Genomic DNA, 288,358 nt, shown 5'->3' on the forward strand with positions numbered 1-288,358 from the left:
GCCAGCTGGGGTTCATAGGAGTTAAAGGCAGACATCAGGCATATAGTGTTGCTGGTCCCATGCTGCAGAAATCTCTTCCAACAGAGATTCAGCAGACACCCTAGTGTTTGACTTTTAGGCATCCCTTGAAGAACTCTTTATGATGACAGGCCTTTGTTGCTTGTTTTTATTAGCCCATCAGTGTGTTGTTTTTAATGGCGTTCCATGTTTTAATTTTGTACACCGCCTTGACATTTTATGATATGGTGGTGTGGAGTAGAAATACTTTTATAAATAAATAAAATTATGTCCAATGTCATCTAGAGGGCCAGTTCCCCATTCCCTGATCTATGCAAAGTGATGCATCCAAAATAAGATGCAGGATGGGACGTGAATGCTACTGATTTTGTGTATGGGTGAAATACTATCAGTGCCCAACAATAGATCATATTAAGATTCTGGAATGATGGTCAGATCTCCAGAGCATCATCACTTTCTTCATCTGCTAAGCCTGAACTTCATTATAGCAGGCTTCACTTGATATTATTCTGTTGTCTTTTTAATCAGGGCTTGTTTATTTGAGCAAAAGCACAAATGCAGTTGGGACCTAAATCAAAAGTTATTTCTGAACATACTGACAGGGCAGGTGACGGGAACCATTACACGTCTCAATATGTTTGCACAGAAAAAGAAAATGCTGCTATGCATCCCCCCCCCCCAAGAGAAGAAAGAGAAAGTGCCATAGTTCAAAGCAGGACTGAAGACCTCCATTTAAAAGGAGGGTCATGAAGGTCTAATTTATAGCCTGGGTACCTAAGGACAATTACAGCAATGTGGTTGTGGTGCACTGCGGAAAGAACAAATAGTCTCTTTTGTGTGATGCTGAAATAAAACCGTAGATAGGAGTCATTCTTTGATGCCTTGCTACTCCATACCCATGGGATTGGGTTCTGAGCTAGAGCTGGAGCTCCTTTTTGCCCTCTCTATTTTGGGACACACACACAAATTAGCTAAAAAGCAGTGTAGAGGCTATAAAGGATGATACAAATGTCTGGCTAAACACACTGATAGACAGGAAATAGGTCAGAATGCATTAGACATTTTTTGAAACTAATTTAAAACTGCTCAGAACAAGGCAAGCGGGGGATAAGAACTGTCTTGCTGAAAGCTTAGAGGAAAAGAGTGCAAGTCTAGAGAACAATATAATGTGGGTCAGAGATAACACTGCACAGGGAAGTGAAGTGCTAAAAAGAGAAATTTAGCAAAAAGTCAGACAACTTTAAAAACATGATAAGTTCTTACAGGAAATATAAGTGCCTCCCAAAATCTAAACACAGCTGTTGGGGACTTGACTAAACAGTCAAAAATACCTGTGACAAATCTTCTTAAAGGCAGGGGGTTGCAAGGTGCTTAAAAGATTCAGAATCCTATAAACAACAGCAACAACAAAAATATCTATTTTCTTAAATTAATCATTAATATCTCGCTCTTCCTAAGAAGACTGTATGGTAAAACAATAACAATAATGTAAACAAGCGAAAGAAAACAAGCGAAAATAACTGAGAGCTCAAAAACTATGTTTAAAAAGAAAATATTTAACTTCCCTCCAGAAAGAGGAATAAAGACCCTCTTGCATGTTGTCACTTGATGAACAGATGAAGCGTGGAAGATCTCGGTTCTCAGGCAGGAATATATGGAGGAAGGTAGCCCTTCAGCAGTCTAGTCCCAAGCTGTTTCAGCCTTTATAGATAAAAATCAGCACTCTGAATTGTGTTCAGAGGGGGTATGAAAGAAGACATAACATCAACCATATATCCAACTCACATTAAAATGCCTGACTGCAGCATTATGAGCCAATATAAGTTTCTAAACAGTCTTCAAGGGCAATCCCACAATTCATGTTACAATAAGAGTTTGGATTTGATATCCCGCTTTTCACTCCCTTTAAGGAGTCTCAAAGCGGCTAACATCCTCCTTTCCCCTTCCTCCCCCACAACAAACACTCTGTGAGGTGAGTGAGGCTGAGAGACTTGAAAGAAGTGTGACTGGCCCAAGGTCACCCAACAGCTGCATGTGGAGGAGCGGAGACGCGAACCCGGTTCCCCAGATTACGAGACTACCGCTCTTAACCACTACACCACACTGGCTCTCAATAATCGAGGAGAGATGACTAAGACATAGTTCACCAGATATGTCGGAAGGTTCCAGAAAGGAATGCAACTGGCTCACTGGTCTTGATTGTCTAAAGCACTTCTGGCTACAGTCAAGACCTTGAAATTTGACTCTAAGGTCAGTTCCAAGAGCATCCCTAAACTACCAGCTGAAAACTCCGCAACACCATGCTCAGTGTGCAGTTTCTGTAAATAAAGTAGGCTCACATCTGAGCATTTGAGTGGATATATATCTGATTGTATATTTAGGATGATAATCTCGTAAGGCCAGCCTATTTTTGGATTTCCTACATCAAGCAGCAGATTAGATGACAAGGGCCCTCCAACTCCATGATTCTATGAATGAATGCTTCCTCCAGTCTGAATTTGCCAGAGAAAGATATATCAGCTGCTCCCAAAGTGGCTAAAATAAATATTAATGAGAAGATTTATGATTAAGTCAAAGTGCTTAAGAGACTCTTCCTTGAAATGAAAACACCACGACGTTCCAACTGATATGAAGTGCATAAAAATATTACAAAATTAATCAGTTCAAGCTATCAATTAAACGTGGTGCTTGAGTCCTTGCCCATTTGTACTATTTGTGGGAGAAGATGATGGGACGGATTAAGTGCTGCTTTGAATGTAGCAAAATTCCTACAAGGGTCTACAAATTCCAATGCCAGGTTGTCACTGGTGACTTCATCCTTCAGCCTGGCAATAACATGCCGCAAGTGACTGGCAGATACAGTCTCATACCTAACCTTGCACTAGGATTTGGGGGCAGCAGCAGTGAGGAGTCTCCCTCCAAAGATCAGTGTGATGCCAGACCCTCCTCCCCAAATCTCACACGTCTCCCTGCATTTCATACAGGAAAGGGGGCAGAGATAACTCCAAAAAATATGGATCACTGATTCCATTGCAGAAAGCCCTATAATATAGGAAAGATAAAGAACTCCATATGTGATTGTCTATTGAGCATATCCCACTGTTTTATTCCGCTGGAGCAACGTAACTTCACAGCTAACTCTGCCTAAACTTACTTTTTCATATGAATTGTAATGGAAGTAGGTACAGTGCACATAGGAAGAAGACTTGTGAATTAAGGAATAGAGTTGGACTTTGTGAAAAGGTGTATCTTGCAGAGATAGCTAACTTGTTGAGATGCCCAGGTGTAGTGGCCTGAATAATCAGCCAAGATGTCTCCTGACACAAACTACTTTAGCCCTGATGTTAGCAGGAACATCTGTTCTCTTGTGGGTAGAGGATGATGGGAAGTAGATTCCCAACCGAAGCTGCTCACAACCCCAGCTGCTTATACTATTTCTTCCTGCCTCCATTCCTATGAGCCTTCCTCCATGCCCTTCATGCCAGATTACCATTTCTACCCATGTCACTCTTGGGAACTACGTATCTCAAAACCTTGTGAATCATTTTGAATACAGAAGCATTGCTTCCCTCAATCTAGGCCTCATTTGGATAGGAATCAAGTTTCAGCTATATAGACAAAGGATCGGTCTTTGGCATGCTGGAGAGGGTGAAAGGCAATTGGTACAACTTTCCGTAAATGGTGGACATGTGAATTAGTGTAGTCATTTTGGGAAAGGGTATTTACAGAAATAAGCAAAATTATGAACCAGGACATACAACGTAAGCCATGAATAGGTTTGTTAACCATTTTTAAAGAAACCCAACTTAAATTGGTACACAAGGAACTTATCACTTTTATTCTGGCAGTAGCACAATTATTTATAGCAAAAAACTGGTAAGGACTTGATCATATGCATGTCACATAATGGAAACAGAATGTATGGACAAGTGCTTTATCTGAGAAACTAACTAAGAGAGTGCGTGCTCTGAAAGATGCATCTGATGCTGATGATTTTATAATGAACACCCTGATGACTGGCACTCACTAACTACAAATAGAGGTTTATGGAAAATTTTGATGCATTCATATTCTGTTCTGGGGGAGGGCAGAGGGAGGGAACCAACTGATTTGATAATGTTCATGCTTCTATTTGCTCTTGAAAATTAATTTTAAAAATTACATTATTTTAAAAATCAAGTTTATACAGTGAGATTTTAGAAGGTCAAGCCTGAAGCCTTATGGATGCAAGGCGAATCCCACTAAGACTTCAGGTCACTGCAAACTCCCACCTTCCTGAAGGCAAATAGGATGAAGAGATGGGAGGCATTTTTACTCATTGATCTTGGAAACTGAAATTTCAAGCAAGAGATTATGCTACCATTGCCAAGAAAGCCACAAAATAGTTAGGCACACACAGAGCTCTGCTAACCTCTGCAGATTCAGGACACTGGAGGCAACAGCCCTTTTCTATCCCAAAGCAGCACTACAAGTAATATAAATCACAATATATGTGTGGTACAAATATTGGCAGCAGGTGCCAATCACAATACACCACCACCAATATCCTTTAATATGATCATGCTTATATCTGTTCACATCTGGTTTTAAAATACATGTCATCTGTTATGCCTATCGGCTTGGTTGCTCGAGAGCGAACAGGCAAGACCCCCAATGGTCTTTTCAAAGGCTTTATTATTGGTGCAAAAACATTTACAGTGCAGAAAGCCTCAATTCCATGTCTTGCTCAGTCACTAGCAGAATCTGAGAGTGGGCGGTCCTTAAACTTTCCCCAGCAGAGTAGTCTCTTGACCCCCATCCGACACCTCCCTTCTCTGCACGAAAACCTACTGCGCAGGGAGGGGGTGGGTAAAGGGGGAGCTGCTTCCCCCCGCTTTGCTCATGTACGTGTCTTGGCTCTTTCTTGCATCCTCCTCCCTCCGCCCCTGAGGAAGTGCTGCTTCCCACGATCTTTGGAGACTCCCTGTAATCCAGCTGCCTTTCCACCTCTCACCTCTGAGCTGATGGCTGTTCCCTGACATCATCTTAAAATTCCTGGTCTAGGTAAATAATAACTTGTTGAAGCTCTTTTAATTGAGAATATTCACTTAGTTTGTTTTCCCCCCAATTAATTACACTAGTGCTTTAATGGGTTATATTAAATGTGTTAAAATTCGAAACATAACTTGATTACTTATAAGCTCAATATGAGCACTTAATTGTTTTACTTAATTGATTAATGATAATAACTTCTCGAGGAAGTTGGTATCTGAAGCTGGTTTAGGTTAAGTGGTAGATTCCTTAAACTACAAAAAAAATAATGGTCACAAATATTCACATTCAATGCTGTATTTATAATTGGGGTGGTGGTAAGAGAATTAAAGCCCTTTGTCTAGTATATTTTATTGTGGAAATTATTTCAATGCTAATGAAATAACTTTGGAGCATGTATCCAGAGACAATTCTCCAACCAACTATCAATTCAAATCTAAAGGGAAATGTGTAAAAATCTAGGTTTACTCTGAGTGTTTACTTGAATAATATGTTTGCCTGTGAAATTGTTTGCCAATGCTAAGCCTATTAGCCAGAGTTTATCTACCTCAAAAGGCTCTGCTTTACAAGAAAATGAACACAATACAAGGTTAAGGGAGACAAATCGCAACCAGAATTAAATATGGTTTGTTGGGATTCAGCAGGACTGATTGGCGGATTTCTTAAGAATCAATGCTAATCAGTTTCTTCCAACAGTTCAACAAAACTACAGTAATAGGAACATAAATTTTGGAAGCAGCAGTAAAACTCTCTTTCTCCATTAGGGCAAGATAAAGGTATTTGCACAGGACTACTCTATGTGTATATGACAATGCTATTACAACCAAGCCTCATGTAAACATGAACCCTCTCCTGGTGTTTATTTGTCCACACAGTTAACAAGTATGGATGAGCACACTTGCTCCACTCCACCCTGTTCATTGCAGTCCTCAGTACCTTCTACAAGTTGGATGAGGAACATCTGCAATGGGGAGCTTGCTCTACTCTTGTAGGCTCCTCAGTCCTGATGCTTCAGGGTTCTAAAACTCAGGAGCAGATAGTGTGGTGTGGCATTGCCATTCACCTGACCTCTGGTCAGTTGCATTTCTGCTGCTTACTAGGACATAGAGGGGAAGAGGCAAGGTGGTAGGGGAGCCAATCCAGTACTCCTGCCAGTGAGTTTGCACTGTGCCAACCTCACTACCATCTCACCCCAGTCTTGGTAAACAGCAGCAACACAACCTACAATAGGTCAGGTGTGTGACAGCACCCTACTGCACTACCCACTACTGCTGAAACTGGCACAAGCAGAGGAGATTCCCCATTGCAGTTGTCCTACAAGTTGCAGAAGCTGTGAGTGTGCCAATCCCTAAACAGCCTTGGCCCAGTATACCTGAAAGAGAGTCTCCACTCTCATTGTTCAGCCCGGACACTGAAGTCCAGCTCTGAGGGCCTTCTGGCGGTTCCCTCACTGTGAAAAGTGAGGTTACAGGAAACCAGGCAGAGGGTCTTCTCGGCAGTGGCATCCGCCCTGTGGAACGCCCTCCTGTCAGATGTCAAGGAAATAAATATCTGACTTTTAGAAGACATCTGAAGGCAGCCCTGTTTATGTAAGTTTTTAATGTTTGATATTTTATCGTGTTTTTAATATTCTGCTGGGAGCCGCCCAGCGTGGCTGGGGAAACCCAGCCAGATGGGTGGGGTATAAATAATAAATAATAATAATAATAATAATAATAATAATAATAATAATAATAATAATAATAATAATTACTCCTTCCTTCTCTATGTGATGCTAACTGCATGGTGAAAGGAATGCCTGAAGAGAACTAATGTGAGCTCAGTCTGAACACAGTCATTACAAGAACATCTTTATTCTATGATCTAGAGCAGGTGGGGGAGCTTCAGGCCTGAGAGCCAAATGTGCTCCCCACAGGCCCCTCTACTTCCAGGTCACACACTCCACTGCCTTTCTTTGCATCCATTCAAGAGTGATTTTGTCTGGCTGGAATATGCCCTAGAGTGCTCCCAATGCATTTTGTGTGATTGGATGCAGGACAGAGGTGTGTGTGTGTGTGTGTGTGTGTGTGTGTGTGTGTGTAGAAACCAGCCTACTTTGCAGAGGTAAACATTTACATCAATTGATCTGCTCACTTTAGGCCTGCTCCCCACTTGCATGTGCCCTGCCCCAGTCCTGGAAAAGTCTAGAAATGCATGCTGAAAAATATCACCACCCCAGCTAGAAGGTAAAAAGAAATCACTGCTAGATTGTTAACATATTTTGGAAAACAGATTTCAAGATAATTGTCAATGGACCAAATAATTCACTGACAGTCAATTTCACTTTAAAAACAGCATCGAGGGGAAGTGGGAGTGGGAAATGGATGGTGATGGAATTATAGACAGCAGTCAAATTGAAGAGTTTACCATCAAGGCTACATGCCATGATACGCAGAGTAAATATCCTATTCCTTCTCCTAGCTAGGGCTCAAACCTGACATCAACAGACATACAGACAGAACCCACTTAAAGGCAAAATACTGTTGATGTGCCAGCTAAAGAAAGCAGAATCTCAAGCCTACTAGACTAATAAACGCTGCCTTCATGTTCTACTCTGCAAATCAGTGTATTCAGCAAGAGAAAATGTTTGCTATGGAAAATATCACTTTCCCCGTCTCTCCTTTCAGTGGGATTAAACCCCTGTAGACTCCAGTAACATAAGCTTTGAAGAAACCCTTGCAAGTTCAAGGGGATGAGCCACACATTAGATTTGACTGCATTGCTTTTTAAAATATTTATATGCAGGCGGTGTTCTAATGATGAAGAGATATGGCGGATTGGAAGCAATAGGAAAATAGAACTTCCTAATAGCCATCCATCATATGAATGACAACAGGAACCCCTTGCTCATTATACATGTCCCACACTCCTGAACCAGAGGAATGTTTGGTGTTCGTGAACCAACAAGACACCTTGACCTGATTAGGTCTCCTTCCTCTCAAGGAGCTAGGCGCACACACTTTCCTTCCCCAAAACAACCTTATAATTGAGAGACCCAATACGACAACAAATAATTAGGCAAACCAGCAGAAGTGGTGTGAGCTGGAATGAAGGCTGGGAAAAGCAATAACTAATAGGATGGCTCACCAGAGACAAACAACATGAAACATCCACCTACATATAGCCACCTCTTGCCTTAGAAATAATTGTATTATGTCACCCTCTCCACGTCTACCAAGCTATGCAGATCACTTTGTGGAAACATTTTGAATTTAATAACCTGCATCACAGCATCACTCATTATGTCCACTAAAAAAAAAAATACAAATCTCCTACAGAAGGAGAGGGGAAATAATGTAACTAGGGAAACCTGCAAAGTTTACAGCAGTGAAGAGCTCTTCAGGATAGAGTTACAAGGCCAATTGTATAATGGAGGAAAGTAAGCTTATTATTAGGTGTTCTGAGATAAATTGTTGGCATGAAAAAGAACAAAAATGTAAGCTAAAATATAGTCTCACATTACTTCTCACACTAGTCCTCGCTACAGTCAAAAACATCTTTACTGATACAGACTGCCTCCATAGACCTGTTAATTTACTTCCTTATGAAGATGATATGATCCTCAGATTTCCTATCCTACATGCTCACCTGACCCCAGTAGCTGACACCCATGGAAACACCTCCAGCCTGCCAACACTTGTGTGCTTACTGTCAGATTGCTGGTGAAGAAGCTGCTGGTGACCTATTCCTGGACCACAACTGGTCCTGATGTGGTACTGGCTTCCCCTCAGTGACCAGTGGAACCTGAGAAGGATCTTATCTGGCCCCACTGGAATGATGCCTCAGGGCCATGCTGTGTACCATGGGGCACACCAACACAACCTTGGCTACCTTCTCAGATGTCATAGTCATATAGTGCTGTAGTGGAAACAGAAGCACCACTTCTTCAATATCCTGAATTATGCCCCACAACCATGTATGTCACCTGCTGTGCCTGTCTTAGCACAGGGCAAGTGGGATGGGGTTGGCAGCATGTGGTTCCCCCCCCAGCCCACTGTGTAATGAATATTAGATGCACTCTATACTCCTGCCCTTAGGTGCCACCTCTTGTAGCTATATAAATGTGTGTGCATTTGGTTGTTGCTCCCTGCTGATGCTTCAGTACCCCTCCACCACCTGTTTGCTTTCTAGCTGGAGGGTGCCTTCCTTTGGTGGTACATAACTTGGGGGTACTTCTGCATCCATTGCTGTCACTTGAGGCTCAGGTGGTGGCCAAGCTGTACCCTTATCTGGATGGGGGATAGCCTAACGTCAATCATCTATGCTCTGGTAACCTTTAGGTTAGATTACTGCAACATGTTATACATATGAGCCACCCCAGACCCTGAAATCATCATCTGAGGCCCTTCTTTGTGTGCTTCCTCTGTTAGAAGTCCAGGGGGTGACAACACAGCAATGGGCCTTTTCTGTGGTGACTCCCTGTTTGTGGAATGCTCTCCCCAGGGAGGCTCGCCTGGCACCTTCATCTTTAGGCACCAGGAAAAAACATTCCTCTTCTCCTGGGTCTTTGGGCGAATCGAATAATCTATGACATTTTAAACTGGTGGGTGCTGGTTGTTTGTTACTGGGTTATCTATTTTTGTCTTTTTGTGTTGTAAACCACTTGGTTATCCTCAGATGAAGGGTAGTATAGAAAACAAACAAAACTATTTTACACCTTTTCTGTTTTAATGAAATGAAGGGTGTTTTCCTCTCCCGAGTACCTAAAGGGCAGAGCAGCTGTTCCATAGGTGCAGAGGCATCCTCCTCCTCACAGCATCATTTGATTACAGGATTGGTCTGCCCAAAGCTGGCATCAAGCCTGGCGATTTGTTACTTCCCAATTTGCCAGGTCAAATTCAAGTTAACATTAAAAGAATTGAGCAATCTGGTCCGGCACAGCTGTGGCATTCCTGTCCTACAGCAAATCTTCCCCACTGCCAAGCACCAGGTTTTGAGCAACTTCTTACAAATGACAGGAGACAAGTCAAAGCCCAGTTTGAGGGCATGGCAGGCATGTCACAAACTCAATTGCAACAAGGGATGTAATTACCCTTTATCCTTCTAAGGCAGAAGCATCTTGCTTCTTCTTTTTATTGACATTCCAAAGCATATTTGAAAAACAAGAAATCTACTTTTTAACTAGATTTCCAGAAGATATATATCACTTTTTTTTCCCCTTCAGAGAGAGGAAGAGGATTGTATTTCCCAAAGTCAGGTTTATTGATTAGTCTTCTAAGTACATTATAAAACTAAAAGACATGTTCACTAACGGCTGTATATATGCTGACTCTGCAGACCACTCGAGATCGTATGGGATATATTTTCACCTTCTAAAGGCCCATGTTCAAGGTCACTAAGGCTATTTCTGGTGAGCTTTAATATCATACTTCTGCACGTGCTAAATCCTAGATATTACGCTATTGACTTACAAAAGAATGACTTTTTTTCAGCTTGACTACTTTCCATTCACGGAAATTTATCGTCTTTGCTTCAGTGCTTTTATTGGAGGCACTCCGCAAAGTGGGAAAGCTCCAAATGAATTTTGCAGGCACCCGTTTATGCAGCAACAAAGTGCAACTTTTCTGGAATGCATTTCTTCAAACTTTTTCTGACCCAGGATAGGAACTGTATTCGTAGAATGGGATGTGGGTGTGTGATATCCTTTCTGCACAACGAGCTCTCTGGCACCAAGGTGCCCTCCACACATTGCAGAGAGCAGATAACCCAAGCAGAGCTTACACATAAAGAAGTGTTGTCACACCATTAATCCAGCTGCCTCTGTACTGTCTGTCTAGTTTTCCTTGCAAAGGCTCTTTGGGGTCTCAAGCAGAGCACTATTTCCTGAGATCCTTTGACTGGGGATGCAAGACACCAAAAGATTAGGACTTAAGGAAAGCCCCGTTCCCTTTTAAAGGCAGCCAAAGAACAGATTTTTTTTCACCAAATGTACAAAATGTCCAGACAGGAAGCAGTGATATATAAATGTATCACTTGATAGAAAGTGGTAGAAATAGCAGCAGCTTATGGATGGAATCACCTTCTCAACAAAATACAGTTGTGCTTTTAGTGCTTACTGAAGACCTCTCTGTTCATCTAGTCATTCTCATGCATTTTAATGTGATGGTTTTATTGGAATTTTCTTGCACTGTTGTGAACCATCATGGTATTGTTGATGAGAGCAAGATGAAAGGGTTGTAATTCAGTGAAGCTTTTGCAAGGCAGACTCTAGGGACCTTCAGACGGGGCCCAGGAGAGGAGGGTGTTGGGGGTGCATCATATCCCTGTCCGGGGTCAAAGCGGTGTGTGGGAGCCAAAGGAGGGGAGCCAGAAGGTCCTGGGAACTCAGAAACTGCTTACATATATTGTGTGAAGACTAGCATCTACATTCTGTGTAAACCAACATGAAACACTATGACACTTTTTCTCTCGCCCAATTCCTCTTCTGCCAACTGCCTACTTCTCCCAGAGAATCCAGATAGGTGGCACTGAAGTCCCGTGAAAGATGGTGTGAGAAGATGGGCTTGCTTTTCCTCTCCTGCAGTCCCTCAGACCATGTGGCAGGCCAGACTATATTTTGAAGGGAAAAAATGAATGAATTCCTATGCCCCACAAATAACCCAGAGATGCATTTTAAATAAAAGCACACATTCTACTCATGTAAAAACACCAGGCAGGCCCCACAAATAACCCAGAGATGCATTTTAAATAAAAATACACATTCTACTCATGTAAAAACACACTAATTCCCGGACCGTCCACGGGCCGGATTGAGAAGGCGATTAGGCCGCATCCAGCCCCCACGCCTCAGTTTGCCTACCCATGGCTAGCAGCAACTCGCCTTTGAGCTGAGGAGGGCGAAGCAGCACATTGCCACCATTTCCATCATGGACTGGTGAAGAGCTGACTACGTCTGTTGAAATTATATTTTCCAAACAACTCTCCTAAGAATCAAGAGGTAGTTAATATTTGCATTGATGCAAATTATATTTGTAAAGCTATAATAAAAGCAAAACAACAACAACCCACTAAACAAATAAAAAAAGCCCAACCACCTCTAAGATATTTCATTGTGCTTTGCTTTATTAATACTATGAATAGAAAACTGGATAATTATTCTCTGTGCATTTTAATTTTGCGTTTTCTGAGAAAAGGTGTTGTGAATTTGGAATTAATGGTTAATCTGAGAACCAGCGTTGCTTAGATATAACAAATAAAGAAGCATTTTACAACTGAGTACAACTCAAGTTTTTTCGGCCAACTTGCAACAAGCTGCGAAGTCTGCAGGGGAGCACTTGCCGCATTGTTGTTGTTTTGATCAAGCAAGCACAGCTTTGTGATTCTTACATTTATAATATCGTTTACAAATAAAATTGAAACTGACAGAAAGTATGGTGAAGTCTGGAGAACATTTTAAAAGTTGAACGGAGGCAATAGTGGACCTACATTTTTGAGACCCTGAAGCTTGAACTGTTTTGGAGGCCCCTTTTGCAACCAACCATGAGGTCTAGGTGACCACTGTTATCTTCTTCAATGGGATTGTTTTCAACAACCTTTAAAACATCTGTGCTACTAACTCTCAAACTTTAGGATAATATATACAGCAACAAAAAATAATCAAATTGAGTCATTCGCTGAGAGTCCATCTATGAGTCTCAGCTCTATACTCAGTAAAAGCTGAGATCTCAGCAAGTGGTTCCAGAACTCACCATGAACACCACCCTTGTGCTCTTATAATGGCAACAGTGCTCACCTGAGAGATGCCAGAACTGAGTTCCGGCTGAAAGCAAAGCCTTGGTCCCAAAAGCAGTAAGTACATGACTTGTCAGAGGTTCCAGTCAGGAGAGAAAGAGATTGGTTTGGGACAGTTTTGGAATCATGGAGAAGCCTGCTAGAAGAGGGCTTGAAGAATGGAGCTGATGGTTCTCAAGAATGAGAAGCCATGCTGTGAGGTGATGGTGGTGAAGCTCAGGTATAATAACAATAATAATTTATTATTTCTACCCCAGCCACTCTGGGTGGCTTTCAACAAAACATTAAAAATAGAATAAAACTTCAAACGTTAAAAATTTCCCTAAACAGGGTTGCCTTCAGATGTCTTCTAAAAGTTGGATAGTTATTTATTTCCTTGACATCTGATGGCAGAGCATTCCACAGCGTGGGCGCCAATACCAAGAAGGCCCTTTGCCTGATTCACAGGTAGCACAACCCAGCATCAAACAGCGGTCTACCCACAGGGAGAATTTCAGTAGGCAGTCCTTGTAACATCTGAACCATCACTGAAGTAAGAAGCAGCAGAAAGAGCTGGAAGAAGAGGGAAAATGCTATATAGTATCTAATCCTGGTTTGGCAGGGATGAAGGTTAGGGAAATCTTGCCTGAAGGAAAACCTATTGAGAGTTTATTTAGCCGAGGAAAACTCTTAAGAACTGTAACAAGCAAATTTAATCTTGTTTAACTAAGAACCATACAATTAAGCAATCTTATCCTGCCATCTGAAAGGCAACACTTTATTCCCTTATGTAAACAATTCTCTTAAATACGCCATATCAGTTTTGTTCATCTTAGAACAGCTTGTCTCTTGTGGTGGTGTCAATCTCGTGTCAATGCCATCCGAACCAAGCTCTTAGGCTTTATATTGGGTTTATTTTGGTAACAAGGGTCAAACCTTCTCTACTTAATGAAGCATTCCCTAGCGGAGAAGTCTGGGAAATTTGGCAGGGAGTTCTAAGCCTCAAATGCCATTAAAAAGGGAGGTAGCCGCTTAGTTTCATTACAGACACCCTAAAATTGTGCCTAGAACCGAGGTTGCTGCACGTGTCAGGATTTAAGTTTCTCCTGTCTGGCTTTTTAAAAAACTTCCAGGCTCCCAGGTGTAGCAACAGCAACAACAAAACAAGCAAGCCTGATTAAGAACTTTTGTTTTTAAATTTATTATTATCATTATTTGTATTTATATAGAAAAATAAAACCTTACTAACAAATATCATTTTTGTCCAAACTAAAACATTAATCTAAAGGCAAAAAGAAAACAGGAGAAAAGAAAAAAGAAAGAGGAAGAGATAGAGAAAAAAAAATAGAAAGAGAGAAGGAAAAAGTTAAGAAGCTAAAGAACTTCTGATTATTCATCTGACCAAATAAACCTTATTCATTTCATCCACTCCAGTATAACACCTAATAAAGCCACTTTCTATTAATAATTATCTTTAATCCTCAAATTGAAATGTCATTATTTCCTTTTCTTTTTCATGCAAAATGTCTATGGGAGGTTTCCAACCTTTAGTAAATGTTGACAATGCACAAAGATGGAAAGACTCATCATTACCAACAATTGCTAAAATTAATGGAATTAGCTGAGATGGTGAAATTGACATGTTTAATCTGATTAAGAACTTTTGCATGTACTAGAAAAAGTAGCAAAGCAGAAATCCTAGCTGACCGAGTAATTTGGAAGCTTTGTTCAGAATTCAAAATAAGGTGGTGGTGGGAAACAACACAAACCAGAATTCCAAGAAGAAACGGCACTTTAAAGTATTTTATACATAATAACTGCAGGGAACATTATGAATATTAATGCAGCTTAAATACTACATATGTATTTTCTTTTTTTGGCATTAATCTTTGCCTGCTATCAGTCGATTACCCACACCATCGGTTACGCACGAAATTACATTTTTAAATCTAAGCCTGTGTAAACACAACTATCTTTCCAAAAGAATATGCAAACACAAAAACTTTCTAAACATGCAGCATTCAGCAGATTAATGTTCCAGAGCATTAATTCCAGTGGAAAGCTAAATCCCAAACCAGCTAATCGTGCTAATCGTACTGCACTCTATCTGGTGTCAAACGACAAGCGTCTGGATTTTAGCTACGCTGGCATTTGCTCATGAAAATTGGTGAAGGGGGAAAGAACAAAAGAACGACAAAGTTCCCTCTGGGCTAAACAGAAGAAGTAACAGCAGAAACAATAGCAGCTTGTTGTTATGGGAGTTTAAGAGTCAGGGCTCTGTAGTTAATTGGCTTGCTCTCACTAGTAGTTCGTGTCGCTCCAAGAATGGAAATTAAGATCAAAGAGAAAATGGAAACTTTTAAAAACAAATTAACAGGGTCAGACACTGGGACACAACCAAGACTTTCGGGTGCCTGAGGCAAAGGACAAGATGGTGACCGTACATTCAAAGCATGACAGTACCACTTTAAGCAGACATGGAATTCTGGGAGCTGTGGTTTGTTAGGGAAGCTGTAAGTTGTTAGGGGACTCCTATTCCCCTTCACAGGGTTCTAGGGGAAGAAGGTTTGATCAGCAAACCGCTAAAACTTGTGATCCATTGCAACTTCTGAAGGAAGATCTTTTCCCTCCCTGAATAAGCAACCCTGTAGCCCAGAGTTGCCTAAACTTGGGCCTCCAGCAATTTTTGGACTACAATTCCCATCATCCCTGGCCACTAGTCCTGCTAGATGGGGATGGTGGGAGCTGTAGTCCAAAAATGACTGGAGACCCAAGTTTGGGAAACCCTGCTGTAGCCTATGTGGCTAGTCAAGCACAAAGACCAGCTCCTCCCTCTGCAGATTCAAGTCAGGTCCAAGGATGCAGCAGTTGCACAGCATCCACACCTATCCCACATTCTCCAACTCCTTCAGGGATGTGGGCTCTCAGGAAACCACTATGGACTAAGAAGTGTCCCGAAACACAAAATTCTTTCCCATCTGGCAATTGGAAAACGATACTCAAAGATTGGCCCAAAGTGTCCCCCCGGTTGTTCAAAATTCAGCCGAGCCGCTGAGCCACAAATCCCTCAAGCGCAAATGTCTTTGTGTACAGATAGTCGTTGACTGCTTGGGAAATGGCTTTAACCTGCGCTTGAAAAGGAACCTTTCACGTTGAAACCCCACGTGGTGATTAATGTAGCTATTTCCATTCCTTGCAGAGCACAGTATGTTCAAAAGGATAATTAGCACAGCAAGGAGTTCTACACCTCAATACGGCCTCTGCAATGCAGACATTTTAGCTATATTACAGTGCAGCTACCCCTCCCCCCAAAAAAAATCTAATGAGAGGCAGATACTCATAAACTATCAAAGTATTCTTTTTGACAAAATAGCTGCAGAGAGTGCAGACAACGCTCGGCCATTATATAAATATCGGTGTGATGACAGAGTCGCTTGTTTTCCGAAAGATTTTCAGAATAGAAAACGGGCTTCTCCTGATCCTTGTGTCAGAACCTTCAGAATTAAGTGCAGCTCATATAGTCATTCAAGTGACAAGGAAGCAATGTGGTCATGTTTCTTAGCCGTGGGGATATTTCAAATCATACTAACTGCACAATACAAAGCGCAGGATGGTCGTGATGTTTGCATCACAATATGGCACAGGGCTGATTCACATATGCATGGGCATTGCACAGCACAATGGCACTGGATGAGGTACAGCTGGAAACTGACATCATTGAAATGTCTGTGTGAAAGCAGGTTTCTGCACCCACAGTTATGTATTTGGATACACATCTGCAGTGCCATGCTTGTCCCAGCTTAATTGAACCGGCTGCATGTGTAACTAACTTCTGAATGAGGAGAGTTGGCTCAGGTGCTAGGCCTGAAAGTGGTGATGGGTTGGAAGGGTTCTCAATAAGATTTATGATCATCAGGGATTGGGATAGCCATGGGAGCAGTCTTGAGTTGTGTTTTAGACCAGGGTTTCCCAAACTTGGGTCTGTAGCTGTTTTTGGACTACAATTCCCATCACCCCTTGCTAGCAGGACCAGTAGTCAGGTGTGATGGGAAGTGTAGTCCGAAAACAGCTATAGACCCAAGTTTGGGAACCTGTTTAAGTACCTGAAACTGATGCTCTTCTTGCTGATGCTTTTCTTGCTGATGCTTCCTCTTTCACTTTTATGTACCTTTCAAGGGGGAGAAAAAGGTGACCAGTCCCACCCACCCATGATAATGAAGGCGATGAGCAGGAGGTTGGAACAGAGCTTTTGTAGGCTCAGGGAAAATTTGCAGAGGCACCATCACACTGTGGTAACAACCCCAATCTCGACATACCAATGATCCCATAAAGCAACTTCCTATTTTCCTAAACCAACACAATTTTAAGAGCCACGGAAACTAGACCCATGACATTGCATTTTTTTAAATTCCAAATTATTGAAAACAGGTGCTCACAACATTGCTCACTTTTTGGTCCTGGCTACTTTTAACTGAACCCCTTACACAACACCAAAGAAGCAATATTCACTTATGAGGCCGCCTCCTATGCTGCACAAACCCATAAACTGCTCGCGTGATGCCAGAAGCTGAATATTCTGTCATATCTTTACCACATAGCAGTGAAGTCAGAACAATTCTTTAGACCTACCTCGGTGCTTCCAGAACTTTCCTTCAGAAACTTCAAGCTGACTGGAGTGATTGGTTGCTTCATAAAAGACATTTGCTTCCTGTGCAGCAGAAAAATGCTTACTCATTTTTGGAGAAAGTAAGTGGAAACTGCCTCAAGAGGGAGTGTTCATCAGTTTCTTGCTAGTAAAGCTGACATGATTGCCTCTTTACCTGCTGATATTACTTTGCACCTGAAAAGATGAAAATGTAAATGACACATTTTGCAAAAGCACATTTTCAGAAGAACCTGGCGCTCTTTGAAGATCATCTACTTGGGATATGCCTGCATTTTCCTTAATCTGTTCAAGGGGGCCAGAAATTGGTAAGGCAATATCCACTATTGGTCAGGCAATTTGACAATGAGATGACACATTCTGTGGTTTCTTAAATGAGTCTAAAATCCAAATACATTTTTTCCTCATGCAGACAGCGCTTCCAGCTTCTGACATGAAGATTTACAGATGGGGGGAAAACTCAGCCATGGCTGATGATGAAGCAGGTGCTCAAACAAAGTTAAAAGGCTTTCTGCACGCTTATTTTTCCCCCTATTATAAATGATTTCCCAGAATTGTTAAACATTTAAAAACAATTATTTTAAATAAATGATCCCCCAAATTGTGCCTTGCTCATGTTGCCATAATGAAAATATTTTAGTAAAGCACTTCAGACAAAAATATAATCATAAAGTAATTGTAGCAAGGCATTGTTAATTCTGTGTACTGCATAGATTAGGGCCCATTTGTTGTTGGATTTAAATTTTCATCAGATCCAGCCCAGGGATGATGGAATTGCCCATTCAGATATTGCTGAACTACAACAGTTTCCTCTATTGCAAGGTAATTCATACATTCTTCTCTGTGGGTTGTGATTGTTTGTGTGTGTGTTTAAAAAGTTAAATACAATATAATAGGAATAAATGATCACCCTGCACAGGGCTTTCTTTTGCAATTTGAGAAGCCCTTCCTTAATATCAGTTGTCATGTACCACCTACACACTATGCATAGGCAATTTGATTATGATTCATTATGGCTAAATTGTGTTAAGTGTTTGATAGTTAGCCAGACCATAGCTATCACCCTGTCATAAACCTTAACCAGATTAAATTCCCATCCCAGCTGTTCATTTCCTACAGGTATGTGTCAGAAAAATCTCTGAAAATTTACAATGCAATTCTATGCACGTGCACTCAGAAGTAAGTCCCTCTGTGCTTTACTCCCAAGCAAGGGTGTATAGGGTTGTAGCACTCTGGATCTTCAGGTTGCAAACACATTTCTGCCTGTTTTCAACTGGAGCAAGGAATTTAGACAGACTATTAGTGGGGCAGGAGAGCTGAAAATAATGCCAATATATTTCACATCTGGCAACCAATGCACTCCTTTGGTTTCAGATAGTACATGGGTAAAAAGGTAAAGGGATCCCTGACCATTAGGTCCAGTTGTGGCCGACTCTGGGGTTGCGGCACACATCTCGCTTTACTGGCCGAGGGAGCCGGCGTACAGCTTCCAGGTCATGTGGCCAGCATGACTAAGCCGCTTCTGGTGAACCAGAGCAGCGCACGAAAATGCCGTTTACCTTCCCGCCGGAGCGGTACCTATTAATCTACTTGCACTTTGACGTGCTTTTGAACTGCTAGGTTGGCAGGAGCTGGGACTGAGCAACAGGAGCTCACCCCGTCACGGGGATTCGAACCGTTGACCTTCTGATTGGCAAGTCCTAGGCTCTGTGGTTTAACCCACACCACCACCCATGTCCCTGGCGTACATGGGTAGAAGAGACTAAAAGCACAGGGCACAAATTATCATAGCCCTCTAGGCGGCGTAGTTTGGTCAAAACTGAATACACACTTCTAGAGTTAATGCTAAATACAATACTTTTAGTAAATGAGCCACCATAGCCGTGAAAATTTGTGTCCCAGGCTTCTTAGACTTGTCTACCCATGTACTATCTGAAACCCAAGAGGTGCACTGCTTGTCAGATGTGAGCAGTTTTCAGCTCTCCAAGCCCACTATATAATTTACTCTAATTCCTCTTCGGTGATCCTTTGTAAGATGCATGTGGCTTTCCTTCACAACAAATGAAACAAAATACTCTGTGCTTCACAGAAGGATTGTACAATAGTGACCACAAGCTTTTGGGGGCAGCACAAAAAGAGAGAGAGGAAACACATCATATCCAGTCATCTTACATCTTGGCTTATGCTTTTCAGAGTCTCACACCAACCTGGCCCCAAACAATCCATGATCCAAAATCATGACCACAAAGCAGTGATTGCATACTTTTAACTAGGAAGTAGATTTCCACTTTGATAAGATGTCCAGGTTCCCCAGCAAGAGGATGTAATTATACAACACTTAAAACGCTCATTCATTATAGTGGCACAACCAGAATCAATTTATCAACTTCCTGGGAACATGGCAGAGTTGCCTAAGCGCCCATTCACCATAGTTACAAAACTGAATCAGGTGGAAATGTGGGCCTCTATAATCCAAAAACAGTTCATTTTATTAAATGTATTAAAACTGTATCCCATTCCTCCTCAAGGAACAACTGTTATCCATTCTATAACCCTGTGAGGTGAAAAGCTTTGTTTTGTAAGGAAGCTAGAAGGGTGCTTGTGAAACATGCACCCCTCATAAACGCCATCTCCAATTCCTCGAAAGATTCCATCAACCGTGTCTCTGAAGAATTTTACACATCACTTGGGAAGACAGGCAAACTAATGCCAGTGTGCTGGAAGAAGCAAAGATCACCAGTGTCAAAGCAATGATTCTTCAACATCAACTTCGTTGGACTGGTCATGTTGTGAAGATGCCTGATTATCGTCTTCCAAAGCAACTACTCTACTCTGAACTTAAAAATGGAAAGCGTAATGCTGGTGGTCAACAAAAGAGGTTTAAAGACTCTCTCCAGGCAAATCTAAAAAAATGTAGTATAAACACCAACAACTGGGAAACACTGGCTTGTGAATGCTCTAATTGGAGAACAGCCTTTACCAAAGGTATTGTGCACATTGAAGACACTCAAAACTCAGGACAGAAGGGAGAAATGTGCTAAGAGGAAGGCACGTTTGGCAAACCCTCACCGTGATCAACTCCTGCCTGGAAACCTATGCCCCCACTGTGGAATGACGTGTGGATCCAGAATTGGCCTCCACAGTTACTTACAGACTCACTGTTAAGGCTGTGTTCATGGAAGACAATCTTACTTGGCTACAAGTAATTGCCAAAGAAGAAGTAGAAGTTCTCTGTTATAGTCAGAAAATGTTTGCTTTCAAGATCAGGTTTAGGAGTGATTCTAGCTGGCACACTTTCAGTAGTTCCTCGTGCATCTTTCATTGAACACCTGAAGAGGTCTATAGTCTCCTCTAAAAATCCAATTTATCAACATTGTGAATGGAATCATTAAAATAAGGAGGCTTTTCCCAGCTCAACTGACTATCTTGTCTCATGTATTAGCCCTTCAGCCCCCTTACATCAACAATCAATGCTAGAAGGTGGTGAGTGGTTAAGCACTTTTTGACCCTGGGAAACTGAAAATAACCCTAATCACAGAAGTGCCACATTTGGCACATGCTCCCTATGTAAAATGAAGCCTATGACCTTTAGTGGATTGTATCAGAAGGAGTGGTAGGGAGAATCACAAGAGGAGAGGAAGTGCGACTGCACAGGAGACAAGCAGAGATGGTGAATTGGTGGCTCTCCAGATGTTGACTCCAACTTCCATAAGTCCCAGGCAGCATGGCCAATAGGGTGGAGGGTGGAAGACCACAGAATCTCCAGCCCTGCTGCAAAGAGTTAGAATTTGGGTCTGAAAGGTTCCCAAATTAGGCTGCAGTCCTAAACATATCAAGGAGAAGGCATGGAGCAGAAATTCGATTCAGATCACATTTAAAGGCATGGCCTACATAATCTGTATTTCCCAAAACAATGTGCAAATAAAATACAGCCACCCTTCAAAATTCACACTTCTCCAAATTTTGCAATGCAACTCTGCAGCCTAGGAGTGTGTACAAAAGTGCATATACCAAGGTAAAGTGTGCACAAAAATGTATTTATGTGTGGAAATAACTTACAGAAATGCAATTAATTAGGAGAGATTTCTTCGGGGGGAACACTGTATATTAGACAAAATTACATGTAAAATGTGTATTAGGAGATATTTGCACTAAAATTTTCATGAGGACATTAAAAAGAATTGCAAACTGATAGAGGAAAAATAAGAAACAGAGAAACAGAAATAGACACATTTGCCCACTCCTAGTAGGAAAAAAGGCCCCATTGAGCACAGTTGGATTTCTATGTAAACATGGATGGGGTAGGGCTGTTAACAATTGCAGTCATGCAACTGTTTGCCGATGCTTTTCTAACCAGTTAGTTTTACACATAAAATCCTCCTCCAGTTACATAATTTTTTAGCATTGTAGGTGCATTAGTACATAATTTATTGTGAACCCACAACCAATGACTGCTTGAATTATACACAATGGTCACTGGGCATTTGGAGCAGCAAACTTGCCGTCCATGAACAGAAATACATTTGATGGGACCCGGCATTTTTCCAAGGGAAGTATAATGGATCATAACAGTTTTCTGAAAGCTTTATTATTCTGTACTATGACTGGCTATGCAGTCAGTTCCATTTATTTAAAAGTACACTGGAACCAAATCTGCAGGCATTTAAAGAAGTTAAAGCAGATTACATAAAATGAGAGGAACAAAAGTACTTAGAAGTCAGCCTAAAATTATTGTCTTTAGAAGTTTTCAAACTGAGACTCAGCATTTCTTTCAGTAAGTCAAAACTATCATTTCTCCCCAGTTATCTGGCATCTTCACTTTCAACCAATTTCTTCCTATTGATCAGAATTAAATCTAGAACAAGGGTTGCTATTTCATTTCATTTTCTTTTCTTTTATTACAGTTGGTGTATTTTGTTCCTTCCTATTCCCCTTTTCTTTTCTTTTCTTTTCTTTTCTTTTCTTTCTTTCCTTCCTGCTTTCTTTCATTATCAATCTACTTTACCTGGCAGCAGGTTTCAAACAGGAGTCTTTCTCAATCCCACTTGGAGATCCTAAGGAGTGGATTTAAGACCTTTGGCATGCAAAATTGATCAACTGAGAGAGTGTTTTTTCTAAAGCTCTCAAAGCCCTGGCATTGTTAACCATGCTGCACAATAACTGCAACTCCTAGATAAGATGGTTTGCACCTGTGATGGCTGATTGGGGAAAGCCAAAGGGAAAACCAGGAGGCAGGATCAAGTCAGAAATCAGGACCAAATAGAAGGTAGAATAATCAAGGACACAGGAACATTGCAGAGCTCAGGAAGACAGTGTGGCTCATGCAAGGCTCAGCTGGAAAAGGAATCTCTTTACATTTCTTCCTTCCCAGAAGAACCTGTTGGTTAACCTGTGTTAGCCTAGTGGCTGAAGAAGGGGGCACCTCCAGTTCAGAAATTCAATACATGGGCCAGCCACACATAGATCCAGCAACTCCTGAGAAATGTTGTGTCGGAAAACAGCCTGAAACATCAGCAAGAATGTGTTGCACTGATAGCACTACCCAGTGCTAGCAGTCACTGCATAACTAGTGTTGCAGCTGCCACTACCAAGGAGAGAATTACTATGGTAACTGCTACATCACAGCATGAGCCTATCACAGTGGCATGATTCAACGAAGCTGGATAATTTGAAGCTGGATTTCTTTCAACCTTATTTAATTTATTTACTTATGAAAATATTTATTTACTTATCTATTTACTTTATATACTTATATATTTATTTCATTAAAAACATATAAGTGGTTTGCAAAAATACATAAAACCATACAGTAACCATATTGGTTGCCATCTGTCTCGGAAGACAATAGGGGAGTGCGCCATCGGGCATTGTTGAAGAGTTACAGCACCTGCTGTGGCTATAGAAGAGAGACATGCTTTATTGCAGCTGGGGCACATGAAGGCATCTGGTTGTGCTGATACAGGTGTACCATGGCATTTCTTCTTTCTGTGCCCCTCCCAGCAGTTATTACTCCTCTGGTCACTGATGTGGATGCAGAACCTGATTGTCTCCAGGCACTGTGGTCATCTGCAAGGGATTCACACATGGCAGGGCTGATGTTGCCAGCCTTTATGTCACATTTGCAGCCACCTTTGTAATGCAAAATTTCGTTGCCAGTGGGTCTGGTGCCTGAAGCCAGCTCCCCATAGGACACGTCCTTGGAGATCCTGCCATCTTCCATTCTGTGGGCATGACCAAGCCAGCGAATATGTCGCTGAGACAGGAGTATGAATATGCTGGGAATGTGGGCTTTGCGCTGTGGTGCCCAAAATCTTCCTGACGCAGCACATATGGAAAGTGTTGAAGCGTCGCTCCTGGTGGTGTAAGTTGCCCAAGACTCACTTCCATAAATGCTCAACACTCAAGCCTGGCAGACCTTCATTGGTCATCAGCAACACATTCTTCCATACCGTTTTGGAGATGCGAGCCATTGCTGTAGCTACCTTGTCAATACGCTTGTCCAGTTAGCCACTGACGGAGAGGTTGATAGTTCTGGTGGAGCCCAGGTAGACAAAATCGTCTCCCACCTCAAGCATGTTTTCACCAATGCTGATGCATGGAATGCTGGTGACATCCTGACAGAAATGTTGGTCTTCATCAGGCTGGTGGTAAGGCCAACCTTCATGCAGGCTTGAGCAAAACAACTGATGAGACTCTATAGAACTTCCTCAGTGTGCTGTCAAGGCTGCATCGTCTACAAACCACAGAGAAAAACATTGCCTGCAGCATAGGTCTGGCTGAATAGAAAAGTTTTCAGCAAGCATTTCAAAGCTGAAACCTTAATGCATTCATAACAAAAGCACAGGGTCCACTTTATATACTAACTCAATTAATCTTTGTTCAGATATAGTTTTAGAGGTTTCCAATTATAGGCTCATTTCTCATCTTTATTGCACATTAACACCCAATTGTATCTGTCTCCTTTGCCTTTTGCCTCGCTTTCTCTTTAAACACCTGAGTAAATTTCCAAACTCTTACTGCGTAATGTGTAATCAGTTTATTCACACCAACATTTGTCAGTCACATAGGGTATTCAAAAGAAAGACTGAGGTCTTGAGGTATACCATTGACTGGAGCATTAGGAATCACACACTCAACTCTTCATCCTAGTTATCCTCTAGGGCAGGGGTCAGCAACCTTTTTCAGCTGTGGGCCGGTCCACCGTCCCTCAGACCATGTGGTGGGCCAGACTATATTGGGGGGGGGGGATGAACGAATTCCTGTGCCCCACAAATAACCCAGAGATTTAAATAAAAGGACACATTCTACTCATGTAAAAACACGCTGATTCCCATACCATCCGCGGACCAGATTGAGAAGGCGATTGGGCCGCATCTGGCCCACAGGCCTTAGGTTGCCTACCCCTGCTCTAGGAGCTGCACTGTCAGCAATGCCCATGCAGTCCCAGATCTACCGTATTTTATCCTAACCTATTTTTTAAAATAAGGGACACAGGGGGTGCTGTGGGTTAAACCACAGAGCCTAGGTCTTGCTAATCAGAAGGTTGGCGGTTTGAATCCCCGCGACGGGGTGAGCTCCCGTTGCTCGGTCCCTGCTCCTGCCCACCTAGCAGTTCGAAAGCACGTCAAAGTGCAAGTAGATAAAGAGGTACCGCTCCGGCGGGAAGGTAAACGGTGTTTCCGTGCGCTGCTCTGGTTCACCAGAAGCGGCTTAGTCATGCTGGCCACATGACCTGGAAGCTATACGCCGGCTCCCTAGGCCAATAAAGCGAGATGAGCGCCGCAACCCCAGAGTTGGTCACGACTGGACCTAATGGTCAGGGGTCCCTTTACCTTTACTATTTTTAAAAAAGCAGCACAAGCAAGATATAAACTATGAATTGTATCACTTCATGTCCTTCTGCTCACAGAAGTCCAGCAAAGTCTTCCACTAAGAGAAGCATGAAACAGCCAATATAGCTGATCCCCCCTTTCATCTGAAGATTCCCTAGGTGGGTGGACAAACTTGGATACTGTGGCTTGCAACCCAGTTTCAAAAATGTGATTTCAGACCCAAAGCCACGAGAACGTTGGTTTCTTTGTTTTGACATATTTGATATGTATCAGTGTCCCAGAAAATATTGGGTTGGATCCGGAGCCACGCTTTGGAACCTCTGAAATAAATGAGACTTAAATGAGTTGAACTGATTCAACAGAACCTAAGTGTGACCATCCTACTCCGGATCTAACCAGTTATCTACAGCTCAAAGTTCATATCTTAAGTGCATATGGGAAGGTAGGCTGGGCATTGCATGCCATTTTAAGGCCCATAGGGATGTGTTTACTTTCAGGGCACTAGAGACAAGATGCAGCCACTCATCCACCAGCTCAGTTCAACTTATTGAAAGCCTAAGGAAGGAGTCTTGAAGAATGACAGCCCCAGCAGCTCACCCTAACAGCATTAGGAACAAGGCATCCCTAACTGGCCAAAACAGGACAGCAATTTATCAGGCCACTTATCAGGAAACAGGAACTGCCTCTTGTAAATAGGAATAGTCAGAGTGCATGTTGTCATAAATTACAACTGCTTTGGTTTAGTTATGCTGATTAATAGCCGAGATAAAAGCTGAGCCCTACCGTGGTACAGCAGTAAACCTGTCAATTAAGATAAATGCTTTTTTATGTCCCTGTAGAATGTTTTGTTCATACCAGGTAACAGCAGTTGTGAAATGTGATAAAAGAATGATTACAAATAAAGAGAGGATGTGGTGGTGTACTGTTTTAAGAAACTCTTCCAAAACTTGACACACACACACACACACACACACACACCCCAAGATGTTGTTGAGACACCAATTCCCATCAGCTAACATGGCCAATGAGGGTTTTACAACTCTTGACAATATTATTGGGAGGGCACCAGGCTGGGGACAGCTGTTGTGTGGTGTAGCCACAGTGTGGTGTAGTGGTTAAGAGGGGTAGTCTCGTAATCTGGGGAACTGGGTTCGCGTCTCCGCTCCTCCACATACAGCTGCTGGGTGACCTTGGGCCAGTCACACTTCTTTGAAGTCTCTCAGCCTCACTCACCTCACAGAGTGTTTGTTGTGGGGGAGGAAGGGAAAGGAGAATGTTAGCCGCTTTGAGACTCCTTAAAGGGAGTGAAAGGCGGGATATCAAATCCAAACTCTTCTTCTTCTCTTCTGTTTTAAAACATTTTCAATGGATCCTCAAATGAGGACATCATCATTTTTATTGGGTTTTTAAATAACAAATTTAACAAAAGAAAAGAAAAATGGAGAGTAAAAATGAATTTTAAAAACCATCATCTCCCATTATGAATAACTATCAATGCATTCATCTTAATTTAAACGTATAAACTGATATTAGTCACCTAAATGTGCAAACAGGTATCCACCCAAAATTGGTAGTAATAAGAAATGTGTTTGAATGTCGGCAGTGAGATCCTCAGAGCATTGTGCAATAGGTGATGGGTTTTATATCTATATATCTATCCAAAGTATAGGTCTCTTAGCAACCATAAGGGCTCACAAAATCTACTTTTGTTCTCCTGCTGTTAACCCCCATACTACAAGAATGTAATTTAAAAGTACATGACAAACTGCAAACATCAAGGATTTCACCAATACAAAAATTGATACAGGTAACATCAGACCAAGAAAAATGTATCACGGATATGCCCAAATCACATGACTTAAAATCATAGAGTTGTAGAGTTGGAAAGGTCATCAAGTTCAAACCTCTGCATTTGATGAATATCCAGAATTATACCTCAGGAAAGACTGGAGCCACTGTACAACAATAATCCCAGTATCACCTGCCACAAGGCAATCCAGAGGGATACCATACACATTTCCCCATGCCATCAGTTTTCATTTACTTTTGATAAGAATTTGGAAATAGTCCACATTCCAGTGAAATTAATGGCCAACCACCACAATATTAATGCTTCTGGATTACAACTTTTGTGAAGGTGCCATTAAATAGAACAATATATTGGTGGGTTACTGTTGCAGCCATAAATATATGTACCTATGTGGGGAAATTAATCTCTGTGCAGATAGGGTGAAATTGGAAATTATTGTTTAAAGAATGAACAACATCTGGGCAATACAGATTGATTCACTGCACTCAAGCAAATATTTAACAGTGAATGTTTTTGTATCCCTGCCAGGGCTATGCAGCTCCTCTGCCAATTCATAAACAGATTAATAGATAGGGAAATATTAAATTTCGGGAAATGTAGATATGCCAGGCAACACTTTAGCCTTCATTTCATGTTTAATTTCTTAATCTCAAATAGTTTAGAATCAAAATTCTGCTGTTGACAGCACAATCCTATACATGTCTCCTCAACCTAAGTCCCACTGCATTCAACAGGGTTAGCTTCTGGGTAGATGGGTATAGGACTGCAGCCTGAAATCCCCAAATACCTGCAATACTAAGGGCAATTATAGGAAGGGAAAAGTCACATTTATGCTCTCCAATATGCCTATGCAAATTGACCAGTAAGTACCTCCATCATAGCATACAGATAAGGTAAAAGAAAAATCAAAGGGAGCTTAACTAATCAGTTTCCTGCTATCTGGAACTAACAGCTGGAGAAATATAATGCCCTAAGCTCTTAATATCGCTGAGATGATGTGATCTTATCCGATGGGTCTGTCAAACTGATTTCTGGTATATTGAACTTTGTAAGAAGCACACCAAAAACTGATAGAATGGTTTTGATGTAAGCTCACAGGATTCTATATCTTCAGAGGTAAAGAAAGGTTTAACTTTCACAATTCTTTGCTGGAACAGAGAAAGTTCACACGGTCAGACTCCAAAGCGCAGCTCTGACTCTCTGAATGAGTTTTTATTTTACGAAAATAAACCAGGGCCCCATTTCTATTGTAACTTTTTTTGCTGACGTCGATCTACCAACATGTGTTCCAAATGTTATTACCTAAACAGAAGAGTGCCTGGGAAGCCCAAGAGGTGTATCACACAGATGGTGGAATAAACTCAGATCACCTCCACCAAATATATGAAATTCAAAACATGCTTCATTTTTTAGCTACTTTTCACTACCAGTACTAGCAAAGAGAAATGTTGGGACTAGTCCTTGGTTGGTACTAAACCTTGCTGCTGATTGTTAGAAGACTTGTGTATGTATATAACCCTTCCCCACCCAGCACACCACAATGGGGATGAGAAGACCCCATCCCAGTTCAGGGAGTTGGGAGGGGGAATGGCATAGATTAGGTCCACCAGCTCTAGGTTCCTCGTCACTATGTTGTATCTTGTAGCATTTAGTCTATGGTGAATTAGCTTTACCCAGGGCTGTTGTCTTCTGTCCCCAACTGATACTGAAAAGTAAATGGCACATTGGTTACGATTTTGGCAAATCTGTGAACGGCTTCTAGTCGTTGCTCGTCAAGTAGGCACAGAATAAGGTCGTTGCTAGTCAAGTAGGCACAGAATAAGGATAAATGCAGCAGTTGCCTCATAGAGAAAGACTGAGCCAGTATGGAATAGCAGAAACGATATTAAACTAGGATTGAGGAAACCACAGTTCAAATCCCCACTTGGCCCAGAAGCTCACGGGGTAACCTTCAGCCTGTCGCCATCTCTCAATCTAACCAACCTTGAAGGGTTGTTCTGAGGACAAAATTGAAAAAATCATGGGTGCTGCTTGGGGTCCCTTCGAAGAAAGGAGATAAGAATAGTTACACAGGTACAGTCTGTGCATAAGAAAAAAATCAGGATCAGAAAGGTATTTAAGCAGCAGTGTCCGAAAGAAATTTTAGGCTGTGTGTGAGCACTTGATGTTTTTTCGAGAAAATTCTCCATCTAGAACCTTGTCAATGGAACATGCTCAGGAGCATTCCCCCAGCCTAGAAATTATAAAGGTAAAGGTAAAGGTACCCCTGCCTGTACGGGCCAGTCTTGCCAGACTCTAGGGTTGTGCGCTCATCTCACTCTAGAGGCCGGGAGCCAGCGCTGTCCGCAGACACTTCCGGGTCACGTGGCCAGCGTGACAAGCTGCATCTGGCGAGCCAGCGCAGCACACGGAACGCCGTTTACCTTCCCGCTAGTAAGCGGTCCCTACTTATCTACTTGCACCTGGGGGTGCTTTCGAACTACTAGGTTGGCAGGCGCTGGGACCGAGCGACAGGAGCGCACCCTGCTGCGGGGATTCGAACTGCCGACCTTTCGATCGGCAAGTCCTAGGCGCTGAGGCTTTAACCCACAGCGCCACCCGCGTCCCCCTAGAAATTATATCCCTAGTTTAATTTCCTGCCAATGTGCCTGTTCCTTTGCAATCTTTTTATATTTGTTAAGGGCATCCAATAATCACAAAAACCTGGTTTGTGTACACAGCAAACTTAACAGCACACTCCCAATCTGCAGTGAATCAAGATATAATCCTAACTATTTATTGAAATACTCATTGCATGCCCTGCCAAAGGCTTCATCGTTGTTGCTGCTGTTACTACGATTCATTTGGTGAAACTGCATTGTCCAGATCTAGTTCTTACAAATAGGTACAATTCTTGTCATTTGCACAGGTTTTGATAGAAGGAGCCTGCAGACAAATGTGGCCAGACTCCTGTCAATTATTTTGTAATTTACTGGCCCGTAGCTAGACTTAATTTGGCTCCATTTATATACCTGATCTTTTCACAAGTGACAAGGTGTCTCTTCCTATCAATCTAATGAACCTACATGCCGTGCTTATTTATATAGCTTACTAACTAGAACTCCAATGAGACAGATAGGAAAAACTCAAAAATCCGCAAGGAAAAAAATAATAGAAAATATTGTTGCATGGCCGATATATATACCTCTTTAAATACATTAGGGTTCATGCTGAATCCTAATTTTGATGAATGGCACCTTCCATAAAGTTGGGAAAGTCTGACAGCTACAAAAGAGGAAACACAGAAATACATGGGTGTCTGCTATACTGTCTCTTGATGCATAACAAAAATATATATGATGGCTTTACAATGTTTAACATTAGGAAGCCTCTGATTTAAAAGGGCCACTGCTGGCATTGAAAGAACAGAAGGCACTTTCGCTTGCACATGGATAGCGGTCCTTAATTTCTGCCCATTCCTCCCTGATTGCATCACATGTGTGCTTTGCAAAGGGTCCTCTGGTCCTCAGTTGTAGTAATACAGGGCTGTAGCATGGGGGGAAAGAGGAATGAAATCCCCATTATACTCACAGGCCTTGACTCATGCCTCTCTAGATCCAAGGACGTGTGTGTACATGCATGTGTACATATGTGTATAACCTAGTTTCCAACTGCAAATTCCTAAAGAAGCCTTGTAAAAACCATTGCACCACAGCTTCAGCTTCCCGTGTGGGGAAGTGGTGTAGCCACTTGTGGTGTGGCCAGTGTGGTGTAGTGGTTAAGAGCGGTAGACTCGTAATCTGGTGAACCAGGTTCGTGTCCCCGCTCCTCCACATGCAGCTGCTGGGTGACCTTGGGCCAGTCACACTTCTCTGAAGTCTCTCAGCCTCACTCATCTCACAGAGTGTTTGTCGTGGGGAAGAAAGGGGAAAGGAGATTGTGAGCCGCTTTGAGACTCCTTAAAGGGAGTGAAAGGCGGGATATCAAATCCAAACTCTTCTTCTTCTTTTTCCCGTCAAAGGATACTGCCACTCCAGGGAACTTCACACACATTCTCCACCCAAAGAGAGAGGCAGCATTGTCATTTTTGACAGGACTGTCAGTTCGGGATGGATGGGAAAATGAAGACCTTCCTCAAACTAGAGACACACAGCACACCATTCTGCATACTGTACCTCTGAGTGTTGGATGACAGGAAATTTCCTCCACACTCCTGATACAGAGATTCATGAAGCTGCCTTGTACCAAGTCAGATTTTTTGTTCATCTAGGGCAGTAGTATCTACTCTGACTGGCAGCCGCTCTTCCAGAGCCTCTGTTAGTCAAAGGCCTTTCCCATCGTCTGTTACCTGATGCTTCAAACTGAGGATGCCTGGGACTGAACAAACCTGGACTCTTTAATATGCAATGCATGCTATCAGTACCATAATCCCTAAGTAGAAGCCTGGTTCCTCGTACAGATCATTCTTACTGGATCAGGGTGACATCTGTAGAGCTCCTAAGACAGGCAATGAATCCTGTTTTGCTGTTTGAGGTGAAATGGGATGAGCTACTCTGCCCTGCCGCCTCTCCCACCACCACCACCACACCTGCTGCTGTTGCCACCACCATTGCCGACACTGCCCGCTCTGCTGCCACTGTGCACCCTGTCAATTTTAGGCAAGAGCACATTGATTTCAGGCAAGCTCTATCACATAATGGGTGTGATCTTGCCCAAAATTGGTACCGCTGGCAGCAGCATTTGTCCAGCACTGGCAAAGGCAGTGGGACAGGTGGGGCACTTACAGGAGTGCCACCTGGGGGGCTCGTGCCACCTGAAGCAGTGGCCTCACTCTGCCCAATGACTGGGCCAGCTCTGTCCTAAGGCTACGGTTCTAAGCTCACCCACCTTGGAGCAAGTCTCATGGCAGTTACTTTGATCATAGTCAATCAGGATCATAATAAAATAAATTGGTATTTCCACAGTGTTTCCGGTACAATCCCTTGCATGCCTCCTCAGAAGTAAGTCCCTCCGAGGTCACTCATGCCTAGAATTGCACTGTAAAAATTCTACTGAAATGCTGTTTTATTTTGTTGTGATACTGATTGGAAATGATTTATGGGATTACCATCTCAAGCCCAGAGCAATTACACAGACCAGTGGAGGGATTGCATTATCCTCATCTAGGGCCATGTAGAATACTGAACACAATTGTATGGACTAATTTAACAGTTTGCATGTCAACGTATTTGCTCATATATTTGTTTGCAAACCTTCAGAATCTTAGCGCCGTCTCTCTTCCACACAGGTCAAATGGTGGGCTGTCATTTCAATTATTTGAAAACATGCTCCTAGGCAAGGGTGCAAAATAATATTCTGTGTAACTAAGTGACTCTGTCACCAAGGGAAAATAATACAGTAAGCCAGAGCTTTACATCATACTAAAGTAGAAAAATCAGTGAAACCAACAAGTAGGGGCCCCTTCAAAAATCGTTTTATTATGCATTCATGATTATTTATATTAATGGTGGTATCGAGGCAGTTAGATATTATCTCACTTTCAATACTAAAAGTGCCTACAAAGCTTTTGAGGACATACTGCTTCAATTCCAGTAAGGGCATGTCCTGTAACTCCCCTTGAAATCCTGTAACTTTTATACCACAAATGTTCCACATGGAGGGTCCGCTCTTTGTGTATAAGACTGCCCCTCCAGACAGCAATAATCTTGTTAAATACTGGAGAAGCATCACAGAGCTACTAATAAAGCAGAATTATATATGGACAGCCTAGTGTAAATCCACTGCAAATGCACTATTTGCAAAATATACCCAACAAAACAAAACACCATTCTGGAAGGACCTGAAAATGATTGCAGGAAATACTAGTCCAAAGGGACTCCTTTAAAGAGGAATTCATTATTAGCATTAACAGTTTGCAGTTGAATCAATAGTTTATGTAATGTCACATGACATAAGAGTGCCTGAAGGTCAAACTCTGAGGGCACAATTTTCTTCCAAGAAGCTGCAGAGGTATGAAACACTTTTCTTTTTCTCCCTTTCCAATTAGGCCCCTTCCCCACAATGGCTTTTTCTCCACGGGGATTTAATTGTATATTTTCCCTCATTTAAATTTCAATAGAGGGAAGCTGCTTGGCGGGCAGTAAATGGTTAAACAAGTCTCCTTTTCCCCTTCTTTTGCTGCTACTCTAATCTCAAGTTTTCTCTCTGGAATTTGTTTTTCTGTTTCCCAAGGGGGGGATCAGGATAATATTACAAACTTATGCATGAAACATTCACTTTGGCCGTGAGCAGCAGCATCACTTTTGTTCTTACCAGTCTGGGCGATTTCATTGTAAATTGGGGAGATTTTCGTGGATTAATTTTCTTGTTTTCAATAGATCAGTTATAATATATCTGATAATCACTTGACTAAATAACAGAGACCAATCATTAACAATTTATTATTCTTGTAAGGGATCATGTGGCCCTTTGCACACCCTCCAATGTTGAAACATGAAAATAGGGACTGTTTCTTGAATGTACTTATGCACTCAGGGTCCATAAAAGAAAGTTATAGCAGACAATGAAGGTGCTGGCTTTAATGCTGCATTAAACCATTTGAACCATTTCAAGTTAAATGAGTCCTGGAATATTCGTTGAAGTAAACCTGAGGGAAGCCAGTGGAACTAAAAGAGTATATTAATATTACTGTTGAGTCATGAGAAAGCCACCTAAAAGCTAATAGCGTGTCACAGTGTGGGGAGGTGGACATCATCAATACAGGCCTAAACAATTTGGGACCCACCAAGCTAAAAGCAGACCACCATAAGGACAGCTAAGATACAGCAGAGGCCTCATACATAAGCTATAAAGCAACCACCATTCAGTTCTGGACCATCTGAATTGATCCTCAATAGCTACTAATTACACATGTAGTGAATGGCAACGGCAACAACAACTTTTGTTGCAAGGTAAAGACAAACAAAAAAAGATGAGACCTACAACCAATTCTTGGAAACAATCCTACACTCATAAAAGTAACTGGAGGGAAACTTATGGTTGTGTATAGGCAACTCCCTTACTGTTGACAATTACAGTGGTACCTCGGGTTACAGATGCTTCAGGTTACAGACTCCGCTAACCCAGAAATAGTACCTCGGGTTAAGAACTTTACTTCAGGATGAGAACAGAATTTGTGTGGCGGCAGCGGGAAGCCCCATTAGCTAAAGTGGTACCTCAGGTTAAGAACTGTTTCAGGTTAAGAACGGACCTCCAGAACGAATTAAGTTCTCAACCCGAGGTACCACTGTATAGTGTAATCCAAATGCAATCTACTCAGAATCAAATCATACATAAATCAATTGACATTAACCCCAGATAAATGGTGTTAGGAATGCACACCTTAATTTAATTTGGAGCACCTTTCCACAAAGCCAAATGCTACGAAGCCCCTTTAAAAAAGCAACAACTATTTGTGATCCCAATTGTGCAAGCCATCACATCCAGGGTACTTCCACGTAAATTAATGTTGTATTGAGAATTAAGTGTGTATCAAATGAGCCTGATTTATTAACTATTGCTATTATTATTATTATTATTATTATTATTATTATTATTATTTAAATTGCTTATATACAGTTTAATTATCAAAGTTTCTAAGCTGTGAACATAAAAAGTAAAAAGCATAACATGGATTAGATCAATTAAAATTAATCATAAACACACAAAACTTCCTTAAAATGCTTGTTGAAATAGAAAGGTATTTGTTAAGCACCTGGAGTTCAACCGAATGCAGGTCTGTCTAATCTTAGTCTGGAACTCCCAATGCAAGGCGTATATGAGCTGTGCATCTGACTTCAAGGTAAATAGATCTGAACAGGCATAGATCTGAAAGTCAAAAACATTTAGAAACCTCTTAGTGAATATTTTAATTCTATGGACACAGGAATTTAATTCAGGGAGACAAATGGAACATCATAAGATAGAAGAAAAGGAACTCAAATTAAATTTTGATTGCGTCAACCAAAATTCTAAGCAAAATTTCGATTGCTTAGAACAGAGACTGTCGGCTTTATGCACATTACAGAAACACAGTTTGTTGTTGTCCTCCATTTATGCCTGCTGCACGTATCACCATTTGTATATTGTGAGTATCTGTTTAAATGGAAATGCATTTTTTATCTGCCTACTCTCCCCCTCCCCCTTTGCTTGCTTCTACCTAGGCCTGCACCTGATGAACTGAGTTTTACCTCCAAAAGCTCATGCAGAAAAACAACTTGTAAACTATGGATCCAGTGCTACTTGTCATCAGCTCCACAATGCTGTCAAGATTGGGCTTGGGTTGTCAGGCCCCAACACAGGAGGAGGAGGAAATAGGGGACGCTGGTTGGTGGGAACCAGGGTTGGAACAGAGGACTCTCCCCACTGTTCCTTTACTTCATCTGTTTCGGAAGGGGGAGCAGGGATGCCAGCTCCTTCCCCAACTTCCCAACTAAGTTGTCTGTGTGGGTTTGGTGAGAGGCAGGACACTACTTTATACTTCTACTGATCTTCATAAAAGACTAATGTCACAAACACTAAAAATTGGAATTTCCAATACTTTCAAAAAACAGAAGGTTATGCAACACTAACTAAACCCATATACAGTGGTACCTCGGGTTACATACGCTTCGGGTTACCTACTCTTCAGGTTACAGTCTCCACTAATCCAGAAATATTACCTCGGGTTAAGAACTTTGCTTCAGGATGAGAACAGAAATCGTGCGGCGGTGACGTGGCAGCAGCAGGAGGCCCCATTAGCTAAAGTAGTGCTTCAGGTTAAGAACAGTTTCAGGTTAAGAACGGACCTCCAGAATGAATTAAGTACTTAACCCAAGGTACCACTGTTCATGTAAATTTGGAAAAAGTTAAATGAGTAGCAAGTTCCACATTGCAAAATTGGAATCCAGATGACTGTCTATGGACACATGTGGTGTGTTTGTCCAGATATGTATATAAGCTGCTGTCAGGTTGGTTAGTGCCTGGGTGAATTCTTCGCAAGCCATAAGTAAAATAAAACTTATTCCTATTCAGGAAGGATATCCCTAACCACCCAGGATAACATTACATGGGATGGGGGAGGAAGGCACATATGTGAGGATAAAGATCAATGCTGATCATGACTCTTGCTATGCAGAAGAAAAATATTATTAAAACACATTTAAAGACCCTTTAGAACATCAGCAATATGTAGCCACTCCTGATTTGCTGTGTTCTACTGTCCTCCAATGGATGCTCTTGATAATACATTGCTGATCTATAAAACCAGCAAGTTAGAATTTCAGCTTCATGCTTTAACAATGCTATAATGCGAGATGGAGCGTAACACTAAACTGAACCGACACCTTAAATTATTCTTCTTGGACTCTGAGAGTTCTCTTAATTTGAACAAGTGCCAACTAAACATTCATTTCCACAAATATATGATTAGATTCATATTTTTAGTCAAATGGGTAAAAAGAAAGCTGTCTGCTAAAGCAGATAGGTGTTTAGACTTGATAATCCTGGAGGAAAACACAGAGAAAGCCCTACTCATTCTCTATGCCTACTGAAATTTTCGAAGCTATCCTTTGCACAGTAGCACAATTTAGCCTGGGTCACACTGTAAATTTGGCATTGAACTGGCAGAAAATACTGATGCTCAATTATTCACCAATATTGTAAAACAGTGACCTATAAGATCAGATCACTAGTCACACCACTTTCTCAGACTGAGTGGTCACGTTTAGATCTCTCAGCAAACAATGACAATATGCTTCAGGAAGCATTGGGCTTGTGCATTCCCCACTCCTTTGTGTATGTGCCTCAGACTCACACACGTCTTCATTTCTTCCTTTCCTTCATAGTTTGGAGCAGCTTTCTATTTCAGATATTCAGTTTAAAAGCTAGAATGTCAAATCATAGTTCAATCGTCTGCTTTCTTAACTAGCTATGGTTTTTGCAAAGCAGAGTTTCCCAAATTTGGACAAAATGGGAAACAGTGGTTTGTTCCAAACTACAAGGGAAGCTTTAAATTACCTCCTCATTAGTGAATGAGGAAGAGAGGGTGAGAACTTGAGCCCAGTGCTCATCCTCATGACCATAAACCATGTTTTGTCATTACATCTGAATCAGGCCACTGGTGAACCCAGTTTCTCAAAGCTCAAACTTTTATAAATTTACATATGCTAAAAAATGTTGCAAAAGACACTAGTTGACTTGGCAACTATATCAATTGAACATGCCCAGGCACCAGCGCTTGACCTGAAGGAATTGGTGACAAAATTTGCAAAGGAAAATGCACAGAAAGTGTGGTTTTGGTGTGCCTGAAATTGAATTTTTTAAGACTTCAGTTCACAAGATTATTCAAAATGATTTGTGTGCTAAAACATTTTCTTTTGTATTTGAACAACATAATCAAAGACTGTTGTATTGCTAATTCTTCCAATGTAAAATAAATGTATCAGTTTCAAGTTTTGTGCTTTTCAAAAAAATTTACAACCTGTTTTTAAAAACCATAGTTAGCATTTTTTTTAAAGGGGGGTGCAAGTAGATAGCCATACCTAGGGAGCAAAACAGCTTGGCACAAGCACTGTGTGGAGGTAAGAGAAAAGGAAAGCCTAGTGGTGTCTCCAAAACACATATATACACAATTTAGAATATGAATTTGGTATTCATGCGTGTATTCCAAACCAGATGCTATTTGCCTGATAGTTATTCTCTGGTTTAGATAATAACCTGAGCCAGAGAAATATTGATTCCAGTCTCTCCTGCCACCATTTACCTGGGAACTGCAGCAGTGGCAAAAAAGAAGACTGTATTTCTTATGCTCTTAGCTCCACATTCTTGGGCCTAGAAAGCTGCTACAGCATTGATACAGCTACCAAGGACCCTGGGAAATTAAATTTCTCCAGAACACACAGTGTCTTTAGTATAGCTATATTTGATCAGAAAGATAAAGGACTGGAAGCAAGTTGGAGTAGAATAATGTTGTTGTTGTTTTTTTTAATTTATATCCTAATTAATTGCAAAATAGTTTTTAGGTGGCCTGCAAAGCATGAAAACAATTACACAAACACTGAACTAAACATATTCATATTTAAAATATACAATAACACAATAGCATTAAAACAGCACAACAGTTCTCAGATTTTCTACTTTGGGAGCTAAAGGAACTTTCCCTGAACAATCTCCAGTTTCATAATTACTATGCAAATTCCCAACCAAATGAAGGGAGTTTGCCCATCACTGAAAAAGGTCTAAGTGTAACACAGTTTGACAGAACTAGAGGGGAGAAGGCCAAATGGATTTCCCTTGCAACTCTCAAAACCAGCAGAGGCTTAGGACTGTAGATGCTCATGCACCATGAGCAGCAAAAAGCATACTGAATTAAATATATACCTTCTTAAAAAATGAAACTGCCCGAAACCTCACAATTACAAAACCACCAAGCATCTTGTAAAGATTTAATTTGCACTGATGCCATGTTGTTATTACATCACAATAAACTTGATTTGTACAAATGTTGTCCATTGTGGAAAACACACACTCCATGTATATCTTCTAAAAGACCTGATACGACATACTGTGCAGCCTTATAAAGGTTTGATAGAGTCTGAGTCTACGTATTTCAAGCAGTTGCTTCCCACACCCATCTTCAATGAATAGTCACTTGTGACTGTCAGGAACACAAGGAAGCAAACTCTGATGTCTGCAAGAGTTGTTGCCAATATCTTATTATTGGCTGAGATCACAGCTTCAAATGATAAAACAGAATCATTGTTACATCGTAGAGGAGGCCTTGAGGGGATGGGTACTGTTGCCCTTCCTTTGATGTGTGGAAGGCTGGGCAGCACTGATTTCTTTCCAGCATTCTCAAAAACCTAGCTTAGATGGCTTTAAAGGGAGAAAGACAGCCAAATGTTGGCTTCAGCATGTCTGGGGACAAAAACAATTATGTTGTCTGTACAGAACACCAACATATGGCAAAGTATTTGTGCTTCATATATGCACTTTGGACCTTACAAGCTGTTCAAGAACTGATATTGCAGTATTTATGAAGCTAAGTAAAGGTAAAGGTACCCCTGCCCGTACGGGCCAGTCGTGTCCGACTCTAGGGTTGCGCGCTCATCTCACTCAAGAGGCCGGGAGCCGGCGCCATCCGAAGACACTTCCGGGTCACGTGGCCAGCGTGACGAAGCAGCAGCTGGCGAGCCAGCACCAGCGCCGCACACGGAAACGCTGTTTACCTTCCCGCTATAAAGTGGTACCTATTTATCTACTTGCACTTAGGGGTGCTTTTGAACTGCTAGGTGGGCAGGAGCTGGGACCGAACGACGGGAGCTCACTCCACCGCGGGGATTCGAACCGCCGACCTTACGATCAGCAGGTCCTAGGCACTGAGGTTTTACCCACAGCGCCACCTGCGTCCCATGAAGCTAAGTAGATGTAGTCCAATCAATTTCTTAGATGGGGTACCACTGAAAGCCCCATGTAAGTATTTCTATAATACACATTTAAAGGTTTATACTTTTACTATATTGGTTATCTGTAAGTCGTGACGGGAATATACTACCTCCAGGATTAGAGATAGCACTCCTCTAAATATCAAAATAATTGGTGGGAAACCACTGGGAGAAGCTTTTGCCCACGTTCTGCTTTTTGAGCTTTGAATAGACATTAGTTAGCATATTACAAGAAGCCAGATCACAAAAGGCTAGACAGGCTTTGGTCTGATCTAGGTAGGCTCATCTTATGTTCTGAGTGGAATTTCCCCAAGTATTTGTACCACTGGGTTAAACAGAAAGCTCTGGGTAATCTGTTTAAACTGGTAATTTACATATTAAAATAGCCTACCCTATTTAGCCCCATCAATGTCGATAAATAAAAGGCTTAAAAACACACCCGCAGCATCATTTGTTGTCTGCCTTTGCTCACAAATGTCTCTTTCAATTATTTTACATGGAACTCCCTTTCTCAATTAGCTTTCACTTTCCTCTTTTCACATTCAATCTTTCAAGTAACCTCCCAAGCTCTGCGCGCAAGTCAAGTGGGAATGGCATAAATTGGAGTATCTAAATTTAGCTCCGTAACTAAGAGTTACTATAGCAGATGATTAAATTCTCTCTTTAAAAATTCTAGACTTATTGGCTTCCTTGGGAAAATATCTGTATAAGTAGGTTCATGGGGCATCAGTGGTGCTCATCACTCTGAATGCCATGTATGTTTTAGACAGTCGGCTGCACAGTAATATTAAGCTGCTGTTTCCACCTAAAAAGAAGCTTTCAAATGAGTTTTGTAGGTTATATAGTGGAAAACCTTGGAAGGAGTTTCAATAGAGCTTGGCATGCCAGTAAGGACAAGTCCCATTCAACTCACATCCCACAAACAAGACAATGTTTATTGGAAATGTTACCATATTGGTCCAGCTATAAGCCTCCCATAAAGCCTGTCTGTAGCCCTAACATGTAACAGGCACCTGTGGAGAAGGACACATGATGCTTTTCCTAAAACTGTCCAAAGTTCCACGCACTTCCCATGGTCTCATCTTAAATTAAGGCTGCTCTACCTGTAAGAGAGGGACACGGGTGGCACTGTGGGTTAAACCACAGAGCCTAGGACTTGCTGATCAGAAGCTCAGTGGTTCAAATCCCCATGACGGGGTGAGCTCCCGTTGCTTGGTCCTTGCTCCTGCCAACCTAGCAGTTCCGAAAGCACATCAAAGTGCAAGTAGATAAATAGGTACCGCTCCGGCAGGAACGTAAATGGTGTTTCCGTGCACTGCTCTGGTTTGCCAGAAGCGGCTTAGTCATGCTGGCCACATGAGCTGGAAGCTGTATGCCGGCTCCCTCAGCCAATAAAGCGAGATGAGCGCCGCAACCCCAGAGTTGGCCGCGACTGGACCTAATGGTCAGGGGTACCTTTACCTTTACCTTACCTGTAAGAGAGCAAATATAGGCCGCACTCTGGTTTCTTGAGGGTTTTTGTGTTTTACGTAATAATTTGTTGGAAGCCACCCACAGTGGCTGGGGCAACACAGTCAGTAGGGCGGCATATAAATAATATAAGCATTATTATTATTATGTTACATTCCCATTAAAACTTGCCCCAAAGGGCAAAAATGTGTGAAGAGGGAAACTGCCCTCTTGCCAAAAGACCCACAGGGAGGTTTCATTCTGAGTTCCTTATACTCAAGAAACAAAACATGCTAATGCACCTAATAGAATTTTTCCAGCTGGCCTGCAATAGATATACTGGTGCTGGGTTATCATGCATTGGCCTGGAATGGATATGCTGGCTCAGTGCCTAATTAAAGAAAGGAAAATTTCCCTGGAAATGGAGTGAATTGTGACAGGGGAACTCTGATTTATATTTTATTCAGGCAGTGGCACAAAGGCACAAAATCAAAACAGTGCGTTCTTTGGCTCTCCCCCCCCCCACAAAAAAGTCAAAGAGAGATCTAAGCAGGGTTACTTAATTAAGCTGAAGGGTAGCCCAACGCCTCCCTTGATCTGCTGCCTCCAGTGAATGCAAGAAAATAATTGTGGCATTTCCTTTAGTGAGCTCCAGAGAAGGAAAGCAACTATTAACAGCCTTTCAAAGACGTTATCGTTTTAAGGGATTTTCTCTGGTGTTAAAACTAAACTTCAGGTCTACTGCCCAATTAATGAAATGTTATATCCAAGTATTGTGCATGTTTACCCAGAAGTAAATCTGACCTTCTTCAATGGGGGCATACCCCAAATAAGTATGCCTAGGATATGAGCCTTCATTAGTTGTATTCATGTTAAGGTTGGTTGTTTTGAATAATGCTATAATTCTGAACAAAAGAAAGCATATCTCTTTTTTTAAAAAAGGAAAAAGGCTGTCCTTTTAGAGCTAGGACTCAGCTACGTTAGTAAAGAAAATGTGCTTTATTTGAGTTATAGCACTGTGACACCAGATGGCGCTGTGGAGTCCTGTCTTTCTCCAATGGGATTTCCCTTTCAACTGAATTGTCCTAGTGTGGGGGAAAATTGGCCCTCCAGACCACATAGAATCATAGAGTTGAAGGGATTACAAGGGTCATCTAGTCCAACTTCCAACAACGCAGGAATCCTTTGCCCAACATGGGGCTCAAACCCACAACCCTGAAATTACAAGTCTCATGCTCTACCAACTGAGCTATTCGGTCAAGATGTTGCTGAAGTACAACTCCCCAGCAAGCATAGTCAAAAGCCAGGGATGATGGGAGTTGTAGTTCAGCAACATCTGGAGGGCCAATGTGAGCAGCATATTTCTCTACACACCTGCACAAATGTGCAGAATCATGAAGAAACATGACACATTCAAAACAATAGCCAGAAGATGTGTTTTTAATATGGGTGCAGCTTTGAAACCCTGTCCATACCTGCTACTGAAGAATCCTAAAGCAGTCATCTCAAGTTTGGGGGTTGGGAAACCGCCCTAAAGAAGGAAACCCAAGGAAGCATACCTGGGACTAAACCTCATTGAACTCAATGGAATTTAATCCAACGTAGAGCGGCAGTATTAAGGAGCCAGGTGTGAGCCAGGTCTCTAACTGCTACCTATTGCGAAATATTAAAAGATGATCTATATTAACTGTGGCTGTTCAGCTGAGATGGACATATTCTGAAATGTTGGTGCTGTAAGCAGAGTTATATATATATATACCACAGAACAGAGCATTGATATGGTTGAACAATAGTTCTGAGTGGCAACACCTTTGAGTAATTTGGCTGTGATTTAACATAGATGCAAATTCCTTGAGTTTCTGACTGCATAATAGAGCAATCAGGAGAGAGAGAAACGGCAGAAGTGTTGCCCTGTTGCCGTCTGTCCATCTGTTACGCTTGGCAAGATAGTGGATGCTCACTTATGGTCTGTGTTAAGTCTGCTTCCTCCAACATCGAAAGCCAATGCAGGAGAGACCAGAAACTTCTGTCCTCCTGAATTATTCCTCTTTCTTGAAGTTCTCACCAATAAGCTTACCGGTAAGCTGTAAACTAAAAGACTTCTAGAAGATTCACTAGAAAATGGCACAGTCCTGTGATACTACTTTATTCTCAAGTAAAGCTATGAGGCCAGGTTATCTCCCTGGAATATATATGTTGCCTGAATAGTCTGGCTCCTTGTAAGTATGATGTCGATATCAACAATTGTCCTATTGTGGCATATATTAGTTTTCCTTTTTTACTCATTTACTTCATAAAAAATACCATACTGTACCCTCTAACATTTCTCTGATGAAAATAGGGAAATGCATGTCATTCTGGATCTCCCAGTCCTTGTCTAAGGATTGGGGCTTGTTAAGCCATTCCTTGAAACAGTACTTTTTTTCTTTTAAAAAACGTTTAGGGGTACTCTCATTTTCCTATTCATATTGAAATACTGCGCCTCAATGAGGCCAAACTTAGATTCACAAAATGTCTAGGGGCATGTGTACACCTGCATCCCCCCCCCCGAAAAAAGCACGCCCTTGAACCATTCTAGTATTGGTGGAAACCCATTTGAAACACAGTACAAACTTTCATCCTCTTGGAATTACCTCAGGGCGAAGCTCTGATTTGGTTCTGGGGGAGCAGGGCAAATACTAATTTACCAGCATCCTGCCAATTAGCCAGTGGCGTAGCGTGGGTTGTCAGCACCCGGGGCAAGGCAAGTAATTTGCGCCCCCTAACCCGTGAATTTTAGCAGGGGCAGAGAGCTGCGAGTGCGAGCGCGCGCCCCCCCAGATGTTGCACCCGGTGCGGCCGGGCCCCCCCCGCACCCCCCACGCTACGCCACTGCAATTAGCACGAAGACCAACATGGCAGAACTTCCCCACAAAAGCTTAGCTGGTACAATCCACCTGACTTTTGCTATTCCTCTGTTTTGGTTGCCAGCTTCTTGATTTAGGATTGTATTCTTCAAGTTCTTTTCATAACAATTATGTGATTCCACATTTACTACCTGCCATGTACCTGGGAATGCCAACACAGAATATAGTATATTCCCTACTATAAAAATTGTATAATACTCCTGAGTTTACCGTAACAAAATTAAACTTTCTGTGTACACTAAGCACACTCAATTTTTTAAGAAAACATACACACACATTGTACTGAGATTAGTTCAAAGTACTCACATATTATGTAAACAGATCTTCCCACTGGAAAAATGTATGTCCAGATTCATCTGTAAGAATAATTCAGTCTGATACTTTAGCTCCTCCTTGTGGCAAGCCCTTGGTTATTATAAAGTAAATATATCACATAAAATGTTTAGGAGTTGACTAACTTCAGAGTTCTTATTAAAGAACAATTAAAATCAATGTTATAATACAGCAATGGTGGTTTTTTTAATGGTTTAACAAAGGGAGCCTTAATACAATGTGTACTGTTAACCACACAAAAGAATATTGGAAGTGTGGTGGTAGAACTAATTCATATTTTTTATTTAAAAACTTCTTTATAGGCAAACAGAATCAGCAGTCCCAAAACAGTAAACTGACCTGAGACATATTTGCATAAAAATGAACTCAACACAGACTCATTGTCTGATTTTAGAATGGCCAACTCTTGAAATAAAAAAAATGAACTAGGGTGGGACACAGTTTTTTTGTCGGGGGGAGCAGGTCCTGGGGCTGAGTGAAGCACAAAATTTGTCCAGCCATCTAAAGTGCATAACTTTTTTCGGTGAGGGGAGATGCAGGCCAAGTTGAGTTTATCCTCCCTAGTCAGTTAGCTCCCCATCCTTTTTAATTAAACAAAATAAAACAAATTTCAATATTTATACTGATTCCCCATTGTCTCAAGTACGAACTCACCAACTGGTAGAAGGAAAATTTGTGCTGTATGCATTTAATAGAATCCAGTCTGTATAGGGGCTTCAGCATGTTATTCTCCCCTTGAGCTTAGAACTGCTGTTCAAAATATTAGACAGGCACTAGGCATAGATAAGAGACTTTCCAGAGATAAATTCAAAATGAAAACTCCCAGGCTGGCAGTGACAGCTGATTCAAATGTAGTTGAGAACCAATAAAGCAATAATGTATGACACAGAGACACATATGTCATAATAAACCTCAGATACATAGAATAAAAAGAATACGTTAAAAATGGGAGTTGTACAGATAGAAATAAAGATAACGTTCAACTCAAGTTGAGAAGCAATTTCTTAGTATTCAGCTCAGCAGGCGGAGAGCAACAATTTTCAAACATATATTTCATTTCCAAAGTGCCATAATCTGAATCAATGCTCTATAAATAAAGAAGAATAGTTAACATCAACACTTTGTTACCAGTTATTCCAGCCAAAGCAAACGGTATAGCAGGGGTCCTCAAACTACGGCCCACGGGTCAGATCCGTCCCTCCCGCAAGGCTCAAGGCTCGAAAGCGGCCGAGCTGGAAGAGCCCTGAGGTAAAACCGTGCACATGTAACAAAGCCCTGGTAACACAGTTGCTACCGCCGCCACCAGCTGCTTAATAATGGCGCGCTCCCCCTTTAAGCCGCCGGAGGGCGGGACGGCGGCGAAGGAACCCCTTCCATGCCACCCCTTACCCTCCTCCCTTCCCCTCAGGCCAGCTCTGTACTCGCCGGAGCAGCACCTCGCCGGCCAGTTGCCTCCTTAACGCACACGCAGGTCCCATGTGGCGGCCTTGGAAACCTTAAAAGTTAGGGAAGCACCAAAAACACAGGCAACATATGCAAATAGAATTAGCAAGAAGAGAAGTCTGAATTGCAACAGTTTATCGTACAAGGGAATCTCCATGTAAATAGTGGTGGGTTAATCTTTAAAATAAAGCTCTCCACCCAGACTTCCCCAAGTTTGAAAATAAACTTCAATGCAGAGAAAGTCATATGCATGAGGAACAACATCAAAAATAACCCAGAAGAAATGAAATATAAAGGTGATGTATAGGTTACTTATATTATTACTGATAGTGCCTGTTGTGTGTCTGTTCTGGCTATTATTTTGAAACAAGGTTTTTTTAATAATAATTTTAAAAATACATGAAAAAGAGCATGTTTCTGGCACCTTTTTAGTCCAGCCCCCAACAGTGTCTGAGGGACAGTGAACTGGCCCCCTGTTTAAAAAGTCTGAGGACCCCTGCTGTATAGGGACCGATGGCTGACCATTTAATCCCCCACAAAGCCTCTGATGAAGCTTCACTCCAGGGCACTGTGGGAAACCAAAATGACCACTAGCTGTCACCTACAGGTAAACTTTTAACTAAGATCCAAAGTAAGGGCTAGCACAGGTGGGACCTAGCAGACACCTCAAGTTGCTGGATGCTGATGCCAGTTGCTTTCAAGTTATGCTTTTCTTCTCCTGACCATGTTTATCATTTGTCACCCTTCCCCCATCCAAATGTGACCAACAGCCAAAACGCGGCGTTCCTTCCTTAACTGGCACTTTTTACTTCCAATAGTTAGCAACTATGACAGCACCAACCTTTTTTTAATAAAAGTCATTCTTCTTTCTCTGCTTATAGCACCTTTCAAGTAAGTATGTTCTGGGGTCAAAAGGTAAATTAAATTTTCAGTATCACACTCACACGTATTCTTCTCTTTATCCATAATATCCTTTTGTTATCCAGAATACCATTGCTTTATTAGAATGTTTTTGCTTTCCTTCAGAAACCTTCAACACTTATTTTATAATTGATTTAAATAATTAAGGAAGGTGTTTTCAGAAAAAAATAACTAATGTCAAAGGAAAAGTGTCACATGTACCTCCACCTTCTACCAGGTCAAGTGAGCTGGGGAAGATGGCTCTTACCCCTTGTTTTCTCCCATATCTTCCCCTAGACATTGAAAAAATGTATGAAATGCATGGGTCCCCCCCAAAAAAATAATGCTTTGATAGAAATATAATTTCTTAATTAAAATGCAATAGTTAATGGATACCTCAGAAGTCAGACTGATAACACTTCCTCCACTCTTTCTGTATGAACATTAGAGGACACTTTATAGCCTTGGGGGTGAGGATAATCAACCCCACAATGTAGTAATATTTACGCTTCATTATTCTTCCTAAGAGATACTACTCTTAAGTTTCATTTTAAGTCAAATTTCAGTGAACATGGAACATGGAAGACTGTCAAGATTTAGGGGGGAAATTAATTTATATAAAGAGAAAGGGAGGTGAACGGCCTTCCTTAATCTCCACTAATTGTATTTCCCAAAATTCAGATGCTAATGAGTTAGTGGATATCGAAAGAGAAATAACAGCTGCAGCTTATCCCGCTGTGTTCTTCAGTAATGACAATGTTATACCACATTAGCAATTGTGACATTAATAAAAAGAAGCCCATAGGATTAACAGGCGACAGCTGACTTTAGTCAAATGTAGGTCATGCTTTGTTTGCTCAGAGCTGGGTAATAAATTTCCAGGTAAGTGCTCTCATGTGTCACACATATACACCAGGAGCATAATTTCACCCACACTCACTGATCCACATTCTTGTATTTTTGTAAGCCGTTTTTGAATTACTGTTAAGCATTTAATTCCACCACAGCATCTCACAAGCTTTTAAAAAGGTATTAACTCACATGACACTGATGCATAGGTTTATTCTCTTTCTCCCACCCCAATACCAGTTAATAGCATCTAGATCTTGGCTTCCCTTTCACCTGAGGATAGCAGCAGCTCTGAAGTGTGAGCATTTAATAATAAGAGATATTTAGCATGTCTCCAAACCCAGAACACTTTCCAGCTTTGGATAAAAAGAGGAAAACACTGGTTTGGACTGAAGCCAAGCAGCAGCAAGATCGCTTCTGCCACAAAAGGCAGGCTTTGTGTCGGGAGAAAATGTAAAAGGAAAAAAAGGCATAGCCTTTAACTATTCTTCAAAACATCAAGCTCGCTTAGCATGGAAAGTCTTCAATGTTAGGATTCAAGCGTATCACCTAACATGAAATATGTTCATTGCAATTTCAATTCTTAAAACATGTTGGCACACATATAGAATTCTTTGAGTGTTACAGAAAGCAGAGCCTGGTGTGTGTGGACACACAGAAGCACAAGTAAAAGCTTGGAGAACTGAAGATGATCCATAAAGTATAGGACATAAAGTATGCAGTGAGGAGGTGAAAATACGTAGCAAAGTTGTGAGAAAGGAGGGATTTGCTTTTTGTTAATAATTCTCAAAGTGTTCTCAAGAAGGCATAATTTATTCACAGATCCTGCCCTACACACAGAGCTAGGAGAGCATTAAGAACGGATTGATATGCACAACTTGGTTTAGCTTAAAAATTAAAAAGCTGGTGTCAACGCCCTGATTTCTGATGCGGTCAAGACATGACTAGTAGTACCAAAGAAGTGAAGAACTTGGGCACATTAAAGGCTTTCTGTGAAATTTGACTCTTTTTATTGCCTGGATTCAGTTGTGAGAAGTAACATTTAAAAAGATGGCCTTTAAGAATGTTTTCTGCCAGTTAAGTACAACTAACTAATTATCAGGAACTGCTTGTACCTGTACCAGAAGTTGCATCAGCATTAATGCTCACCAGGAAAGAAATAATCTAAAGGTAGAACAATAAGTTGCAAGGAAACACAGGTGCCAACTCTGGTCCTGATATTTATTGATTTGTATAAAAATGTATACCTCACATTTCCAATACAAATGTATTATATGAGGCAGCTTTCAGCAGTTAAACCCCTGGTCTAAAAATATAACAGCTATCAGCAAAATAAAAACCACAGTTTCACTAGTTGAGAACCACGCATTGCAGCACAGTTTTCCAACTCTATAATTCTATGATTCTATTACAGTATTCTATGATCATCATCACAATCATGGGTGTTGGGGGAGGGGGACCCTTCCCTTCCCCCAGAATGCTAAACTTATTTATTTATTTTAGTGTATACAGACACCCACACATCCAGCTAGTCAACAAGAGGCTTAGAGGGAACTCAAATAGATTTAAAGGGATCTTATTGAGAGTGGATGCCAGATTTAGGAATCTGGATTTTCCTGGGCCAGCAAGCAGTTTAGATTAATGCTATTTGCTTCGATCAATGATGCTGCTTTGCCAAATATTACAAGATTTAGAAACCCTAGAAATACAATGGTGTTATAAATAAAGGAGTTCTGATGTTTTTCTGTGAGGGGCTAAAAGAAGTTGTGGATCATTTTGACCAACACTCTTGAAGACTCCCTTTCTTGTTTAAAGAATGATCCACGGAGGGTTGCCATGGTGTCAAGGTTACTGCGGGTGTGCGAGGCCCTGCAAGGCTAAGCGTGGGCCGGAGTTCCCTGGGCCGGGGGCTGCTGCACATGACGGGAGCAGCCCACTCCATGGGGGCTGGAGGTATCCCCAGTGATGAAGAACAGGCAACAGGAATGGAGAGGAAAACCATGAAAGCTTTAGAGAAGGGGCTGGATCCTTACACATGCTACCACCCAAACAGTATGCTGGGGCAAAGGAAGAACCCAACATAGTCCCTTCAATTACAGACAAGAGGCTTGTGGGCTGCATCTGTGAAGAGGACAACAGCACTGTGATCTGGTTCTGGATGCACAAGGGAAATCCCCAGTGCTGCCCCTCCTGTGGAGCCCATTACAAGTTGGTTGGCTACCAGTTGCCCTGATTTGGCTTTAAAGCTTTGCTGAGCTCTCCATTTATGATTTCTGGAAAATGATCCACTTTGTATTAGTATGTTTTTCTTTATGTTATGAACCCACAAACCACTGCCCCCCTCTCCCCAGGCAGATTCCATTCCCCTTCCCCCGGTGCACACTCACCAACGTCCTGTCAGTCCCTGAAACAAAGTGACAAACCTTGGAGCCATCTGAGAAGATACCATCTTCACGATACCATTGATGGTTCCAGTCAAAGCGCAGAGTCCATAGGTCAACTGTACACCTGATGAGCATCTAATGCACTGCAGTTTATCCCGGTCAGCTGATGGAAATTTGCTGTACTTTTTTTTTTAAACTGTTTTATTAAATTTGCTTAGTAACATAACATTATTATATATATTCTATAAACAAAGAATACAAAACACAATTCATTCATACTACAATGCATACCTACACAGCATTAATATATATGGAAATTTGCTGTACTGATTCACATATTTACATTTTAAAACAGAAGTCCATCAATAAAAGTTTTTCTTGACCTTCAGTGATGATCATGTTACTTTACTATAGTGATGTTGACTGGCTTAAACAAAAGCAGCACATCCTTAACTAAAATAAGCAGCAAATTGTGGATCAAGTCTTACTTAAGGATTAGGTACTGTATATACATAATTTCTCCTTTCAACAAGAAAACTAATTACTCCTATGCTAAAGGAAGAGTTATTGATCTGGATTGTAGAAGTTGGTATAATAAAGAAAAGACCCTTTGTAGCAGCTGACTAAGAAAACTACACAAATTAATGTTGTGTTCCCCCTAAAACAAACAATTACCCAGTGGGATATGACATCAGCTGGCTGTAAACACTTCAACAGCATTTTGAAAATATGCTAATAATTTATCATAACATGATACAGTGATTACAGTAAGCGACCTGAAACAGCTATCATAGTGTGTGTCATTACAGATGCTACTGTCTATTTTTAGTTCAAGTGTCCAACCTTGAGAAAATCCATCCAAACAGTGTACTATACCAAGGCACAATTCCTGCCTAATGACTTTGCATCTTTGTTAAGAGGAAAAGAGTAGCGAAAATGTTATCTGAACAATCCAGAGAGGATGTTCAAACAACTTCAACATTATTTCAAGCATCAGTAGTGCATTTGACAAACGAGTGTCAACAGGTTTTGCCAACAATAATATTCATAACATACATACTACATTTTTACAGTTAGAATGAAATATATATATAAAGCACAGGTCCTGACAACAAAGCACACTGCTGACACAAATAAAATAGTACGTGATGCAGTAGAAATAGTGGTATTTCATGGGTTAGAAATTCTACCTACAGATCTCCCTATTTTAGATCTACACCAGAGATGGGAATCCCTTGCAGATGACTGCAGTGCCTGGAGATAGAAAGTCAGGTTGAGCATCTATAGCAGTGACCAGAGGAAGAATAACCGCTGGGAGGAGCACTGAGAGAAGAAATGCCATGGTACATCTACAGCAGCACAGTTGGCTGCCTTTGTTGGCTTCAGCTGCCACAAAACATGTCTCTCCCCTATTGGTCTCTATTGCCACAGCCGGTGCTGCAACCTTCCAACAGTTTGACTCCATCCCCAAAGGCGCACTCCTCCATTGTTTCCTGAGACAGATGGATGCCAACTCAGGAGTGGGAAACCTATGGCCCTCCAGATCTGCTGGACCACATCTCCCATCATTCCTGACCACTGGCCCTGATGAGACTTGGAGGTCTGCAAGATATGGAGGGTTGCAGCTTCCCAACCAGTGATCTCTACAGTATTGTTGGAAGGGAAAACTCTGAAAGGGAAAAGGAGGACATTGTTGATTTAGGAAACCACAGATTGCCTCGTTACATTGTGGGGAATTATGGGCTAATTCAGTATGAGCTAATGGTGTCTGCTATCTCAATCAATTTCAGCAATACCCCTTCTTTAGGGTTCTCCTCACTGGAGCAAATGGGAGCTTCCCCTCCCTCCCACCATGCTAATACCAGCTGCAGGGCCTTCAATCAAGATTGGGATCACAGCAGGGGTCAAAGATGTGGACTCTCCCACACTCCATGACATTGTCATCATCCAACTTAGTACCTCCTTCACACCGTCATCATTTGTGAATGAAAATCTTGCACTCAAGGGTAAACAGACGAAGAATGCAATGAGCAGTTTGACCCTGAATGTAACAGAACTGCAATAGGAAATCACATTCTTTAATGGGTGTCATTCATATAAAATATGCCTTTCCCATGTCATTTCTGAACACAACATTGCTTCCTCTTGTCCCATGGTGTGAACCTAATGAGGAGATTGAACATTTTATTAGCTGGAAGTGGCTCATCACCTAGATAGCAGCCATTAGTGAGAAACGAAGGGAGAGGGATTTTGAATTCTTTTGTCCAACAGGCAAAATTCCTGATTGCATATAATATTTACAGCTGAACAATGATCCAATTCCCTTAAGTTGCTAGACAGCAGTTATTGGCATAAGGAATTAAAAAGCTGTCAAGCAGACAATAATTCATTGCCTAAAGATGAGTACGAAGCCTTTAGATTATGCCGTCTTGACAACCGTCATGAGATGCTAGCAAGAGGGCATCAAACTGTACTTCTTTAATTAACCCAAGTGGCAATAAACTGCTGCTCATCATTCAGGCACTGAAATAATATACTGCACAGGAATTGTGCTGTAGCAAAACAAAATGTTCCAAGGTTGCCAATGTTTGGATCCTCAAAAAGCAGTAAGCCTGCGTTAAAAATTAAGTTCTGTGCTTCAAACAAAAGCAGGCTGGAAAGAAACTGCAGTAGTATTCGTAATGTCTTATTAAAAAACCGGTTTACTATACAACTAATTTTTCTGGTTGCTGGCTCTTTGTTATGCATGAATATTGTGTGGTCCATTGTTATGTTTATGTGCATTGTAGTAAACAATTTTTTCACCTTTCTCCAGCCCAGGCTGTAGTTGCCCGTTTTACTTCAGGGATTATTATGACTGGAGATGAGAAATATTTAACAAGGAGGGCTGGGTAATAAAGTGCTAAGAAGGATATGTCCCAGTAATAATAATAATAATAATTTATTATTTGTACCCTGCCCATCTGGCTGGGTTTCCCCAGCCACTCTGGGCGGCTTCCATAAAAACCAAAAAACACTAAAATATCATACATTAAAAACTTCCCTGAACAGGGCTGCCTTAAGATGTCTTTTGAATGTCAGGTAGTTGTTTATCGTTTTGACATCTGATGGGAGGGCGTTCCACAGGGCGGGCGCCACTACCGAAAAGGCCCTCTGCCTGGTTCCCTGTAGCTTTGCTTCTCGCAATGAGGGAACCGCCAGAAGGCCCTCGGCGCTGGACCTCAGCATCCGGGCAGAACGATGGGGGTGGAGACGCTCCTTCAGGTATACAGTGGTGCTTTCAAGCAAATTTTGCTTTCCAGGCTCAGGTTAAATGAAATGCTTCCATATATCTATTTACAGTGGTACCTCGGGTTACATACACTTCAGGTTTCAGACGCTTCAAGTTACAGACTCCACTAACCCAGAAATAGTACCTCAGGTTAAGAACTTTGCTTCAGGATGAGAACAGAAATCGTGTGGCAGTGGCGCGGTGGCAGCAGGAGGCCCCATTAGCTAAAGGGGTGCTTCAGGTTAAGAACAGTTTCAGGTTAAGAACAGACCTCTGGAACGAATTAAGTACTTAACCCGAGGTACCACTGTAGTTCAAATAACGCTAATCTACCCTTCTCAATACATGGTGTTAGGAGGTGGGGGCAGTAGGCACAATCTAGCTCCCCCTCTGATCTGATATGTAGTTTGAAAGTCTGCTTTAAAAAATGCCCCTTTGTGGTGAAATGTGGACCTTTGGGGTATAACTGCCTTGATCTTTTATTCTTTACTAAAAACCAGTTTTATCTCCCTTGTTATGTTTTATGTATTTCTATGTATTTGCCTATACCATCAGTTTTTTAAAAAATATAATCCTTGATCTTAGAGATATCCTTTGAGACAGCGAAACCATGATCAACCAGTTTATTGTAGAACAGTGCCAAAAACTCATGTAGCTGAATTTGTAGATGCCACAATTAATCTTTAGGAAAAATGGGTTTTATTTCTATAAATACAAGCTGGTTTTCATTTTCTCCCTATGCTCTTTTGGCTTACTTAAAATTCCAGGAACAACCTATTTAATTAATTTGATCTTGGAACTTTACAGATTTCTGGAATAGTATGTCTCTTGTTGATAAACTATTTTGAGTGGAGGGGGAGAATTTTAAGTTTTCTATGAACTGATCAGAATTCCATTCAGTATATTCATGTGAGCAGCTCAAAGATGAAAACTGAGTAGCATTATTGCCACTCGCTTTTCATTATCGCATCTTATCTAGAGTGTGTTCCTAAATAGATCCGGTAAATTACAGATGGTTACATATAAGTAGGTACTATATGTATACTTTCCTTTAGCTATGACACATGTTTGCCATCTACATGCAATTAATTCTTAGGCTCTCTTATACAAATATTATGAATGCCTACTGTCATGCTTCAGAGTAGCTGGTTGATATTAGGCAATACTTTTACTGATATTAACCCTTTTATTTATTTTAGGGTGTTGAGCCCTGTAAACAAGAACAATTTGAAGAATATGTCTGTTTCTATCTAGAAATCCAACACACAGGAAAGATGGGCGTAACTTGCCACTTTACTTTGTTATGTTTACTTGTTTAAGAGTTTTGTATACAGCCCTTGACATCAGTATATCCCAGGGTGGTTCACAATAAGAAGTAACAATAAGAACAATTCCGTCGTGAAATTGCTATCTAAAAACACAGCCAAAATGCAGCATTCTGTACTAGCTGCAAATTCCGAACCAACATCAAGTGCATTACATGAGTCCAGTCCAGAGGTTACCAAGGCCTGCAACACTATGACTATGCTATTGCTGTTATGGGAGTTGGTTTTGTGTGTGTATATTAATGACTGGTAGGGATTTTGTATGTTTTTAAATGGTATAATGTACCTATGTTATGTTTTTAAATGTGTCTAGAACCTTTATGATGCAACAGTAAACCACATTCTAGTGACTTCAGCCCATACTTTAGATTCTGCTGGTGACACGTTTTTTACGGACACTTACATTTTCAACATAGTTCTCAGATTGCTACTTTCCAGATTTCATATTGATGTTAAATCAAATGCTGATAATGTGCCCTGCAGATGACATTTTGAGTCAACATTAACTTAAAACATTGAAAGTCAAAATACCATATGTTTTCAACACTTCCTTTCAGGGGAAATGTCATAGGTAATCAGCTTTTCATTCATTATAGCATTAAGACCAGGCCAAGAAGTCATGTTGCAGATTTCCAGGTGCAGTGATTAATTAAATCAGTCCTGACCTCTCTGTGTTGCTGTACAAACTTGTCAAGTGACTTACAGCCACCAAGAATCTAGACTGCCACAGGTTACAACTGTTCCCCACCCAACACACTTGTGCAATTTCCACATACAGCCTTAATTTAGAATCTTCCAAGTACAACATGGTTCTCTGCACCCGGGATTGACTCTTCACTATAGAACAAAGTTTATGCATCCAGCTGTGACACTCTACCAGCTTAGCTTATTACTGTACATTTACTGGAGAAAGAGAGAGATGCATGAATGAGTCACCAGTCTAAGGCCTGCAATTTGGAATTCAGAGTTGGGTTTAAAAAGTGGTATTCTATTCTTTTGGACAGTTTTCAGAGACATCATGTGTGACATTGCAAAAACACTGATGGGATTTACTAGGAAGACAAGGATGTTACATAAGGTAAAGGTAAAGGTACCCCTGCCCGTACGGGACAGTCTTGACAGACTCTAGGGTTGTGCGCCCATCTCACTCAAGAGGCCGGGGGCCAGCGCTGTCCGGAGACACTTCCGGGTCACGTGGCCAGCGTGACATCGCTGCTCTGGCGAGCCAGAGCCACACACGGAAACGCAGTTTTCCTTCCCGCTATTAAGTGGTCCCTATTTATCTACTTGCACCCGGGAGTGCTTTCGAACTGCTAGGTTGGCAGGCGCTGGGACTGAACAACGGGAGCGCACCCCGCCGCGGGGATTCGAACCGCCGACCTTTCAATCGGCAAGCCCTAGGCGCTGAGGCTTTTACCCACAGCGCCACCCGCGTCCCCTAGGATGTTACATAAATTACCCTAAAGTTCACATTAGCTAATAGCATTTCATCAGTAATATCAGGTTTAAGTCCATATGATGAACTCCAATATTTCTACACAGCTCAACAGCACAACTAGAGTGTCTGATATTTTATTCCTTACATTTAACCTTGAATATACAGCTATCCACTGTATGGTTTTGGAATATGCATCTTCAGGTTAAACCTTTCTATACAATGGCTTGGTTGGTCTAACACGGCAAGGAAAGTTCAGAGTCAGAAGTAAAGCCTACAATGGTGATCTGGTTGACCAAAATGAAATCATCTTCCCTTTTATGGTTTTTGCATTTTCTTGGACTCACAAAACAGACTACTGAGATGGGACTTACTTTGTCATTGGGACAAACAAGGAGGTCAGCTATCACTGTTCTCAGATTCCCATCAGTAAGTAAGGATTCACCCTCAAGTCTTTATTTCTCGGCATTCATCTGATCTCTCTTAAAGTATCTCTTCTGCAAGGAGCTTTGCATATGCTGAAGCATATGTATGTATGTTACATACGCATGTTATATATCATGTAACTAGCCAGTCTGACTCCATTGTTTTTATTTGTAAGCTTGTGTGCATATACATATGCTTGTGTGTTGAGAGAGTTGCCTTCCTATTTCCACCTAATAATTTTTTAATATATCTTGACATTTGGCTTCAGTGGTTTTAAAAGGCAATTATCTGGGATCCCACACTAAAACCTACCCTTGTGTGCAAAGACAGCACAGCTAAGCTACTTTTTAAAATTCTAATCATAGCTCACAAGGTTCTGTAAGGTTTGGGGCTTTGAAAACATAAATCCAAAGCTTCCCTCTTTCTAAGTCTGGGCTGGTGGAAAAGGTCTAGGAGAGTAAGGTTCATAAACTCACTCACCCAGCTAAGCAGACTGGGGAACAGCATCCCACCTAGTAACAATTGCAATGCAGGGGGGGGGGAGAAGGACTCTCATACAAAAAAGGAGTTGACCAGTAAGTGAAAGTCTCCTCTACAGATCAGTCCATGTAGGAAAAGAAGTCTCCCATCACACATTTGTTCTTGTAAAGACAGCCAGCTCACTTTCTTTCTGGCCCAGACATGCAAGCAAACAGCATCAATAAGAGAACATATCCAATGTAAGTGTTATGTGCTACCCCAGCGGCCCCAAACACACTGGAATCTATTTTGATAAGGCCTGTTTTTGTTATGGTAGAATGCAACCTGACAAGTATTGCAGTATTTGATTATTATTTTTTAAGAAAACCTTGTTTATCATCCCACTCTTACCACTGTAGCAATAGGTCTAGTGCTTAGAAGTCAACAGGATGACACGATTTAATGTTGGAGCACTGGGAAGTCGAGTAATGGAATAGGATGCAAAATATCTGATATATTTTGAGCATTGAGCACCAGATAGTTACAGTGACAAATTGCAAAGGGGAGCAAAGCACAGTGGTACCTCGGTTTTCTAATATCTCCGTTGACAAACATTTCAGTTTTTGAATGCCATAAACCCAGAAATAAATGCTTCGGTTTTCACACACACTTAGGAAGTCGAACATGCCACGCAGCTTCTGCTGAGGGCAAGATCCTGAGGCCTAGCTGTCGGCTATTGAGTTTTCGGTTTTGAAACGTTTCAGAACTCAAATGGTCTTCTGGAACGGATTACATTCGAAAACCAAGGTACCACTGTATTTGATGAACTTCCACAAGTTGTCCCTGATGTTTAAGGCACTGCACATATGTGTATTTAGGTTCAAGGATGGCATTATGATGTATTCTGAAGTCAAGTAAAAGTTGCTAGTTAGAACCTTGCTCCCATAAAACATGACCGCCTGCTGGTGATGGCTTTGTGGACCTCTCTCAGTCCTGCTTGAATCTTAATCAAACATTTCAGAAGTTGCTCATGGCCTCCTGCCAACACAGTGAGGAACTGAGGATGGGGAAAGTTCCAAATGTCTGGAGATTCACTTCAGGGAGGCAGGCAGATATGAAACTTTCCCAGACCCTTGCGCAGACACCACCCTGGCTGAAGCTTACGAAACCAATGAAATATGTTTGAAGCAGTACAAGTAAACCTAAGAACTTCACTGCTGTGGTACTTTAGGGTTTATAAAGCTCCTGTCAATTTTCTAGTCATGGTACAAGAACTATGAAATGCAGGCCCTGTCTGCCAGATTATAAACAAATAGACACAATGACCCAGTCTAAGGGAAATGATGGCTAAGTAAAAATCTTGGTGGCTTCACTCTTAAGGTCCTGCTGCAACTCTGCTATACAGAGCTAAACCATGGTCTGTCTTAGTGTTGTGTCCAAAGCTGAGCTCTTTGTCTGGGGGGAAACAAACCACTCAATAATAAATATTGGCTACAGCTCATGGTACAGGAGTGAGACAAACTATGAGCCCAGATTTGGATGTAAGGCTAAGCTGAATTGTGGCTTGGCTTTGGGTGGCATTATAGCAGCAGAAAGCGAAAAGGAGGAGTAACACAATCATGAGTTTTGCATGCAAACCAGAGCAGTATAAAAACAATGGTGTAGCAGCAAATAAACCAACTACACTTGCAGGAGTTCAAGAGAAATAATTTCTCTTGAACTTCCAGTGAAGTATGTATAGGATTTCATTCCCAAATACCAATTTTAAAATAAAGTTTACATAACGACTATGATTATTATACAACTCTAAAATCAGAGGTTTTGTGTATAGCAGACTTTACAGTCAGATTACTCTGCCTTTATTAGTTGGTTCCTTATATTCAGCAAATCCTTCCCAATAATTTGAGAGGTTTTAATTAATTCAACATACTCCTTCTCTTTTTCTGGATTTATCAGTTATTTTACAGGGTTGTGGGGGGTGTAGATAGGTATAGATATAGGGTAAACCATATTACTATATGAGAACTGAATGAAACTGTGATTCTAAAGCACAAAGGATAGGAAAACAAGTAATCTAAAGGTGTTTGCATTAAAGCTTCTTATTGCTTTAATCATGTATTTTATGAAAGGAATAAATACTCACTAAGGACTTTTTACAAGCCAGAACTGAGAGTCTGGAGAATTAAAACATCAGAGATAGAATTAGATTGCAGTAAAATTGCAACATAAAAACAGGAAGCACAGATAAAATCAAGCAAGCTATTACTTTACCCTAGAATTGCAACATAAAACCGGTAGTCAGATGTATTCACACCACTGAAGGGAATCAGAGCTCAGTTTAAAAGTAACAGGGCACAACTTAGGAAGAGATATTCCAAATGTTTCTAATATTGATTTAGCAATAGTGGACATACTATAAAAGAGATCCAACTTTCCAATAGTCGAAGTCCAGGGAAGAAGAGTTGGTGTATGCACGCCATATTTCAAACTTAGCAATTCCCAGAACCAAAGTTTGAAACTATATCTTGATTATCGACAGTGGATATCAAGAATACTCAGCCCCAACATCCCGACTTGACACCAAAAAGCACAATGTTATTATTACTCTTACTAGTAGTTGCATGTGTTAGCCGCTTTGGACAAAAGAAAAGTCTCAAAGTGACATAACTTAAAATGCAAACAGATAAAAATCAATTTAGAAGCCAAGGCAAAGTGTAGACCAAAATTCCTTAAAGTGCACACCCAAAATGCCACGACAATAAGAGCAGCAATCAAAAATTGTGCTTACCGGTGTTGGGAGTGCAGCCAGAGAGATCTTCTGATGCTCTGCTGAATCAGGTGCCAACCCACCAATCACAGCTGAGGCCAGTGGTTTTTCTTCACAACATGTTCGGAGAAAATCTCCCTGTCCTTCTAAGAAATCCAACTGTCAGGAGAAAAGAAAGCCAAAACACTTTAGAGCATGGATAGACAAACTAAGGCCTGGGGGCTGGATCTGGCCCAATCACCTTCTAAATCCGGCCTGCAGACGGTCCGGGAATCAGCATGTTTTTACATGAGTAGAATATGCTCTTTTATTTAAAATGCATCTCTTGGTTATTTGTGGGGCATAGGAATTCGTTCATTATTTTTTTCAAAATATAGTCCAGCCCCCCACAAGGTCTGAGGGACAGTGGTGGGTAGGCAAACTAAGGCCTGGGGGCCGGATCTGGCCCAATCGCCTTCTAAATCTGGCCCACAGATGGTCCAGGAATCAGCGAGTTTTTACATGAGTAGAATGTATCCTTTTATTTAAAATGAATCTCTGGGTTATTTGTGGGGCATAGGAATTCGTTCATTCCCCCCCCCAAAAAAAAATATAGTCCAGTTCCCCACAAGGTCTGAGGGACAGTGGAAAGGCCCCCTGCTGAAAAAGTTTGCTGGCCCCTGCTTTAGAGCACATGATCAAATCATAACTTTTAATTCAAAATGTACAAAGTCCTCTTCTTTATTCCAGACTCATATAAAGTTAGAATTGTGGCATTCCAACCCTCCACTGGTTGCTGAAAACTTCCTGCTCTGGTGTATTAATTCCCAACTCCCTATCCCCCATCTTCTTCCTCATAACACTAACCAATCCTCCATTCTCTGCATTTTAAACAAAGCTCTCTTATCCAATTGTTAAAGTCTTCTTATACGCCTGTAACCACAAGCAGCTCCAGCCCACACCAGATGAGCACACCTACAAAACTGTGACATCCTATACAGGTTGCAGAAATCAGCCTGAGGTCTTGCATGTCTAACTTTGCTTTGCGCAAGGCCTCACAAAACATCTCTTTCTCTTTCTTTTGGCTTTTAGTGATTGATGGGTTCCACCCAGTTGTCTTAATCATGACATAATCCTTGTAAATATATAAGTACATCAATCAACGGAGCAGTGGTAAATTTTGAAGTGCAGGAGTTTACTAAGACAGCCTCCATAGCTATGCACCTAAAGAAAGTCCAAAAATGCAGGCAGTTGTGTTGGCGATAATGCAACACACCCACCCCATTGACTGAAATCCATTTCAGAGTTTTCTGGAAGTAGACTCCATTGAACTCAGTAGTGCTTGCTTCTGACTACATAGGGTTAACGCAGCGAGCTTTAACAAAATACCTCCAGCTAGCTGAAATTCATCCTTTAGCTTTTCATGAGAAATGCAAGCGATCTTGCAAAGAAGATCTTGCTACCATTTAAACTGTCCCTGAGAAGTACAAGCCGCATAAGAGAAAAGGAATATAGTATCTATCCTCTGCTTGATTGTGTTCCTCATCCTATGACTCACTCCTCTATGCTAATCTGTCACAAAGTAACCTGAATGCCTCATTATCACCTCATTCCCTTGCCAGAGCAAGAAGATCTGTCAAGTACCCTCAAGCAGATTACAGCATCAGCTCCTGCTTTGAAAAAGTCCCAGATGGGCACTCTCCTGTGTCTCCCCTCACTACACATTACCAACATCCATGCAGATCATAGCCACTTAACCTACACATAGCCATAACATCAAACGAGGATCTGATTTTGCTTTCTTTTGTTTGCTTATCACATTAAAATCAACATTAAAATTTCCCATAGTACAGTTATGTTTCAGTACAGCACACGCCTAAGCATATTTATTCAGAGGTAAATCCATAGTATTCAGAAGAAACTGGACGTGACATTAATTGCATGATTATTATTAACATGCATGGCTTTTGTTATGTAAATAACAACCACAGGGAAGCCTGAGCAGTCCTGGGACAATGGGGGATGGTGAGAAGGAGTTTAACTCTTTCTCCCCCTAGCACAATCTTGAAAGATGTTATTTGCATTTCAAGGAAAATCTCCACTACTGGGACTATGGTGAGGAAAGAACCCACCCCACCCCAGTCCTGCGGGTGCTATTTACATACAAAAGCCACACATGTTAATTGCATTCACACAATTAACATCATGTCAAGTTGGGCTGTCAATGGGGCTTGTTCACAAGTAAGAGTGCATCAAACTGCAGCTCAAGCAGAAATCTGGTAGGACTCTGGGCACTAAGCATGCCACTCCCCAAAAGCTGTTGGGAAAACCAGAAACCGCATTCTCCCTCTTTACAAAGGGTAGCAGAAGAAGGGGTCAAAAGGAATGGCCTGCTATCCATGAAATTCTTAAAAAGCCACTCTGCTGCAGCCACTCTCGTGAGTCATGGACCACAGAAAAAGAATCTTTTTCAGCAGTAGAATCACATCATTTTGCTTTTTCCAGCTTGAACTGAATACATTGTTTTAAAAGAAAAATCACAAATGAAGGAAGGATGTCAAATTGGATAAAATGATCCAGATCTGGATATACTTTTCCAATGAAACATTTCAATCTATTCACCTAGCACAAAGATATCTTCTATATTTTCAGCACTGATGGATATCTATGTTATTAAGGGATACCATTTCAGGTTTCAAAGGGGTGTGAAGAAATTGCAGAGTGAAGGCAACACTCAAAGTGTGTTCTTGGATATACTATACAATAAGATGAAAAATAAAAATTATTAAAAATTCAGCACATGTACTGTTTTGTTTTGTTTTACTCTTCATTGGTTGACAATAGCTGTTGCTAAATAGTTGGTCTTAAGGGACTGAAAAATGTGTCCTGAAATGTAGATTCCATCCTCCATTCTATGTTGTCTTTCACTTTTTAAGCATAAGCCAGGAGCAGAACGCACAGTGCAAATAATTACTCAAAAGAGGCTTGCTTATTATGTGGCTGGCTTCCACCGATCCACCACCATCCACAACTCAACTACATTATTGTAAAACCTACACCTTTAAGAACTTTCCAGAATGTTCCAAAACAGGCTTGCCTACATGAAAATCCTTACACATCGTCCCCCATTTCAGGTGTTGACAAATGCTTCAGTCCCCACGTAAAACCTCAAACGGTTTTTCCCAAATAATAAATTTATATATAGCGTGTGAACATCTGAGAACATTCATAGAGTAGCCCTGTTTGCAAGAGTCGAAATGTGTATTTGCAGGGAGTCTAGAGAAATAGGCTATGAGCTGCTTTTGCATTCCTCCGGTTGTGATTGGTCCAAGCATCCATTGTACTTGAGATTCATGTGTGCCAGCTGTCAGTGAGCTTGCCAGGAGATATTATAGCAGCCAGAAGCAAAGCCCAATTTGGCACTGCACAGCTCATATGTTTTTTTTTTCCCCAGCCAACACTGGAGACATAAGGAGAAACTATAAGTAACTATGAAGGTGTAATATTACAGTTTTCCAAAGCTGTAAGGTTCAACATCCCAGGACAAACAAACAAACAAACAGTTGCTGAAGGATTGCATACTGGAATAGACATACATTCACAGCAGTGCATAACACATGTGGAACCCAATTCAATTTGGTTATTCCTTGGCCTTTTTAAAACGCAGCACTGAACACTACAGTTTTATGCATGCTCACCTTCGAGATGAGTGTCAATTACTGTATATACATAGTCCTTAAAGGATTTATCATACTGCATACTTCCTCCTATTTGACACTGCTACACATCTTGTTTTATTTTGTGTATATCTCTTTACTCATTTGAATTCTGCCACTTTGGTTAAGGTACTTTTTATGAGTAATTCATGCTTCATAGCATTGCATTTACATTATTTTTTACCTTCTGTGACAAGGTTTTTATACACAGAAACCAAGCTCTGGCAAGAATGGCCTGTCAAGAATACTAACAGCTTGATAGCTAAATCTTTCTCTCGGGAAAATGATTCATTCAGACAATATAGTCAGGCCCCTTTGGAGAAATATGGAGCAAATGGCAAGCCAGTTTGGTCTACAACCAAGAAAGATTCTGAGCTGATGGCAGTTGTCACCCAGAAGAGACCGTGATACTACTTATAAAATAAACACACCCTCACAAAGGCACCAAATGTAACCTTTTCCACTATTGTTCCAACTACCAGCATAGGTTCATGTCTTTGATTGCTTGCAGGCAAATATTTGACAAAGAATTACGATATATGTATCTTTATAAGTGTGTACATTATATTTATTTATTCTAGTACTTTTAGGTAGCCGTTTAGGACAAAGCATTCCTAAGGTGGCTTCTGTAAAACATTAGAACACAACAACAACATATATGTGATACACCTATTTTGCGATCTCTTTACATCTTTCAAAAAACTACACACCTTTAAAACAACTGTATCATCCAAGAAGAGTAACAGCAACAATAGCAACACACCATTAAAATCAGTTTAAGCACATAAAACATTTTTAGCATATCTTTAAGAGAAAGCAACGAAAACCTGTTGAAATACCTGTATTGTTTCTGAGCCATCTTCAAAAGTGGCCTCATAAAACCTGAATGTCCAGCAGCTAGCCTGGATGTCAGTTGTTCATGAGTAACCAAGACTAGATCTGCTCTCGGCTAGACAGGTCATAGCTGGCATACCAACCAAAGCTAGGGGGAATGACCAAGCTGTGACTTGGCCCTTCAGGGGAAGTGCAACCCTGTCCAAGACCAGTTGCAAACCTCCATCCAGATTAGTCAGGTTTCCCACTGCATCTCTATCTTGTCTCAATTAAGCCTCAGCTTGTTCGCCCTCATCCATCCCCAAACCGTCTCCAGAAAGCAGTTCAAGAGTTCAACAGACTCCCAGGAATGAGTGGGTGAAAACAAGAGGTAGAGATATGAGTCACCCACATATTGATGACACTGCAGCCCAAAGACAGGATTATATATATTGTATATATATACAACACAGATGTTTAAACTGGTTCTATAACTGCAGATAAATTGTAAGAGACAAAACTCTTAGCAAAACCCACAGTAGCTACAGTCTCCCTGGTCCAAAATGTTCTAATTCAAAATGAGAATATCTCTACACTGCAAGAGAAATTCATATCCAACTTTCCTGGCCTCCAGTTGAACCCCGTGAATCAGATGATGGAACAAAACATGCCACAGCATATGGGAGCGGGGAGTGTTTCTTTGAACTCTTCCTTTGCATTTTTTACCAACCTAAACCAAAGTCTTCAGGACCTACCGTAATTATTCCAAAGGGATATTTACTTGTTGTTCAGCAGCAAAAGCTTCAGCAGAAAAGAGGCTACTGTTTCTCTACCCTCTTCCCACCAGAAAAAAGAAAAGAAAAGTGAGAGTCTCACAGAGGTGAAAAAACTCACTGAACGCGGACAGCTGTAACAAAAATTTACTTGGCTCTGAGATATTTTCAATCAAGGTTCTTTATTGAGGGACTCTGAAGAGACTCGCAACAAAGGACCGATGCTCATACATCAAGAGGTATTCTGTTGAGAAAGCGGTATATAGATTTTGCTTAAATAAATAAATAAATAAGCAATGCCCTTTTTCAAATGAGCAACATTATGTAGAATTCTTAATATGGCCATAATAAAGATTAGACTAGATTGTTGTCCTCTTTGGTTTATATTAAAATTGCACTGAGAGGCGTGCTAATTTAATAGTCTGCATAGATAACTTTTTTAAAAAATGTGCTAAGGGTATGTGCTGCAGAATAAGGGCCAGAGCTTATGTGGTATGTAATAAACATCATCACAGTATAATTGATTTAAGCAACCCAGGGACTTTGAGAAGAAAAATAAGATTATCTTTTAAATTATAAATAGTCCACTAATTACCTCTGTCTTTAGATTATCTTTATACAAATCTCATAAAGAGACTGTGATATTTCCCTCGTCTGCAAGAAATCAAAGTGGCCCATGCAACAATTTGCAAGGAAATTATATACTTAAGGTAGAACCAGCCGTCCTACCCAAAGGGATCTGTTAATAATTATGCAAATTCTCTCACCTCAGTATGCACATATTTGCGTAAAATATGTCTTGCTGCTATGCATATGATAACGTTTAATGCAGAACAGTTTAAGCAATATAATAAAATGGTAAAGCTTAATGATTCCGAACGTATAACTCAATGACCAAATATAATGGCTTGTATCAATGCAATAGTAAATTCCTATACCCTCTAAAGAGCTGTCAGCTTAATTTGTTTATTTCACACAGTTGATAACTTGCTTGCAATCCTGGCTAACTAGATTTCAAATGGATAGCTGCCTACAGCAATTATTTTAATAAAAGCTGAACATCTTGAGGCAGGGGAAACAATTAAGAGGGTGCTTGCTGGCCTCCCTGTATTTCAATCACTCTAAATTCCTCACTTTGTCCCACAAAAACATGCTCTTCTTCAGTAATTTTGCCCTGCTTGTGATGGCGGACAACAACTAAACCGGAGAATGAAACTGTTGTTTTAATGAAGGCATTCAGGAATGTCTTCTCTTTCCCCAGTTCCACAGCATTTAGGCATGTGCCAGACCATTAGCGCACTTAGCTCAGTGTCATCTACCCTGATTGGCAATGCCTCTCAAGGATTTCACACAGGAGTCTTCCCCAACTCTGCCAGAGATGTCAGAGGTTGAATCTGGGACCCTGCACTTACAATGGATGTGCTCTGTCACCAAGCCCATCCCTTCCTCTTCTGTATGTTGTTGCAAGGAACATAGCAGTCAGAATGGCAGAGAAGTGCAAAAGAAGAATGAGTGAAAATGCAAGGGGTATACAGTAAAATGTATGCAGGATTAGCAGAGTGCCACCTGGAATAGAACCAGGAATTCTCACTGCTCTTTGCAGTTGCCCCATGTGGAGAGCCACTAGATCTGTGGTTAGTGCAGTATTCTCAGGATCCAAACTGCGCTGACCTTTGGACTTTCCTAGACAAGGTTTCCTGGGCTGAGCAACGCCAAGCAATACATTCCAGCTTGATCCAGCCAAAGCGAAGAATGTGCGAATCAATGAATACGGTATGGACCATTCTTCAACTCTCACCCATTGAAATCAGTTAAAAGGGCTTAACTTGGTCTGAATTGTAAATTTTGTATTCTCCCGCACATACAGTGTTATCTTGGGGAACATGACCAAGTTATCTCAGTGACAAGGAGGACTGCATAAAGGTAAGCGGGTGTTTGCTTGGGGTGTCATACGAACAAGCGCAACTTGCAGTTAGACCCACGCATAGGTGATGCCTACAAAAGAGTGAGGCTTTTTCCTCAATAACTGGTGCCTGGGAGTGGGGAATGGCAGTGGGGTGTTAAGAGGACAGGCCTAGATACACTACGTGGCCAGCCCTTCATCCCGTAAGCTAGGATGAAATAAGTGTTGCAGTAAGATTCAACTGCCAGTCTACTTGGCTTCTGCACATGTGCACCATCTGGTCCATTGTCTCCGGCAGCCAAGCTTGTGTTGGGCCAGCTCTGACAGCCCCACTGCAAAGCTGCTGAAAGCGGGTTGACCAGGGTGGTGGTCAATGTGGACTGAACTACAAGGGTTGCTTGTGGTGAAACACAACTTCCAAGCCCAGCTCAGCTAGCAATACATTCAGTCCACATTTTCAGCTCACCAACTTGAATTGTGAACAAGCCCTCAACCGCCATTTTAGCTTAGACAGCAGGAAACATCGCTCCCCAGGAGTCATCAGTTCAGCTTCAAACTCCAAAGCAAAAATGTGGCTAGTAAGCACTCGCTGTGGTTTCATGCAGCATTGTATTGAAGAGCCTTAAATCTGTCTCGTACGCAGCTTTTGGACTTTAGAGCAGATCTAAAGCAGCTAGATTCAGGAAGACCTGGCAACATATCAGCATGCAAAACCGTGTACATTTTAGGGTTAAAAAACTGAACTAATTTCTGTAGGATCTCTTTTTGGTAAATTATTCAGCACCATTTAAAACTGCTCAACTGCCAGATTGTACAATCCCCAATGTAACTTTTTGTTAGAAAACAAATGTTTAAAGACAAGCTTGGCTGCAGAAAGTGCTAATGAACTTGCATCTGGTTGGGAGAGGCGTAGCAGCAGGAGCAGAGGGCAGAGGAGATAACGAAACCCTTAACAAGGGAGGCATCAAGTCATAAAAACAGCAACACTTATAAATGACTTCTTTGTTAGCCACAGTGCTGCAGCCCCATCATCTGCGTAGCTGGAGCAAAATGTTGCTGAGAAGGTTGTAATCAGGCTGTTACAGACTGTTTTCACAGCTCTTCATAGGACTAAAACAGCAACTGGAGAATCAGGTTCTGGCATCAGATCTTAGCCTAAAAATTTACAAACACCCGATGCAACTGTGATGTGAAATAACAAGTACCTGCATGTGTGAGGATGAAGAAACAATTTATGGATAACATCCCTGCCACTGTCCTAAGTTCTGAGACTTCCACACTGTTCTACCCTATGTATTCTCATTAGCCATCCCATTCCCTAGACAGCGGTATGGGGTGGGGGAGAGAAGCTTGAAGCTTATGCTGCCCCCTCACCCCACAAACAGATTTCCTCATTATTTCCAGAGGGACAGCTATCTTTGTCTCTTGCAGCAAAAGTGGAAGAGTCTTGTGGCATCTTAAAGAGGAGCAAATTGGTTACCTCATACATTTTTCTGGATCGCTTTATCAGATGCATGGTGCTGTCCTCAGTTGCAGGTAATTGTACCTGTGGTGTGTGTGCATATCTATATGTAGGGGGGGAGGTTGTAAGCAGAGAAGTCAGAAGGAGATGAAAGCCAGAAAAATAAGGACAGTGATAATTACCATACCTTAGTAACAGTAGCTATTTACAAAAAGAACAACCACAAAAAACATTTTACAATAGAGACATCCTGGAATTGTAAGCCAATTGACACATGTAGTGTGATCAAAATCCATTGTGGAGATTCAATCTGCAGCTGATGGTGCTGAACCTCTTGATGTATTGTAATTCAGCAGCTTCCCTGCTGCTGTCTCCCTTTGAAGATCTTTTGTTCAAAGAGGGCCATCTTAAGATTAGTTACAGAGTGTGTGCTGGCAGGCTGAAATGTTTCCCCACTGGCTTTCCATTTCTGAAGACACATTTGTTGCCTCCTCCTTCTGGATATCTGCATTTTACAAAAACAGGCCAAAGGGCATTGTTGGCAAATAATTGCTTACATGTCATCCTTAGATGCTGTGGAGGACGTTATCAGGTCCTGTAATAGTGCTGTCAGGGCAGCTTTCTGGGCAGAGCTGGCATCCGGGTCCATAACTCTCTTGAGTGTCATGTTGTCGATGGTAAATAGCAGGTTTAGGTTAAGAGGCTGTTTGTTGGTAAGTTTTACCCTCTTTGGATTTTTAATTGGATTTTTAAAATGGTTTGTGCTGTGTATTTTCCACCTTGGATAAAGGGCAGGTAAGAAAAATTATGAATGAATGAATGCAGGTCTGGCATCCAAGGCCTGTTAAAAGGAAATGTCATTGTCCAGGACAGACTGTAAATCATTGATGGTACAGCTGAGTGGTCTTAACCGTTGACTGTAAATTACAAGTGGTGGTCATTTTCTCTTCTAGGTCTGTTCTGCAGAAGATTGTTCCTGGGTACCAATCTGACCTTGCTGGCCTGTTTTTTTCACTTTGTTTGGTGGGCACTGTAGATTTCATCACAGGTAATCTATAACACAGTTGTCACAATCTAATGATAAGGAGTTCACATGAAGCATGTATACAGACAGTTAGAACCATAAAATGTGTACAGTCTTCTGTTTACTGTGTACCATACTGTTAAAATTCTTTATGGAAAAAATACTAATATTTTATGATTTTTATGATTTGTTTGTTGCTGAATTAAATTTTATTCTGAAAAGTCATGCAAGGTGAAACTTTTTTTCTAGTGCATATATTGTAATCCCTTACACACAGCTTGCTCTTTAATTAAACAATTAAAAACAATTTTGAACGCAGAAACAAAACTGAATCCAATATAGGCACAGACTGGGATAAAGATCTCCACTTAAAAGGCTTGTTGGAAAACAATGGACTTCAATTGGTGAAGAAAAGACAATAGAGATGGTGCCTGTCTGATATGTAACTAGGTAAAAAGGTAAAGGGACCCCCTGACTGTTAGGTCCAGTCGCGGACGACTCTGGGGTTACGGCGCTCATCTCGCTTTACTGGCTGAGGGAGCCGGTGTTTGTCCGCAGACAGCTTCCGGGTCATGTGGCCAGCATGACCAAGCCGCTTCTGGTGAACCAGAGCAGCGCATAGAAACACCGTTGACCTTCCCACCGGGAAACACACTTTTTGGCATGCTTTCGAACTGTTTGGTTGGTAGGAGCAGGGACTGAACAACAGGAGCTCACCCCGTCACAGGGAATCAAACTGCCGACCTTCTAATCGGCAAGCCCAAGAGGCTCAGTGGTTTAGACCACAGCGCCACCCGCGTCCCTAGACTAACTAGAGGGAGCTCCAAAGGGAAGGTGCCACTACACTAAAGGCTCAATTCCAGTATCTTGCAGAACAGACCTCTTGATGAAATGATATGTGCAGTAGGCCCTCTCCTATGGAGAACAGTGATGGTATCCTTTGATAATCCATGGCACATCCTATATCCTCAAACTACAGATTGATGCCATCTTTGCTAGCTAAAATTATGCCATGTTTAAGATACTCTCTAACATCTCACTCTAACCTCTTTCCAAGCTCTTACTCTTGTAAAAATGTTATAAAAAGAAATATTTATTATTTTGAACAAACTAATACTGAGTTATGTTTAAATCTGAGGGAAGGAAACATTGCCATCTAAATATAATATGTTATGCAAAATGATGGCAAAGCCACAAATATTCAAAACTTGGACCTTGAATCTTTTTGCTTCCTTAAAAAGAAAATGCTTCAGAGCTGAAGGGGATAAATTGGCACAGGTTTTTGAGCAAGACTGCAGGGAATATTAATAACAAAACATGTAATTAATAGGACTACTATAAATTAAGTTATCCCCCATCAAATGTCTTAGCAAAAACACATGCATAAAAACAATACACCTCGGCCACATTTTAAAATGGCTGAGCTCTAATGTACGCAGCCAGCTACATCTGTTATTTTTGTGCCATGTTCCAATCCGTACTGGTGATAAAAGACTGTACAAGACGTAGTAAATTACTGTCTTTTTGATAGGAAACACAGATCCGAAATACCAGTCTGCCAAGGAACAAAAGCTCTATAGAATCTAAGGAACTATTTTGTAAGCACTTCAACCATATGCAGATAAAGTACCTGAACAAAAATGATAGGAGCACATCAAACTCTAGGACGGACGGCTTGTGGAATTTAAGTTGTTCGAGATCACTTAGGTAAGGGGCAGATCACTTATGTAAGGTATTCCAAAAGCAGGGGTGGGAAACCTGTGGTCCTCCAAATGTTGCTGAACTTCCACCACCCCCAGACAGCATGTTCAGTAGAAATTATGGGAGTTATAATTCAACCACATCTGGAAGACCCCAGGTTCCACCCTAGCCCTGCTTTTTTCAAAGGAGCTGCCTTCATTCCCGAGCATTGCAATCCCATGATCAATGTTGCTTGTTTCAAACGCTACAATATTAAAGTGCCCTTCATTTCTGAACTGCTTAGTTAGCAGAACTCAGGTATTCACAGGAGTGACTGAATGGTAGAACAGTCCCTCAGAATATATATATATTTAAGGGTGTGTGTACAAAATGCAATTATAGACAACTGCAAACTTGTTTAATTTTTACATATGACAACTCACAGCCTGTGGTCTAATAACTTGGCAAGTTTATCCCACAGAGACGGACTGTTTGCTCCCTGCCCACACTTCACAGTTGGATTACTGGCTGCCTCTGAATCTTCCCACCACCTCCACTCTCCAAAGACAAAAACAAGAGCTGCTAAGAGGAAACAGATCCACTAAGTCTCCATTGACCATTTAGTCAGATTTCCCTTCCATTGCCTGAGTTTGAACTCAGCCTTGTCTCAGCCTGGCTGAGATTTTAGATCCTGCTCCCTTACATTAAGAGCTTCTCAACAGGAACCCTACTAGATCAGGCTGAGGGTCCTTCTAATTAAGCATCCGATTTCTAACAGAAACCAGCCTGATACCTGTAGGAAGCATTCAAGCGGGTATGAAAGCAACATCCCTCCCTGTTTTATTTCCTGGTGCTTAATGATAGACTACGTCTGAATATGAAGGTTCCGTTTAGCAATCAGAATTAATAGTCGCCAATAGACAAATGGCCCCATTTGGTGCAGAGCTGTCATTTCGAGATGTATATACTGGTTACTTAGAATTTGTTTTCTATGAATACTTGAGTGGTTGTCTGTTTCCTCTGTTTACCACTTCTGTACTTTTGAGAAAAACTGGCAAAGCCACTTTTGGAAAGTGCTACATAAGTGTTCAGTTTCATGACTCCTGCAGATGTAAAGAAGAAACCTAGGCCTTAATCCCTTCACATTGCTGTGAGAAAATGTTTAAAATAGGAGGTTAAAAAGAATCACTTTATAGGAAGCGTTTATGCATGCTGTTCGAGAAAATGCACTTGTTGTCTCCTGATTCTTTTTAAGGTAAAGATTATTCTTTTTTAAAAAATGTCAGTACAGTGGTACCTTGGTTCTCAAACAGCTTAGTTATCGAACAAATCAGCTCGTGTTCCTGTTTGCGAAAGTTTTTCAGAAGCTGAACATCCGACGCGGCTTCGGCTTAAGTGCAGGAAGCTCCTGCAGCCAAACGGAAACCACACCTTGGTTTTCAAACGCACCTTGGATTCCCAGAATGGATTAAGTTCAAGAACCAAGATACCACTGTACACTGCTTGCATTGTGTAATTAGTAAAACCTACTTGAAACTTGTTTTAAACAGATCTACTTAAAGTCTTCATTGTAATTTGATGTTTTTAATGATATTTTTAGGGATATCTTTGTGAATTTTGTTCTTATATGTTGTATTCCACATGTATTCCACATTTTAAATGAAAGTGTGGATTATTCATTCATAAATTAAAAAAAAACACCAACTGTTTTGTTTTAAAAATAAAAATAAAAACCTTTCTAGCATATGATAAGCAAAACTGCCAATATTTATTGACTTTCTTAACTATAATAATTCCAGGTCATGCTTATTTTCTGGCCTGACTCCTTCTCACTCTTCACTACAGACCATTTAAAGCACATTCAATGCAAATGTAAAGTAAATAGCTTCCCCCAAAGAATACTGGGAACTGGAATTTGCTAAGAGACTTTAGCTCTATGAGGGGTAAACTACTATTCCTAGGATTCTTTTGGGAAAGCCATGTGCTTTAAATGTGCAATGGATGTGTTGTAAATCTATGGTGTCAATCTACACAAAGTCCCTTTGCTGAGACAGAACTGAATCTTGTAATAACTCATTTTATCTCTTCATTCAGGTGCATGGGTGTAGCCGGGGGCAGGTTTTATGTTGTGGGGGGCAGAACTGAGCTATCTGTGATGCGCTTGGTCAGTTATTTAAGTATTTTTTATTAATTTACTTGATTTTGGGGGGACAGTTGCCCCCCTGCCCCCCCCTTGGCTACACCCAGGTTTGTGTGGCTGTGTGTATTTGTGGCTGAAGATAGAAAACAGCACATCCGTCACCCTGAATGTTCATATTGATTTCTAACTGCAGTTTTATCACTTCTTTTATTCGTTACTTTGAATTCTATGGAATTGCAATTGTTACAACGGTCAGAACAATCATTACGTGGTCTACCCAGACCCTCAGCAATTTTCAAATTGTCCATGGGGGAAAACATCTGGGAGCAATTGAACTAGGTGGTTAACTTTACGACAGTTACTTTAAATACAAATGTTTACAATATTTGGTTACTGTCATTTTAAATGGTACATCAAATACAAAAGAGGGCTGCTGCAACTAAGAGGATAGTTATGTGACTTTCAGTTCCTTTCCCTTATAATAGAGGAGGGGGGCTTTTTTTGGCTCCATGGGCCAGATCCTTATTAAGATCAGTTTCCTTTCCTTCTTGCTTTTCCATCTAAAAATGTTTCTGTGCCTGAAAAACTGACTTAATAAAAATAATCTATACAAAAGAGTACCAAAAAAATCATTTTTCATGTGATCAGGGCAGAAGGGCAGAAATCTGTTGCGTGGTTTTTCTTTGATTACTGACGGAATTATGTAACACAATGGACATGAATGGGTATGTATGTATAAATAATAGCTTGTAGACCACCTCCCAGTCGCAGCTGCCTGGAACACTCCCTTGACTATTTCCCAACATTCCATACTAACAATTATTATTATTTATGTTGAAATACTGCATGACGTATTTTGCCTCCCACCCCAATCCTCACATTTTTCCTAACATGAAGAACCAAAGGAAGAATGGGGCAAAGGCAATAGATGAAAATCCAGCAAGTTACCCACAATGGAATCCAACCAAAAGCAAGAGAAAGAGGATTAAGTTGTTCTGACTAAGTTCAGTATCTTTTATTTCATTGGCATTTAATCATGACTAACTTTTACTGGATTGTGCCCAGGGAAGAGTAAAATCAGTTAAAAGGAGATGACAGACTAAGAGCCAAGAAGATCAATCATAGGACAGAAATCCCAGGTGATCCCATAAAGGACATCTTTCTCCTTAATATTAGTTTCCTAGTTTCCGTAGATATTTTTTTATGACTGGAAACAGTAAAGTTCATAGCTTTTCAATGCAGTAAGCAAATGTGAACTCTGTTCCAGATGCCAGAAGTAATTTATTATAAAATAAATAAGCAAACGTGTCCATGAAGTGACAGACACATCAAATTTATAACACACCATCATCTGCTCTCTGAAAATGGAAAACTAATTTATGCCTTTTTGTCACTTGCTACATTCTTCTTTACTTTCTTAACTTCTGGTGAAGTAAGGTCTTGCCAACATCTGTAGAGGAAGCAGATTTAAACCATTCTCTCCCTGCTTCTGAAAACCAATGCCAGAGACAGCTTAAATACTTTCATACGGTACACGTCCACTGTGTGTGTCTTGGGCCCATGCAAGTAAATAAAGCAAAGTGTAAAATCATGATTCATGTCTATTTCTTTCTTAAATCTGTATCTTTGCTTTGTTGCAAAGCAGCCAGATTTGTTCTCTGGGAGTTTGATGGTTGTTCCTTCTGAATGTGCAAAATGACAAAGATAAGTGTAAGGAGCTGTGATATGCTGAACATTTTGCAATGCTTGATTGTTACTACAAATATTCCTGTTTCAGAGGATGCTAAAATATTCACACTCCAAAAACCGACCTTCCACTCCTACAAATGTTTGCATCTATTTGTCTCCTGGTGTACAGATGCAGTGGTGCAATTTTGCCCTACTTAGAATAATAGAACTGTAAGGACCACGAGGGCCACCTAGTCCAACCCCCTGCAATACGGGAATATTTTTGCCCAACAATGGGCTCAAACCCATGAGCCTAAATTAAGAGTCTCATGCTACCCCGGTGGCTTTGAAACAGTTTCTTCACTATAGGATCCCAGCCAGTGAGGGATCATATAGTAAACATCTTGATGTTATTGTACCCTGTGGGTAGTCAAATTTGCCTATATGAACAGTTTAAGCATTTGTTTCATTTTAATGGATTTTTATTGCATATTGTATGTTATCCTTGCAAATTGCTTCGGGACTTCTTTTGTGCAGAGCAATACATAAACTGACTAAATCTAATCCAATCTAATCTATATGTCACTTTCACTGAGAGTAAACAAAGTGTCCCATTGCCCTCACTCTAAATGTGGGAGAAGATGGAACATTTCCTCATTTCCAAGGCTGATGCTTCCTCCCTTGTCACATTGCACTAGTGTTTTCATTGATCCTCAGCGCTATGCCCCAGTCCACCTCTAGCTGTGTGTAGAGGAAATATAATATAGAGAAAACTGCAGAATCAGATGCACAGCTGAATGAATATACAGTCATACCTCGGGTTGAATGTGCTTCAGGTTGAGTGCATTACTTCTGGGTTTCGCCGCTCGCTCATGTGCAGATGCTCAAAATGACATCATGCGCATGCGTGGAAGGGGCAAAATGCGACTTGCGCATGTGCAGACGCGCCGTTGCGTCTTACATTCCATTCAGGATGTAAATGGGGCTCCGGAACGGATCCCGTTCGCATCCCGAGGTACCCCTGTACCTAGATAAGAATGTGTGATTGGGCTAAAGTGAAGGAGCAGTTTCCCATTTGCCTTAGCAGCAGGGCCCCTTTTTCCCAAACATCAGACTCCTTGCAAACAAACAAACAAACAAACAAACAAAGCTGCCCAGGAGGACTCCCCTGCTGTGAGTACCTGCAGGTCCTGTCCCTGCCACTCACCACCTGGCCCAGGGCAGGGCCTGACAGGCCTCATAAGGATGGCTGCCACTGCTGCTGTTGCCGCCCAGGAGAACTCAGAACAGCGCAGAGGTCTTTTTTTAAAAAAAAAAAAATCTTTTTTACCTTTTTTAATTCTTTTTGGTGTGGGGGGTGGGATGGATGTTTAGTTGGGTTTGGGAATTTGTTTATTTCACATCATATGTAACCAATATATGAAAAAGACTTTACAACCCAAGAAAAGTAACAATGCACGTACTTTTGTAAACAAAGAAAGTCAGTATGGTGTAGTGGTTAAGAGCGATAGACTCCTAATCTGGGGAACCGGGTTTGCGTCTCTGCTCCTCCACATGCAGCTGCTGGGTGACCTTGGGCCAGTCACACTTCTTTGAAGTCTCTCAGCCTCACTCACCTCACAGAGTGTTTGTTGTGGGGGAGGAAGGGAAAGGAGAACGTTAGCCGCTTTGAGACTCCTTAAAGGGAGTGAAAGGCGGGATATCAAATCCAAACTCTTCTTCTTCTTCTTCAATAATAATTGTTTTTTTTTTTTTAAAGAACATAGTCATCATGGTCAGTAGTGCCAAGTCCTAAAAATGTTTACTGTTTACCTTTTTTAATGAAAGCATGTCAGTATCAGCTGCAGTAGGAATAGGAAAAGTTCAAAAAGGTTAAAATAGTTTGAGAATGGCCTAGAATTGATCTTTTTAAAATTGAGAAGTTAAATTGTCACTTTTCTTTTTTGTTGTATTCATTTCAAAGAGCTTTTTTGTTCAGCCATACAGCTGAAGTACTCTACAAAGCTAAGGTGTGCTCCACAAATAAGGCCTTTAAGGAAATATGAAACTGCGGTAAAACCACAGCATCCAGTAACATAGCGTTTTGAGTATATTTTTGTGGCAGAATAACAGCACAGAACTATCAGATCAGCTAATAAATTAGTTTGTACTGGACAGCTCTTCACATACATGCCTACATGCCAAATCCAAGATTCGGAAAGTCTAGCTCAAAGGACCTCATTGTGGCTTCAGTTAGAGATTCTTAATATGCAAAATCTGTACCCTTATCGTGCTTTGAGACCTTCTACCTACAATGGCAAGGTCATCACTGAATCGCTTGCTATTGATGAACTAAAACTGGAAAACAGAGTTTATGGATATTTCATATCCTGCAAAATCCTTCCTTGGCAGTGTCCCACTTCTTTGCAGAAGGGTGCAGAACTGTATTTGTTTGTATGTTGTTTGTTGCAATAATAATAATAATTTATTATTTATACCCCGCCCATCTGGCTGGGTTTCCCCAGCCACTCTGGGCGGCTTCTAACAGAATATTAAAATACAATAGTCTATTAAACATTAAAAGCTTCCCTAAACAGGGCTGCCTTCAGATGTCTTCTAAAAGTCTGGTAGTTGTTTTTCTCTTTGACATCTGATGGGAGGGCGTTCCACAGGGCAAGTGCCACTACCAAGAAGGCCCTCTGCCTGTTTCCCTGTAACTTGGCTTCTCTCAGCAAGGGAACCACCGGAAGGTTCTCAGCACTGGACCTCAGTGTCCGGGCAGAACAATGGGGGTGGAGATGCCCCTTCAGGTATACTGGACCAAGGCCGTTTAGGGCTTTAAAGTTCTGCACCAACACTTTGAATTGTGCTTGGAAACATACTGGGAGCCAATGTAGGTCTTTCAAGACCAGTGTTATGTGGTCTCGGTAGCTGCTCCCAATCACCAGCCTAGCTGCCGCATTCTGGATTAGTTGTAGTTCAAAGGTAGCCCCACAAAGAGTGCATTGCAGTAGTCCAAGTGAGAGATAACTAGAGAATGCACCACTCTGCGGAGACAGTCTGCGGGCAGAATAATGCTGGGGAAGAAGAAAAAGGAGAGGAAGTGGTAAACTTATATTCTTATACTTAGTGCTTATGTGGGGGGTTTTATGTCAGCATCATTTGGGTAGGTTCTTTTTCTGTTTGTTCATTATGTTTCCTCGATGGTGAAAGTGGTTGGGTGGGGACCCCAGGGCATGGTTGGTTGTGTTTAGTTGGCTGCAGTGAGATTTGTTTGCGTGGGGTGGGGAGTTGTTGGGTCAAGTTCACTCCTGACAGGTTCACTCCAGTGTCTGGGAATTGCAGGTGGGCAGAATGCTGTTGCACTCAGGTTCTATTTGTAGGCTCCCTATCTGGTTGGCCACTGTGATAATAGGCTGCTGGACTAAATGGGTCATTGGCTTGATCCAGTAGGGCTCATCTTTCCTTACGAGAAGCACTAGGCAAGGTGACTACAGCCACCACCATCTTTATTCCCTTCAATGCTTCTGGGCCTTGTTCCTAAAGTACATAACATCAGGGTTCAGTAGAATTACTGGTAGTGGGGGACACTACAACTGCCTCATCTTGCACTTTTTTTTGCACCAGACTGAGTACTGGGCAGCCAGAACTGCCCACCCACCCCATTTCCTGATAAGCTCTCTTTCGTGAGGATTACAATAATATTACTGAGGGCCGCCCCCTCAAAATTGATACCAGCACTGAGTAAATATATGTCAGTTCCTTTAGTACTCAGATTCAAGAATAACAAGGCCAACAGAAACACTAACAATAGCTAATACCAACATGCACCTTAAATGCTCTCTGAATATTTTAAAGCTCAAGTAGGTAGATGCATCTGTTTCAGAAATTCCCACCTATACAGAAGTGAAAAGGTGTGAAAAACTAAAACGATGATATAACACTTATCTCTCACTTGTTATTGAAATTAAAATGGACCACATCTAAAACAAAGCGCAGCCCTACAAGCTTTATGCTCGGATAATGTAATTCAGCCATAGTCTTATAAGTAAAAGTAAATAAAATTAAATGACGTTTTCCCTCAGTTTGTTTGGGAAGCGTGTTGTCAAATTATGCACAGCACATATAAAACGTTTTACAGTGGCAATTAGAACATATATCAAAGCTTAACTGAAGAAAATGGGGGATCTCTATATTTACTTCAGTTAGATTAGATCCAAGGTGAAGATCGTTCTATTAGCTTCCCCTCTGTATGAAGAGAGGGGAGGAAATGTGTATCCAGTTTTTCTGTTTGTCTTACTCTCTGTACACTGACCAATCCACAATATTACAATTCCTGGCCAATTTCTGGCTCATTACTGGCCTCAGTAAGCAGAAGCAGCTGTGATACTTATAGTTTTGTGATCCTTCACCTCATGGGAAACGTAACATAGCAAGCCATTTAGCTGATCTCCACTGCATTTGGACAAGCAAAACAATACAATCAAAGTGGGAAGATTCATAGAGTTGAAACACTTTCAAAAGTGAGTTGTATTTGTTTTCTCAAAAGGAAAAATAAACTTGGGCTCAGTGGTTACAGGCTGGAGGAGTAGTTGGTGTCAGTCAAATATGTATTATCTAACCAGTTAGATAATTACAAGTAGAAGCTAGTGACTCCGAAAGAATTAGGATTGCATAAATCTTGATAATCTTCTAAAGCTAATCCCATCACAGCTTCACTCACTTCTCCCTGACCTATCCAGAGCTCCTTCTGCCTGCCTGCACCACTTACACAAATCTTTCCTATCAACCGTGATAAACAGAACCTCCATGTGCAAATGCAGTATACCCCTGAAAACCAGTATACTGCATCTGTAAGCACTCTAGTATTTGGCGGGAAATCTGCTCAAAGCCAGAAACTGAGTTCAAGACAGAAATGTGGTGTGAAAGCCAATTCCATCAAACCACTCCTTCAGTCTCACATCTCCTGCTGCAAAATCCATTTTACTGATGCTAGGGTGGCGCTGTGGTGTAAACTGAGTCTTGGGCTTGCCGATCAGAAGGTCGGCGGTTCAAATCCCAGTGACGGGGTAAGCTCCCATTCTTCAGTCCCAGCTCCTGCCAACCTAGCAGTTTGAAAGCACATCAAAGTGCAAGTAGATAAATAGGTATCGCTCCGGTGGGAAGGTAAACGGCGTTTCCGTGCGCTGCTCTGGTTTCGCCAGAAGTGGCTTAGCCACATGACCTGGAAAAACTGTCTGTGGACATACGTCGGCTCCCACGGCCAGTAAAGCAAGATGAGCGCCACAACCCCAGAGTCGTTCGCGACTGGACTTAACTGTCAGGGGTCCTTTACCTATCTTTCAGGGAGGCTAAGGGGCCATTTACAAATCCGTTTGCCTATAAAGTGTGTGTGTGTGTGTGTGTGTGTGTGTGTGTGTATCTATCTATCTATCTATACACATAAATATATAAAGATGAGTATTTGGGGGAGGGGAGAGCAAGCTGAAAATAAATGTGAACAGGTGCCTCTCCCATTTGCTCTAAGAAACAAGGAGCAGACTAATTCTACGGATCCACTACCACTTGTTGATTTGTATGGGAAACAATTAAGATTAGTTTTGGTATCTTCACTTGTAATTACATTGTTTGTGCTTTAATTTACTTACTATTTTTATCCTATCCCAAGCACAAGAATTAGGAGATATTAGAATATAAAAAGTTCATTTTCTCCAAAGTTCACAATGCACTTTGGGTTTCATTCAAGAGGGTTTTTCCATTTTTTTCATCCTGACCAGTACATTTTGATGTCTTCTTCTCTGATATACCATAGGCCAGGTGTGAGGCACCTTTGGCCCTTCCGATGTCGCTGAACTACAACTCCCATCAGACACAGTAAGCATGGCCAATAGCCAGGGAGCTATTGTCTGGAAAACCAAAGGCTCCCCACACCTGGCATATACAATTAATAACACAAATTCCTGCCATCTACTCATTACTATTCCCCATGGTTTAAGATACACCACATTCTACCAACCAGCTTAAATCTGCCCCCACATGCATATCACTTAACATCCCACGCAGGGGTCCCCAAATAAGCATTGTGTGGTAACTTGTAACTTAACAGCAAGTATGGAAGAAGGATGTGGTAAAGGAAATAAATCAACTTTCTCAGACTTGATGACAAGAAACATCTAGGCCTTTAGAAGTTTGTCTTTTTATATGCTTCTTCACAGATTAGATCTGTATTTTTTCTCAGGTTTCTTTTGTTCCAAAACCATTGTCCTCAGCCCTCAACCATGCATAATCTGCCTGACTTCCTCTGAAACACAGCATCATATAGGATGATACGCAACTGGAATCAACCATTCTTTACAACAAGATAGACAAATATAAGTACTGTATTTTAATCAAGAGCTTTGATCATATACTTCAAGTTACAAAAATATAAGCAAAAATAGCTAAAGACAATCCGTTCCTCTGAGGATTTTTGTATTTCCGTCTTCCTTCTGCTCAGAGAGGGGAGAACTTTTAGTTCCTGTACTTGATTAAGGGATAGCTAATAGTCTGAAGACAAAATTATCCAGTTATACTTAAAAGGTAAGGGTCCCAAGTATGGAGAAGGTTCTACTTTTTGCCCCACTATTTTACTGATTTCTTGACACTAAATACTGATTTATTTTATACGCCAGAATTTTGGTGAAGCCATCAAAACATGTTATTCATTCCACCCACTTCATCCTTAATATATTTTATCTTTATTCTTTAGGATGCTGCTTACTTTGTATAATACTTGAAAACGGTGAAGCTTACTGATTTCACATTGTTATTCAAGGGTAACTCTCCCTCCCCATTGTGGTTCCACTTAAATAATACTTGATTGTGAAACTGCTTTCTGCCAAAGGAGAGGAGGAGCAGTGGAAGATGCTTGAAAAGAAAACTGAGAAAGATTACTATGATGTTGAACAGCGCTTGTCACGTTTGCATTTTTGGATAATTAATGTTTTTGACTAATTTTATGAACAAGTATAATCTCATATTTCAGTGCTTCTGAACAAATTACGAAGTCAAACACAACATTTCTGTACACCTTTACATTATTTAAATCCCCTACGCTTTGCTTAAAGATTCTTCTTCCCAGTGGAAATTAGATACTAATTACTTTTGGTGAGGAATCTTTCTTTTTCTTTTTTTTAATAGAAGGTACTTCTTCTGTTTATTTATATTTATAGCCATGTACTAAAAAATGTTCTCCAATGCTATGCTGTTAGCAGTGACACTTATTGAGTAAAGTGATGTTTTTAAAAAAATCAAAAATATACTTCAAACATATCACAGTAAAAATACACTTGTCTCCCAACAAGGATCACTACCAAACCCATCCCCATTCCCACTATTATGTACAGTACTGTAATTCTGAAGGTTGTGCCTCAGTATGCTGTGCTGACTAAAACAGAGTATTATTTTGGTTAGAAACAGACTAGGAAAACATCACTTTACTGTTGTATTAATAACAGTTCAAAATCAAGCTTACCAGCTGCAGGACATGATACGGCAGCCTCTAAAGCACTTTAGTGTGTGTTGGGGGGGGGGGCAGTCAAGGAACACATCTCTCCCATGCTAGTTAAATCTTCTGGAATGCCTGAGAAAAAAGAGCTGAATCAGGAAGAATGACCATTCTAGTTCCAGACAAGATTAAAATTTGCATGTATTTAAAATAATTATGACACCCATAGAATTCAACACAATAACAAACAATATAATCTTAATATTTTGCAAACTTCCATGCACAACAGCCTAGGCTATAAAAAAACACACAACCCAAACAGATGGCAAACTGAAGTTGAGACACAAGAGGTTTGCCCAGTGCCATCCAGCAAGTCTCAAATGCCCACACCTAACAGTCTGTCCTCTTGTCCATGTTGCCTTTGTCTTGCATCTGGGGCTTTCAGCCACCTGCTTAATTTTGGTTGGGGCTTCTGAAAACTGACTCTGCCTAGTTTATTCTGTCATTCAGCTGTTTATTTATTCAGTCAAAAGTTCTGTAGTCTAATTCAGACATTATATTTTGTCATCAGGAAGTAACTAACAGTCATCTTTTCCATCACTGATTTTCCATGCAGCTGCACATGTGTGGAACAAATTTGTTCTTACCTCTTGCAAATATGAAGATAGAGCTGGCCAGCACAGAAAGAGTTCATCTCAAGGTAGGTGGACAGACTTTCCATTCTGCCCAATTATTCTTCACTGCTTTCCTTTCGACTGCTTTCCCAATATTGGAGTCAGGGGTCAGCACTGTGGCACAGCTACCTTCAGGCCTGATCTTCAAGAAGGCCCACTTGGGATGTTGGGGGCTTTGCTGGCTGAGTAGGGGTTCTGCTCTCTGCCAGGCACAACACCATCACTTATCCTACTCTGACTCAAAAGCATACCCTCCAACATTTTTCCAATGAAAATAGGGATTGTCCTATTCCATGATGGTGATTTTATTATTGATACCCTGACCATGTGACTGAGTTGCCCCAGCCACTCTGGGCGGCTTCCAACATATATAAAAACATAATAAAATATTAAACATTAAAAAAACTTCTGTATACAAGATTTCCTTAAGATGTCTTTTAAAAATTTAATTGTTACTTATCTCCTTGGATCGGGGGAGGGGGTTTCATAACTCCATACCCTCCAACATTTCTCCAATGAAAATAGGGACGTCCTAAGGAAAAGCGGGACTTTCTGGGATCAAATCAGAAACCGGGACAGCTTCTGTAAATCTAGGACTATACCTAGAAAATAAAGACACTTGAAGCATCTGCAATATGCAGGGTGGTACAAAGGCACCGGAGGGACGCAGGTGGCGCTGTGGGTTAAACCACAGAGCCTAGGACTTGCCAATCAGAAGGTCGGCGGTTCGAATCCCCACGACGGGGTGAGCTCCCATTGCTCAGTCCCTGCTCCTGCCAACCTAGCAGTTCAAAAGCACGTCAAAGTGCAAGTAGATAAATAGGTACTGCTCCGGCGGGAAGGTAAATGACATTTCCATGCACTGCTCTGGTCCGCCAGAAGCGGCTTAGTCATGCTGGCCACATGACCCGGAACCTGTACGCCGGCTCCCTCAGCCAATAAAGCGAGATGAGCGCCGCAACCCCAGAGTCTGTCACGACTGGACCTAATGGTCAGGGGTCCTTTTACCTTTACTACAAAGGCACCACTCAGAGAGAGGGGCCTCTGCTCATTTCCTTACTCTCTTTCTCTAGGGTGGCACAATCCCTATTTTTGATTATTTATTTAACAACATTTCTATACCGCTTGATTGTGGAAGGGAAACCTCAAAACAGTTTACACTACAGTACCAGAAAATGAAAGTGATAGGCAAGTGAGCACAATCTGTGCTTGTGCAAGGTGTAGCCACCTCATCTTCTCGTGTTCTCACTTGCGTACTCTCTGGGTGGAGATATGGGGCCCAACCCTCCCTATTGTGCCACCCACAAAGAAAGAGAGGATGAGAGAGCAGAACAGGTAGATAGATGATCCTGCAGCAGCAAAAGCTTCTGCTTGCTCACGCTGCTTGCACCAGAGAGTCTGGACAAGCTGATAGAGCCTCTCTGTGTGTGTATTTACCTAGGCAAGAAATCAGAAGCAACAACTGCCCATTGCTTGCCACCATTACTTGCCCAACCAGCCTTGGCATGCTACTAAGTATGGGTGAAGACAATTATTCAGGGGCATCAACTGTTCCCACAAAGATCAGCCTCTTCCTCCTCCTCTGTCTTGTCTGTGTCCTCATTAAAGGCACCACTGCAAGAGAAACTGAACCAAATCTCCACACCACTTCTTGCCCACTTGCCCTTGATCTCTGGGCTGCATACTGGGGAGGAAGGGGCAAAAAAATGGCTGCAAGGAGCAAACGCTGCTCTTCCTCTGCCTAATGATCCTCTGGTCTCTGGGCAGAGTTACTGAGCGAGCAGAAATTGCCACCGCTGCCTATACTTGGTTGTCTCTTTCCTGGCAACACAGCACGGAGGACCAGAACTATTTCACCCAAAGAGTGCTAAAGCGCCCCAAGGGCTCCCGATACATTTTGACACCTGAGGCAGACCTGAAAACGGCTTCCCCCTCAGCCACCAGGGAAGATCTACACCCGTGGTTCCCAACGTGGTGCACATGCGCCACAAGGGGGCAATTCGATTTTTAAGGGGGGGGGCAATTCGAGAATGACTTATTAACAGCTATTCTTTATTTATTTTTTGCATTTCTTATGGTTCTACTTATCTTGAGGTGAGATCAACTTGTATTTTAAATGTGTTAGGTACCTTAATTGTATAGTAATTAAAATGACCAAAGTCTTACAGAAAAAGCTTCCGTTAAAATTATTTTATATTTGTGCATTTCAGTTCCCTATTACATGTTTGGAAGCTTTATTTGCTATTTTTCATATTCTTCTTATTATTAACAATTTCTTGGTGATTTCTTCCTCAGTACTTCAACTGTCCTTTTGTTCTTTTATGTTTCTCTTTCATGGATGTCCTGTTCTTTGGAAGCTTGTTTAGACCAAGTTAATGGCCTTTTAGGCTTCCTCCATGTGAATAGGAGTTCACTTTTTGAATAATAAGAATTATATGTCATGGGGGGGGGGGCATCAGGATTTCAGAGATGCTTAGGTGAGGCATGACCAAAAAAGATTGGGAGCCACTGATTTACATGAAGAACAATGGGGACAAGGGAGCCATTAGGATCTCCTGAGGCAGTCACCTCACCCCGGTCGGTGGGCCTTGCTCCTTGCGCAACCAGCTGCCCCTGCCCTCTGAGGCATCTAGGTGGCCGCCATGACAGAACAGGGGGTCTGGCCTAGGTGGGAGCCAGCAGGTCCTTCCTGTGCTAGTCAGAGATGGCAGCTCTCTCAGATCAGACCCCCTTCCACACCTCAGGGACATACAGACAGTACAGTGGTACCTCGGGTTACATACGCTTCAGGTTAGAATCCACTAACACAGAAATATTACCTCGGGTTAAGAACTTTGCTTCAGGATGAGAACAGGAATCGTGCTCCAGTGGCTAAAGTGGTGCTTCAGGTTAAGAACAGTTTCAGGTTAAGAACGGACCTCTGGAACAAATTAAGTACGCAACCAGAGGCACCACTGTAGACTCTTCCAAGTGTCCCTATTTCCCAGGGACAGTCCTGGAATTCTGGAATGTCTCGCTTTTCCTCAGGACGTCTTTAATTTTCCTCAGAGAAATGCTGGAATTGTTGGATGTCCCTATTTTCACCGGAGGAGAAATGTTGGGAGTTATGAGCCCACAGAGCCAAGGAGATAGGTAACAATAAAACCTTTATAAGTCACCCGAAGGCAGAAACTTTTTAAAAAATGTTTCATATTTTATTTATAAATATGTATGTGTGTACTGTATCTTTGTTGTTGTTGTTGTTTAGTCGTGTCTGACTCTTCGTGACCCCATGGACCAGAGCACGCCAGACTGTATCTGTACTGTATCTACATCACCTCCAACTTTTACGTGTCTGTGTGTGTGTGTGTGTTGGAGGTGTAGACCGCTAAATAGTCGCTTTTCTCCAAGATATTCTTGGTTGGTCTCTGTTCTTCTCCGAGCGATAGAAAACCTTAGTGGTTCCTTGGTAAACCTTAGTGGTTCCTTGGTAAATACGGGCTCCTTGGTGAACCTCATACAGGGAAAGGAACAAATTTTATTTCTAGAACAGGCCACCCAGAGTGGCTGAGGCAACTCGTTCAGATGGAGGGGGTTGTTGTTGCTAAGTATTTTCATCGGTGTGAGAGAGAGAGCGGCTGAGAGAAACGTGCAAGAGCCCGACGTCTCCTGGAAGAGGAGTGTTGGCACTGGAGGTCTAGCGACCAAGCGCCCCTCTCCCCCTCCGCCCTTAAACTGGCGCCCTCGCGCGCCAGGCTTCCCAACCGCCCTCAGCCCGCCGCTGGGGAGTCGTCGTCGGCCTCCTGGCCACGCCCCTTCCCCGCCGCTCACCGCGGCTCTGCCCACTCAGCACCTCGCTCCCTTTTCCTTTCTCCTGCGCTTACCCAGCCTCCTCCTCCTCCTCCCCTCAGCCTCCCTTTCCCTTTAAAACTCGTGCTTCCCCTGCCCCCGCCCTGCGGCCGCGCGCGCAGGCGCGTTCTCTCTCTCTCTCCCGCCCCCACCTCTCCACTCGCTCCCGGCTCCTCAGCGACTTCGCCTCAGCTCCGTCATTCTGCGAAGCCAGCAACCCAAAGCGCGCCTCCTCCTGTTCTTCCCCCTCCTCGCTTCGAACTCCGGGCTTAATTGGCCCAGTCGGGAGCGCGCGCGCGGGCGCGCGGCGGCTGGTTTACTTTTCTTCAGGCGGCGGCGGTGGAGGAAGCAGCAGCAGCAGCAGCAGCAGCAGCTGGAGAAGTCACCGCCGAGGGAGGGTGGAAGGAGGAGGAGGAGGAGGAGGAAGAAGAGTGTCGGGCGCGCATGTCTCGCTGACCGGCGCTGAAGAGGAACTCCCCCACCCCCTTCACCTCCCGACCCCCCCCCCAACCCAGCCCAACCCTGCTGGGCGCCCCCTCCTCGCGACGAGGATTTGACACGCCGAAGCTGGAGAGCGAGAGACCCGCGCCTGCCCTTCCTCCCACAGGTAAAAGCGCTTCTCTTCCTCCACACGCTCCCCAGCCCCCCCCCTTCCCCACTCCTCAAAGTGCCCCCCTCCTCAAACACAGCTGCCGCCGCCCCCCCTTCACTACGAAGCCCTGCTCTGGCCTGCCCCCCCCCCCGCGCGCTGCCCACCATGATGCTTTATTGCCCAGGAGGCAGGACACCCCCCCTTAAACCAGCCACCCCCCCCCCACTGGTTTCATTGGGTGGTTGGTGGTTCCATCCAGGATGCTCCCCAGGTTCCAGTTAACACCCCCCCCCCCCTGTTTCGATGCTGGCAAAATAAGTACTTGCGCTAAGGAGTCTTCCCCACCTCACCTCCCTTGTTCCATTTTTTTTGCCCAGTTCTAGGGCAAATATTTCTCCTGTTCACTCCCCCCCCCCTTGTGCTTAATTCTTCACCATCCATTCCTCTGCTTGCCAGGCACCCCCCACTCTCCTTCAGTAGAATTGGAGAGTTGGAAGGGACCCCAAGGGTCTTCTAGTCCAACCCCCTGCAATGCAGGAATCTCTGCTAAAGCAACCATGACAGATGACCATCCGGCCTCTCCTTAAAAAACCTCATGACCATCCTGTTAATGCCCTCTCGCCACCTTTCTTAGTTGGGAAGGGGGAAAGGTGGGTCTTGAACCCCCGATCCTTCTGGGCTCGGTGAGGTGTTAATTCTGACCCACAATAGTGGCTTTGTGTGCTTCAGTGCTGTATGTTGAGGCACCTGGACCAAATGGCTTCTGTTCCTTGGAGATACACTTATATGGCAGACACTCCTTTCCTTTTCTCATGCAGCACATCTCCTGTTTTAGGACCTCCCACCTCACCACAACAAAAATACTGCTGTTGCCTGTTCAACTTCCTGTGGAAGACACCCCCTCTAAACTAGTTTTTGCTACAGCATCCCTGACCCACCCAAGCAATAGTTTCCATGTTCTGCTTTTATCATAGCTGTGCCGTGTCTAGTTCTAAAACAGGGCATGTCCCCTAATATATGACCCTTTCCACAGCCTTTTAGTCACTGGCCTTGATACTCTGCAATAGGCAAACCCTCTGCACAGTGTCCTTCCGAAAGTTCTTAATCCTCTCAATAAGTCCTTTGTCCTCCTAGCTGCTCATAGTTTCTCAAAATATAGGCCGTCAGAAATGCTGTTTGGGTGCTTTATTGTGCTCATCGCTAACCTGACCTCATCAACTAAAGTTTTGTCCTCTGAAAGATCCACTTTATAAAAGAAATGGTACCACTCTCAAGTTTAGCTACACACCTCTTCCCAATATAACAAATTTTCTCTACAATAATTCCATCATTCTGAGCCAAAGCTCTCGTTAGGATAACTATGGCAAGGACTACCTCAGATGTGACCAACTTTCTATATGATTATCACTTATAGGAAATTATATGACTCTGTGTGTGTTTGTATGTTCGCACGTGTGTGTGTCATCTAAGGTGATGGATAGACTGTTTTATCGCATGGAACTCTCATGTCATGCTAATGAAGGAAACATTGCATTTTTGTAATGGCTAATAGCCACGTGTGTGGATTCTTACACCCAAGTGGTTCTGTATTGGAAATTCATCATGTAGAACTCAGTGTTTGTTCCCACTTCCTGAGAAAATCCTCCATATAATATACCAGAGCCATCAAGTGTCCTGTCATAACTCAGTCATTACTGTCCTTTCTCTGTCTTCTGTGCTCTTGGTGTGCTGCTTTTCATCATTACCAGTAATACCCCAGTAACTTCTTCATTGCACCATACTACTGACTCAGCCAGATATATTTCTCTTCCTAAAAACAAAAGGCCATCCCCTTGAGATTTTTGCATTGTTCCCATCATTCTCCCTATTCTTGTTGCTTAGCCTTCTATTTTCATTGTTAAAATAAAGGGGACCACCAGACCTATTTTTGAATCCAGTTTCTCCCAGGTTGCTCTGCTATTGCTGGTGTCGCTGTCCCATTAGCATTTACCTTCTTTGTCCTAATTGCCCCTATTCCATATGCACAAAGTAAATTATCTTTTTCCTCCCAGTTAGCGAGAGAAATGCTTTATTGAGAAGTAAAGCACCAATTGCTCTCCTTCAATATTACTGTCTTAAGTTCTCCAAAAGAGGAGGTGGTCAAGCAACTTCCCCCTTTCCTGCCCCTGTAGAGAGAACAAGTCTGTAGGCTTTTGTATGATTAGCAGCATCTTCTTTGTAGCAAAGAAATATCTCATACCTCCCACCCACTCCTTTTTCTGGAATGTCTCCAATATGTATCCCAGGCCTGCCTCAAGCCTCTCTTTTTGGTTGGAAAAAAAACACACCGTCTCCTTCCTTCCATCGTCCACTGTCTGTGTTCCCCCTATTTCATTTTGCTACATTTTATGTCATCCTGCCTTTCACCACCCTGGTTTTCTCTTGTTTCTGCCTTTCCAAGAAAGTGCCTGAGAAGGAGAGGATGTCACATTTTAAAAGTGTCCATTTCAACCTCTTGCCATTTCCACTACTGCATAATTATGTCTATGGCATGTGGCTCCCCACCCCCTCTGGGGAAATAGAAAAATAAGTGACTTGTATGTATCTGTTCTGTGTGTCTGTGTCTGTATCAGTCCAGAGCAGCTGCTTCAGTCTCTTTCTCCCCCTTCGCCCCCCGCCATACATTACAAACCTTGGCCTAGTTGGTTATAAACCATATTCCCCTGTTCTCCTACTCCCCTCCCCAATGTTTTGATCATTTCACCCTGATTGGCTTCTAATGAAGATGAAGTGAGGTAATGCTTGCTGCTGCTTTTCACGAACCCAGCAGAAATGTTCAATTCATCTTCGCTTATATGAAATTAAAGGCTGCTGTAGAAGACATCATCAGTGTCTTTCCTTGCCATTTGAATCCCAGTTTCTAAGGTTCTGTTTATTCTTCCTTGTGTTGAGCGGGGGATAAGGTAGAAAGGGAGAGGACTTGAAGCCCCAGTTCTGTGCATTTTTATGTAAGTTCGTAGACAGCCCAGATACTTTCATACTCATGTTTCTCCTTCATTATCTTGTAGTCTTGGAAAGACTTTAACCTCTCTGACCCTTGTGCATCCCTATGTGTTTCTCTTACCAGACGCTTAAAAACGTTTCTCTGGATGTGGAGTAATTTAATAGAAAAGGGACTTAGGCAGTGTGTCTCTCCCCCCCCCCCCATTTTTTATGTTTATTGCACTATGACACAACCTTGAGGCTACTTGATTGTGTGTGGTATTAATAACGGCAATAAAATACTTTCCTACAGTGTCACTCTCCCCTGTTGATTTTCAGATCGTTTGTTGTTTTGTTTATTTTCTTTTCTTTTGACCACATGCAAAAGGTTAAACTTCCCAGGCTAAATATGTTTTTATCCCAGTTATATTTAGCTCTAAGCTCCTTCAAATAAAATATAACTTGACGTGTAGTTTAAATGTTTGCAGTATATAGCATGGAAGTGTGTGTGTGTGTGTGTGTGTGTGCGAGAGAGAGAGAGACATCTCATGACAGATTAAAACATTTATTTTCTGTTGTAAAAACTGGCATTACTTGTTAAAGTAATGATATGTTATGGACTGCTGCTGTTATGCATTTATCTGATGAATGGTAACCTGAACTTCTGAAATACAATATAGTTCTTTTTCAACAGCAGTAATATTTATAGTACAATTGTTAGGGCAAACGTGTGCTTGGAATTCACTAAAAGGGTTACTGATGTTTTTCTGGTAAGTCACTCCGAAGTATGTGCATGTTGTGCCATCATTCCTTTCAAAACGTGTTGTGTAAAAGATCAATAGTTTTAAGGGGAAAGAATAGCTAAAATAGGAAGGCAACTCTGTAACCTTTCCTCAGATTTTTTTTTTAAAATTATTTTCTAGGGCTATCACTTGATTGAGACAGTCTTAGCAGACTGATATAAATTTGTATATGAGAAAATAGTTGTAAAGGAAGAAAAGCTATAATTTGAAGCACACAGAATAAGCTGTTGCTTTCTCACACAGAGAGAATAACTCTTTTAAAGTGTTTCTTGTCATTTGATTTGTCACTGATAGCTTGTGTTAAAAATTATATTTAAAATCTGCCTCATTCATCTGGTGTGCCTTTGCAGTGGATCAAAATGTTTTTAATTTAATAGATTGACTAAGTGTAGCCCAAATATTTCCTTTATTTTTTAAAAAATAAAATAAAACAAGGATGCAACTGATTCCTGTAACCCAAATCCTGTAACATTTTTGACATAAAAATGCTAGTCTTATGCTACTTTTTAATCAATGGTTGTAAAAAATAAATAAATGTTGGTTGATCTGGTCATTGTTGCTTAATGTCTTAAATCCTAAGCCAATTTTGCTTGCAAGTAAGGGCTTGTACAGATGAAGCAGCTCAGTAGAAATTACTCACTTACTGACTTCCAAGTACTATTGGTGCCGACATCGTGGCAAAATCAAAAAGACATCATAATCCAACAAGGAGCGGGGATTGCAGTGTATGTGTTTTTAGAGAAATACTGTAATCTAAATTGCTCCCCCTGCCTCCCTGGGCAGTATTTTGTATTTGTGGCAAATATTGCAGGATGTTTACAAATTGCCTATTGTTGTTTCCCACCATGAGTAAGAGGGGCAGTGAAAGAAGTGTACTGTCTTGCTGTGGGAGAGGAGACGATGCTAGATTTTTCTTGCTTGACCCATATCCATCATGGCTGGCAATAGCTTGCTGTGAAGAAACAGTGGCCTGGTTCCAAAAGTTAATTTCCTCATCTTATATAGGGTATTTTTATCCTGTCTTTCAATCTCACAGAAGATTCCCAAGGTGGCTTTCCAATTAAAACATAAGTCTTAAAGAAAATAAAATGGCAGAATCTGCCTAAAATCGGATTAAAATTAATAGTGATAAAACTATAGAGTAGTAAAATTCTGTAATACTTGTAAGAGGAAACATTACAATTCACTTAGTTAGGCACCGTTTCCATACACATTGCAAGAAGCTCTTGTAGATTACTGATTTTTTTAAAAAACAAACAAACTGTGTCCTTCTGATTTTATATGAAGGTTGCAAATTTCACTGTTTTAACCAAAGTGGAAGAGCAGTTGGTGGTACTGTTGATTCAGACTCTTCTTGGTGAAAAGGATTTTCTGTATCTGCTTCCACCTGGTTTCTAACCAGGTTTTGGGAATAAGACCCACTTTACCGTTCTTGTAAACTCTTTTGCTTTGAGGAAAAGTTAAGAGGCATGTTCCTGTTTACTCTTAAGAACTTTCTGATAAAGCAATCATACCCTTCTGGTTTAGCCTCAGGTGCTGGGAGCTGGAGTCAATACATTGCAGTTGCTCTGTTATTTCCCAAGTACATTTCAGAGGCTGGCACTGGGAGATTACTATTTTACTGTATGCAGAGTTATTCAGATCCTTGTTGCTACAGAGTTCCACATTCGCGTGTACCTTATGATGTAATTAACGGTCCTCTCTACCAGTTTTTGGAGGGACCAGAAAGGGGCTTAAATCCAACAAAGTCCGTCAGATTGGGTAGTCTGCACATGAATTACATGATTCCCCAACCAATACAGCTTGTTACATCTATGTACCTCATGATCTCATTATTAGTCCAAGGAAAGAGTTTTGGGGTTGCCTTACTAAACGCTCTTGCAGTTGCGCGTAAGACAGGCAATTTTGGAAATGCCACAATTTTGTAAGACGTCAAGATGGCCAAAACTTTTGTATCATGACATGCATTTTTTGACACTTGCTCTTGGACTATTGGGTTTAAAGATAAAATAAAAACCAAATGTGCCCACCCCACCTCCCATTCAAATCAGAACCACAGGTGAGACTTAAGCTTTTCCTCCCCTACAGTGTTATTGGATATATCAGCCCTGTGTGGCAAATTGCAATAGTCAAACTCCCCCAGGTCTACATGGGTGTCCAGAGCTAAGTCTTGTCCTTGTTGGATGAATTTTAGTTGTTCAGGCATGAGAATGTTATGTACAATATTATTAGACACGTACAGCCTGCCACCTGCATGCTTGACCTTTACTTCTCTTGGCTCAGTGATGGAATGACTGTCTGGAACCAGGAGCTGGGAAATGCTCCTTATGAGACTGAGTTGCCCTTAAGGAGGCAGTTGTGAGGCAGAAAAAAAATATTCCTGGACCTGGAAGGTTGTAATCGGTGTTAGAAACTGAGATGTGAAAGCTAGGAGCTAAATGGCACCTTAAACATAGGTTATGGGCACAACAACGGAATGTCTAGGCACCTTTTTTATAACAAGAATACAAAGCAGAAAATGAGTGAACTCCGTTTCTTCCACTCTGCAGTTTTAATCTGAAATCTTAGGCGCAGTGCTGTGCCCAGAGCTCAGAAACTGCTTGTGCTAATGAAATCCCGTTGCAAAATGTGCCTAGAACAATGGGAGTTTCGAACGCTGGTTGTAATAACTACCAGCTTGCTAAATTTCTTTTCCAAGGAAACAGTTTAAGAGCCAGGGAGATGGTGCAATTCCATTATCACTTGGAAGAGACTTAACTATTTGGATCCATTTTGTTGAGTTTTAGACCCAATTTTGGCTTTGAAAGCACTTTGGCCATCCTGATACATTATCTGTGCTGGGGAAGAGACAGGATGAATGCAGCTCTTTTACTCATCTGCATCTCTTAGCAGCTTTTAATACCATCATGGTATCTTTCCAATAGGCTGTCTTGGGTTGTATCATATTTTATCTTTATGATGCTTTATTTTGAAGTTTTTGTAAGTTGCCCTGTTAAATTTTACTGATGGGTAGAATAGAAGTTCTGTTAATACATAAAAAATAAATCCAGTCAAAATAAAAATAAAGCTCAGTCAAAAACTGATCTATCCACTGTTCTACCCTGCCTTCCTATAAAATTAGAATTGGTATTGCTCAGTCTTAAAGTAGTCCAACTTGTACCCTGCTGTGCAGTTTGAGATTCTTGGCTTTTATATATTGCTATATTAATGTCCCTTGTAGATTACAGATCTAACCAAAGTTAAAACATACTGTATTTACTATGTTACAGTAATAATGTTAAGAATATGTTTAAATGCTATGATCTGAAATAGCTTAACTTTAGTTGGATTGTGCCCAGGAAGTTTTTAGAAATACTGTACCAGATTGTTGTAACTAATGCAGGTTGATCCTAAGCATGTTTATTCAGAAGTACCATTGTGTCCAGTAGGAGAAAGTGTACATAAGATTGTAATCTCGATCTTATTTAAAGGTACTGTAGGGCTTCCATCCAAATTTAAGTGAATCCAAATCTCTACATTTTTAGGCCTTTCTTTTAGGTGCCAGCTTCTTGCTGTTTGCAGCTGTGAGTTTAAGGCAGACATGTGAGAGATATTAAAACACTAGGTTTTACATATAGAGTACTGTACTAGGTTGAAGATTATTGATCAAGTGAGGCTGCCTTCTAATTTCAGGTGCATGTTACATGAACACACTCAGAATCATGCTTTTTATTACTTAGGATATTCTGAGGGCTATCTCCTAAAAATTAAATAAAAACAAAACAAAAACAAATTGAAAAGAGTCTTCACCATAGAAGAAGTTGAGGAAAGAGTCTGGAGATTAGGCATAGGTATTGGCTTGTGTTGGGTATTAAGTTAGGTCAAATCTTTTTTCTCTTATTTGAGGAAAGAGAATCCCTGTACATGTTATCCCAAAGAATGGAAAATAGTCTATATGATTAAGGAAATAGATTAGGGTTGCTACATTTCAGAAAGTGATGGACGAAAAAGTTGCCAACCTAAAATAGATAAGGTGATTATTATGAGTTACTTGCTAAAACAATAACTCTGTAGTGTTACTTCAGGCTTCTAATTTATGCATTTAGCATTAGCTCTCCTTCACTACCCTTCTTTTCACAATAGTTGCTTATCCTATCTGAATATTTTGTTTTTTTATCTAATACAAGTGAAGACATATAAGTATAAAAGTGGAATGCATATAAACGAAGAATTTTCACATTGTGACGTGACAAAAATCCCAGGATTATTATTGAAGTGTTTTGGTCACTTTTAAAAGCAGCATCACAAAGCAGTATATGAACAAGAGCAAGGCAAGACGATCCTTTACAAACCCTGGCCCCAAAATGTAAAGATCAAGACCAACACTTCAAATTATGACCAGAAGTTTAATGTGGCTGGTGCACTTGGTTTAAAATTGGTGTTAGGTTCTCAAATTTCCTTTCTTTCCACCATGTCCTTGCATCCCAGCATTTGGATCATCTTAAGAGGCAACCCCATGTGCTTTGTAGGTATGCTTGGAGATAACTAGTATGTGGATAACTTAGGCCAATGTGTGACTCCCGCTTATAGGGTTGCAGCCAGCATACAAGCTGCACTTGCTGCCTGTGTCTCACCAGACAATTACAAGTTTACAACAGCTTTGCTAACCTGGTACCGTCCATAGGTTTTGAATGATAATTCCATTGCCTGCCCATGATGGATGGGAGTTGTCCAACACACCTGGAGATTGCCAGGTTGGGAAAAGCCGGTCTTGGAGTACCCCAAACTTCCCAACCCACAGATTCTTTGTCTTCCCAAGATGAATTTAAGCTTCGTCTACCCAGATACATTTCCTAAAAATTCTGTTGCCTCCCTTGGATTCTTAGGTTGAAAAAAGTGATGCGGCTGTATGTCATCTGCATGATAGTGACGTCACAGTCCAAAGCTCTGGATGCTTTCCCTTTCCCAATGGCTTCATAATTTGTTTGGATGAGTAATAACCAAAGCTATAATTTTATTTATATTGCTTGTTTGTTTTCCATTTAGAATCTAAGATGTCCACTGAAGGGCAAAGAGTTGACGATAGTCCAAGCACTAGTGGAGGCAGCTCTGATGGAGATCAGCGGGAAGGTGTTCAACAAGATCAAGAAAGAGAACAGGTTCAGCCCAAGAAAAAGGAGGGCAAAATATCTAGCAAAACAGCTGCTAAACTTTCAACTAGTGCTAAAAGGTACTTGCTCTCTGTGGACTTTTTCTCTACCTTTCCTGTTAATTAACATCATTAGTAGGCATCTATTCACCTGCTGACTATTTTATTACTCCACAGGGTTGTATGTTTGTGTTAACCTTAGTATGATCACTGGTTGGTTGACTCACTGGTTCTTAATCCAAATGGCTATAATAATAGTTTATGTAAATGCACTGACATTCCTATATTGCTATTAAAATTGAGGCAGTTTTGTACATAGATACACACACTTGCGTTTATGTGATTGACTAGTTTTCAGATTTGTTGGCATAAGTCAAGGTTAATTAGCTAAAAACATTTTGGACATTTCAGCAATTCAGTGTGATAGATTGCTATATAATACTTACTGCTGTAAAATATGATGTTTTCCTTTGCCTGCTTGGTTAGGTAAAATGTCAGTATGACTGAAATGCATTTTCATTTCATAGTGTTAAACGGCAGACTTCCTTAGTACTTTTGGCTTTCTCGTTCCCAAGAGAGAAGGTAGATTTGGAGAACAGCTACTTAAGAGATCTTAGGCTGTTGCATCAGTCACTTCATGAGAACGATTGGTGTGCTTAGAATATGCACAGATGGAGCCTGCATTAATAGTTTCCCCGCAAGCACATGGCAGCATAAGCCTGAACAGAAGAATTCAACTTCTATTTCTGGGGAACTCAAACCAGTCATGGATTTAAAAAACCAAAAACCTATCTAAAGTATAGTCCTACAGACATGAAAAACTCAGGGCAACTGATTGCTTTGGCATCTTACAGTGTGACTGGTTAAATATATAATTTATTGTTAAGTGTACCAGCTGCATGGTGACATTGCTGCTTGCTTTTCTATTGCTCCATATTATTGAGTCGTTCTTCATTCTGGCAACACCAGTTTTGTCTAAAACATTGTTAGCGTTTCCTCTGCTCGGTGTAGCTACTCCATCATGCACATGAAACACTGCATGGGTAGCTACTACTTGATTCACTTCGTTGTGTGCAAAATATTCCTCAAAACTCTGTGTAGGGCAACCACTGAATAGAATATATGCAAATATATTCTTAAATTTCGGGCAACAACGTATGCTTTTAATGCTTGATCCATAACTAGCCAGAAATGATCACAGGGAGAGCAAATGACTTGTTTCTTAAAAGAAAACAATGTTTAAAACAATGGGCCAAATGACATTCATAGTGTATTCCTATTGTTGATAGTGTTTCTTACTGTATTCTCATGGTAATGCTTGTTTATACCGTTGTAAACTGACTGGTATGGATTAGGCCTATAATTTGTTTATTAAATCATGTTTATTTTGCTCTTTTTGAGGACTGAGGAGTCCTTCTCCAGGGCATCTTTTAAAACACAAACATATAATCCAGAAAGAAAGAAAAGCAACAGTGTAAACAGCAGGTAGCATAAAGCATTGGACAGTTCACAACTCCATAGTGCAGTTTTTGCAAGTCTGGTTGAGGCGTCCAATGGGCCAATGGGATTATTTCAGTTTATGTGCCCTGCTGATGTGAGCAAGACACTTGCAATGATGTGACCAGCTTCTTACTCAATTGATCTCTGTTCATCTTGGCTGGTGAAAGACAGTCAGCCAGGTGGGATGTCTGACCGGCTGGGTCCAGGGTGTTGTGAACACATCTCAACTTAATGGAGTGGTGCTTGCTGCTCTTAAACAAATACTGGTAACCTCAAAACTTGATTATTGCAGCACATTCTGTATGGGGCTGCCCTTTGTGCCTGGTCCAGAAGCTCCAACTGTTGCAAAATGCTGCAGCTAGATCATTGATTTACAAAGTTCTTGACCATATGAGTCTAGGGTATCTTAAGGATCACTTGATCCCTTATAAAAAGGTGAAAGGCCCCTGGACAGTTAAGTCCAGTCAAAGGCAACTATGGGGTGCGGCACTCATCTCGCTTCAGGCCGAGGGAGTTTGCATTTGTCCACAGACAGCTTTCTGGGTCCTGTGGCCAGCATGACTAAATCGCTTCTGGCGCAATGGAACACATGATGGAAACCAGAGCGCATGGAAACGCCATTTGCCTTCCCGCCACAGTGGTACCTCTTTATCTACTTGCACTGGCGTGCTTTCAAACTGCTAGGTTGGCAGGAGCTGGGACAGAGCAACGGGAGCTCACTCCGTCACAGGGATTCGAACCTCCAAGCTTCCAATTGGCAAGCTGATCCCTTATTTCCGAGCCCAAACACAGAGATCCTGGGTGGAGTCTCTTTGTTGGTCTCCTGTGGCTCAGGTGCATGGCCAGCAACTACTAGAAGACATGTATTCAGTGTAATGCACCCCAAACTGCAGCACTTTCTCAGCTGATATAAGGCAGGCACTCTCCTTGCTGAACCTCAGACCCATGATTAAAACTTTCTGTCCCAGCAGGCATTTTAAGTAGCATTCAGGTTTGTGGTACATTTTTATTGTCTCATTTTCTGAGACAATAAAATGTCTTAAATGTCTTAAATTGATAAATAGTACTGTGCATAATGTAGGAGCTAGCTCAGTTGGTAGAGCAAGGTCGTGGGTTTGAGCCCCACTTTGAGCAAAAGATTCCTGCATTGGAGGGGTTGGACTAAATGACCATTGTGGTCCCTTCCAACTCTACAGTTCTGTGGTTCTATTTTAACTGTATAATGCTACATACACTTGTGAGTAAGTCCTATTGAACTCTGTAGGCTTTTTGAGTAAGCAAGCATATATTGGATCTTAAGTCTTTTTAACCAGGTTAAGTTGGCATAGCCTACTGAAAAGATGAAATGTTTTCTTTAAAAGTTTTGTTTTGCATAACAAAACACATTCATTTAGTGGCAGTTACTGCTAACAGCATAAGAATGACAGTTTACAAAAGGCTTGGAAGTTGCATGGACTTATTGCTTATGGTTTCACAGACAGATTTTTCCCTGCCTCTTCGATTTCTCATCAAAAAGGTTTTGCAGGTTTTTAAAGCCCCACAAACACACTGTTTGGCAAGAGAAACATAATACAACAGAAGAGGGGGAAATCAGTGTGTGCACCTACAAGAAACTGTGCTTTTGTCATACAATACAGTGGTGCCTCGCAAGACGAAATTAATTCGTTCCGCGAGTTTTGTCGTCTTGCGTTTTTTTTCGTCTTGTGAAGCATGGTGTCGGAAAAGTTTTGGAAAACTTCAAAAATCACCAAAGTCTTTAAAAACCTCAAAAAAGGCTACCACACCGCGTTCTATGAGTTGCTCCTCGAAGTCAAGTCGCAACTGTATTAACGGTGTTAAGAAAAAGGAAACAAACTTGCAAGACGTTTCCGTCTTGCGAAGCAAGCCCATAGGGAAAATCGTTTTGCGAAGCAGCTCAAAAAACAAAAAACCCTTTCGTCTAGCGAGTTTTTTGTCTTGCGAGGCATTTGTCTTGCGAGGTACCACTGTATCTGAACAATTATATTTCGCCTAAATTTATAATGTAATGTTTTTCTTTTTAAATAACTGTATATGTGGAGATACACTTTTGTCTGTAATGGTCTCAGTAATGCTAATATCTTTATGAAAATGTTGGCATACCTATGTTAACTACAGCAAATTTTTCATTCTAAATATAGTTTTAATAATAATCTTGTAGATTGAGGAGTTAACTGAGCCAGAAGAGAAGATGAAACAGCTGGTAGTTATGTTAAGCTTTGTTCAAGATGCACTAGTTTATGCCCCAAACAGATAGCACTTGAAAGCAAAAGCAATTTCTAAAGTAATTACTATTACCTGTACCTCAGACACAGACTATTTTCAAATGAAAAAAGAAGGCATTCTTTAAAAATCCATGCACTCATGTTAAGTTAAAGTACAGATTTTTAAGAATAATTGTGCTTTTAAGATTAAGGGTAGCAGAATTTTAAATGATGGTTATCAATTACTTTTGACTTGAATATAATTGTACCAACAGTCCACTAATGTTGGCTTATCCACGTAGCCCATAAGCCCATATGGTTGATCTTGTATTCCTATTTTGTGCCCTAGCTACTGGAGGTTTGTTATATGTACATTTTCAGATTATGACTGTTTATAACTCTACCAACCAAAGAGCATAGACATTGTATTCCATTATATGTAGAGATGATATTATGCCAAGTACCTATTAGCCTTAGCTTCTGAAAAGTTACCGGCACTTAAAATCCCAATCCGCTGTTTTTGAAAAGGCCTTACTTCCAAATAAGTGTGCAAAGGATTGCACCCAGAGCCTTCAAATTGATGATCTTGCTTAATATCCTTGTGGTATGTTGAGAAACGGCTAAATATAAATGCCTTGTTTCTAAAGAGATACCAGTCTGCAGGGCTTTGATCTTTTTCTTTTTTTGTAAAAAGGCAGAGTATATATGCTAAGCATGAATGAAGAATTGTGCCCTGCATACCGAAAGTGTTGTATTTGTAGCCAGATTCAATAATGATTCTATTTAGTTGCAAACCAGTATGTTTTGTTGTAGCACCCAGCTAATATTCATGCTTGTTCATAATTTATACAAAAAGAAAAAAAGAAAAAAAGATGATGTGCAACCATAACTGTATTATATAATTCTTAATATAAAACTATGAGGCTCCAACGAAGTCCTACTTGGAGTAGACTCTTTAAAATAAATGGCCATGACTAATTTAAATCTATTGATTTCAATGGCTCTACTCTCAAGTATGAATTGGTTGTGTGCAACCCTTGATTGATAAATACTAGTAGAAACTCTATCCAGTATGAAGGGAGGTGAATGGAAAGATGGTTAGAGAGAAGAGAAGGCCTTTCAAAGAGTCCTGGGGGTTTGCAGCCCAGCCCAGCCTCTGCAGGATCTCTGCTGATAGGGGCTGGGACACCCAGTGTCAAAAGTTTCACCACCATTGGTGTTTCTGCAAGGGCACTGCATGGGATTTAATGACAGCTACCTTCGGATGCTGTTTGAGTAGAGGTATCTTTTAAGCTACTTCTATGAAATGCGACTGGGTTTATTTTCCTGGTGCTAACGAATTCTCCCTGTTGCTATTCATTCACAGCATCAGGGGGTGAGTTGTTTGTGTAAATTCAACATTGAATAATCACCACAGTTGGGATCAGCAGGACATAGCTGACTTCCCATAGTAAGCGTGGGGTTGTCGGGGGTGGCAGTCTCTCTAATTTTATGTTATGCCATGTTCCCCGTCAATAGCAGCTATTTTTTATTGGTGCCCCCAACATTCTCTCAGAATTTGAAATGTGCTCAATGATCCCAAAAGGTTTGGTGACCCCCAGTGTAAAGGCTATCCATTTCCCAGAAGTTGGTGACCCCAGTTGGAGTGTGCAGTGGATTCAGCCCCTTCTCAACCATGTCCTAAGTTACAAACTATTTACTTACTTTTATACAAGTTTACTGTATGACCATTTCATAGAAACTTGGATTTGCCATGGAATATACATTAAACAGGAAATTTGCAGCCACATCTACACTTCACATTTTAAGGGTACCTATAAAACATCTTAGGAATATGCCTAAAAATAATATGTTTGAACACATGTATTTAGCTATGTTCTTGTTCCCATCTACATATCCTATCCTGGTGTCTGTTATCCTGGTGTCTGTTTCTTGGTCACACTACAGCAGAGCTTTCCAAACTGTGTTGTGACATGTTAGTTTCTCAGCTGCAGTGTGTCATGTGAGCGCTCTCCACGCTCCTCCCAGGACTAGAAAGGGGTTAATTTTACCTCCAGTTTGCTAGCAAAACTGAATTACTGTGTCGTAAAATGATGCATGTCTAAAAAGTGTGTTACCAACATGAAAAGCTTGGAAAGCTCTGCACTAGCATGTGCTAGAACCTTCATGATTGAATGCAGAAGTGTATTTATAAAAGTAATTTGCAATGATCAAGGGTTATAAATATCTACATACCCTCTGTTCTAATGTATTTTTTCCTCCATTAATGGTTTAGTTTTAGTTCAGCATTGTCCTGTACGATTACAGATTAAAGAGAAGAAGAAAAAAACCTGAAAGCAAGCTAGATGCCATTGTTAAATACCCTGTGGAACAGTTTAACTAGAACGAGATCGGATTTTTAAAGTCCTTTTTTCCTTCCCCTTGTGAGATCGAGTATTAGCCAGAGAGGAAGATCTGTTTTTGTTTAAAATACAGTTTTGTTTTTCTTGGTATCTGCAGCTGTGCTTGTTTGGATGACATCTGAAAGGCAGAATTCTTGAGTTTCATTACATTTCAAATTCTGTTGAATATACTGAGGTCTAGTTGTAAATGGAAATATAAGAGTCTAGTAAATAACTTCAGCGGCATACACTTAAATTTTATAGACATATTTGCACATCACACTGAACCATCGTTCATGCTTAGCTTTGATTCAACCTGAACAAGCAGCATGCTAATGCATGTTGCTCAAAAGTTTCTGTTTGCTGTTCTGCTCCAGGAGCAATATCCTACAAGCCTTGCCTTGCCTTGTCATCTGAAGTGAAGCTTATGGTTTGTTGCCCTCCCAGCAACCCAAGCCAAGAACAAACCTTTGGATGGCTTGATATGCTAAGGCTTGTCGTTTATAGTTGCCAGTGAGGGGAGACTTCTAAGCTTTAGCACACTGCTCATTCATGTTAAACCATAGCTAAACATTATCTATGGTTTAATGTGACTTGTGAATCAGGGCATGCTATACAGTGGAACCTTGGGTTGTGAACGTCATCCGTGATGGGGGCACGTCCGCAACCCGCAGCATTCACATCCTGAAGCGCTGCATATGCGCAGGCACGATTTGGCGCTTCTGCACATGCATGAGCAGCGAAACCCAGAAGTAACCCATTCCAGTACTTCTGGGTTTCCCGCGGTCCGCAACCTGAAAACACGTAACCTGAAGCGGCCGTAACATGACGTATGACTGTATACCAAATAGGTTTTCCTGTTCTGCTGGGTTAATTATGGGCAACTTTTCACGCATACTTTGTTATTGCCAAGTCAAAATGCAAGACTTGTGGGTCTTTTTTTTAATAGAATATAATTTTATTAATTTGTAGTAAAATAACATGGATCAGTTCCAACAAAACTTGTACAGTTGAGTGCTTATATTAATCACATACAAAAAGAAAAGTTGAACTGGGACAATGTCAAATAACTGAATCCTTGAATGCATTCTTCACATTAACACATATCCATGTGTGGAATTCATGGTTGCTTATCTATTATTTAGTTTAAATGTATACAGCTAGAACAGTCTCTTGAAGAATTCCATTTCTCAGCCATATACGAAAGTGCCAGCAAAAAGCCTGCCATTTATAAAAAACAGCAATATTTCTCCAAAGTCATGTTTTAAAGGGTACTTTATTTTTATTTAATAGATTTATATCCTGCCCCCAAATATAATTGTTAAGGATGGGTTCTGTAAACTTCCATTAAAATAACATTATAAAATACATAAAACCACTATAAAAATAAACTGCAGATGATGCAGCATAAAACCAATGCAAATTCAGATCCAAGAGTTTTTGAAACATTTTTTAAAATGTACTGAGTACTTCTTCTCTTCTAAAATCTTGAAATAAGAGTAGCTAAAGGATCCTGATAATATATATTGCTTATGCTTTCCTGCATGAAACCAGAAAATGCACATACAGCAGTTGTTCTTTCTTTTGGGACCATGGGTAAAATGTACAGACTGGCACCTTCTAAATTGAGAATACATTCTCTCACGCATACACTTACTGCCCAGAGCATATTTGTTCAGGAACTGCGTACACACTGTGCCATGAAACTGATCACTTTGAATAACCAAATATACTTGGCCAGATAACCTGTCTTATGATAAATACCATGTACAGGAATATTAATATAGATGATCAAATATTTTCAGTTTCCCAGCGTCAATTGGACAAGCAGTAGAAAACACAAAGAACCCATTTTACAGCAGCTGCAGTCTGCAGGAAAGTTTCTCCTGAAAGTCCAAAAGCTCTCAGAAACCCACTCCACAGTAACTCACAGCAGAACTTTTAGTGTGGCTGCCCCATTTTGTGAAAGAGATCCAACAGACTTTCCCAGCTGATTAAATGGGTCTCTTGTCATGAGCATTTATTTTGTATTGGCTGTTTCTTTTTTGTATTTAACAGTTTAATTTTTTTGCTCCTTTTTGTTTTTGTTGTACATCGCCTTGGGACAATTGTGTAGAAGGAGATACAGTGAATAATGTTCTTCACCAAGTTTAATTTCTGCAACCAGTGGGACTTGAGCTAGAATCCTATGTGTGGTTTCTTGGAATAAAGCCATATTGAAGTTGATTTTCATAACAGTTAAAATTAAGCATTTAAATGTGCTATTTTAGCAGGAAGTGTTGCCAGGGTACATGTAAAATTCCTGATCGCTGAACCATTTTTCAGGCTTTTAGTGGCAAAAGTGGAAGCTGGGGAAGGGTACACAAGATTCTACTCCTTGATTTGTTAACCATGCCTATCAGATATAAGTGTTGTATTCCTCCACCACCACCACCCAGGTCACAGTGAATATACAGTCGTACCTCCTTTTGGGTCCGGGATCCGTTCTGGAGCCCCGGACGCTCAACGAAAGAGACGCTCGACAAAGCGCCACTCTGCACATGTGCAATGTAGTTCTTCTGTGCATGCAAGAGCAACAAACCTGGAAGTAACCAGTTCTGGTACTTCCGGGTTTGCCGTGGATGTTGGATGAAATGGACCCTAAACGGGGCAGACGCAAAAGGAGGTACGACTGTATGTGCTCAATGAGTTGCATCCGTACTCAATTAGTTGCATTTAATTCCTGCTGAAATAAATAGGACTTAAGTAATTACTCACTACTTCACATTGTAGGTTTCCAGAAGAGAGCCAGTTAAACCAGCAAAACATCTTCTGGCACCTTAAAGACTAACAAATGTATTATGGCATAAAGTTTTGTGGAGTACAGTTCACCTTGTCAGATGCATGAAGTATTATCTCTGTGTGTGTTTCTTTTACACATACATGGTGGTGGTGGTTTTAAATAGTGAGGTCAGAAAGAAATGAAATGAAATTAATAGATCTGCCAGCATTGATAATTATTAACAGTGGCTATTCACAAAAAAATGGATGAAGTGGGCTGTAGTCTATAAAAGTTTATGCTATAATGAATATGCTAGCTGATTCCAGTGAAGTGCAAGTGCAACTACTTTAGTCTTGATCCAACCAGTTTTGTGTAAATGGATCTTTTACTTTGATTGTGTTGCAGTATCTAAATTATCATAGTTTTAGAAAATCAGATTCTTTACGTTATGGCAGATGGGCAGACTGTAAACTTTTAGCTCTGTAAACATGTTGATTCATTACCACTTGCATAGCATTTCTCAGCTAGGAACCCATTTTTCTTTCTAAGTGGCTTAGTCATACACATTGAACATCTAAAAATGCTGAGTGATGATGTAAGATTAGCTCAAGTAATCTAAAGGTGTAGTCCATTTGCCTTTTTGGAATTAAAGCATGTACTGTCAGAGTAACACAATTCTTTTTATCTTTATCTTGGGAAATCAGGTTTTTGTGCTTGTACGCTGCCTTTATAGGATTTTTCGTGCTTTGCAAGGTACATGTGTGCTCAGAATTCATCTCCTTGGATAAAGCATATGTTCGAGCAAAGGGAAATTGTTATATAGATTTTTTGTGGGGGGGGAATTGAAATGCAAGAAACGAGGCAAGTAGCACATAAATCTGGAAAGCATGTTGAGGCAGTACTTGCATTTATTTCTGCTTGTGTTTGTATACACACACACTGGTTGTGCCCATGTCCATTTTGCATGCCAACTCTGCCTACCCACCATGCTCCCTCATAGCTCCTACTAAAAGATAAAGGTAAAGGGACCCCTAACAGTTAAGTCCAGTCGCAAACGACTCTCGCTTTACTGGCCGAGGGAGCTGGTGTTTGTCCGCTTCCGCAGACAGTTTTTCCGGGTCATGTGGTCAGCCAGAGCAGCGCACAGAAATGCTGTTTACCTTCCCACCAGAGTGATACCTATTTATCTACTTGTACTGTGTGCTTTCGAACTGCTAGGTTGGCAGGAGCTGGGACAGAGCAATGGGAACTCACCCTGTTGCGGGACCTCGAACTGCTGACCTTCCAAGCAACAAGTCCAAGCGGCACAGTGGTTAAACCACAGCGCCACCCATGTCCCTAGCTCCTACTAAACTCACCCCAATTCCTTATGCTTGCCACTCAGTAGCGGGAAGTTATTTCTTCCTTTTGCTACCCACTCCGCCTATCTGGGCAGCCAGCTCATCTGCCTGCTGCTCATTCACTCCTGCCTGCCTACCTGCCTGTCTGAGCTGCCTGTTTCCAGAGAGTGGGAGCACAAGGGGCAGAAAGACTTTCTCCCCTCCATCTCCCTGCTTTGGCTGAAGCAAGAAAGTCTGCAGTTTTGAAGTGCAGCCTTTATTCTCTCCTTGATGGCATCAATGTGGCTGCTGTTCCCTTTTAGTCCTCTCCTCCCCAACCCACAGGATAGTTGATGGTATGTGGGTCGTGGAGCAATGGGGGAGATGAAAAATCTACTGAACTGCTGGCATTGGCTTCTTGGTAAGCTATCATGCCTTATGTCTGGACTGATTTTTAAACCTTGGAAATTTTTAAACGGAAACTTTGATTCTGTTGGGTTGTTTTCCAAAATGAAAACTGCAAAAAAAATTGGGGGGTGTATGCGAAGTGTGTGTCCCCCAGACAATTAGGATCAATGTGTAACTTGTGGCATACTTCCTGTACCATAAGAACTTAGTTTTTACACACTGGAGTTAATTTTTAAAAAGTTAATAAACTGGAGGAAAAAATAACTCTCTCCTTTTAATTTCTGTCTCTTTTCTCTTAAGAATTCAGAAAGAACTTGCAGAAATTACATTAGACCCTCCTCCAAACTGTAGGTAAGTTTTGAAATGGATTTTAATTATTTGGAATATATTTGAAAATTTCACCAGAGGTAAATTTTGTCTTGTTTCACTTTGGTCTGCTTGGTTAGGTTTCTGGCATAAAGGTTTGCAATTACTAAATTTTAGGAGACTTTCATGAATTACTTCAGAAGCTATGATCATAATGCAATGCTAGTAAATATTAAAACAGGCCAGGTTCAGTTAAGTTTTATTTTTAAGACTTGGTTTTGCAGTTTTGTGTTAATTGTTTATGTATTTTGTTGGTGAATGGTTGTTTTTAGCAAAAGAGAAAACTGCCAGATTCTAGGTTTGCTCTTCCTTTTTCTTGGGCATCATGCTCTTGTGGAAGCATGATGTAATAGATTGTCAAATAGTTTGGTTTTTTGTAGAAGCAGGTTTTGGCTATTTGCATTTTCCCCTTTGAATAAATAATTTGAGCATGTAAATCCTGATCTGATATATTTCAGCAAGACTGTTGCCATGCTACTGTGATTATCTCTCTCAAGTTACATATTTGCCAACTTGACATAAGTTCAGTCTTGGAATTTGGCCAAGATTGTACTTCATTGTTTACAGAGGTGCTTGATTATTGTACTTCTAGCTATGGAAGTAAATAATGTATTCAGCTATATAGTCGGTTGGGTCACTGTTGCTTTTTAGCTATTGCTTGTGAGATATTATAATGAGATTAATGGCTATTTGATTTCAGGAAGTCTCTAACACAGATTGCTTCTTATTTCAGATTTGAAATATGTTAGACACAAGAGCTGTCTTTTCTGATATCTTGACAAAATTATGTTTGTTAAATCTTGAAATATTTCTGGAAGACTAAGCACAGTCTTCTAAAGATGATCAAAAAGTATTTCAGGCTGTTCTGGGGATTCTTTGCAGGCTGAAAGATCTTAATGTCCATCAAAGACTTTGCATATGCATATCAAAAATGTTTGGCCAGTCTTTACTCCGGCTTGCTGAGAGATCCCTGTTAGTGGATTGATAGTATTACTAAACTCCCTGTGTGCTGCAGAGGAAGTTGTAACTTAAGAATTATTTGATTTTGAAAAGTTTGCTGTTGCTTTGTGAATTTGTCTCTGTTATAGGAAAGCGGTTGTACCATTTTTTTATGCTTGGCATTGCTGTTGTGGCAAAACAGTACGCTTTAGAGCACATCTGTGCTAGGAAAATCAAAATATTTGTGTGAAGATGGTGTATTTTTCAACACAATATTATAGTTAAACTTGTGCATTTGTTGCTTGCTTCTGTCTAACTTCTAAAGATATAGGTGCTGGACTCTGGTATTCTCATAGAACATGCACATTGCAAAATATGTGTCGCAATGTCTGCCTGTCTTCCTTGTTATCAACTCTGATTGAAAAGTACTGTGGATTTGTATGACAGTGTGAGCCCCACTAATCAGTCTCTCTTGTAATCCCCTGGCCTGCTTTTTGTGTTGTTTCACTCTTTTATGTGTTAGCCTGCTTTTTCTTTTCTTTTTTCTTTTAACAAACTTTTGGTTTTTAACAGCAAGAAATTTGTACAGAACAATGAGGTTGTTTTAAACAGGTAGTGCAGTGAAGCTCTTTCATGTCTTGGAGTCCAACACTGCAAGCTTCTGGTTGGAAGTGATGCTTGAAATTATTTTCATAGGAAGGATTTTCCTATGTGAGGTGAATTGTGAATGTTCTGTATATAATCAGGACAGGGTAGAAAACTTGTATGTTTCAGTACTTCTTATGTGTCAGGTGAATTTGAAGGCCCTAGGTTTGATCTTCAAAGAGTTTTTGTTTTTTGGTAACAGAAGGAGCTTACTTTTAAAAGCAGGGTTGAGATACTCTTGCGTTCATAGGATACCAGATGCTGTTACTTAAAGGGGGAAAAACAAAGATCATAAGGGCCTAAGGAAAAACAGAAGTGTGGAACGCTACACATTGAACAAAGCACTTCAGTGATGTTCTGATCTGGTATATCTTAGGATCTCCTGAACTCTTACAGGGGCAGGTGAAAAGAAAGATTGTGGAATAAGTTATCAACTATTGACCCTACTTCAAGATGAGGTGGGTGCTAAAAGTGCATGGTGAAGAAATTGGGAGACGGAAATTGTTTTGTAAGAAGCCTCAGTTGGATAGAGGGAATGGTTTGTGCTGTTACTGTTCTCAGTATTTCCTGTGAACAACAGCTGAATGTGAGAACTGCAGATTACACACCCTTTAATACATATGCCTGTGCTAAGGAGAATGCACATTCTTGAAAATGAAGGGAAAGAAAAAACTTGGACCTGGGTCACCAGCATGCCCTAGTATTAAAACGTGGCTTGCTACCGCAACCTCTATGTATTGGTCCCTTCTGATCTCTCTTGGATCTCTGCCACAGCTGCAGAAGGAGGAAATAATACTCATCCCCACACGCAGAAGGACTGGTCAGAAACACAGTAGCAGAAACAGAGTGAGCATAGTAGTAATTTGAAGGGTAGTGGTATAATTATTTTCATTTGTATAGATAAACCTGTCTCCAGTATCTAATAAAACTGGACGTCTGTCTAATAAAACTTCACTATCAGTGAAGGCAGAAAAGATCTGCTTCTCCACTACAGCACTTATCATTTCTGTAGTCGTGCTGTATTTTTAAAAAAAACAGCTGTGGGCCTTTGAACACGCAGTCCATCTAGGCCAGTGTTTCCCAACCTTTTTTGGGCAAAGGCACACTTGTTTCATGAAAAAAATCTCGAGGCACACCACCATTACAGCCCCGTGACGTCAGCGCGCAGCGTCACGCCGGGAGGGACATGAATTGCTAGCAAATTACATAATCACCTCCTTGAGGGCTGGCTCATCTTCTCCGAAGGCAGAACCCCATTAATTAACAGCACAGACTCACACCATAGCCAAGATGAGGGGGGGAAACCTCAGTCATGCACAGTCATGCACATGTGGGGGCTAAATGAGGACGAAGACCGGGCAGAGAGCAGGGTTCAAATCACCCCACCTGGCCAGGACAATCCCTGGGTGTTCCCTTGGGCCACTCACCTGACCCACCTCGCAGGGCTGTTGTTGCGAGGATAACACGGGGAGAACCACGCGCGCCCCCGGGAGCTCCTTGGAGGAGAAAGCGGGCGATGAATGCAATGCACGAAATATATGAGAGGCGACCAGGTTTTGCAGGTGAGGGGGCCCCGCCAGCCTCCGCTTCCAACACCCGGCGCAACGACGCCGAAGTTTCCCCCCGGGCTCGGCTCGGGGAGCAGCGCTGCTCCCCCCCGGCTCCCCTTCGCCCTCCCGGCTCTCTCTGCCGCCCACTGGGGACCCCCCTCACCTGCCAAGTCTGGAGCGCCGGTGGAAGTTGCATGCATGCATGCAGGGCGCCGCGTTGCCATTGCATTGCACTGCACTCCATGCAATGCCTGCACGCATGCATTGCCTTGCACGCCCGCCAAGGGGTCTCCCCGCGGTCCGATGCGTCCCCTCCGGCGCGGATGCAGCATTGCAAAAATAACCCCCCCCCGACGCAGCCCTACCTGGGGGGCAGCCTCTGCTGCTCCGCCTCCGCGGGGATCCCCGGCCTCCATCCTGCCGCCCGATCTCCGCGGGGGTGCAGGCAGGCTGCGCGGGGTCTGCGCGGAAGAGCCCCTGCCCGCCCGGCCGCCGCCGCCGCGCTCATTCCATGGCCGGGAGAAGAGCGCTTCAAACAAAATGCCCGGCCCGCCAGGCCACGCTGGGAAATGTAGTTCGCGCACCCCGCGCGGGCGCGGAGCCCAAGGGCGAGGGGACTACGGATCCCGGCAGCCCCCGCGCCGGGGACGGAGGGGGAGAGGCCGGGTGCAGGGATGGAGGGACGGGTGGGCGAGCGAGTGAGTGAGTGAGTGGCAGCCGCCAAGCCTTGGCCGAGAGCCAGGAAGGGCCTCCCCGGAGGAGGAGGAGGAGGAGGAGGGAGGCGCAGAGCGGGAGGGAGGGAGGGAGGGAACCCCAGGGGCCATCTAGTGACGGCGCCCCAATCGAAAATTTGACTTTTAAAAAAAAATAATCTTTCAATTTTTTAATTTTTCCCGCGGCACACCAGGCAACATCTCGCGGCACACTAGTGTGCCGCGGAACAGTGGTTGGGAAACACTGATCTAGGCTATTCCTTTTCTACATATTGTACAACAGGGTTGCCACCCCAGTGCCTGCAGATGCAATGGCATCCATAAAAGCTTCCAGGCCTGCTCTTGAGCAGATGCCCCAGGTTCTGAGTTTTTGGTATAAAAACAAAGCAATTGTCCAGCCATCATAGAAAGTTATTAGGCAAAATGTAGCAGTACCTCTTAAGTGATTTCTGTGAAATGAGAGTGATGTGGCTACCTTGCATATTTTTTTCTGATAAGTGCAGCCAATCCTTTCCAAAAGTGGGGATTGCAGCCATCGCAACCAGCTGGTCGCTGCCAACTGGTCTGTAAAGGAATAATTGAGAATGTGATTGGTTCCAATCATTAACAGACTTTTTGTAGCATATGAATAGCCAGGTTTACTGCATATATGCCATGGTTATGATCTTGTCCATGAGTATAATGCTCCATATTTTATGATGGCAGTCTCACAAAGACAGCGTGTGGTATGCAAAGCTACATAAGTGGATGACAGCTTGCGCAACAGGGCTCCCCTGCCCTGCCTCCTGCATCGCTTAAGCTACTTCTAAAAATGGCTTGGATTGATGCATCGGTTTTAAGCCAATGTTGGCATATTTTCCTTTCCAAATGAATTCACAAAACAGTTACAGTGGTGCCTCGCAAGACGAAATTAATCCGTTCCGCGAGTCTCTTCGTCTTGCGGTTTTTTCGTCTTGCGAAACACGGCTATTAGCGGCTTAGCGGCTATTAACGGCTTAGCGGCTTTAAGAAAAAGGAAACAAACTCGCAAGAACTCGCAAGACGTTTCGTCTTGCGAAGCAAGCCCATAGGGAAATTCGTCTTGCGGAACGACTAAAAAAACGGAAAACCCTTTCGTCTAGCGAGTTTTTCGTCTTGCGAGGCATTCGTCTTGCGGGGCACCACTGTATTGTATCTAAGTCCTGCAATTCTAAACCATTATAAATTTTAATTATCCCCTTATTTAAACATTTTAACAGTATTTCATCAGAATGTCAATATTATAAAGTCTAATACCGAAATGTCTAACTCCAGTATTCCACTTAGCATATTTTTCCGTGTATAACATGACTCCATGTATAAGACAACCCCTGTTTTGGGGCTACTCTAATTTGTTTGATTTACCCGACAGTAAAACAAATTGCCAGATTAATTTAATATTGCCATCAAATACACCAGTGAAAGGTATGGGTTGCACATCTGCATGTAAATCTAGTTTTTATTAATAAAAAGCCACATTCAGCCTTCCCTGTGAACCGCTGTTGCCATTGTCTCAATATAGTTATTAAACATAAGACGTGAAAGTGGACTACACTGGCTCAGTTTGCACATAATGCTAAGCCAAATCATGGCTAAGTGTCACCATGTGGGGTGGCGCTGTGGTCTAAACCACTGAGCCTCTTGGGCTTGCTGATCAGAAGGTCAGCGGTTCGAATCCGCACAACGGGGTGAGCGCCCATTGCTCTGTCCCAGCTCCTGCCAACCTAGCAGTTTGAAAGCATGCCAGTGCAAGTAGATAAATAGGTGCTGCTGTGGCAGGAAGGTAAACGGTGTTTCCATGTGCTCTGGTTTCTGTCACAGTGCTCCATTGCGCCAGAAGCGGTTTAATCATGCTGGCCACATGACCCGGAAAGCTGTCTGTGGACAAACACCGGCTCCCTTGGCCTGAAAGCAAGATGAGCACCGCAACCCCATAGTCGCCTTTGACTGGACTTAACCGTCCAGGGGTCCTTTACCTTTACCTTACTTAGAATAAAAACCACAGTCACTTCTTTCCTGGTTACCCTGCTGTTGCACTACCCAGCTGTTATGGCTGACCAGGCTCATAGGTGGTCTACCCAGACAAACTAAAAGCATTGAGCCAGGAACAAACTTGGGTACAGATGCAAGCTGGGCTTCATATGTAAAGCTAGTGAGTCCACCTTTTGAAAAATCAGACTTTAGAGCCATGTTACCAAAAATGGCCGCTAGAAATTCAATTTTGGCAACTGTAACCTTCGTTTAAGGAACCATTTGGCGCCCAGCTTTGAGTTTCTAACACTGCTTGTAATGCAACCTTTGATTTGTTAGCTGTTTTTGTGTCCTGAGAGTTAAAGAGAATGTACTTAGTGTGCCTGTGGTAAGTGATGGAAAGAGCTAATCTAGAGTATAAATATCATAAAATTGTCTTGGTTTAAACTTCTTACAACCACGACATGCAAAAATAATGCCCATGAATAAAAATGGAAGTTAAAGGCTTCAGTAAAAATTTGGAGAAGACTCTGGACAACAGACAGTACTGCATTAATTCTCCATGCCTTACCATGAAATCTTTATGTTCCGACTTTTCCAAAGAAATCTGGAGGGAGGTGGAACCCAGGTTTTTAAAAGCCCTTTTCAAGTTTGCCAAAACAAACAAACTGCAAAATAGTTGCTCTCCTCTTTAGGGGAGGGAGAGCCAGGGGGGTGTACAATACTTTAAGAAGTGTGTTTCTTTGTATGTTTATAATTGGCAGTAGAGAGCTTGCTCTAGAAGAGAGGCCTTCATTGTCTTAGATTCGAAATGACATTTCTGAACTCAGGTGTGGTGCTTCTTGCTAGAGAGCATGGGATTTGCAGTTCCCAGATGCAGTTTATAGAAGAATGTCCCTACAAGGAAGTGATGCTTCGGAGTACGTTCAAAAACAAAATTTCCAACACGTAGAGGCTAGCAAGGCCTGTTCTATTTCCAGCAATTGCTCTTTTTTAAAAGAAATCAAAATAAAAAATAGCATGCGTAAGTAAGGCCATAACATGACATCGGGGTGTGGATGTGGGTGTGTAATTCCTCAAGGTTTGCAAAATGCGTTGGTATAAATGATGTATTATTAAAATGTTACCTGGTTTCTGCTGAGATTTCACAACCTGTGACTCTAGTTTCTCATATTAAAATTGGTTTAGATGATCAGACAAAAATTTTTTTGATGCATGTTGTGGGCAGGAGGACTATACCTATATTGGATCATGACCAATACACTTAAGATGATATGACTTCTAGTTCATGGAAGAAGAATTTTAATCAACTGTATAATTTCCCTACTCTTAGCTTCACAAATAGACTACTTGTGTTGGCAGTAATTGGGGAACTAGCTGATGGTCTGTTGCCAAAACTGACTAGATTCACAGATTCTGTTTCTGTATCCATTCTCATTTTGCTTACTTTGTCGCAGTGAAAGAGTGTAACTATATTACTCCGATTTCTTGAGCTGTTATTTCTGTCTTCCCAGGAACGCAATACGATTTTTAGCTGTATTTTAACTTTGAATATTTCATCAAGGCTGAGCGATGATGATAGCTCGAGTGGATTGTTTTCATTTCCACTTAGTTGTAAAGCTGCTTTGATATGATGCAGCATCGGAAGTCTTTTGTATTTTTTTCATTATTAAAAACAAGACGTAAACAATCCCCTGAGCAAACATGAACTCTGCTAATCTAAATACAATGAATAAACAATAGGAACTTCTCAGCAGGGTTTGCCAAATAAAATAATGGAACTATAGATAAAAATGTTTAGAAAAAGCTGTATAAAACAATATAATTGAAGTATAGTCAGCTGAATTAACAAATTTCTGATAGAGCTAGCTTGGAGTTTCTTAAAGAAATCTGAAGAAGCCTACAATAGCCAGCTGCATAATCATATGCAGGCTCTGAATATGACAGATCTGAACTACTTTGTGCATTTCTTGGAACATGCAGTGGGCTGTTGTTAATTCATGTGCCCCTTCCATGCCTCCACCGCACAATTGGAGGGAAGATTACACTGAGGTACTGCCATTGAAATTGAGTGCCTGTTCTGGTGTGTTAGTGGTTGGTTGCTTCCATTCCTCATCAAAAGGGATGCATGGCAATGCCCTTCATGTTAATAACGTAAGGGAATTCTCCTTTGTTCAGTTTCTGCATTCACAGCAGCCCTGTTGGTTTAAACAAGTTGGCCCTGAGTGACCTTCATTGTAATGCTTTTAATAAGTGAAATCTTTTCTTCTAAGTGATGAAATAAAAAGGAGTTCTGTATATACAAATAAGTGAGTTTCAGCCTATGCTTGTCTACAAGGATTTAAGAAGTGGCACGTAGGAAGAAAAATATACATACTTGCTTTCCTAGTTTCCTGTGGTGCTGCTAAGCATTTAGATAACTTTTTACTACAGCATTAAAAAACTCTGAAATGTTTGATATTAAAACCTTCAACCTTCGCATACTGTAACCTGGATTATGCATTATGCTATTAATAATGTTGTCTAATTATGAATAGTTGTTTGCAAGGGACTGATTTTGGAAAATAATTTGCTTTTATACAGTGCTAACTAACAAAGTTGCAAACTTGAAAATAGTGCTGTGCCAGAAATGTGAATCAAAGGTTGTTGTTTTTCTTGGGTATCATTCTATGTGCATTACAGTGTATTTGTTTTAATTATACATTTGTGGCTTTGCAGGCTTATTCAAGCATCTAATTGGCTACAGCTTTGAATTATATCAAAACACATGCCAAATGTTTCTTAATTACAATTAAGTTATCTACATGAAATTATCTTTGTTTTCAGTTTCTTCAATTGTCGGTTTACTTTTTACCTTGTTTATATGCTCTTTTCCCAAACAGCTTTTATGAGTTCCTGAGTTTATTTTTGTTTCAAAGATACAGAATTGGATTAAGCTGTCTTTAAAAATGCTTCCATGTTGCTTGGCAAGAAGCCAGTTACTATATTGTATATCAGTTTAACTAAAACCATACATCATACACAGCAGGTTATTTTTATACTATTAACTAAGGTCAATCCAGAAACCTAAATTTCCTCTGATTTAACCATAATAAATAATGAACAAAAAGTGTGTGATTGTTTGTGCATGCTGGAGGATGAGCTATCCATAACTTCCCAATTTAACCTGTGCTCTGCACACAAGCACCATTTAGGTGACCTCTTATAATTTTGGGATTGCTTCTAGAGATCCAGATGACTGATAAATATGTGGTCTTTGCTTTTATCTCCTGGTATTTATTACTTGAAGTATTCAGCTTTGCTTTTGGAATAAAAACAGAGTTTTGGTTTTGTCCTCACAGCAGGGATTAGTTGGCATAGGTAACAGTGCTACTCAAAACTTGAATGTTACTTTTTTATGAAGTGAGCTATGGATTCTTCTACTTTGTGTGCTTCTGTCTGGCACTTATTCTTGAGCAGAAGTAGCTACTTAGTCTTCTTCTGTGTAAATAAAGCCTAAAAGAGAGAGGAAGATGGATGCTTTACGCTTCATAAGGGGGAAAATGCAAGGAGGCCATTGTTTTTGCTTAGTAGAGGATTCATTGCCAGCAGTGATTGAAAATGTATCTCCAACTGTGTGACCTAGATAATGGATACACATGTGTTGTGGAGCCTCATGCAGTTGGCAACAGTCTCATAATAAAAGGGCCACAATTTTGTCCATTTCTATAGTCAAGTCAGATTAAAATGGAGTGCAGTGGGTCTAGCACAGGGGTCAGCAACCTAAGGCCCATGGGCCAGAAGCAGCCCGTGTAGGTCATCTGACTGGCCCACGAGCCACCCCCAAACTGAGTTGCTGCTCGTGCACTGCGCTAAATGAGCGCAGCGTAGGGACACGCTTCCGTGGCGCCGAAAATCGCATCTGCGCAGACGCCGAAAATCACGGGCACACGCGCTTACACACATGCATGATCCGGCCCATGGAGGGATCTCCGTGGGACCAATCCTGCCCAGGCAAGATAAACCTTACTGACCCCTGGACTCTAGCACTTCTTCCTGAAACTTAGATGAGATAGAATCTTCTCCCTTCTCCTCCCTATTCCATCCAACATCAAACTGTGACAGGTTAACCAGGAACTGGGCTATATTTTAGTTTCACAGATGATACCCCAAAGTAGGTGAAAAGATGCTTCTTCTCAGTCAGTTGATATGGCCTGTAAAAGAGAAACAATTTATAATCTAGGGTAACCTTATATTTTCAAGTGAGAGTGCTTGGGACACACTGTTCATGCGGCTCCAATAGAGGCAAGTCCACATATGCATAGGCTTTGCAGAATCTTGTAAGAACAGAAATTCTGTGTCTTGTGAAATTCCAGCTTACTGTGTTCTCACAGTAACAGGCTATCCCTAGAACTGAGAGAGCCCCATCTGGCTGCCGAGGTAGAATCAGAGAGAGACCGTCATAGCGCACAAGACAAAGACCTCATAATAATTCATTATTACAACGAGTCTGTAGTGTACTTTTGCCATAACTACCTGTGTGTGGCTTCCGGACTGTGTGTTGTGAAAAGGTTCCAGCATAGAGATTATAATCTAGCCACTCCTGCATGTAAATACAAGGCAGTCTTTCCAAGTAGTCCTCTCACAAGTACCACATCATAAGCTGAGTTGTAAATTCCCCTGAATTTAAAGTAGCTTTGATGTAGCCAAGGAAGCTGCTGCTGATGGAGGGGCCAACAGAAGACACCCCCACTGTGTATGTGAATTTCATTGCCTTTGTGAATGATACTTGCTGTAAACAAGAAGTCTTAAGGATTTCTTCTTGTGACATGCAAGAAGCAGTTCCAGAAAACACAGCCTGTACCCTCCTTGAATTGCACCAGTTTGTCGTAAAATGCTAGCACCATATATAGGGTTCAGCCCAGATTCTGCTTGTAACGTGTCTTGAAACACTCACATGCGCTGCATAATTTGATGGGTTTATTGTTTAGGATACATACAGAATGCTCGCTCTTGAAAAGTAATCTCTAATTTAAAGTGTGTGTGTTTTACCTTAAATAGTTGCATTCTTGCTGTTTCAGTTCATTAGGTTGACTATAGATGATGTAAAAAAGCATCCTGATTCTAGTGTGGTTCATAGGATCTCAATTAGTCTTGCTGGTCTTACGTAGCTAGTCTGACATTGGCAGTTCCTGGTGTGTGCTAAAAACAGAGTTTTCTTTAATTAGCTGATTAATTGAATAGCATACAGCGTGACCTCAACAGCATTTGGTGAGAGAGGGGGTCTGTAGGGGTCTTGCTGCAACAGGAGTCCCATGAGTATGTTTGTTTGATTCATTGCTATGCGGCATCGTTTCCATCTAAGAGGAGAGAGGACATTAGCTGTGACATCGGAAAGGGCATTTTAGTTGGCTGATTGGAGTCTCAGCCTGTTGAAACATTACCCAGTAGCAGAGGGTGATGGTTATTTTTCTAAGCTGCCTCATGGCCCAGCTTTTCTTAACCCAAGACACTGATGGAAGTCCCTTCAGAATCAAAATCAAATAATGTAGACAGGTTTGGGGGGGGGACCCCAGCATAATTAGTTCCCTGTCTTGATTGGTGTTTTTCAGAAAATAAAATAGCATCTGTCTCTTTATTTTTAGAAGGGGTTTGCTTTCCTGCCATATCTCATTCACAGAAATGTCTTGTTAATTGCAGCAGGCACTGAGAAACACATTGATATTACACACACACACACACACGTGTAAACATTTTCACAGCTGCTTTTGTTATTGCAAGCCTAAAGATACATATTTTATAAAAGAAATTAAAAGATTTATCTTTCTCTAACTTCATTCCTTCCCTGTTTACAAAGGATGAAGGCATCTGCGCAGTGTGACCATCAAACATACTTCTAAAGTGTGTGTGTATATATGAGCATGTGTACATTTCTCAGAAGAGATGCAAAAAAAAAAGTTACACACTTGTTACTAATGAGGATTGAGTGGGCAGACAACAGTTTCAGTTCTCATTGAAGATTGGCTTTTGTATCTATCTGCACGGTGCTCTCTTCTCACCAATAGAACACTGCTATTAAAATTACATAACATGTACAATTACCACTTCTGTTACTTTGAGTCTCAGAGCAACTTCTCATAGCTGATTATTTTCTTGTATCAATACATCATTTCTGTATCATGTGAGTTTCCACATGAACACATTTTACCAGTACACATCTGTCTAACAGATGTATTTGGCTTGTTACAAAACAGATAAATGTGAAGTTGTGTACATTCACCTTCACACAGGATAGTAGTATTTGTAGGACATCCATCATGCATGAAGCAGTCAGTATTTTATTTGCTAAACCAAATGTTGTGGGTTAAAAAAAAACCCAGGAAGATAAAATCCAACTAAAATTCAGCACAAAAATCCAAGATGTATGATTCAACTACATGAAAGCATGGCATCATTCAGTACAGAATAGCTTTATACCAAGTGATACTTTGCAGGATATAGCAATTGATCTAACTTATATGTACTTAAATTTCTCGCTTATCACTATATACAAAACTACTTTATAAGTAACATTTATCAATTTTAATTTGTTTTAGTATTTTAACTTTTGTATGTTTAAAAGTATGTTTATGATTTTTTCTTGCTTTTATTGTTTTGTAAATTGCTTTGAATGCTTTTGTAAACTGCTTTCAATTTTATTTTTTTTACAGTCAAGCAGTATATTAATTTTATGAAATAAATAAATAAATGCCAGCAAATAATTCTGGTGAAGATATGCTAACCTAGACAAAATCTTAAATAAGGAGTTGATCCTGAAAGATTACGTATTTATAATTGCATTTTTATCCTGCCCTTCTTTGCAGAAGAGCCCTGGATGCAAACCAGCACAAAATAGTACATAATGCTCTTCCCTAAACTTTGCTCATGTAAGAGGTTGATTTCCAGAAAAACAACAGTATAAAGCAGGGGTGGGGAAACCTCTAGCCCACAGGTCAAACTTGGCCCACAAGGGGTTCAAATTTGGCCTGTGAGTTAATTTCCCTCAGACGCTTGCCACCTGGTGTCCTCTGTGATGTTAGGTATAGCAGGTATAGGTGTGGCTTCCAGGGCACAATTAGGAAAAGTGTCTCCCAATTGTGTGAGCTCCTTTAACGTGCCCAATGGTTAGGCTGCACCCAATGGTTAGATCCTTCACCTGATGTCAGGTGATTAACAGGTGGGTGGGGGGTACTTACCTGTCAAATTTGGTTCACAAGGATATATCCTAATAAGGATCTGGCCTGCAGAGCCAAAAAGGTTCCCTACTCCTAGTTTATAGAGCGTATATTCTATTCTAGATTGGGGGTTTTAAGGGTTTCAGAGTTCACAAAATTGAGGTTTCTAGAGATACTCGTTCTGTGAAGATATCATATCGGGATATATTTTTTGAATAGCTGTTACACAGTCTTTTGCAATTTGACCTAATACATGATTAAAGCTTTGTTTCCTAGCACTAATTAAGGGAAGTCTTACTTCAGCCACTAATATGGTATACTATTAGGTAGCTGATGAAATCACCTCTAATAGGTTTCTGAGCATTCAGTAAGGAATTAAATACTCTTCCAACTAAGGACTGATAAGTGGTGTGCTAGGAGGATTCAAGAAATCTTCCCATATAAGAAAAAACAGTCGATGGCAGGGCATCACTCTTGCTAAATGCTCAAATAGGTTTCCCAACAGTATTGGGAATGTATAGACCTCACATAAGGAGATAAAAAAATATTCTTTCAAACCTCTGGCCAAGAAACACAGAAGTTTGTACTTCCCAGCCGTTAATGCTTTTGTATGTACTTGTAAGTTCACTGGTTTTTGAGGTGGTATAATAAAGCTTTGGCATCACTATCCCCCAACAAACATGGAAAAAGGCCAAATTGTAATTGCTAGTGCAAGTTCCATAATCAACCATGTACAGTTTGTTTCTCGGAATTGGACCAGTGTTTCAAAGAGAGCATGCAGAGATGATTAGCAAATAACACAGCACTACTGTGATATGAAGCTACTCTGCTATAGAAATGTTATAGTGGAGTTATTCATCTGAGTACTTAAATGCATGCTTACATTTTTCTTATCATAATGAGCACCAGTAATGTTTAATTTTAGTAGCCATTTGAACTGAAATGCTGTAAAGGAAGCAATTATTTTGTGTGTGTGTGTGTGTGCGTGTGTGTGTGTGCATGCATGGTATGTTATACAGGTATAATGAAAGCCATCTGGTATTTGCTTTCAGATTGCTTAGAGCTTTATGCAAATGTGAAATACTGTGAAGAACTGAAATTCTTCTTTGGAGATTTGCCTTAACAGTTTGTCAAGTACGTGTTTTAGTTATGATCCACAGTGCTACACTGCACCAGTTACAGTCTACTGACTTTGGAATACTCTTTATAAAAACAACAACCAAAAAACAACAACAACCTGTTTGTTGACAAGGCAAATAGTAGTCTGAGAGCACCTGATCCAGGAGTGCTGTTGAAGCTAAATGATCATGTCAGCTTCTTTTGAGCTGTTCATGGGAACTACAGGTAAACCAGAGCTGAACAGTTGCACAATGTGATACACAAAGAGTGCCAAATACAGTATACAGAGTCAGAACTTAAATAATTCCAGATGTCTCATTTCTCTCTCCAAAAAGACTGGTTGGAGCAGGTATTTAAAGCTGGTGTTCCTAGTTCCTGAAGCTCAATGTGAAAAAGTGAACTATCTTTTTCTTTTTCTTTTTTGGTAAACGCCATACCTTGAAATATGATTAGTATTTGTCAATCACTTAGAAACAAGAATATCTGTTCAGCCAGGGATGCATTAGAAATTTTTTCTTTATGAATTCTGAACAAATTCCGGTACAGACTGATATAATACAAACCTTCTGGACTAAAGTTATGTATGGTGTGTCCTCAGAGTGCACAGAAACATACTTACGGATTTTGTGCTTCTCTAAATTTTCCAGAGCAGTTCTCAGAATATATATATATATATATATATATATATATATATATATATATGTTGCTTTTTTAGATAAAATGAGAGAAATTCATTCTATGTGAGGCAGTTTGTTCAAAAATATGTATTTAAATGCAGTGGAACTGGAGTGGAACAGATTTAGGAATGAACACGTTCAAAAATAACCTAGATTGGAAATAGGCTGATATTGTCATCCCTGTGTTCAACAGACTTTGGGACTAAACCCATTTTAAAAGCCTACAAAATGGATTCAAACATAGTAATCTTACATGAATGCACTGTAGTTGACTTCAGTTACCCTTATCTACTTTTTCCCCTTTGAAAACTTAACCTATAGCTACGCTTGTTCAATTAGATGGCTGGTGTGCAGAATGGAAAACTTCTAAGTTCACCAGAACATACTTGACTGATTATATAGCAAAATTCAGAAGCTGTTTCCAAAATCTTGTGACCTATTTTGCCAAACAAGAAAACAGAAGTTGCCATGGGATAAATGTGAGCAAATGCAGTTACAGTAAGCCCATAATTTACGCAGGGGTTACATTCCAGGGATTGCGCATCGTGCATAACCAAAACCCATTGGATTCAATGGTGGAGGAATTGCCAAAGTCATTTTCCCCAGAAACCCCTCCCCATTCCATCTCATACAGCCATGTGGGTAAATTGAATGTGCACAAGTTAAATGTGTGTAGGTTATATGTGTACTCAAGTTTCATTACAGTTAAGAATTATGATTAAGGGTTGATTCAGATACTTACAGAAAGGATAGGCATTGAAGATTTACTTGACTGTGGAAGAGAGGTTACAGTACTACCAAAATCAAGTTCACAAATGAATAGAATCTTACCTACAGAATATCATTGGATATTTTTTAAATGCCATGTGACCATCACCTACGTCCAACCTTATGGTTATTGATTAGGCATTTTTTTGCTGCTTGCTATATTTTGTAACAAATAGGCTTTATGTGGCTATGCAATTTAAGTCGTTGCCTACTCTTTAGTTTTCACTTGTTAATGAAAGCAGGGTGGATCGATTAATAGTTCTTTGTGGTAGCATTCCCCATCTTCCTCAGTTTGGTTTTTGGATTGTTACAACAGAAGCCAGAAAGTGTAATCTGCGATGAAATGTCAACTTGGGATGTTATTTCAAATATTCAAGTAATAATTTTAATTACAGACATTTAGAAGGTTTGCAAAATTAATTAATGTGTAGTTAAAGAAATATTTGACGAAACCAAGCTGCTCTTAGTACAAGTGCTGCTTCTGCAAGTGATTTACTAGGCCAACAGTGTGAAAAGCCTTGTGCTTTTCCTTCTGAAAGGGAAAGACTTGCAAAAGCCCTGGAGGTTAGCTTTCAGTTTCAGTTAGCTTCCATGCATGAAGCTAATAACAACTTTAATATAGTTACGGTGGTATTTTATTTTATTTTATAAAAAAGCAGTATTCCCCTTTTTGTGTGGAGCAGATCTGTCTGAATCAGGGTAGTGAGCCTGTGTTGGGCTGAAACAGACCCACCAAGCTATTTCAAATGGTCCACCAGCTCCATTCTTCCTCCCCATTGAAGTGTGGACTTGGAGGTGAGGTTCCTCTCCTCCCAGTGCAGTGTTTCTACAGGGAGAAAACACAGTCTCTGCTCTAGAGCAGAAACTCTTAAACCTCTCCAGGAAGCCCAGCACTGCAATGTGCCAGTGTGTGAGAGAGAAATCAGCATGTGTTTATGCATGTCTGCCAGTGTGTGTAGGTGCTAAAGACAATGGGTGCAGTGTGGCCACTTCAACTTCAGTGACACCCACTTTTGCTTTGGCCATGTCCTCCTTTGGCAGGCAACCCGCAGAGGTTAGCCAACAGCAAATGCAATTTAGGAGCCAAAAAGCTTAGGCTGGCAGTTTTCAGTTACTTTGTTACATATTCTGTTATAGGAGGAAGTTGATTATATCTCTATATATTTCATGGGTACAGAGTTTGATGATGGTGTAAGTGCTTGTATACATTACAGTTAAGTTTTTTAAGGCTGATTGATTTCACTGGAAGAGCTAAGCACATGCCTAAATAGTTTGTTTGTTTTCCGAGATTTATATTTCATAAATGTCACCTGAATGCCAAATGTCTATTGATTAGGCATTTAATCTTACAAGATTTTAAAGGCAATGTTGTTATGCTTGAAATGCTGGATTTATCCATTTGTTAGGACATTTCTATACTGCTTTTCGCTGCCATGAATAATTATCAAAGAAGTTTTCTATTGAAACAGCCATACAATAAAGCAGAATAAATTCAAATCAAAAGCAGACAAAATAATCACAAGATAGACACCAGGAACTAACATAAATGGTTAGAGTGCTTGGGTAAATAGGGAATATCTATGGGTGATATCTGTTGTCATTTTAACATAAGCTAGAGGTCTTCGGTGGTTCAACTGTTTAGCAGTATTGTTTAGCTACTTTATTGCTGAGCTACTTGCTAGTAACAAACGCAAAGAAAAAGAAAAATCCTGTAACAATTCATTTTGTAATATTTTTCACATAGAATCCCTGTTTCCAGCTATATACTTTATAAGTGGTCAAATGTTATAAAGGTGCCCATTACTAATCTTAAAATGGCTGCCTCTGGGACTTTTTATAAGGCAGTATAATTGATGTTGGCATGTAATAAATCTGTAGTTCTTTGAGTCTGATTATGTAGCAAGACTGATAGATTAGACTGCCCTGAGAATTGACTTGGGAGAACGGATAGCTTACTGCAATAGTTTTTGTCAGCTTTTATCTTGTGTGTTAAAATAAATTAATTATTTTACCATAAAATAGTTTTAAGGCCACCAGTGAATGCGTGTGTGTGTGTGTGTGTGTGTGTGTGTGTAAAAATGTAAAAATGCACAAAAGGCGGGTTTGTTTTGGATGACATTCATGCTGTTCCATTAACAGAAAAGTTCTTGATCCACTATTAGTGGCCACTAATATAAAAGAAGAATTTTTCTATGGAATCACTCTTCTTACTGTAACCCCCCAGAAACTCAAAAAAATACTTCCAGAAGGTTGGGGATTGTCCAGAACAGCATGTAAGGAGGTACTGGGTTGTGGGAAATGGGAAATCAGCAAGAATTTATCCCATTCTTAAGGGATGCCACATTGGGGGAAATCCAATCTAAATATAAAAGCAACAGTGTTAGGATAAAACATGTATTTATTCCAGCTGAATAATTTTTGTATATGATGATACAAAATACAATTTGAAGTGCTTCTTTTTAAAATTGTATGTTTCTTATAGCTAATGTTCATGATTGTTTAAACTAAAAGACTGTATTCTCTTTGATTTATAGAAACACTGCTGACATAACAACAGGTTAAAAGAGGAATATTTCTTTCATCTCTGTTTTTCTTTATTTGCAATATGTATATAAGAAATATATATGTGTGTGTTTGTTTGTGTGTGTGTATGTGATCTTTTTATGGTATATATGTAACCATTTAGACACATGTAATTATAATTCAGAGGGACGCGGGTGGCGCTTTGGGTTAAACCACAGAGCCTAGGGCTTGCCGATCAGAAGGTCGGCAGTTCGAATCCCCACAACGGGGTGAGCTCCCATTGCCTGGTCCCTGCTCCTGACAACCTTGCAGTTCAAAAGCACATCAAAGTGCAAGTAGATAAATAGGTGTTTCGTGCCCTGCTCTGGTTCGCCAGAAGCGGCTTAGTCATGCTGGCCACATGACCCGGAAATTGTACGCCGGTGCCCTCGGCCAGTAAAACAAGATGAGCGCCACAACCCCAGAGTCGTCCACGACTGGACTTAATGGTCAAGGGTCCCTTTAACTTTACTAATTATAATTCATGCACATGTAATTATAATGAGAAAACAATTCTTTGCCACCTTTTTCAGAGATATCTCCACCCTATCCCCCAGCCATTGGCTGAACTGCTTAGATATCATGAATCCGCATATTCTTGTGAGTCAAGTCGTCAATAATAGAATATTTACAGACAAAAAGAGTGGTGTTAGCTTCTGTGTGAAGTGAAAAGTCAATTGCTCACAGAAGGCTTGAAAAACAAATAAATGGAATTCAAAAGAAGTGTGGCTGAGGGCTGTAATCATGGTGAGGGACAATGGAACCCAGAATGTGGAGAAGATACAGGAGAGACAGACTGCCTCAATGTTAAATGAAGAGGTTGTGGGTTGAGAAACAGAAATCAGTACAATTACGTCAAAAAAACCCAACAAATTCCAAATCAGTGAATCTTATTAATAACTCAAATTAACTGTATCACTCCTTGGAGAAACAAATATCCTTTAATAGCAAGACATGAAATTAATTAACATCAAATATAATGTTGTTGATCTCATATTTGGTATGCAGCTTAAGGTGCTGAGGGGCTATGCATCGTTGATAGCAAAGGACTTAAAAGACAAGAGAGCGAACTGTGGAGCAGAGAAAACAAATGGGGCAGGGAAGGGGGGCTGGATCGCCTCTTCATTTGAACTAAAATGCAGAGTGGTAAAGGTTTGGAAAAATGTCCTTGCATTGTAGCTTTCCAGGAAAAGGAGCACTGTGCAGTGTAAATGCTGTCTCAGAAAAGGCAATGTCAGGGATATCGACCATATTAAGCTTCCCCAAATTCCCTTTCTTAAGCATTTTGTTGTAGAACATCCCTTTTAATGTGCTTTCCCTGATGGCCTCCAAAGTAAGCTGACGGAGGCGCTTGAGAGGTCACCTTAATTCAGAACTTTTAACTTTTCCCTACATATGCTTTTTATTCAAACACCCCCCCCCCCCGCTGTAAATCTCCATGCACCATTAAGGGTCTGGTTGCAAGCCACTAGGATAGATTCAGCCATGCCGTTGTATCCTTACAGTTCCTTATCACTGTATAAAACTAAGAACATACAAATGCTTAATAAGCGATTTTTAAAAAAATTAAATTGATATTTATTGATATCCTTCCCTCGGAATTCCATAACTTGGCACGCTATTACTTAGAAAAGAAGTGTATATATCTTTTAAATGAAAGTTTGGGCTTTACCCAACTAAAATAGAATTTGATTGTATATGCCGTCATGAAAACAGCTTCAGTATGATTTATTTCTGGCTTGCTTGTTTCTTTAAGAAAGGCCACTTTGATTATTTCATATGATTATTGTGATATTATGCCACATGAGTGATGCTGCTTGTTTTAAAACTTTATACGCTATCCTGTTTTTAAAGCAAGCGTTGTTTGATCTGTGTTTATAATTCATGGCAATGATGTACATAAACAAGCAATGCGAAACTACTACAGCCATTTATAAAACATGGCTTGCCTTGCTGCCACACTTTATATCTGGGGTTGCCTTTGAAAATGCCTGGGAACTTCATCAGGTCCAGAATAAAGAAGGAGATTTTCTTCATCGGAGAATAGATGATAATGATACCCCCCCATCAAAATGCTGGCATTAACTTTTAAAGTCCTAAATGACTTGGGGCCAGACTTGTCCCAGATATCCAGACCCCCATCTTCTGAAGCCCTTCTCTAGCTGTGGCTGGCTATGTAATGGATGCTTACCAGAAAGAGGGGCAATTTTAATTATATACTCTATATAATATATATATATAATTATATACTTTAATTATAACTTTAATTATCATTATCATACCACAGTTTGGAATGCCCTTCCCAGAGAGGCTTGCCTGGCACATGCAGTATATTTTTGGCACCAGATGCTCAGGGACGCGGGTGGCGCTGTGGGTAAAACCTCAGCGCCTAGGACTTGCCGATCGCATGGTCGGCGGTTCGAATCCCCGTGGCGGGGTGCACTCCCGTTGCTCGGTCCCAGCGCCTGCCAACCTAGCAGTTTGAAAGCACCCCCCGGTGCAAGTAGATAAATAGGGACCGCTTACTAGCGGGAAGGTAAATGGCATTCCCGTGTGCGGCTCTGGCTCACCAGAGTAGGTTCGTCACACTGGCCACGTGACCCGGAAGTGTCTGCGGACAGCGCTGGCTCCCAGCCTCTAGAGTGAGATGAGCGCACAACCCTAGAGTCTGTCAAGACTGGCCCGTACGGGCAGGGGTACCTTTACCTTTACTCATTTTACGCCCTTAGTTTTTCAATCTTAAATATCTTTAAGGTGATGTACTACATTGCTAATCTTAAATTTTATGTTTTGTTGTTATTTTAGTTTTTTTTATTTTAAATGTTTTTATTCAGATAACTTTTTGTTATTGGGTGGTATATGAAATTTGTCAATTTAAAAAATATATATAACTAACAATCCTATGCATGTCAACTCATAAGTAGTGTCTTCAGTTGGGCTTGCTCCCAGCCAAGTAGTTATAGAAATGCAGCCCAAATAATGTTAGGCGTGGTAGCTTCAGTGTCCTTAGGGGTGTCTAGGCTTGTTTATCTGTTTTAAGCAGATCTTGTGTTTTGCAAGAAAACAGGCATTGGGGTTAGTGTACTGCTGATATCATGTACTGTATCTTCACTTAATATTACTACTGTTAGGCACAATAGTGGTAACTCAATTTATATCCCACCCTTCCTCCCAAATGAGCCTAGGGTGGCAAAGACACAAATGATAAAAGATCTAAAAAGGATTTCCATTAGAGTTGAATACTGGGAAAGATCTCTACTTGTTCAAAGCGGAAAGCTTTCAGTAGGTGCCAGAAAGGCAACAGAGAGAGCGCCTAATATTTAACGGGAATGAATTCCAACACTAAATGCCCAATTCTTTGTACAGAATGAACCTCCTGATAAGATGGTGTCTACAGGAGGCCCTCACTTGCAGAGGTTTTAGTAAATGACATTATCACATTGATTAACTCTGCATGGTACCATAATCATGTTACACTGTGGCTGACAGCTGACAGAATACTAACTTAGTAGTAATCAAACTTTCAATGAACTACACTGTATGTGAAAATGAAGTCTATAACATAATACTCCTTATTGTCTAGCTCTTTGGGAAGGGGTGAGGTGTATTGGGAAGACTATATACTCCAGTCACTCCTGCTGTCTTTTAAAGGTGTCCTGAAAGTTTTATGGAATGTTTTGATTATTAGTTGTATTAATAAATTAGTTTTGAAGTTGTAGTTCTACTATGAGGCCGCAAGGTGAAAGGTGGATTATAAATTATTATAATAAATCATTTTTTATTTATACATATGATGAAACTCAACCAAATTTTTGTTGAAACTGCAACAGTCTCAAATCTATACCACTTGGTGCTCCAATGGAGTTTTTTATTGATAGTTATCAATTCTTATAATTATTAAATTAAAATATATCAATTAAATCAATTAAAATATATCAACTATTATTATAATTGAAGAGAAAGTCTCAGTAGTTTTGAAAACTTTTAACTTTCTTTTAGCACATATTAATGTTTTTTAAAGTTGCATATGTTAACTTTAGGGAAATCGTTTTTAAAAACTGCTGTATTAGATTCATAACTAAGTATGTTTCTGTGTACACACATAAATATCCTCCAGTTTCTGAGCAGCAAAATGCTGTAATAGAAGTACTTTGAAGTGCATGTGAAATCAGCTATTCAATAACTGGGGTTCCTAAATGTTGGACTACAACTTCCATAATAACAGACAGTTTGGCCATGTTGACTGAGATCAAGGGAGGCCATAGAACCCACATATAGGGCCACAAGTTTAGAGAAGAATGTGGCAAACCACAGCACTATGTGAACCATGGTTTTATAACTAGAATTGCACACCATGGTTACAAATGAGCCTGGTTAGTATTATTTACTATATCTAACATAGAGGAGGCAAAATACATATTTCAGAAACTGGCTCCTAACTATGGTTTCTAAGGAGCTAGCATCTGTGACTGCATGTTGATACCACTCCATTTGCCAGGTACCATGCGATATGAAAACCAAGTTCTCTGTGCTAATTTTGCAAGAAAATAAAAGTGCTTAAAAGCTTGAAAATATAAACTGTTTTCATCTTGTTTAACTATGTGATGAATTTTTATTCTTCAAAGCTTAACTGTGGTGATTTAATTTCGGAACATTTCTTGTAACCACGCCTTTTGGAAGCTATTCATTTGCAACCTTCATATTGGTCCTTTCTCTAAATACCTCTCCGTAGCAGCCTGTGAGCTGGGTTACTGAAATATAATGACTCACCCAAAACCTCTACCCAGTTTATGGTTTTTGAAGGTGAACAGAAATTTGGAAGTAGGATTCCCAATCAAAGTTCTACCCATTTTGTTTGTTCCATGTAAATACGTGGTATATTCATCTTCTAAGGTAGCTTAGTACTTTTGAGTATATAGCACCAAAAGTGCATATTCCATCTGATATATAGTATCAGTTCAGAGAGAGTGGCTCCTATTATTGAAGAATTTAGAATAAATAGCATAGAACTTACAGTGCAGTGTTCATATTGAATAGTGTAGGCTCAGCAAGTAAACGATAGTGAGGTTTTCAGAGTATAAAAAAGAATGCTTTCCATGTCTGACTTAGCTATCTATTTAGTTCACATATAATAACATTTGAGTTGAAAGCAGAAAGTCATTTTATCCTTTAATGTATTAGTTAATTATTTTTCTGGAAAGCATGGTTGCTTGCCACAAGAAATGATACTGGCTCAGCTGTGTTCACACAATGCATGTTCATTGTTTTAGTTGACATTCCTGGCACACACACAACTCATTATAATGTGAAAAGAAAACTTCACATAAAATGGATACTGGATGACAGGCTGCCACTGGCAACATACATAATTCTGAAAGTACAGGCTGGGGTTTTAAAAGTTGCAGACAAAAGCAATTCAGTAGGATTTAACTGCTATAGCTGTCACTACTTATAAAGGCTCACTGAATTCTCCCTAAGTAACATGTTAGGGAGGGGGGTAATCAATACTTGTTAAAGTGTGTGATTATTAAATTTCCAGGTTTGTCATTAAATGCTGTGTATAAGGAATATGTTCAGTATTTTACACCTTTGCATCTTTGAAATTGCAATGTACACAATTAGAAATTACTGATTTTACTGCACAATCCTAGGAATGTCTACTTGGAAGTAAAGTCTCAGTGAATTTAATGGTGCTCAGTCTTAGTTAAGTGAGGTTGTAATTGCAGCCTTGGTTTACTTTTAAAGCCAAACCTTGTTCACAGAATCATAGAACTGTAGAGTTGGAAAGGACCCTGAGGATCATCTAGTCCAATCCCTGCAAACTAGTGCATTGTCAGTCAAAACCGGAAGGAAGGATTAACAGTATTGCTTCAGTGATTATGTTTAGAACAGAGCCTTACATTAATGATGTGGGTATACTTTGTATATGTTGTACCACTTCAGACTACAAATCGGAGCTTGCACGGTATAAAGTAGTACAAATAAAAACTATTGCTTCACTTATGCAGCTTTTTCACTAATTTCTTTGGTGGGGCCTCGAGGATTCCATCATGCAAGCTTTTGCTGCAGTCCAAAGTACAGTAGTAGGCAGCCCAAGCACAGGTATATTTTCTCAATGATAACTAGGTTAGAGTTTTGTAATTAAAATGTTGCACTTCTGCAGCTACATAATACCCAAGAAAAGCAAAGGGAGGTGAAAATGCATATTCTTACTTGAAACCTTTCTATTGGCCCTTTATGGTTTCCTTTGTGACATGCAAGAAAAGACAGCGGCAAGAGGCAAAGGACCTCAATTGATATTCTCTTTGTATCAGTAATGTACTTTGCATTTTTTGTTGAAGGATCTCAAGATCCATGATAAGGCTGAACTGCACACTTAAGGGGAGGAAACCACTCACCTTCCCAGGGGGGCGGAGTTGCAGGCTGGTCACGAGCATCCCCCATGTACAGTGGGGATCATGGCGATGCCTCCCGCATCATTGGGAGTCCCGGCTGCGTCATGCCCCACAGCTGACCAATTGGGTCGACTGTGGGGCGTGGCTTACCGGATTTAAACCTCCACATGGCCAGGAACCATTCTCCTTTTCTCCCCCTGCATCAGATCTCCCGCCCTATTTTCATGTGTTCATCATCTTGGCCTTGCTGTGGACCACGGTTGGTTGCCTGTTGAGGAGACTAAGTAGGATTTTCCCCACTTGGCAAATTGGCACCAGCCACATGGTTTTCGTCTGCCTTGTAGCAATTGTCACAACTTTGTAAGGTTTGGTGGTTAGGCATTGGTAAACCTGGTTTATGGGAGGGGAGGTTGTGGCCTTCACCTGCCCCTCCTTTTTAAGGGTATTCTGTTAAAGGGATCCGGGGGTCTGGATCCTGTCTGAAGGCCAGGTATGGGCTAGGGCCATGCCACGACCCCATCAGTGACCCTGGAGGAGCTTGCAGTTGATGTACATCAACAGGGCTCTCCTACTAGTGGTTGACCCTTATGAGACTACCTGCATGACGGGCAGGAGTCAGATATAGTCGGTTCAGTTCTAAATACCGCTCACATCTGTAACCAATAAAGTTGTTTCCCCCCTGAAGAGGTAAGATGCTATTTTAAAGTAAGGCTATTTTATAAATGTTTGTCTATTTGCCAGAGATGGTTGAGCAGAGAGAACCAAATGAGACTTTATCTGATGTAGCTGCACAGAGCTGTCTGTGTACAAATTCATTGACTTTTGCAGTCATATAAGAATATATATAAAAAGGATAGCAGGCTACACAGTGAATTCTTCAGTGAATCATTGCCCTTCTTTGAGAGATACTGTATTATGCATGTTCTAGACTGAAGTGTTTCTTTAGAGCTGACTTACTAAGTCGGACTGCTATCTTACCGTAAGTTATTTTGCACCATGAATCAGACATCAATTGAACCAATTGCTCTCTTTTTTACTTTCCTTTTTAATAAACTCTGCATGGAAGGCATCCTAGCATTACTGTATCAGACAGTGCTGGTTGTGTAACATGCAAGTAACTTGCAGTACTCCAGATTTGTTGTACAAAATCTTTTTTAGCTTTCTTTTAGGGTTAAGTAAGGGACGCGGGTGGCACTGTGGTCTCAAGCACAGAGCCTAGGGCTTGCCGATCAGAAGGTTGGTGGTTTGAATCCCCGCGACGGGGTGAGCTCCCGTTGCTCGGTCCCTGCTCCTGCCAACTTAGCAGTTCGAAAGCACACCAAAAGTGCAAGTAGATAAATAGGTACCACTCCGGCGGGAAGGTAAACAGTGTTTCCATGCGCTGCTCTGGTTCTCCATAAACGGCCTAGTCATGCTGGCCACATGACCTGGAAGCTGTCTGAGGACAAACGCCGGCTCCCTCGGCCAGTAAAGTGAGATGAGCGCTGAAACCCCAGAGTCGTCCGCAACTGGACCTAACAGTTGGGTCCCTTTACCTAGGGTTAAGTACTCAATTTAAACTATAGCTCTGAGATAATTTAATGTTAATAAACCTTCTATGGCCTTCTAAATGCGTTTGTGGGAGGGGGGGTATAGGCTTGTTTTTATTTTATTAAGTATTTTGTGTTCTTAGTTTGTATTTTTATGTTGTGAACAGCCCTGTAATCTTCGGATGAAGGGTGGTATATACATTTCAATTATTATTATTATTATTATTATTATTATTATTATTATTATTATTAAAAAGTCCAGTTATACGGGCTGTCTTCAAATTTTCATATCAAAAGTGAATCAGAGCCACACAGAGGATTTTCGAGGGGTGGCGCAGCTAATAGCTTTATAAAGTGTTTAATAATAGGAAGTGGGTTGGAGGTAGGGAACATGTTTCTGGTATATTTCCAGATATCTCCATACAGAAAAAATGGGGTTGAGAAGTTTAGTGTCTTACTTTACTCATGATGCCTTGTTACTAGGGTTTCAAGAATCTACATTGAGGACTAAGCAGAGTGTATATATAAAAAAATGAACTGGAAAATAAAGCAGTCTTCTTGTTTCTCCTTCCTCCCATTATTAGCCTACTTTTGCTAATATTCCCTGGTGTAAAAGCTATTTAGTTTTGGGAAAATAAATACAAATTGCCAAAACATCTTATATTTCATTTTAATTTGACCTAGCTTAATTGAAGTAAAGGCCAAGTGTGCTTTAATGATACTAATTCCTTTACCCACCTTTCTGTGAGTATAATTATGATGAAATATTGGCTAAGAAGATTACCAGCAGAATAATACAAGAAGGGGTGTGGATGTATGAGGAAGGTGATATGGATATATGCTTTATTATCACTCTAGGTAGGCATTGCTCAAGAGGGAAAATGTGATGTTGCTGTGAAGGTAGAAGAATTGGAGTAACGCAAAATATATGTGCGAGCAGAACTAGTTCTCCAAGCTCACTCACACACCTCTCACTTCCCAGGCCTGCTTAGCTATGCCAAGGGCAACAGTTAACTTGGGAAACCTTTGAAACCAGTAGGAGGCCAGCATAGGATTTCTTGCCCTGCATCTCTTCATCCACATGTCTGTGTTGGGCCTGTGTTGGGTCAATGACCAGCTGTTTTAATTGGAACAACATAATGTGAAAGTTTTTCCTGAGCCTCAGTTTCCTGCCAGTATTTATAGTTAGACAGATGTACTGCATGAAGTCAAGGTGCTGCATTCGTATGCATAATTTGAATTTCTTCTGAGTTGTGCTGGAAGTGGAGAGCAACCTTGCCTCTATTCCTTGCAAATATAGTACCTTTTTCCTTTTAGAGTTGTGTTTTCCATAGAGCATTGACTATTGCTATTAATGGCAATGTTCTGTGATCATTTATGTGGGCTCTATTTCTATGTTTATATTTTATAACAATTCATTTATCACTTTGAATGGTAATGTTCTCTAGTAAATGAGTTTTGTGCGTGGCGTTCTCAGATACCACCTATGGTGCTTTTGTAATTTTCTAATTCCCTCTCGTGGTCTTACATAACTCTGTTCCTTTTACTTCTGAAAGCATTTTTATTTTCCCTATCCCATCCTATTTTCATGGTAGTCCCTTTCCTTTCATTGCTGGATAACTCTGCACAATTTAATTTTATGTTAGTGTATCAGAAGAAATGCGATAGATATGGATAAGACTTCACAGTAAAGACTTCATTTAGACAAGAAAATGAAGGTGTGATGACCACGAGCTTGTTTGTTCTGTTCATTTTCAGTTTGTGAATTTCATGTGATTTAACCCTCGGCTACAATACTTCAAAAGTAGATTACCACTTGCAAAACAGCTAAATAAGAATGTTCATGAGGAACACTTTAGTGTCTGCCGTAATCATATTAGCATTGCATAAATATGATTAAATGTATTGGGGGAGGTTGGAACAGAAAATATAATACCATATGACTTTCTGTTTAAAATATCAATGAAACAGTTTTGTTTTGTTTTTAAAAACTGCAGTGTTTTGCAAGCAGTCATTTTAATGAGTACTCAAATACTTGCATGAACAGGACACCACCAGATTAGATAAATCCCTTCAGAGGACACAGAATAGCAATTTCACCTGGCTCTTTCTGTATTCCTGCCACATCTGCAAGCCATTGATCACCAGCTTTCTTCAACCCATTTGAAATAAAAATTTAATCTAGGATAAAACTGTCTAACAGTGTCATGAAAGGGATTGCATTGGCCAATCATAATATTAGGTATTATAATATTGCCTGTTTGACAGTAAGCCTCTTTTTCTTACTCTTCTAAATCTCTTAAACTAGATTTATTCCAGTGTGCTTTAAAGGTAGTCTCTTTCAATTTAGATCTTATGATTGCAGCCCTTGGCTGTGATCCAAAGAAGTGATATATTTGTGCAGGAAAGAACAGCGTGCACAGCTGGAACTTCACTTTCTTCTCCTACTGTAGCAGCTACCACAGCCAGTTGCTTTTAAGCAGACCAGTAGATGGTTCCTTCCACAGTGAGAACTGCCGTGCAGAAACATAACACATTTCCAGCTGCATGTGTGGTTCCCCTCATGGTTACAAACTTTAATTTATTTGGATCATAGTTTTTTGCGAGTTCATCTGCTGCCAACGTACAGAAATGTGTACAGTTGGGGGGGAAATTCCAGCCCATGAGGATTTACTATTTTATTGGAGCCCGTTGACTTGTTTATGTAATAGACGAATGGAAATGGAAGGTTCTTGACCTTTTTCATAAGGCCACCAGTTTCTCTACATCAGAGTTTGGGAACCTTTTTCAGGCTAAAGGCTGCATTCTGTTCAAAGTAATCTTCTGGGACCCAGAGGCCGAAGTGGACTGAGCAATGTAATTAAACATCACCTTTATACAGTAGGCTAGTTTCTACGCACAACCACACACACTGATCCACGAAAGGAAGATCAGGGTTACAGCCAGCAAAAAATGCTCAAGGTGTGTGTGAAGCAAGGGCAATGAGGAGTGTGGCTTGGGGAGAGTCCAAGGGCCGGGGGGGGGGGGTGGAGAGGGCATTTCCTGTTTATGATGCATCTCTGCTTCCACTTGCATCTTCTCTTTTATGCATGTAATATTTAGGCAAGCCCACCTTCACCCAAAATGCATCCAGTTTGGGGAGGTGTCTAACTCAGGCCAATTTTATTCTCTCTTGCCATTTCTGTTTTAAAAGCCACAGTAATTATTTATTTTGGCATTCAGTATAGGAATTTTTATTTAAATTGGTTACTCAGATTGTTGCTTTGTTCTTGGCACTTGAACAGCAGTCTAACTTGGTCAAAGAAGAATTTACCTTGTCTTCATTTCACTACGGAACTGGTTACAAAAAAGTGAAGAACCACTGCCGAAATGCATTACATTTCTGTAACCACACAGAGGGCCTTCTCGGTAGTGGCGCCCGCCCTGTAGAATGCCCTCCTATCACATGTCAAGGAAATAAACAACTACAGTGGTACCTTGGTTTATGAACTTAATCCTTTCCAGAAGTCCGTTCTTAAACCAAGACCATTCTTAAACCAAGGTGTGCTTTCCTTAATGAGGCCTCCCACCGCCAGTGCCCTTCCACCATTCGGCTTCCGTTCTTAGACCGAGGTAAAGTTCGCAAACTGGGACACTACTTCCGGTTTTGCAGAGTTCGTAAACCGAATCGTTCGTAAACAGGGCTGTTCTTAAACCGAGGTACCACTGTATCTTACTTTTAGAAGACACCTGAAGGCAACCCTGTATCGGGAAAATTTGTTTTACAAAAAAATGTTTTACAAAAAAAAATAAAAATGTGCTGTAAGCTGCCCAGAGTGTCTGGGGAAACCCAGCCAGATGGGCAGGGTATAAATAGTAGCATTATTATTTTTATTATTTCATGTTCTAAGTCAAATACCACATACTTAGATCCTATGTCTAAAATTGGACTGTTTGAATTTGGTCAGCAGCCACAGTGTGACAGAACTTGAGAGTTCATGTGGAGCAACAGAGAGAGTCCCTTATTGCACTTGTGTGCTCATGTTTATGCTTTCAGTTGATTGTGGAAGCAGCACTGAAGGGTCCTAGTATACAAAGGATTCATGATTCAGTTATGATTCATTGATTTGCAAAAATAAAAATTCTTACTCAGCATTGTTTCAGCTGAGTTTGTAATGCATTTGGCTTCTCTGTGACATAAACTAACCTGATAGTTTTACACAACCCTGTGGCATCTTTAATCTGCAAGGGGAAATAAGTTTGTCCCAAGTTGTAGTATATAGGTCACTGAGAGCTTTCTGGGAAGGCAGCGTTGCCTGATCTGCTTAATGTGTTCTGCATGCAGCCATATGTGTGTGTTATTATATGACTTGCTTTTGCTTTTTCACTCTCAGTATAAACTTGCTGGATGTTAAACTCTAAATTGATGGCTCTGGCACTTAGAAGGTGAATTGGAGGAGGCTTGTGCCTTTGGCTGAGTATGCACTGATGAATCTTTTTTCATCTCTAGGAACTTGCTTTACAAGCTGGCAAGGGAAAATACTAGATGCTGATAGTGGTAACCTCTGTAGTTCTTGGAAGCTAAGCAGTTCAGCCTTAAGAGTCATTAAGAAGAGTGAAGAGCAAGAGACCCATGAAGAAATGACTTTGGACTGAAAGAAAAGCAGACAGTAGCAGCCTGCTATTGTGGGGTTCCTGTGTGGTCTATCTCACACAGTATCTTGTTGAAGTCACACTTGCAGCAGCAATGTTAGATTCTCACAGCTGTCAATTGCTTGTTCATTGAATGCGGGTGTGAGGGTGCATAACAGGACAATGTGTCTTGTTTATTATCTACACAACCAAGAACATGGCCTTGGTGAACTCAAGTAGTTATAGTGTTAAGGGCCTACTACTTTGAGTTGAATTTCCTCCTTCGTACCATTTGTGTGGATTTGACTTGTTTGCAACCCTCTTGAGTACACAGGCAAGTAACTAAACAAAGAGGATTTAGCTACTTGTCCAAATGTCCTATCTGACTTGTATTCAGAATTACCGTATAGATTTGAGGGGGAAAGCCAGTTAGCTTGAATTGCTAGTTTGAAGGTCACCCAGCTTCGTTGTCATTACAGCAGATTTCATATTGATCACTAGAAATACATTTCTCCAAGTACAACAGAAGGTGTTTTTGGTATGACTCCAACAAAAAACTAATGGTGGTTCTTTAGCAGAATAAAAAGTTGCTTAAAACTAAAAATCAATTGAATGGAAACTAACACAATCTGTCCTAACGTTGCCTTGTCCCTCTCCATCTAGCAATAATTACTGGGGCCATTCTGTAAAGGTTGGATCTAGAATACAGTACTTAGTAAATGCACTATAGTATAGCTTGTTTTGTAAAGCACCGTGTAAATAATTATTTTGTATTGGAGTTTGCTTTTTTCCTTATTCCTCTCCACCCTTTTTTCTATATGTCTAGTGTCTCTTGGTTCAGTGGTGCAGAAACTTCAGGCTGTATGATCTACTTTGAGGTTTTTGCTAGAACTCCCAAAATCCACCAGCCAGACCTGGTGGAATTCTGAGCTCAGAAATTTGTTTTAAGTCTCAGAACTGAATTGAATTCGCTGGTTTTTGTCTCGAAAGACTAAGCTTTTTGCAATTTACCTGTGTAACATAGAGTGGGATTTAGAAATCCTTGCTAATCTACTTGAAGTCACTCAAGCATATGAGTAGATCAACATTTACTTTCTGTTTACTCCTGTTTTGATTGTAAGCCTGGATGCAAGGTCTGTCTTGTTTTTTATTTACTTGTAAGGCACTCTAGGAGCATTTTCAGCTGAAGAATAGAATAAAAGCATAACTTGATAATATAATTAAAATGTAAGCTGTTTCAAGTAAATATTGTATGTTGAATAACTTTAAATGTTTGGAACAATACAGATCACAATTTAAAGTCTGCATTTCACCTTTATTTAATTTTATTTATTTAGTGTATTTCATACATTAGGCATCATAGAGTCATAGAGTTGGAAGAGACCACAAGGGCCATCGAGTCCAACCCCCTGCCAAGCAGGACTCGAATAATTCTGTGTAAATAACAATATTCTGGTCAATAGAATTCTTGTTTTATAAAAACCGAGAATGTTGTTCTTAATGTTTTGTGTTAGTTTGGGAAACGTAAACCATTGCTTTAACACTACATTTCATACTAATTATCAATTCTACTATACCCCAAGGATATTTAGAAGGTAGCATTATAAGGGTTAATGTAATATGACATAAGTATGCTATGCAAAGATTAATCTCTCCTTCATGATACTCTTCCATGACTTACTGTAAATACATTCTTCATTATCTTTTCAGGACTATAAGAGTCTTGGATGCTTTCCAAGCTTTAAGCATTGAATGTTTGTTTCACTTGTTTGCTTTTTATTAAAGGCTTTGTGAAATAGGTGATGGGAACATTGATTTTGTTGTCCTCCTTGTTGATTCTGAATGTATGTACAACAATTGACTTTCTGTCCCAATTGTAAAGTATAAACACATTATCTTATTGTATAAGGTAATCCCATTGTTTAAAAGTTTTTATGGGAAGAGTGATTAAATGTGCTTGTTTGTTACACTGCCAGTCAGAGTTTAATCTAAATAGGGAAATACGCCACAGTACTGCAGTTTATGAAATAAGCCCACATTTTTCTTCTTCTATAGCAGGCATATAGAGGCTGCAATCTACTCCCGCTTTAAAAAAAACTGGGAGAATGACCCAAAGTTGTTGAGCTTTTTTGGGGGGTGGGAATTGACCAGGGGACACCCAGCGATCAATCAGTAGATCGTGATCGACCATTTGGACATACCTGTTCTATGTTCTATACCATAGTTTAGCTATATGCTGTGCCTGCTTGCTATTAGTGTGTTTTTTAAAGATACAGTGGGACTATGCACTTCATATTTAAAGCACCACATGTCTGGTTTTTTACATAGGTATTTATATCATTGTGCAAAAATATTCAAGGATTGGTACCAAGCGACACAAAAATTCCTAGTCTTCTTTTCCAATCCGGTGGATGTTAAATGTCAGGAATTCTGTTCAGTTTTTGTTTTGTTTTTTAAGTTCTCTGAGCATTTCTTGTGCTTTTGCAAATGGTTTAGAATTTTCAAAACAATTTTACAGACTGGAAACAGTGATCCAGTACAAGATAATCGAGTCAATTGCTTATACCTCTAGCATAAATACAGGGGGCAACCATTTTAGATGCACCCAATTGATGTGTGGTTGCCGACACATGGGTCCTTTTGGACCTGAAAGAAAGTGGATTGGGGGGCACACTCATACATGTTCTGCCATATAAGTGCAGGAAACTCCCTCTCCCTCAGTTTACGTTGGCATTCAGAATATAGTACACAAATCATAGAATTAGAGAGTTGGAAGAGATCCCCAGGGTCATCTAGTCCAACTGCCAGCAATGCAAGAATCTCAACTAGATCATACATAACGGAACAGATGACCATCCAATCTCTGCTTAAGAGCTACATCTGGAAGGTACCATGTTGACTACCTCAATGCTAGACTATTCTTACTTTTGTATCAATACTTTTTACTATGCAAGATGCTTCTGTGTTTGAAACTTTTTCTTTGTTGTTAATACAATAATATATATATTTTAAAAAGGTAAAGGACCCCTGACAGTTAAGTGCAGTCGCGAACGACTCTGGGTTGCGGCGCTCATCTCGCTTTACAGGCTGAGAGAGCTGGCGTTTGTCTGCAGGCAGTTTTTCTGGGTCATGTGGCCAGCATGACTAAGCCGCTTCTGGCGAAACCAGAGCAGTGCACAGAAACGCTGTTTACCTTCCTGCTGGAGCAGTACCTATTTATCTACTTGCATTTTGACGTGCTTTCGAACTGCTAGGTTGGCAGGAGCTGGGACAGAGCAACGAGAGCTCATCCCATCGTGGGGATTCGAACTGCCGATCTTCTGAGCAGCAAGCCCTAGTTTCAGTGGTTTAGACCACAGCGCCACCTGCGTCATATAATGTAACATAAATTCCTGTTACCCTTCAGAACATAAGTGATCCAATTTGTCCTTTGCCTTGGAGCTTCTTCTCTGTTATCTCTTTTGAGACCTTCTTTTATTCCAATATACAAAAGAGTTTTTCTTCCCTTTCCATGTGAAACCTTCCGTCCTACATGCCAGGGCTAGCTAGCCAAAGGTTGGTTTATTGTCTTTCAAGCTACACGTGCTGAATTGCCATCTTCTGCACAGCTACTAAAGATGCAGGAACCCTGTCAGGTTTTATATCTGGCCTGACCCTACTCTCCCTGTGTTGCTTTCTTCCATTTTCTGTCTTAAGGGACCCACAATGAAATTTGCATGATGACTTCAGTCTTTTCAAGATGGTCCAAATTCACAGAATATGTGGGCAACATGAATAGTATCTTGGCGAAAATCATTATGTGGATTTTTCTGAACAATGCAGTTGTGTTCCATTGGTGAAAATAATTACTGTTAGGATTTTCCTATTTTGGTCACCCATCAGAATACATGTTAGGAAAATGTTACATTAACAGCAGCCAACATAATAAGTTTTTTTTAAAAAAAAAAATTAGCTGTTGCTGATCTAATTACTATAACTGAAAGTTCTGTGGTTCATATTCCTTTACACGGAGAAGGATGTGCCCATTTTTAAAAAGCATTAGTAGTGCTACGCTTCCCTCTTCTTAAAAGCTGCTGGGGAAATGTGTCCTTTTGTTGAAAAACTAATAATAGTAAAATGATTTTATCTTTGAACTGAAAAAGCAACTGCCTGAATTCTGCTATGTATTTCTCTGATAATTCAGTTTCTTCTGTCGGTCTGTTGCTACCATGGGACTTACCCCTTTTCCTTTTTTATGTATCAGTTTGTATGAGCTGAACTGTATATTGTAAACAATTTTCCCCGTTCCTTAAAACATGTGGATTTTTGTTATTTTTGACGGTTGTACAGTGGACACTCCAGATACGAATTAAATTAAATCCTGCCAGAGCGGTACCTATTTATGTACTTGCACTTTTTGGCATGCTTTCGAACTGCTAGGTTGGCAGGAGCTGGGACCGAGCAACGGGAACTCACCAAGTCTCAGGGATTCGAACCACCGACCTTCTGATCGGCAAGCCCAAGAGGCTCAGTGGTTGAGACCACAGCTCCACCCGTGTTTCTTATTTGCTGCTAATTGCCTCTTCTCGGCTTACTACCTACCATAGTTCACGACGCATCCCTTTTCTCCCAGAGTCCTCTGCAAAATTCAGCAATAGTGTGAGACACTTCGCTTACTATCTTCCAGAAGGGAGACTTCAATGTTATGCTGAGATTTGAAGCTCAGCAGAACAGAAAGGTATTTGAGCATACAACCTGCTCCTAGGCTCAGTGCAGTATAATAGGCTTTCTTTCACCTTTTGTCCCCTTAGTCAGGAAAGGAAGTCATATTGTGCTGAGCAGGGCCTGCACTAAAGGACCAGGTACAGTTGCCTCTGGTGTGTAGTTTTGGAGGCCTGCTTTCAAAGAATAAACAAAAACTGAAAACTGATGAAATGGCATTAGATGGGAATCTCCACTTACGCAGGGGTTCCATTCCTGGCTGCCACTGTGCAACCTGCTGGGACACAAACCCAGGTTGGATTTGATTTAAATCAACAATTTAAATCACTAGTCAGTGATTACAGGAAGACTCATTCTTGCTGGTATAATCTTAATATTTACAACCAGATAAAGGTTTCATTTTTAGAATAATAAGTTTTCAGAGTAGTTTTTACAGTTATATATCAAAATTTACTGATTTGGTTATACTATTAGAAATACATAGATCGATAATTATGAAATTATTGTGAGGTTTAATAAGTTAACTTTATATTTGGACAGTTTTTCTGCTGTACTTTATTGGAAGGAGAATTTCCTTAATAACAATTTATTTAGCTAAAACAATAACATTATAGGATATGTATCCATGTTTGTTAACTGATGTGGTTAAACAATTTAAAACAAAAACTTAGATTGAGTTTTAGCACATATAGAAAACTTAAAACAAATCCTTATTTTCTGATGAATAGCCTTTGGACTATAATGTAACTTAAATAGAAAACTATCTTTAGAAAGTTTTTTTCCTCCAAAAGCATTTTTTAAAAAAAAAAATCCAATTTAAATAAATAAAAAAATCATTGATTTTTATCCACCCTGCACATGCCAATGGGGAGTCCCCTGTTCCACCCCTGCCGCTCTTTGGCTCCAAGAACGACACATGTGTCAATGGGAGCACGCATGCTGATCACGCACAGGTGTGCTCCTGTATGTAACCACCTATGAGACAATACAGGAAGATGTTTTATGCTGCCTTTTGAACCTTATTTTTAAAGTTATAGTTCTGCCGCTAGTCATTCATTTAATTTGCTTTTATTGATTCCCTCTCCACCTTTTGTTTTTGCAAGAAGTGGGATATGTTAGGTTGAGCTACTGACACAAGGTCACTCACATATCTGTGAGCCAGAACATGAATCTGCTTTAGATAATATACAATCATAAGTCTATGTATTGTGGGAGTGGGATATCACATTTGCCCAAGTTTAAAATATAGCACATCTGGTACTGATATAATCGTACACAGGAGCACAATTTGTCGTTAGTACACAGGAAACAGATAACCATCTTGGTATCTTGGGTGGTATTCAAGTAAGTTTGAGTAAGATCCATTGAAATTAATGCAACTAAATTTCATTTATGAACTTTGGTGGTTCTACTCTGTGAAATGCTTACTTCAGTACTGTCCATTATATGCAGGATTTGGCAAAACTATCTAGTTTGCAAAGTGCCTAGGTAAGACAGGGGTTAACACTTTTCTTTGTATGCAAATTCAGTATTATGAAATAATGATATTTGGAAAATAGCGTTTTGAGGTATGCATATAAATCTAATTTTCCTTCATCTTTTGTTCTCTCTCTCTCTCTCTCTCTCTCACACACACACACACACACACACACACACACAATCAACATTGCAAGAAAGTTAGAATATCTTTGCTGGTTCAGACAAAAGTTTCATCTTGTCTAGCATCCTGTTTCGCATAGTGACTGACCCCTTGCCTTTCAAGAAGCCTCAAGTGTGACATTTATTTCCTCTCTCTTGTCTTTCCTGTGGTTGCAACTGGTATTTATTGGCATAGTTCCTCTGACTATTAAGGCTCAGTTATAACCATCATGGCTAATATTGATTGATAGACCAATGTTCCATCACTTTGTGTAATTAACGCCTTCTCAGACAGTATCTATCACTACATCTTACTGTACCAGTAAATTCTATAATTAACCATTGTGTGAAGAAGTATTCTATTATTGTCTGTTTTGAATTTGCTATCCATTTTAATTGAGTGACTCAGAATGAAACTACGTCTCTCAGAAATAGGTACTTCCTTAACATCATGTATAATTTTTAAGATGTATCCTCAACACCATGTTTCATTTTTTATGTTTTCCCCTCTAAATGTTTCCTCCAAAAGCTCAACAGACCTAAACCCCCTTTAATCTACTTTGCAGGTTCCAACCCCTTGATTTTCTTTTCCCCCTAATAATTGCTAATATGAAACTTGCCATTTTGAAAAAAACACTGTTGCCTACTGCAGCACCAAATATCTCTTTCCTGGTTAGTCAATGAGATGTCAGATTTCATTGATATTTTGTAGTTAGTATCTTTTGCCCCAGTATACATAACTTTATGGTTACTTTAACTGAACCTAAGTTGTGATTTTGTTGGCTTTTTACCAATTTACTTAGCTCTTCGGCAATCTCCCCATTCTTCAAAAATCCCTTTACGTATTCCTTTTGTCATCTCAACAGTTTTGACCACCTTTCTAACTGGTTTAGTGCCTCTGGTATATTTAAATACTGTAACTGTTTACTGCTTGTCTTAATGTTTCTAGCAATATGCTTTTAATTCCCTTTTTCTTGCTTTCTGTACTGTCAGCTTACACTTGTTTTGCCACAGTCTGCGAAGCTCTGCTTCTTGAGAAGCCTTTTAAAAATAAAAAGCTGTCACAGCATTTTGTGATTATTTTCTCTGCACAATGGTGGATAAATCTTGTTAGTTTTTGTTACTCATACATTTTCTGCTATAGTTGGCCTGGTTCTATGATAGCTTCTTATCCACTCAACTAATACTCAGTTTATCCAGAAAGAATAATATACACTGTAGCTGTAGAGATCAAGCCATAGAATAAGAATGGGCAACCTGTGCCCCTCCAGATGTTGCTGAGCCAGTGTGCTGTAGTGGTTAGAGCATCCCACCTTTTTCTCCAAGGAGTATATGGTTTACCACCTTCCTGAATTAATCCCTACAACGACCCTGTGAGGTAGATTAAGAGACTGTGATTGGTCTCATGGCTGAGTGGGGATTTGAACCCTGGACTCTGAGGTCCTAGTCTAACACTCTAACCACTACACCACACTGGCTTCCTAGCAGAGTACTTCTGCTATGGAGTAGCTATATATGGTAAATTAAGTAGGGAATAAATAAATACTGGGAAAGTAAAATGTCACTTAGAGATCTGAAATATTTTCCTTTAGGGTTTTTTTGATTACTTTGAATTTGTCTTATTTTGGATGGTTTTATTAGATGTTTTAATAATAATAATAATAATAATGTAATTAGGGGGAAATATGCTTAGAAATTCTGTTGTGGCAACTTTAACCTAGGTTTGGCAATTAGCGTATATATCCTACTGCTTTCCATACCTATCCTTGAGAAAGCACTTCAGCCAGTGTGGTGTAGTGGTTAAGAGCGGTAGTCTCCTAATCTGGGGAACCGGGTTCGCGTCTCCGCTCCTCCACATGCAGCTGCTGGGTGACCTTGGGCTAGTCACACTTCTTTGAAGTCTCTCAGTCCCACTCACCTCACAGAGTGTTTGTTGTGGGGGAGGAAGGGAAAGGAGAATGTTAGCCGCTTTGAGACTCCTTAAAGGGAGTGAAAGGCGGGATATCAAATCCAAACTCCTCCTCTTCTTCTTCTTCTTCTTCTTCTTCTTCTTCTTCTTCTTCCTGATCTGACTAAATCAACTAATCCAATGGTTTTCAACCAGTGTGCTGTGGCACCCTGTGGTGTCTTGAATGATGCCCAGGGGTGCCGTGGGCAACACTGGCCTCTGTCCCTCTTTCCTTCCCTCACTTCCTCTGATGTCCTCTCACATCTCTGCCCCCCAAAGGCTTGCCAGGGTGTTTATTGCAGCAGCCTTGGCTACAAGCTCCCAAGGGGAATGATGCCTCTGGGACTGGCCATGGGGTGCTTCCCAGACCTCTGTGGGGCAGTGTTAGGTGGCACCTCTCTTTGGGGTGGGGGGGGCAGCTCAGAGACCAGGAGCAGCAGCTACAGCTGCCCAGAGGACTCCCAAGGAGAATAGAGGAGGCTGAGGGAACACCCCCAAGGGAGGGTGTTCAAAAAGGGATGAGGGGCTGCTGGCTCTGCAGGCAAGGGATGACATTATTGTGCTCCTGAGCCCCACAGGGGTGCTGCAGAAAGAATGTAGAAGGTTGAGAACCTCTGAACTAATCTGTTCTATTTCAAGCAGTAGGAAAACACTACTATAATGTTAAGGGGGGAAACTCTCTTCAGTACAGGATGTGTCCTTGTATCTTTCGTAATATGTAATTTATAAACGATGACCCTATAAACTGACACTCAAGTTTCAGTTTGAAAGCCCTCACAAAAGTCAGCTTGTGGGAGCTATGAGGATGATGGTGGCATTAGTAAGGCTACAGGGTTGGTGAGCGTTAAACCAAAAATTGGTTTGTTTTTACATATATAGTTGTATTGGATATTTTTATTTTTCTGGTATGCTTTAAATAGGTTTGTTATATCCTCTTGTGCATTGCCCTGGGCTCCCTTGAGAGGAAGGGCAGTTCAGAAATATAACTAACAAATACATAAAATAAATTGTTTACTCAAAAAAGGAAGCATTCATAAGTTTGCAACCTCAGATAATACAGCTTTTCATTCCAAGCAGCTGGTGAAACTGCCTCTAGTATGTAAACCTCTGATAGAGCTGGGATCGCTGACTTGTGCAAGCTTAAAACATTTACTATTTTTCCTTGATATTAAAATAATACAAACTTCTTGAACAGAGCTGAAGTGATAATTTCCATGCAGCATGAAATGCAGGAAGTTGGTTTCTCGGTAGTGGCGCCCTCCCTGTGGAATGCCCTCCCTTCAGATGTCAAGGAGATAAATAATTACACAACTTTTAGAGGACATCTAAAGGCAGCCCTGTATCGGGAAGATTTTAACTTGATGTTTTTAATATGTTTTAAGATGTGCTATAAGCAGCCCAGAGTGGCTAGGGAAACCTAGTCAGATGGGCAGGGTATTATTATTATTATTATTATTATTATTATTATTATTATTATTAATTATTATTAGCCTTCTCTTCCTTCTAGTTAAGACCAACCCACTAGTGGAAAAGAGGGGCAGTGATAGCTGTCCTGTCCTCTTCCTGTCCCTTTGGCCTCCCCCTCCTAATATCTCTCTTCATTTGCATCCATCTGGGCTCACCAAGCATCAGTATCAGCTGCCTTCTCTGGCAATTTGTCACTCACACATATAGCAAGAATGGACCTGTCACACAACCTGCCTATGGGCCAGAAATTCCCCAAGCTAATTCTAGGTAGCTGAAAGTTCTATATCCCAACATAAACTATTTGCATACTTGGCTGAGACACATTTGTCACCATTTGAAAATGCAGCAGAGAAATATAGCCAGTTTCACTTGTGTGATGCATTGATTTGTATAAAACATAAAGAAATGGATCAAAATTAGAATCCTTTTGTACTTTTAGGAACTTGTGATGTCACTTTTCAGTGGATTAAATGTTTCTGGCCCTAGTAGCTTTTAATAAAGCTGTGTTTTTAGAGTTCCAGAGAAACTATTCAAATATTTTATAGATGAGCAAAATGCTTTCATTGTCATTTTATTCTCCTTCCAAGGCCAGTAAAGTAGCTAAAACCACCTGGTTCTACAAGCAAAGAGATGGAAAGCAGGAATAATTAGAACAGCTAAAACCTTCCTGAAATAAATTACCTACAAAATATGTTATAAACAGTGTTGATGCAGTATAGCATAATAAAGTTTTGATTAGTGCTTGTACAGAGTAATCTAACTGCATCAATGCAACTACCCATGACCTCTGTCTTCCAAGCTAGAAGCTCATTATCAACATTTTCTATACATTCTCATAACTTACACATTCAGTGAGCAATAAAACAATATAGCAGCACAAAGATAGGCCTGGTTCACACATAATGCTAAACCATGGTTTAAGCATATTTAATCCATCACAAGTTACCCATGAGTTCTCCTATGACATGCATGTACAACACTTCAATCGTGATCAACCAGTCGATCACAGGGCCTTTCTCTGCAACTTTGGATGCAGCTACTACCGCTGCCAGTCTCCACAGTGATGCTAATCTGAGCAGCGCTGTCTTGTCCTCCTCCTCCACCTCTTTCTCGAGCCTAGCCTCCTTCCTCCAAAGCCAGCTTGCCTTCCTTCCCGCTCTGCTTTGGCTCTTGGGGGTTAGACCTGCAGTGCCCTGAGGGACGGCTGGGGTGTGTGTGTGCGGAGGGGAGGTGTTCCCGCAGGTCCTAACTTAGGGGCGAGGGGCATAACATGTTTGGACTCCAGCTGGTCAAGGCTCTGATGTTCCCCTGGCTGAGGATCTGGCTCCATTCCTGCCACTCACATTGATCTGGCCATCGTGTGTTTAGGGAGAGAGAGAACTGGCTCCTCAGAAAGAGAACTTTTGCCTCCCTTTCCTTCTCCCTCCCCCCACTTAAACTCCCCCCTCCGACGTCCAGTTAACTATCTCCTTCTACACATGCACTCTGCGCATGTGTGATGCACAAGACAGACCAGTTTGGCCTGGTGGGGGTCTAAAATAAACACAAGTACACACGTGTTAAGGGGTGGGTGGGAAGAGTATGTTTAAGTTGAAGAATGACAATGTGAGAGTGTGGTAGATCACTGCCAGTTTTTTATACTGATTAGTGGATCAAAGCCTACTTGGAATTGGACATGCCTGTCCTATGAGAAAGCAAAGCATGACTTGTTTCTCCAAAGTGTTTTCTTTTCCCAGCTGCTCTTGCATTCCTTTCTAGTTTGTTGATAGTCAGGCAAACCATAGTGAAGGAAGGGTGCTGGATTTGCATGTAACACCAAGCCAAAGTTAAAATAAACTGAGGTTTGTAAGCCAGCAATGAACCCTGGTTTCAGATTGCAGTTTGCTGGCAGAAAACAAACCACTGTTAAACTGTAAGGCAGGATTTGTACATTTTTAACAATGGCTTAGCATTATGTGCAAACCAAGTCATAAGGTAAAATCTCAGAGGTAGTGATATAGCCATCACCTGCGACAGATGCTTGTTTAATCTGCAGTATAATTGGCCTGGCTTCTATAAACAGGCAGGAATAATCATGGATTGGTTAAGCAAGTATTAGATGACAGTGTCACAGGGAATAATGCCTCCCCCCCCCCCCCCGCAGGTTCAACTATTATTGCTAAAATTTGCATAAATGAAAAACAAATGATATGCCCACACATTTTTTCAACCTTACCCTAAAAATACTAATGTGGGCCAGTCTAAATGGTATGGCTTCATGTGTAGGCTTTTGATCATTATTTTCCTTTAGGAGCTCTCCATGCAGTGGACATATTATCTGAATGTCCTTATGTTGGATATATTTCCAATGTAATCCTTACTAAAAATGGAAAGGTTTAATTCAAACCAGTCACATGTGTACCATCTTTTAACAAAGTTTATTGTTTAAATGTGTGTTGTATTAAAGGGAGAAACTAATTATTCAAATATGAAACAAATTAAACCATAACATTTGGTTTTCTCTTACATCCTAAATGGCTTAAATAGCATTCATTGTATTTTTATTTTCACTAAACTAGCAAAAATGTTATGTCCTGGGATGAGTGCAGAATGCTTTAGTGATGAAGCAGAATTTTTTTTATGGCTTAACACTTAAAAGTCATTGCTAATGTGCTATAAAATACTGTTTAAATAGAGATACTATCATTATTAAATTACAGCTGATGACCTCCAGTTGCCTCATCTGCCTTATTCAAAGATAATAGACACACAGAAGCTGTGTTTTAATTATCACCTAATATTTGTTCTAAATTAATTTCAGTGCTGTTGGGCTGAATCTGCAATGATGAAGCAATTAAAACCATTATCTGGTCATTCAAAGTATCAGCCTTCTAGTTAAACTCAATAGTATGTGATCTTTCTGGGAGTTAATGCCTAAAGTAATGAGCTAAACATTACCAGAAAAGTTTTAAAGAAAATGTTAAATAATTCCATAGAAATTGTGCTACACTCTGATATTTTGAGGTAGTATGAATGATCAAATCTGTGCTGTGAATCATAAATTATTATTTATCCTGAAAATTTGTGTCATGTGAAGTGCCATGATCCATGGAGGCATCATGTTTTTCCCCCTCCATGACTTTCAATTTTGTTTTTTGTTTTTTGAGGCGGGGGGAGGAAATGTGAAGAAACACCGATAAAACCTGCTATGCATTATTTTCTCTTTTGGAATGAATTAATTGCTTTTAGGACAAAATTTCATCTACACATGTGTTGTATGAAGATTTTTATGTGGAACAGTTTCATAGCATTTGAGAATGATATTCCCTGTTCCAGTAGTATATACACATGTGTAATACATATAAAACTTAAAAGCGAGATTCAGTACAAGAGGGTGCTGCTACCTTTATACAAGGAATATATAGGTCCCATACTTCTTAACTATTGCCTGCCTTCTTTTTGTGACTTCATTCTAGCCTGAATCTGCTTTCTTGTTGCTTAAACAAAATTAAGGTTTCAATCCTAGAGATGCTTACCTGGGAGTAAGTCCCACTGAACCATTGGGGCTAATTTCTGAGGACCACACTGTTAAGTCATTTATACTTTTGAGGTTGCAAGTCTATTGATACTTAAGCAAGCACCACTAAATTACTTATGAGCATACATTGCTTTAGGACTGCCCTGCAAATTTCATATATAACTTAGTGTTGTACTAGCCAGTATACAGTCGTACCTTGGAAGCTGAACGCCTTGGCTCCTGAACACCCCATCATGGGGATTTGAACCTCCGACCATTCAATTGGCAAGCCCAAGCAGCACAGTGGTTTAACCCACAGTGTCCCCCACGTCCCTAACCACTGTATTAGCAACGCATTTAACATTAAAACACTAAAATAAAGTTTAGTACTGCCCCTATTGCAGTCCCTCCCAAAAAATGTGACCATGTTGAAACCATAGATGTTACTCCACCCATCACCTTGAGTATTTTGTCACTTGATACCTACAACTACTTTCACTTATAATGTTTCTTTTATCACTGGAATGTTGTTCCAGTCAGTGGATTTGTCACTGGAAGTACTCCCAACTCACCTATGTTTGTGAAGTGGCTACATCTAATGCACACAAGCAGGGGGACACTTCCCCTTTGACTCAGGGCTCTCCTTTGCACACTTAAATGCCACAACACCTGACCCAACCCAACATTTGCATAGTGGTGGTGCCAGGAACTGCTGCTTTTCCTGTTCATACTTCCTCTTTGCAGCAACCATCCCATTGGCATTCCTAGTGCTGCACATGCCTTCTGAAGACCTATGAACCTCAGGGCTTGCATGACCAAGAAGCATGTCTCTGTCATCCTGGCACTGGGACTATTACTCCCTGCTCTATTAATTTCTGTGTTGAAACAAGTCTACATCTTTGTTGCCAGGGCAACAGGGCAGAAGTCTTCTGTTGTGGCTTTGATGCCCATTCAACCAACTTAGTCACTCTGTTCTGCTGCAGAGGTTGCTGCCACACTTCAGAAAGGGGGGGTGTATGAAGGGAGAGAGGGCTAGGAATTATGAAAGCCCCTGAATTAATATAGCTCAGTGTTATTCAGTCAGGTTTTAATGTTCTTTGGTTAACTTTCAGTTAAGTTACAAAATCTTTGCAGCAATTCGTTTTTCACAATGTTTAAGAAAAGACTGCCGGTAAGAAATAAATGGTTATGAAGAAGGTGCAAATACTTCAGGAGACACTCATAATAGTAGCTCAGGCATTGTATGTTATGAAAAGGGGCTGCGACTGAAGTACAATATTTCGGGCCAGAGTTAGCATTTCCGCATATACATTAATTAGGAGGAAAACTGGCGTACAGTGGTACCTCGGGTTAAGTACTTAATTTGTTCCGGAGGTCTGTTCTTAACCTGAAACTGTTCTTAACCTGAAGCACCACTTTAGCTAAAGGGGCCTCCTGCTGCTGCTGTGCCGCCGGAGCATGATTTCTGTTCTCATCCTGAAGCAAAGTTCTTAACCCGAGGTACTATTTCTGGGTTAGCGGAGTCTGTAACCTGAAGCGTCTGTAACCTGAAGTGTATGTAACCCGAGGTACCACTGTAGTTGAAAAATTCACTTAGTGATGTTACTTTGTCTGCTTTTTTTTAAAAAAAGTAGAATTCACTGTTACTTCAGAAAACAGACTCCACCCAAAGTGGTTATTTTTTCTGTGCCTTGTTTCATTGTTGGTTTTTAACACGTGTAGCGAGCAAGTGAAAGACTGTATCTGTATCTGTATCTGTATATATGAGTGAGAGAACAGGTTATAAGAAAAGTTAACATGACATTAAAACTGCAAAAATTGTGGGTTTATTTTCGCACTTTGTCAGGGACTTGCAGGACAGTGATGGGTGTGCACCAGGAGAAGAGGGGCTGGAGTCAGACTCAGGAGAGCGGGGCAGTGATTTGTGGGGAACTGTACCAGCCAGGAGACAAAAGTTGGAGGCAGGGGAAACTTCAGAGATGGAAGGTGGAGCACAGGATGGGCTGGAAGAAAAGGAGGAAGAGGCAAGTCAGGCAAGTGAGGGGACAGGTGCTTGCCCACCCTCTTCTGCACCACTGTCTCAGAACGAACAGGCTGAAAAGGGCTGAACAGAGAAAATTTCCATGTAGGCTCAGTCTTCAGCTGGTGTGTGCACAGTCTATTGTAGGAAGGTACATAAAACTGGTAGAAGGGGAGTGGTCCCCTGTTGCTGCAACTGCTCCCTACCTAGAGCACAGACCTGGGAATAACAGACCACATGCTTGATTGATGTGTGCAGATATCCAGAGCTGCAGAAAGGGCTGTAAGTGCTATCTTGGACAATAAAGAGTTAACTATCTGCCATTCCCTTGGCTGGGGAGTGCTCTTGACACACTTAGAGGGCAAAATATTTTATTTCTTTGTTTAGTAAAAAAATATTTGTATACCGCTGTGTTATAAAATATCACAGTGTTTGCAACCATGTAAAAGCATAAAGCCCGACAATAAAATCAGAAAAGCTTAGAAACAGATTAAAATCAAATAGAAATTAGAAACAGACATCAATGGAACATTGTGGGGGAATATACGCTTAATTGGCTGCATAGGCCTGGCAGAATAGAAAAGTTTTCAGCAGGCATTTAAAAGTTGGCACAGAAGACACCTGCTGAATTTCAATCAGCAAGGTGTTCCACAGGACTGGGTCGATGACACTAATGGCTTGATTTCTTATAGAATACAGTATGAAACGTGTGTGTGCATCCTAGTCTTAAACACACACTGAACCCTGTATAAAGGAGCAGAAATCTATTGTGGGATTAAGGGCTTTAGAGTGTGGTGTTCGGTTTCTTTGACTCAGGTGGGATACAATGGATGCTGACTATATTGGAGCACTGTTTGCACACGTTTCAGTCACTGCTCAGGCTTAGTTTAAAGGGAAGCATATAGCTAAATGCTGAGGATCTGTAATAAAAGCAAACATTTGTTGTTGAGCTGTAAATCTGTTAAAGCTGCTCTTAAGAAGACTAAATAAATGATGCTTTTCCAGGCTCCCCTCAAAATGCGCCTGCCTGTGCGATGCCTATTAATATACATACAAAGAATGCAAAGGGTTGCCAGAAATAGTGCATCCCTAAAACACCTTTTTATGCTGCAATAAATTATTGCTTGTCACTTTTATTTTACATATTTTAAAAAGTTCTACCCCACTTTTCACCACGTATTCCAAAGCAACTTACTGGGGGGGGGGGCGACTGGGGGGGGTGGAACCATATAATATGCAAAAAAATTAAGCATACAACATTAGAGAGTAGAATATTAGAATGATATTCAAGGTGTAAGGGCCTCTTGAAATAAATTTTAGCTTTGTGACAGAAACTTAACAGTTTTATTGCATCATCAACATACATGACACTTTAAAAAGTAAGAAAAAAGTAAGATACCTAACCAGGTATACAGTTGAATAGCTGAGTAGGAAATGAAGATAGCCAGGTTTTTAAAAAATGCATTACATGTATTTAGGCTTTATTTCAACAGGGTGGTTCAAAGTATTTACTATATAATTAAGGAAAATATTATTAACATGTCTAATATATATTTTTAAAATTAATATCACTGCAACTACCTTCCTGGATAATCCCATGTGGTATCGACTCTCTCTTTCTTCACATTTCTCACCGCAATCCATATTTTCTGCTGAACCTTAATTCTTATTTCCAACTATAACAAAGTTTGAATGTGTATTGTCTCTCTGTCTCTCCCTCCACTTTACCTGTGTCCTTTCTCACTGTTCCTTTTAAATTGTAAGCTCCTTTGGGACATACAAGTTGCATGTATGTTGATGGTGGTACAGCCAAAATAATATTTTAAAAGATGAAGAACTGTATACATAATAAATGTGTATAAGTAAGTTAAGAAATGTACTGTCCAGCAGTAATTTTCTTCAGAAGGTGTTTGTCACATTTGTGCAGCATGACCAAAGTCTTTACAAGCACGTGAACTTATATATTCCTAGTTATTTTTCTGATCTTTGAACTCCCCCCCCTTTGAAAATAATCAATTCCTCTTCTAATGTGTGAAATATTATTATCTGTATTTTTCAGTGCATCTGCATTTGAAATCTTTAGTTCCTCTTTTTGCGTCTCTCCCAGAGATGGTGGGTCAACCGCGTCCACGCCGCCGGTGGCCTGTCCCCCAAGGGTTTCCCCCCTGGAGTTTCGGGGTACGCTTCGCCCTTGCGTTCTCCCCACAATTCCACAGCGCCCAGAAAACCAAGAGCTGGCTTTCTGTGCTTCCTCGCTGCTCGCGTCCGGAACCGGAAGTCCTGTCCTTGTTTTTTCAAAGGCTGTGTTTTTCTTTTCTTTCCCCCCCACTGCTACTGCTTAAATACTATAATCTTTTAAGAAATGCAATTTTCTCTTCGTATTTCTGACTCTGAGAAGTGTGGGAGGTTAATTGACTCTGCTGAATATACACTTGAAGTGGAACAAGTAGAAAGATGAGATGGGTCTTTTGCAACAGGGTATGTTCAGACGTTCCCCATGTGTTTTGCAGTTGCTGCCTTAGAAGGAGTCCTTATTTACTACAGCATGCAATAGGCTTTAAGGTTATTTCCTACATATGTGCACTCAAGCAGGGAATAGCAATAAATACAGAAAGTTTGGGACAGGAAGTATAATACAGTAGGAACACGATGCTAAGATAAGATCTGGATTCTGTTTTCCTACTTGCAATTGGATGGTTGTCTTAACTTGGGCAAGTTTAAATAACTTTGGGTTCCACTAATATAAAACAGAACAAAATGACTGAGTAGTAATCCAGTTTACTAAGGCTGCAAAGTTATTTGAATGCAATAGCAGTAGTTGTCAACCTTTGGGGGCCTGTGGGCACATTTTGAATTTTGAAAGAGTGCTCCATCGCCTTAGGTTGTTTTTTTCTCTCCCGTCTCCTAGGTCACTCCCCACTGTCCCCTCACCCCAACAGAGATAGCCATTTGCTTTACCTGGAGCCCAGGTAAAAGTTAGATCCAGTAGAATTGAAATATGTCCTTGTTTAGAACCACAGTAGTCCTAGAATGCTTGGAAACACAGATCAATCAGTCAATCAATCAATCAATCAATCATTTTATTTGTATGCCGCCTTTCCAAAGTTAAACCCATGCTTAAGGCAGATTACAACATAATAAAACATAATTACAAACATAACAAAAGTAGTCACAAACACTAAAAACAGCAAAAAGCACACACAAACGTAGTATCAGTAACAGCAACAACCCCACCCACCCCTCACAAAACCCTAAACAGTAACACCAGCCCAAGAGTCTGTTCAGTAGCCTCAGCTTTTGTAGCTGGAGTCAATCAGGTCTCCCAGGCCAGGCTGAAAAAGGCCTGCAAGGCAGGGAGCAGCTCTTCCAGGACTCAAAGCCATGATGGTCCTCGTTAATTCCCCCCCATTTTTACATAGGTCACCACTGCCATCAAATCACAGAACACATCTGTGGGCACAGAGGGCACATAGGATTTTGATAGTGGTTTTGTGAGGATCGCTTATAAAAATTATGAAACTCCATATAGATCCATGTTTCTGATCCTTGTTTTTTGCACAATGCAACCATTTCAGACCACCAGATCCATAACGTCTATGGTTTAGTCAGTGGAGACAGCACAAAAAAACAAATATGCAACTTGAAGAGAACGTGCCATATGGGATTCAACTTTTGTGTGTGCATGTGTGCCACCTTTCTCTTCCTCTGGCACTCCGGTCTCTCTCCAATTTGGCTGTGTCTCCAAAAGCCCCAGCTGTCTTCAGATGGCTCCCCTTTTCTTCCTACCCTCTCAGTTGCTGTCCAGTTGCTCAGGTACCAATCTGAGCATTGAAATCTGAACTGAAAGAAGTAGGCGAGAACAGAATTGAACATCCTTCAGCTCTGTACTTTTTTTTATTGGAGGGAGGTAACCATTTCACAATGTAAGAAATGTGAGAGCAGGAGATGTAAATACATAAAAACAATTAGGAAATAGCTTTGTTCAGGCTTTCTCACACAGGTGCAATCAACAGCAGTCATTCTTTCACAAGAAGTCACACAAGCAGATCTAACATTTTTTAAATTTAGTTTCACTTCTTCCTGATACGTTCTAGCACGTTGCAAAATAGCACTTTTATGAGCAGTTCCATTCAGTTATATCGTGCATTAGGTTGCTCAGAACTATTCACATATGTTATTTTGTTCGTAATCCAGAAGAACCCTGGAAAGTAGGTCAGCAGATGGGGAATCTGAGACAATACATGATTGCTTGCCTACATGGTGAGTTCATGTCAGAGGTAATCTTTGACTGGATATATCTTTATTCATTACTCAGTCACTTACTCACTATGCGGCACCCAACTTGCAAGACACAGGGGTGTTCATAGTTGAAGTCAGATTTCTAGTTCCAGCCCTTGATCTTCAGTCCACCCACTACCCCCCCCCCAAAATGTTTACATTCTAGTACAGTTTGGGATGTGGGTGGCGCTGTGGTCTAAACCACAGAGCCTAGGGCTTCCCGATCAGAAGGTTGGCGGTTCGAATCCCCACGACGGAGTGAGCTCCTGTTGCTCAGTCCCAGCTCCTGCCAACCTAGCAGTTTGAAAGCATATTGAAGTGCAAGTAGATAAATAGATATCGCTCCAGCAGGAAGATAAACGGCGTTTCCGTGCGCTGCTATGGTTCACCAGAAGCGGCTTAATCATGCTGGCCACATGACCCGGAAGCTGTATGCCGGCTCCCTCGGCCAGTAAAGCGAGATGATCGCTGCAACCCCAGAGTCGTTCACGACTGGACCTAACGGTCAGGGATCCCTTTACCTTTTTACAGTTTGGTTTAAGAAATGTTCTGCATCGGACCTTTAAATCCAAATTATTTTTTGTTATGGTGAATGTACCTCCTATATGACCATTTATGCACGACTCCAGTTATATTTTAGTAGGTGAAATATTATTAAATTGCTTATTAGAACTGCTTTGCCTGTTAAAAGGTAGCAAGGTGGTGTATAAAAGTCTCGCTGGAGCCTGCTAAGAAGTTATTTCAGTCTTACCTCTCATTTGAGAACAATTTGTTTGTGATTGCACGAACATTACTCTGTGCCTGTGTTGTCTTTTCTGTCTAGCTCAGCCTTGTAAATAAGCCCACCTGCAAAAAAATAAATTACTGATCCTGCAGATGCTGGCAGAGGCATAGCAGAGTGCTACATTTCTGTGCTGGGCATAGGAGGGACAGAATACTCCATCTTTCCTCTGCTAGGCCACTCACTTGCCTACATGCAATTCCTGGTCACCTGTGGGTTTTAATACAAGGCAAGGTCTGTCAGCAGATTTTAGTAAAATAAGCTGATTTTCAAGTGTATTTGTATTGTTATGCTTGTAGTCCAATTCCGTTTCTTAAAGTGTGATACGCCACAACCAACAGTATTTTGAAGCACATAAAGTGGAATATCAAAGGGTATGCTTATTTTATTATAGTTGAACTTCATTACTATGTTCAGCCACCATTAAGTTGTTATAGACAAGGTGATATTGCTCTAACAGGCATTATATTTTGCAAACAGTTTCATTTGGTAAACCAGATGCTTTCACAGATAATGCTGTCATGCTATTTGTTAAAGGCTCATTTGGTTTTCTGGCTTTGATTCAGCATAAACAAAAGTGCTCCTCTACTGATACATCAAAAAGTTATTTCATATAACAGTTTATGTTTTCAGTCAAGATATTCCTTACTGTGCTGAGATGCAAAATAAAAATGTACATACTAGCCAATAGCAACAATGGCAGTTGGTGTAGTCAGCTCCACTTTTCCTTATTCCAGATGTGTGTAACTATTTGCAATATATATATTGCAGTACAAAAGTGATGTTTCTACCAACCCAGCTATTTTGTAGTATGGTTATTACAGTATCACTTCATCCCAAATACATATTATACAATCTGGAATACTTTTAGAAGAATAATCCTCAACTGCTTCATTTACTTAGATTTATATAGTCCGCTGCATAAGTTACAAGACAGTGCAACAAACAGAATAAAAGGAATGCAGAAAATCCATAAAATAACACAATCATTAAACTACACAACATCACAACTCGTAACAATTCACTAAATAGTCACTTACTAACAACAGTGGCTGCTAATCCATGTATCTGATCAGGTCTCCTCCTCCTCCTACAAATGGACACTGAAAAAGGTGCATCTTAAATGGCTTTTCCCATTTTAGACAGGAGTTTTCTTATGTATTTATAACTATTTATGTGCATTTGATTTCATATGCACTGCATAGAGGTTTCACAAATTTACAGTACAATCATAGGCATATTTACTTGGAAGTAAGTCCCTGTAATCAGTGGTGAGTCTGCATCAGAGTGCAAACTTAATTGCTGCTAATATAGTCACACAGCTGTAAAATACAGTTGTGCTTGGAGCAGCAGGTCAACTCACAGGCCAAACAAATCAGTTTCAAGTTTTAATAAAACTTTGGTCAAGCTGAATACATGTGGTTTACATAAACCAGCTGCTTGAGTGAAAGACTGTTCTCTGATATGGCAGGGATCTATTTGTGGTGATGTTTGTTCCTTGGCCAGCCAGAGCAATCTGAGAAGCTAATAAAGAGAACGATGCTATGTTTGCCTTAGTGTAACATCTAGTTACATCCTTATGTCAACTGAAACTGACTCACATGACTGCTTTCACTAAATATCTGAAGGTATAATCTGGGCTAACCTCTTTTTACACTTTCCCAAGGTCTACAATTCTGAATATTAAAATGAATCACTCTGTAGGCTAGAATGGTTGTAGCTGCTTCTTAAATAGATTTTTTTTAAGGGGAAAAAACCCTCCCCATAATAGATTATAAAAAGCTCTAAAGCCTTATGGAAATTCTGAAATTATTTTCTGTGGCAGAATAAATATCATTTATCTTTTTAAATATCTCAGAAGAATCCCAGCAATAACCTCCTTCTTTTTAACAAAAAGAGTTGTGGTTTTTAAAATTTCCAAAAGAGCTTGGCAGGAAACAACTTGCCTTGTGTTTTAAATACAAACAAATATTTTAAATATTCTTGAAAGTAAATGCATTTGCAAGTATTCACTATTCTTTAAAGGTAATGTACAGGCGTTTTGTCTTGGTATCTTCTTCTGCTAGACTTTCTCATTATTACTCCACCAATGGTTCCTAGTCCTCCTCTGTTTAACACCTTAATTACAATTTTGGAGCAGGAGGGTATGGCAGATATACACATATTCTAAGTACAGTCGTACCTCAGCTCCCGAACGCCTTGGGAGTCAAACGTTCCGGCTCTCGAAAGATCAAAAACTGGAAGTGAGTGTTCTGGTTTTCGAACATTTTTTGGGAAGCCAAACGTCCTATGTGGCTTCCGCTATTGTTTCCAGCGTGCCTGCACAATCGGAAACCAATCGGAAGCTGTGCCTTGGTTTCCGAACGTTTCGGAAGTCGACTTCCGAGGTACGACTGTACTCTCTTAATATAAAATCCATGTATGTTTGCTTGCCTTTTCATAGAGTATCGTTTTTATTACTATGCCGAAAAATAATTTTGATTAAGTTCAATGGGACTTACTCCTACATAAGTGTATGTATAAATTGGCAGACTTAGTCCTCCACCTCTGCTGCATCAGTGATAGATTGTATACTGTTGGTTAGCAGTTCCAGAATTTAAGGTTTGGTTTCGTGTTGGTGAGAGGAAAATTTCCAAGCATGCCAGAGGTACTGCCCCTCCCCTTACACTCCCCCCAAATGCGTATATCTTCTTATATATAGTGATAAAATTGCTTAACTGAAAGGGATTTCCAGATTGCGTAGCCCAGTTCCTTGCAGTGAGATCTCCCGTTTTCAGATACAGTATTCTTAAAATATTTGGTCTCATTATCTATATGATCCATACTTACTGTAAGCAAGTTTCAGGAGCAAGCAAGGGTAATAAATCCAGATGTGAACTGCCATACAGTGCTCTACTGACGCCAAAAACTAGTTAAATGGGCAAGTAAGTGTTAACTCAACTGTCAATAGCATGCCACTATGAAAATTATGAATGCACCCAAAGCTGCTCTTACCTGAATTTCTCTTGGAAGCAGCCATTGTAGCAACATATTAAAGAGTGTAACATAGTTTTATGGGTCTCTTATAGCATCTGTCTAGACTTGAAATATAGAAATAGATATTTAATGCTGTGTTTGGCAATGTTGCAATAAATAGGATGCAGTGTCATTATTCTGAACTCCTTTCTTTTTAACCTTTCTGCTCAGTGACATCCATTTATCATGAATAAATGGCCAAATCAATGGACTTCTTCTGTGGCAGGATAATAATTATATTTTGACATTTTACCTATAGTAATAGTTTTCTGAGAGATTCTCATAATTGTCCCATTGAATTTGGAACTTTCTCTTTTATTTTCCAACGACTCTTCATACTTACAATCCCAGTTTAAGAAAGGAGGTAAACTGCTGTTGTATTGAACATCCCTTTTTGAGGCAGAACTGTATCCCCAGGAAACTCCTGACTCCTCTGTCTCATTTAACAGGGACAGAAGATACCTGAAAATCATATCAATGAGGCAAGGCCATTTTCCCCATTGCAGCCATTTTATATTGCCTCTCAGGCATGTGTGCGCTGGTTTTCCTCTTCAAGCTATTTGCACCTTTTTGCCTAACCTGGGAGAGCTAGTAGACAATAGTGTTGTGGCATATATATTCATAATGATAAATACTTCCATGGTCTGCAAAAGCTTTGTTATTTTTGCCACAACAGATTAATATATCTACCCTTCTAGAAACTGAAGGGGAGAGGAAGCATCCTTGTTTACTTGCAATTAAATCTTCTCCTGGAAAGCATTCAAATATCAGATTTTGCCCTAATGCAAATTGCACCTTTAGAGGTATTCTGTAGTAATACTGCTTCAGTTAATGTTTCTTGTAGCAGCAGGTGCTCACAAAAATGAAATGTTTTTGCAGAAATGAATAATCATCAATTTCCCATTTGGGGATAGATGAGTTGTACAGATGCTTATCTTCAGTGCCTTTAAGCTCACAAGAAGTGCTAGCAAACTGTACACCTTTCAGAGTAAGGTCTTTGCTACAGCCAATTGAAGAATTCATTTTTATTATTTATTTGTTTTGTTTTTAGTACAATATACCATTCTTAATAGCTTTTTCAGCATGCAAGAAAATAGATGGATTTGAAAGACTCTTTCAAAATACGGCTTTAAGAATTTTTTTCTTGAACTCTATAAAGATTAAGGGAGTTACTCATCCCTCTGGCTATTTAAAATACTGTTGGTGGTGTTGAATCATGCTGTGCTACATGGAGATAAACATGAGGATAAGTTAATTCCTTTAAAAGAATTACTAGTTTATACAAAGAAGTTTTATACTTAAAATCAAAGATGCTTTGAAGTATCTTATAAAGATCCATTTCTTTGTGGGACAGCAACATATCCTAGGTATAGGAGAAGCAAACATTTTGTAATGTAAACGTATAAATCCAGATTGAGTTATTCAGTTGAAAAAGGTTTAAATGATTTACAATTAAGTAATTTGATTGTAAATTAAACCAACTGTAAAAAAATTCACTGCAGGAGTGTTGGTGTATAACTTATACAGACTGCTATAAAGCAGGGTGGTCCAACATGTGGCCCTATGGCCACATGAAGCCCTCAAGGCTTTTTTTGGCCGCCATCAGCAACATTTGATGCCCCTACCCAGCCCTCACACTGCATTCACAAAGCCGGATAAGTGAGCCACTGGGTCCTAGAGTCTGCACAGATCCTTCCCAAAGCTTAGTTAGCACTTACCCAGTTTGGGAAGGAAGTGGGAAGGCTCTAGTAGCCTACCAGAGACTTGTACCTCCTTCCCAAAGTCCCTGTGTGGCCCACAGCTTCCATATTGAAGTACTCCTGCAACCCACTTGGTAGGAAAAGTCCTGCTATAAAGGCATTTTCCTGAGACAATGTGTCTTTTAATTTCCTTTATCAGAGTTGTTAGTCACTAGCAGTTAACTAGTTAGTGTGTTGTCAGTCGTTTTTGTTTGCAAGGAATCAGTTAAATAACAAAGCAGCTCTCCTGTAGGCTTGTAGAGGAATAAATGTAGCTTAATTCAGATTGAGGATGCTATGCTGGGGCACAGGAACCATTTCCCCATCTGAGTCCCCTCCCCTGGATCTGCTGTTTGCATAGAGAGAAAGATTTCTGCCCCGAAACTAACTGTGGACACTGCCTGAAATTAGGTATCTCTGTGGCTGCAATTGCCATTCTTAAAAAGACTAGATATCCCATTATCTTCTTCAGTTGTACTTAAAGTCAGGAAGAAAAGCTGCATCTTGAAATAATCATAGACTTTTAAGAGTTCAATGGGACCACAAGGGTCATCTAGGCCCTGCAATGTAGTATAAAGAGCAGTGGGAAGAGTGTTGTGTGTCACTTTGCACAGACAAAAACTACTGTAATACAGTAAGGCAGATAAGAAAGAGGGGCAACTATTGTTTGAATAGAATGAAGGATTTACTGGAGAGATGTAAACAATTTAAAACAACAATTTTTCTTAAGTTCATGCTATTCCATGTCCATCTGCCTTTCCCCCCAACTATCACTGCTGAGCTCTGAATGTGCTTCTATGAGTTACTGAAGATAATATATTACACAACTACAAGTGCCATTAGTTGTGAAGCAGATATAACATTAGCTTCAACCCCTACGAGTTCAGCTGGGGTTTTACCATTGAGTTGCATAGGATAAATGGAAAGAAAAGGCTAGCATGCCTTACACCTTGCAAGGCTATTTAAAACTTTTAAATGGACTGTTTTGAAATAATTGCAATGGCGGATAATACATTTAGCAAACTGAACCTGAATCTTTTAACAATTACAATTAATTCTATATTTCATGTAGGCAAGTTAAATTTTAATTCCATACAGTTAACATTTAGCTCTGTGAAAAGAGCTTGTATTACCCCTGTGTGACATTTGGATCTATACTTCATCTTTGTGGCTTTTAGGAAGAGATTGACAGTGATTACAAAGATTCCCCTGCCAATTATTTGCTGAGACTAGGAAAGGGGTTCTTAAATATTCCATGACCTTGATTATTAAACCAGAATGTTGCAGGATATGCTTCAATCTTGTCACTGTCTAATCTTTGTTTCTCTAAGCTATACATAGCTAGTTCCTTGGGGGGGGGGGCGTTATGTGCTAGTTTTCCAAAGCCACTCATCTGGATCACAGTTTGCTTTCAGATTTAAAAAAAAAAAATGCAAGCAAAAACTGGAATATGGTTTTGCTGCTGCAGGAGCTTCATCGTTAATATTCTTATTTACATATATATTCCATCCTTTCTCCAGGGAGCTCAGAGGAAGTCTGGTGCTTTCCATATGTTTGTCCTCATTATAACCCTTGAAATCGGTTACGCTGAGAGTTTGTTAATGGCTCAACGTCTTCCAGTGAGCTTCATGCCACTAAGTGGAGATTTGAATCCAGGTCTCCCCAGTTCTAAATCTATCACTGTCAAACCACTGTACCACACAGGCTCTCTCACTCTTGCATAAAGTGCTTCTTACTGTAGCCCAGGTAACCTATGTAGTTTTAAACAACCATATCCAACTGTAGATTTGTGTTTAAATTACAGTCTATTAAAATACCTGGTTGTTTTCAGTGATCCTAGAGCAGTGGTTCCCAACCTGTTTTTGGCCATGCCCCACCTAAGCATCTCTAAAATCCTGATCCCCGCCCCCCTTGATGTATAATTCTTCTTATTCAAAAAGTGAACTCCTATTCCTGTGGAGGAATCCTAAAGGCCGTTAGCTGTTAATAACTCCATTCTCAAATTGCCTCCCTTAAAAATCAGTTTACCCCCTGTGGGGCGTGCCCCACGTTGGTGCTAGAGCTTTAACAGTCTCTCAAGTGCATCATTTGTGCACATTATTTTTCTTACCAATATATAGACCTTCAAATGTATATAAAGTGGTACCTCAGGTTACATACGCTTCAGGTTACAGACGCTTCAGGTTACAGACTCCGCTAACCCAGAAATATTACCTTGGGTTAAGAACTTTGCTTCAGGATGAGAACAGAAATCGTGCTCCTGCGGCGCAGCAGCAGCAGGAGGCCCCATTAGCTAAAGTGGTGCATCAGGTTAAGAACAGTTTCAGGTTAAGAACAGACCTCCAGAACAAATTAAGTTCTTAACCCCAGGTACCACTGTATTAACATCATCATTCTGTTGCCTGCAGCCTAGAACAACATTTCACAAGGACTATTTTGAATGTATTTCCATCCGTGTTTGTAATTCCTCCTAACTTTATATCATCATACTTGCAATTTCTTCATTCAAGTAATTATCAAAGATATATAAAAACAAAGTGCAAAGCAGGCTCCTTTAGAGTACCAACCTTGCCTATTTCATGGCATCAAAATTATTGACATTTGGCCTGGAAAGTTCCACTGGATTGCCCCATTGCAGATTGAATTAACTGTTTCCAGTGCATATTTGAACTCAAGATGTTAGTCCTTTATTCTCCAAACCAGCTGTCCTCTCAAAGAGGGAAAATTGGTATAATGTTTTGCCACGGCTTGTTATCCACAAAACTTTGTGGTCTGCAAGTCCCCTGTTTTCTTCTACATGTTCTTCAACATGATGTTTTGCACTAATGTTCCTGAGATCAAATATAAGTAACATTGTTCTAAGAAGCACATTCTAGAATTATGGAATAGTTGTGGTAGTTACAACATCACCATCCTGTCTACCATGTCACTTACCATCTTGTAGTTTTTTGCTGCTTATCATGTCAAGACACTTAAAGTTCACTTTCTCCTAAATTATCAGTATGTAAGAATACAGAAATACTTCTGAAGTGCCTCTGATGCACAAGCAACACCCCATTAGAGCCATGAAAATGTGTAGTGCAGCACATTTGTATCATGAGGGAGGAGAAAGATGCTCAATTTAATGCTAGCGACAGTAGTTTTACGCTTTGCACTTGTATTGATCTACTTTTATCACCTTTTTGAAAATGAGCACAATGACTGACAACCCCCTCCCAGCTTGCTGTAATTTCCCCTTGAAAAAAACGCTTATATTTTTAGATACAATTTAGTAGCCTAACCCCCATTTACGAGGTAGTTATCTTTATACTTTCTCAGGGGCTTTGTTTCAAACTCTTCTCCAGAAATGAATCTCATAGAGGCCTCTCTGGCAACCAGTTTCCTGTGCTACAAGAGAAAGTTGGCATTTTGGATCATTGGCATTTTCCATTTCTTATCTATATACTTATCGTAAATTCCTATCTCACAATATTTAGTTTTATGTAATGATGCCTTGAACCTCTTTTAAAGGAACAGCATGCTATGACAGTCTCCCAGGCAGAAAGACAAATTTGCAGTAATCACTCTTCACTGGCATCAGAGTTGTTTTCATTGACTGTAAAAAGGAAATAATATTAGCCAAGAGATCTTTAATTGCAGTGTTCTAATAAGGTAATTTCACTCAAGGCTCATTTGTGACAGTAATTGTACAAATTCAATTGAATCTGTCAGACGTTACAAAAATATTTATGGCTCTTCCACCTTGGATTTATTTGCTTTGTAAACTGCCTGTACAGCAAAGAGGTGACAATTAAGAGCAAGCTCTCAGTACTGGAGCCAACCTTCTATGCATGCTTGGATTTAGCAGAACTTCCCCAAAACAATACAAGCCATCCAGAGAACAGAAAAGGGAAGATACCAAGACTCTTTCATGGTACAGTCATACCTCGGGTTACAGACGCTTCAGGTTGCGTTTTTCGGGTTATGGACCGCTGAAACCCGGAAGTACCGGAACGGGTTACTTCCGGGTTTTGGTGGTCGTGCATGCGCAGAAGTGCTAAATCGCAACCCACGCATGTGCAGACGCGCCACTGTGGGTTGCGAACGCTGCGGGTTGCGAACATGCATCCCGCATGGATCACGTTCACAACCCAAGCGTCCACTGTACAAGGAATCACAGCAATCCTAAAGAATACCCTTTAATCAGCAATATAACCATACTATCCTAGAACACAATGGGCTAGGCAGCAGAATGTGTCCTATCTTGAGGACTTGTCCTGGTGTGCACCACATTCACACAGTTCTGCAGTGATCTGGAGATCTATTTCTACGGTCCAGTTCAAAGAGTGCTTCTGCCACACATCTGAATAATGTATCAGCCCACAGCGACTATCCTTTTAATTCTTCCAAATAAAAAAATACCCTGTATGACTTGCGTTATAGCTAACTTCTTTTCCTGTCACAGTAATTCAGAGTGAGGAAAATGCAGTGCAGGAAATACTCCCTTACTCTGCATTGGCTTCATTTTTCCTCTGACCCCATTCCACAGCAAAATCTACCTATCTGAAACCACAATTTCTGTGGTCATTTAGGGAAGAAGAAAGAAAGAAAAGGAAGAATACCAGTGAATCAGGGTATGGAGGCAGGAAAGAGAGAGATGTATGGGCAATGAAAATAGAAGCAAGGGGGATTCGATTCAGTTTATGTTCTGGATCCAGAAACCGCCAATTACATTCAGTTGAAAGTATTTAGCAAAGCCTTGAGAACTTTTAACCTATTTTTTTTAATGTAAAATGTATTTCTCGTTACATAAGTTTTCATCTGGACTACTCTTCACATTTTCAGTGGTTTGGATTTCCTGCTGCTAATGTTAATATTCTGGAAAGAAATATGGAATCTTACTGATGGCTCTGTGTTACAGTTACAGCAGTACTGATGTTAAGTGGCAAAATGTGGATACTATCACATTTGCTAGTGATTGTCTAATGTTAAAATACTACTAGTGGTAAAGATGCTAGATTAAAGACTTCGCACCTATTCTAATCTTCCTGGATTTTTATGGCACTATATATTTTTTTCTAATTAACTCTTGGGAACATGAATGCATAATGTGTTTGCCTGAACGACTCCGTATTATGAATCATTAACGTTTCAGTTTGCCGTTTTCTAGATGCTTAGGGTTATAAGCAGTTTTATAAAACCTTAAACTTGTCACAATTTCTTTGCAATGCATCTTTTAAAAAAATTTAAAATATCAACTCTCTTTCTGGGGTCAGTTGTTGTTGGTGGTGGTGCATGTGTTTCCAAAAAGTGTTATGACAAGAAAAGAGAGATTTAGGCCAAAGGAACGTAATGGGAAGGCACAAGGAGGAGCAATGAGGAGCTCTGTCCCCTGAGCATTTCAACCTAGAGTATTTTGGTGGTGATGCCAGCATATTTTCAAAAAGGTCTCTACAACTAAAGGACAACAACCAATCCACAGCCCTGTAATATCACATAGCACTAGAAGCACTGAAATATAACCTGTCTTAGAGTCATAAAATTGTAGAGTTGGACCCTGAGGATCATCTAGTCCGACCTCCCTGCAATGCAGCTGTTCTATATGTGATCGAACTTTCGACCTTGCAGTCAGGCCATTGGTCCTCCTAGTTTAGTGTTGTGTGTGCTGAATGCCAACAGTTCTTCAGGGATTCAGACAGGGGTCTATGCTAGCCTTATCTGGAGATGCCAGGCACTAAACCTGGGACTTTTTGCATTCATGGCATGTGTTCTACCACCAAATATGGTCCTTTTCAGCTGCAGTGCTGAATTCCACAGATATTTCCGTGACTGGGAAGAGCAGTTTTACCAATCTTCAACTAAGAACTACAAGCCTGTAGGTGCCCATTCTTTGACCGGAGGTTGTTAGGAGTCTGCTCTGTTTCAGAACCTTATCACTTAACTAGAGAGGTGTCAGTGGTCTCTATCTCCCAGGTGTTCTTGTGGCATGCTAAGAGTTGGCTTCTATGCTATTGCTGGAGGCAGAGGTGCCAACATCTCAAGATGATTGAGGGGGCTGGACACAACATCACAAGTGTGATGTCATGAAGAGCCAGGGAATGGAGCCAAACATCCTCTGAATATTGAGGGGGGCCTGCTCCCCTAAAAAGTTGGGGGCCCGAAAGTGCCTCGGCCCCAGGAGCTGGTGCCTATGAATGGAGGGATACATCTGTGCTGCATATATGGAAAAGGTTGTGAATCATGCTCACTGGCATTCATTATTTAAAAAGAGAGCATAGATTCTCATAGTTCTAGTTCAGTTTCCAGGTTTGTACAAAATCTCTGTGCTCTGCACAATTCCAGACCCTTATCATGTACCAGTCATACCAATCTGATTCTCTTTTCATATGCTTCAATTAGTAATTGGACCAATATACACTGAGAGATATACAATTAGTCAAAGACCATTCTGCACTATTCCACTGGCTTAATTGTGTTTTTCCAAGGTGGCAAAGAGAACACTGTAAAACAAAATATAATTTTATAAATTAAAACCGCAGTGTAACCTATTGCATCCGAAGCCAGCATTGTCCTTGAAAATTTAAAATTGCAACCCACAGCCAATTAAAAGAAGAGTGAGCAACAAAAAGGAATCCTAATTAAGTGCAATCTGAAATAGAAATGTGTCCGGGGCTCACCTAAAATACAACAGAGTAAGAAGTACCATAAATAAGCTCCCCACTCCCATCCAAAAAAACACTGTGTCTCATGTCTGCCATCCTAAGTGTCCTATTGGCAGACACATGAACAGGGCCTTTCTTAAAAGTACACCAGAATAATTGCAGTTCTCTGTTGCCAGAGAATGACTAATCTGATGTACTTCCAGATGGTGCAAAGGTATTCAGACTTTGAGCTTTGTGTCCAGACTATAACCTAGGAAGCTAATGTCAAATTGAAACAGAGATGACTGTTGATATAGTCCTTAGGTTTCTCACCATTCACACCATGATTTGCAGAACAAGTCTCCTGGGTCATGTTTCTGTCTATCTCTTGAGATTTACACATTTCTTATTTCAGCTCAGATTTTCTTCATCTCTACTGTTAAAAGACCAGTTACCTTGATCTAGACGAATGCCAGCAGCTGCATGAATGTTTGTAGAAAAGCACAAAATATCACAAAGAGGTTCACAATAAAAGAAAAGAATGAAAACAATTGTAACTCAAGTGAAATAGATAACGTTCATTCACAGCTTCTTCACACAATTGTGGTGAAGTTTAAGGTGTTCCCCAATGTATCTTGCAGGAAAGGTAGAGTACAAATGTAAAAAAATAAGCTACCGTATTTTTTGCTCTATAAGACTCACTTTTTCCCTCCTAAAAAGTAAGGGGAAATGTGTGTGCATCTTATGGAGTGAATGCAGGCTGCGCAGCTATCCCAGAAGCCAGAACAGCAAGAGGGATTGCTGCTTTCACTGCACAGCGATCCCTCTTGCTGTTCTGGATTCTGAGATTCAGAATATTTTTTTTCTTGTTTTCCTCCTCCAAAAACTAGGTGCGTCTTGTGGTCTGGTGCGTCTTATAGAGCGAAAAATACGGTAATAGAAGACTTTGGGTGAAACAAGCAAACCACTTTTTAGGCTGGAACTTTTATTAGTGAAGCTGGAGAAGTCACATTTGGATCTTGTGTGTATGGACTCAGGTCCTTGATGCTGCACTTGTGTTCAATGAAATCTCACTTTATCTATAGTATGCAAGTATAAAATTGGGGGAATCCCAAATCTTTTGATGTTTTTTTTTTTTTTTTGGGTTGCTGCACAACTGATTCAACTTATGACTTGACTCCAAAGTAATGTGAGCAGAACTCTGAACCCTCCCCTGGCGGCTTCCAACAAAAGATTAAAAATACATTAAAACATCAGCCATTAAAAACTTCCCTAAACAGGGCTGCCTTCAGATGTCTTCTAAATATCAGATAGTTGTTTATTTCTTTGACATCTGGTGGGAGGGCATTCCACAGGGCGGGCGCCACTACCAAGAAGGCCCTCTGCCTGGTTCCCTGTAACTTCACTTCTCGCAGTGAGGGAACTGCAGAAGGCCCTCGGCGCTGGACCTCAGTGACTGGGTTGAACGGTGGGGGTGGAGACATTCCTTCAGGTATACTGGGCCAAGGCCGTTTAAGGCTTTAAAGGCACCAACACTTTGAATTGTGCTCGAAAACGATCTGGGAGCTGATGTAGGTCTTTCAGGACCAGTGTTATGTGGGCTCAGTGGCCGCTCCCAGTCACCAGTCTAGCTGCCGCATTCTGGATTAGTTGTAGTTTCCAGGACACCTTCAAAGGTAGCCCCACGTAGTGTGTGTTGCAATAGTCCAAGCAGGAGTTAACTAGAGCATGCACCACTCTGGCGAGACAGTCTGTGGGCAGGTAGGGTCTCAGGCTGCGTACCAGGTGGAGCTGGTAGACAGCTGCCCTGGACACAGAATTGACCTACACCTCCGTGGACAACTGTGAGTCCACAATGACTCCAAGGCTGTGTTCCTGGTCCTTCAGGGCACAGTTGTCCCAGCAGGGGTGCCTTCCTTAAGTGTAAGTTCTAAGTACAAGGCTATGCTTCCTTGCTTTTATTGTGTATGAAACCACAAATTCTTCCCCACATTTATATTGATACCTGTATGTTTGGCAATAGTTAGATTTCTAAGGCACATGATCCTGGTATTGTGCCTGATACAGATTAACAGTCCCTCTTCACACACTCTTCATCACAGCCTGCACCCTAGCTTCCAGGGGGAATCCCTGCCTTACAAAAACAATAGTTTATCCTGCCATCTTTTGAACTTATTGGTATGGCTATGCCTTGGCATCTTTCCCAGATCATCATCCTTCTGAAACATCTGCTGTAGTGTAGCGCAGAGTGTGAGGTAGGTAACACATGCAGGAGAGATACAGATATGTATGTTTTTTCCATCACTTCGAAGCTTAAAAGAAATGTGTAATTTCTCAAAGGGTATTTTGTCAGTGTATTAAAAAGCTTTTTGTTTGTTACGCAAGTAAGAAATCCTGCACACACTCAATTTTCAGTTCTATTAAAACAATTTTGTTTTGAGTACGCTACACATGGACATAAAGATTTCAGATAGTCCCCAACTGCTTTTTCTTTTTCTTTTCTTTTTTACTTTCTGAGTGTAATAGATTGGACAAAATAGCATTGCTTTTTGAGTGGGAGTTAATGCTTTTGAAAGCAGCTAATACACTTAACTACAGAGTATTAACAGTAGGCGTTCTGCTTATTTTTATTGCAAGCTTTAGCACTGTGCAATTTCCTTGCAACATGTTAACAATAATCCACTTCATGCTGGCACTTAAATATTTGTTGAACATTACAGTAGAAAAGTTATGGGAAAAGATAGATAAAGAAAACAAATTACTTCCCAGTGTGGCATCCTTCCTCTCATAAGAAGCACTGAAGAATATTAGGGTTTTGTTTTAAATGTAGCAATGTGAAACACATTTTGAGCATCAATTGCAGTTGTTCTCATGAGAAATGAGGGTTCTGTTCTGGAAAGGTTACAAATAAATTACACATGTTTGCGCCACATTTACTATACAAAAGGGATTTTATAGCAAAGGAAAGTTTACAAATTCACAGCTCCAGGAAGTAATTTTTCACCATCCTTCAGATAAAACTCAATTTATTTATTTTTTAAAAGTGGGAATTGTCCATTCATATTCAGAATGCTTTTCTATGGCATTTATTACTTGTCAATATTTAAGAAATAATTTTAAGATATCCACATTTTCCAGTCTGAATCATTTGGCCCACAAGCTAAATAGGGAAGTATAGATCATCTTAGCATGCCTAATGTGGGTTTTGCCTTGTGTTTTTGTTCTTTGCATATTATTATTATTATTATTATTATTATTATTATTATTATTATTATTTATTATATTAAAATTTATACACTGCCCTTCATCTGAGGATGGTTCACAAGATAAAAATTCAAGATAAAAGTACAAATAAATAGTTAGAATTTTAAAAAATCCTCCCTCCTACAAACACATTTAAAAGGTCATAGAAAAGCCCCCTAGCCTCCACCTCAAAGAATATGTGATATGATTTTGGGAAGGGCTGTTATTCCCCCTGAAAATGCACAGACCCTTGAATGTGCCTAAATGAATTATCTGGATTATGATCTTAATGTTTGGATCCAGAGAAAGATTTTGCACCTCTTGGCTGTATTTAATCTAAATATATCCGTTTGTTGAAGTTTGGTTTATGAACCAATCGATTGTTCATAAACCTGATGTATATGATTGATGTGACTCATCTCAACCATGTACAAGCCCAGCACCTACCAGGCCCCACATACTAGCAGGCAACTGCAGCAGAATGGAGCAATCCAAAACTACCATTGGCTGCTGGTGGTGATAGTAGCTTCTGCCTGCTCCTTCCTTGATATTGCCACTATCCACTCTTGCTTACTCCTCTTTTCCCTCTGGTCCCAGACCGGCAGATGCTGCCCCTCCTCATCTCATTTTCTGCACATGCCCATAACACCTCTCCCAAAGTCCCATGAGAAGTCCATCACACCAACAGATATGCTGCTGCTCCATCAGTCTCTGTCTAAGCCTGCATTGCATCACTAGGGCAGAAACTGCATAGCTTCAGTTTCATTGCCTGCTTCTTCATCTCAGGTTGCCATCAAGCTGGCTTGGCTAAGTGCTATTCTTTTGTTTCTGTGTGGGCACAGCAGATACATAGATGTTAGTGAGGGGAAGGAACATCCAGTGCCTCACCCTTCAGTCACACAGAAAGCAGAAAATGTGTAAGGAAAGGGTAATGGTTGACTGTTGCCTATACCTTGCCCAGAACCCATAAAACCCTGGAGTCAGATATGTCCAGAGCCAGTTCTTTGCATGAACAGAGACTGATTGATCAGGGCCAGCCAGGCATTGAACACAGCACTTAAAGGGAAATCACAGCCCACCGTGGGTGTTTCCTGTGCAAACGTTGTGGTTCATCATTTGTTTCAGGCTTAATTTTTTTTATTTTAAACTAGGTTGGCATTAATTTGAACAGTAAATGTGTTGACTGGCAAAAGTATTTTTTTTCCTTAAAAGATTGTTTATTAGTCTGTTCAATGCCTGCTTTCTATCAGTTTCATGTCAAGAAAGAACTTAATAGTATTGAAGGTAAATTCTATACAACATAATTTGATTGTTTTCTTATATATGAAATGAAATCAAATTAAATAAATAAGCAAAATAATCCATTAAGATGAAAATTAAGATGAATCCATTAAGATGATTATGAGAAAAGGGCACATGTCTCTTAAGTGGATAACGTGGCATAGGGAGAATCTAACATGTTTGCAAGAGACATACTGCAGTTAAATATGAACACCTTTTGAGTAAACTATTTAAAGGATATGAGTATCACCTTACAAAGGGGGAAAGACATGGGAATTTTAAGGATATGTCATGGTGAAAGGAATCTTAGATATTAAAGAAATCACCATTGTGGTGTTAGATGCAACAAAAGCCTTTGATAGGTTGTGTGTCCATATTTATTTGACGTAACGTCTTTTTTAACATCTCCCCAATGATTCTACGATGGGTAAAAACAATCTGTATGACTCAATTTGCAAAGATTTATAATAAACTGTCAACTGACAAGAGAATTACACCTAAGGAGAGGGGCAAGACAGTAGGGGGCCTGTGTCAACATTATTATTTACTTTAGCAATAGAGCCCTTAGCTTGTGCAATTAGAAGTGACATACAGAGATACAAGGAATAAGAATGAGAAATGGCCAAATTAAGATCTTACTATACACAGATATGTTATCTTTCAAAAATCCAAGAATATCTCTGTCCCAAGTATTTCATGTAATACGGTCTCTGTCTCTGGATACAAGGGTAATTAAAACTGAGGTCATTCCAGTTAATCTTGACATACAGGATAAACAGCAGATCACACAACAATGTGAGTCAAAGGTAACAAATAAAGCAGTAAAGTATGAAAGGTGTGAAACTGGTGTGAGATGTCAGTAAAATTGGCAAAATAAGTTGTGAAGTTTTCTGCAGGGCTGCGAAGTCTGCTATAGTTAGAGCAAGTTAAACTGATGGACTGCAGGGATTAACGCCATAAAAATTGTTATCTTGCCAAGATTTTTGTTTTGTTTACCACTTTACTCCTCTCTGTAGAATCAAGAGAATTTAAAAGCTGGGTGAAGAGCTTAGATAACTTTATTTGGCAAGATAAACACCCTAGAATTGTCAGTAAACTATGACTGTGCAAGCATCAAAGCACAAAGGAGGTTTAGCAGTCCCTAACCTGACTATATATTATGAGGCTGTACTGCACAGCTAACATGGTTGAAACTATGGATATCGCAAAAGGAAGAGGAAGATCTCTATCAACTTGCAAAGCTATTTATTGATGACCCCACTGCAAATCTGATGTGAACACCAAAGAGGGAGGAGGTCTTGAAATAAAATTTAATCCCCTTCTCAATTGTTTAAAATGTGGGACTAAATATAAAACAAAACTGAGCCAGGAAATCTCATAAATGTCATCTGCAATATGGCATCATATTTTAAAGGCAAAATCAGGTATCAGATTTTATGACTTGGCAGTGGATTGAGGTGCCGTAATTTGGAGAATTAGTCTAAGATGGGCATGAAATCTCATTGACCTCTGCTGGGTGGAAACCACATTGGTACAAGTGTTTCCAAATCAGGAGTGACCTGTTGAAATTACTGGTGCCAAGATGGGCAGGTAGATAGGAGACAGCTAAGGAGGAAATTATGAAAGCAGATGCAAAAAAATTATGTGAAAACTACACATAATTAATAGGGGGAGAAGAACAATAAGCAAAGTGAAATGGGAAAGACTGCATGGAGCAACTCTGGATTAAATGTGGATTCAAGTAGATAAACCTTCAGATAGTTTATCAGTTAAAGAAGCCGGTGGTGTATTATCTGGTTGTGTAATAAGATTTACAGTACTGTTTAATTTTATTGGTGAAGATATACATAAAAGATTGAAACCACTAGTCTCTTTTTTTAATAATGGCTACAAATATTATATGGGCCAGAAAGTGGAAGTATTGAAATATCCCAACAGTCTCAGAATGATTAATAAAATGTTTTGAGCTGATGGTTATGAACAAATTGATAGAATGTGTACAAAGGAAGAAAGGAAAAAGGAGCAGGTTGTAGCCTGTAGAGTGATTGAATTGTTTTATTGATTATTTGGATGTACAATAGGGCAATGTGAGACTGGAAAAACATTTGTTTATGTAGCGATGATGATGAGGAGAATGATAATTTATCATTTATACCCCTTTCATCTGGCTGAGTTTCCCCAGCCACTCTGGGCAGCTCCCAACAGAATATTTAAAAATGCGATAAAACATCAAACATTAAAAACTTTCCTAAGAATATCTGTGCCATGGATAAATTAATAAATAGAACTAAAAAAATCTGTTCATTTAAATATCAAATTCTTTAGGATATATATGGAAAAGTAAAATGCAGATGTGCAAGTGTGGCATCAAAATTCTGGCTGCAGATCCTACTACAAACACTGGGCATATTGTGACACATTGGTAATAGAATACTTTTTATTAAAAGCACAGGAGTGGCAAATCTGTGGCCCACAAAACTTTGCGCTTTGAATGTGTGGCACATACAAGGAGTGTGTGTTGGCTTAGCCATGGTTTGGCTTAACTGCATCCACTATGTCTCCCTCCCTCACTATGAGCCAACGTGTATTCTTGGTTTATTGAGTGTGGTTCGTCTGGAGGAGGCAAAACATGAGCCTGGGTGAGTTGGGGTGTACTGCTAAGCAGATTCATGGCTTCGCTTTGGGTAGTGAGGCAACATTACTGGGGGAGGAGCGAAACAGCCATAATGTTTGCTCATTCATGGTTAGCCATGGTTGGCCTTAGTGTAATGTGTGAAGCTGGCCAATATGCGTGAATGTGCCATTTTAAAGCCAAACACAGATTTAAATTGATGCATGTTTGACTAAGCTCTCCCAGGGGAGATGTTTTTTGTTTGTTTTCAGCCTATCCCTGACTTCCTTTTAAAGCATGTCTACTGTTCAAAAGACACCTAATCCTAGGGAAGTTGCTTATTGTCCGTCAGGTCAACAGGCTGCTCTACGGAAACAATTCCGTGAAACCTGAATTGCCTGAAGGTCACAAAAAGGGTCTTGCTTTGCTGCCTTTGCACATAAGAGTTCGTATTCTGTAGAAAGAAGAAGTCCGAGCTGAATTGAATGTTTTTATTTGTTATTGTAAAGCTCTTTTTCTAAGCCTTTGAAGGCTTCTAGGCCCACTTTCCAATCACAGGAGCCATTTGACCTGGTGTTCTGTCGGCGGGAGAGACCTCCAGCATCAAATGAAAGTTAATATCTATTTGACAGTTGCCAGGCAGATGACATGGTTGTCACAGAATTATAATTACTGAAATACTATCTATTTAGAGGTCACACAAATTACAAAGGAAGTGTGATGTATGGAGGATTAGCTGTCTATCTGCACTGGACCCTATGCCTGGAGTTTGAGTGGTTGGACAAATTACTATGCAAGCCCACAGAAGAAAGCACTTGTTGTGAAAGGAGCCCTCTAATTTAGTTCTAATTAACACTTGACCGGCAGCTATTGAAAAAATGCATTGCATTTTGTTTCCTTAAAGTCCTTATTTATTAAGTTGCCCAAAGCAATATAAAAAAAAACCCAGAAAGTCACACAATTATTGTATAGTGTTCCCCAAAATATCATAATAGTTTAACTGTTAATTTGCATGTGCCATTGTTTGCTCCGGCAAGAGAGGGTTTGTTTCGCTTCTGTAGATGACATAGGTATTTAGCTGAGTAGTTCAAAGAAACTATGTAGCTTAGCTTAGTGTTAAAGAAAGTGAAGAATTCTCCCCACTTTCCTTTTATGGAAATTGTGGATATAATTATTCCCCCAATAAGTCTACTGTGTGTAAACACTGGGATTGAAAATAATTTTTTTATGTATTTAATGTAGCCTGTAGTATAACCATTGTGCACAGTTCAAGGTTTTTTTCAGACTAAATTTCTGCTGCAGCTCTTTAAGCCCCCTCAAGTGCTTAGGGAAAGAACAGCATATGATACAATAATTTGTGACTCTTATATGTGCACAGAAGTGCTTTCACATTGTGCACAGAGCTGTTTGGACTGCAGCCTGGAAACGTAAAATGTGAAGCTTGCTTTTAAAAAAAGCGATTAAAAAATACAGAATTCTGTTTTAGTTTCTTTATCCACACAAACTGTTTAGTAAATCCTTGTTCTTCTATACTTGTATCAGATTTGGACAAGGAAGGGCTAGAGCTGTACATTTCTTTAAATGTTTCCAGACTCTGTTCTGATTCTGCAATCTTTATTTTTAATGTAACTGACTGAATAGCAGTAATGTTTCAGTTGTATTTTCTGTTTAAAATGTTTTCTTATTTATATGTGTTAAGGGGAATGTAAGTTGAGCAGTCATTGTTGCATAATAACCAGCCTTTGAACACATTCACCAGGCTATAGTCAGCAGCAGTTATAACAGTAGAGAGCTAGCAACAAGTACATTAAGCTTGCCCTACATCAGTCCCTGCAGAAACCCAAGGACGAAAAGAAGGCTGCCCTCACCATCAAAAATAAAAACCCCAAACCAAACTACTTGGACCGAAAAGCAGTTTCACCAACCTAGGGAATTCACTCCATAAAAGTAACAAAGAACCAAATAATCTTCTAGAGGATCGATTTGGCACACCTGCTGAACCACCACCTACAAATTGAACACCAGTGAACAACCCATAGTTCTGCCAAGTATGGATATCACTGGGAGCTGTGGTTAGCTCAAAATCAACAGCATCTCGTCATTACATGAGCAAAGGAGAAGGGTGGGGAAGAAGGGGGACTGGACTCTCTGAGCCCATTGTAGTGGGGAACCATGGTTTCTTGTATCTGAAATGAGGCTATTTCCTTTGCACATCCAGCTGGACATGGAAGCATGAAGTTTAAAAAGAAATGTCATTAAAAATTGTCTGGTCTTAAAACTAAACTGCTTTCATTTATTTTATTTAAAGTCAAGCAAGTACCATAAGTATACCATGCCTTTTTAAACCTGATCCATACTATGCCCTGCTCTGAAGAGAATAAGTCTTATTATAAATGTTTATCTAGGGGGAAATAATTTGCCTTGGGTCTATGTGGGATTTTACTGTAGTCTGGAAACTATTGTAAAGTATGTATCCCTTAGTACTATGCTACATTCTGGTAACAGCGGCAGGATTAATTTTTTTTTGCATCATACAGATTTATTTTGTCTATGCTGATACTTTTTATCGCACTCTTCTTTGATATTTCACTTGCGTTATTTTTGTCTTTAAAAATGTCTCCTCCTATAGTCAACCTTAACCTTAATTCAGCTGCAGAAGAGTTTAAATATACCCACAGGATCTGTGGTCTTAATCCTATGGCCTCCTGAGCATAGTGCAAAGATCTGTTGAAGAGGGGAAAGTTAAATGCATGAAACTTATAAGTTCTTTTTTTGCAGAGACTAACTTGTCTTTCATTAAAGTAACAGGTCTCTAGTCTCTGAGTTGATATAAAATTTAATACATATAGCTATAATATTTGTATGATAATCCTAAATTAGAGTAATATGAATTGTTGGTCATAGGAAGTACAGCATCAGTGTAAAGAGATTGATGATCCTAGATTAAGAGAGGCAAGCAATACTACCTATATTGTAAATGTTGGGAAAGAATGTGAAAAGAGCAAGATGATAGTGAATTATTTTGAATTATATGACAGGTTCCTGTGCATGTAGTCTTAAAATCAGTTTGCCAGTGTCACAAAATTATTGTTGTAATAAATTAATAGTGTCATTGGAAGTGTAATCTGGGCTAAGTTTTTGTTTGATTCATTTATGTATAGAGTGTTGATATAAGAAAAAAGTACCCTAAGGCTATATCAAGGGTGCCACTTCTATATGTAATAAATATCACCTTTTTTTTTTTACTAAGAAGTGGCTCTGAATAAGAATTACTGTGACACAGCAACAAAAGATAATTCTGAAAACAGAGTAACAGCCTTCCTACTAAAGCCTCATTGAAATGAATGATGCTTCGTGGGCAGCACATGATGGATTGTTCCCTTGCTTTACAAGAGATGATAGTATGAATTCTTTAACATTTTCCCATCCTTCATCCACTTGCATACCTAGCTGTTAGATACATGTAGGAAATATTGAGGAGCGATGCTTGTATAAAAAGCATAAATCCTCGCCTGTGTATTCATAAACCTTATGATAGTTAACTAAAATAATTTTTCAAAATATTTATTTCCACTGCTGATACTGTTCATTTATCATTCGTGCTTCATACGGTGCTTACATACCCTACTGTGCTTTTCAGTGATGGTGTACGTCAAAGCCCTGATACTTGTACTTAGATTTCCAACTATGAAGGTAGCTATGCCATAAGTTAGCCATATTTGATTCATGGATCAGACCCAGCCGTCCACAACATTGTCACAGCCTGGTTTTGGGGTCAGGGTGGGCAGAGAGAAATGCAATTTTGTCACATTTGACGTTTGTGTCCCTATCTTTATATGGGCTTATCTGTATTGTATTCTCATAAGAATCAAGTGAGTTCAGTTAGACTGATGTCTGGCCCAAGGTGAACTTTAGCGAAGCATCTGGTTAGTCTGCCTTCCTTGTACTCAGTTGCCAGGTGTCCATGGGAGGAAGGTGGTGCAGCATGCAGACCTTAAGAGCAATTTGGAGCCAGGCATTTAAAGGTATAGGCCTCTTTCGTGGGTGGCAACCAAATAACTTGGATCTGGTGGTTCTGCCTTTCTTTTCTTCTTTGTAGCTGATAAATCAAGCACTTTCCAGTTCTGCCCTCGGCATGAATATTCTCTCTCAACTGCATCTCTCTCTTAAGAATGCAGCGCACACATGAAATGAAAGCTGTGTTTTTATTCTATTATCTAACAAATCGTTATGCTATGAAAAATAGATTACTATTAATAAACAAAATTTTCTTCTAAAAGCAAGAAATACGCACATCGTTGTGAGGAAGCAGCTGCTCTCCCTATTAGAATGGGGACTTGGCAAGTAACATAAATTTTAAAAAAAGATTACTTCTAAAGAGATCAAAAACATTGTAAAGCTCCAGAATCTTGTCTGAAATATGCAAACATAAAAGGGAGAGGGGTTGATTCACTATAATATGAAAGTAGTTTCTCTCTCTTTTTTTGGCATTTTATTTTATAGAATGCAGAAGATGCGATAGTTTGGAAAGTTGGAAATGAGTTAGAGGCTTGTACATTTCATTCCTGCTCTTGCGCAACAACCCTTTCTGCCTCTTTTGAGCTTTGTGAGTGGGAATTACAGTCCCCATTATTTTGGGGGAGAAATGTGTTTTAAATTTATGACGTGTATGTACCCTCACATCCATCTTTGCATTTGTTTGTTGGAGAGACATTTTCACAAAAGAGGCTCAGGCTGTGTACACACAATATTTTATTCTAGAATCAATGTTGACTAAATATTTGTTTTCTATATAGTCCACACAGAATCTAGATTTATTCCCCACACACACACACACACAGTCCACACAGAATCTATATCTATAACCATGAGTGCTGAGTTTACTCAGGAGTCTTTGGTAAGGTTGTCTGCGTACTTACTGTGAAAAAGCTTTTGACAGTGTCAAGTGTCACCTCTATCTATATGCTTGTTGACACACTCAAAGAACTCTTAATAGGTTATCCTTCCTGAAGCCATTCTCGTTTGGTTTCAGAAAGATTACCTATTCTATCTGCTTTGTTTTCCTGGAACATGCTTTTCATTTAGAATAAAAGGTAAGGAAGACAAAATGTGATAATGCCACCATAGGCATTAATGCAGCTCATATTCATAGGAATTAATATGGCTTAGCATGCAACCTCTCCCATGTGGTCCTAGGTGGTACAGTTAGTACCAAAGCTGAATCTCCAGACTGGCTACCCATTATTGCCACCAGTCAGAAAGAGACACAGATATTTTCTATAACTAAATGTTAAGCAGATCCATCAATATGAAGCCCTGAATGCTTGCCTCCCTAATGAACAGGAGATGCTATCTTAATAGTTTATTAGGCAGGGAGGAAAATATTTTCTAAAGCCTTACATGAGATTTATCAATGTGATGTGGTTTAGCAGTAAGAATAGACACAAAGATTGTGAAAGGCTAAAAGCGATAAGCAAGATTAGAAAAACATTCAGTGCGATTGATTGCCATTTCAATCTCTCTATTAAACAGAAGGATATCATGTTGTGCTGAGATAAAAGTTCCAGTACGACTGAGTGTAGGTAGAATACAAAGCAAGAACAGTGTAGGGTAAAAACACACAAATAAAAACATTAAAAGCAGATGCAGACTGTGATCCTAAGCAACCTTACTTGGACATTGTATCAGAAAAACTTCAGTGAAGCTCATAAATGGGATTTTACGTTGTCCCAGGGAAATAGGAAGTAGCTCTTTTGATAGTTCACAATCTAATCAGTGGTTTTATGATTGTAGGATGAGATAAGCCTTCAATAATGCAAATATAAATATAGTGAGAAGATACACAGGATAGTTTATCAGAACCCGGGTGATATTGTGGAAGCGCTTATTTCCCCCCTCCTACTCCACATTCCTCACCCAAGTATGCATCCTTACCCACACAGCAGCAAGGTTGTGAAGTTTCAGTTGTGCACAGAAGCATGCAAGTTGTAAAATATATAAAAACAAAGTTCCAATAGACATTACAGTTCCACATACAGCTTGCAAATGCTACTTTCAGGCTCAGCTGACAGTATATCACCATAAACTTATATACCATAATAAAAAGGAAAGGTTTCATGGTGAAGTTACCCAGGTTTTGCACAACATTCCCATCACATGTTACAGTATTGCTGTACCACACCACCCCAGCCTGGAAGTTTACAGTGTATTTTTCTGGCTGCATGAAGTTGTGGTACCTTTAGCCATTGATAAGGCAACGGGTCATTAACATTAGTTTCCTTACTGGGACGGGGGATAGAGAAGCAATTTCTTCTTGGTTCGTACATGTCCTAGTTCATTGTCTAAGATCAATACCACCTCTGAGTCTCAGTATTTGCTGCATCATGAGATACTGAAGTAGAGGATTCAGCCATTCCAAGAGGACACAGTGAAGAAGCTGTCATGCACTTTTTTTTAATAAATAAGAGCTGTTTGATTGGAATAAATAGATTTTTCTAGTAAAGATTCAGAGTGCAGGGCAGCAATTTTTGGCAAGACATTCAAGCCTGTGTTTAACAGAATAGTAGACCTCTATAATTTAAATCCTCCGGGTCTTTTCTATCCTTAAAGAAAATGGGATTCATCTATCAATCTCTTCTTTCCCCTAAAGCTGAGTTCAGCCATTTTTATCTACTAGTGGTACAATATGCCCCAGGGTATAATCTTTTATATTATGCATTATTCTACTGGTAATAACAGAAATGTTCACCCTCACACACAGAGAGAGAACTATATTTGAAAGTATGAAAAGATTTTCTTCCCAGTTTGTGTTAAATGTGGAATGTTTCATTTACTCACAAAATTAAAGTTAAGCTTTAATAGTGCTTCAAATCTTAATTGTGGGCATTAATGGGTACCTCACTTGGAAGAGCATGAGACTCTTAATCTCAGGGTTGTGGGTTCAAACCCCACGATGGGGAAAAGATTCCTGCATTGCAGGCGGTTGGACTAGATGACCCTTCTGGCCTCTTCCAACTCTACAATTATATGAGTATGATTTTATTATTAAAATTAATTTCAAAAGTGGCATACTTAATGAGTTGTAGGATCCTTTACACATCTTGTTATGCTTCTCAAAATAGATTATATTTTCTTAATTTATTAATTTAGATGATATACTGCGTTCTACACAAATCACACAGCACTTTACAACTTAAATATATGCATAGTATTCTACAGTGAAATCTGGTACTCAAAAGTAATTTCCATTGAGTTCATTGGGGTATACTACCAGGGAACTAGATAGCAAATTGAAGTCTAAACCACTGAAAAAAATGGGAGCTTAGATTTCAAGGAAGTGCTTATTTTGTAAAGGTAAAGATACACCTGACCATTAGGTCCAGTCGTGGACGACTCTGGGGTTGCGTGCTCATATTGCAGACAGCTTGACAGGTGTCAGCAGACAGCTTCCAAGTCATGTGGCCAGTATGACTAAGCCACTTCTGGCAAAACCAGAGCAGCGCATGGAAACCTATTTATCTATTTGCACTTTGACATGCTTTTGAACTGCTAGGTGGGCAGAGGCTGGGACCGAACAACGGGAGCCCACCCTGTTGCGGGGATTCGAACCGCTAACCTGCGGATCAGCAAGCCCTAGGCTCAGTAGTTTAGACCACAGCGCCACCCATGTCCCCCCATCAGCCTCTGGCTCATTTCCAACTATCCAAACTGATGTTCTAGAAAGAACTGCTGAACTTTAAAAACAAAACTCATGGTCAAAACAATTAAACAGAATCCTATCAAATTGATATAATAATAAACTACTTTCTTGGCAGAAATACTGCACTGTCTTGGAATAATGAAATCCATGAAATAATATTTACAAAACTTAATTGCTAAAAAAGCTTCACTTTGATAATGTTTGATCATGTACCAAAGCAGACGACTATATGTAGACAAAACATCAAGCCTTGTACTGGTTCAAAACTTTTGTTTGGAGCTGATCTCTAATTTTATTTAATTTCAGATGACTCTCAAGAGGGAAGGGGAAGAGAAACCTTGTGTGTTTGGTATTGACCTACTTTCCTAATGCAATAGCAATAGTGATATATTGTCACTGTTTTATTTATAAAAACTGCTTCTTTTTTACTTGCTTTAGGTGTGGCACAGAAATACTGGATCAAGTCTCATGTTTCCATTCTGGCCACAAAGTCAGGGTTGCAGATTTTTCCATACATTTGTTCTCTGAGCACTAGGTTTGTAACGCCATACAGAACAGACATAAAGTACAAGAGCATAAGAGGAAACTGATGGATCCCCTATGAGAAGCCCCTATGGGAAGTCTGCAAATAGAACCTCAGCACAGTAATTCTCTCCCCCTCCTGTGGTTTCCAGCAATTGATACTCAGAAACACGGAGGCAGGGCTTAGCCGTAGTGGACAGTAGCCATTGATAGCCTTTACCTCCATGAGTTTTTCTAAACCCCCCCCCTCCGCACTCCGCAGGCAGGTGGGACCGATCCTAATGGTCTGCCCCTGCCACTTAATGAATCCAAATGCTTTTTAGAGAGTGGTACGGGACATTTTATCTCATGTTGATGGCCTCCGCTGGAATGCAGAGTTAATCAGGGCTATTGACTGTCTGGCTCCGATGAGCCCTCTCTGATCGCATGGAGCCAGGTCAGCCCCAGAGCTGAGGGCAATGAAACAATCGCTGAGACAGCTAGAGCGCTGGTGGTGGAAAACTCATTCTGAATTGGGCCAAACACTGGATAGAGCTCAACGTCGAGCCTACCAAGTGGCGATAGCAACGGCAAAGAGGACCTCCTTTTCCGCCTCTGTTGCATCTGCAGAAAATAGCAGTGGGAGACTCTTTCAGGTGGTTCACAATCTAGCTGAACCACTGTTGTCATCGGGGCCAGGTGAGAACCCCAAGATCTCTTGCAATGATCTTATGAAGTTTTTTGCAAAGTTGCTCAGATTCGGAAAAAGGTAGACTCCACTGCCACTGTGGGAGCAGGGCTGGGGCAGCGGAGTGCTGGAATCCTGTCTAGTCAAATTATGTGGGATCAACTCCAATCTGTTACCTCCGAAGGTGTGGACAGGCTGCCTGGACAAGTGAAACTAACCACCTATCTTCTTGATCCTTGCCCATTCTGACTTATAAAAGTGAGCTGGGCAGGGCTGGATGATCGGCTCTGTGGGGTGGTGAACGCTTCCTTCTGTGATGGAGTCTTCCCAGACCCGCTTAAAGAAGCTTCTTAAAAACCGCTTCTTAAAAAACTATCTTTGGACCCAACCTTCATGACCAACTATCGCCCAGTCTCAAATCTTCCATTCTTGGGCAACTTGAGCAGGTGGTTGCTGAGCATCTCTTGACACGCCTGGAAGATGTGGGCCATTTGGATTCCTTCCAATCAGGATTCAGGCCTCATCATGAGACTGAAACTGCCTTGGTTGTGCTGGTTGATTATCTCCGACAGGCTAGCGACAGAGGTGATAGCTGTTTCCTGGTCCTGCTGGATCTCACAGTGGCCTTTGATGCCATCAACCATGGCATCCTTCTGGACCATCTAGAGGAGTTGGGAGCTGGGGGCACTGTTATACAATGGTTCTCCATCCTCCTGGGCCGTGTTCAGAAAGTGGCGTTGGGGGATGAGTGTTCAGACCTCTGGGCTCTCACTTGTGGGGTGCCTCAAGGCTCTGTCCTCTCCCCCATGCTTTTTAACATCTATATGAAGCTGCTGAGAGAGATCATCAGGGGGTTTGGGCTAGGTGTCCACCAGTATGCAGATGATACCTGCCCTAACATTATTAATAGCCGACTGAGGCTCTACCTGCCCTAACATCATCATCATCATCATCATCATCATTATTATTACCCATGCAAGTTGATGGCCATCAGTGCCTTTGTGGAAGCAAATTCCATACTTTATGTGCTATGCAAAGAATTACTTTCTATTTTCTGTTCCATATCCTTTTCTGTAAACTAAAAAATCCTAAATCATGCAACATTTCTTCATAGGGGAGTTGATCCTTTTGGTAATCTGTTTCTGAACCTTTTCCAGCTCTACAATATCCTTTTTTACATGAGGTGACCAGACCTGTACGGTATTCAAAATTCAGTTGCATAATTTGTATGAGGGCATTATGATATCAGCAGTTTTGTTTTCAGTTCCTTTTCTAATGATCCAAGCATGCAATTCTGCTTTCTCACAGCGGCTGCACTGGGTCGGCATCCTCAGTGAATTCCCCACTACAACCCCAAGGTCTCATTACTGGCCAGTCACTGCCAGTTCAGATCCCATGAGGATATATATGAAATTGCAATTCATTTACCCTGGCATACACCACTTGATACTTCTTTATGTTGAGTTGCATTTTCCTGCCAAAAGGATGGATCCTTTTGAAGCTCTTCACAATGTATTTGTGTTTTAATCACCTTGAACAATTTAGTATCGTCAAGCAATTCTGGCTAACTTACTGCTCACCCATAATCCTAAATCACTTATTAAGAAGTTTAAAAGCACAGATTTTTGGAGGGGTCCCTTTCATATCCCAACATTGGAGGAGCTATCCATTTATTCCTACTCTGTTTCCTTTTTCTTAACAAGTTACTGATCCACAATTTATTGATCCTTTTGTACAGTATATGGCCAGTGGCCATGGATAATGGGAGTTTTAGTTCAATAATGGATTCACCTGGAGAACCACAGGGTTCACTAATCATGTTTTAGCAGAAATCCTGTCTCCCTGCTGTCATCCTGGTTCTGGTTCTTGTAATCTCTGGTGAATAATGAACATAGACACAATAATGGTTATTTCATATGCAGTCCAAAATGGACTGGAGAACATCATTAAAAACAAGCAAAGAAAGATTGGTGGCCAATCATGTACATGGAGTTGATCTGAAATCGGCATATTTTGCCTTGACATATGCTTTCCTTTTTTATTTGGGTATCAGCAGTGAATATATTATATTTAAATTTACCTGATAGTTGGATTAATTCCATGATAATCCCTCTGGAAGAAACTGCCAACTGACTGATTTGAAAAGGTGGTAATTTTTTCTACAAATTACAGCTCTGGTTAAAATAAACATCTGTAGCATTGTCATTGTCAATTCTAGGGGAAATACATATCAGTTAAGGGAAATTTTAAAATGCAGTTCTGTGGAGACCGTTTGCAATCAGTTACATAGCTTGCTAATCTTAATTTTCACACATATTTATTGAGTGATGTCTTGGATAAGTAACATTCCAGCAGGGGTTTTCTTCAAGAAGCTACTAGCTTAAAATGCATTGGTTTGCATTTTAAGTCAAGCCATAGCTTTGAAAAAAATGTTCTTGGTTTACAGCTCATGGAGAGAACTGGAGACAGCAAAATCTCAAGTCTGGGGTTAGTTGATAAAGCCAGCCAACTCAGCACAGCGCAGGAGCAAAACAACCAGAGAGGAGTGAAGTAGCTGTAATTTCTTCCCTGAGAGCTTACATGGTTGCATTAATACATGCTTTGGTTTCACATGATGTAGAAACTAGCCCATTGACGAAACTGAAAATATTTAACCTAGGTAGCTACATTTAAGATAAAATTGCATTTATTTTCAATGATTTACAAAGATTTATTCTATTAACTCTGGTGCGTACCCATCCCACCTGCAGTCTGGACCTGTATACACCACAGAAGGTCTTTATATTGGCCATGGACCCAATCTTTTCTTGGTGCATAATGTTTGTTTCCTTGCTCAGGATGTCTTAGTGGGTTGTTATTATTAGTATGTGCACCCCCTGTTTTGGCCTATTTCTCAGTCTTTTTGAGGGAATGAGGGCCACTCCTCAGTTAAATATACACTTTATCAGTCAATGAGATTGCCAAAAAAAACGGAGAATTTGCCTCATAGTGTATGGATATTTAGGAATGTAGGGAAGAAACAGAACGTAGCATTGACTGCAATTCTGAAACTGTAGGTGACCTTCCATTTGCTAGTAATGAGCATTGTGCTTTTTTCAATATTTACCGATACAGCAAAGAGCAAAGGTGTAGCTCTTTCAGCAGAAGCTTCTCTGCTAAGTAGAGTTGACTTGAATGCTTGACTGCAATCGGCATTGGGTGATTTGTCCCCCCCCCCCTTTTGTTACCGTGTCCCAGAAGAACTCTCATTACCCCTGGTCTTGGTACCATTATGCCCAGTTTACTATTGTAAACACCTCTATTCATTAGTACCTCTTTTTATTTGTTCTCAGATAGTGTTAGAATTAGTGGCGGGTGTGAAAGGATGGTTGGAGGCAGACAGATGAGAGGGAAACTGCAAGCTTCTGCTTTCTCAAAACTAGCCTATCAGCTTCTTTGGCAGCATTCTGAATCCTGTATTTGTTTATGTGTATTTTGCTATTAAAATAGCCACATGGTATTTTTTAGTAGGGTTACCCTGCAAGACAGCAGTATACTGCAATCTTTATTAATGTGTGGAACTGGCACACCACAGTTTGTTGCTATTTCAACATCCCCAGTGAATACAATATAATATATAATAGATTATATCATCTATTTTATGAGACGTGTAGCTGTAGATAGCAATTTCTGACAAGTCATTGCTGATACAAAATCTTGCCTGTTCATGCTATATATACACTCTCCATTCTGTGTTGCAGCTTGTAAGGAGCAATCTAAATATTAGAAGGATACATCTAAACTCTTTAATCAGTGCTTACATGAACCGACTTATCTTTATGGTTCAGCCATTTCCAGCTGGATCTACAGCAGGGAGCTTTGTCTTGCTACTGAAATTGATTAATTTAACTGAGGTTGACAGCAACAGCACACATAAGAGCTGGGACAGTTCAGTCTTAGAAGGATTAGCTTGCCCTTTCTCAAAATTGGTGTCCATCTGAATCAGTCTATTGAAAGATAATATCATTTCAAATGCTGAGATGATTCTTTGCTTTCACTGAGGTCTGTGGTTTATTCGCCAGCACAATCAGCATTGAATGGCTGTATAAATCACATGAAATATAAAATGCTGGAGCTTCAGCATATTCGGCAGATGTCCACACAGAGAAGAGAGCAATTAAATTCTCCTGCGTTAAAGCAGATAGAATTATTCTCCTGCAGAGGACTTGCACATATGGGAATTTTCTCTGGAGAAGCCTGGTGTCTTGTCACTCCCTTGGGGATTGTGAGTGTATAAATGGCTTAATAATTGTGAAAAAGCATTAAAGAAGAAAATGAAGCATTATTAATTGCAAAAGAAAAAGTGTGGTGCTAATCATTGCTATCTGCTTTTTGAATGGAGCTTATTTATTTTGAATTCTTCTGTAGCAACTTTAAAATATACAGAAAGCTTCAGTGCAATCTTAAGCATGTTTACCCATTGAATTCTGTGGTGCAGATAAATACTCATAGGACTGGACTGTTTGAAACATGTGCAAATGTACTAGTATTGATTTGTATTGCTAAATTATTAAATGCATTTAATGAATTCAGTGATTAATTATTGAAACACTGAAAATCTTTTACACAAGAACACAGGAAGATGTCTTAAACAGAGGTAGGTCCCTATAGCTCAGTATTGTTTACAGTGACTGGCAGCAGGTCTCGTTTCAGACAAGTGTCCCAGAGTCAATCATTCAGGAAAACCCTGCTACTTGTGAGCATATGGGGGTCTCCAAATGCAAAGGAACTCCTTAGCTGTTGAAATTATGTTGAAATTATGGGGACATTAATAACAGCGTAGCTTTTCCCTAAGATACCCTGGGCCCACCTCAGTTACCACCAGCATTACGCTTTCCATTTTTAAGTTCAGAATAGAGTAGTTGCTTTGGAAGACAGTGGGAGCCCAATATTTTCAGTACCAGGGCTGAGTCTTCAAATATGGGAAGAAAAGAAAGTATCTTGGATCACATTCAGAGTTTTTCTCTCACTACTCAACCACTGAAACCTCCACCATACACTTAGAATTTGAGAGGGGGTTGCTCTTCAGTTCTTGGTTGCCAGTATAAAGTGGGAATCCATAATCTTTTCACTACAAACACACACACACTTCCAGGTTTCCTCTTCTCAATCCTGGCCTCTTTACCAGTTTACCAGGCATCGACACTTTTTTTAAAAATCTCCATCTTAATATACTTTACCAGAGCATTAAGGATGAAATGCAGTGTGGAACTTAGCATTTCCTTCATCCAAAGTTCATTTACCAACCATCTCTCCAGTCCTAAGATCTTTGGCTGCAGCTGCAACTGGTTTTCCACAATATCTGTGTAAGGCGCTGAGGGTTTGGAACATGGGACTCTGCCACCAGGGCAGCTGTTGTGCAGATGGAATAATTGGGCTGAAGTCTTCTGCAATTTAGCCACACTCATATAATGCCCAGAGATACTACTGCTGCTCTGAAGCCCCTCTGGAATGGGTGACCCAAGGAAACAATAACTGTTGTCCCATACTTGGTTTTTCAAGCTGAGCAGTTTTGAGTAGTCTGGTCCAACCAGGCCTGCTTTACTGGCTTTACCTGAATTTGACCCAGCTGTCCTTGGCTATGCCCCTGCCTTACTCCAACCTCAACCTTACCTGTTTGGAAGTATGCCCTGCCCCTGGGCCCTTGAATGCTGATTTGCAAGGTCAGGCTGGAGCAAGCAAATCAAAGCCAGAGGAAGAGTGTAGCCCAAGGCAGTAGCAACAGATCTTGTGCTACAGTTCTGCCTATTTGGACCATGCCTTTGTTTCAGCATCTGCCAATTAATAGCAGCTCCCTGCTGGGCCTGACAATAAGTGGGCTGTGAGAAGCAGACAGAACTGGCAAATAGTAGAAGCCTTTAATTGCATTTAACATTGAGGCTTTGAGGAGGAAAGTTGAGAAGCAAGAAAAACAGCAAGCATATTTAAAGGCATGTTTTATGCCAGTTACCGTACTTTGCTTCTTTCAGCGATAACATGGATTGAGAAAAGACAGAAATAGAACACAACTAGGGAACCTATGGATAAATCCCATCAAGACCAAGCCAATGTCGGCAGTGCTCAAGGACTCTGGGAGTTGTAGTCTAAAGGGCCACAGGGTCCCAATCCCTGAATCAGAATGTTATATTTGGTATCTTTGGATCAGTGTTTGAAATTTGCCAGGTGCATTTTGCTATTGGCGCAGGTCCAGGTGTGACTATGTGGAGATTTCTGGGCACCAGGTTGGCAACCACAGTTTAAAAGCCTCTGTCTTAGTCCATAGTTAATACCATTTTCATTTCAACTGTGTGTGTTTCTCCTTCTTGCATACTGGGACAAATGCAGTCAGGCAATGTAGTTGAGGTCATAGAATTGTAGCATTGAAAGGGACACTGAGATCATCTAACCCCCTGGTGAATAGACATTCCGCTGTGGCGATCATAACCTAGATTTAAGGTGCCATTACATATCTCAGTTTCTAACATTGTTTCGGATTGCCTACTCCAGGCCTCACCTTTAGTTGCCCAAAACATGTATGGTGGAGAACGTTGTTGTTTTAAGAAAAATAACAAATAAATAAATGTTGCTGCTTCCTTAAAATTAGATAAGTGGGGTTTTCAACAAGACAGATTCTGAAAAATGTGACTTATCCTATCTAATTCCTTTGTTCTCAAGTTTCTCTCTACAATACCACTAGGTAGTTTTCCTGGTAATTATATCATGGAAAATCTGGAAAAATACTAGCTTGACCATCTGATGTTGAAGGACTGTGCATTTCACTTCTTATATTTTATATATGAATTGGGGGGAGGGGGCCATAGTTCAATGGTAGAGCATCACTTTTGCACAAAAAAGGTCCCAGGTTCAGTTCCTAGTATCTCCAGGTAGTGCTGGAAAATATTCCCTGCCTGGCAGTCTGGACTATAAGGCAGCTTGCTGTGTTCCATTATTTCTTGTTTACAGGGTCTTTCTTCTTAGGCATGGTTAGAAAGTGTGCTATGGCTGTGGCACATCCATTTTTTTTAGGTTGATAAAGAGTACAGTTAGCCACCTTTTTGGTTCAGTAACAATTAAACCTTCCCAGTCAAGTTGTGATTGGTATTTCCATGGATGGCAGAAGTCTCTTTCATTATTAATTCACTAGTTTATTTCTTATAGCAGTCTCAGCTGTACTTTATTACTCAAAGGTTAATGCAAACTGAGAACTGGGTAAATTAAATTCCATTTGGCAGCTAGTTTCCCGATATAGACACTGTCAGATGCGAATGAATGGCAATGCTGTGTCTGTTTCAATTGTATAAACAGACCAGTTTTCCCTTTAAAATAAAAGCTATGTTTTCTAATCCTTAAAAGATTTCATAATACAATAAGATCAGCATCGCACTTTATAAGTAAAGTATGCCATTTAGAAATCTGTGAAACGTTATCAGCTATTACAGAAAATTAATGCAGATACCATGACTAATGAACTGATACACTGCTTTAAACAGTAGTCATCATTCAGTTATATGCAAGAAATCATGCACTTGGATATTTTATTGAAGGGAGCCTAAGGAATAACAGTTAAGAGGGTTTTATTAACTTTCAGCACACAAAATGAATAGTTGAGCATTGAACACGACATGATGCCATGTGATAATTGCATGCCTTGGTTATATTGCAAGGCATGGAACATAGCCAAAAGCCTTCATCTGTTCTGGATATAGTTATTTTTTACACTCTGCTTATTGTTACATTATTGCAATAGTATTATTACAGTTGTAGCTGATACTATTTCATAAGAAATGCCCTGAAAATATATTGCCATATTGTGGCTAAATCGAATCTTATTTCTTTCTGCTGAATAATAGTGAGCAGCAGTTCGCAACAGAACCACCATTAGTCTTGACTGACAATAATATCTGATATTATTCATTTATCGTGGTGGACAACAAAGCTAGAGGCATATTGTAAATCTTTCAACTAGAAGAAGGTTTTACTTAGGAACAAAGTGAAATAATGATTTAGACATAAATATTTTATTCATCAATCTTGAATTATAGTAATTAAAAGACAATTCTCCGTTAATGTTAGTGTAGTATACATTGCAGCAGAAAATCCTGCTACTAATTACATACTAAATAAAAATATGGTATCAAGGTAGATTACACTTACTGATTACTGATTCCTGTTTGTTTGTTTTTAAAGCATATTCCCCTCCACTTCCAGAAAAAGAATACAGTTTCACAATGTTCATTAGCAACAACCTTGTACCTTGGATATCAGCAGAGAGTAAAGAGTGGTGGTAGCTGTACAAGCAGGGACCACAAAAATCAATAGCAAAATTAATGATAATTTTAGTAATTAGGACTACAGGTTGTTTAGAAGAGGAATTAAAATCAGCACATTCTGTTAGGAGGTTGTTAGGACTTGTTTTTTGTTTACTTAAAAAAATAACCGTCAACTTTGTTCTGTGTTTTTTGTTTTTTTAAAAATGCAGTATTTTTTGGCCACAATGTAACCAGGTTCTCTGGGAGACTTTCAGCAGAGTTACTGCATTAAGACTGAAGCGGGGGGACGGGGGACACTAGATAATGAGGCTGCCTTTTGCCTGTCCTTCATCAGGAGCTCAGTTATGGGGCCAAATTATAGTCCAACACCGCAGTGACAATACTGTCCCAAGATTGTTCAAAAAGTTATGTGATTGAAACCTTGGATTTCCTGACCACATAAGCAGTGGTTCTGATTAGTCAGAACTGGAAAATAACCTTTTGAATATGTAAGCCACAATTGTTCTCCTGGGAAAACCATACCCAGTTGCCCAGAAAATGTTTAGTCATCCCCCAAAACTTTTGTTGGCATGTTCAGTTGTGGGGGTGATGGTTGGGGGGGTGGATAAATACCCTAAAATCATTTGCAGCCCCTTTCGAAGCAGCAGCTACCACTTTCATATTGAGAGCTGCCTTCTACTTCCTTGCTAAGAGCACTTCCGCAGCCCTTAAGAACGTCTGCGTCCATCAGGTTCTGCAGGCTGACGCCTGCTAAAGAGATAAAATCTCTTGCAATCATTCTTGAGAGCAACCAAAGCTAGAAGCACTTATTGAGAGCAGTGGGAGATCGTATTTCTTCGGCAGGCATCAGGGATGGTTATGGGGTGGGGCAGAGCAAGCCAGCAATTTTTAAAAAACGGGTGGCAACTTCAAAAAAGAGAGAACTACCAGTAAGCATCCCCTATGCTGAAGCCAGCATAAATTATTGGAGGGAGAGTGGGGGAGTTGGGTGCACAAATTCTTCATAATTCATTAAAGGACCCTTGATAGTCAAGTCCAGTCGCGAACGACTCTGGGGTTGCAGTGCTCATCTTGCTTTACTGGCTGAGGGAAATGGCATTTGTCCGCAGTTTTTCCGGGTCATGTGGCCAGCATGACTAAGCCGCTTCTGACGAAACCAGAGCAGCGCACGGAAACACCGTTTACCTTCCCACCGGAGCGGTACCTATTTATCTACTTGCACTTTGATGTGCTTTCAAACTGCTAGGATAGCAGGAGCAGGGACCGAACAATGGGAGCTCACCCCGTCGCGGGGATTCAAATCGCCGACCTTTTGATCGGCAAGCCCTAGGCTCAGTGATTTAGATCACAGCGCCACCCACATCCCACATACTTCATTAATAAGTAGTAAATGAAAAGGATCCTCTGGCTTGCAATGGAGGAAGTGTGTGGAGACGGTTTTCCTTAATGAATTAATGAACTGATAACCTAATGAATTTAAGGATACACTAGTAATGATAACTTCAGACCTTTGCACTTTGGCCAAACCTGCTTCATCATGTGACCTCCGTAGGGTTGGCTGTGGGTCAATGTGGCCCTTAGGCTGAAAAGAGTTAGCATCCCTGGTTTAAACCATTGATATTCAACTGGATACTTGGATCTTGCCCAGATTTGACGTGTGTTGCACCAATGACACCCTCACTGTTTTCTTCCTCTGAGGTTGTGTGGGATATCATTAAATTTATGTCCCTCTCTCCCAAAGGGGAGAGAAGGAATATTTTTCTATGGGTATTTTCACCCTGCATGAAAAGCACTCTTTACAAAAAAATTCTTCAGTTTGAAATATTAAAAATATAGGACACCTGCTTTCTTTGTATCTGGGGTTTTTAAAAAATGAATACAGTTGCACCTCGTTTTGCGGCCAGGATCCATTCCGGAGCCCCGTGCTCTAGCCAAAAAGGACACTGGGCAAAGAACCGTGTCTGCACACACGCGTGGAGTGGTTTGCACTTCTGCGCATGCGCGAAGCTCGATTTAGCGCTTCCGCACATGCACAAGCAGCAAACCCAGAAGTAACCCATTCCGGTACTACCGGGTTTACTGCAGACATTCACCGGAATGGACGCTAGACAAGACAGATGTTCGCGGAGGTATTACTGTACCTCAGTTTGGGATTGAGTGCAGGTTCTTGGTCTGAAAAGCTTGGAAGTAGACCAGGGTTTCCCATACTTGGGTCTCCAGCTGTTTTTGGACTACAATTCCCATCATCCCTAACCACTGATCCTGCTAGTTAGGGATGATGGAAGTTGTAGTCCAAAAACAACTGGAGACCCAAGTTTGCATGAATCCTAAAGTAGACAAATGTTAGTTTTTCATAAGAACACTGTCCTTGCAAATGTCACTACAGTGGTACCCCGCAAGACGAATGCCTCGCAAGACGGAAAACCCGCAAGACGAAAGGGTTTTCTGTTTCGGAGGCGCTTCGCAAGACGAATTTCCCTATGGGCTTGCTTCGCAAGACGAAAGCCCATAGGGAAATCTCCGGGGACCTGTTTTAAATTGCTGGCGGTCGGGAGCAAAGACTTTCGCCCACAGCCGGCCTTCAGAAGAGGTCCTGGACCTCTTCTGAAGGCCGGCGGGGGGCAAAAGTCTTTGCTCCCCCCCGCCTGCCTTCCCGGGACAGCGGAGACTTCTCCGCTGCCCCGGGCGATCTTAAAATGCTGGCGGGCGGGAGCGAAGCGTTCGCTGCCGACCCCCAGCATTTTAAAATCTCCCCGGGACAGCAGAGAAGTCCCGCCCCGCTCGGGATGGCGGCGCAGAGCTGTCTGCCGTGCCGGGATCAGCGCAGCTCTGCGCGGCCATCGGGAGCCGGGGGCGAAGCCCGCCCCACTCCAGATGGCCGCGCAAAGCTGCCTGCAGTCGCGGGATTGCAGGCAGATCTGCGCCACCATCCCGAGCGGGGTGCTAAGTCCCGCCCCGCTCGGGATGGCGGCGCAGAGCTGTCTGCCGTCCCGGGATCAGCGCAGCTCTGCGCGGCCATCGGGAGCCGGGGGCGAAGCCCTCCCCGCTCCAGATGGCCGCGCAAAGCTGCCTGCAGTCGCGGGATTGCAGGCAGATCTGCGCCACCATCCCGAGCGGGGTGCTAAGTCCCGCCCCGCTCGGGATGGCGGCGCAGAGCTGTCTGCCGTCCCAGGACTGCAGGCAAATCTGCGCCACCATCCCGAGCGGGGTGCTAAGTCCCGCCCCGCTCTGGATGGCGGCGCAGAGCTGTCTGCCGTCCCGGGACTGCAGGCAGATCTGCGCCACCATCCCGAGCGGGGTGCTAAGTCCCGCCCCGCTCTGGATGGCGGTGCAGATCTGCCTGCCATCCCGGGATCAGCGAAGCGTTCGCTGCCGACCCCCAGCATTTTAAAATCCCCCCGTGTCCCGGTGAGATTTTAAAATGCTGGGGGTCGGCAGCGAAGCCCTTGTTCCCCCCCAGCCCCCCCCCCAGCCTTCAGAAGCCCTTGTCCCCCCCCCCCCCAGCCTTCAGAAGAGGTCGGGGGAGAGACTGTCCCCGGACCTGGTCTGAAGGCGGTTTCCCTAGGAACGCATTAATTGATTTTCAATGCATTCCTATGGGAAACCGTGCATCGCAAGACGAAAAACTCGCAAGAAGAAAAAACTTGCGGAACGAATTAATTTCGTCTTGCGAGGCACCACTGTATATATTTTATAGGAATTATTATAGTGAAATAGAATTACAGCTAGAATTGTCTATTGTGAGTAGTATCAGAAGTGAAAGCATCCATCAGAAACACAGTATAATTTAACTTGTGATACTCCAGGTTCCCATCAGTCTCTAGCTCCCATCAGCCACAACCAGCATGGGTATTCATTGGTTTAAATGAGTAGAAAGGGACCCTGAGGGTCATCTAGTCCAACCCCCTGCAATGCCAGAATCTCAACATGGGGTTCCCCATCCAATTTGAAACCATACCTGCTTAGCATTGCAAAAGTGCCAGCAGTTTTCTTGCTGCACCTCCTGTATTTTGAATGTTTTTCATTATTACAGATAAAATCTCATTATTGCTTATTATAAAATAAAAATAAAGATGGTTTTTCCAAAAAAAGCAATGTGTTATGATTCATAGGGCTGTGGTTTTCATATTTTGGCTGTATGTAATGTGTATAATGTGCATAGTTGTGGGGGGGCGAGATTAGCAACAAGTTATGCTGTTTCTTAAATTTTTGCCCTCAGAGTGTAAACTTGGGGAAGGGAGAGTCTTGATACTTAGACTGAAATTACCACATAATTGTGTGTGTGAAAGAGAGAATTTGCTGCTTTCTAAACCTACTTCTGTGTTTCCTTTACCTTTTATTACAAGAACGTGAGTTTTAGATGTAAGTTGTGATAATCAGAATTCTTCAAAGAGTTTGTAAGGTGTGTATGGATTTGGTTTATGCAGCTGTGTTTATTACAGACAACATCTTTCATAATTTAACTGGTCTGAGCATTCTTTCTTGAGCTTAGTTTCCGCTTCTCAGTGCATTATGTAATAATTGTGGGCTGCAGTAGCCTTCTGTTGCTAGAATGATCTAGATATCTATTTAAAAATGTTGCTTGTCATGATGCCTGCCACCTGTGCTTATGTGCTGTGTACATTAGGAACATCTTAGTTGATAATATGTATGAGAGAGACAGAGAAAAATCATTTTTCTTTGTGTTTGTTTTTACTTTCAATACATAGTGTCGTAATTAAGGAATAAAGAAGTCATCTGTTACTGGAATGGCTTAGGTGTCCAGAAACAATGTTGTTTGTCATGGTGCCAAAGTTTTATGGTAGCATATCCTCCAAAGTAATGTTATTACAATGCCACCTAGTGATAAGGTGAATGACAAGGTACATTAATAGAGAATGTCTTAACTGGTCTCTTTATTTTTTTAAAAAATGAAACAGAAATTGATAATGTGAATGACAATGTGAAGTAATGCAGAATGTCTAACAACTGTTTCTGGGGGTGGGTAAACCTACTTTAGGCTACAGAAAATGACCTCATATACACAGTAAATTATAAACAGGTCCAAAAATGTGATTTATTTTCAGTTCTAATCCACTTTGAAAACAATACTTATGAAAAATATAACTGATGTGCTGCACAAATGTTATTTTTCAGTTATTAAATATGCTTTACTTTATTTTACAGTGCTGGACCTAAGGGAGACAACATTTATGAATGGAGATCAACTATACTTGGGCCTCCAGGTTCTGTGTATGAGGGAGGAGTTTTTTTTCTTGATATTACCTTCTCACCAGACTATCCCTTTAAACCACCCAAGGTAAGGGATGAGTAAAATTAATAATTTATACTGAAAAGTAAGTAGTTTCAGAACCAATCTTGATACACGTGTAGAAATGTATTATGTACAAAAGGAAATGAACAAAATACTTATAAAGGTGCATAACTGCTTTTAAAATTATATGAAGAAATGATGACCATTATGATCTGATGTCTGTCAGGTGATGTCAAAGACCCAGAATCCAATCTCATTATACAGAATTGGCAAATATTTCAAGAACAAACCTTGGTTATTGCTCATGGTTTGCCTTTCTTTCCTTCATTATAACTATTTTTTAAATATTAAGGCTGAAGTCTTATGAATCCCTGGGTGCAAGACCCAATGAACACAGTGGAATTACTTACAAATAGACATATATAAGATTTCACTGTACTGTGTATATAGTTTAAGGAAGTTCTCCAAGAAATAAAGTCAAAAACTGTGAGTTTGTCCAAGTGATCACAGATGGGAAATGTTTTAAAATTTGGTTAGATTCTGGCATTTTTCCAAAATTGGGGTGGAGGGAAATAAAAAAACGGCTTTCAAAAGTATTTGCGATGTTAGGGTTGTTATGTATTAGACTTTACTTCTTTGTTGTTTTAAAAGCCGGCAATGTCAAATCCCATTTGAAGACCTCGTGGTGTTTCATGCAACTAGAGTTCACAAATTATGAGTTGACAATGTCATCTCTTGATTCTATAGAGAGACTGTCTGGAGTTGAGGATTTGTGGAAAAGTGTAAGTCTGTCCTATACCACGTCATGCAAGAACCTAAAGGTCACTCAGCATCTAGGATATACAAAACTACGCCTTTGAGGATAGCTAAAACTATCTCTCCCCCCCCCCCCGGCCCGTTTTAATTTAATCTACATTCGGTTTTGCACTATTCATATTGCATTGTATTATTTATATTAAATTATGTAAATATTTATTCAGACAGAATATAAGAAATTTCCAGCATATGTTAAGACATAATAAACATCAAATACTAAAAAATAATTTTGAAAGCAACACAATTAACAGGTAAGTAGGGCATCTCCTAAAACAACATCCACGATAAAAATACAATAAACATTTCACATTTCAGGACAACATAATTAACAACTCATCAAAATATCTTCTAAAACATCACAAATGAAACATCACAAATGAAAGTCATCTATAAAAAAATAAAATAAAGATTCCACATTTTGAAACAACGTAATTAGCAACCAATTGAATGAAAAATAAAACCACTCTTCCCAACCCAACATATGTGCAATCCATCATAAAGTTAAGCAAGGCAATCCAATTAAATTCCCAGCCCCCTATACAACCACAAACGCAACTTAATGTAACTACATCTAAAAGTGCATTCCACTCAGTTCCTCTCAAGCATACTCTTACATAAGATACTCAGACTTCACTCTTCTAACACAGCCTCCGATCCGCTCTGCAACTACCCCCATAATTCAGTCTCATATCCTCAACCAACGACCCACTCACATGCCTACAACACGAGACCCATACTGACATAGAAAGCAAGCAGCAATACACAAATAAAAAACATATTGTATAGGATTATAATATTTATATTATATTTCCTTCTTTATAAAATGTTTATAGTCAGCCAGCTCCCGTGAAACATCATGGTGGTGTACAATAATGTATGCAACTGGCACGACGGCTGTTAACCAGAAGGCTGGTGGTTTGAGCCCACCCAGGGATAGCTGTGGACAGGATTCCTGCATTGCAGGGGGTTGGACTAGATGACCCTCGGGGTCCCTGCAATTCTATGATTCTATGGAAGCACCATAAAAACAATATAAAATAATCATTAAGAAAACTGGCTAATCAATAAAGTTTAAATAGCTGCATAGGCCTGCTAGCATCAAAAGGTCTTCAGGAGACACCTGAAAGTCAGCATATATCTCTGCTGAAAGCGTATTCCAATGCTTGGGTCCAGTGATACAAAATGGCCCAACTACTTGTTCAAGCCAATCAGGTCTCTATGATACCATGTGGGACCAGCCACAGTGCAGAGAGCCATGTTCTCTTCCATTCCACCCACCTGTTTTTATGCTTTTTCCAGTCAACAGTCAGTCAGCAGTCCATGCTAAGCACACTCAGGACATACAGTGGTACCTCGGGTTACATACACTTCAGGTTACAGACTCTGCTAACCCAGAAATAGTGCTTCAGGTTAAGAACTTTGCTTCAGGATGAGAACAGAAATTGTGCTCTGGCGGCGCGGCAGCAGCAGGAGGCCCCATTAGCTAAAGTGGTGCTTCAGGTTAAGAACAGTTGCAGGTTAAGTACGGACCTCCAGAACGAATTAAGTACTTAACCCGAGGTACCACTGTATTGGGCTGCTTTGACTCCTCCCTCAACACACACACACAGAGAGGGAGAGGGAGAGAGAGAGAGAGAGAGAGAGAGAGAGAGAGAGAGAGAGAGAGAGAAAGGGGGGGGGTCTTCTAAAAATTGCTTCTACTTCTACAAACATTAGGGTCCCCCTAAGCCTGCTGATAGGGACGCGGGTGGCGCTGTGGGTTAAAGCCTCAGCGCCTAGGGCTTGCCGATCGAAAGGTCGGCGGTTCGAATCCCCGCGGCGGGGTGCACTCCTGTTGTTCGGTCCCAGCGCCTGCCAACCTAGCAGTTCGAAAGCACCCCCGGGTGCAAGTAGATAAATAGGGACCGCTTACTAGCGGGAAGGTAAACAGCATTTCCGTGTGCGGCTCTGGCTCGCCAGAGCAGCGATGTCACGCTGGCCACGTGACCCGGAAGTGTCTCCGGACAGCGCTGGCCCCCGGCCTCTTGAGTGAGATGGGCGCACAACCCTAGAGTCTGTCAAGACTGGCCCGTACGGGCAGGGGTACCTTTAAGCCTGCTGATACCTCCCTCTTGTATGAGAATGGTGCTGTTTTGACTATGTAAGGGCCAGAACTTGGACAAATTAGATAGCTCTTTGTTTATATGATGGAATGGAGTGGAAATCTTTATTAGCGTGGATAATTGTTGGTTTGTTTAGTCCCTGCCTTTCACCCTAAGATCCCAGGCCGGTTTACAACATTAAAACACAAAATAAAAAACAGTTTGAAGCAAGTATATATTTGATTTATTATAGATAGCAAGATATATTTGATATCTACTCAGTTGTTCTTGGTTTTCCCCAGGTCACATTCCGGACAAGAATTTATCATTGTAATATTAACAGTCAAGGAGTGATTTGCTTGGATATTTTAAAAGACAACTGGAGTCCAGCATTAACCATATCTAAAGTCCTTCTTTCCATCTGCTCACTTCTCACAGACTGCAACCCTGGTAAGACTTCTGCGCTGAACTGTATATAGCTGGATGGTGATATAACAGATTTACATCTTCAGTTATCTATGAAAAGCTACTACAGTGATTTAGATTAGCAAATGCTTAACCAAAAGTACCTGTGTTGCAGGTAATGAATGCAATTTAGGCTGAGTGCATTCATAGAGTTGAGCCTTTGCCTAGCCCTGCTACTGTGTTTTTAACAAAAATCTGGCATGCAGAAATTGAGCATGCTGGGGAAAACATTTCCTGCTTAATTGTTACATTTCAGGCTTCTGTTAAAGTGTAGGGAGGCGGGGAGTGGCATCCCTATTCATTCAGTGTCAGCTGTCAAAAATATTAATAGATGGAGTAGTTTGTCTGTTTTGCTATCAATACTGAAATCTATTTAAGTCAGTAACATATTTTTATTTGCAGTAATAAGAACTTCATACGTTTTGATGGTAAAGATAGCAGCTATTGATTTTTCTATCTAGTGTTGAGGGAAAATCACTGACAAATCAATTGAATTGCTTTTTGCACTGAAAAGATTTTCTGCTGATTCAGCCACCCTGGTTTTTCTCTTAATTTAATACCATGGCTCAAACATGGTTTGGCACCAGGGAACAAGCTCAGGCGTCGCACACTCTCCTCAATTTCTTCCTCTCTTTGTGCATCCTACTTAAATAGTTAATTTCTGATTTGCAGCAAAACATAGTTTAATGATGCATTGATGTTCAGCAGCATACCAGAATCAACCCTGGTTTACAATCCTGGTTTAGCAGGGTGAGCACAAACCATAGTTTATTGTTTTGGGATACAAAGTCAAGTTATGGTTTGCTGCAAATGAGAAAGTTACTAACTAAACAGAGCTCATGCAGGGAGGAGTGAGCATCCAAGCCAGGGGTTCCATAATAATAATAATAATAATAATAATAATAATAATAATAATAATAATAATTTTTATTTATACCCCGCCCTCCCCAGCCAAGGCCGGGCTCAGGGTGGCTAACAAGCAATAATAAAACAAGTTGAATGAATACAACTTAAGATTAAAAAACAACATTAAAATATTGAAACAGTAAAATATTAAAATGTTAAAAATGCAGCCTCCATGTAATGTGAAATAAGTTTCTCAATCCTTAATTTACGTTTAAACTGCTCATAGGAAGTGATGGAATTAATACTCTACGGCTGGTGTGAGCTTGGTTTATCCGACCACTTAATGCCAAGTTCATACGAAATGCTTTCTTCGAATTTTTCCTTTCTTGCCTGGATCATTTCTTTGTTTATAACAATTGCGCATTCATGGGATGGTGTTTCCTCTTTAAAACCAAAACAGATTCATACAGGGACTTTTAAGGGAGAACTCACGTTGGCATGATGGAATTTATTTATTTATTTATTTTTTTAAAAAATTCCTGGCAGTGCTGTTTTCTGGCTTTAGGCCCATTTCTTTTAGACCCAGTATAGGTCTGGTGCAATTTTAACAAATTGTCAGATTTGTCATGCTTTGTAATCTGATTTTGAACACGGAGAAGCAAATTGACTACCTTTTTTCTTTCAGTGGGGGAATTGCTTTGAGAATACCCCAGGCACATCTCAGAGAAACACACACACAGAGAGAGAGAGTGTTCTCTGTTCTCTGTCAGCTGGAAGCAATTTTCAGTGCCCTCTGTCTTCCCTTCATCTTAGCCTGCCCCAGCCCACTTTAAAGGCAGAAACCTGGCGGGGGCCCTGCAATGATAAGCAACCTTCTGCTCTTTGTTCACTACTCATCTAATGGGCAGAAGCAGATCAGGTCAAATGGAAAGGCAGCAGCGAGTGCTTCCACAAAAATATAAATACAAAACATGCAGGTTTTCCCTTGCAGGGGGGGGGGGGGGCGGACGACATGTATCCGTTACCCAGTAGGCTTGGATTTATGCAAATCTTCATTAGAACAACAAATAGTAATAAGAATGGCAGCTAATTAACCTCCAGCCATAGCAGTGATTAAACTGAGTTTGACGCACAGCTGCAGCTTCATTGGCAAGCACCGCTGTTCTTCTCAAGCAAGCCGTGCCGAGGAAATGAAAAAGAGGTATTTGCTCCTGAAACTTCTGACGTTCTTGCGGTAATCTGCAAAAGATGTAGAGGAGAAGATCTTCCCTCTCTGGCTTTACATCGCCAGCCTTTTATTTCTGATCACTCAAGGCAGGCACGTGCTCGTCCCTTTTAAACAAGCGTCGTGAGATTTGACTTGTAAACTGTGTCAGCACCACCAGGGAGCAAATTGTAGTTGCGGTACCTAACTGCTTTCTGATTCTTGCTAACAACTCAGTGGATTTATTGCTGTGTGTTGGTTTATTCATTTATTTTATTAGCTTTATATACAGCCCTTCATCATAAGATATCAGGGCGGTTCACAGAATAAAATACAGGATAAAAACAAGGAAAGAAGTAAAACAAATCAGCTGAACAATAATTCCCCCCCCCCTTCCTACCTTGGCGGAAGAAATAAATGAAGTAGTTGTGATAGAGGAATAAGAAATTATAAAATGATAGCATCTGCATTATTATTATTACTATTATTAATTATTGTTATTAATAATGCTGTTGTTGTTAATTTGAAAAAAGTGACGCCATGAGAATGAGATAGCTTGTCTCCGGTCCCATTTACAGTTTTGCATGGGAGTGAATGGTGCATTCATGAGGATTGCTGGTATTTCAGCCTTCAAATTTTGCTATGGCAAAAAGGGTAAGGGAGCCTTGGGGTGGGGGGAAAACACTGGGTTTGCATTAGGACAGGAAGAGTGGAAGTTTTGCTCCTAAACCCACCAAACTGCATCTCGCCATTTGCTAGTAAAGAGGCGAGGCACTGATGTCTCCATGAAACCACGAGTCACTCCTGCATCCAAATGAAGGCTGTCTCATTTATCTGCCCATCAGAAATGCAAGTAGGGTTGGGTCATATCAGATATATATTATTTATTGTAGACAGTGTACCATAAGTTTGCATAGCACTTTGCAAAGTAACGTAGAAGATGATTAGTTCCTGCTCCAGAGACCTTTGTTGCAAACTGCATGTAACATGGAGTACTGTGATTAGAACACCCTTCAGAATCAGGGGGGTCAGTTTGGTTTCTGTCTGTGGCACAGATGATAGGGCACAGTCCTTCTCAGTCAGTGTTATTCCTTTATTCTAACATTCAGATCTGGCATCATGGGTGCTGTTGCTTTTGCATTGTGGCCAGAGTGAACAATTCACTTAGAGCATGGCAATTGGTTGACTGGTTTTCTCCCTTTGCAGCTGACCCCCTGGTTGGAAGTATTGCTACTCAGTATATGACAAACAGAGCAGAGCATGACAGAATGGCCAGACAATGGACCAAGAGATACGCTACATAGGAATCTGCTGTGGAACATGCTGGACCTGTGCAAGCACATTCACCAAGTGCATCAATAGCCCTCCCCTTCTTATTTTTATTACGTTTGGAAGCATTTTGTGACAAAGTTGATTGCCCTTCCCCCCTTTATTTTTATTCTTTTATTTTATTTTATTTTCCGTTCAACTTGAAAACTGTATCTTTAAAATATAGATTGGGAATTTGGGGTTACAGTGCAAGGAATGTTGGAGCTGTAATAGTATAGAGCTTTGTCACAAAGCTTTGTATTAATGTATTTTTTTTTCTTTGTTGTGTCTTTGGGGGGGAAAACAAGCAAACAAAACTCAGAACTATATATTGTTTCTACTTAAATGTAGTGTTTAGGGTTATTTTTTTGTACGGAAGTCTTTAATGGTGGGTGCATGTTACTGGGAACCGGTTTTGTATTAAAAAAAAAAGCATAAAACTTAAGAATCACTGTGCATTACTAAGACTGTGTTTTAACACCAGCCTGCTCTTTTCCCAAACACTAGGCTGCTGGGTAGAACCAGATGATACGTATTTTGATTTACTTAAAAGAAAAGTGCTTGTAAATTTCTTAGGGACCTGCCACTCTTGACTGTGGATCAGTTGATGTACACTTGTATTATTAAAGCACTCAATAAAAAAAACAAAACACTGTGGCTGATAACATGCACTTCTTGTAATGCTCTTTGTGCAGTGGACCCAGGTCAGCTCCGCATGTTTCTGAACTTGCATAAAACTAAATAATCTACAGTTGCTTTTAGTTCCGAGTTGTTCTTTTCCCCCTAAGGGCCAGCTCCAGTATGCTATTTGTGGATCAATTGCCATGGGAAAAGGGTAGCACAGCGATACTGTTAACACATCCAATTTTAATGTCCTTTGTTAAAGATCATCATCTCCAGGATGACATTGGCAGGGTTAAAATCCGAGGTGTCTCCACTGCCCTACAATACCCAGTTCACAAGAAGCAATTCCAATAGCTATGTAAAAGGCAATCGCTGTTGACATACTCCCTGATTTTATCTGGGATGGCGTCTACTTGATTAGCACTTGCAAACATCTCTCGATCTGCAATGGGATGCGTAAATTATGTTGTAATAAAATTTGTTCATACTGTTCCACTTTTCACAACAAAGCAAATCTCTTGTCATACAGTATGTGTCACAACATTATCAAGGTTTACAACACATGGCAGCTTACACTGGATCTTAAAAAAAAGGATCAATCGTTTTTTGTAGGTAGCAATATCTTAACACTATATAGGTTATATCATTCACCTTATATCAAACAAAATATGCTCATGTCGAAGAGCATACTGTAATTTGTTGTGTCATTTTATGCTTATCAGTTATATAGAATCAGCAGCTCTCCTAAAACACAGCTCTTTAGCTTGGCACTGTTTCACCTTGTCTCTAGGCTCATCTAAGGTGTGTGTGTGTGTGTGTGTATGTGTGTGTATATATATATATATATATATATATATATATATATATATATATATACACACACACACACACACACACACACACACACACAGGTCACTTGCAAATGATCCGCGTTTAACATGCACTTTCAACTTTACGCAGTTCACAGCAAGCCAGTTTAAAAGCTCATTTTGCACAAGGTTTTCCCAGTAGAAATAACTTTTGGGGGAAGACTCAGTCAGTGCAGTGCTCCACAAAGTAAGATTGCTCATAGCGGACTGGTTCTAAGGTGGTGGTTTGAGTACAGTGGAACCTCGGAAGCCAAACGCCTGTAAACTCAGAACGTTTTGGCTCCCAAAGGATCGAAAACCAGAAGTGATTGTTCCAGTTTTTGAATGATTTTCAGAAGCTGAAAATTTCAGACACTCCTGCAGCCAATCGGAACCTGCACCTCGGAAGTCAAACAGACTTCTGGAACAGATTCCGTTTGACTTCCAAAGTACAACTGTATAGGCATTTCTGCATATTTCCCACAACATAAACCCGGTGTAAGAAGCAAGTGACTTGTAATGCATATCTGACTTGCATCCTCAGCACTGAAATCATATTGCAATCCTTGTAGGTCCCTGAACGCACAATGTTAGCATGCTTAAATTTTTTGCTGGTTCAAAAAATGCAAATTTCTCAAATTCAACCTATTTTTCAGAGGAAATGTTTGTGAGTACAGGTGTCCTGTGATCACAGCTTTTAGTATAGATGATGCCATGAAGAACAGTAAGAGGGGGGGAAAGTCCGAAGAAGCAAATATAAAAAGGCGTGCTCACAAATGTGTAACAAGGGAGACTTGAAGGAAGATGAAAAAAGAACACTGCCAAGCATCTTCAGGAACTGTGGAGGGACAGCTCAGCCCTTTAGTGGAAACGGGTTGCACTTCTAACGCCAGAGCACTAGAAGGAACAGAACCAAACAAAATATTGTCTGTTGTCAACAATATGCTGCCTACAAGCTGGATAAAAGGAAAGAAACCCAAGTTCAGACATAGCTGTGAAATCTTTGTCCATGCAAGCACAGGGCACAGCACTATTTATGTTCAACCCACATATACAGCTTTGTACATTTGGTCTTATCCATCCTTGGATGCAGGAGGTTTTTACTGCTGTGCGCTGCACGCTAAACTTGCACTGAGTGTGCATTGTCTATGCTGTCTCGCCCGTTGCCCCATGGATTGTGTTTTAAACTTTAAAAGCAACACTTGTCCTTACTAAATCCTTGTTGTGCTGTTCAAAAAACAAGTCTACTGCACTGAACACTTCCAGCAAGGGTACTTGTGGCAAGGCTATTTCTACTCAGAATTGACCTTCAAGCTAATTTTAGACATGTCAGTATGGAAGAAAATACTCAGCTAAGTGGGTGTTGTGATTTGGAAAGTATAAGCTCCAGTATTGATATTTAAATTGTCTTTGTTTTACAGATGCAAGCTTGTTGCCTCTTATAATTTCACAATGTTATAATTTTACTTAATTTAAAATAAATATACAAAAGTGAAATGAAGTACAAAAAAATACAAATTCAAAAACCATTTCTGCAAACTATAAAACAATCATTCCTATAAACTCTAAAACATTAAAAACCATTCCTATAGATGTACAGTAAATCTTGATACATACGTTAAGGCTGCAGTCCTTTACCTACCTCTGTGAAAGTAAGCTCAGTGACACAAGAATAAGACCCTAATATACCAGAATCTTGTATCATACTAATACTAGTCTTATTCAGGATGAGGAAGAATGAGAGAAGGAACTTTGTATAAAATATTGTTAAGTAATACAGTTTTTGCAGGAATTTTAAGTATATATGTGCAGTATTATCTTGTTACTTCCTTAAAATGTAAAGCATGTTTTAATCTTGTTCTAATACTGATTGCATTTTATATGTCTCTTGGTAAATTACATTGGTAAATGTAAATTCAAAGGGGGGAACTTCTTGAATCAGTTTGATAGGTAGCTCTAGAAAATTTAAGCAAGATCTACTAACTAGGGCCACAGGAATCCTTGTACAAGAAAGATGATTGGAAATATTTGGGGACTAATGTCAGTCTGTTTGTCATTTCACGGCCATTTGGCTTAAATGTGCTCTCTGAAACAAACACTGGAAAAGATGGCTAAACGATCCATCTGTATTCATTCCCATTAGCTATGCTTGCTTTTCAAAAAAAAACAACCAGTCTTTTCCTAATTATAATGAAGACAAACAACATGTTCACAGGCAAGAATCTTGCATTCGCTCACGAGCTCTGCTGTTTGGTACTTCAGGTGAAGGTAAATTACAATCAATAAGGATTATGTCTGCATTTAAAAATGGTGTCAAGGCAAAATGTTCAAAGAAGCACCAGGAGGCAGGATGCTAAGGGAAGCAATTATTGGAAGCAATGCATTGCCTCACAGTTTCTACTCCTCCACTCTTGCAATGCCTCCAGTCACATTTGCTGCAGACTTGTCCCTAGCCTTTGGCAAACATAATCAGGTTAACATGATAAAGTTTGTCCATATGTTTTGTATGAGACTTTTTAAAGTCAGTCAATTATTTCATTTAAACCTCAGAATAAACCACTTCTCAATCCTCTTCACACTGTAAGTCTATGGCAAATTAGATCTTGTTTCTCAGTGTATTTCACAACATTTGTATGATTATGCCATCATTCTGACATCTTGAAACGCCTGGCTTTCTCAGATGGCAGAGCATGAGAATCTTAAGATCAGATCAGAAGAATATTTGCATCAGCCACTAGCCATAGCAATAAAATAAATGTACTGAAGATATAGGTAAAAACTTAACTGTACAAAATACATTTTGGAGGTTTCCATCAATAATCAAATAATAAGATCTTATTAAGGTAAAGGTAAAGGTACCCCTGCCCGTACGGGCCAGTCTTGACAGACTCTAGGGTTGTGCGCCCATCTCACTCAAGAGGCCGGGGGCCAGCGCTGTCCGGAGACACTTCCGGGTCACGTGGCCAGTGTGACAAAGCTGCATCTGACAAGCCAGCGCAGCACATGGAAACTCCGTTTACCTTCCCACCAGAGTGGTCCCTATTTATCTACTTGCACCCAGGGGTGCTTTCGAACTGCTAGGGGATTCGAACCGCCGACCTTTCGATCGGCAAGCCCTAGGCGCTGAGGCTTTTACCCACAGCGCCACCCGCGTCCCTAAGATCTTATTACTCCCCCTAAAAACCTTGCAGTCTTTGCTATAGTTAAGTTGTGGGTTGACATAGCAGACGACACAGCGATTTCTCCAAAGCAGCTCTTTATTTTGTAAGCTGGAACAGAACTGAACAGCAAACAGCTCAGCGAGCCTGCTTTTATAGGCAGCCGGCTGTCAACATTGTAGCAACAATAACTCAGGGTTTCCCGCCTAAAATAACTGACGTTGACCTGAGTGACTATCTACAGTATCCCCCTGCTGGCCCAGGGTGAGAACTTCAGTACATAACAGCTGTCACCTGATCATCTTGATCTACTAGACAGGGGTCAGCAAACTTTTTCAGCAGGGGGCTGGTCCACTATCCCTCAGACCTTGTGGGGGGCCAGACTATTTGGGGGGGGTGAATGAATTCCTATGCCCCACAAATAACCCATAGATGTATTTTAAATAAAAGGACGCATTCTACTCATGTAAAAACATGGTGATTCCCGGACCATCCACGGGCTGGATTTAGAAAGCAATTGGGCCAGATCCTGCCCCCGGGCCTTAGTTTGCCTACCCATGTGCTAGAAGAAAGGACACAGTAGCAATGTTGAGCGACCTGGCATGGACAATAGTAGAGGGGTAATAACCTCACTCCTCAAATCTTTAGAAAGAGTGCAAGCCAGAAGCACATGAGCCACTGACTCAATACTGTCGTCTCCACATGGACATAACCGTTTTCCCAGCGGAACTTTTTGAAATCGACCCTCAAGCATAGCTGAAGGCAGTATATTCAATCTTGCAAAAGTGAAAGCGCGTCTGTATTTTGGAATTGTTAAATTTTGCAAATAGGGTGCCAAAGTGTCAAAATGACAAGGTGGGAAATAATCATACCATGGACAAAATTTCCTTATCGTGGCCAAATTATTCTGTTGCTCAATATTCTATAGGTGCTGTCTAATTAAATTATTTGCTGAAGCCCAGTGTTAATAACCGTTGCGGTGATAAACCAGAAAAGTAAAGGTTTTGGTTGACAATTTTAGTCCAAGCGCGCTCTCATGACAATCTTGCGATACTAAGGGTAGTAGACGAGTGGGGTTTGAATTTAGGCGAAGCCAATAATTAAGTGTCCTACACCAAATCTGTAATTCAACAGAGGGGAGAATAGCCTCCAAGTGCAATGAAGCATTTGGAATACGGGATGGAGCAGGAAAAAAATTGCCTTAGGAACTTCGATTGAACAGCTTCTGTAGTTCCAAGGCGAGTGCCTGTCCAGATCTGAGCCCCATATAATAACTCTGTTAGGAGTTTAGCTTTAAACATTTCAAGTGCCGATGGTATGTGATTGCCACCTTTCGTATGGTAGAGCAGGAGATTGCTGGGGGTTGGACTAGATGATGCTTGTGGTCCATCGCAACTCTATGATTCAAGCAGAGGCCCAAATCGACTTTCTCAGATAGCTACCACCCGCATGTCCTGGTGGTAAACTGCCCCAGACAGACGGCTGCTATGGGAAAAGGGTTTCTCACACACGATCACCGCGTATATGAATTAGCCCTATATAAAGCTTTCGGCTGATTCAACGTGACAAATGTTCTCATATAAATTCCATTTTGATCCAGTGAACCCTGACTTAGCCATACAATAAAAAGCAGGAAACATCTTGAAGCAATAAATCAACGGGGGGGGGGGGAGTATATCTCTTGAGGAAATTAATGGGCGCTTTTCAAATCTGCTTGTGAATTCATAGTAATCAACTTTGTAGAGCTGACATGTTTAGCTATGTATTAATATATGGAACCTTTATGCCCTAGAGCAGAGTCACTGAGGGAACAATATTAAGCGAGGGAAATAAGACATGCTTAGAAGTAATTCTCAAACATTATTCCACTACATATAAACAGTAAACTAAACCACACATTTAAACTCTGCTGAAAGGGTCTAGTAATCTTAGTTAAAAGACAGCTAAGGACGTCCTGTACCGAAACACTTCATGCCAAAATCCTTGCCTTTGATGTCGCTGCCAACCACTTACAATCTCTCTGAGGTGACTCGGAGGAATGCTAGCCTGTAAACAAGTGTGCGCCTTCGGTTTCTAGAGCAGAAGAAAAGGCCAGTGTTTTCACACATCATTCAATCCATGGTTTTTGGTTTGCTGCCTGTTTAAAGCACCGCTTCTTTTTCAACATAACGTTGGACCCTTTTCTGAAAACGCATTTCCCCCAATTTACAAAGAAGAAAGAATTGCTGGCAAATTGCATTGAGCACTACAAAATAAATAGAATTAGCTCTTCCAGGTTAACGAGGATACGGTGTAGGTACCGTTGTGTGAAAAGAGAGAATATGGTAAGCACTGGGGCCTGAGAGTACAAATGCCACACTTTGCAACCTGATGTCTTTAGTGGCCTTTTCACACATGACCCTAAACACTCCTTTGAGCTTCCCTAGCAGTTTTGTGTGCCTGTGTGAATGCTGCTTGTGTGGGATACAAAGGAAAAGAGAGTCATTTAAATCAAGCATACAATGTCGTTAATACAGGTGTTGCATCTTAAATTTTAAGAGCCAGAAAAATATGAATGAGACTTGTGTGAAAATGAATGCTTTTAATTGAGAGAGAAACAAAATCTGTTGAATGCCCAGCAGTGTTTTTAAGCAGGGGTGGTTTTTATAGCAAAATGTCACGTATATGAAGGTGTCATTTATATGCATTCCAGAGCCAAGCTACATGTTACTTTTTCACCCTTTTAGAAGCGTGCATAAAAGTGGCCATTTTTACTTTGAAGAAGTAACTGTTGAAGGACCTCAGTTTAGAACATGCTCGCTATGTCGACCGGGGAGCCAGTTTCCTGCAAACCGTAATGGCAAGAGGCATGTCTGGGAGCAAATATGGAGTACGTATTGGATTGGAGCCACATAACTGCTTTTCACTTAAAAATAGAAGTTACATGTTCAGTCATGTTGCTGTGTGAATGTGAATAATGGCCCAGTATGCACATTACACTCAACCCTAGCTCAAAACAAACTATGGCTTAATGTGGGTGAACAGTTTCATGCTGCTCAAAAGTTCCCACAGTGCTAGCTCAGTCGGTAGAGCACGAGACTCTTAATCCCCAAAGCCATGAGTTTGGGCCCCACATTGGGCAAAAGATTCCTGCGTTGGAGGGGGTTGGATTAGATGACCCTCAGGGTCCCTTCCAACTCTACAATTCTGTGATTCCTCACCTCCTCCTGCTGCCGCCCTGCCACAGACAAACAGGCCAGAGTGTGGATTAACAGGACACCCATACCCAGTGCCGGATTTACGTATAAGCTAAACAAGGGGGGGGGGCTGGATGTACATTTCCAAAATATAAGATTAAAAAAAACACAAACCTACTGTGATGGCCTGGGATTCGGACTCAGAGGCTGAACCTGAGGAATCCCAGCCTGCACAGGAGTCCCTGCCTCCAGAACCAGCTGAGCCGGGGCTGGGGCTTGAGCCTGAAGGGTCCTCACTTGTGCTGGATCCTCAGGTGCAGGCACCAGCTGAGTCTGCTCTGGCCCCTGAGGTGATGGAGGACCCATTGCCTGCAGGTGCTCCACTCGTAGCCCCGTCAGGGGAAGAGGAGGTTGCCTCTGGGTCCAGTAACCCTCCAGCCTCTCCTGAGCTACTGAGGCTCACTGCAGGAGTGCTCGCCTCCAGGCCAGGAGAGGCGAGGCACCTGTGGGCCGGGGCCGCCTTATGCCTCGGGGCAGATAAAAGCCAGCCAGCCCCAGTCCCAGGTTGTGGGAGCAACGTTGCTGCTAGCCTGTTCCTGCCTGCACCCTGTCCTGCTCTTCTGCCAGAGTTCCTGATGCCACCCGACTCCCCGCCTTGGACCCAGCTACAGCTTTGACGGACAGCCTCCATACTGCACCATCGACCTTGGACTGGACTCGGACCTCGCCTCTCGGTTAGCCCCCGGGACCAGCACACCTACATACAGCAACAGTGTTTTGTTTTGTGTTGTGTAGGCTCCTATGATGTAAGTAATGGGCCCCACCTGCTAGCCTGCTCCCTAAAATATAGCATATATTCAACACAAAAAACAGCGACAATTTATTGTTGACAAAGGACAGCTGGGCATATAAAGGGCCTCATTACCTTCAGTAGTGCAGAGCCTCATCAAACCTAAATCCGGCCCTGCCCATACCAAGGCTCCTTGTAGACCCCGCCTACAAACCATGAGCAGCAAGCCAAGAAGACTTTGACTTGCTATGTTCAAAACACAGCAGCAACTAATTCACACCACTCACAAACCAGCGCCATCAATTACCTCCTTACCTTGAGCTGTGCCAGCTGATCAGTGAAAGAGCAACTGTTGAAGAATTGATGCCCAAGTTCTTTTTTGTGGGATGTGAAACACAAGAGCAGTCAAGTACAACATTCCTAGAGTGAACATGTTTACACACGGGGAGGAATGTTTGTCCAGCCAGCAGATAAACTTCCTGTTTCCTTCTGGGCTGGGACAGACTTCCTTTGCATGTGACTAGAGGTGGGCGTGGCCTCACCTGTGCAGGTAATGACAAAAGCACAGGGCAGGGCAGCCATCTCTCTCTCTTTGACTACATGCATCGAAGAAACAACATCTGCTTAGCCAAAGATGCTCTCTTGGCTTCCAGTCAAGAGAGAACAAAGGACTGTCTCTATATGAGATAGTTTCCAGGTGTAGGTAACTTTTCTAAACTAAGCCTGCCTTCTGGGATCCGATTGTGAACAGAATGTGAGTAAACTCTTTTTATAATTTTATAGAAGACTGTGTCATGTCTTACCTTTTATGAGGGAATAAGGGGAAAATACCAGAACAGTTATTATAGAGGCTTTAGTGAGCCTGAGCAAACTCATCATTTTGTTTTAATTGATTGTATATAAGCTACTCTGGGAGACTTTTCGGCTGAAGATTGGGAGAACCAAACGCTCTAAAACTACATAATGTACAAATTGGGCCATATTAATGTGTCGTTTGGCTCCTTACCGGTTCTGTAATGTCCAAGGACAAATGAAGTCTCCCATTTCTTTCTCTTTAAACCTGTATTTTATTTTTCTCGGTTGTGGCCAGAACTGATTGATTTATGATTTGGAAACATATTTAACTAACTGCTGAAAGTTTGCAGCCAGCAACAAATACAATGGCAGTTTTGCAACGAGGTTTCTCATCTGCCCACTATAATTAGCACTTCTACATGCAATTTGTTTGGGCCTGGATTTGGAAACAGTGTTGACTCTATCTTTTCCTAATTGTTTGCAAAGGCTTGCAGTAAGATGCTTCTCATTTTCTAGTCTCTCAAACTATTCAGAGAGGGCCAAGCTAGAGATGATGGCAAATGCGCAGATGTTGCTGAAATCAGCCGCCATATGCCTAATTCTGCCCTCTCCTTCCATAATATTTAGCAGAATTTAAGTACAATCATCACATCATGACATTCCATGTTTCCCCATCTGCAACCAATGATGTATTGTAGAGTAACAAGAATGTTGTGTACCATACTGTGACTGCGGCATCACAATATGATGAAAGTATAATTGTTATGGGAAAAGATGTGAAACTAGGTGTGCATTGTGTTTTTTAGTGCCAGCCGGTGTTTTATCATGCTGTCTTGTTTGGGTCTTGTTTTTTTTGATGAGATATAAATACACTGTTTTGAATAAGTTAAAGGGGAAATCTTTCTTCATTTGAAGGATGAGACGATGGCAACAAATATCGTTTTGTCTTGTAGGCAATGCGTATCTACTATCTACATAAGAACAGCTTTTGAAAGTTCTTGAATATACATATATTACTAAAGGACTATTTCCTTTAGTACTATTTAAAGTTGCATTTTCCAGTAACTTCTCTATGTGACCATCATGAATGCCTAGATATTTGTGAAAATCTTGCTAGAATAAGCCATTTGCAGGGGACAATTTGCTTGAATAAGACGTTTGCAGAGGGCCTTCTCGGTAGTGGCGCCCACCCTGTGGAACGCCGTCCCATCAGATGTCAAGGAAATGAAAAACTATCTGCCTTTTAGAAGATATCTGAAGGCAGGCCTGTTTAGGGAAGTTTTTAATGTTTGATGTTTTATTGTATTTTTAATATTTTGTTGGAAGCTGCCCAGAGTGGCTGGGGAAACCAGATGGGCGGGGTATAAATAATAATAAATATAAATAATAAACAAACATCCACAAAGATTAACAGCTGGCAGTTCAAATTATATTAGAACTCTTTTAGTTTACCTTGCTTGCAGATACATTTACAATACACCTGAAATATGTGTATATACATAGCTTGAGGCTGAATTTAATTCCAGTTGCTATAGTTAGGGCTGCAGTCTGTTGCTATTGCAGTGCTTTGCTTGACTTTGATGAAAGCCCCAATCTAGAAGCATAATATCAGTCCATATGCCTTCTTACACAATTAACGGAGCTTTGTGTGAGCATAAACGAAATATCTGACTACAGTATCAATGTTTTTACTTCTCCGCCACTTTCAATGGTTTCATTTTGTATGTGTTAGCGATACTCAAGATGAAAAATGTGCTCTTGCTTTTGCAATACACAATTCAGCTCCTAAGGTCAGAACGAGAACAGAACAAGGCAAAAACTGCTAGTTGATTACTACAATTAATTGTTGTGATTTGTTGATTTCAGCTTGAAATGGATTGTAATTAGGTTTTAATTGGACCTGTAGCCCATGTAAGCCTGTTGACTATTGTTATGAAGAATCCACAAGCATTTCTTGACTCAGTGAGTTCAATGTGACTGTAAACTGTATAATTACTATGTCAGTGTCAAAGCTAAACATTTAACAAGTATAAAAAAGCCACTTAGAAAACTTTAATTAGTTATAGCTAGTATGATATGAACAAACAAGAAAAGTAAAATATTCTGGCTTGAGTTTTCCATGACCGAAGCGGAGTAAAGAATGAGAAGACTGAACTGGTAACAGAAAGAAAACTTATTTCCCTGTTGTAATTATTAGACATATTTTACTACTATCAGCAACTTTTTCCCACCGTCCAATAATTAGCATCCATATTATATATATGAATTGAGAACCGGGATAGCTGTTCATCACTGGAACCAATTGTGGTTCTGTGGACAATTAGATTCTGGCAGGACCATAGATGTCAAAAACAGCATGAAAATCTCTTTATTAGCCTCCCAACCATCAATTGGCTTCTGATCTAGGCCTGAGTTTGTGAGCCAAAGAGGGGAAATTGGCTAATTCCAGCTGGGTTGTTAATGAGAGACAATTAAAGGAAGGGCCTTAAGCCATAAAATTCTTCAGCCTGCAGATGAGAGAGAGAAAGAGAGAGAGAGAGAGAGAGAGAGAGAGAGAGAGAGAGAGAGAGAAAGAAAGAAAGAAAGAAAGAAGAGAGAGAGAGAGAGAGAGAGAGAGAGAGAGAGAGAGAAAGAAAGAAAAAAAAGAGAAAGAAAGAAAGAACAGCGTTTGACTGCCTACTATCCTGTCTACTAATGGAAATTCAGTTGTAAGAAATCCTTTATTCATTTTCTGACATCGGTGCTTTAACCTTGATCATGCAAATACTTATTGCACTGTCCTTTGCTGTTAAGGTTTGCATGTTTTCAGCCACATTCTGGTTGCATCAGCCTCCTGAAGTCCCAGGACTTCTCTGACAGCAGGGCATAAATACCAATAATTAATCACTGCAATATATAGAGAGTTGGGTCCAGTGGTAGGCCTCTGTTGATTGAAGGGTCTATAAACCAAAAAAGGGGTGTGGTGGTTCCACGATCTGGAGCAGATAGGAGGAAGGGGAACTTCAGGGGATGCAGGCGAAAGGGGGACTTGGTGAAAATCATGACCACAGAAGAATGCATTGGAACAAAGCAAAAGATTCGGAAATGCTTTGGCAGGTTTTGGAACAGTTATAGAGCAAAAAACACCTGTTCTTCGCCAGATCATATGATGCTCCAAGGCACACGATGCAACAACCTTGCTGAAGCAAGAACGGTGAGTCTGCATCAATAGGGCTAGACAATGGGGTCCCTTCCAACTCTACAATTCTACGCTTCTCTTCTAAGAATACAAGGTATGCTTGTCCTCCTAGCTTTCTGCAGTTTGGCTTCCCAAAGGGGAAAGAGATTGTTTGGAAGGTACCTAACCCCTTCAGCCAGGGCAAACTCCAAGAGCCATTCAGTTCTGGCTTCAGAGCCAGTGTGGTGTAGTGGTTAAGAGTGGTAGACTCGTAATCTGGTGAACTGGGTTCGATTCCCCGCTCTTCCACATGCAGCTGCTGGGTGAAAGAAAGAAAGAGATTCATAAAGCGCCTTTCTGTATACCATTCCACAAGGACTATGACTACACTGTGGATAATAAATTTTATTTATACTCCGCCCTCCCCGGCCAGAGCCAGGCTCAGGGCAGCTACCACCAGTAAAATTACAGTAAAAACATAATAGGAAAAAATAGGGGGGGTAGGAAAATGGGGGGGGACCAATTCCAATTTAAAATACAGGTTAAAATGCAATTTAAAATGCGGCCTCATTTTAAAAGTAGCCCATAGATCAAAACCTTAAGGGAAACATAAGGGTCAGACTGAGTCCAAACCAAAAGCTAGGCGGAACAGCTCTGTCTTGCATGCCAAGCTGGACTCCAATCAACCCCAATCCAACCTAGTTCCTATTTTACAGTGGCTGAAGTAATTGTTGTGAGTTTCCTCTCTGCCAGAAACACCACCCTTTTCTGAGTCTCTTTGTGAATTAAAATTACCATGCTGGGCATTGCTATGCTTATTTTCATGCATAGAGAATCCCACTTCCTGTGTTCCACTTCCCTTTCTTAACCACACAGTCATAAGTTACAGTGTGGGCTAAATATATGTGTGTATGTGTGCGCGCATGCATGTGTGTGTGTTTTTAAATACGTTAGAGCCCACACCTGCTATATCACATGTAACAACAGATACATAGACTTGGAACTGGAAGCTGGCCAGAAAAAACACCTGGATGGTAGTGAAAGAACACAATAATTCCACCACACCAGGTTAATATGATGCTATATTGAGAATCTGGTTAAGCATAATTGTCAGAGCTGGCTCCAGGTCCCAGCTCACAGAGGACCAACGCTAGCCGGTAGTAATGTACACAAGTCTTTATTGAAGTACAGTTTCCATTTTCAAGCCGCAGCGCCCAGCTCTACGTCTTAGAGGCTAGACCGGCGAAGCTCCATCTGAGTCTCCACCCCCTGTACACCAACTTAAGACTCTAACCTTACTCCACCTCTTCCGTCTCTCCTTTCTCCTCTGGGTCTTTCTGCCCCCCGGGGTCTCCTCCTTTCTGGATTCTTCTGACGCTGACGCTGACCCCCCTGACTCCTCCCCCTCTTTTCGGCGGGCTTTGGGACCTGGCTCCCTATCCGGGCTGCCAACTGTGCCGCCCTCCTGTACATTTGAACTTGGCGCGCGCGCCCAGCCTTCAACCTTCCTCTTGACCGTTTCCTCACTCCCCGATGGAGGCGTGGCCAATCCTGACTCATGTCCTCCCGCTGGCGGTGAGCCGCCTGATCCCAATACCTGGGACTCCTCCCCCCTACTGCGCTCTGGTGGGGAAGCTGGTCCTGATTTCCAACTGCTGCTCTCTGAGTCCCCTCTGGCCCCTTCTTCCTGGGGTGTCCCCCTCGGCACCCCCCTTGCTCTGACCATGGGAGCCCCTTTCTGTGAATCTTCCGATTCGCTGGAAAGACTCAGAGACCTCGGACCGCTGTCATCGCTAACATTTCCTTCGGATTCCTCCCCCTCGCTCTCTATTTCCTCCCTTTCCTGTGCCTCTGCTCCTGAGCCCCTGACAATAATATTTCTCTCTCTCTCTCTCTCTCTCTCTCTCTCTCTCTCTCTCTCTCTCTCTCACACACACACACACACACACACACACACACACACACACACACACACCTCTTGCTAGATCTCAATAATACATACAATAAGATGTCCAAAGTCAGGTTTTGGGTGGCTGATGTTGTTTTCAAGACTAACCGGGCATCCAGGTAGCAGTATCTTCAGTCTCAGCAGGCTGTTGGCATGGTTACTGAAGTGTCTCTGGGCGAGGGAGGTGGTCCTTAACTGCTAAACCCATCTTCTCCTCCCATGACCCATTTGCATCCCACCACCAGTTGTTTCACGGCCATAGCACGAGGAAGCAGGATGCCTCCCTTCCCCTTCCCATCCCATCCCAGAAACTCCCAGATGCATAACACAACCAAATAATTTCATCCCCCCCCCAAAAAAATGTTACCATAAAGAAAATAATTACAAATAAACAATCCAGAGCAACTAAAAAGCAGGGGAATCTATCAAAAAAACCAACAGGCCTCATGTTCAATTACTCAAAGCTGCTACATCTTTGTGTGTGTGTGTGTGTGTGTGTGTGTGTGTGTGTGTGTGTGATTTTTATTGTTTTTTAGCAGAATATTTCCAACATTATCAAAACAAACAATTATACCCTTTGCTCTGCCAAGCTAAAGCTGCTACATCTTGGCTGAGTCAAGAAAGGCTTTCTGTGCACCACAGCGGAACCAAATCATCTTCTAGTTGTCACCAGGTCCTACATCAGTTCAGGTTGCTCTGTGTAATAACATCATTTATTAACTCTAAAAAGTAAGAGAGGGAGACAGAATCACAATAGGTACAGCCTTCTTTTTTCCAGATTGCAAACCTTTAAAGAACCTATTTAAAGAACTTTAAAGAACCATTGCTCTGACAATGAGCCGGCAGGAAAGCCTTCATGGTGCCATCTTTGCTGCTGCTAAGGCCCTAAGGATTGTTTAACCTATACAGAAAGCTCGTATATTGTTTGATGTGGCCAGAAGGAGCTGCCCAAAGATATAGTCAGGGTGTTGTAATTACCACATATTTGACTAGGCTCAGCATCAGTCCTTGTGTTACCAGGGAGAAAGGTGAAATCCACAACTCTTATTCCCTGACTCCCCACAAAACTTAGCCAAATCACAACCTTCTTAAAAACAGTAGGGCTGCGGACACAAAAGTTAAGGAATCCCCCACAACGGGGCTTTTTTCTCCAGCCAGAACTCAGTTCCAGCACGAGACTTCCGGGTTGGCGCCATCGCCGAATGGCGGACTCCCTCCGATCTCCGGAGGGAGCCTGCTCGGCAGGGGCTGGGTCTTGCCGCGCCGGCGACGCGGGGACTCTTAAAAACCATGGGCGCGGATGCCCATGGACATGGTGACTCGACGGGCACCGTTAGCGCCCCCGACCCGCGAAGGAGCCTTTTTAAAGGCTCCGGAACGGGGGACGGGGTGGCGTGGTGCTATGAGTCTACGCTACCCCTGCCGAGCGAAGCCGCATGCCCTTCGACGGAGAGCGCTGACTTCTTCCATTGAAAATTCGGACTGAAAATAACAACCTGTGAGTAATCTGGAGAATTGGACTTAAAAGGGAAAATTTCTATTTCTGGACTTAGATTTGATATGAGCGGGGGAGACGTAAAAAGGAAGTCCGCCTCCCCCCTATTGTAGACATTTAAAGCAAGGATTTAACAACTAAGATCGAGTGAAGAGTCTGTTTTCTTTTATTGATAAAAAATTTTAACCCCACGATGGGAAATCACAAGGAATTGTACTGGAGGAGAAAAGTGGATTATGAAAATGCAACACACACAAACACACACACACACACACACACCCAGAAGCGGGAGAGATCCGAGAGAGAGCCGGGTGAAGAGATAGAAGACTTTGACAGCTGTCAAAGTTGGAGAATTAAAAAAGGATTTTTTCAGGAGGACTTTGCTGGTCAGATTTGCCACAATTTGGATATAAAGTATCAAAAATAAGGAATAACAAGTTATTTTGACTTTTGGGTGTGATTGGGAAGGAAACTAAGTTACTGTAATCCCCCTAGAGGGGCTTCAGCACATTACAAAAATAACTGCAAGTGGTAAATTACTCATGGAACTGGATTGGACTTCTTATCTCCTGGGAATGCTGCAAAAATGACTTATTATTTTGTCTACAGAGGCACTACATTAAAGGAGACAATAGGCATATCTATTGAAGAATGGAAGGGACTTGACGTAAGTTTTGTTCCTGAATAATAACGCCTCTGTAGAGGAACCAGAAGTTTCTGAACTAGTATGTTTTTGCAGAGTAACAGGGAAAGAAATCTGAGAAAAGTAAAGAAGAAGAACAAGGAATCCACGACGATTCGGAAGAGAATGAAGGAGGAGCCAAATCACTATGAAAGACCAAGGAAGGCCAAAGGCCTGACAGGGAAGACATTTGGGACATTCAGACCAAAAAGGACTAAGAAACAGAATTTGAGTTTTTATTTTTAAAGAGAGAGGTCTGAATGGAAAAGATGGACTTTCTTGTGATAGAGCCTTTTTTTAAAAATTGGGTGTTTTGAAATTAAAGATTATTAAGAAAAACCAGCAAAGTGGAAATAAGAGGGAGTGGTTGGTGTGTGAGGATCCCAGGCTGAGGGTAGTTAGGCCATTGGTGACTGGGGATCGACACCGGGAAAGGGGGGAGGGAGAGTTGGAATCCAAAAGGTGTAAAATTATATCTTGAACCTTTCTTTATCTTTTATAACTTTTAATCTATATGTGTATTAAAAAGGGGAAATCGTGGAAGGGAATCGGGGTCGTTCTTAGGGGAAGGGAAAATTTAAAAGCTGAAAAAAGGTGGAGTTCTAAGCGAGAGTGGTTATATAATATGAATTTAAATTTGAATATTGAGTTAAACATAAGTTTTAAATTTGGGGTAAAACTTGTGGGACTTAATTTGGTGGAAAGGGAATACAATAGGGGGAGGGGAGGGGGAAGCCCTGGAAAGATGTTAATGAAAATACGGTTTTGAATGTTTCTGTTTCTTTTTCTTTTCTCTTTTTTTGTTTTGAATTTTCTGGAAACTTTAATAAATATGATTTAAAAAAAAAACAAAACTCAGTTCCAGCACCTCTCAAGTGGGTGCCATTGCCATTCCAAGTGAACAAGGGAGGCGTTCATGGTGAGTTCCGGCACCTCTTTTTCTAGAAAAACAGCATTGCGCTTGCTAGGTAAAGGGACCCTTGACCATTATGTCCAGTCATTACCGACTCTGAGGTTGCAGAGCTCATCTCGCTTTATTGGCCGAGGGAGCCGGCCATACAGCTTCCGGGTCATGTGGCCAGCATGACTAAGCCGCTTCTGGCAAACCAGAGCAGTGCACGGAAATGCCGTTTACCTTCCCACCGAAGTGGTACCTATTTATCTACTTGCACTTTGCCGTGCCTTCGAACTGCTAGGTTGGCAGGAGCAGGGACAGAGTAACGGGAGCTCACCCTGTTTCAGGGATTCGAACCACCGACCTTCTGATCAGCAAGTCCTAGGCTCTGTGGTTTAACCCACAGCGCCACCCGCGTCCCACATTGCGCCTGCTAACCCCTTGTAATTTGAACACACAACCAGCATGAGGAGCAGTCCTATTCCTGGGTAGTGTAGGCTCCTCCATTCCTTTAACACCATTCCCATTACTTCACCTGTTTGGGGGGCTGCGCCAACACAATTGCACTGGCACACTGACTGGGCTAAAAATTCAAAATTAAACCTCTGCCCTGCGCCAGCACAGCCCTAATGCTCTGCCCTGGTAGCTTCACTTCCCAACCGGTTATTTTGCTGACATCCACGAGATCTGGGACCAGTCCTGCTTGGCTCGACCAGGGTGACTTGGCACCATTAGGTATACAACCCTTTTTTAAACAAAACCGAGAAACACCCAACCATGTAGAAAGAGGAACCTCAGCCACAGTGTAACATTGCGTATGTAAATTCAGCTTGACTCTCAATATTGCTGTGCATTTAACAGCAGGCTGGGAAGCTAGAGGACAGCATTATTTATGCATCTGTCACAAGCGATTTGCCAATCTAAATAATGACGAGGCCCTTTGGACAGCTCATGTTAACTTCCATTTCCAGTCACATTTCCTCCTTGCGACGAAGAGAAAGGAGGCAAAACTCTGCGGCACTTTTTAGCTTCAGATTTCTGAGGCAACTTTTCGCTGGAGAAGACAAAAGGTATTGCTGGGAAGCCAAAACAGCATGTGGCCCAAATGTGGTTTTTTCAAACCCTGTATTAGATTTGTAACCTACCGGCAGGGTCAAAGGGGTATTATGAGTAGGTCATGGGAAGCTCATTGCTCTCGAGTCTTCCTATCAGAAGGGATTTGGTCTTGTTACAGAAGCTCTGACAGTTCAGCAATGTTCGCCATCATATTGTGCCCACTGTGAAAGGTCAGTCACCGCCAGCTCTCGCTTCAGACAAAATATTTCCAGCAGGAGATCTCCTGACAATAAACTCGATATATATATATATATATATATATATATATATATATATATATATATATAGGTCTTGCCAGAGCTGGAGTGCACGTTATTCCATTGGAAATCTTTAATCCTAGAATCGGAGAAAGCAAGCCATTTTCCTTTCCACTCACGGCAAAAACTGATCATTTCATCCACAAGCTTATCTCGACACGGAGGAGGATGAGATAGGTCATTACAAAACGAGACGGTTTGTTGTCAGTTATTAAACACCTGAGTCATTAAAATCTCCTGATTACCCAAATTAACGAGGGCTGCAGTTCCGCCTGCGGGTTTTTAAATGCCGTTGTCTTTAACGGGATTTCGGCTAGCCGAACGGCACACAGAATTGCAGACACTGTTTCCACCAAGCGGCCTTGTGTAGCCCTATGTAAATGTCATTCATATTTTCTGAACTTCAATCAGAGTGTTTTGGATCTCCCCTTGAGCCTTTGTATAATGAGGCAGTTCTGTAATTTAAACGTGACGCCTTGGGACTGAAATAATAGAATTACATTAATGGGGATTTTGTGTTTGCAGAAAAAAGGAGGAGCTCCTTTGGCGCGTTAGCTCTTGCCAGTAACTTCTTATTTGGCCTCTCAGATAGTTTCCATTTACAGTGATCCCAGTCATTTTAGCTCTCAGTTTCTCAAGAACCCCCCCCCCCAGCAATCTCATTCTTAATCTTCCATTTTGGGTAAATGAGGGTAAAAATGTAAGTTAATGCTATCAAACAAATTGGAGGGGGTACTTAATTAAGCCCTATTCAGAGTTCACCCATTAAAGTTAATGAACCTAAATTAGTCGTGTCTATTAATGTCAATGGGGCTACTCTGAGTAGGATTAGCATTGAATACCATTTGGGGTATTTGCAGTGCTATGGGAAATTATTATTATTGATGGGGTTGTTGGTTTTAAAGACATTTCTGTTGTGAGTTGCCTTGTCCTAAAATGTAACTTAACAACAAGAAAGAAAGAAAGAAAGAAAGAAAGAAAGAAAGAAAGAGGGCACATAAAATTGTATCCTTTAAAGGGTGCTGACCTTTAAAGCCCTAAACTGTCCAGTATACCTGAAGGAGAGTCTCCACCCCCATCGTTCTGCCCGGACGCTGAGGTCCAGCGCCAAGGGCCTTCTGGCGGTTCCCTCATTGCGAGAAGCAAAGCTACAGGGAACCAGGCAGAGGGCCTTCTCGGTAGTGGCGCCCGCCCTGTGAAACGCCCTCCCACGAGATGTCAAAGCGATAAACAACTACCTGACATTCAGAAGACATCTTAAGGCAGCCCTGTTCAGGGAAGTTTTTAACGTGTGATATTTTAGTGTATTTTTTGTTTCTATGGAAGCCACCCAGAGTGGCTGGGGAGGCCAGCCAGATGGGCGGGGTATAAATAATAAATTATTATTATTATTATTATTATTATTATTATTATCCTTTCTTTCTATCAAATGATTGCATTCAAAATGTTATCCAGCGGTCTTGAGTAGCTCTTTCCATTTGTGATCCATTGCACACACCAGCTTGAGCCCACCTACCTTCTTTTAAAAGGGGGTGGGACGTCTGTTCTTTGTTCTGCTATAATACCTAAGGCACAACCTTAGATACGGTGATTATACCATTAGAGGGAATTGGAGCTTTTCTGCAAAGCATATAAGGGCATAAGAAGAGCCCTGTTTGATCAGGCCAAAGGACCATCTTGCCCAATATTCTGTTTTCACAGTGGCCTAACAGCATGGCCATCTGCCATGGAGGCTTTTGCAGAGATTCCTGCATTGCAGGGGTTGGACTAGATGACCCTTGGGGTCCCTTCCAATTCCTTTTTTAAAAAAAATACATTTTAATTAATTTTTTAACATATCAGTTCCAACAGTCATACAACGTAACTTCTCATCTTATACAATATTTTTGGACTTCCATCAACACCTCTGATAATTTTCCATACTTTATCACTTATTATGCATTTCTATATTACATTTAATTATCCTTAACTAATAATTCTCTTCATAGCATTTCTTGCAATATTTCAAATAATCCACCTTACAAAACTTCTTGCAGTCCTACTAGCGTAATCTGTTCATCACAATTACTTTTCAAATATTTCATATATTTACTCCAGTCTTCTAAGAATCTCTGATCCTGCAGGTTTCGAATCCTTCCTGTTAATTTATCTAATTCTGTGTAGTCCATCAACTTCATCCTCCATTCTTCTTTTGTCGGTAATTCTTCTTGCTTGGGGTCCCTTCCAATTCTATGTGCAAAAGGTCCAGTCTGGACTGCAGCTCTGGAAAACTTGAAGGTGTGACACGCTTTCGTGATGATTTTGTTCATCCCTGTTTTTGTTCCCCCTACTCTCAGTTTTGGAGCATTTTCATTACAGTGTTCAGGTTTTTGTTTTTCAGAAAGTGCACACTAGATAAAGACATTGGTCAGACGTCTAAAGGCACAACTTGCTTCTGAAAATCTAGAGTCTGAATTGTCACCAGGGAGGAGTGTCTGTAAGTTGCTTGGATCGAATCACCTGGGGAAGCCTCAGTAAGTCCCTGTGAGCTCCTCAGAGGAAGATCAGGGGAATAAGTGTTGCAAATAAACAAATAGGCTGCTGAATGCGTTGAGGCAGGGCTGGTCCACCCGTGAGGCAAGATGAGCCGACTGCCTTGGGCAGCTGATTCAACAGGGACAGCAGATCCCAAACAAGATCTTTATCAGCCCCTTGTTTCTTATGTAGATCTTCGCTCACCCCATCTTCCTTGGCAGGGAGGGGGCACCATTTTGTGGTTCACCTCAAATGTTTTTGAGGACATTGGATTTGGCTGTGTTCAGCCTTTGGGGTATTTGGGGGGTAGATCTTGATGCTGACCTCTGTTTATGGCAAACACAGTTTGGAAGATACAGGCTGATCTGTGACAAATTGCAGTGGTACCTCTGGTTAAGAACTTAATTCATTCCGGAGGTCCGTTCTTAACCTGAAACTGTTCTTAGCCTGAGGTACCACTTTAGCTAATGGGGCCTCCTGCTGCCACCGTGCGATTTCTGTTCTCATCCTGAGGTAAAGTTCTCAACCCGAGGTGCTACTTCCGGGTTAGAGGAGTCTGTAACCTGAAGTGTTTGTAACCCAAAGTGTTTGTAACCTGAGGTACCACTGTACTTTTATCACAATGAGGAAAATAAAGGAAACTGCAGCACAGATGCAAGTAAACCAAAGAATAAATAGCAACAGGTATATTTTAGGAAGCTCTACATGGGTGGACAGATTTGCACAACATGCATTTCTTTCTTTTCTTTTTTAATCAAGGATTTGGGAAATTCACTGGGTGTTTTGGTTCTGTTTCATGAATTGCCACTGTTCACTACATAATTATGTGTACTTTCTGCATTTTTCTCTGACCTCGCTGTGTATAATCCCCACCACCCAAAAATCATGTTTATATATACCTGCAAACTTAGCCAACACTTCATGCATCTGATTATGTGAAATCTGATCCACAAAGGTTTATGCCACAATAAACATGTTACCGTATTTTTCGTTCTATAGGACGCACATTTTCCCCTCCAAAAATTAAGGGGAAATGTGTGTGCGTCCTATAGAGCGAATGCAGGGTGCGCCGCTAAGCCCAAAGGCAGAACAGGAAGACGGAGCACTGCGGAGTGCTCCGTCTCGCTGCTCTAGCTTGGGGACGGCTGCGCGCAAACCTCTCCAGGGCAGCGGGGTGCCTTCACCCCGCTGTCCTGCAGAAGCTAGCAAGGCTGTTCCCAAGCCAGAAAAGCGAGACGGAGTGCTCCGTCTCGCTGCTCTAGCTTGGGGACGGCTGCGCGCAAACCTCTCCAGGGCAGCGGGGTGCCTTCACCCCGCTGTCCTGCAGAAGCTAGCAAGGCTGTTCCCAAGCCAGAAAAGCGAGACGGAGGGCTCCGTCTCGCTGCTCTAGCTTGGGGACGGCTGCGCGCAAACCTCTCCAGGGCAGCGGGTGCCTTCACCCCGCTGTCCTGCAGAGGCTAGCAAGGCTGTTCCCAAGCCAGAACAGCGAGACGGAGGGCTCCGTCTCGCTGCTCTAGCTTGGGGACGGCTGCGCGCAAACCTCTGCAGGGCAGCGGGGTGAAGGCCTTCCCCCCGCTGTCCTGCAGAGGCTAGCAAGGCTGTTCCCAAGCCTTGCTAGAGGCTAGCAGAGGCTAGCAAGGCTGTTCCCAGGCCTTCACCCCGCTGTCCTGCAGAGGCTAGCAAGGCTGTTCCCAAGCCAGAACAGCGAGACGGAGGGCTCCGTCTCGCTGCTCTAGCTTGGGGACGGCTGCGCGCAAACCTCTCCAGGGCAGCGGGGTGCCTTCCCCCCGCTGTCCTGCAGAGGATAGCAAGGCTGTTCCCAAGCCAGAACAGCGAGACGGAGGGCTCCGTCTCTCTGCTCTAGCTTGGAGACGGCTGCGCACAAACCTCTGCAGGACAGCGGGGTGCCTTCACCCCGCTGTCCTGCAGAAGCTAGCAAGGCTGTTCCCAAGCCAGAACAGCTAAACGGAGGGCTCCGTCTCACTGCTCTAGCTTGGGGACGGCTGCGCGCAAACCTCTGCAGGGCAGCGGGGCGCTGCGCTCCAAAGGCTTCAGAGATCTTTGAGGCTGGCGGTGGGGGAAAGCAGCGCTTCCCCCCACCGCCAGCCCCACAAGCTCTGGTGAATGTACCTTGAACGCACCTTGTTTTAGAGGGGAAGAACAAGAAAAAAAATTTTTCCCCTGTTCTCCCCCTCCTATGGTCTGGTGCGTCCTATGGTCTGGTGCGTCCAATGGAGCGAAAAATACGGTAGTTTTTCAGGTGCCACAAGACTGCTGATTTCACTGCAACACAGCTACCCCTCTGGAAACGCATTCTGTAAGACACTGATGTTCTGTTGTATGAAAAATGCGGGAATTATTGAGGCATCTCTTTATTAGCTGCGGCTGGCAAAATGATTGCAAGGATCTTAGCAAACCATCTCCTAATTATATCCAAGGATTATCATCTTCCAAAGCAACTACAGTGGTATCTCAGTTTTCAAACATCCTGGAAGTCGAAAGTTTCGGTTTTTGAACGCCAAAAACCTGGAAATCACTGCTTCGGTTTCCGAACGCTTTTCGGAAGTCAAACGTTCCATGGAGCTTCTGTGTTGAGTTTTCTGTAAATAAATGCTTCTGGAAATGTATGCTTCAGTTTTCGAATGTTTTGCAAGTCGAACAGTCTTCTGGAATGGATTACGTTCGAAAACCGAGGTACCACTGTACTCTATTCCCAACTTAAGAATGGAAAGCGAAATATCAGTGGACAACAAAAGAGGCTTAAAGACGCTCTTGAGGCAAAACTAAAAAAATGTAATATAAGCACTGATAACTGGGGAAAACTGGCCTGCAATTGCTCCAGTTGGAGAACAGCCTTTACCAAAGATGTCATGGACTTTGAAGATGCTCGAACTCAGGAGAAATGAGCTAAGAGGAAGGCACGTTTGGCAAACCTTCACTGTGATCAACTCCTGCCAGGAAACCTATGTCCCCACTGTCGAAGGATGTGTAGATCCAGAATTGGCCTCCACAGTCACTTACGTACTCACTGTTAAGACCGTGTTCATGGAAGACAATCTTACTCGACCACAAGTGATAACCAAAGGAGAAGAAGTCAAGCAAAATGTGACAAACAGGAGATCTGAAATCAGAAACTCGTAACAGTTTTTTTAAAAAAATTAAAAGCAACTTCAGGTGGCCCAAATTGAACTATTTGTGGGGGTGGGGGTGGGAAGCATCATTTAACCCTGTCCCGACCCTTCATCTTTTCTTTTACATGGGGAACTGGTAAAATCCCAGGTATTCTATCATTCAGCACAAAGCTAAAACCAGAACCAATATCCTGGGCAGCTTTTGGGATAAGCTTCCTAGTATACACTTCCATAGATGTCCTACTGTTTACCAAGCCTTAATTTTATTTCTCTCCCCTCCCTCCTTTTTTGGCAGGAGAGGAGGAAGGGTGGGAAACTACTGGAAGATCTTTGGGTCAATACTCTAAAGCTCTTTTCTTTTTTTGAGAGTTGCTGTTGTAATCTACCTTAAATTGATCTGGATAGCTGCAGGCGCAGCTGACTCCAGCGATTCAGCTTTATCCACGTTACCTGCAACAGCTAAGATACGCTTGGTTAGCTAGGTATCTTGGGCTGAATTTGGCTCTCAGTCATGCTGCTTCATATCTGGAATAATTCCATTGGTTACAGCCATATTACTCTGGATTTGCACAAGGAAATTGCGAGCAGAATTTAGCTCTCCCCTTTTTCTGTCCAATTGCTCCAGCAGCTGAACGCTGCAAGCTGCATAACATTTCCACAGCGCAGGTACCGTTCAAAGACCCAAGGGGATTGGTAAGTCACAGAAACCTAATGTTATTTGTATTTACGCTGAACTCTCTAAGGAGATGAGATATTTCTGCTGCAAGATTTAATTTTTGTTCGAGTCAGTGGGGGGGAAACGTTGAAAGAGGCTAGCTCTTCTGGCAAATCCACCAGCTCTAAAAACCGATCACCGACCTTTCGTATCTGAATACAGTGGTACCTCGGGTTAAGTACTTAATTCGTTCCGGAGGTCCGTTCTTAACCTGAAACTGTTCTTGACCTAAAGCACCACTTTAGCTAATGGGGCCTCCTGCTGCCGCCGCGCTGCCAGGATGTTCTCATCCTGAAGCAAAGTTCTTAACCTGAAGCATTATTTCTGGGTTAGCGGAGTCTGTAACCTGAAGCATATGTAATCTGAAGCGTATGTAACCTGAGGTACCACTGTATCAAAGAAGCTTGCTTGTGAATATTTGAATAGAGAATGAATGGCCACTAGATCGGAACTTGCATGGAAGAACACATATATTATAGATTTAATTATAATAACTTGCTTCACTGTGAAGCTGGACTCACACAGGAACTGATGATTTCATAGATGGTAGGAAGGGTGAGTTTACATAAGGCCCTGAGTCCAGACGTTGGTAAGAAGAAGAAGAGGAGTTTGGATTTGATATCCCGCTTTATTACTACCCGAAGGAGTCTCAAAGTGGCTAACATTCTCCTTTCCCTTCCTCCCCCACAACAAACACTCTGTGAGCTGAGTGAGGCTGAGAGACTTCAGAGAAGTGTGACTGGCCCAAGGTCACCCAGCAGCTGCATGTGGAAGAGCGGGGAATCAAACCCAGTTCACCAGATTACGAGTCTACCGCTCTTAACCACTACAGTATTTCTATCTGGGGGAAAATCAGGTGGCAAGGCTGGCAAAGATCTCTTCCCAGGACACCCTGGAGAGTGGTTTGTTTTGAAGCATTTTTAAAATGCATTATAGAAAAGACTCCTAGAGCTGCTTCACGGATCACTAAAGCACCCAGTCAGTCTCAGGCTTACAATCTAAAAGACATATAACATGAAAGCAAAATTTTGTGAGGGAGGGGGAAAACCTCAAAGCTGGCCACGAGATCTTTAAAGTTACAGAGATCACCTTGAATGGAAACAGTTTGGGGAGGAGAGAGGGGCCAATCTTTTCTCGGATAAGCCTTGCTTCAAGTATTTTCATCTGATATGCAGACTGAAAAAATGGCTGCTACGAGGAGCAGTCCCTCAACAAGTTCGTTGTTGCTAGTCAGCGTAGACAATACCTGATTACTGGATCCTTAGTCTGTCTCAATATACAGTGGTACCTCGGGTTAAGAACTTAATTTGTTCTGGAGGTCCGTTTTTAAACTGAAACTGTTCTTAACTTGAGGTACCACTTTAGCTAATAGGGCCTCCTGCTGCCGCTGCACCGCCGCCGCACGATTTTTGTTCTTATCCTGAAGCAAAGTTCTTAACCCGAGGTACTATTTCTGGGTTAGCAGAGTCTGTAACCTGAAGCGTCTGTAACCCGAGGCACCACTGTAAACCTGTCCAAAGGGACAAAATACTGCCCTACACCGAATCAATCAATTGGACCACCCTATATTTCCAACACTGGCTTTCAGCAGCTTGACAGCATTTTAGGTTCTGTAAGGAAGCACATTTGAAACATGTTCCCTCCTACCAAAGAGTCTTGCAAACTGTGGTTTGCTAAGGGTATTGGGAGCTGAACAATGGTGGCTTGTGGGGTGGGGTGCTTTAAAAGCTGGCCAAGCTGTGTCAGCCATCCTGGCCCTGTATTTTTCCAGGAAAAATAATGTTAATGACTGGTGGTTGCTCATGAGTCACCTGCCTCAGGCAGCAGGCTGCACAAGAGGAGCAGGTCTGCCTCCAAGGAAGACATCTCCTGATGCCACAGTGGCAGTGGCTGGTTTGGCTACCTCCAAGGCACAGTCCCCCACCCCATGATGCCTCTGCAGCGTCCGCTCTGCAAATAGGAGGCGCTGGTGGTCTCCTCCCCACTCCATGACGGGGAGTCTCCTGGCCTCTACACTTCCCCGCTGTGATTCAGAGCGGGTCACTTTCTTCCCGTAGTGGCCTTTGATTCCCCCTTCAGCTGTCAGGTAAAGTTGATTTGATTCCCCCTCGATGCAGAGCTTTGCTCCTGCCTTGTTCCCAATGTAGCTTCACTCACCTCCTCTTCCCTGGCAGGAGAGATGTCATTTTGCGACTCTCCTCAGGCACCATAATGTCTTGGGCCGGCCCTATCGTTGGCCCTGAGTGGGAGCTATTGGCCAGGAAACAGCATTCACAGGGCAGTTTATTCCATTTCCATAACTTTCTCCTAACAGTTAAGTTCCACATTATATAATTGTTTATTTATTTATTTATTTATTTATTCATTCATTCATTCATTCATACATACATACAGTACATACATACATACCCCGTCCATCTGGCTGGGTTTCCCCAGCCACTCTGGACAGCTCCCAACAGAATTAAAAGAACAATAAAACATTAAAAACTTCCTTAAACAGGGCTGCCTTCAGATGTCTTCTAAAAGTCAGATAGTTGTTTATTTCCTGGATATCTGATGGGAGGGCGTTCCATGGGGTGGGCACCACTACCAAGAAGGCCCTCTGCCTGGTTCCCTGTAACCTCACATCTTGCAGGGAGGGAACCACCAGAAGGCCCTTGGAGCTGGACCTCAGTGTCTGGGCTGGACAATGGGGGTGGAGACACCCCTTCTGGTATACTGGGTTTTCACACAGGTAAAAGCCACGAATGGAATTCTAGTCTGGTGCTGCCTTCCATGCTTTGGTTTCCATACATCAAATATATGGAAAGGAGGGCTAAACGTGTGCTATATTCCATTATAGTTCCGCATGTATGTCCGGTGGTGGTGTCTGATGGGCCTGAAGTTATTTTCTGAGTTAATTTTGTATTGGATAAATCACTCACAGTTGCTGATGTCACAGAAGCACAGAATTGTAGAGTTGGAAGGGACCCTGAGGATCATCTGGTCAAACCCCCTGCAATGCAGGAATACGCAGCTCTCCCACACGGGGATCCAACTCGCAGATGCACATGTAGACTGGGGACTCGACATCCAATATTTTCCTATTTAGACCTCTGAATCTCCCCTACAGTTTACAGTGGTGCCTCGCAAGACGAAATTAATTCGTTCCGCGAGTTTTGTCGTCTTGCGATTTTTTTCGTCTTGCGAAGCACGGTGTCGGGAAAGTTTTGGAAAAGCTTCAAAAATCACCAAAGTCTTTAAAAACCTCAAAAAAGGCTACCACACCGCGTTCTATGAGTTGCTCCTCGAAGTCAAGTCGCAACTGTATTAACGGTGTTAAGAAAAAGGAAACAAACTTGCAAGACGTTTCCGTCTTGCGAAGCAAGCCCATAGGGAAAATCGTCTTGCGAAGCAGCTCAAAAAACAAAAAACCCTTTCGTCTAGCGAGTTTTTTCTCTTGCGAGGCATTCGTCTTGCGAGGTACCACTGTACTGTAATTTTATCCAGGTTCTTCTTCCAGATCTTTCTTGCCCTAGATCTCAGGGTGATTTACGACATTGCAAACTTTAATATCTACTTTTGTTGTCCCATATATATACATACACACACACACACACACACACACACACACACACACACACACACATATCTTTACAGGTTTATGCATTTCATTAATTTTACAATCATTTTAACATATCAAAGCTTCACTTCCTTTCCCCTCTTTCTGCAGTTCCTTAAATTTATTTTTTAATATCTTCTGCATATCCAAATTCATTTAATTTGCTCATTTAATTATCTACTTTAAATATATACTCTTAAGAAACTGCAAATTATTTCAGTAATCCTGCCAGGGTTTTTATCTGTTTGCAATCTATCTGTAAATATTCAGTAGACCATTTCCATTCTTTTATAAAAATCTGCTTTTGTTGTCTTACCCCACATCACAGGAATACAATTTAAAAGTTGATCCCTGTGTTCATATCAGGACATTTGGATGGTGCTTACTGGCTTAAACATTTAAACTGAGATGGATGTATTGGGGCCTATTGCATTGTTAACAAGAGCTGTCCTTTTCGTTTTCTTTCTTTCTTTCGTTTATTAAACTTGCTAATAATACAAGATTAAAGCAATCTCTCTACTGAGTAATTATTTGAAATTTAGCACCAGGTTTTTATTTGTTACTGAATTTCCCACCCTTACATCAATGCAGCTCAGGCCAGAAAACACAGCCCTGACCCACATTTTAACCTAACAACAAACCTGTGCTGTAGAGCTGGGTGGAATCTAGACACATATCAAAAAACGTTGTGAAAATGCTTTTTTAAAAAACGTTTCAAAAAAATATGTTGAATTTGCCATAGCTCACCATCGCCATCTAGTGTCACATTTGTATAAAGCACTTCACAACACACTTAAAACGTTTTGTTTGCAGCAGAGAGAGAGAAACTGGACCAAGATCACCCAGTGCGCTTCATGACTGCATGGGAATTTGAACCTGCATCTCTCCAGCTCTGGACCCATTATACCAAACCAGCTCTGATCTCAGTTTTCTGATATTAAAAGATAATAAATGACCAAGGCATCCTATGCGCCATCAATTGCGAAGTAGCAAATGTCTAGTCCAGGGGTTGGCAAGGTTTATCTTGCCTGGGCTGGATCAGTCCCACAGAGATCCCTCCATGGGTCACACGCACTTGTGAGCACACACCCCTGCGATTTTCGGCGCCTGCGTCTGCGCAGATGTGATTTCCGGCACCGCGGAAGCGAGTCCCCGTGCCATGCTGCACCAGTTTAGTGCAGCTTGCGAGCAGACAGCTCAGTTCAGGTGCCGGTCAAACAACCTGCGTGACTCGCTTCCAGCCAATGGGCTTTAGGTTGGTGACCCCTGGTCTAAAGGTAAAGGTAAAGGGTCCCCTGACCATTAGGTCCAGTCGTGACCGACTCTGGGGTTGCGGCGCTCATCTTGCTTTATTGGCCGAGGGTTCTGGGTCATGTGGCCAGCATGACTAAGCCGCTTCTGGCGAACCAGAACAGCACACGGAAATGCTGTTTACCTTCCCGCTGGAGCGGTACCTATTTATCTACTTGCACTTTGAACTGCTAGGTTGGCAGGAGCAGGGATCGAGCAACGGGTGCTCACCCCGTTGCGGAGATTTGAACCGCCAACCTTCTGATCAGCAAGTCCTAGACTCTGTGGTTTAACCCACAGTGCCACCCGGGCCGTCTAGTCCATATAATATCTTCAACAGTGACCTCTTTTCTTTCTCTCTCTCTCTCTCTCTCTCTCTCTCTCTCTCTTTCTCTCTCTCTCTCTCTCTCTCTCTCGTCTGTCTGTCTGTCTCTCTTTCTCTTTTAAAACCACACTCTTTTACAGCCTTCTGCCAAGCGGCTATTCTGTTTTTCTGGGGAAACTTTTTCTAATTCAGCAGCGACTTTAGCAGGAAATAGACACACTTCACAGCACATTATTTTTCAGGCAACAATCACTTCTCACAAGTACTTTTCCACAAGCACTTTAATGCAAAAAAAAAAAAAAAAAGGATGCTTTTGCCAGTCCCAGAGTGCATTCCCTATTTGTATCCTATCTTGCGAGAGACCCAGATCATAGCTATGACCTCTTGTGGCCATTTTCTTTATATAAGCACTACATTGTCTCATCAGATAAGCCCCATGCACTTGAATTAGATCTGGCTGATTATTTTTGGGTCAGCCAGACATGCCACCTTTAGAATTAAGCGGAGCAGATTCGCAAGAGATCATTGTATTCAGAACCAGGCAAAAGCCGGCTCTGGAGAAGCATTGCAGAATTTATTTTATTTTGCTATTGCTTTTTCATGGCAAGCACTCTTGCAATGAAAACAGCGGCTTTCAGGAATGCCCCAGGTGCAAGCCCCATTTCTTTCAGCAAGCATTAGATCCACTTCAAAACTCCTGGCAATATTTAAACAGCATCAAATACAACAACCCCCTGCTGCTTTTTTTTTTTTTAATTTTATTACATTTTCAACTAAAATGGCAAAACACACACACACACACACACACACACACACACACTAACAAATACAATAACAACCACAAAGAAAGAAAAAATATACACAAAAACAATATGAAATCCATAAAATGGGATTCTCCAAACCCCGTAACTCCACCCCCATTCCTTAAATTTTCTTTTCAGCTGCATATCACTTCTACTCCAAATTTTATTTTTACTTCAGATTTCCTGTACTATTTCTGAAATTACAATGTTTTTAAAATCCTGCCAACGTATTAACTTGTTTGCAATACTTTTGCAAATACATAATAAACATTTCCCATTCTTTTAAAAAAATTCTTCTCGTCTTGATTTCTGAGCTTTCCAGAAATCAACCCCTGCGCTGCTTTGAGGTGGGATCTGTTCCACTCAGACTGTATACGTGCCATACTTTTGAATGAACTTTAACAAACATGACTCCCCCCAAAAAAAATAATTATGGGAACTGCAGTTTGCTGAGGGTGCTGGGAATTGCAGCTTCATGAGTGGTAAACTACAATTCCCAGTGTTCTTTGGGGGGAGAGCCATGTGCTTTCAATGTACAGTGGTACCTCGGGTTAAGTACTTAATTCGTTCTGGCGGTCGATTCTTAACCTGAATCTGTTCTTAACCTGAAGCACCACTTTAGCTAATGGGGCCTCCTGAACTGATGTAGGACCTGGTGACAACTGGAAGATGATTAGGTTCTGCTGTGGTGCACAGAAAGGCTTTCTCGACTCAGCCAAGATGTAGCAGCTTTAGCTCGGCAGAGCAAAGGGTATAATTGTTTGTTTTGATAATGTTGGAAATATTCTGTTAAAAAAGAAACCAGTAAAAATTACACACACACAGATGTAGCAGCTTTGAGTAACTGAACATGAGGCTTTTTAGTTGCTCTGGATTGTTTGTTTGTACAGTGGTACCTCTGGTTATGTACTTATCATATTTTTTGCTCTATAAGACTCACTTTTTCCCTCCTAAAAAGTAAGGGGAAATGTCTGTGCGTCTTATGGAGCGAATGCAGGCTGCACAGCTATCCCAGAAGCCAGAACAGCAAGAGGGATCACTGCTTTTGCTGCGCAGCGATCCCTCTTGCTGTTCTGGCTTCTGAGATGCAGAATATTTTTTTTCTTGTTTTCCTCCTCCAAAAACTAGGTGCGTCTTGTGGTCTGGTGCGCCTTATAGAGCGAAAAATACAGTAATTCGTTCTGGAGGTCCGTTCTTAACCTGAATCTTTTTCTGAACCTGAAGCACCACTTTAGCTAATGGGGTCTCCTGCTGCCGCTGTGCCGCCGGAGCACAATTTCTGTTCTCATCCTGAAGCAAAGTTCTTAACCTGAAGCACTATTTCTGGGTTAGCTGAGTCTGTAACCTGAAGTGTATGTAACCTGAGGTACCACTGTATAGTATGTACACAGCCTCAGAAACTCTCGGTTGCAACTGAAGTGCCCAAGGTGACCTGATCCTAGTCAAAAACAGTGGGGGTGACATTTGATGCAAAACTGAAATAGCAGTTCGTACAAGCACAGCTGTGCTGGAGTGCACAACTTAGATGTGGGTCTTCGCTGTCCCTTTGTACACCAGATGCAAACCCTGCTGCTTTAAGTCAGCTGACAGTATATCAGGTGACTGACAGATGGGCAGTCCCATCCACCTATCAGGTGTGGCCTCTGGAAGGTTGACCTCTTTTTTTTATCCAGCCCACTGGATGAAAGTGGTTCCGCTACGCCAGGGTTTCTCAAACTTGGGTCTCCAGCTGAAACTGGACTACAATTCCCATTATTCATGGCCACTGGTCCTGCTAGCTAGGGATGATATAAATAAATAATTCTTTATTTAGACCCCACCCTTCCCGGTTCAGAAAACCTGGCTCAGGGCAGCTAACAACAAATTTAAAACACTTAATTGTGGAAGCAGCATAAAATACAGTATAAATGCATGAATAACAATAAAATTCAAAGTTCAGAAATCAATTTGGGGGAAATCCATCTAATAAGCATTAGATAGTCACCAGGGCTAGCTGGCTGAATTAGTCCTACTTGGGCCAGCGAGGAGGCCAGGGAAGAATTAGCTGTGGTGTCTCAGAGCGGGTAATCTTCATAAAAAGGGAGGGGGAGGGAAGAGAAGGGAAATAAAAGATCAGGCTGAATTCAAATTAAAGGCAAGGCGGAAGAGCTCTGCCTTAAAGGCCCGACGGAAGGAGTTTGAATCCTGAAGGGCCCTAGTCTCATGGGACAGAGCATTCCACCAGGTCGGAGCCATCACTGAAAAGGCTCTGGCCCTGGTGGAGGATAGTCTGACTTCCTTAGGGCCTGGGACCTCTAAACTATGGTTATTCATGAACCTTAAGGTCGTCTGTGGTGCATACCAGGAGAGGCGGTCCCATAAATACGAGGGCCCTAAGCCACAAAGGACTTTAAAGGTCAAAACCAGCACCTTGAACCTGACCCTATACTCCACCAGGAGCCAGTGCAACTGGTAAAGCACCGGGTGAATATGCTCCCATGGCAGGGACCCCGTGGGAGTTGTAGTCCAAAAACAGCTGGAGACCCCAGTTTGGGAAACCCTGCTGCAAACCATAGCCTTCCCCCAAGAGAATGAGTCTCCCTCATCCCTTGTCTTCCATAGCAGAAACTCTTACAAAGACTCCAGCTTAGAGTCTCTGCCATTTTCCTGCCCTCCTGCAAAATTCATCATCATCAGTTTATGTATAAGCTGTTTCTCTCCCCCCGCCTCCAAATTATGCTCAAAGACCCTCACAACAAATGTAGGTCCAACGGAGAATCGTGAATATATGAAATATATTTCAAAACATGATATCTAAAGTTACACGGTCAAGCAAAAGAAACCCAACAATACTACCATTTTAAAATGTCCCTAAAAGTATTGTTTTTGTAAATAAGAACGATCACAAGTATTCACTGGTAGGTATCAAACCCTTTTCACAAACTCATCACACAACAAAATCTGTATTTTAAGAAAAATGGAGGAATTATATGATGCATTCGACAAAGTTTGATAATGGAAACCATGGAGGGCAGGAGTCTTAAGTATTCAGGGAATCTTAAATGTTGATGATTATGATTACTGTTTGAATTCAAATGTATAGTGTAAAACTGAATAATAATAATAAATCTGTAGCAAAAAAAAGTGCACCGGTGTCAAAACATTAGCATTCAAACCAGTTTAAATTCAAAGGTTTCTATCCAAATAGCAGCATGGCACTAAGGCCCAAACCAAGGCTCCACAGCCACCAGTAGCAGCCGCCTTTGTAGCTGGAGTCCATCTGGCCTCTCAGGTCAGGCAGAAGTGAACCAGATAAAGAACCAGGAATCTCGTCTTACAGGACTCACCACAATATGGTCCCTCAGCACCTTCTGCATCAAGACTAGTCTTTTCACACCTTTGTCCTCTAAAGGTCTTACCAGCCCTTCCCTGGCTCTTTCTTTTCCCTGCTTCCTGTGTACTTAAATGTTAGTTGTTTGTTTTTATGCCTTTAGCAATTTGCTGCTCCAATTCCTCCTTTGCTTGCCTTATCACCACCTAACACTTGTTCTTCCCAGAGTTTGCATTGCGGCAAACTCCCGATTTGAGCCAAACTTGATTCAGCAGCTGAAAGACAGGAGATGGGGAAAGTGGACACAACTAACAGTGCAATCCCAGTCACATTGACTCATAAATAAGCCCCACTGCATCCACGGCCTCACTTGCCAATTGGTGCAAGGATAGGGTACTTTTAGAAAATACACCATTCCTTAGAGGCCGGCTTCACAGAATTTGGCACTCATGAACAAACTTGCAAATCTTGGTTTCGAATATGCAAACAAAGACCGTTGATGAATTTATCCAAAATTTGTGTGTGCTATTTCAGAACTAATTTCAATAAAAGGTAGGTCTGCATGTGTTTTCTGCGAGAAGATGATCAATTGGCAGACAGATACCGTATTTTTTGCTCTATAAGACCACAAGACGCACCTAGTTTTTGGAGGAGGAAAACAAGAAAAAAAATATTCTGAATCTCAGAAGCCAGAACAGCAAGAGGGATCGCTGTGCAGTGATAGTGGTGAGTACTGTTAAGTTGTAAGCGAACATATCAGACAACACAGCGATTCTTCAAAAAACTCTTGTTTATTCACAGGCCAGAACAGAACTGGGCTGAAGGGTTCAGCCAGCCTGCTTATAAGAGCTCCACTAGAACGCAACAGTAACCATTTTCTGTAACTATCCAATTACTGAATGTCACTTTCTATCCCTTATTTGCATATGTGGACCTGAACTATCTACGGTATCCCCCTGCTGGCCCAGGGTGAGAACTTCAGTACATAACAAGTACCTTCTTTGATGTTGGGCATTGTTTCGAGAAAGTGAGGCATTGGGAGTGGGTGTCTAATGAATGACCTGCACATAGCCAGTCAGGCAAGCCACACAGGCTAGCTATCTAGCTATCTATAAATTGGATGGTTGTGAGCACAGTTTTTTGAGACGCTGGTGCACGGACTGATCGGCCGTGCAAACTAAAGGCTACCTGGGGGAGTCACTTTGCCGCTTCTTGAGGGCTTCCAAGTGGCAGATGGAAGTGCTTGCTTGGTGTGTATATATTGCTTGCTGTTTAGAATAAAATCTTTAATCTTCTCACTCCCTTGTGTTTTATAGCACTTCTGAATCTCATTTTAAAAGAACCGCCTTGCATTTGGCAAGACAGTAAGCCAAGCTGAGATAGAATCCAGACTTCGAAACCACTGCTCTTCTGTTGCGTACAGCGAATCTCTTGGCTCAGCTAACTTTGCCAGCCCTTCTATATGCTCCAACCCTTCCCTTTACAATCACCACGCCTTCCTGTTCCTGGGTCACCTTCCTGAAAGCAACAAAGCCCCTTATTGGATGTGCAAATCCCTAAGAAAATAGGGACAGTTTATTCTACATCAGTAGTATGTCCCTGTTTTCTGAGGAATGCTGGAGGGTATGTGTTTATCCTTCTTGCTCCTCTTCCAGTCCTATTCATGCATTCTTAGTAAGGATCCAGGTGCCTTGCAAAGTGTATCCATTATTTTCCTGACAGCCTGGGAACTGGCAGACCTATCAGCTGTTCAGGGTGAGACCCGGATATGCTGCAGTCCCTCAGAAAAGCTTCCTACTCATAGCCATTCAAAGGTATTTAAAGTGCATGCAGCACAATGGAACATAATTATTACTGTCAACTGGTGCAGTAAGTATGTGGAAAAGACCATCGGCACCTTTGTATTGTCTACAAAGTCAAGTCAGTTTTTCTGCGGTTGAGAACCCCCTGTAGTCCGAGGGGGGAGAGCAGCTTTTGATGGCAGCTTTTATTCCCTCCCCACCCCCAGTTTCCACCACTAAATCTGAAGCTGTCGCCTTGATAAACATCCCCACCGGATCCCTGACAAAGCCAACCAGTTAAGTATGTCTAATCTTCTGCTCCACTTTATTGAAGACAGGCGTGGCAGTCAAACGATGGCATCACTCTTCCAAATGATTACTTGGACATGGGTTATGATGTCTCTAGACAGCTTTTCTAGTGGCCTCAGAGATGTGGCCTGAGGGGCTCTCAGGGAGTGGGGAATAGGATGTGTTTTGCACAGGGTGCACCTGCTGAGGAAGCTCAAGGAATTCCAGTATTGCTTTGGCTTCCTCTGTCACCCATGTTTGCAGACCCTCCAAGTGTCCCTATTTTCCAGGGACAGTCCAGGATCTACAGAAGCAGCCCCCATTTCTGATTTGATCCCAGAATGGCCTGATTTTTTTAGGATGCCTGATTTTTTTCATCAGAGAAATGTTGGAGGGTATGGAGTTATGAAACCCCCCCCCCCCGAGCCAAGGAAATAAGTACGGTAATTCTACAACCTTTAGAAGACATCTGAAGGCAGCCCTGATTAGGGAAGTTTTTAAATGTTTATTGTTTTGTTATGTTTTTATATGTGTTGGAAGCCACCCAGAGTGGCTGGGGCAACCCAATCAGATGGGCAGGGCATAAATATTATTATTATTATTATTATTATTATTATTATTATTATTATTATTATTAAATAGGAGAAATGTTGGAGGGTATGCCATGGTTCATGAATGAAAACAGGAGCCCTCCCTTCCTAATGTTAGGTCCTTATCCTTTGACCTTACTATGGACTTTGGTTGGTTGCCTTGGTTTGTCAAGGGGCCTGGTAGGAATTTTTTCCACTTGGCAAATTGGCACCAGCCACTTGGTTTTTGGCCTGCCTCGTAGCAAATCGTCACAACTTTGTAAGGTTTGGTGGTTAGGCATTGGAGTATTCGGTTGGAGGTGTGGGGAGGTGGTGGCCATCACCTAACGCTCCTATTTCAAGGGTATTCCGTTAAAGGAATTGGGGGGCATGTCCTATGTCCAAAGCCCAGACGGGGGGGCCAGGGCCATAGCACGACCCCTATCAGTGACCATGGGGGAATTCCTAGTTGATATGCATCAACAGGGCTCCCCCAATTGGCGGTTAACCCTTACTAGACTCCTGGCAGATGGGCAGGAGTCAGATATAGTCATTGGTTCCAATCCATAAGCTAATAACACATTCTGTAATCAATAAAGTTGTGGCCTTTTTCAGCCCATTGACCTAAATTCTGGTGTCAAGTGTCTTTATTCTACAATGGGGGAGGGTTCAGGACCTTGCCACGCAAACATATGCTCAAGTTGTCCATACATTACAGATCTGCCATGGCAGCCGTCCGTAGGGTCTGTGTGCCAAGCACACTGCAAAGATCCTTCCTTTGCTAATGCTATTCCATTATTAAAGCACCCCAGTTCAGAAGGCTCAATGCAGGAAATCCTAATCTTAGATAATGCGCCCTGAAGGAGATTTAAGACCCAAGGCCAAATGCCTCTTCGTTTCCTCATTTGACCACAACAAATCAGAGCAGAGGTGAGAGATAGGATGTGAAATTTGACCGCTGCTTCCTGCGCTTACCCTTTCAGACTTGCTTTCTTAAGAAACACATGGAGAAACAGAAAAGGCATAAAAATGCGTTCCTGGTGCTTTCTACAAAATAAATGCTTGTGTGCGTATTTTAACTGCGTTCCCACATCATCACCAAATTGGCAGGGTGCAGGGAGAGAAAGTGACCCTGAGAGAGACAAGGGCTGGATCAGTGGCGTAGCGTGGGGGGTGCAGGGGGGGCCGGCCGCACCGGGCGCAACATCTGGGGTTAGGGCAAATCCACGGGTTAGGGGGCGCAAATCCACGGGTTAGGGGGCGCAAATTACTTGCCTTGCCCCGGGTGCTGACAACCCACGCTACGCCACTGGGCTGGATAGAGGGAAATATATTTCCCCCCCACCAGCCTCATCACCAAATTATAGCCATATGCTTTCCCGTATTGTTAGTTTCTTTTGCTGGTATGATGCAGAGGGGATTTTATACAGTGGTGCAAAATGTAATCCCCTGCTGGAGACAGAAGTGCCATAATCCCAGAGGGACCCTAATGTTCAAAACAAAACATAACAATGGAGTTAATTAGCGCTGCGTGGTTCACAAAATCCCCTGGGGAGGGGGATTCTTTGCAGCTCTAAATCATCAGTTCTGCGAGACATGGAAATGGTCCCGCGGGGAAGACCCCTTTCACAAACCTCTAATAGATATTAGCAACATTTCCCTCCATCTTCCTCCATTGGCTTTGGGAAATCTATCCGCTGGGCCAGAATAACCCACCTGCATGGGAATCATTCTGAAATATCCTCCGGCTCCACTGCAGGATTAATTAACCTCTGGGTAGACATCCTAACATTGCCTCTTTGCCACTGGTAGTGAAGCTAATCTGCCATTCCTTATTGCTGGCTCAGTAGTTCCCGCCTCCCAGCCCCTCACCAGCTACCCCACTTCAGGAGATTCCTACACTGAGTGTTTCCAGTCTGCATGGGACTGCCTTTTAATAAGTAAGATGCCTTTTCAGCCTATGCAGTGGTGCCTTGGTTCTCCCAAATGCCAAAAACCCGGAAGTAAGTGTTCCGGTTTTCAAACGTTTTTCGGAAGCCGAACATCCGATGCAGCTGTCGACTATTGTTTCCGGGGCGCCTGCACTGATCAGAAGCTGTGCCTTGGTTTTCAAACATTTCAGAAGTCAAACGGACTTCTGGAACGGATTAAGTTTGGCGCTTTTGTTTTTGCTATTTATTTTGCATTTTTGTTTTTGAGGCCTTTTTGGTTAATTTGTTTTTATGACTGTGTGGAACCCAGTTCAGCTACTGACTGATTGATGGTGTGACTGCGGAAATGGATAAAAGCCCCCTATCCAAACAATGACTATCATCAGTGCAGGTAAGATTTTTTTTTCTTTCAATTTTCATCATCTACAATACTGTCTTATTTATTTTATAGCACAGTACATTAATTATTGCTTGCATTTTATGGATCAATGGTCTCGTTAGATAGTAAAATCCATGTTAAATTGCTGTTTTAGAGGTTGTTTTTAAAAGTCTGGAACGGATTAATCTGTTTTGCATTGCTTTCTATGGGCAAGCACGCCTTGGTTTTGGAACGCTTTGGTTTTGGAACGGACTTCCGGAACGGATTAAGTTTGAGAACCAAGGTACCACTGTAATTGTCTACTGTAACTGCTGGCAGCCACTGTCAAGGGTCTCAGTCCGAGGTCATTCTGCTTAGCTGCTACCTGATCCTTTAAACTGGTTGTGCCCAGGTTTGTATCTGTGATTTTCTGCATGCAAGCCATATGCTCTATCTACCCCAAGCAATGGCTTCTCCCATAGTCCAGCTATATAGTTCCCCCTACAAGCACAATACCTAAGGAATCAATGGAGTGTTGCTTCTGGTGGGGGACACATCATGCTCCTTCTGCTGCAATTTGTTCACCTTTGGTCCCCACCTTGCACTAAGTTCTCACCTGTCGGCATGTTACAGCAGCCACACCCTGGGAAACAGCTTCGAACGACTGGCTAAACCAATGAGTCTCAAACTCTGATCCTAAACTTCTGCTGCCTTGCAGGATAGGGAGAAGAAAAGGCAGCTCTGTTGGCATCAACTGGGGGGATTTCCTTGCAATGCAAATTCTAACTTTAGAAGAGGGATTATCCTCAGGCCCAGAGAAGGGAAAGGCAGCCTTAAACTGCCCTCCATAGCAGTTGCAATCCTAATAATTAATTTGCACATCGCTGTAGATTCAAGGAGATGCCTTCTTGCCTAGGAAGAGCTGGACTAGGCTGTCTCTGATTGCTTCCCCCTTCCTACAGTTTTTGGCATTGGACTAAGAACAATCCCTCTGTTATCCTCACTTATATGGTGGATGGCATCACAGGTAAGAACTTTTAAAACAACCACTTGGCAGTTGGAATCATCTAGTTGTGTTGTCATTAAGCATGCAAACAAAAACAAAAAAACTGGCATGTTTACTGCAAACTCTCACTAGCCATGTCTGATACCCTATTCTCTCTCTCTCTCTCTCTCTCTCTCTCACACACACACACACACACAGAGAGAGAGAGAGAGAGAGAGAGAGAGAGAGAGAGAGATTTGTTGTGGAAGATTTCACATCTGACAATTCCCTATTGTCAGATACTATTTCTACTTAACTACATTCTGATTTGAAAGGGGCAGGGGGTTGCCTGCACACTCCAACAAATGCTTTTGTTGACAAATCAGTTTCTTTCTTTTTAAACAGAACAACAATTCCCTTTTCTTTAAAAGAGGGTATCAATAGCAGCTAACTTAGTTACAGCTCTGGAATGTCAAATGTTTACTGAATCAGGCAGTAGAGGTTAAAAAAAACACACACACAAAACCCCACGGTTGGCAGGCTCCTACAATTCTCTTTGAATTTTAGTAGTGACTACCAGAGTAAATAATATAGATTCAAAAGGATCTCTGAATCCCTCACACACATGTACAAATGAACTGCCACCGTCTTGGATTTGAGTCCCGGAAGGCCAGCTCCCGGCCTTGCAGGCCTTTCCTCACCTGGCTTGGGTGAGCAGGGCCCTGACTGACTCCAGCTACAAAAGCTGAGGCTGCTGAACAGACTCTTGGGTTGGGGTGTTTGGTTGGCGGGGTGCTGTTGGTTTTTTGTTTCTTTATTTTATATCTTGTGGTTTATGTGGCAATTGTTCAGCTAGGTTTTATTTGTATTTTTGATGTTTTATTTATTGTTTACAACTACTTTTGTTATGGGACGCGGGTGGCGCTGTGGGTTAAACCACAGCACCTAGGGCTTGCCAATCAGAAGGTCGGCAGTTCGAATCCCCGCGACAGGGTGAGCTCCCATTGCTCAGTCCCAGCTCCTGCCAACCTAGCAGTTTGAAACCACGTCAAAGTGCAAGTAGATAAATAGGTACCGCTCTGGTGGGAAGGTAAATGGCGTTTCCGTGTGCTGCTCTGGTTCGCCATAAATGGTTTAGTCATGCTGGCCACATGACCCGGAAGCTGTCTGCGGACAAACGCCGGCTCCCTCAGCCTATAGAGCGAGATGAGCACTGCAACCCCAGAGTCATCTACGACTGGACCTAATGGTCAGGGGTCCCATTACCTTTACTTTTGTTATATTGCAGTTGTAATTTTTCATGTTGTAAGCCACCTTGAGCATGATTTGAACCTTGGAAATAAAATTATGTATGTACGTAAGTCTAACCCTAACTTGAATGCCTGAATTGGGCCTTGGTAGATAAACATGCATAAAACCACCATTGTACCAGAATGTAATCATTTAAAGTGCATGTGTGCTCACTTTAACATATCCTTGTATGTCTACTGAGAAGTAAGTTCCATTGGTTTAAATGAGGATTAAGTCTTAGAGCAATGGTCCACACCGTTCACCTAACAAAAACTACCATAGAGACATGGGCGTAACCAAAGGACAGGGGCAGGGAGGGGCAGCTGCCACCCCACCCCCCAATCAATAAAAATCAATAGCAAACTGAGGTTCTACCCCCACAAGCAAAAGGCCTGCCCCCTCAACAAAAATCCTGGCTACGTCCATGAATAGAGATATCAAAATATTCAAAAGTGGGGGATCAGTGGCTTGGCTTTTGAAAACCAGGGGTCTGCAGTACTTAGCTAATTGGAAACCACTGTCTTAGAGCATTGCAGCCTTCCAGCAGCTATCTCAAGTTTTTTCTAACGCAATCAGGAGCTGTCCGGATTAATGTTAATGTCTCTCTGGGGCTGCCTTTCTGAGACACTGACCCAGAGTATCTTTCCTTGTTCTCCAGAGCCTTCAGAATGAATAGCACGTTTTCTTCTCTGAATCAAGGAATGTTTTCTGAATGCAATGTTTTCCATGCACAAAATGCACATCACTCTTGGTGTACATTGGACCTCTTTGGAAACATTGTATTGAAGCCAATGGTTTTAAAAGTAGGAAAGAAAATAATTGTATAGATGCAAGCCAGGAAAGTGCCTGTCCCTGTGAGGGTTTTCCCCCCAAGAGAGTACTCTGATACAATCATACCTTGGAAGTCAAACGGAATCTGTTCCGGAAGTCCGTTCGACTTCCAAAACGTTTGGAAACCAAAGCGCGGCTTCTGATTGGCTGCAGGAACTTCCTGCAGCCAATCGGAAGCCACGGAAGCCTTGTCAGACATTCAGCTTCCAAAAATAGTTCGCAAACCAGAACACGTTCGAGAACTAGGCTGTTCGAAAACCAAAATACGAGGGAGCCTGTGTGGTGTAGTGGTTAAGAGTGGTAGTCTCGTAATCTGGTGAACCGAGTTCATGTCTCCGCTCCTCCACATGCAGCTGCTGGGTGACCTTCGGCCAGTCACACTTCTCTGAAGTCTCTCAGCCCCACTCATCTCACAGAGTGTTTGTTGTGGGGGAGGAAGGGAAAGGAGAATGTTAGCCGCTTTGAGACTCCTTCGGGTAGTGATAAAGCAGGATATCAAATCCAAACTCTTCTTCTTAAAAAAAAAGAAAGAGAAAGAAAACCAAAGTACAACTGTACAAATTTTATTTTATTAGTATTTTTATTGCAATATGAAATATGCACGTATTTTAAATGATGTACCTTATGCAAATGAGCTGCACTCTTGCTTTGCCCTTCCCCAAAAGTCCAGGGAAACTGCTAACCATCCAAATGGGGCCTTAGATTGTCAATTGCTGATCTTTGATCATTCAATTAATTCCCAACCAGGCAACATATCCCCCCCTTCTTTTCTTTTTTTACTTTCTAGTAACCTTTGGCTTGCATTATCATCTGCTTTAATGTACTGTCAGGCACTGTTAACCTTGGCCTACAGCAGCAGCTGGGGGGGGGGGGCATTTGCAATCTAGGAATTTCACAGCTAAATCACTGGGAATCCTGGCAGGCCCCCAAGGCCTACTGTGTGGAGCGGCATTCGTTTCCCTTGCAACTGGAGATGGAGGGCTGCTCTTGACGGAGGAAGAAAGAGTTTCCAGAACAAGGGAGGGAAAAATAAGCAGGTCGCTAGGTAGGATTTTCATCTCCTTGGCAGGACAGTAATTTACTGCTCCTGCAGCTGCTGCTGATCCACGGCTGGCTAGTTGCCAGCCTACTGTGTGCTCTCATTGTTCCGCAAGTGTTTGTCTTAGCAGACGGCTTAACCAGCCCCACCTTGCAATTAATAAATATGTGTCAACACTCCGTGCAAGCCTAATCATTATCATTACCCCAAAATTAGAGGCTTTGGTCTGTGCGCAGCCGCTGAGCTGGCAAAGGGCCCGATCCGGCTCGGGGAATCGCGGGAGGTGCTCAGCATCTCCTGGAAGCGGCCCGCTCGGAAAGTCTTGAATTGCAAAGGAACGGCTGTTGCCAAGGGAGAAAACACGAAAATAAATAACGGCACTGCCAGCCTTCCCGTCTTGTGTAAACTGGCATCTCTGAACGGCAAGCTGGATTCCGCGAAGCTGCGATTTGTGGGTGGGTGTGCTCGAGAATAAATTGTGCGTTAGCCATTAAAATAAATATTTTTGTGCGCGTGTATCCGCCCTCGAACAATTCCCCCTCCCTCTGCTATGGCCAATCTTTCTGCCTCCGTTCCGGTTTCCTCCTCAAATAGCATTGGGGAAGTTGAGCCAAATGTTGAAAGATTCTGACAGCAAGACCCTGGAAGGTGAATGCCAAGGTCAGCTGGGTCTGAGGCACAAGTCCAAAGAAACGAGTGCTCAGCCCAGAGCCGTCCCGAGGCATTTTGCTGCCTGAGGCGATGCAGCAAATGGCAGCCGCGCCCCTTAGTCAAAGTGTGCAGTAACCAAGGTGAGTCAAGTTATTATGACACCTGTGGCAGAAATGCCACAAGCGCCTCTCCCCCTCCTTGGCAGTAAAAATGCATACCCTCCAACATTCCTCAGATGGGGACATTTCCTCAACTGACCCTCCTCAAACCCCCATTTTTTCCCCGTCCCCCCACAGAGCATTTCGTATCCCAAAAAGGCACGAGTGCCGCCACAACCACACCAACGGTACACAACATACACACCCTCCATCATCTCAGTAAAAAAAACCCTTAAGAAGAAGAAGAAGAAGAGTTTGGATTTGATATCCCGCTTTATCACTACCCGAAGGAGTCTCAAAGCGGCTAACATTTCTCCTTTCCCTTCCTCCCCCACAACAAACACTCTGTGAGGTGAGTGGGGCTGATTAAAATAATCCCGATTTTATTTTATTCTTTGGCAGCTTTACGAAAACAAAACCACACACCAATACATAAATTTTAGAAAGGGGCAAGTTTAGATACAGGCACACAAAATCAAGATTCCTTGTGCTTACAAAGCGGTAGTACTAGTAATTAACATTTACAGAAGCTCCTAAACTCTTCTAAGCCCAGTACAGATGTTAAAAAGCTAATACAATTACTCCCTGCAGACATGTCATAAAAGGAAAAAGGAATGGGGATGGAAGAGGAAAGCAAACACTGCAGCAGCTGTTCCTTCACCATTCAGTGAATGAGGGCAGCCTGGTCTCCCCTTTGCCATGCTGTTGTTCCTGGCCCTTGCTCTCCTGGTCAGTGAGGAAGGCCAGACAGAGCGTGTAAACTTTCAGCTCTGAAGTCATAGGATTGTGGGCAGGTGGAGCAGACTGTCCTTTCAAACAGGGCTGGGGGGAAGTAGGCTCCCTGCAGCTGCTTTCCTTTATATACAGTACTGCAAGCTCAGCTCTCCTCACCAAGGCAGTGAAAGAGAACTCTCCTCTGCTTGCCAAAGACCTTTTGGTGTCCTCAGTTCATTCACTATCCGTGCCTTTATTTATTAAAATCATTTCTGTCCTGCTATTAAATTACAAAGGCTTTCAGAACGGCTTGCATAAGATCAGTCAGGACAGCCTCTGCCTGCAGACCTGCCATGGCACAAGACAAAAAAGGGATGAGCAGGGAAGAGGAAAACTCAGGCTTTTAAGTTCAATCTTATGCATTGAGCCCCCTTCTGTTTTTGTAGTGGTAAGTAATTCTATTTTGCTTGGATAATCAGAAAGGCCTTGGGTAAAGGTAAAGTAAAAACGTAAAGGACCCCTGGATGGTTAAGTCCAGTCAAAGGTGACTATGGGGTGTGGCGCTCATCTCGCTTTCAGGCCGAGGGAGCCGGCGTTTGTCTGAAGACAGCTTTCTGGGTCATGTGGCCAGCATAACTAAACCGCTTCTAGCGCAACGGGACACCATGAGGGAAACCAGAGCGCACGCAAATGTCATTTACCTTCCCACCACAGCGGTATCTATTTATCTACTTGCGCTGGCATGCTTTAGAACTGCTAGGTTGGCAGGAGCTGGGACAGAGCAACCATCATGGGGATTTGAACCGCCGACCTTCCGATCAGCAAGCCCAAGAGGCTCAGTAGTTTAGACCACATCTTCATGACCTATAAAGCAATCCAAGGAGGTTGGCGGCACCAGTCTCAAATGCATAAAGCTATCTGAGAACATGGCAGTGTATATAAACCATTGGTAGTTAACTGCCTGGACAAGGTAATGTGTCAGAATTACAAATGTTAAACTTTAGGGCATGAACTGTACTCGCAAGTCACTCTGTGGAACAGAAGAGGTTTCCAGATTATTAGCTGGCAGCATCTGTTTCGCTCCTAAGCAATTGGTAACCTTAGGCAGCATGCCAATAAATATAAATAAACAGCTGAGAAACCACACTAAAAAAAAAAAATACTCCCTGGCTCAGGATGAGCTAGCAATGGAGAAGATGTGACGAGAGACACCTGTTGTCCTAATCACAGAGTGCTATTTGGGGCAAGATTTGCTCTGCGAAATGGGAATAACAACTATCTCTGCTATATGCACCTCATCCATTGCTTCTCTTCCAAAGTTAGCAAAACAGACAGCCCAACTATCCCACTTTCATTCATACCTTGGTGGAGCTGACACCATCAAATAATTTCTTTGAAATGCAAATCGTCTCCTGTCTTGCATGCTTGTAAAAGCTGAGCATTAATTGCTGATAACATCCACATCTCTGACGCTGGGAATCTGATTGCATTCCCTGGCTGATAAGATCTTGCATGTCGTCACTGACATATGTTCAAGAAAACCCAGTCTCTAGATCACCTTATGTTCCAGAGCAAGGGTGTGTTTTATACATGGCTGTCTCCCTTTGGACTTGTCGGAGCAGTTTGCAGGGTTACCTGTTGCCATTACACGATGGTCTTGCTAGAAACTTGACCTCTTCAGAGAGAAAGACACATTTGACTTCCCCATGTGGAAACCTGTGATTCTGTAACAAAACATAAAACATGTCCTGGTATTGCAACCAAAGTGTTGAATCTGTGCATATTTGTGCATCTTTTATTTTGTACGGTACTAGTCGCCTTGTACCTGCCGTTATTCAAGAATTTGAAGAGAGAGATGTTGAAACCAGAGCTTAAAATCAATGCCATTTTGAAAGGTTTGGTCTATCATCTTGATTCAAAACATGTGAAAGCCTGCTCCTTGATCTGTGGATCCATCCTCCAAAATATGGTTATGATATCTTAAGACAGAGCTTTCCAAACTTTTCATGTTGGTGACACCCTTTTTAGACATGCGTCGATTTGCGACACGGTAATTCAGTTTTACTTGCAAACCGGAGGTTAAACTAACCCCATTCCAGGCATTCGCACGACACACCTACACACTGCAGCCGACACACTAATGTGTCATGACACACAGTTTGGAAAGCTCTCTTTTAAAAGATGTTCAAAAGCATTGCAAGCGGACAAGCAACTTTCCCAAAGATACCGTATTTTTTGCTCTATAGGACGCACCGGACAATAGGAGGGGGAGAACAGGGGAAAAAAATTCTCCCCCTCTCTGCTCAGCGCCCCTTCAGCGAAGCGGCAGGAGAAATGGAGCCCCTTCCATTTCTCCTCCCACTTCGCTGAAGGGGCGCTGCACAGAGAGGGAAAACTGTGTAGCACCTCTCCAGCGAAGTGAAGCCTGGGGAGCAAGAGGGATCGGTGTGCACCGACCCCTCTTGGTCTCCAGGCTTCAGGCGGCTATCCGCAAGCCTTCAGAGCGCAGCGGGAACTCCTGCTGCGCTCCAAAGGCTTGCGGATAGCTGCCTGAAGCCCCCAGAGGCAGCGGGTGTTCCCGCTGCGCTCTGGGGGCTTCAGGAGGCTTCAGCGAAAGCAACGCGAAGCCTCCAGAGCGCGGGGGGAGCTCTCCCTCTGAGCTTTGGAGGCTTCGCATTGCTATCGCTGAAGCCAAGGAGCCTGCATTCGCTCCATAAGATGCACACACATTTGCCCTTAATTTTGAAGGGGGGAAAGTGTGTCTTATAGAGCGAAAAATACGGTATATTAGACAGTAGCAGAGCAGGGGCATCTTACCCATAGAGGCTAGTGCGCGGGGCGCCAAGTTCTGGAGGGCGCCATGGAAGAGGCAGAGACTGGACGTGGCGCCTCCTGGCATCAGCTTGCCACCCTCTCCCACCTCTGCCATGCCGCTTCGAATTAGCGCCGTGCCCGGAGCCTCCTTCTGCCGTGGCCACCGCGGCACAAGGCGGCCAGCTGAGCCAGAATGTGCTGTGTCTAGCCTTCCACTCTTCCCCATTGGAGGAGCTGCCCTCAAGCCGCTGCCCGCCTCTTCCAGCCCCGCCGGCAGCGCCATCCTCCCTAAAAAAAAGGTGGGAAACTCTGAGAAACGGGGGGGGGGGGGCACGTGCCGAAGCTTTGCACCACGGCACCAGATATGCTTAAGACGGCCTTGTAGCAGAGCCATAGCTGGGGGGATGGACTAGCCAGGTTTTTTGACCCGGGTGAAGCCTCCTGAGGGGCCCCATTGAGGCTCCCAGCCTCTGTGCTTGTGTTCTAATAGCCAGTACAGTGGTACCTCGGGTTACATACGCTTCAGGTTACAGACTCCGCTAACCCAGAAATAGTACCTCGGGTTAAGAACTTTGCTTCAGGATGAGAACAGAAATCGCACAGCGGCAGCAGGAGGCCCCATTAGCTAAAGTGGTACCTCAGGTTAGGAACAGTTTCAGGTTAAGTACGGACCTCCGGAACGAATTAAGTACTTAACCCGAGGTACCGCTCTAATCAGAAAATCACAATAAAGAAATAAAAACTTTACCAAAGTTAAAGTCCAAAGTGATAGGCAGTGGCGTAGCGTGGGGGGTGCAGGGGGGGCTGGCCGCACCGGGCGCAACATCTGGGGTTAGGGCAAATCCACGGGTTAGGGGGCGCAAATTACTTACCTTGCCCCGGGTGCTGACAACCCACGCTACGCCACTGGTGATAGGTATTATTCGTGAGTGGCAGGGACCAGCCTTTGTAGTGATAGAGGAACCTTTTGTTAGTAATTGCTGATGACTCACTCTTTGTGGATTTAAAACACTTTTCAGCTGCCTTCTGTAGTAAGTTTCCTCAGCGTGTCTTCTCACTGTTTCATATGCACATCAGCCATGCCGACACAGTGGTACTAATACTCTATAAATGGAACCGCATTAGCTGGCGTAACGTTTAGCATTCCATCTTTACAGTATTCACAACAGTAAAAGATTATGGGTTTTTAAACAAACAATCCATTTTCTGAACCAACAGCTCATCTGTCTGAGTTTAGCTGCTTGGTGATGGAACAGAGCTGGTGGTAATGTGTTTGCTTATGTGATCAGTATGCGATTTTCTTTTCATCACCTTGATGATTGGTTTCCTTGCTTTGCAATATTGAAGGTTTGCAAATGAGGCACTCTATGTTTAATATAAGATGCTCAGGCTTCCCTTTTTTTCACGGGCGGGTTGATTTGCGTAACGTTGTTATGGGTGCATCCTATTAATTCAGAACTTTGAGCAAGGCTGCTGTGCAGTCCTGCCCATTGCAGTAATGCTACCTGGGTTTGGATTCGTCTCAGCAGCAACTGGAAGGAACAGAGAGTAAAAGCCTAACCAGTGAAAATGACAGACTCAAGGCCGTAACCGAAACAAATCAATCTGTTTATTTGGTGAACAAAGATTAATGGCATTGCCCAGTGCATTTTGGGTTAAAATAAAATAAAATTGTTAAGGGGTACTCTCATTTTGACTCCAGAAAATCACCATTTTATAGGTCAAATAGGGAAAAATACAGTAAATGGACAAAAGTACAAAGATTTCACAAAATGTTTAGGGGTATGCGTACCCCTGCGTACCCGCACACACACACACCGAAAAAAAGCACTGGCATTGCCCAATTTAAATAAAATAAAGCAACTTGCAGGCAGGAAAGCACAGCAATGTGATATAAATTACATAAATGAACTCGTGATTTAGTAACGGTATGAACTCATAATTGCATTGACAGAGCAATCAATTAAAATGAGTAACGTTGCTAACGGAGACGTCTCCTAACTTCCTCCAGCCCATCCGCTTGTAAATCACTAGCATCTTAAACTGGTATAAAGTTCACAGCTGCCAATCAAAAGCAGTTGGTCAGGACCTTGTGGCCTTTTGAAGCAGGCCAGGTATGGGGCACCCAGAAAGGAAATACCGGCCCCCCTCACGGATGCCAACTTGAATAAAATATGGGGGGGGGGCAAATAAACCCCAACCCACAAAATTGATCACATGATGCAGTACTCACACATCTTTTGAATGGCAATACTCATCAACCTTTGTGGGGCAGATATTTTAGGGGGGGGTCTGAAGGTACCGACCCCTGGATCTATCTATATTTATTTATTTATATATATATATATATATATATATATATATATATATATATATATATCCTGCCCATCTGGCTGGGTTTCCCCAGCCACTCTGGGCAGCTTCCAACAAAATACAGTGGTACCTCGGGTTACATACACTTCAGGTTACATACGCTTCAGGTTACAGACTCTGCTAACCCAGAAATAGTACCTCGGGTTAAGAACTTTGCTTCAGGATGAGAACAGAAATCGTGCTCTGGCGGCGTGGCGGCAGCAGGAGGCCCCATTAGCTAAAGTGGTGCTTCAGGTTAAGAACAGTTTCAGGTTAAGTACGGACCTCCGAAACGAATTAAGTACTTAACCTGAGGTACCACTGTATTTTCTCCTGGCGGAGGGATCTCGGACTATGAGTGAACACAATTCCAGGGCTGTGATTTATTTGAGAGTGTTAATCTGGCCCCTGCCAGGCCTGCAAAGCCAGCAACCACGGGAGGATTAAAGCACACAGCAGAGCAGCCATGACAGATGGAAATGGATGAGACTCTGTGCTTTCTGCGCAGGCTGCCTGGAACTTTGTGCTAGATTTCGCTGCCTGTTATCCTGAGGGATGATAAGGCTGGGAGGCAGGAAACAACGGCAAAGCCGAAACAAAAACGAGCGCATAACACATTTGGGCAAGCCAGGGCTGAAGTGTGTCAAAGTTCTCGCCTACACTGTCCCTCCCTTCAGAGATAGATTGTGATAATTTAGTCTATGGCCTAATGTGAGTCGGCCCACAGGAATAATGAAATTACCGTAAGGCAAAAGCGGGGGGAGTGCATTCCCCCTAGTCAGCTTCTTCACCATATTAAAAAGGTGCACAGGTAATCAAATTCCTACCTGCACTGATGATAGTCATTGTTTGGATGGGGGGCTTTTATTCATTTCCACAGTCACACCTTCCATCAATCAATCAGTAGCTGAACTGGGTTCCACACAGTCACAAAAGCAAATTAACCAAGAAAGCCTCAAAAACAAAAACGCAAAATAAATTGCCAAAACAAAAGCACCAAACTTAATCCGTTCCAGAAGTTTGTTTGACTTCCAAAATGTTTGAAAACCAAGGCACAGCTTCTGATTGGTGCAAGCACCCCAAAAACAATAGCCGACAGCCGCATCGGACATTCAGCTTCCAAAAAACATTCGAAAACCAGAACACTTACTTCTGGGTTTTTGGCGTTTGGGAACCAAGGTACCACTGTAAATAGAACACCTTACTTATTACAGTCATACCTCAGGTTACAGACACTTCAGGTTGCGCATTCGGGTTGCGCACCGCTCCGAACCCGGAAGTACCAGAACGGGTTACTTCTGGGTTTTGGAGCTTGTGCATATGCAGAAACACTAAAGTCGCACTTTGCACATGCACAGAAGTGCCGAATCACAACCCGTGCGTGCACAGACCCGGCGCTGCGGATTGTGAACGCTGCGCAGTGGCGTAGCGTGAGTTGTCAGCACCCGGGGCAAGGCAAGTAATTTGCGCCCCCTAACCCGTGGATTTGCGCCCCCTAACCTGTGGATTTGCGCCCCCTAACCCATGGATTTGCCCTAACCCCAGATGTTGCCCCCGGTGCGGCCGGCCCCCCCTGCACCCCCCATGCTACGCCACTGACGCTGCGGGTTGCGAACGTGCCTCCTTCATGGATCACGTTCGCAACCCGAGCGTCCATCGTATTCAGTTTGTAGAATATCTGCTAGCAATATGTCAAAAACATGTTTTTCTTCTTAATTTCTAAAAAGGCAGGTGTTGGGAAGCAAGTTGAGTTGTGACCTGGGGAAATCAAATCCCTGATCCCAGATGCCCACATTATATTTGACTGAAGAAGAAATAAATTCTGTGCTCAGAGGCACTTAATTCTAGTATTGCCCTGAGCTCAGATACGCCAGGGCTAGAATGAAACCCTATTTATAGGAGGATTTTTTTCAAAGACATTAAAAAAAATAACCTGTCTTCTTTGCAAAGAATTTTGGAATCCATTCCTAGAATATTGAGGAGCCAGGAAGCAACACAAAAGTCTGGACCCATTGAACAGTGCCATCCTCAGAGTTTGAATGCTCCCGTCTGTATGGAAAAGATTTCCCTGCCGCTGCAGACTGTTCTGGGACTATGCCCATTGAAATTAAATCTGGCTATCTTATATTATTATTACTATTTATGCAGGCAAGTTACTGAGTAAAATGGAACAAGTTAGTCGTACCTTGGTTTTCGAACAGCTTAGTTCTCAAACGTTTTGGCTCCCGAACGCCACAAACCCAGAAGTAACTGTTCGACTTCCAAGGTACGACTGTAAATGTAAACCCCATGGCCCTAACAGTGTTATATTTTTGGCCACATCCATCCCCCATACATTTAAAGCACTCTAATAACACTTTGAAAGTCAGAGGGTATCCTGGGAACTGACATTTGTTAAGGGTGCGGGATATTGTAGCTCCTGGGGGGTCAACGTCCTCCACAAACTACAGCTCCCAGGATTCTTTGGGATGAAGCCATGACTGCTAATGTGGTAGGAGAGTCAGGGCCGTAGCTAGGGGCTGGTAAGATGCCCCCCCCCCCAGGGGCACAGGTGAGGTGGGGGGCGCAAAATTGGCTAAAAAATATGTCTATAAATGAAATTGATTAGTGTGTGAGGAATTGAAGTGTGTGAGGAATTGAATGAGTGGAGTGGGCGGGTTGGAGGTGAGGTGGAAAGAAAAGCTAATTTGCCTGTGGCTAGGGGGCACAAGAAGGGATGCGGGTGGTGCTCCGGCGGGAAGGTAAACAGCGTTTCCATGAGCTGCTCTGGTTCGCCAGAAGCGGCTTAGTCATGCTGGCCACATGACCTGGAAGCTGTACGCCGGCTCCCTCGGCCAATAAAGCGAGATGAGCGCCGCAACCCCAGAGTCGGCTACGACTGGACCTAATGGTCAGGTGCCCCTTTACCTTTACCTAGGGGGCGCAAGATCACCTAGCTACGGCTCTGAGGAGAGTCCTTTAGACATGTGGTGCAGATGTGGCCTCCTTCAACTTTTATGGGAATCTCTCGGGTTCAGAAATGGCATCCCATGGTCCACCGGGTCACTCCCCAATTGCTTTATAGTTATTGGAGGGAATTGGCCACACACGAGAGCCCTGCCCCCAACATCTGCGCTGATAAAAATGTTTGCACGGGGGGGGGGGGGGCGGGACGCAGGAGCCCAGTAAGAAAATGAGCTCTGGCTAATCTGTGCATTGGCATTTCAGCCTCAGAATGTCAAGCACTTTAGATCCTGTTGACATGAAGCCTAGGGCCGTTTTTACATCTCCCCCATTCCCCTCACGTTAAAAAACACTCAGAATGATAAACCGGGAAGCATGTGGAGTCAGGCATTGCTGGGGGGTGTCTTTATTACCAGTTTCAACCATCAATATTATGTCTGTCTAGGGATACGTATTTTTTGTGGAGGGGGGAGCTGCACAATTCCAGCATTTGTTACAAGCCGTCTTCCCCTCTCCCACCAAAGATATATTTTTGCCACTCCTCACTTCGAGGAGAAGGGAGAAATGCTTGTAAACTGCATCCTTAGCCAGTAGAGACACACAAATATCTGTTACTGTTAATATCTTAGGTTCTAGGTTCTCTCTTTTTTAGATAAAGTACCAAGGAGAGCAATAGAATACAGTGGTGCCTCGGTTCTTGAAAATAATCCGTTCTGGGAGACCGTTCGAGTTCCAAAACCGAGGCGCAAAGGGCGGCCTGCAAATTCAATTAAGAAAACTGAAAAACACGCAGCGGAAGCCGTTCGACTTCTGAGGCGCGTTTGAAAACCGAAGTATTTACTTTCGGGTTTTCAGCGTTCAGATTCCAAAACGTTTGTCGATGCAGACATTCGATGCAACGCTTCAGGTTACAGACTCCGCTAACCCAGAAATAGTGCTTCAGGTTAAGAACTTTGCTTCAGGATGAGAATAGGAATCGTGTTCCGGCGATGCGGCTTCAGCTTAAGAACAGTTTCAGGTTAAGAATGGACCTCCGGAACGAATTAAGTACTTAACCTGAGGTACCACTGTACTAGAAGCCAAACTTCCTGGATTACAGAACTACTAAGATGGAGTAGAAGGAACGCTGGAATTGAACCAAGGAGACTGTGTTCAATTATCTTGCCAGTCATGCACCCTGACCTACATCACAGGATTGTTGTAACGTATGCCACCTTGAGGCCCTTAGGAGAGAGGCAGGATACAAACATGGCAAATAAGGCAACAAGTTGGTGTTGCCCGGTCGGTTCTTAAATGTGTGAATCCCGAATTCCTTTCTAACAGGGAAAGGGCTGTGCCTTTATTCAGCCTACGGTCTGCTGAAATTCCTTAGCCATAGCACAAAGTCAACAGCACTGGTGAGAGCTGCTCCCTTTTGCCCTTTAGCTCAATGAGCAGGACACGCCAGTTATCAAATGCAAACTCTTTTTGGTGTGTCCGGACCTGTTGGAGTCTCCTAACAGCAACAAGCAAGAAATCAAGACCGCCTGGGATCAATTAAAACATGTGGGAGGCTTCCACTGCTTTGAAGAGCTTCTACTTTCAAGAAAGGTAGCGCTAGAATGAGCTGGACAGGATCTTCCTTCTGTTCATTCTTTTTGAGCGATTCTCAAATTACCCGGTTGAGCATTGCTGGCAACTTGGCAATCTTTAATGCACGGCATTAAGCGGGAAAGGCTAAAGAAAGGACTGGAAGGAAGGAAGGAAGGGGTCTTGCTTCAAGAGGCCTTGCATCATTTTTATGCACCCCCCCCCCTCAATCTCCCGTTGTTCACAATATTCCACAGAAGAGCTTGAAAATATTTGATCTGCCTCCCCCACCCCACCCCGCTTTTCTGACTTCTGTGTGGCACAAATGGGTTTTACTTTCAGTGGTGCAGGAAATGAGCTTAGCTCTTTCTTCATAAGAGAGCCAGTGTGGTGTAGTGGTTAAGAGCGGTAGACTCGTAATCTGGTGCACCGGGTTTGATTCCCCGCTCCTCCACATGCAGCTGCTGGGTGACCTTGGGCTAGTCACACTTCTCTGAAGTCTCTCAGCCCCACTCACCTCACAGAGTGTTTGTTGTGGGAGAGAGAGGGAAAAGGAGATTGTTAGCCGCTTTAAGACTCCTTCGGATAGTGATAAAGCGGGATAGCAAATCCAAATTCCTCTTCATAAACACCACTGTAACGTGCAGAGTTTTGTGATGCTTATCAAGGATCAATGTTCGTGCTTTGGCGGGCCCAGTTAAATTAGTGATTGGACTTTATTATTGTTGTTGTTGTTAGGCCAGAAAAGCAACATGTGTCCTGTTTTGTACCGACGTTTTGCTTCCCCAGGATTCTTCCTCAAAGATTTGAGATGGACCCAGGAAGCCCTGATCAACCTCTTATATTTTAATTTGTTACTTCCCCTATTTGCTGACAGGGATGATTCCTGCCAGTCAATCCATCTGTCTGTTGTTTTCTTTCTCATATAGGGAAGCTCCCTATGACAAAAAGCCTGAGAGATTTTGTTTGTTTGTTTGTTTAATTCAATCTTTATTAGTTTAAAATCATCATAGACACACAAAGAAAACTTAGAAAAAGGGGGGGGGGGAAAGGAGGGGAAAAAACACACAGTACATCTCTTATAAACAAAAAGAAAATAGAACAGTACATTGCGAATACACAAAAATATTCCAGCCATCAACTTCTGACTTCCTTGATATGGGTTCTTTGTTTCCTTAATGACTTGCCTCTATTTTTCAATAAACTTGATCTTTATTAAATCTTATTTGTGTTCTTTATACCTTATTCAGTTCCGAGAGTTCTTCAAAGCATTCTAAAGTTTTTATATGGGGACACTGTTCTTTTAAATATTGTCTATAGATCTCCCATTCCCTTTTAAACTTTTGGGTCGGCCGATCTCTGATCTTTTCTGTCATGTATGCTAGTTCCATGTATTCAAGGACCGCTTGAAGCCTGAGAGCTTTTTATGTAAGACCTTAAAGTTGAAATGAACAGAACTTGCATGGGAGAGCTGTGCAGAGCAGACTGTGTCAGTGCATCTGGCTGTTAACCAGAAGGTTGGTGGTTCAAGACCACCCAGGGAAGGCAGGGGTTGGACTAGATGACCCTTGGGGACCCTTCCAAACCTACAATTCTATGACGTTCTACCAGTGACCTTCCACATGGCTCAAAACCTCAGCAGCTCCTTGATCGCCAGTGGCACCTTTGCTTAGTCCCAATAACTCCATGCAATAGCATTTCCCAAATGACTCCTAGCTAGTTAGCGTGAAGAATTGGGCTCTGATCTTTTCTTTATTTCCTTTGCCCTAAGACAGAAATGCCCTCTGTTCCTCCTAATTACATAATGGCTAATATTTTTTTTATGAGCACACATTCATTACCTATTGAGTAATGCGAACACATTACATTTGGGGGGATTTTAATGTGACCTAAATGGTGGAATGAATTAGATACAAAATACTTGGATCCAATAGCCATTACTCTGCTAATCATACTTAGTTTTTCCCTTTTTTTTTTTCTTTTAGAAAGAGAAAGAGAGGGAGATGCTTTTTTTTGAAGCACTTTGCATTAGTTCCATATTTCCAGAGATGGCAGCTGAGAGACGATAGCTTGTCACGTAATCGCTTGAAGACTTGGAGACCACGTGTGGAGATTCCTGCATTGCAGGGGATTGAACTAGATGACCCTCTGGGTTCTTCTACAATTCTATGATTCTGTGAAGCCACTAGCAGTTCCTAACTAGGTGCCTGTTTTTTTACTGGTGTCCCAGGTCCTAATCTTCTCTCTTTCTGTGCCTCAGTACCCTCCTTTGGAACCACTGAGGCTAGGACTTGCCGATCAGAAGGTCAGCGGTTCAAATCCCCGCGACAGAGTGAGCTCCCATTTCTCAGTCCCAGCTCCTGCCAACCTAGCAGTTTGAAAGCACACCAGTGCAAGTAGATAAATAAGCACCGCTCCAGCGGGAAGCTAAACGGCGTTTCCATGCGCTACTCTGGTTCGCCAGAAGCGGATTAGTCATGCTGGCCACACGACCCGGAAGCTGTCTGCGGACAAACGCCGGCTCCCTCGGCCAGTAAAGCGAGATGAATGCCACAACCCCCGAGTCATCCCCGACTGGTCTTAATGGTCAGGGGTCCCTTTACCTTTACCCTCCTTTGAGGAGCTGTCCTGTTGCTGAAAAATCAGTGGAACCTTTATGCAGTCGGGTATTTCTTGTCTCCTCAAATGCAGTCCGAGAGAACCACCATTTCTGAGAGAACAAACATTTAAAGGACGCCTTTGCAATTTGGGATTGTTTCCTGGGCTCTGTCATCAAGTGGAGCAACTCCTTAAAGGCAGAAGGGCATGAAATTGGGCTACCACTTCAAATGAAAGCAAAGCTTAGTCGGGCAAGTGGCTCGGCTTATTTGATCAATGCTAATTAATCAGTTAACACCAGTCCCAGGATGACATGCTAGGTGTTAGCTTTGTTATCCTACAGTTTTCCTCTGGATTTACAGTGGTTTAAAATTTATCGACTCCTGAATTCTAAGTATTCCCTGGACGAGATGACTGCTATTCTGTGGCGCGGTCTTGAAAGCTTACCACAAGTGCATGCAACCACATGGGAACACGAGTTGTCTGCAGTGTCCTTGCTTTTTATAGCTCTGTTTCTCTTTTACACCTGCAGGTGTGGCAGTAGATATGCCCGACTTATGCCTTGCCTCCTTAATTGACTGGGTAACAACAACAACAACTTACTTATACCCCACCCATCTGGCTGGGCTTCCCGAGCCACTCTGGGCAGCTCCCATCAGAATATTAAAAACACAATAAAATATCAAACATTAAAAACTTCCCTAAACAGGGCTGCCTTCAGATGTCTTCTAAAAGTCAGATAGTTGTTTATTTCCTTGACATCTGATGGGAGGGTGTTCCACAGGGCAGGCACCACTACCGAGAAGGCCCTCTGCCTGGTTCCCTGTAACCTCACTTTCAGGTAGGGAACTGCCAGAAGGCCCTTGGAGCCTGGACCTCAGCGTCCGGGCTGAATAATGGGGGTGGAAACGCTTCTTCAGGTATACTGGGCCAAGGCCATTTAGGGCTTTAAAGGTCAGCACCAACACTTTGAGTTGTGCTCAGAAACGTACTGGGAGCCAATGTAGGTCTTTCAGGACTGGTGTTATGTGGTCTTGGCAGCCACTCCCAGTCACCAGTCCAGCTGCTGCATTCTGAATTAGTGGTAGTTTCCAGGTCACCTTCAAAGGTAGCCCCACGTAGAACGCATTGCAGTAGTCCAAGCAGAGATGGACTACGGGGACGTGGGTGGCGCTGTGGGTTAAAGCCTCAGTGCCTAGGACTTGCCGATCGAAAGGTCGGAGGTTCGAATCCCCGCGGCGGGGTGCACTCCTGTCGCTCGGTCCCAGTGCCTGCCAACCTAGCAGTTCGAAAGCACCCCTGGGTGCAAGTAGATAAATAGGGACCGCTTACTAGCGGGAAGGTAAACGGCGTTCCGTGAGCTGCGCTGGCTCGCCAGATGCAGCTTGTCACGCTGGCCATGTGACCCGGAAGTGTCTGCGGACAGCGCTGGCCCCCGGCCTCTTGAGTGAGATGGGCGCACAACCCCAGAGTCTGTCAAGACTGGCCCATACGGGCAGGGGTACCTTTACCTTTACCTTTAAGCAGAGATAACCAGAGCATGCACCACTCTGGCAAGACAGTCTGCAGGCAGGTAGGGTCTCAATCTGCTTCCCAGATGGAACTGGCAGACAACTGCCCTGGACACAGAATTGACCTGCGCCTCCATGGACAGCTGCGAGTCCAAAATGACTCCCAGGCTACGCACCTGGTCCTTCAGAGGCACAGTTGCCTCATTCAGGACCAGGGAGTCCTCCACACCTACCCATCCCCTGTCCCCCAAAAGCAGTACTTCTGTCTTGTCAGGATTCAACCTCAATCTGTTAGCCGCCATCCATCCTCCAACTGCCTCCAGATGCTGGATGAGAGCCAATAAACTGAAGCTCAGTCCAGATGAGCCTGAGACACTGCTAGCAGGCGGTTGGATCCCTAGACGGGATGGCTGGGAGGTGGCCTGCTCTTGATGGGGTTACACTCCCTCTGAAGTAGGACCTTGTGTGGCCCAAACAACGTTGCTGAGCCCTGCTCATTCACACACAAGATTTTGGGGAGGGGACCAGTTTAGAGTTAAATGTTTTGTATGTTAGAAGTTGCAGATTCCGTCCTTGGTGTCTCCAGGGAAAAGGTTCAGGTTGCAGGTGATGGGGAAGACTCTGGGAAAGCAAACATGCATCAGAAATCAGCTGGTGAGCGAAACACATAACGCCCAAAATAGCCAGCTTCATGCAAATCATACCCCCCTCTCACCCTCCCTCCAAACGGAAGAATATTCTCCTGCACACCTCACACTGTCTCTCCATCCCTCCATATAAACAGCTGCCTAGCACTGGTCCAGACTTGTTGGTCCTTTGACCTCAAAGCTGCTGCTGTGAGTTTTCTGAGGGTCTCGGGCAGGGCTCCTTCTCAGCCTCGCTACCTGGGAATCTGGGCCTCTGCAAAGCACACAGCTACAGCCTCTGCAGCCTCCATTTGCAGACTAGACAGCAGGAAATCACGGACAGATGCAAAAACAAAGTTGACAGGCTGCCTACAAAATAGTTTCCAGCCCCGGTTCTTGGCACTCCTCCTGCCCTGATGAATAAGAACGGCTGTTTTTGTTCCTCCGCCATCTCCCGGCGAGATCCCGACAGCCGCTGTCCACTGCTTGGCTTTTCCGCTCAGGCGGCTGAGACTATGCTCCACTTCATTAGAGGGGCTGCCTGCAAATATCCTTCCTTCCTTCCTTCCTTCCATAAGCAGCCTTTGAGCTATCATGAACTGCCATGGGGATGGCAGTTTGGTTCGGCGGCGGCAGCCACCGCACGGGTTAATTGTCTCTGGTCAAGTGGACAGGCTTAAAGAAAACCAGGGAGGCTAGAGAGCTTGCTCACTGAGTGGACAGTGCAATGAAAACATCCCCACTCCATGCCACAAGTAGCCCCACTGATTCTCTACAGTTTGCATCCTATTTTGTAGGCGCAGAGGATGTGTTCGGTAATCTGTCATTGAGGATGCCGTCCCATAGGAAAGCAAAGCGGCTTAGATAGTGCGCTGGAGCTCTCATGGTCTGAGTTGATAAAGCTGGCTGGCACCACCCAGTGACAGAATTTGCCAAGCCATAGCCGTCTTCTGAAAGAGCTGCATCTCCGAGAGTGAATGAATGCCCAAACAGTAACAACCACAGCGAAGTGTTTTCCTATCTAGGCATCTGTTTAGCACAGTTTCTCGCAAGCCAGTCCTGGGCACATTTACTCGGGAATAAGCCCCACCAAACCTAGACAGCATCTTAAAACGCAGAGACACCACCTTGCCAACAAAGGTCCGTATAGTTAAAGCTATGGTTTTCCCAGTAGTGATGTATGGAAGTGAGAGCTGGACCATAAAGAAGGCTGATCGCTGAAGAATTGAAGCTTTTGAATTATGGTGCTGGAGGAGACTCTTGAGAGTCCCATGGACTGCAAGAAGATCAAACCTATCCATTCTTAAGGAAATCAGCCCTGAGTGCTCACTGGAAGGACAGATCCTGAAGCTGAGGCTCCAATACTTTGGCCACCTCATGAGAAGAGAAGACTCCCTGGAAAAGACCCTGATGTTGGGAAAGATGGAGGGCACAAGGAGAAGGGAACGACAGAGGACGAGATGGTTGGACAGTGTTCTCGAAGCTACCAGCATGAGTCTGACCAAACTGCGGGAGGCAGTGGAAGACAGGAGTGCCTGGCGTGCTCTGGTCCATGGGGTCACGAAGAGTCAGACACGACTAAATGACTAAACAACAACAACAAAGCCCCACCAAACAAGCTGGAAGTTTCTTTGGAGTAAACGTACCTAGGGTTGCATGGTAAGTGTGTCTTCGGGCCTGCCCGCCTTGGAGTCACAAGAGGGAAACAGAACCTGAGTCGTACCCAGTGTTGTAGCGGCAGGGGCATGCAGGAGTCTTTTCAGAGCAGGAGAGATTACATCCTTTGCTGAAGGACAGCTCTCCTCGCTCTGGCAAATGGTTGAGGAGGCAACAAGGCCTCCTTTTCTTGTCCTTTGTGACAGCTTAGCAGAGGGAAGTGAGAGTAGGAGGAAAATAATGAAGCAGAGGCTGGATACTTCTCCCCTTTTCTTAGATAGGGTTCTTACTTCACCCCAGTGCTTTAAAGTGTCATGATTCTTTGCAAGATTTTTGGCATTTCTACTTAAAAGCGCTACGTGTTTTACAACTTGAACTTACACATCGCCACCAAATTCACTGGAGTTTACTTCCAATAAAGATTAGAGCTGTGCTGATCCAAATAAATTAAGGGATCTATATCTATCTATATCTATCATCTATCTATCTATCTATCTATCATCTATCATCTATCTATCTATATCTATCTATCTATCTATCTATCTATCAATCATCTATCTATCTATCTATCTATCTATCTATCTATCTATCATCTATCTATCATCTATCTATCATCTATCATCATTATCTATCTATCATCTATCTATCTGATTTATGTGGGTGCCTCGGAACATAATTTTTCTGGGCAGCTTGAAAAGAAGAAAGAGACCAAGAAGAGAATATTAAAATTCAGCATAAAACAATAAAAACTTTGACATGTTGATTTTTAAGAAATCCAAAAAACAATTAAAACACAATTTAAAGCTCAACTACACCCACCCACCCACCTAAAGTGGATTAGCACACCTCTGTTGGATTTTTTGACTCTCCTCCTATGGAAGCTGCCCAAATGATCTTCCAAACTTAGCATTTACCATTATACCACGGGTCATCCATAAGTCTGCTCCAGAGGTAATCCCTCTCCCCTCAAAAAGCACACACACATGCACACACACACACAATTGTAGAAATATTGAGAGCACTTAAATCAGAAGTGACTACTGGTCATTGACCAAAATAAAGAGATTGATTGATTGATTGATTGATTGATTGATTGATTGAATCAGAAGCGTTTTGGCTATATCTCTTCCAGGCACAAGTCAATTGAGCACATGGAAAGAGATCAAATCTGGCAATTAATTCAAACAATCCAAGGAAGTTGCCATTATTGGGTGAAGCAAATGTTTCATCATCTCCCCTAAATGCCAAGCCATGTTCTTCCCAAAGGGAAATCACTGCAATTACTCGCCGAAATACGTGCCTCCGGTAATCCTTCTCTGCAGGATGTGAGTACTTGACCATGCTTTCTTGTTAAGTATGTTAGCATAGAGTTCATGTGATTTTTAGAGTTTCTGTGGGTTTGAACAAGGTAAATGTGGTGCCAGTCATCAAATCCAGTAGAAGCTAGAGCTGCAGTTGACGTAGTTTGGTTAGGGGAAAGTTTCACATTAAAACAGTAGATTTTTTCCTTTCGTGGGAGAAGAAACTAGCCATTCTCAAGGGTCGCTCTTCAGTCTGCTCAGTGTAGTCTAGGTACTTGATTTTGCTTCTGTTTGTAAACACTAATGTTCTGTATCAGAAGGATCTAGGACTGCATCTGCCTGCTGCACAAAGCCATATGACATGGTTGGCTTTAGACACTTGAGTATTTCCTTCTGTTCTTTTTGTCGCTTTCGTCTGCTACCACCACTTTCATATCACTTACTCATTATTATTTTCACAAAAAGTCAAAGTTAATTATTATTGTGATTCACAATGATATAAAAGAATCCTTACTTGTTCTCAAACACACACTATAACAATGGACAGTGATATGAACATTTGTACTGCTTTGTAGCTGACTTTATCATTGGATTCTGAGTAGCTTTAAAGCCTTCACAAACTTTTCTAAACAGTAAGTACGCCTGTTGGACTTGCCAATCAGAAAGTCAGTGGTTCAAATCGCCGCAACGGGGTGAGCTCCCGTTGCTCTGTCCCAGCTCCTGCCAACCTAGCAGTTCGAAAGCACGCGAGTGCAAGTAGATAAATAGGTACCGCTCTGGCGGGAAGGTAAACAGCATTTTCGTGAGCTCTGGTTTCCATCACGGTGTTCTGTTGCACCAGAAGTGGTTTAGTCATGCTGGCCAGATGACCCGGAAAGCTGTCTGTGGACAAATGCCGGCTCCCTCGGCCTGAAAGCAAGATGAGTGCCGCAACCCCATAGTTGGCTTTGACTGGACTTAACCATCCAGGAGTTCTTTGCCCTTTTCCCCCCTGTATACACACACACACACACACACACACACACACACACACTTCTGCAAACCTTGGGGTTTCCTCCAGTCATGCTAATACCTTCATCTAGTTTCTCAGTGTCCCCTATTTTGACTCCATTTCAAGAGCAGCTAACACAGTGCCGTCCAGATGATGTTGGACCAACCATTCTACAGCCAACGGATTATCACTTGGTGACTGAGAAGGAAGTGGGCCTTCGCTGCAATAGGACCCACCCTATGGAATATCCTCCCTTGGTTAATTTAATTATTATTATTATTATTATTATTATTATTATTATTATTATTATTTATTTGTACCCCGCCCATCTGGCTGGGTTTCCCCAGCCACTCTGGGCGGCTTCCACAGAAACAAAAAATACACTAAAATATCACACATTAAAAACTTCCCTGAACAGGGCTGCCTTAAGATGTCTTCTGAATGTCAGGTAGTTGTTTATCGCTTTGACATCTGATGGGAGAGTGTTCCACAGGGCGGGCACCACTACCGAGAAGGCTCTCTGCCGGGTTCCCTGTAGCTTTGCTTCTCGCAATGAGGGAACCGCCAGAAGGCCCTCGGCGCTGGACCTCAGCGTCCGGGCAGAACGATGGGGGTGGAGACACTCCTTCAGGTATACTGGGCTGAGGCCGTAAGATGGAAGCAAGAAGTACCTTCAGAAAGTTCTTTAGAATGTCAAGGTTTACCCATCTTTTCAGGACTTTTACATTTTAACTCTGTGATATGTAGTTTTCACTCTTTTACTTAGGTTTAGGAAGTTCTACTGATGTTTTTGTTTGGCATTTTCATTTTGTTGAAAGCCACCCAGAGTAGCTGGGGCAACTCAGTCAGATGGGCAGGGAATAATAATAATAATAATAATAATAATAATAATGGCTATTTTTTCTAGATAAAGAGCTGCTGGAACTCATCACAAACACCTCCCTTGTTCTCTTAAAATGGCAATGGCACCCGTCTGAGAGGTGGATAGTAAAATCTGCCTGTTTTGTTTTTTTAAAAAACCAATAAACTTTTAATATATATATATTTTTAATGACAAGAGGCAGAGGCCTTTCTAGATTTTGAGGCCCGGGGCTGCAGCCTGTATGTAAATTCAGCAAAACCATGGATAGTGAATCTGTGACATTGCAAATGTTATTAGATTACCACCCCCATAATCCACGGCCATGCTATCTGGACTGCTGGGAATTGCAGTCCAAGAGTATCTAGGACAGGATTCCCAGTCCCTGTCAGTCCAGTGCCCCCCCCCCCCAAAGCATTTTGAAGGAAATGCGGTGTGCCAAAGATGAAATACATTAGCCTTCCCTCACCTATGAACCAAAAACAGCTGCCAAAACTGGCATCTAAGAGTGGAAGACACAGCCATATCTCATCACTACAGTAGTACCTCGGGTTACAGACGCTTCAGGTTACAGACTCCGCTAACACAGAAATAGTACCTCGGGTTAATAACTTTGCTTCAGGATGAGAACAGAAATCACGTGGCAGCGGCGTGGCGGCACTGGGAGGCTCCATTAGCTAAAGTGGTACCTCAGGTTAAGAACAGTTTCGGGTTAAGAACGGACCTCTGGAACAAATTAAGTACTTAACCCGAGGTACCACTGTAATTTGGAGGGTTATTTTCCAAACTGGGCAGATTTCTCTGTCGCAGGGACCTGTTCACCGTACAGTGGTACCTCAGGTTAAGTACTTAATTCATTCCGGAGGTCCATACTTAACCTGAAACTGTTCTTAACCTGAAGCACCACTTTAGCTAATGGGGCCTCCTGCTGCTGCCGCGCCACCAGAGCACGATTTCTGTTCTCATCCTGAAGCAAACTTCTTAACCTGAAGCACTATTTCTGGGTTAGTGGAGTCTGTAACCTGAAACATATGTAACCTGAAGCGTATGTAACCTGAGGTACCACTGTACACAAAAGCTGCCGGCATACACATGCAGACTCTAGACTGTGAGCCTTACATGGAAACCCTTCTTTGCTTTAATTCTGTCAGCGCATGTCACACATTTTTATGCGCAGGATACTTGTGGGAACCCCACCGCCACGCAGAACAAATGTGCTCTTTCCTCTCAGCTCGTTTATGTTCCTCTGGCAGCTTCTGTTGATGGGGAGCAGCGAAGGGCAAATTTACACGACCTCTGGAAGAGCAGCCATGCTTGTCTGCCTGTAGGAGGGGGGGAAACCCCAGCAAAGACTCCTCCAGCACCTTAAGGGCTGAAAAAAACAGGCTTGCATCCAGCACAGCATGCATTGAACAGCTGGGGCTGAGTGTGCCAAACCCATTTTTTAAAAAACAACAACACACATTTCAGCTGTTTGGCAGGAGAGCAGCCAAGGCTGAATCCGATCCCTCATTCCCTCTCTCAAATAGCTGGTTGGTGGGATTTGTGCTTTTTCAAAAAAAGTTTGGTTTTGCCTTCTTTTTGATGGCACAGAAACACAGGAGTCTGCCTTCTACTGAGTCCACCTAGTTCAATACTGCTGACACTGAGTGGAATTTTCCGTCCTCTGCCTTGAGGTGTTGGGGATTCAACTTGGATTTTATTTTTTTGCAGGCCAATAGATGCTATCTCATCAAGCTATGGCCTTGTTCCTTACCAACTGCATAATCCTTTGCTTTTTATTATTTTTATTTTTATTGCAGGCTTTTAGCTTGCTGGTAGTTTTTATTCAGCTGTATCCGCTAAGCTGCCGAACTTGATCCCTATTTGATGTTTTTAGTGTGTGTTTTAGACCTGCCTTAAGCCACTTTGGGTTCATTGTGTGGAAAAGGCGGGATATAAATATTTATACATTTAAACATTGTACATTTATACAGTCCGCATGGGACACGAGTGGCACTGTGGTCTGAACCACTAAGCCTCTCTTGGGCTTGCCAATAGGAAGGTTGGCGGTTCAAATCCGCGCAACAGGCTGAGCTCCCAGTGCTCTGTCGCAGCTCCTGCCAACCTAGCAGTTCGAAAGCACACCAGTGCGAGTAGATAAATAGGTACCGCTGCAGCGGGAAGGTAAACGGCGTTTCTGTGTGCTCTGGTTTCTGTCACGGTGTTCCGTTGCACCAGAAGTGGTTTAGTCATGCTGGCCACGTGACCTGGAAGCTGTCTGTGGACAAACACTGGCTCCCTCGGCCTGAAAGCGAGATGAGCGCCGCAACCTTGTAGTCGCCTTTGACTGGACTTAACCGTTTAGGAGTCCTTTATCTTTTACCTAAATGCTTATAACTGATAAATGATAAACAATTAAAAAAATAAGCATGCACATACCCAGCAGTTGGCTTGGGAAGTGAAGGATTTTCCCACGGTTCCTCTTCCAGCTGGGAATATATTAACATGGAAAGTAGCCTTCTGCAGGCATTTAGGCTCAGATTGGGGAATTATTTTGGCATGAACTTGACCCTAGAAAAGAATTGCCTTCAAGGTTGCAAAAGCACACAACTGTTAGCACGAAGGTAAGATATCTTGCATGCTAGTCAAAAACAACATTTCTGACACCTCTTCTAATCAAAAGAAATTTAAGTGAATAAAATATGTTATACAGCATCTGGCAACAAATTTTGCCCGATTTATGCTTCAAGCTACAATCCCAATACTTGAGAGTAAGTTCCATTGAATCCAATGGGATTTACTTCTGAGTAGACATGCAGAGGCATGCCATTGGCTTGATTTTACGCTGACATTGTAACTGGTTGGATTTTCCAAAATGATTATGACAGCACTCGGAAAAACAGCCAATAGGTTAAACCAGAGAACATGCTATATAAGTTTTTTAAGCATGTGAGATCTGAAGGTTTGCCAGGCTCTCTGCTTCTAGCTGTCCACTGATTTATATTGTCTTTCCCCCCAATTTATTTATCTTCATTCCTAAAGGTAAAGGTAAAGGGACCCCTGACCATTAGGTCCAGTCGTGACCGACTCTGGGGTTGCGGCGCTCATCTCGCTTTATTGGCCGAGGGAGCCGGCGTACAGCTTCCGGGTCATGTGGCCAGCATGACTAACAAGGAGAGATAAAGCAACGAATGTATTTCATTTTAACACCTTGAAATGGCTAAATAATTTACTAAGGTTTGCTAAGACTGTTTTTCTTTTATTTCGGTTAGGAATGAAGAAATTAATGTCCTGTGCTTATTGAAATGAAAGAATGGCCCCAATTCTGGGTAAGAATTTCTCTTCTTCCATTTTAGACATTACTGCTGCAACTTTTTACATATTTACCTGGGTGTAAGCCCCACTGAATTCAATGGGATTTACTTCAGAGTAAACATGCCTAGGAAAGCTACTGCATATCAACCTAAGCAAGTTGTGCTTCCTTTTTCTGGTGATTTGGCTATAATTTTTGATAGAATACAGATAATTGAACAAACTTTGTTGCGTTACATTCTTCATTAAATTATATTTCCATTGATATATAAATTTATGGTATTGCTCCAAAAAAAGGGGGTGTTATGAGCCATCAAACCTCAGAAATACACTTTTTCCAAAAGGTTTCCACAATTTTGGCCACTACTCGCCTCTGGAAATCAATTAGACTTTATTTTTATAGGATGGGTGTTTTAACTTTGGCTGCTGCACGCTCACGGTTCGGACACTTTAAGCAAGTTATTCTGTAATAGAATAATGGAATTATAGAGCTGGGAGGGTCTTCGAGGGTCTTTGAGGTCAACTCCCTGCAATGTAGGCTTCTTTTGCCCAATATGGTGCTCAAACCCACAGCCCTCAGATTAAGAGTCACGTGCTCCACCAACTGAAGTAATGCAGTGAGCCTTGCATATTTTAACCAAGTTGGCAAATGAAGTACAAAAAAACCATGAGATGGTAAATAGTTTGGCTCACATGGGTGTCAGATGGAGCCGATCGGCAGACCTTAGCAATGTGGCCCCTTCTGGAAGACTTCCAACAGACAGCATCTCTGAATCGACACTTGGCACGGGAATGGTTGCCTCCGCAGCAGGCACATTCCGATTGGCCCTTGGACTTCTGTTGGAACTTCCTGCACTCCTGCTTTGTCTGGTGCACGTCATCGTCTTCACTGGAGGATGCCTCATCACTGTGGCCTCCTCAATGGCTTTCTGCAGCGTGAGGTCTGGCTTGGGGAGGAGATGCCGTTGCAGACGGATGTCCCGGACCCCGCAGACGATTCGATCCATCAGGGCATCGTCTACGTCTTGGAACTTGCAGTGCATTGCAGCCTGTCGGAGGGCGGCAGTGTAGTTGTTAATTGACTGCCCCTCTGCCTGGTTCCAGTGGTAGAACACATGGCGGGCAGCAATCTTGGACGGCTTTGGTGCGTAGTGGTTGCACAGCTTCTCTTGAATCGTGTCCCACGGCTCTGCCTGGACTGCTAGAGGCGCAACCAATGCTCGGGCCGTCGCGAACACTTCGGGGCCACAAAGGCTGAAGGAAGAGGCCCCGCTTCTGCTCTACAGACCCTCTTGTCAGCTCATTTGCTTGGAGGTAGCAGTCGAACCGAGAGAGGTAGGAGTCCCATGATTCAGAGGCTGGGGCAAACGGCGGTAGAGGCACGAGTGAAGCCATGGTTCCGATGCCGACATGGAGGGCGATGGATGGAACACAGTGCTCTAGCCAGACGGTCAGCTCTGAATTGCTTCTGCTCCATGATTTCGCTCAGTGTTTCAGCTCCATGATTCAGCTCAGCTCAGAGGGTGGCCGCATCTGGCTGTGCTCTGATGTCCATCGATCCCATCCTCGTCGCCAGTGTTAAGTTGTGGGTAGACATAGCAGATGACGCAGCAATTTCTCCAAAGCAGCTCTTTATTTGTAAGCTGGAACAGAACCGAACAGCAAACAGCTCAGCCGGCCGGCTTTTATAGGCAGCCGGCTGTCAACATTGTAGCAACAACAACCCAGGGTTTCCCGCCTAAAGGAACTGACGTGGACCTATACATCATACTCCTGGTGGCCAGGGTGAGAACTTCAATACATAACACACAGTTTTAAGAAAATTGTTTTAGTAGACGCTCATTTTGATTCTGGGAAAAGCCTTACAGTGAGAGAACTCAGTCAGTAGAGCATGAGACTCTTAATCTCAGAGTCCCGTGGTGGGCAGAAACCAATTCCTGCATTGCAGGGAGTTGGCCTAGACAAGGGGCAGGCAACCTGTGGGCCACGGGGGTCATTTAAACAGCCCATGGGCCGCCCCTGAACTGAGCTGCCCGCTCAGCAAGTCCCCGCGCGCTGCACTAAACCAGTGCAGCATGGTGCAGGGACTCACTTCCGCGGTGCCGGAAATAACGTCTGCACATGCTCAGAAGCCGGAAATTGCGTCTGCACAGACGCAGACACCGGAAATCGTGGCTGCACTTGCTCACATGTGTGCGCGATCCAGCCCACAGAGGGATCTCCGCTGGAGTGAACTGGCCCAGGCAAGGTAAATCTTGCCAACCCCTGGCCTAGACGACCCTCGTTGTCCCTTCCACCTCTGCAGTTTTATGGTTCCTATCACTGCTGTGTGCTGCCACCTATTTCAGTAACATGCAACCTAGACAGGCATCAGCAGGTGGCGCTGTGTTAGGTATTTTCAAAATGTGATTTTTTGGGGAAGCGGGGTTGCGGACACGTGCTACAGTTTAGTACAGTGGTACCTCGGGTTAAGCACTTAATTCGTTCTGGAGGTCCGTTCTTAACCTGGAACTGTTCTTAACCTGAAGCACCACTTTAGCTAATGGGGCCTCCTGCTGCTGCTGCCGTGCCGCCGGAGCACGATTTCTGTTCTCATCCTGAAGCAAAGTTCTTAACCTGAGGTACTATTTCTGGGTTAGTGGAGTCTAACCTGAAGCGTATGTAACCTGAGGTACCACTGTATTGCTTGAGTACTGTTTATGTCTCTTTGGCAATAATACTTAATATTTACATATTTACTTCAAGTCTTCAGGTAGTTTTCAAAGCAATTACCTCGGTGATCTTTGTCATTTGCCTGTCTGGTGAATTCACATTTGTGGTTATTAATGAATTGATATAACTTGCTTTGCAAAACATTTCTGTAGTAATCTCGGGAAATTACAAACCCATCATAGTATCTGTAAACATTATTTAGAATTACTAGCAATAAGAGCAGGTACTCCCAAACATTCTCGTAATTCAAACAAGACATAATTTATTAGTGCATAATTTGATCTTTAAACAGGTGTCCTATTTGAATCTGGTCTTGTTTTCATTTAGACGAACTGTAATTTGGGGTTGCCATGTGTCCTCTTTTTCCAGGACACGTCCTCTTTTTCAGGGGCAAAATTTCTGTCTGGGTAGATTTTTAATATTTGCCATAATGTCTCTTCTGCGAGAAGTGAGGTTACAGGGAACTGGGCAGAGGGCTTTCTCGGTAGCAGCGCCCACCCTGTGGAACGCCCTCCCATCAGATGTCAAGGAAATAAAGAACTATCTGACTTTTAGAAGACATCTGAAGGCAGCCTTGTTTAGGGAAGTTTTTAATGTTTTATTGTGTTTTTAATATTCTGTTGGGAGCTGCCCAGAGTGCCTGGGGAAACCCAGCCAGATGGGCAGGGTATAAATAAATTGTTGTTGTTGTTTTTCCTTCTTAGAGCTTGAATCATCCAGCAGGGACAGGAGCAAGACAGCAGGCATTTCTGTGCCACCCTCTGGGCTGCAATGTAGGGGAACTGCCAAAGTGCTTCCTTTTGTTCTTGACCATGGGTAGGCAAACAAAGGCCGGGGGGGGGGCCAGAACCAGCCCAATCACCTTCTAAATCCAGCCCATGGGTATCAGCGTGTTTTTACATGCGTAGAATATGTGCTTTTATTTAAAACATAGGCGCCGACTCCATGGGGCTTGAGGGGGCCCGAGCCCCCTCAAAAATTCGTTTGGGGGGGCTCCGCCCCCCCCAATAATCTCCGGCGCCCCTCCAGCAGAGCGCCATCGCCGCCCCTCCCCCAGCCCAAAATGCACAGGGAGGGGCGGGCTGCATGCCTCCTGCCCTCCCTCCCGAGCAAAAGCTCCACCCAATTTCCTTTGGAGCTGATTAATAGGCGCAGCACGCTCTCCCCTATTCGCTCACGAGGAGGCGGTGCCACTTTATTTGCATATTCATGAGCTTATTTATTATTCATGAGCTTTCCCGGGCCCCCCCAATATTTTTTATAAGTCCGCGTCCCTGATTTAAAACGCATCTCTGGGTTATTTGTGGGACATAGGAATTCATTCACCCCCCCAAAAAAAATATATAGTCCGGCCCCCCACAAGGTCTGAGGGACAGTGGACCGGCCCCCTACTGAAAAAGTTTGCTGACCCCTGTTCTTGACTTTCAGCTGCATTTCTGAGATGCAGTATGAGGTCAAGATACCGCTTTCTGGGTCAGTGGCGTGTCTCGTCAAGGGGGGGGGGAGGAGAGAGGGAGGCTTTCTGCCAGTTTTGGCTCTGGTTCTGCCAGCAATCAGCTCCACCATTGACTTCTTTTTCCTGTGGGAAAACAAAAAGGTTTCCCCACCTGTCATTTTTTTAGTTTACCATAATATGACCACCTGGTGAAACTGTGCCTTCCTAAAGCGACGTTCATTTGTGGAAATAGATTTTCCAAAGTCTTCCCCACCCCACCCAAAAAAACCCTGTTCAAGGCAATCAACATACAATCTGTCCCAAGGTTGCCACACATTCCTGTGTGCTTTTTACTTTTTGCAAAATGCCAGAGCTCTTTGCCCAATAGTCCATAATCCAGATCTGTTGGATATTTTCCACTGAGTAATAGAGCAAAGCTCACAAATGGCTTCTTCATCTGCATCTGATTATAGCTATATCAGATTACATTACTTTGGTGATCCCTAACTTTGTGCTTTGTGGAGGGCCAGAGTGTTTTCCCCCTTCCACCTCGGTCTGCACCTCTTGAGTGTATGTGAGGTTTGCTGGAGCCAGCAGCTGGCTCTAATATATGGGGCAGAGCGTCAAAGTTGCAATTGCGCCCCAGTTGCGCCCCAGAGCTGTAATGCTATCAGTACAGTGGTACCTCAGGTTAAGTACTTAATTTGTTCCAGAGATCTGTTCTTAACCTGAAACTGTTCTTAACCTGCAGCACCACTTTAGCTAATGGGGCCTCCTCCTGCTGCCATGCCGCCGGAGCCCGATTTCTGTTCTTATCCTGAAGCAAAGTTCTTAACCTGAAGCATTATTTCTGGGTTAGCGGAGTGCGTAACCTGAAGCGTATGTAACCTGAAGTGTATGTAACCCGAGGTACCACTGTAATGTGTACTGTACTTAATTCTCGCTGACTTCTGAATACCTATATGCAGTGCTTTTTTTCTTTAAAAAAATGTTTAGGGGTACTCTCATTTCCCTACTTACCGTATTTTTCGCCCTATGGGACGCACTTTTTCCCCTCCAAAAATGAAGGGGGAATCTGGGTGCGTCCTATGGGGCGAATGCAGGCTTTCGCTGAAGCTTGGAGAGCGAGAGGGGTCGGTGTGCACTGACCCCTCTCACTCTCCAGGCTTCAGGAACACATCCCGCAGGGCTGTCTAGTCTGCGGATAGCAGCCTGCTTCCCGGAGCGCCGGGCGCGCTGAAAGCAGAGCGCCCGGCGCTTCGGGAACACATCCGCAGCCTAGGCAGCCCTGCGGGAGTTCCCGCAGGGCTGTCTAGGCTGCGGATAGCAGCCTGCTGCCCGGCGTGAGGAGTGCCCTGAAGCAGAGCGCCCCTCGCGCCGGGCAGACATCCGCAGCGTGGGGAGCCCTGCAGGAGTTCCCCGCAGGGCTCCCCACGCTGCGGATAGCAGCCTGCCGCCCGGTGCACAGGGCACCCTGAAGCAGAGCGCCCCTCACGCTGGGCAGACATCGGCCAGCCCCACAAGCTCGGGGGACAGCAGGGAGGCGCAGCGCCACCATCCCGCTGTTTCTCGACCTGGTTCAGTTTCTCCGACCTGGTTTTGGGGGGGGGGAATAAAGGAAAAAACTTTTTCCTTTATTTCCCCCCCAAAAAACTAGGCGCGTCCTATGGGACGGAGCGTCCTATGGGACAAAAAATACGGTATATCGAAATACTGCGATATTGCGAAATTGCATTCTCATGCAAACTGACTGCACATCCAGGTGCTCAAATAAAAGGTGCTTGCAATATGGATATAAAATTTTTAGGAAATAATGTGAGGTATCAGAGCCATGGGTGAAATCCAGAGCATGAAAACAAACCCCTGGCATGCAGTGATTATCCTAGAACAACTGGGAGTGATCTAGTGTTGATTACTGCTCTGTAGCTACCTTTCTCTTCTGCTTAAGGGTCCTTGGTATTCAGTATTGACTATGGCTGAAAAAGAACCTTTGTTCCTATGGCCACTGACCTAGTACCAATGCCCTTAATTCTAGATGCACGGGGAGTGAGTGAGCTGTGTTTCTTTACTGGCCAGGGACAGCCACTCTGCACAGGCTCCACAGAACTCTATTCTTTTTTTATTCATCAGTTTCAGGGCTGAATCCTGAAACTGGAAATAGGTTCCTTGATGGAGCCCATAATTAGTCCTTCTGTAAATTTTTGTTTCCGCCCTGTCGCTTCCTCATCGCTACCCTCAATATATTAGAGAAAATAGTGCCTAGTCTCAAAGATTCTCCGAGATATATCTTCTGGGAATATCCCAGCCAAAGGAAAAAGAAAAAGGAAAAAGAAGTATCTTAAATAAATAAATGTGGCGTGGTATGAAATGCAGAAGTTTCACCAGTCCCTCTATAGTGAGCTCAAGTGGTTAAGTGTGACCTCCAAAATAAGGAAGTGGTTTATTTCTAATTGGGAAACTCCCCTGGGACGTAGAAGTATCAAGATATAGAAGTTTGTAAATTAAAGCAAAAGCAAACTTACCAGCACTTGTAAGGTCTGAAGACTCAAGTAACATGGATGGCAATCAAGCCTATAGAGAAAACAAGAGTCCTGGTACAAGAAACCAGGAAGACTCTATGAGCCTATCAATTATGTCCATGGTTGGGAGCACTTAAGGCATGAATGTTGGACAGCGGAGAGAAAATAGACTGCAGGGGAGAGCGGAAATTGACTTTCTCAGGTTCCTAACAGTTTACAGTGGATATTCTGGACCAAAAAAAGTTTAGATTTTATTGTTTTATTGTACTGTACTTTAAATATTTTGTTGGGAGCCGCCCAGAGTGGCTGGGGCAAACCCGTCAGATGGGTGGCATAGCTCCTGCCAACCTAGCAGTTTGAAAGCACGCCAGTGCAAGTAGATAAATAGGTACTGCCATGGCGGGAAGGTAAACGGCATTTCTGTGTGCTCTGGTTTCCCTCACAGTGTTCTGTTGCGCCAGAAGCGGTTTAGTCATGCTGACCACATGACCCGGAAAGCTGTCTATGGACAAACACCGGCTCCCTCGGCCTGAAAGCGAGATGAGCGCCGCAGCCCCATAGTCACCTTTGACTGGACTTAACCGTCCAGGGGTGCTTTGCTTGTTTACCTATCATATTATTATTACCATTATTAGAGATGGGGGGTGGAAATGTGCACTGTGATTTTAAAAAACAATAAAAAACACAACCGTCCTATCAGAGAAACTTAACCTTTCACCACTCCCCAGACTGCCCCTTGCCCAGCCGCCTATTCTTCCTACCCCAATAAATCTAATGCATATATTCTCAGGTTCCAGGCTGGAAGCTGTCTAATGCTCTACTACTTAGCAGGCGAAGGCCGGCATGAATGAGGGTGAGGGGAAGTGTTGTTTTCCCTTGGGCTCTCTCTTAAAACTCCCCATCCCAGCTCCTAGATGAGGCTCCGAGAGGACTCCAAGGCTATATTGTTCCAGGCTGGCTAGAGTCCTGAACCAGGACAGGGCATATGATACCACAAAGCCTTTGAGCAGAGTTCAATGGGGTTATTTTTATTTTATTTTATGAAATGTTAATTATAATATATACCTTACATATTGGTGCAGATTTCCTAAAATAACTTCTTAAATGCATGCTTCTTAGACCTGAAAGATTACATGTTACAAGCCAGGCACCCTGGAATGAATCGAACTCCAGAATGCATGCTTGCTGCAACAACACAAATGGCATCTTTTATAAAATGCCGTACCACTCCGTGTGGATAATTACATTAACAAAAATCTGGTTAACAGCAAGTTTTAAAAGAAGCCAGTTATGTCTGATGGAAAATACCCTTGTTGGAAAAGAAATGTTTCAAAAAACGAACCCCAAACAACAGAGGCTGCAAAAAATTTAAAGAGCAGTTTTCACCGTCACCTAGAGCTACAGAGGCAAGCCTGGTTTCCAGGCTCTGTGTTTTAAGTCCTGCCTTGAGCCAATTCCAGCCTATCGAGTTCCAGAGATCAAGTCTGAAATAAAGCCATGGGGACAAAAATGGGGTAAATCCAGAAAAGTACTTTAATGGCACCCTACATAATAACTACATGAAACAGGCAGGAGGTTGACAAGTGTGGTAAATCTATACCAATCAATAATTTCTCTCACATGTCTGCTAATAACGCAGAAGTCCTACCTGTCCAAAAGATGGCAACCATATTTTACCTATGTTGGCGGTAGGGACGCAGGTGGCGCTGTGGTCTAAACCACTGAGCCGCTTGGGCTTGCTAATCTGAAGGTTGGCGGTTCGAATCCCCGCAATGGGGTGAGCTCCCATTGCTCTGTCCCAGCTCCTGCCAACCTAGCAATTTGAAAGCACACCAGTGCAAGTATATAAATAGGTACCGCTCCAGCGGGAAGGTAAACAGCATTTCCATGTGCTCTGGTTTCCATCATGGAGAGGGAGGGAGGGGGGGATAAAAAAGCGGGGGGGGATGTAAATGGATATATTGATTGATAATCTGGTTGTTATAATTTTTCAATAAAAATGTTTTTTTTAAAAAAATGCTATTTTCACGGAGGGAAGACTGGGGTGTGTGGCTGTGGGAGGGGGATCCTACATTCAGACCGGGAAGAATGGGGGTGTGGGGTGAGAAAGGGAGATGCTGCCTTCCCGCCGGGGAGCCTGGGGGTGTGGGGGGAGGGAGGGAGGGAGGGAGGGAGGTTTGGGAAGGAAGCTGCACACCCGCCAGCCTTATGGTTGGCGGGCGCAGCTGGTGGGCATGCAGGGTAAGGGGAGGCCGCTGGCAAAGCCGCACAGCTCCCCCACTCGCTGGGGCACCCCTGAGAGGCCGGCGCCCTGGCACAATGAACCACTAAGCCCTATGGAAAAGACGGCTCTGGTGGCTGGGGCAGCCCAGTCAGATGGGTGGCATATAAATAATTTTGTTGTTGTTGTTGTTTAGTCGTTTAGTCGTGTCCGACTCTTCCTAAGTGGGGAGACACCCGTACGAAGATGAAAAATGTTTCCTCCCCCTGTCTTAGGGGAAAGCTACTGACAAAGGATCAGACCAGGCCAGACTACAGAAAAAAAGGGTTCCTTCTTGCTTCCTTCTCCCACTGGCACAGCCCGGCCATCATCTCTCTCCACTCCCTGGTTTGCCTGCACAGTGACCTTCCCCATCCTGGTCCGCATTAAGGGGGAAAGACTGCTGCCTTGCCTCCCTCCTGCTGAAGCCCAGCCTGTATCTCGCTGAACTTGGCTTTCCTCCAAAGAAGGCAAGCTGCCACGGCAGGGGGACTTCCAGAGCAATGTGGCCTTTCTGATGCAGGTCAGATTTTGCATTTGGGGGCTTGCATCTTCCCAGGTAAGAGCTGAGTGCACAGTTGAAAGACCAAAACCCAGCCAGTCCATACAATGAGAACTTCTCTTGGTTGTCATTAAAAGTCACTTGGCATTTCTGTTACACAGCAGCACAGCAACTTGCAGCAGTTCAGACAAGAGAAGAAGTCCAATGAAGAAAAGATTTCTGACTCAGCAATCAGCTCCTGAATTACTAGTATATTTTAAAATAAAACCAGATTTTCCTTCAGCCTCCTGCCAGGCTTGGGGGTCTTCATGTTAATAATAATAATAATAATAATAATAATAATAATAATAATAATAATAATAATACCACACCCATCTGGCTGGGTTTCCCCAGCAACTCTAGGTGGCTCCCAACAGAATATTAAAAACACAATAAAGCATCAAACATCAAAAACTTCCCTAAACAGGGCTGCCTTCAGATGTCTTCTAAAAGTCAGATAGTTGCTTATTTCCTTGAAATCTGATGGGAGGGCGTTCCACAGGGCGGGCGCCACTGCCGAGAAGGCCCTCTGCCTGCGTCCCTGTAACCTCACTTCTTGCAGGAAGGGAACCGCCAGAAGGCCCTCGGAGCTGGACCTCAGTGTGTGGGATGAATGATGGGTGTGGAGACACTCCTTCAGGTATACTGGGCCGAGGCCGCTTAGGGCTTTAAAGGTCAGCACCATCACTTTGAATTGTGCTAGGAAATGTACTGAGAGCCAATGTAGGTCTTTCAGGACCAGTGTTATGTGGTCTTGGCAGCCACTCCCAGTCACCAGTCTAGCTGCCGCATTCTGGATTACTTGTCGTTTCTGGATCACCTTCAAAGGTAGCCCCACGCAGAGCTCATTGCAGTAGTCCAAGCGGGAGTTAACTAGAGCATGTGCCACTCTGGCGAGACAGTCTGCGGGCAGGTAAGGTCTCAGCCTGTGTACCAGACGGAGCTGGTAGACAGCTGCCCTGGACACAGAATTGACCTGTGCCTCCATGGACAGCTGTGAGTCCACAATGACTCCCAGGCTGCGCACCTGGTTCTTCAGGGGCACAGTTACCCCATTCAGGACCAGGGAGTCTTCCACACCCATCCACCCCATCTCCTCCCCCAAAAACATTTAGGTCCCTGAATGGGACTAATGACATCACAAACTTTCCCATTGTAACAAAATGATGTCACTCACATAGAACAATGAAATTGTGCCCTATGGGTTGGAACAACCCAAAAGCTAATGAACAGGGTGAGGAAAGAAGCTAAAATCAGAGAGATGAGACTGACTATCAATGAACGCTTTACAAAGTAGCAGTGCGTTCCTAACCATGTCTATTCAGAGGTAAGTTCTATTGAACCCAGTGGGGCTTATTCCTAGGTAAGTGGGGTTAGACTAGCCAAAGTGTTGCTTGTCGGATAAGTCTCCTTTCAGCTCCTATCCCCTCCAGATAAATGACATTAATGAACGCTTAAATGTTTTAAATACATCACTTCATCTCCTCTCTATCCCCTTAGGAAGGGATAGTTCTTAAACTTGCAGCTTGACTGCAGCCCCTCTCCAAGGCTCCCACCTGCAGGATCGTGACCCTGAATGTCTAATAGGTGGCTCTGCAGGATTGGAGGCGAAATGATTACCGATGCTTTTGGGTAAACAAAAAGAAATAGATGTGAAGTTAAAACTACAGGGGTGAAGTGGGTGGAAAAGAGGAATTGCTGGGGGGGGGGGTTAGCGAGAGAGGGTGGTTTGTCGCTGCTGCTTTTGCTACCTTTAGAGTTTGGACAAGCGGAAAGCTGCTTGCCCGAAGATAAGAAAAATAAGTTTTTTTTCTAACAGGAAAGGCCTGTTGTTTTGGGACTCTGCAGGTAGAAATCTACTAAGGCCATCCCAGAGCCGGGACAGGTGGCTGCTGTTTCTGCTGGAGAAAGTGAGTGAAGGTGGGGGGACTTCACAGCCCTGAGGCCATTATCAGTCTCTCTCTCCTTCTGTGCTTTTAAAGTGAGGACGAAATAGGTAAAACAAGAAGAAAAGGTTGCTTCCTAGGAGCCTTTTGGCGTGAGGTGGGCTGGGGTGGGGGTGGGGAGCCACCAGATGGTGTGACTTTTCAGAGAAGGTGCCCTTGACCTCCAACCCCCACCCCCAAAACCGACATGCCTCTCATTCTAATCATTAGGTTTGGAAATGTCGCCCCCCCCCTTTAGTACCGTGGTTCCGAATGTAGGGCCCACGGGCCACAGGTGGGCAATTTGATTTTTAAGGGGGTCAATTCAAAAACGAGTTATTAACAGCGAAAGGCCTTTTAGGCTTTCTCCACAAAGTTCACTTTTGAATAATAAGAATTGTGTGTGTGTGTGTGGGGGGGGTTATCAGGATTTTAGAGATGCTTCGGTGGGGCATGCCCCCCCCAAAAGGTTGGGAATCCAGTAATTCTGGATCCCTGCAGCACCGAGGTGCGGACTATTTACCCGGCTTGCTCCAGGTGCCCCCCTCCCCCATCAGAGGCATCTTTTTATCCCTCTCCCCGCCCCGCACCTCCAAAGGGGAGACAGAGAGAGGTGAGTGTGGGGTGGCGGGTGGCATGTAGAGCTGTCGTGGCCCGGGGAAAGCCCTCTTTCGATGAGGTGCATGTGTGTGCTTTGGGAGGGGGGCACGACCACACTTTGGTGGGAAGACAGAGGGAAGTGTGTGTGTATGCATATATATATATATATATATATATATATATATATATATATATATATATATATATATATATATATATGTGTGTGTGTGTGTGTGTGTGTGCATACACACACACTTCCCTCTGTCTACACACACACACATATATGTTTGTGCGTGAAGTGCTTTTTCCTCAAAAAATGTTTAGGGGTACTCTCATTTTCCTACTCATATTTAAATACTGTCCATCCATGAGGCCAAACTTAGATTCACAAAATGTTTAGGGGTATGCGTCCCCCTGCGTCCCCCCCAGAAAAAGCACTGAGTGTGTGTATATGTGTGTGTGTGTGTGTGTAGCGTTTCTTGTACACTGTAGGGTGACACCGGCTGTCTGTCCCCCCTTCCCCTTCCCCTGCTTGCGGGAAGGCGGCGGCGGCGGGCGGGGGGGCGGCAAGGCAGAGCGGCAGGCGGGGAAGCCATTGCCTGCTTAATAGTTGCTGTTGCAGCACTTCCGCTTCTCTCCCCGCGAGAGAGACACGAGTGGCCAGGCCCAGCCGCACCGAGGAGGAGCGCCAGACACAAAGGGAGAGAGGTAGGGGGAGAGGGGGCGCCCCGACTCTCACCCTCGACGGGCGCAGACGCCCCCGCCGCGCCTGGCCTCCCCCCGAGGGCGCGGAGGAGGGCGGCGGGGGCTTGGGGGTTCCCGGGGGGGGGAGAGCCGAGAGGAGATGGCAGCGGGGGGGAGGGAGGGAGACCCGGGTGGGCAGAGGAGACGTCGGGGGGTGGGGAGTATTTTTTGGGGGGAGAGCTGACAGGTCTCGCCCCGCACCCCTGGGAGCCGGGGGAGGCCGGAGGGTGCGCGGACGGGGGGGGGGCAGCTTTCTCGCTCCCCCACCCCCCGTCTGCAAACCGAGAAGGATGAGGTGGTGGGGAGGGAGGCGTGTTGTTTTGGGGGGTGGGGAAGGGTAGTAAAACAAAAGCCGGGGGGGGCGTTTAGAAGTAGAGGAGGAAGAAGGGGCGGGGAGCCCCTTGAGGAGTAGCTAGCTGCTCCCCCCCCCAAGTTGGAAGGGGGTATACTCTATAGACACCCCCTGCCCACAATACCGATTCCTCTTTCGCACCCACTACGGATTTCTCCTCTCCTCTCCCCCCTCCAAGGAATTCCCCTTTTTCCTGGGTCATCTCTGCCCCCCCTCCAGTCCCTAATTACTGGTCCCCATTATGCGCCTTCTGAAAAGTATTCCCCCCCCCCCAACCCTCACTTCCTGTGGTGGTGAGTTTTCCACCTCACCTCTTTCAGCAGCCTCCCAGTTTTTCCTAGTACTCCCCCCCCCCCCCGAATTTCTTACTTCGCCCCAACCTTGTAGAATACCAATGTTTCCACCACTCTCTAGCTTCTGTTCTCTGACCCGTGTGTCATGGATGCTATTTGGAGGGGGAAAGCAGGGGGTCGGGGGGGGGTCCTGTGTGAAAAGGTTAGAGGAGGCATGTAAGGAAATTGCTTCGTCTCCCTAATCCCAGTTTCCCCTTTTATTAATTCTTGTGGTCTGCGCGTCCCCCTCGCCCCCATTTCCAGAGAGGAGCTGGCACTAAATGTTGCTGAAACTTGCGGGTGGGGGCTTCTCTTTGAATCTATTCATTCTTTCTCCCTACCAAGAGAAGTAGAAAATGTTTTCTAAGAGCTTGACCCAAGACCCCCCTGTCCCCGTTTCCCTCTCCCCTCCCCCCCCCCCCCCCCCGTTCCTTGTGGTGTTTTAACTCCAGGTTTGGGGTACGTAGTGTGGGGTAGCTATGTCGGATGACGATTCGAGGGCCAGCACCAGCTCTTCCTCATCTTCGTCTTCCAACCAACAGACCGAGAAAGAGACAAGCACACCTAAGAAGAAGGAAAGTAAAGTCAGCATGAGTAAAAATTCCAAGCTCCTTTCCACCAGTGCCAAGAGGTGAGACTGTCCTTAGCATTCTCTTCCTTATAGTTGTTGCGATGGCTTTTCTTCACTAAATACCTTTCTGGCATATGCTCTTTCTGCAAAACAATTACAGCCCCATCAACATTGTTGCCCACTCCCCAAGTGCATTATTTTTATTTTAAAGAATCTCGGTTTTTTTACCTAACCATACCTCTAACCTTCTACTTGAAACTTGTCATTATCACCTGTATCCGCCAGCAGAAAAGTTCAGAGCACGTGACTTCAAACCAAGAGTACCTCAATTCTTGCCTTGCTACCAACTTACTGCGTAGCCTTGGGCAAAACTCTTAATTTCTTCACAAGCTTTCCTGGTGGATGGTGGCAGTAGTCAGTGTGCAGGAGTGTGATGTAGATTAATTAAGATTTGGTATCTGCATTGAGTTCATCAAATTAGGTGTTAAAATAGTAGTCTCCCAGGGAGAAAAAAATGCTACTTTCTATCGTTGCTGGCATTTAGAGTCAATCTTTTCTGTTTTTTCAAATTCATCACAATTCACCTTTCAAACTTTGATGCAAAAGATCACTGTTGCTTCAATAAGACGAGTGTTCCTATTGAAAACGTACAAATCTCACCCTTATGCTTATGAATTGATATTTCCAAAAAATTGTCTGATGGGTCCGGCGCTCTCCATCTTCTTTCTACTGAAATTAATGTGTCACATTGGTATGGAAAGAGGAGGAGCCTTTCATGAGGAATTTTACAGAGGGGAGGGCACACAGTATTTGTATTGACTGCCAATTAATTTTGGGGAGGGAGAAACAAACAGAAGGAATATTCTATAATGCTCTGACCATACCCTTCCTTTT

At 42.0% G+C, this 288,358-nt stretch overlaps 2 protein-coding genes and 1 non-coding gene across 6 annotated transcripts in view; 2 read left to right on the top strand and 1 right to left on the bottom strand.

Annotated features, from left to right (window-relative positions):
* Positions 1-42,178: 42,178 nt before the first annotated feature.
* TRNAT-UGU (transfer RNA threonine (anticodon UGU)) lies at positions 42,179-42,251 on the bottom strand. Its single transcript has one exon. It is a non-coding gene; the product is annotated as a tRNA-Thr (tRNA).
* A 44,491-nt stretch (positions 42,252-86,742) lies between these two features.
* Positions 86,743-206,399, top strand: LOC114607241 (ubiquitin-conjugating enzyme E2 E2). Of its 2 annotated transcripts, XM_028750248.2 has the most exons (6): positions 86,748-87,222; positions 95,997-96,180; positions 106,991-107,041; positions 198,927-199,059; positions 202,214-202,361; positions 205,633-206,399. In XM_028750248.2, exons 2-6 carry the CDS (start codon positions 96,005-96,007, stop codon positions 205,728-205,730), a joined length of 606 nt encoding a protein of 201 aa, XP_028606081.1. In that variant the 5' UTR covers positions 86,748-87,222; positions 95,997-96,004; the 3' UTR covers positions 205,731-206,399. The 2 variants fall into 2 exon arrangements, with proteins under 2 accessions (XP_028606082.1, XP_028606081.1); XM_028750249.2 differs by lacking the exon at positions 106,991-107,041 and having other exon boundaries at positions 86,743-87,222.
* A 79,618-nt stretch (positions 206,400-286,017) lies between these two features.
* The window catches only part of LOC114607776 (ubiquitin-conjugating enzyme E2 E1), a 56,914-nt gene continuing 54,573 nt past the window's right edge, over positions 286,018-288,358 (top strand). The window contains exons 1-2 of one of the 3 annotated variants that reach the window (XM_028751215.2): positions 286,018-286,173; positions 287,346-287,524. In XM_028751215.2, coding sequence (XP_028607048.1) covers positions 287,373-287,524 — 152 coding nt within the window. In that variant the 5' untranslated portion in view covers positions 286,018-286,173; positions 287,346-287,372. Of the gene's footprint in view, positions 286,174-286,829; positions 286,855-287,345; positions 287,525-288,358 lie in introns of those variants that run through there. The other 2 variants (XM_077916278.1, XM_077916277.1) reach the window with 2 other exon arrangements.

The sequence above is a fragment of the Podarcis muralis genome, chromosome 12, assembly GCF_964188315.1.
Source record: "Podarcis muralis chromosome 12, rPodMur119.hap1.1, whole genome shotgun sequence".
NCBI lineage: Eukaryota > Metazoa > Chordata > Lepidosauria > Squamata > Lacertidae > Podarcis > Podarcis muralis.

Excerpts from the sequence above, each read along its gene's own strand:
- LOC114607241 (XM_028750248.2), top strand. The coding sequence starts at position 96,005 with ATGTCCACTGAAGGGCAAAGAGTTGACGATAGTCCAAGCACTAGTGGA. Across the intron at positions 107,042-198,926 it reads GACCCTCCTCCAAACTGTAG|TGCTGGACCTAAGGGAGACA; the intron begins GTAAGTTTTGAA and ends TTTATTTTACAG. Across the intron at positions 202,362-205,632 it reads TCTCACAGACTGCAACCCTG|CTGACCCCCTGGTTGGAAGT; the intron begins GTAAGACTTCTG and ends CTCCCTTTGCAG.